The sequence below is a fragment of the Abramis brama genome, assembly GCF_963993115.1.
Source record: "Abramis brama genome assembly, chromosome: 17".
Lineage (NCBI taxonomy): Eukaryota > Metazoa > Chordata > Actinopteri > Cypriniformes > Leuciscidae > Abramis > Abramis brama.
In genome coordinates, this window is record NC_139979.1 from 16,416,847 (window position 1) to 16,692,560 (window position 275,714).

Here is a 275,714-nt window from a genome sequence, read left to right on the forward strand (position 1 = left end):
TAAAAATATCGTTAAATATATCATTTTTAAAAGGTTGTGGTTTAAAAATAAACATTCTGACATTAGAGGGTTGTATCGGTCAAAGAAGCCCCAAGAAGGTTGTGGTTTAAAAATAAACATTCTGACATAAACACTCAGTCAGCTACACTGTTTACTTCTGAATATTATAGTTTGGTTCCTTCTGAATATTATAGTTTTCTTTACCAAGAAACCAACAATTACTAAAAACACACACAAAAACTGATTTTGCACGGGCACTTTGCACTGTTCCATGGATCGACGAATGTGGATGTAATTCATTGTGGATGTAAACTGAATCTATAAGTCAGCTATGCTGTTTACTTCTGTAATTTATAGATAGATTCTGGTGCGCTTAACGTTATCGCTACTGTGTAATAGTAGCCTATGCTATTCACCAACTAAACATATCCTATTCAATGCGATCACAGCCTCTTTCACGGGCATCATTTGTAGTAGCCTATTCACAAGCTGTTTGCTCAAGCATAGCGTTTTCTTATCGTTAAAAGAAGCACTTAGAAGGTTGTGATTTAAAAATAAACATTCTGACATAAACACTCAGTCAGCTACACTGTTTACTTCTGAATATTATATTTTATTCACGGCCATCAATTGTAGTAACCTAGCCTGCTCCCTGAATTCAATGCGTTCACAGTCTCTTTCACGGGCACCAAACCAACAATTACTAAAAACACACACAAAAACTGATTTTGCACGGGCATTTTGCACTAGTCTATTTATAAATTACAGAAACGTCTGTCTGTGTGTGTGTCTGTTAACCACATATCTCTCGAACCGTTAGTCCGATGGATTTCAAATTCGACAGGTGTCTTGCCACGGGCCAAGTTTGACGTTGTTTGGATGAGAAATGCAAAAGATATCGTTAAATATATCATTTTTAAAAGGTTGTGGTTTAAAAATAAACATTCTGACATTAGAGGGTTGTATCGATCAAAGAAGCCCCAAGAAGGTTGTGGTTTAAAAATAAACATTCTGACATAAACACTCAGTCAGCTACACTGTTTACTTCTGAATATTATAGTTTGGTTCCAGAACGTGATAAATCCATTTTGATTAATTTGAGTAAAAATGTGTTTTCTTTACCAAGAAAGTGGCAAGATGAAAACCACTATTTTCTGTTTCAAACTTTCACATAGCATCTTTAGGTTATAATAACATAAAAAATTCAAATCCAGATTTTGATTTTCAAAGATTTCTTATAAAAACAGATTAGTTTTTCCCAAAAATGCAATAAATTCATGACACTTTTTTCAAAATGCAATTAATCCATTGAATCAATATAAAAGTAATTTTTTATCATATTGAAACTGTTGAAATCAGCCATCGCTAAGAAATATCTCCTGAACTTTTTTGACAGCAATCAGCTCACAAAAACTGATTTTGCATGGGCACTTTGCACTGCTCCCTGAATCGACGCGCTTATTCATTTGTGGATGTTAACTGAATCTGTAAGTCAGCTATGCTGTTTACTTCTGAATATTATATTTCATTCTGGTGTGCTTACCGTTATCGCTGCTGTGTAATAGTAGCCTATGCTATTCACCAACTAAACATATCCTGTTCAATGCGATCACAGTCTCTTTCACGGGCATCATTTGTAGTTGCCTATTCACAAACTGTTTCCTCAAGCATAGCGTTTTCTTGGAGTTCACTGTGTGCTTTCTACCATGCACAAATAAAAATGTCACTGAACTTTTGCTGTGTAATTGTAACAATGAGCACTCAAACACACCAAACCAACAATTACTAAAAACACACTCAAAAACTGATTTTGCACGGGCATTTTGCACTAGCACTTAGAAGGTTGTGGTATACATAAACACTCAGTCAGCTACACTGTTTACTTCTGAATATTATAGTTTATTCACAGCCATCATTTGTAGTAACCTAGCCTGCTCCCTGAATTCAATGCGTTCACAGTCTCTTTCACAAGCACCAAACCAACAATTACTAAAAACAAACACAAAAACTGATTTTGCACGGGCATTTTGCACTAGTACAGAAACGTCTGTCTGTCTGTGTGTCTGTCTCTGTGTGTGTGTGTGTGTGTATGTCTGTTATTCGCATATCTCTCGAACCGTTAGTCCGATGGATTTCAAATTCGACAGGTGTCTTGCCACGGGCACGAGTAAGTGCAGTGACAAGTTTGACGTTGTTTGGATGAGAAATGCAAAATATATCGTTAAATATATCATTTTTAGAAGGTTGTGGTTTAAAAATAAACATTCTGACATTAGAGGGTTGTTTCAGTCAAAGAAGCCCCAAGAAGGTTGTGGTTTAAAAATAAACATTCTGACATAAAACACTCAGTCAGCTACACTGTTTACTTCTGAATATTATAGTTTGGTTCCAGAACGTGATAAATCCATCTATCTATAAATTACAGAAACGTCTGTCTGTCTGTGTGTGTGTGTGTGTGTGTCTGTTATTCGCATATCTCTCGAACCGTTAGTCCGATGGATTTCAAACTCGACAGGTGTCTCGCTACGGGCACGAGTAAGTGCAGTGCCAAGTTTGACGTTGTTCGGATGAGAAATGCAAAATATATCGTTAAAAATACCAGTAAAAGAAGCACTTAGAAGGTTGTGGTTTAAAAATAAACTTTCTGACATGAGTGGGTTGTATCGGTCAAAGAAGCCCCAAGAATGTTGTGGTTTAAAAAATAAACATTCTGATATAATCACTCTGTCAGCTACACTTTTGAATATTATATTTTATTCACGGCCATCATTTGTAGTAGCCTATTCACAAACTGTTTGCTCAAGCGTAGCATTTTTTCGGAGTTCACTGTGTAGCCTGCTCCCTGAAATCTGAAAGTCACCTACGCCATTTACTTCTGTATATTATATCTATCTATAAATTACGGGAACGTCTTTCTTTCTGTCTGTCTGTCTGTCTGTGTGTGTGTGTGTGTGTGTGTTATTCGCATATCTCTCGAACCGTTAGTCCGATGGATTTCACTGGATGGATGACATTGTTTGGATTAGAAATGCAAAAAATATCGGTAAATATATACCTATTATCGATAAAAGAAGCACACACTGGCTTTTGCCACTCTAGCCGCTGGCCACTCCCCTTCTCACACTGCACACTGAGTGAGCACAGCCCAGGACCAGAAAAGCAACAAAAAAAAAAGAAAGCAGCATAGCTTAAGTAGCGTTTTCTCAGAGTTCCCTGTGTAGCCTGCTCTCTCAATCGTGTAGTTCAATTTTCCACATTTATTGTATGTCATTATGTCAGTATCAGTATTTGCTTTCTACCATGCACAAATAAAAATGTCACTGAACTTTTGCTGTGTAATTGTAACAATGATCACTCAAACACACCAAACCAACAATTACTAAAAACACACACAAAAAACTGATTTTGCACGGGCACTTTGCACTGCTCCCTGAATCGACACGCTTATTCATTTGTGGATGTTAACTGAATCTGTAAGTCAGCTATGCTGTTTACTTCTGAATATTATATTTCATTCTGGTGCGCTAACGTTATCGCTACTGTGTAATAGTAGCCTATGCTATTTACCAACTAAACATATCCTATTCAATGTGTTCACAGTCTCTTTCACGGGCACCAAACCAACAATTACTAAAAACACACACAAAAACTGATTTTGCATGGGCATTTTGCACTAGTAAATTTAATTTCCAAATAGTCCTAAGAGTCGGCTATAAAAAGCTCTAATCATTAACACTTTCATATGTAAATTTTTAAAGTAATGATTCCAAAGAAGCCACATAGTCAGTGTTTTAATTACACAAAAATGGCAAAATGATAATATAGTGCATTTGGTGAATATGGACAAACTGTCAGCAAATAACTTTTATTTTGTTTTGTTTTTCATAGAGCTGCAAAATATAAAAATTCTGAGCAGTGCTGATCTTTATATGTGCTGCCATATAAAGATAACCAACAAAGATGGTTACATTTTTATCTTTATATTTTTATTGGCCGATAACAGATTTAAAAAATGTATACTCTACTAAACATTTTTTTTAAAAAACGTAATCTATTAACACTCAATATGGTAGCCTACTAATAAATTGTGCATTCTTATTTAAATAGGTTAAAAAAAAGCTAAAATATCTCACTTTGGTATTAGATTACATTAACTGAAGCTGGGCGATTACCATTTGTATTCGTCACATCCTTGAATTGAAGACAGATAATGTGTATATAAAAGAAGAATGCACAGTCTTGCATGGAGGAAGGATTTGTTATATCTGGCACCTCATCAATTGAAATGAGTCACCAGTAGATGGAGTGGGAGAGCTGCTGACTTACCATGTAAACTGCCTGTGGATTCTAAACGTGTCAAATAGTGAAGTAATCATCTCTCATGGTATGGCTTCTGTTAAGTTGCTTGAATTTCTAGCCATGGTAAAATACACTGTATAGGAACAGTTGTGAATTTTTGTACACTATATCACTGTGCAGTTCCCATAGCGTTTCGTTATTTTTGTTGCATAGAAACAACAAATTCTTCTAGAATTCCTCTTAAAGGGATAGTTCACCCAAAAAGGAAAATTCTGTAATCATTTACACACATTCACGTCGTTCCCAACCTCTAGGACTTTCTTTTTTATGTGTAACATACAAATATATTTTTATATTTTGAAAATCAATAATGCAGGTGCAAAATCGATTTAGCTTTGTTGTCATTTATTCACCCTTATGTCATTACAAACCTTTATGACTTTCTTTATTCTGTGGAACAAAGCAGGATATTGTGAAAGAAGAAAGGTTTGGAACAGCATGAGGGTGAGTAATGATGACAGAATTTTTTATTCTGGCAGAACTATTCCTTTAATGGATTAGCATAATAAAATAGCATTTTAGTGAAAGTAAAACTTCCTATGTTTTTGTGAATTAGATATGGACCAGAAAACACCTTTGCATATGTCCTAGCCATGAAATCCATAGGTTAATTACAGCAATGTTGGAAAATAAATAATAGGTAGATAGTCTATTGTTAATTTATATTGTTCAAACCTTGCTTTTGTCATTTCCTTTGAAAAACCTGGCCAGGGCATAGGCTTGCTTTGCCAGTGATCTTGAAAGTTTGATTGTGTTAGGACCTACCTACAAATGGTTTTCTCCAACACAGACCCTCATCGCTCACTCAGATATTTTCCCTTTTCTATCTCGTTGACCCTGATACCTTGTAAACCCCTTTTAATATCACACTGGTACAACTGATGTTGCATTGCAGTTATCAGTGAGTATTGCTCAGCCACGCTCAACCTGACTTTATCTCGCAAGTCAGATTGAATATGCAGTGCCAACTATATAACGTCATTGTGAGTAATGGCTATGTGTGGGGGACACCGGTCAGCCTCATGCTACTATTATAATTATGTTGACTTATATATGAAAAACAAAACAAAAAAAGATTATGTAGAAGGATGTCAAGCTCTAAAGTCATCAGGTGTGTCTCTGATCTGGTCTTCTTTTTCTTCAAAAAGCTGTATTCATGTTAGTGTAAGATTTTGTGTTTTGAGCTGTCTGAAGGATGAGAGAAAGAAAGGACAGTCAGCCTGGAAGGCATGTTGTCAGGGGCTTCCAAACAACAAGCTGATTGGCTGATTGAACAGCATTCTGTCATTAATTGGTGATGTGTTTTACTTTCTGTAGTAATGATGTCATCGGCAGCCAATCAAAGGCCATGGTGACTGTGATTGGTGTGATCTGATTGGCTATTCAGCTGGAAATAAGATAGGGTTGGGTTTCTCATCATCCAAGACTGATGTTCACTCTGAGCTTTTGCAAAACGAGTCTGCTTTTCCAAATCGATGATCAAAACAACAATAGCAATGAACAGCGCTCTCAAAAACCGATAAAACCCTCAGTGGTATTTTGGGCTTCTACACTATTATCCTGTCTTTATTACCTCAAGACTGCAGCATATTGTAGCTCAATGTGGTTGTTTAGTGCTTTCGAGATTTCCTCTTCGCTTGCGGCTAGAACAAGCAGTGTATTTTGCATATTGGTCCTCCAAAAAAAGAAACATAACATATTTTTGCCATACAACAGTGTAAGCATATAAGTTTAATGATTTTCATCAGAATACATTTACGGTATTGTGAAAGATAGGTTACAAGATTATAGGGGACAGGGATAAAGTGCTTGGCTAAACAGCACGATTGAATTAATGCATTCAAATTGTCCATTCCACTGGAAAGTTGTGCTTGTTGTAGGTTTGGAAAAAGTGACCCACAAGATAATTTCCTTGACCTTACAGTCTTACTCATTTATGACCACATGTTTGAATGGACATTTGTTGACATGAGTCATTCTTGAATCTGGTCCACATTCATTCAGCTAGAGTAGTAAACTAAGTCAAGCTGTACAAGAGCTAAAGTGTATGCCCGGCAACAGTATCATTGTTTGCTAAACAATTCAATCCTGACAAATTCACAAAACCAGGAACTTGTATTGGAAATTTATGTTTTTGAAGGGGGTAGGCTACTGTCTGTAATAACTGGGAGGAATAGAGATTTTCCTTTTCTGAAAGAGTGGCCACTTACACTTCACTAGGGATTTTTTTGTTTTCGCATTAAAAAACTTAGACTATTCATTGTATTTTACTAATATGTCAGTATAACTAGTATTAAAGTTAGGGAAAGGTAATATAGCAAGCTAGCTTTGAAACTAAGCATGAGATCCCACCCTCCCTTTAGAGTGCGCTTCAAAGCCACGCCTCCTTCAAACACATGAACGCACACAACAGATTCTGCAAAGCGTCACGAGAGACGGTGTTAAATAACCTCATGTCATGTCTCAAAGCACATAACATTACAACAATAATGAATGTAAACAACTTACAGAATTCTGACTTGTAGGCCTACCACCTGACTGCTGCAGATTCATGTCGGCGCTGATAGTGTTGACATAGAAACGCATAAATCCGAGTCTGAAGACGTGAACAGCTCCGAGTAGAACGTCACGGGTTGCCATCCAGGGGCGCGGAAAGTAGGGGTGCTGTTTTCACCGGATTGTAAATGCAACGCCAAATTTTTGTTCATATACATTTATTCATTTTTAGCATTTAGTAATTTATTTGTAATAAACACTTTAAGTGTGCTAATAAAAAAGTAGCCAATTGCCTATTTATATATTGAATTATGTTTTTTAAAACATACGCGTAGAATGTGACGTCATATTGTGACCGTTGCAGTGTGCATAGGAATAATTCGTCCACTCTGGATATGGTTTCTTATTCAAAACCCCGTCAAAATAAAAAAAAACACAACACCCCCAACCTAAAACATCTTCCCGGGCCCCTGTTGCCATCTCTAATAACGGTTACGACATGTTGTGAAGTGAACGCAGCATTTATGCTTTGTTGTTTTGGTCCAGGAGGAACTGTAGATAACTGCTGTTTGTTTCCGGTGCCCGTCGGTGACTGTCTACAACATGCTGATGAGCAAGGTATGTAGGTATGGAAATACATATGTTGACGGGCAGGTAGGACAACATATCATTGCGTTCAGACTGAATGCAATGATTGGACGAACATTTTTTGGTCCTGAGACACAGAAGGTATACATAGGGATGAGCGATATCACGATTTTTTGATCGTGGACGATTAAAATGTCTCCACAATCAGCTTTTGAAGAAATATCGTAGTATCGTTTTACAGTGTATTCTATCAGTTGCAGTTCTGGCACCTCCATCCCAACATATTGTACAATGCGACATACATTCACATCACATGTTAACGCAGAGGTCGAGTTACACTCATGTGATACTGCAATTCACAAAAGTTCATTATTTGCATGTGCTTTAAAGCCTTGCGGCATACACTGAGCACATACACCCGAAGCGCACATGCACTTAAAAGCCTGTCAAACAGCGCCTGGTTACTGGACTAAGATATCTTTCGAGTCTTATTGGGTTAAAACTGTCAAATAAATGCAAGGTTTACATAAACACAGTTGGTTAGTTGCCGGTGTCCCTGACGGAGACAGGGCCGGTGCTGGTGTCCGTGCTGGAGATGGTGTCCATGCCGGAGACGATGTCCGTGCCGGTGTCCGTGCTCATGCCAGTGTACGTGCCGGAGATGGTGTCCGTGCCGGAGACGGTGACCATGCCAGAGACGGTGTCCCTGCCGGAGACGGTGACCATGCCGGGCACGGTGTCTGTGCCGGAGATGGTGTCCGTGCCAGTGTCCGTGCCGGAGACGGTGCCTATGCCGGTGTCTGTGCCGGAGACGTTGTTCTTATTGGTTGATCGTCTTGATTGTTCACAGTCATTAGTCTTGGTGTATAAATAGCCCTGATGTTTCCATTGTATCTTGTCTAGTTTTGTTTGTGTAACCGCTGTCTGTGAGTCTCATGTAACCAAGTCAAATTCACGTTTTTTCCCCCCAAATTAACAGAAGTAGTTCTGTCTTTAAGGTAAAATGCAAACAAATTCACCAGTGTAGCAAAAAGTGTTAATAAAAAAAACAAATTGCCTACCCTCCACTCTAAAAAAAGAAGGTTCTTTAACGGTTCTTTACATGCAGTAACAGTTCTATTTAGTACCGTATCGTCCTGAAGAACCCTTTATATGCTGAAATGGTTCTTTGTGTTAGAGTTTAGGGTTCTTTACTCCCGCCTTTTTGTTTTTCAAATCTGTAACTGTCAAAGCCTCCTCATTACTGATTTTCTGGAGCTCAGCTACAACTACAGTTACTACACAGACTGTCAACATACTCTCAACAGGTAAATTATTTCTTTCTTAAAATGTCTATAAATTATAACTTTAAAAATTGTAACAATCATTTCCTAACAATCATGTCTTTTTCTCTTTTTAATTTAATAGAACATGTAAGTGTGAGCAGCTCTGTTCAGTTAAAGGATAGCTACTCATCTTCTCTTCTCCACAAAGTAAGTAACAGAGATATGCAATTTATGATCCATATTGTTTGATTTTTTTTATTATGACTTTATGCCTAAACATACCCAGTCACAAAAAAACATTAAAGCTATACCATGAATTTGTCACTTTTTCCTTTTAACATGGTAAAGGGCTCATTCTGTCCATTTTTTTGTTCATGGCCTTCATGAACAAATGTGAGAGACACAATGTAACTCTAAACTCAATTGTGTATTTCAGATGCTGTCACGTATCATAACCTCATCATCTGCAGAGAGAAACTGCCCACTCAAAATACACACATGAAGGACGTAAAGACTGGGGATTGTGAAGATATTTCACTGGAACTTGGTCTTCATTACATCTAAATCGTGCTCAATGCCAATTGTTATTTATTAATGTATTCAGCTAACCTCTGTTGTTAGAGCACTGTCATTTTTGCTACAATCTGCCATGTCGATAAAAAAAGTACCTAATTGACACAACATGCTGTTTTAAAAAAAAAAAGTAAAACCCAAATAGAGGCAACAAGATAAGACCAGGCAGATAGAGGGCTTTTTTTTAATAAAATTAATATTAATCATAGTAATATTAATAATATGAAGATACATACTAATATTGATGAATATAAATATTGTTGAAAAGGTTATTTATAACACCATGAAGGTCCTATAGCACTTTCAAAGCATGGTTCTTTGTGGAACCTTATAAAAAGGGTTCTATTTTGCACCAAAAAGGGTTCTGCTATTGTTACAAGCTGAAGAACCCTAATTTGGTACTGTTTAGAACCATTTTTCTTAAGAGTTTACCTTTAAAGTACAAAGTGGTAGTAAAAAGTTTGAGCACCTTTGGTCTATAGAAATAATGTTGCCACGCAAGGAAAAACAGATTTACAGCGACATGACCAAACCACATGTTGACCTCAGTGTTTCCACCAAGAGAGAAATAAGGCAGAAACAATAAAAAAATAATCTTTGCCAGCCTGTAAGACATAATGGAGCAGGAACAATTTTCATTCATGATAAATGTTTTTTTTCAACATTTATTATGCATTAAAAGTGAAATGCAACTGTATATAAATCTACAAATGTCATATTTGTTAAGCAAAAGCGAGGAAATCCATTTTCACATGGTTTGCTCTATAATTCTACATTTCATGTTTCTGCGTAGAATTAACCATTTTCCAGTACTGTTGCGGCGAAGCAGTGACCGTGATTAGAGATGGATACTCTAGTAATGGCTTTATAATAGCGTGGTTTTATAATTGCTGTTTGTGTGTTTTCTTATGTTTCCTTTCTCTGTTAGGCTGCCAAAACCACTATTGAGGCTGCAGTGCCCCTCCCTTGCCCTTAGTATTAAGACTTTTGAGTGTCTGATAAAGAGAATGTTATTGCATTCCTTACTGGAAGCCTCAAATATCTTGTGGCCAGTATGGGTTTTCACTTTTATTAGGCATTCAGCACTTCTGACCACTGAACGTTGCCTCCTTAACCCCTTGGCAATGGTTAAAGAAAACAAAGATGATGTTCTTCATGTCTGTGCTTGTAAAGTGGTTGAGCTGCTCCTTCAACCATTCTTGTCCTTGCTCCTTGTGTATTTTCAGCAGAAGTGTGTAGGCCAGAGCTATTTTTGGCTTAATGTTTGAAATACTGGCTCTGAAAGACATGGAAAAACATTTTACTTTCAGAAAGGTTTGGCTGTCTGTTGTTGTGGTCGGCTCTGTTTAAGAAGTCAATAGAGTACTTGAAAGCGATAGTTCACTCAAAAATGAAAGTTTTGTCATCATCTGTCACCTGAATGCCATTCCAAACCTGTATGACTTTTGAAGATTTTTGAAAGTCAGGGGTCCAAACAACATTGTATCTGCAAAATAGTACTACAAATAACTGATTATGTGATTTCTTAGCAGTTTAACAGCTCATCTGTTTTACAGTCACTTGGGCCTTGCAAGCACACAAACATGTCATATGTCCTGAACATATTGTCAATTAATCATCCAAATATAAGAGCTATTTATTCCTAAAGTGTCTGCTTGTAAACCTTACATATAGTTTAACCGTCCCTCATGTCAAATGTCCATTGATTTAAGGGTGCAACAATTTTTGCTGGACAAATATAGTGTTAAAAGGTGAATTCTATAAAAGCATTTATGTTCACATGCGTACACACAATTTCACGTAACGCATGACTCAGAGAAAAATTCTTAAGGTGGAAGCCTTGAGAAATTTGTAGACCCTGTCCTTGTTACCTCGGCAACACAGGTCCTTGCATAATCTTCCCACATGCTCAGAGATGGCATAGTACCTCCTAAATCAAGGGACTTTCCAGTTCGAAGTGTGTACAGATCACTCATGGCACCGGACTGGTTGCCTTCCATTAGAAAAGTCCCTTTAGGGGAAGTCAGTTTTCTCAGTGGCCATATTGGCAACATCCTACAAAAATAGCTCCTATCTACAGGAATAAGGAGAGACCGAAACCTCTAAAACTGATTGTCAAGATTGCATTTTAATATGTTTCAAATTAGAAATAAAATGAGATAACAATGGCATCATAAATTTAGTTAGTTCTGAGCAACTCATGACAAAAAATGTATTTTTATGGTTAGTCTTGCTAATCCAAGTGGAATAGCTATATGAATAATTGACGTAACTATCTCATCATTATCTTCGTTAATTCGCTTCGAATTAGAAATATAGCCTACCAAACAGAATCATTTAAAATGTCTTAAATATTATCTGTTAAATGCATTTATTTTTTAAATTCTGCAACCTAAATTTTGTTAACTTAAGTTGATCCTCTACTACATCAAATATTATGTTAGCTTGTGTCCACTGCAAAGTCCTGTCCCCCTCATACATGTCTGGACATGTCAGGACATGACTCAGTATCAGTATGATCAGTATAGACTCAGTAGACATTTCAGGAAGGTTCTGTAGGGTGAACGTTCTTTCAGTGTGAAGACTGAACAGGTGTCAGTACTTAATAGAACAGTAATTATGGAATTATGCAATATTGTTTTGCTCCAGGGGTTTGCAAAAGTGACTGGATGTCCTTAAGAAGAAAATGGACCTGATCATGGACCATTGTGAGTGCATTTCCTCTTTTTAAAGCATCCAATTTTTCTTTCACTGTAGTTATGTCTGTTTAATCTGAGTTTTATGAGACCAGTACGGTGGCCGAGAGAGCTCAACGCGCTGCAACTGAAGAAAACACATGCAAATAGAAAAACACCCGCAAATTAAGAAAACATCTTCATCTGTTTCACAACACGTGTGCTCCAAATACTCACAACACAACCAAATACAGAAACGCGCTGCAAAAGTTCACAACACAACCAAATACAGAAACGCGCTACAAAAGTTCACAACACAACCAAATACAGAAACGCGCTGCAAATAAAACAGAACACAACGGAAATGTTTCCGGGGAACCCAATAAGTGACGCACCCGGCTAGGACGTGCTTACAGCCATAGACATGCTTACAGCTGTCTACTTTTATTATTATTTAATTTTTTTTGCAAAACATACAGAGATGACACGTTTATGACATACAACTTTGTATACAATATACAAAATGTATTTACAATATGTTCAATGTCATAAGAATACTAAAAAGAACAATGAGCTGAAGACTAAAATAAATAAATAAATAAATAAATAAAGATAGAGAAAAAGAACATGAGGGAAAGACATTAATCTATACATCAGTTTCATTGTACACATTTTGTCATGTTATGTTAAAATAAGTTTAATAAGAAATGTTAGAATGCAGCTAGGGTCCAAATATGAGACGGCAAGTTTTAAAGTTGAGACACTCACACACAGATATAACGCATATTTTAAAAACTTTGTTGTATAAAATGTATATTTATTTGCAACAGTTATGTTAACAGCAATAATACTATATTTATAATACTATATTGTAAGAACAGCTATTCAGCTGATGGACACGCGCTGCGTTGTCATGGGAACATCCCAGGTGAAAATAATGAGGAAATTACGTTGTCTTTCGTTGCTCCCTTCATCAACATAATGGCACACAAGTGCCCCGCTCCCTCCAAAGTGCCCAATTCAAGGGCTCTGCCCTTTTAAGAGAGTAGGGCATAGGTAAAGCTCACGAGCAATAAGCACGTCCCAGCCGTCCGTCCGTCACTTATTGGGTTCCCCGGAAACATTTCCGTTGTGTTCTGTCCTATTTGCAGCGCGTTTCTGTATTTGTTTGTGTTGTGAACTTTTGCAGCGCGTTTCTGTATTTGGTTGTGTTGTGAACTTTTGCAGCGCGTTTCTGTATTTGGTTGTGTTGTGAACTTTTGCAGCGCGTTTCTGTATTTGGTTGTGTTGTGAGTATTTGGAGCACACGTGTTGTGAAACTGATGAAGATGTTTTCTTAATTTGCGGGTGTTTTTTCTATTTGCATGTGTTTTCTTCAGTTGCAGCGCGTTGAGCTCTCTCGGCCACCGTAGTCCTGAGAGTGAGGGCAAAACTAAAAATAATTAAAGCTGCAAGCAGCATTTATCGGGTTTCAAGCGGTTTAAGGCCTTTAAGCACATGTGTAAAAAGAAATTATTGGATAAACTTTATGTTATAAATTTATTTTACATTGTACATTGGTTTAAAAGTTAACTGTCTAATGGGACAATGTGTATTTTATAATGGAAGTTATTCAGATGTGAAAGAGTTGCAATGTGGTGTGCCTCAAGGTGCCCCAATGATCTTCCTCTTGTTTTAAAGTGTGCATGGACAGTCATGTATGCAGATGATAAAACATTATATTTACCTGCAACATCAATTAACCAGTTGTCTACTGCTTTGGATGAGGAAATACAATTGGTCATAAAGTAGGTACGGAATAATAAGTTGGTTCTAACCTTGATTAAAAACCAAAAGCATTGTGTTTGCATCAAATTGCATCAAAAGTTGATTGCATCAAAAGTTAAATCTGTAAAGAGTGTGCCTATTGAACAAGTAGAGGAAATGAGACTTCTTGGAGTTATATTAGACAGTAGGCTGAAGTGGTCAAAACAAATAGAAAATATGGTAACAGGTGTGGGAAGAGGTTTGTCAGTTATTAATAGATGTGTAAACTTTTTACAACAACACTGTATTTCTAAAATTGTGCAAACAATGGTTCTTGCTTAGATTATTGCCCAGTGGTGTGGTCGAGTGCATCAAATAAAGACAAAAAAAATAACTAATTTAAAAATTACAATTAAGGATTGAAGGATTGTCTCTCTGCTTTGTTTTAAATATTTCTGTGTCTAGAGTTCCTAATGTCCTGTACTCTCAACTTTTGTATAGTAGTACTAGTCATAATTTTAACACCTGGCATGCATAAAAAGGGATGTTTTTTATTTCCTGTTTCGAAAACAACTGCAAAACAACAGACTGTAATGTACAGAGGAATGAAAATATGGAATGATTTACCATTGATATTACATTTTTAACAAGAAAAATGAGTTATATATATTTAAAGGAACATTGTTGATTTTGATATTTGGAATGAATGTTGGGTTAGTATGTTTCATTGACTTAAAAATGATCCATGGGCGACATTGATTGGATTTTTTTGTCAGTTCCTATCATAATTTTGACATTTGGGCGTTATTGTTTAGGATCATGGTCTATGTTTTCAAATTTCCTGTGGTGGTTTTGTCTCGATCGGTTTCGAAGATAATCGCAAGGTTTTTAAGGATGACACTGTTACACAAACCATAAGTCTAAGGAGGTCACTCCCATGAAAAACGCTGGCTTGAAACTTCTCAGGCTCCTTCAGGGCATTGTGCCGATGATGCATACTAAGTTTTTTGAGATTTGCCAATGTTCTCATAGACTATCATGGCACCCTGGACAAAGACACTGCATGCCAACTTTCATCGGACAAACGGTTGGGTGCGGTTTTAGCCATTTTCATGATTTTTTCCCCCTGTTATAGTCATAATCGTCGTGATTTTTTTTTCATGTGACCTCATATTGCGCTCATAAACATGTGTCCCAAGTTTAGCGAAAATATCTCTTTCCATTCACAAGTTAAAGCTGTTTTAGTAAAAGTGGCCCCGGTCACATCGAACATTTTGGTTCCCCTTAGCGACCGTGAATTGAAATTTTGAAATTTTTTGATAGTCACTCTCCAGAGAATATTTCTGCAGTGGTTTGGTTCCGATCAGGCCAACAACCTAGGAAAATGGTGCCTGAAGGGTGAGTAGGGTGTTTGTCCCCCTTAAGCCAAGGATTCCAACGATATAAGAGACTTGAGCGTACGCCTAACGGTTTAGGAGTTATGAGCCATTTCGTACTTTTGACCCCTGTAGCGCCCCCGTCAGGCCGTTCGGGGCGCGCCTTTGGTGACGTTGTAGGCGGTGTGAGTAGGTTACTACCAGCCCTTAAAGTTTCAAGTCTCTTACGGTTCGGTCTGCCCGATCAGTTTTAGATGGAGAATGCTGCATCATGGGAAAATTAACAATAACAATAGTAATTGTAATTTAATAATAATAAGAAGAAAACAGAAACAGAGAAACTAAGACAGAACACTTCATCGCTCTTTCATCTCATCTCCCTAGTGACTGGTTAAGGCAATACCTCAACAAACAGTAACATAGCAACTCTCCCAAAATCTCCTGCTATTAGAAGGAATGGAGATATATCAAAGACTGTCTCTCTGTAGGGCTTTATAGGGTTTAGACACTGAGCCATCCAGAGTGAAAATAGTACAGAGTCTTCTTAACAGTCTCAGCCGAAGCTGCTGGACGCTTGTTGCCTCTGGCAAGACAAAATGTATAGAAATAATGTATAGAATTGTCTTATAACAGTTGATGCTTAATAATTATGTGAAAACTGTGATACTTTTTCCTTCAGAAATATAAAAGTTCAAAAGAACAGGCTTGTTTAAAACAGAAAATTTTTGTATCATGTATTTACTGTCACTTTTGATCAATTTTGCATCCTTGCTGATTAAACCTTTGAACGGTATATATGTAACTATGGCCATTAAATTTTACATGTGTGTGTTTTACTCATGTAAGCTAATAATATTTATTAGTTTATGTTTAAGATTTTAAAACCTTGATGACACAAAAGAAGATTGGGATTCCTCATCAAGATCAAGAAGACGAAACATTGAGAGATGTCCATTTTTGAAGAAGTCTAGTTTAGTGTGTTGAGTTGTCCAAAAAGGAGTTTCCTTTCATATACTATATGATGGCTTTCTGTCTGTGGTTTGGCAAACACACCCAATGCAGTGCTAAGATCTGCTCAGAGAGAGTAAACCAGGTCAGGCTAATATTAGAGGTTACATATTGCTGATGGCTTTTCTATGTTACCAGCATTTCTCCTGGTTGACAGCACGTGTTTCAAACACAGGGTGTTTTCAGATCTTCTCAAGGTTGTGTGCGAAGATAACATTTTTGTATGTGAGTGTGTGTGTGTGTGATGGAACAAGTGACTATTTGCATGTGGTTCCCCCTAAGGGTGAATTGCAACTACTTTGCATGCTTAATGTGAGAGACATATGGGTTTCTATGTTTGTTTATGTGCTTATTTTGGTGCGTGCATTTGCATTATAATAAAATGTGCTTGTTTTTGGTGTATTCTTCTATACTTAATATTTAGTAATGGACCTTTGAATATTGTGTTGGACAATAGGGGGCTTTTGAGTCGAATATGTGAGTAATTGTGCAATTCTGGGAGTCAAGTGTAGGCCTAGGCTAATGATAATGAAACATTAAACATGAATTTATTCAATTAGAGAACGTTTAGTATACGTGCTACAATGGTTCTCTATACGTTATCACACAAAACCTCCCTGCAATGTTAGTATATGTGCCATCAGTAATTGGTTTCCAAAGAAATAACCAAGCGGGTAGCATACACTAATGTTAGGGAAACCTTCTGGGTTTATTTCAGGGCAGACTTATATAGCTCAATGCAAATGTGCTTATTCTGATCACACATAATGGTGGTGAGGCACTAAATTAGTTTTCCACCGAGAGAAACTAATTAGTTGTAGAAAGAAAGCGAGAAAACGCCTAGAAACCCTCACTAAGACTCTCTCAAGAGAATTTCATGGTCTGTGGTGTGTTTGTGTTTCTCGCGAGTGCAGTGGTCTACGTGAGGGTACGTGCTCCTTCTAGTATGCTCGGTCCCTTGCTCACAATTTTTCTTCCTCCCTCCCTCCCTTTCCCTCCCTCCCTCCCTTTCCCTCTCCCTGTCCTTCCCTCTCTCTCGCTCTCTTTCTCTGTCTCTCCATGTGTGTGTAGTCTGGGCGCCCTGCCAAGTGGAGTGTGTTTTTTGAATGAATACCTGATGAGGCTGCTGAGGCTGACTGGGGGAGGAGGAGCCGTGTTCTCTAGAGCACTGTGTGTGTATGTGTGAAGAGCAAGAGAGAGAGAGAGAGAGAGAGAGAGAGAGAGAGAGCTGGCAGTCAGTGTGCCTTGCATAACATACGCTGTAGCTCTCACACGTAGGGTTAGTGAAACAGCGCAGACAAGGGGACTTCCTTTACCCTCGGCCCACCGAGCAATTGTCAAAGGAAGTGGAAGAGAGTGAAGGCAGGGGGAACATTGGACATGGAAGAAGACATAAATCAGAGGACTGCGTGTGTGACCTGATAGCAGAGCTAAACCTGGACAAAGGACAGCTTGCCAGTGGGTAGAGTGAGTTACACTCGTAGTGCAGAGAGAGAGAGAGAGAGAGAGAGAGTTGTTAAAGGCTCCCCTATAAAGAAAGGTAAGGCATCACCCTTAGATGGAATGTTTGATTGGTTTTCAATCATACATGCTTATTGCACGATTATTCTTCAATTCTAAGAAGAGAAGAATATATAATGTGCATGTATCTGAGAAATTATTGTATTATTATAGTATATTATTAGTATAGTATAATTACCAAGAGGCTTTGCAGAAATAATTGCAATTCTGTGCAAATGTTTCAGCGTTACTCTGCATGTTGTGCTCTTTTGCTTGTAGGGTGAGAGTAGAGAAACAGGCTTTAGCCTTTGTAAAGGCAGCAACAGCTCTGTTTGGATTCATGTCTAGCTTAGGACTCCCTAGACTGCCTCTTAAAGGGACAGGCGCCCATTTAAAAGGTCGTTAAGTGCAGAAAGAAGCTGCTTACGGGCGCTAAATGGACATGAGTGAAAAGCCGTTTTAGTAGATGGGCATGTTTTTTGAGGAAAGACGTTAATATGAGCATTTCATTTTAGAGAAGTTATGTTTGTATTTGTATACATTATCATTGGCACGGGCTCAGTCATCTCTGAGATGACATCATTGAAAAAGGTGTCACAGCACCATGCAAGTAATGTTTTCCTGAAGATTTTGCATGCATAGAAATAACTTTGTGTTACAATACGTAGCAAAATTTGGTTACCTATTTGTTTGTATAGCAGATCATTTGTGAAATGGGAATATTTACATTCTGAAGTCTTTGTTTTGTGTCAATTATTCAGACATCTTACATTAGTATCGGTTTATTTACTATTAGTGTGTTAATGTGTTTGCACGGGTTTATTGGTGTGAATATGTTGCGTTGATGACATTTGATCTGCAGTGGGCCTGCAGAGTATGAGATCTGCTGTTAAAGAACTAGAAGGATACTGCAAGTTGTTAATCTATCTAGCTCTTTGGCCAGCCACTAGATGTCCCTATAAGGGATAGTAAAACCTACAACTGAAATCACTATGATTTCTTTAAGAAATTAAACAATGTCTTAATAAAGCTCTAAAGGTTTCCGAGGGTTAAATGTAGATTTAAGGGATATAAAATATATTTAGTTCAATTTAGTACTCTCATTGAGGTTTTTTCAATAAAAAACCCATATGTTGTTGTCATGGACTACAGCTCTGTGGCACTGAAAGAAGAAAGAAAACAGAAATTAAGCATTACTTTTATGTCTGTGCAGCTGTATTGCCTTGCAGGCTTAGTTTAAGTTAGCTATTTTGAATTGTGGGTGTATTTCAGTAGTGCTCTTTGAAACTCCCTGCAAATAGACAGGCAAATATAACACCCAGTAAGAGAGAAGTAGACATACAGACACACACAAATAATGTGTGAAATGTAAGTATTCTTGAAACTTTCTCACTAATGTTTCCTTTTAAGTTGCTGAAATATGATTTCTCCTTGTATATAAGGAACCAGCAATTTAATGCATGCAAGTATACTGACGGCTGTAGTAGGCTACATCTTAGAAACACAAAGCCCATTCATATATTGCATTCAGAATTCTTATTATATTTCTTAGTCTTATTTTAGTCTTATTTTATTATAATTCTTAGTCGATTGGGCTTGATATCCACAGATTCAATCTCTCATTAAAGCATCTGTACAATCCAATGAATGGCTGTCTGTCTGGTGAGGTTAATGGTAAACAATATTGTCTGCCTGCATTGTGAATTTTTGTGTTTTTCCTCCAGTTTTAGAATGTGTCACTCACAAATGTTTGTTATGGATCCCTGTGATTGCATGGAATGGTACAGGGGAATGCTGCAGTTATATCTAAATGTAATGTTTTTTATGTATTTTTGTTACGTTGTATGTGTTGAACAGTGTGAAACTGTGATCTAGTGATCACTACCATTCTATTGTTCTTTGATTCATGAGCACTCTGCACCAAATCACATATGCATAAGTGCGTATCAGTCCAATGGATATGCTGATGTGTACGTGTGTGTATTGTGAGCTGTGTACAATAGACTGAAGCATTTAATGGCTGTGTGTGGTGTACGCTGTAGCAGGGGAAAGTAGGACAGTGATTGGTGCAGATCTACTGTGGTGAAGGGATCTCTCCCTCCCTCCCTGCCTCTATTCCCCCCTCCCGCACTTTCTCTCTCTCTCTCTCTCTCTCTCTCTCTCTCTCTCTCTCTGTCTTCTCCGCTGTTACACTCTAACTCAATAACCCTGCTCGCTTGCAGGCAGAGCTCAATGTGGGTCAGGAGAGCCAGTGTTCTCTCTCTCTCTCTCTCTCTCTCTCTCTCTGTCTCTCTCTTCCTTCATCTTTTTCCTGTCCACACACTCTCACTGCATGTTAAGTTTGCACCCTGTGCTCTCTTTATCCTTACTGATGTATGTAGATGGACATTATGTATATGCAAACATTATAAGCTTGAGCCCTTGAAGCATGAGGAGGATTTGGATTCAGATTTGATGATGGAGATGTGTTATCTAAAGTCCCTGATAGAACTATAAATTATCACTTGAATTTTACTCAAAATGTATTACCATTCTACTCACTGAATGAATTTCAACATTAATGTTGTCTTTTTCACTAAACTGATAAAGTGTGGTTTACACTGCTAACACATGGAATTGAAAAGGAACTCAGAGTTGTCAGTAGAAATGCTGATGTTATGGCTTGGTTAGCATGGGCCAGTTAGCTATAGAGTGGTGCAGGTGTGACATCACTTTGTAGGCCAAAACGCGGAAGCGAGTTCGCATTTTAGCACTTCCGGTTCCATCATCCCGAAGTCAATGGGTTTTTTGAATGGGGTTTTGGTTAAATGGCTGAAATAAGGAAAATCCTATTGGGTTTTTGTCGAGGGAACCAGTGTGATGCTAACTGCTGGTTGGCCTACAAAGTAATGTCATACCTGCACCACTCACCACTCTCAATTTTCAGTTGCTAATCAAATTCAAGTATGTGCCATTTCAAGCTATTTTTTTTATTTGGCACTCATAACTGAATGGATGTTAAGGTAAAAATAATAACATATTATGCTACTTTTAGGCAGATGACTCAAAGGCAGTGCATAAAGGATGCAGTTTCTCATTTTTGTTTTTTGTCTGTCTGATGAAGGTACGGACTTATAACCATCAGTGAGAGATGATTCCACATGAAGCACATGGATCCTTTCATTACAAGAGTCCTGACAATACGCAAGAGCAAGGTAAAAGCGGAGCAAAGTAATACAGCTATGAAAATCTTGACAATTGAGTTCTACTTTGCACTCTAAAAAATCCCGATCAAGACAAGTGGGTTAAAATACAGGAAAAACTCCAAGACCATGAAGTCTAACCAGGAGCGCTGTAATGAGTGTCTTCCGCCGAAGAAGCGGGAGATTTTAGCTCTGGAAGAGAAGCAGGTGCTGGTGTCAGCTGCTGTTAGTGAGAGCCAGAGTGGAGAGAATTTGGCTTGGCTAGCCAGTGTTGCTACCATGGCTAGCATGGCCCACATCCCCAACAATGCAGGCCCATTACAGAGCAACAGTGCAGATCCTGACAGCCCCCCACCTTCAAATAAGGCTCTCACTGTGGTGACAGAATATCCTCCAGCTACTTCATCTGCTGGCTTTTCATTCTCTTCCAATAGTTCCACATACAGAGGAGTCTTCTCCGGGCCTACCGTGCTAACAGCCAATCCTACGGTTCTCTCCACAAGCCTTCCTCAAACCATAGGCTCCGTTCAATATACACAACTTCCCCCCAATCTCCAGCTCATAGGGCCCTATACAAGTTATATCTCTTCACAGATTGTACCATCCACATCCAGTCCAACACAGCCACGGAGGACACCACAAGAGGTCTTGGCCACAACAGCTGTCATCTCCCAAGCATCCAGCCTTGATTCACAGAGTCATCATGTGATTTCTTCTATATCAAATGTTTCCCACAGTCAATGCATTCAGGTAGAGAGTGCTCCTTTGGGTTTGACGGTTTCCTCCCCTTCTGTCCAATTGCCCCTTCAAATCCATCCACACTCAACTGTCCTTGCCCCTCATGCCCTGGCTCTCACCCCCTCTCAGGTGGTTCTACATTACACTGATGGCTTCATTGCAAAGCAGCTGGACTCCCATCCCAGAGAGGTGCAAAATGGTGCACTAGGAGAGGTTACAGTTGTCAAGCACAGTACTACTATGGCCAAAGGGATCTCTAGCCAACCAGAAGGTGACCAGAGCCACAAGCAAAATCATAACCTGGGCCTCCAGACCCAAGCTCAGGTTTTGCTCCCAGCAGACTATAGCGCTCATGATAGAGCAGGACTGCAGACATCGCTGATGTTGGTATCCAGTAGCCATCTTGCAGCAAACAGTAACTCTGAGTTCCAAAATATCTTGGCCAAGGACCACTCATCTTTGCACCTTGCTGAGAGAGGAGGTATCTGCCTAGGCAAGCCAATGTCCAGAGTGTCCGCTCTTACTTCCTCAGACAGCCAAGTTTCTCCGGCCTCCACCATCTCCCAGCACACACTCCTGCAGGCTCCTCACAACACTCCCCAACAGGAGCTCTCCACCAGTCTTTATCCTGCCACACAGCTCCCAATTATTGGCTACATCACTAGTGCTTCTGGTGGACCCCAGCAAGCAGTAACTGGTTATCAAAGCAACCTGCCACAGCACGTGGTGATCTCAGGCAACCCCTCCTTGCTCATTCCGGTTAGTGCCACTAACATCAATCCATCTACTGCTGAGCCAGAGGTCACCCACTGTTCTGTCATCCCTAGTGTAGCCAATGCATCAACAGCTCTGCCTCAGACCTTTATTAATACATCCCCACCTGCAGCTTCAGTCCTAGCCAATGGTAAAGACATCACAGGGTCTGATGGAAGTCATGCCCCCTGTGCCATGCCAAGTCCAAGCCAAATACAGCTGCCTGTTCTTTCAGCCAGTGTAGTGGGATCTCCAGTCCCTGTAACACCTCCAACCTCTACAAGTCCTCAAAGCTCACCATCATCACCATCAGCGGGTCTACCACCATTCTTCATGAAGGGCTCTATTATCCAGTTGGCAGACGGTGAGCTGAAGCGTGTGGAGGATTTGCGAACAGAGGACTTTGTGCAAAGTGCAGAGGTGAGTGGAGAACTGAAGATTGACTCCAGCACTGTAGAGCGCATAGAGTGCAGCCGAACACCCAATGCTGTCATCATACAGTTCTCGGTGGGAGAGAACAAAGCCCAGGTTAGTCCGTTGCTTTTTAAATCATGTTAGCGGTAATCTTCGGTAGTGCTGAATGAACCTTTGGAACTAAAATATATATATTTTTTCTCTATTTTAGGTGTGTGTAGAAGTCCTGGTGGAATACCCCTTCTTTGTGTTTGGTCAAGGTTGGTCATCCTGCTGCCCTGACCGCACCACCCAGTTGCTAGCTCTATCCTGTGCCAAACTCTCTGTGGGTGATGTTTGTATCTCTCTCACCCTTAAAAGCCTAAAAAATAGCATTCAAAAGAAAAATAATTGTTCAGCGTCTGTGATGAAACACAACAACCCTTTGAAATCAGCCAAAAACAATGGGTCCATTGAGGAAAGACCAACCCAAATGGAGGATCTTAAGAAAGGACACAACATTACATCAAGAGTGGAGAATAGTGTCGAAGGAACAGTGGTTGAGACTTCCAACCAAAGAAATGTGTTGACCCTCTCAGAGAACGGGGGCATAAATCCTCAGACACTGGTCAACCAAAACAACCAGGCAGAAAAAACATACACATCTAGTGCAGAGAGAGCAGTTAGCCGCAAGAGGAGATGGTCTGCCCCAGAGAGAGGAGAAATGTGGAGGTCGCAAGAGGTCCCTCAGATTTTACCCAAATTTTCCTTCCTCCCACATCAGCTGAAGGTCAGCATTGAGGGCCGCTCCAGCACAGGTTGCTGAGGGCCTTCTGAACACCATAGAGCAGTGATAGGGAGTTGATTTCTTTCCAAGAAATACGTCAATTAGCCTTACTTGATTAATTTGAGAAATCACATAAAGTTGATCAACTGAATAAAATTTGTTTTTGCTTGGTGTCCAATGTTTTTGCTTCAATCACAAAGACTCACAAAACTTTCCCCATCACTGCCATGAACTCAAAGAGGGACAAGGAAGAGCAGATATTCTTTTTGGTACTTTGCTTTTTGTTACTTTGTGTTGCTTTCCTATGACATTCATATCCAGGTTACTGTAATGTTATATATTTTTACACAAGAATGTGTGTGATCATTTGAGTCGTCTCATATGTAATATTAATCTTGAGACTTTCCTTTTAAATCAGCTGGACATGACAATTTTGGGTTGTATATTGCAATGCCCATTTTTTTTTTTTTTTTGCTACAATCAGCTTGCTACACATTTAGTGTCTAATTTAGTCTACTGTTGTGTTTACTGAATTTGTTCATAATCAGGGCCTTGACTGGATAAGGACCGTTACAAGGAGTGATGGCAAAAGGTGAACAGTGAGATATGAAATTTGTGTGAGTATTATTACAAGTGATTTCGAGGAGTTGTGCGAGCACGTTTATCTTGACAGAAGCCACCTTCTACTTGTCACTGCCCCCATAATCCTGTGCTTATATAATGTCAGCTGAGAATGACAGTAGAGAATGACTACTTTGAATCATATCTAGTCAAGTATAGCATCAAGATACATTGAATGTTTTATCCTTATATTTTAATTAAATTGCTGATAGTCTTCTAGATATGCAATACTGAGCTTTCACATACCTCATATGTGCATTTAGCAAATAACCCAATCAGATTGCCTCATCGAATCTGTGAGTGAGAAAGCGTTGAAGAAATCTTCACATTGTCAAACTGGCTATAGAAAAGTCTCCGCTCAAGTCAGAATTAGCACTTTAAAGAAAGGTTAAGGGAAGTCGAATTAATGAAAGGTTGGAAACATTCCCACTTCTGTTTTGTTACAACAACAACAGACAGTTTTGAGTTCTGTTAGTCATTTTGTGCATTACCATCCATTTTATGTGCAAAGCACCTCTCATTTAGTATTTTTAAATTACTGATGTCTTCTTTACACTATTTTAAGTATTGTGGGCCTTTCTCAGTCCATCTGCAATAATTAACTCTTTGTTAAAGACACAATATAATCGTCATACATTGAAAACTAAATCGACACCGCATTCTTGATGTTCAAAACAAGCGACGTTTCACAGGTTTATCCTAATAGAAATGGCCTTTTTGTATCAAAACATGTTTATACAAGAAAGTCATCATCTAATGAAGTTAACAAAATTATGTAGATAAAATGTATCCAGATATAATAATTTAATTAGCAAGAATCAGTGAGTCAAAGGAGGATGCTGTGCTTTGTTCAATCTGTTCTGCTATTGAAAATCAAATTTTCCAGAAGGCAAAAATGGGAAAATATGGTTTGTGAAAATTAGACATGATCTAGGATATTTTTAATGGACTGCCTCAATCCCTCACAGACCAATTTTTGTTTGCATCAAATTAATATAGTTCTCAGACTAATGTATGTCAGCCACTGTGGATCTCTTTTAAAATGTTGATTTCATCATAATTAGCAGTATGCCACTAGTGGCCTAAACATGGACAGTCTTTGTATGTTCTCTGCAGAGAAAAAAGAAAGAAAATGATGAATGTTGAGACATTAATTTAGATTTTAGTATCCACCTTATCTATTTTCTCTGTGTCTTTATTTTTGATGTGCTGGACAAGCTAAACAAATTTAAAGAAATTAATTTAGTACACTGCAATGACAAATTACAGAGATAAGGTAATAAGACAAAGTTTTTTTATATGACAAATATAATTAAATATGCTATATTCCATAAATAAAAGCCACATGGGATTGTCTTCAAATTTTATTTTATTTTTTGTGCAAAACAGTCACAAATTAATTCTTATCTAACTCCATTAACTGCTGTTATAAATTCACAAAAAATCTTGGAATACATATAAGAATTTTGCTATTTGCACAAATATACATGTTAAAGAGAAGTATGTATGGAGTGTTATATTTAACACTTCATATTGCCAGCTCTGTAGGTCACCTAAAACTATACATTTTGATATGTGTGGTCATGAGCGTGAGTTTGTTGACTGACTTAAGTAAAGGTATTGTTGTGTCGAGGGTTATATTCAGATGGAATCACAATAGACCTCATATAGACGTAATGCTTGATTGCACATTCAGTCCAATTTGGATTTGGAATTTATGCACTTTTGAAGAGAGAGGACAATGAAAGGGATGGTTGATTAGTAGCTTCACATAGCTACAATTTGTTCAGTACAGTCTATTGTAATGGTGATCTTGGTAAGGCAGTAGAAGACTTAGTGCTATGACAATAGAAACCATTACGAAATTGTCAATGTTTCTGGACTGTTGTTTGTTTCATATGTATCGTTGTTCTCTCTTTTCTCTCTTTTTCCCTGTGTAGCTATGTACATTTAAACCTCAGTGTGTGTGTGTGTGTGTGTGTGTGTGTGTGCACTGTGTGGATAACTTCTTTGAAGTGAGTCAGGTTTTTGGCAATGTTCTTTTATCCAACATGTGCTTTTCTGTTTCAATCTAACAATAGTGATTTATTATCATCTGCATAAAAAAAAAAAAAACCTTTTTATTGTTGTTAAAAAAAGAAGGCTGTCAACCACTTGAAGGCATAAAATATAGCGATTTATAGTGAAACTGAATTCTCAGGTTGAGAAACTGGCCCGAAGACTGTTTCTGTTTCCTGTATTACTTTTTGCAAAAACACTCAGTTACACACAGTAACAACGTTACAACTAAAACTGAGTTCATTTTAGCTCCAGTGCTATGACTCATGGGAAGTCACTGGCTGACTATTGCGCCCTCTACAGCCCATCACTGTACATGCACCCAATGTATAAAGAAGGCTAACTTTAGCTAGCATGATGATGTGTTGTGAGTGTAGCTCACATGCTTGCTATTGAAAATGTGTTCATATGAGAAAATAAAACAGTCTGGTGTAATGTACAAGGTTGGGCATCAACAATATGGCTTTATGGCTGTCCAAAGACAGTCAGAATTTGTTGTATGCATACGCCTCAATGGTCCATAGCCAGGATTAGCTCTAGCAATACCACAAGGCCTCATTAAGGGTTGGAAGACCAAACCTGACATCTAGAGATTGACCTATAAAATACACAGTCACTGATCCCATTGTTTTTTAAAACATTATTTTAAAGGAAGTTCTAGATATTTTACCTCCCGTTAAACCTCAGAGTGACACTTATCTTTAAAAAAGAAGAAAAAAAAGCACATAACTGATTTCTCACTTTCTTATATATTTGATGTAAATGACTATATTTGTGTGATTCGTTGTTCCTGTGATATTTTTCTCATTCTTTGAAAAGCTCCTTTTCTACAAACTGACAAAAAGCAATTAAGACAGAAGTCAACCTCAACTTTTCTAACTGTAGTGTGTTTATGTGAACAGAGCATCCAAGACTGTTCAGTGAAGTCAGTGATCATTTATTTAGTGGTGCTTGCAAGTTTTTGTAGCTGTTTTGATTTTTGTGAAATGGAAAGGATCATCGGACTCGACTTTTGGCGAATATGTCAATAACTTCCTGTATAGTACAAATCTATTGTATCAGTATAATCACTCTAATAAAATACTGTGCCAATTTTACTTGCCTCTTTCCTTTGATGAACTGATATTTTATTTGAGACGATAAACCTGAAATTGAAACTGAAACAGGTAAGTTTTGTAAGTGACAAGTTTTGACGGTCAGGCCACATTCATATAGATGCCTTGAATTGTTCAGTGGCAAGGACAAGGTTGTGCTTGACCCCTTTAGAAAGCCTCCTTAGATATTGGCATTCTGACTACACATACTCTATAAATTCCTCATACACGCACATGGTGTGGGAAAAGATGCTAAAAGATTGACACAGGACTCAGCATTTAACTGAAGAGGATTGACTTTCAATAAAACTATGTTATTTTCAATATAAAACTATGACTTTCAATAAAACTATGAAAGAGTGTCACAGCTCATATGAACTCTCCTAAAAGTTACATAACACATGTGAACACCCGTTCTCAGTAGTGATGTCAAGCTTGAACCAGAAGTATAGCTTGACATGAAAATTGTGCAAGAGTTATGAACTTTGGGCTATAGGTTTGTCTGTAAGCATATATAGTTAATGCATAGCAGTTTTCTTTATGTAGTAGAACATTCTGTACCTTAATTGGTCCAGGCCTGCAGCTGACAGACCCTCCAAATCTGGGGCAGCAGAGACAGGGCATTGAGGAGCTTTTTTATTTCCTGAACATTTACTACTACCAATAGTCTTTCTCAACAAAATAAGATTCATATTTCGCATTTTGCATAGGTTACAATCTACTATAAGAAATATCACACGAGTTCTGTTGTTTAGCACTGTTACAGTGCTAAACAGCAGAACTGTTGTATGAACTATTTACAACATTTCTATAAACAAAATGTAGCCTAAATATTGAGTAATATTGAGACACGATATTGCCAATTAATTTACCACAAAATAATACTTCCAAATGAAGCCATGTCAGAAATAATCGCTCAGTATCTCAGAGCAACAAACAGTCACTGTTTTGATTCTAAATAAAGCAGTGTGTTTAAACTAATCGGTTGATAAAATGACTCACTCATAAAGATTGTGAATGACTAAGGAATTTGCATTTTAGCATTTTATTTGTGCCATCTTCATATGGCAGAAAAAAGTACTATTGTGCAAGTATGCTGTTCACTTTCGTTCCTGAATGAATCATTATTTTTAAACGAATCGGTTAAGTGAATGATTCAATCACTCACTCATAAAGACTTTTCGCCACCTATTGGTGTATTGATGTAATCTACAGAAAGAGTAAAGGGATAGAGTTAAAGGGATAGGATCCCAAAAATGAAAATTCTGTCATTAATAACTCACCCATATATTGTTCCAAACCCATAAGTCTTTCATTCATCGTAAGACTTTTCATTCATCATCAAGGGATAGCTTTCTGTCCCTCCATTGACAGCTACACTACTACCACTTTGACACTTCAAAAAGTTCAAAAAGAGATTGTAAAACTAATCCATATGAATTGAGCGGTTTATTCCAAATTTTCTGAAGAGACTTGATCAATTTGTATGGTGAACAGAATTAATTTAGGCTTTTATTCACATTTAAACATTAATAAGCAAACACAAAGAGAAGCTTTGTGCTTGACGTGTGAGAACAAACCTCACTGGCTCTAGCGGAAGCTTAAATGTGCTGCGTAACACACGAGAATGAACCTCATTGGTTCTTGTACGTCAAGTGAACATGCTTTAACACAACGGATTTTGTTAAATGTTTGTATTTGAATAAAAGCTTACATTCAATCTGTTAATCATATAAAGCAATCGAGAAAATTTGGACTAAACCGCTCAATTCATATGGAACGACAATTCAACGATGTGAGGGTGAGTAATTAATGACAGAATTAAAATTTTTGTGAACTATCCCTTTAAACCACCTCTGATGGACAGACTAAAAGCCTCTATGGCAGGGGTTTTCAAAGTCAAAGACAGTGGGGCCTCCCTTCTAACACAACATTGTATTTAACTGGCCATGCTCTGTAAAGAAGCATAACACTGTCAGGTATTTTCTTTACTGATATTTAGTAGTTGTCTTTACTGTACTCTACTGTACTGCCACTTCAGAATCATGATAACATTATATTAGTTATAACCTTTGCCATCAATTCTGACACGTCAGCCACTGTACATATCAGTTCTGTAACACATACAGTATACGTTATATCGCTACATACAAGTTATACGTGCAAAACGTGAGTCTCATAACTTTACAATGGGACTCCGTACTGTACAGCATGCTGTATGGTTCATAGACATGCATGGTTCATAGACTGGACCATTGTTGGAGAGATTTGTTGATATTGCCTGGTTAGATAATGTTAAGTTTCATCAATGTTTGCTTGTTCAAAATTTGTATATTTACAAAAAAAAATAATACTGCTAAATATGAGTGGATCAAGAGAAAATGTCTGTGTCTGAGTTTGTGTGACTATAGTATTACAGTTTGCATGACCAAGGGTACACATGGAAAGGTGTAATAAATTACTGTATACTGGAGAATTAATCTATACTAGTATTAATTCAACAAAACAAATAATAATAATAATACCAGGCAGGTATTAAAAGGTGTGTAAAAGCTCTTTATTCTATTCGGATATGGATGAAATACATGTCAGTATAAAAGAGGACATAACTCTTTGTTATTTAGACCTTTTTGTAATATAGTGCATTAAAGGCTTATTTTGTGAATACTGCAGTAGCACTAGAAAGAAACCCATTTCATGTAATTAAATGAAATATATTGTTTGAAATATTTGTACAATAAAACTGCATACACAAACACAAAGACAAATATAAAATAAACCTTTAAAAATCCTTTCTGATAAAGAATATAGTTGATGATGTGGAGTGTTAACAACTACATTTGTATTGACTTGTGCATTCTGATACAGTACATAAAAAAATCATAGGAAATGTTGCTTTGTACCGTGCACAACAGTTGCCTCCAGTGTAAACAGTTTATTCATTTTTAGGCCTGTAATGTGCACACTATGAAAAATAACAGTATGATTAGCAGTAGTCAGAATTTTTTTAGATAGCCACCCTCACTCTGTGCAGTTCAGCTTACTTAATAGAACCACTAAATATTTTCTCCTAACATTTCTTCTGTATTTTTAAAATAGTCTGTGGCCAATAGTGTCCATGTGCAGATGTTCTCCATCCTACAGCTGGCAGGTGTTTTCTTTAATGGCACAATCCTCTGAGATGGCAGTCCCGCTGGGCACACTGAAGGTAGTGGTTTTTGCCTCTGTCAGGCCAAGTAGACTGGCACAGGTGGGTAAATAGACATGCTGAACACGGTCCACTTCTGAACGGCAAACTGGGCAACACTGATAAGAGAGGTAAGAAGGTAAAATATCACGATTGTTAACATACAACAAATTCCTCTTATCTACACCTCTATATTTTTTCTTTATTGTTCATGTTAATTATGCAGTTGGGTGATGTGCCAGTTTCACTGAACTGATATAACACTTCTGTGATGTCAGAGGGTGAAATTCAAAAGGTCATAGGACTGCTGCGTAACGAAAATGTCTGATTATCAAGATCTTCAGCCTGAACAGCCGCTAATGGTCGATGACACATGTAAGAGGGTAACCAGAGGTTATGTAAACCTAATAGTGCAAGTTCTCTTAATCATTAACTTAACTGGTCAATTTAGATGACGATTCCTAAGCATGAGAAAATCACACTTTGATTTTATATTGTCATGAATGTTGAATATGCTATATATATATATATATATATATACAGTACCAGTCAAAAGTTTGGAAACATTACTATTTTTTATGTTTTTGAAAGAAGTCTCTTATGCTCATCAAGCCTGCAGTAAAAAAAACAACAAAAAAAAAAAACAGTAATATTATGAAATATTATTACAATTTAAAATAATGGTTCTCTTTTTTAATATACTTTAAAATGTAATTTATTTTTGTGATGCAAAGCTGAATTTTCATCAGCAAGTACTCCAGTCTTTGGTGTCTTATGATCCTTCAGAAATCATTCTAATATGCTGATTTATGATCAATGTTGGAAACAGTTGTGCTGCTTAATATTTTTTTTATAACCTGAGATACTTTTTTCAGGATTATTTGATGAATAAAAAGTTAAAAAGAACTGTATTTATTTAGAATAGAAATCTTTTGTAACAATATACACTACCGTTCAAAAGTTTGGGAACAATAACTATTTTTTTTAAAAGAAATTAGTACTTTAATTCAACAAGGATGCGTTAAATTGATAAAAGGTGATGGTAACGATTTATATTGTTAGAAATGTTTTTATTTTGAATAAATGCTGTTTTTATGAATAAATGCTGTTAACGTTTTACTCATCAGTATTCCAAAAAAATATATTAAACAGCACAACTGTTTCCATCATTGATAATAACTGAGTATCAAATCATATTAGAATGATTTCTGAAGGATCATAAGACACCAAAGACTGGAGTACTTGCTGATGAAAATTCAGCTTTGCATCACAAAAATAAATTACATTTTAAAATATATTAAAAAAGAGAACCATTATTTTAAATTGTAATAATATTTCATAATATTATTGTTTTTTTTTTTGTTTTGTTTTTTTTTAACTGCAGGCTTGATGAGCATAAGAGACTTCTTTCAAAAACATTAAAAATAGTAATGTTTCCAAACTTTTGACTGGTACTGTATATATATATAGTAATGATGCAATAATCACCTGAAGTTGGCTGGCACACTTATAGCAGCAGAACATGTGTCCACAAGGACAGAAAGCAGCATTGATCTCCTGTTCGCAGCACAGAGCGCAGGTCAGGGCATCTTGTAGCATTTGGAGCTTCTCCTTGAGAATGTGAGTTTCTCTGCAGCTGACACACATTCGCTTTTCCCTTTCAATTTTTATCTGTCTCAGCAGCAAGTCTCTTGGGCTCCCACATCCATTCACAGCCATCCCTGCATTGAACAGGGCTCGCCGGGCACGGTCATACACTTCTTTGGATGTGCGCTGAATGTCAAAGATGTACCTTTTACCAAGGTCAATGCTTTCATTGAGGAAGAGGGAGGCCAGGTGACCCTTGAAGTCACGGCTATATTGCGTCTTCACCGTGCTCATTACAGTGTCACACCTGAAGAGTTAAGTTCAAAATGTGTTAAATAAAACATGGGTATTAAATTGTTTTAATGTTGTTTTATTGTTCTAAAAATGTACAATAGTATTGATCATTAATGGAGCCCATAAAGTTTAGGTATTGCTTCTTTACATCAAGTTCAAAATTGAAGCAAATTCAGTAATTAAACACAGTTGAATTATTGTTAGCAATAACTAAAATTAAAATAACATTAAAATATGTTTGTTTATTGAAATAAAATTAAAAAGTAGCTTAACTGGGAAATCAAAAACTAAACTAAAATATTTTCTGTTTTCTATGACTCTAAAACAATAATAAAAAAAAATACATGCTACAACAAAAATGCTAAAACTTAATTTAAAATAAAATAAAACTAGAATAAACTTTCACAGAGTGAAAACCAACAAAAACTAAAGTGAAAATGCTAATTTAAAAACAAAATAGAAAAAAAATTGAAATTCAAAACTAGAACAACCCTGGTTGAACAGAATGAACAGAAACAGTAAACACTTAAAGGCTTATTTCATCCAAAAATGAAAATCCCTTTACTCTAGCAAGTCTAATAGAATTATAACAGTATTCACCTATAGAAGGAGTGAATCTCCGTGATAGCGCGATATAGTCCATTGGCAGCACAAGGACTGATGAACTTAAAAAGGAGAACCATACTGTCCCCACTGTCCTTTGTGATGGTCACATACACATTCCTTCCAGACTGAGTGGCCATTTGAATGACTGGGTATACGATTCTGGGGAAATGAATCAGAAATCATGGTATAGAAACATTTATTTTAAATCTTTAAATGACCTACTTAACTAATATTTCTTATATTTGTCATATATATGTACCTTTCAATAGTGGTGAAATCTGTTTTGCAGACAAACAGGCCCTCTGGTCCGACCCCGATGAGCAGCTCCTGTCCCTCAGAGTCACGCGCAGAATGCCACTCCACGCCATAGTAGTTGAGGGAGGAAACCAGCTGCAGGGCTTGATATTCTGCTGAAGCCTGACTAACACCCTCCAATGCCTTATGCCTCAAACAAATACTATAAAAACATGAAAGACAGCACTGTTATTAAACCAAACAAATGTTATTCTGACTGAGAATATTCACTTCCCAGTGTTCTTACTTGTTGATGGTGTCATGGCTGGGCTCTTGACCATAGATCTGTGAGTAGCAGTATTTGGCTGTGTTTTGGTTGTAATCTCCAAACTCTGCCTGAGCCAGTAGTGCACAGAGCTTGATCGCCTGATCTGCGTCCAATCGCAAGCTTCCCTTGAAAAGCTCCTCCTTCACATGCATCAGAAACAAATGTCTGCAAAGTAACAGAAAAATACATTAAAACATTGAATAAATCTACATTTTGCAACAAAACACTGAAGTCTATTCAATGAGGAACTAGAAGCACATTAATCAAGTCTGTATACTTACACACAAATGTATATTATTTACCTAAATTATTTTCATATAATAAATGATGTATAGAATAGAGACAAAAAGGCAAGAAAAAAGGCAAAAATTGTCCAATTTGGCTGAAACCCTAGAAATGTGGACATAATCATAAAGCAAGCAACAGCTTCTGACTGAAATGTGCTGAATCATCATCAGTACAGTTTTTTTAGTGCCCGAAGGAAAAAAAAAATCCTTCATAACTCCACTTCATAATCCTACTGTATCATATTTTTATACATGAATTTCTAAGGCCTCTGAATTATCAACATGATCAAAACTTTGCTGAAAAACCCATTTTATACAATATTCTGTGCTTTTTTGCACTCTGCTTGATAGTTCATACTTTTTTAGCAAGTAAAAGGCCTCGTTAGGATAACTTTTATAATGTTAATAATATTAAAGATGAACATTTACTTGACTGAAGCAACTTGAAGTTTAGTTTTTAGGCTTTTTTTTTGAAAAATCATGTTAAAATGGATTTATATGCATTTTATGGAAGTAGTCTGTTGTGCTGTAATAAATAATCTCATTGAATTACATTACAAGAAATCTGAATTTCATTTTACTTTTTGGCCATTTAAATAATATCATCTGCTCACATTTTTGCTCAGTTTGGACCTCTGAATAAAACTGATGTTTTCTCCTCCTCGGGTATGAGCGCCATATTCTCACTATGCCATATACTATATGGGCCACAAAAGCCTGCTTTATCAAATATGATACAAAACATAACTTTTTTTGTTTTATATTTTGTCTAAAGTTTCAATAAACTGTTCCATCCACTATTATTTAGGCTTTACATGGTTAACTGAGATACTTGTTTGTGTAAATACCATGAATATTTAACCGTTTTTCAATCGTCACACTATAATATACAGCCTAGTTGTATCTCTCAGAAACTTTCATGCACTGTCAGCCCACTGATATTATCTAAAAAATGAGCTGGCTTGAAGCCAGATTTACTCAGCGGTCTAAACCCGGTGAACTGAGGTAACAGAAGCAGAGTTGGGATTTCTGGCACATATTTTTTACAACTTGATATAAATCACTTGTAGAAATAGTATACATTTTGTAATTTATTCTTGATTTTGTCATTCATTTCTGGCAATAATGCAGATCTAACCTATTGCCAATTGGTGTATTTACTACAATGGGTATTGCATCACAAAAAGACAAATAGAATATTAGCCAATATGTATTTCAATATAAAACAATCAAGCACACAGCCTCCACCATAATAATTAATCTGTTGTCATTATCATGGATTTAAAGACTGAGAAAGACTAACAAAGGCTGATGGAGAGTGCGCTGGATCTTGTCCCACCATTGTATAAGATTATGTAAGAGGCAGAATCACATTACAACATGTTTCAACTCAGAATCAGACAAACTGACACCTCCCCACCCCCACCAACAGCCCTCGTCAGACGTGACCGAACAGCTCCACTAGTCTCTACTTAGGGAACGCACTGTACTGCTAATGTATTCAGTGTTTACTTTTCTTAAACTTTAAGAAACATCTGTAAACATTTGAGCCTCCAAAAACCCTCCGGAGAAATATTATTTACCTCAGCAGGCCTACATGAGGCACTCCCTAACTGAAAGAGTGCCAGTTTCAAGAGCAAACATGAACACTGGCAACTCCCTGCCACAGAGCCAGAAAGATATATAAAAAGATGTATGGAGATATGGGACAAAGGTAATAACACAAAACCGCAGAGGCAAACAGAATTTTGAACTATGCAGCTTTACACTTTAAGCAGCTGCTTCCTGTTTGAGCTCATGAGAAAAACAACTAAAAAAACAGAACTGTTATCCACGTGCCTCAAGTTCTCCAGACTGAGCAAAAATGTGAAACCTCAAAGATTCTGCAGCCACAGAGGAATCCTGTTTTTTCAAAAATGGAAAAATACTGTTTTGCGCAGATTTGCACAAACTCTGAGCACTATGATAAAATATTGCAACTTATATTCACTTAGGAGGAGTTTCACCTGGTTTGCTCTTGCAGGATTAGATGCGGCTCAACAAAGAACTTCACTCGCAGCCTCAGTCTGCAGGGAGACAGGCAGTCCACTTGTTGAGAAATCCTGTTTCTGAGATTCATCCATAAAATCTCTCCCTTTGCACCGGTGAACTGAAGTCCAAAATAATCCACCTCTATGATTCCCATTTTCCGGCATATCTGTAAATTAAAAACAAAACCATGGGCATTTTTTTGTCATGCATAAGTGTGTGCTTTTAACCGAAGAATGCTGGGACTTGGGCTCTTTGCACCCCTCCTCCTTTAGAAAGACAAAAGTATTACATAAGAGGGACTTTTGAAGTGGTAATGTGGTATGAGAGAACACCTGCTTTTATAGTAATTTGCTGAAACATACATAAGAATGACAAAAAGTTGTGTAGTTAGGTTATAAGTAACTACAATTTTTTTGTGTATAGACTTTTCTAAAATACTAAATACTATAGTAATAACAGCCAAAATATTCCAATAAAGAGGCTAAATAGTTCAAATTATTTATAATAGAAAATAACTATTTAAAACAATAAACGTAATTCTTTTTTTAAACAACTGATGAAACATTGATAAAGCAAAAAAAGAAGAAGAGTTTTATACAGTAATTTGCCATGGCAATGATTACTTTTGCTTTCTATACGCTATGCTAATGAGTCTTAGTACAAATGTATTTATGTAATGATTGAATAACTATCGCAAACTAAACTCGTTAATTCTAGACACTCACCTTATTGAGAATGTCCTCTCCGTTTGCTTTTGGGTCCACCTCCACTTCCAGAACCACCGAGTCCGGACGAGTTATGTGGCATAACATAGTGAATGCAGTTATTGTTTCACACACAGTCCAGGATAGCGGAGAGAACGACCTGTAGCTCAGTCACAAGGCTGACTCGTACCCCATTGGAAAAACAGCGAGAGGAGGTTTATGAAGCCCTGCTCTAAGGATCCGCCTCTCCGTTATCTGATGTCCGATTCGCGAATTGTTCTTTTGAACCGGTTCTTTTAAATTATTTATTCGAACTGATTCGCAAAGGCGTCTGTAACTACGAATGAGGCATTTAGCGCTTTCATATGTAGCCTACTACACCACAAAAAAGTCAAGTAAATTTGTCATTCGACCATTTTGGTACTAATTGCGTTTCTCAACAAGTCTTGGTGATAATTTACATAAAACCATTTTAAATATAGCCTAGGCCTTCCATACACACAGGACAGCGAGTGACAAAATAACATTAAAAATATGAGGGGCATATTACAACACCAATACAACAAAATGGACATAAAGACAGTATGACAAGCAGCAACAGTTTTGTTTGAGACTAACTGGTATGTGGGTGACATGGGATCATAAAAAATGGTTCTAAACAGTACCAAATTAGGGTTCTTCGGCTTGTAACAATAGCAGAACCCTTTTTGGTGCTAAATAGAACCCTTTTTATAAGGTTCCATAAAGAACCATGCTTTGAAAGTGCTATATAGTATAATAAACATTTTCAATTATATTTATTTTTTATTAATATTAGTATATTAGTATCTTCATATTATTAATATTACTATGATTCATATATTTTTTTAATATAAATTATGTATTAATATTGTTTTTTAGCCCTCTATTTGCCTGGTCTTATATCTTGTTGCCTCTATTTGGGTTTTACATTTAAAAAAAAAAAAAAACAGCATGTTGTGTCAATTAGGTAGGCTACTGTTATTTTTTATTGACATAGCAAAAATGACAGTGCGCTAACAACAGACCAAGTTCCAGTGAAATATCTTCACAATCCCCTGTCTTTACGTCCTTCATTATGTGTGTATTCTGAGTGGGCAGTTTCTCTCTGCAGATGATGAGATGAATATCCTTTAACTAAACAGAGCTGCTCACACTTACATGTTCTGTTAAATTAAAAAGAGAAAAATACATGATTGTTAGGAAATGATTGTTACAATTTTTAAAGTTATAATTTATAGACATTTTAAGAAAGAAATAATTTACCTGTTGAGAGTATGTTGACAGTCTGTGTAGTAACTGTAGTTGTAGCTGAGCTCCAGAAAATCAGTAATGAGGAGGCTTTGACAGTTACAGATTTGAAAAACAAAAAGGCGGGAATAAAGAACCCTAAACTCTAACACAAAGAACCATTTCAGCATATAAAGGGTTCTTCAGGACGATACAGTACTAAATAGAACTGTTACTGCGTGTAAAGAACCGTTAAAGAACCATCTTTTTTAGAGTGGTGTATATGCGTACATGTGGGATCATAACCCAATTGATACTGATCACTTGTCATCTATAGAGCTGCTGTAAAGCTAAAATTAAAGGAAAGGTATAGGTGATTTGTTCCAGAAACATTTTTCAGAATGCAATGATTGGACGACAATTTTATGGTCTTATGCCTTCCACAGACAATATAGGCTAGACCATTTGACTTAGTGATTGCTATCAGGATGTGAAGAGACTTCAACTACTATAACAAAAAAATGTTTCTGCAACAAATCACCTACCCTGCCTTTAAAGTCGTTTCATAAATGATTAGGCCTACCTTTGTAACATTGACAGTTATTGAACTGAATTGAATCAACATTGAACTGAACTGAGCTGAATGCCACCTCTGTAGAGCCGCATTGCAGCTGAAATTGAAGTAGTTTCATAATTAATGAATTTTGCAACACACTGTTATTTTCCTGTCTATTAGCCTACCGTGAAGCCGCTTTAGGCCCTATCTGTATTGTATAAAGCACTATGTAAATATGTCCATCTAAATTAGTACATTCACCCCCGGTTTCATAATAAAGGCCTTAGTCCCAGACTAAAATGTATGTTTTAGCTAGTTTAAACTTAAAGGGGTGGTTGATTATGATTTCACTTTTCTAACTTTAGTTAGTGTGTAATGTTGACATAAACAACATCTGCAAAGTTACGACGCTCAAAGTTAAAAGCAAAGGGAGATATTTGCTTTTAAAGAAATCGTTTTTTAAGGACTACAACTCTCCATATCCAACAAACAGCTGGTAGGGACTACAGGACATTCCTCCCAGGTTAGTGACATCATGAACCCTACAATTTACATAAACCTTGCATATTCTGTCTTGATTTATTATCAAGACAGAATATGCTAATCAATGACTAAATCAGTGAAAGGACACAAGTTGTTGTAGCTCCGCACTCTGTGCTGGGAGCAGCAGCTCATTTGCATTTAAAGGGACAGACACAAAAACGGTGCGTTTTTGCTCACCCTCAAAAGCCCCTTTCACACAACACGATGATCCCGGCAAATTGCCAGGAAATTGCCAGAACTCCTTCTGTGTGAACGCAAACACGACCCGGAATTGATACAGGTGTTGTGCCGAATTTCTACCCCCTGCCAAATTATTACCCCCCTCGTTGAAGTCAGCACCTGATTGCCTAATCCTAAACCCTCCCCTAATCCTAACCCCTCCCCCACAACTAATCCTAAACCTACCATAGGGGTTGGGGACCTAGTAACATTGTTCAGTCCCGGAACGTGTGCTGTGTGAACAAAAGCCGTAATAATGCCGTGTCGTAGTGATGCCGCTGAAGCCGGGATCGTTCGCCAGCTACTGAAACGGTAACTGTTACGTAATGCCGTTTATGATCAAATCAGAAAAAAAAATGCACAAGCATGGTTTCTCGAGAGAGAAATCGCAGCTCATAAGCAAACTTAAGACGCTGCTGAGACATTACAAGTCACACGTCACATGTCTTTACGGGATTTTTAAGGGTTGTGTGTGAACACACTCTCTGATTCCGGAAAATCACTGGCAGTGTGAATGAACCAAAATCAAACGAACCCGGGTCAAATCCCGGGTCACTTTATCTGTGTATTTTCCAGAATCTCTGTGTGAAAGGGGCTAAAAAGTGACAACTTTAACATGCTATATTAAAATATCTGTGGGGTATTTGAGCTGAAATTTCACATACACACTCTGGGGACATCAGAGATTTATTTTACATCTTGTGAAAAGGGCATTATACCACCCCTTTAAGTAACTTGACCTGATATAGCCTATTATGTTTTCTAAGGCACGTTTATAAAAGCTAATTAAATGCCCACATTGAGTAAGGCCTAACCCTGGCTTAACCTAAGCCCTGTCTGTGAAACCAGGCCATACATTCTTATGGGAACTGGTGATATGTTATCTGAATCGGTTCATTGAAACGAACCGCACGAATGAACCGAATAGCTAATATGAATCAGAGAATTGCTGAACAACAACCTTTCCTTTTGTCACTTTCACTCTCAGTAAGGGGGCGTGTGTTTAACTAGTACAGGAAGGACTTACGTTAGTGGCTACAGCTATCTGACAGACGACGCTGAATCACATTTTCTTACTTTGGGTAAAAATTAAATGTTATGTTAATAATACAGTGATCCAGATCTATTGTTGATTATTGCGATAAACCCTGGCTGGATGAATCCAGCTAACTTACTGTAGTCCTGCATACATTGTCCGACGGAGCAAAGCCCACAACGGGACATTAGGATATTGCCCTATGTCATAGGATGACTGAAGCCCTCGTGAATGACTGTAAGCACACACAGATCTAACCTAAATGTCAAGCCTGTGTAGAGGAATTAAAGCAGCTCAAGGACATGTTTGAGAATTTCAGAGAGAGACTGCAAACGGTGCAGCAGGACTTCACATCAGGGTACGTATGAGCTGCCTCACTGCTTTTTTACTATCCAGAGTCTTAATAAGGTGTTGAGATAGCAAAATTATATGACCTTTAGAACCTGAACTCTAACCTGATATTGCATAATATTGACCTAACTTCTGCTTTGGCTTCTTGACGAGAGTGTCCGCTATTCAGCAGAGCCGAGAAGTGGACGCTAGCTAATTAGCCTGCTAATAATCTCACTTACAGCCAAGAGTGTTGTTTTTTTTGTCTTAATATTCACAAAACAAAAGCTGTTGGGTATTAAAAGAAAGAAAATGTATTTAATAATTTAATATTTGTGGGATGAGGGACACGAGATGTTCAATGCTGTCAAGTTAGCCGGATGCTAACAACTACAATCTGGAATTGCACTAATAACTTCCAGCTGACTGTCATGTGATGGGCGAAACAACATCACTCCCTTTTATTACATTTTCTCAAATAAAACTTGTTTAATAAAATTTAAATATTTCCAAGTGACACTGGTGCATGTTTTATATAACGACAATAATCCAAAACATATAAACGTAACCAAACAATAAAATACTGTAGTTTTATAACTAGGCATATTATTTGGATTTTAGGATTTTTACAGTGTCATATTTCAAAACTTCTCAGAATCAAGACCCTAAGTGACAAATCCAAGGAGGTGAAAGTAAAGAAAAAACAAAGGTAATGTGCTGTCTTGTTTGTTGTTTTGTTTTTATTTCAGACACACACACACACACACACACACACACACACACACAAACCAACGTGTTTTTATATTAAATGTAGACTCTCCATAGGCGCAATTAATGGTTTTATTCTGGCTAATGATATTTTCTATACCCTAACCACAACCCTACCCCTAAACATAACACTCACAGAAAACTTTCTGCACATTTTACTTGCACAATTTTCTTCCAATTTTTTTTTTAAATGTCGCTTATATATATATATATATATATACATAAATATATATATATTTTATGTCATATATTCTCCCAGAAGAGATGAGCACCTCCCTGAATATTCTGCTGGAGTTGAGTTACTCAGTCGGTAAGTTGCTTTCCTTTTTTGTACACACATTATGGCAATGATGTCAAGTTATCAACAAAAATTTCAGTGCAATGGAATCAAAGGAAGTATTTCGATAAATATCTGAAGTTGATGAATGTAGTAATAACTGTTTTTTTTATTTATTTTTTTTATGTTTGGGCTTTTTCTTCACCAGATATGAAGACACTTGGGTGTCCCTTCATAAACGGGGTAAAGAGTGTGCAAAGGCTGGGGAAGTAAGTTCACACATATAACTCTGTACAGTTGACTCATTTGTGGTGCCATAACCATGGTAACTAAACCCTGTGGTCTGTCAGATGGTGGACGGAGAGGTTGTGATGCTGTGTGCACACTGGGAGAAGAGACGAGGAGCAGTGCTGGAGCTGCAGGAACAACTGCAGCAGATCCCTGCTTTCCTCTCGGACCTGGAGACTATCACCTCACGCATCGGTGAGACATCACACATAAGAATCTTAATCAGTGACAAATCAGAGGTATTCGTACAGGGATACTTAGATATTTATGGTATTGGTAGATAAGGAGGTTATTAAAATTACTTTTAACTGTCATTTTAGTTCATTTGGATTAACTGACAATCTTCCTCTCTGATTCTCATTCGTACTTCCATATATTGATACTTCATCCCAAGCTGGCACAATGTGTCTCGACTTACCAAGCTGGAACATGAGCTGCTGTTAAGGGGAGAATTATCAGTGAAATATCACTTAAATTTCCACTTTTTTATCCTTGTAGAAACTAAGCTATCTTAAAATAAAGTACAAGTCATATGGATTGCTTTTATGATAGCTTTGAAATCAGTGCTTATTGTACATCTCATGTGGGCTTAAATGGAGCTTTTTCTGTGATAGTAGAGAAATAAGATCACCTTGACTGCCTTTGCAGAGTGTTTGTCTACACACAATGCTACCCACAATGCTACCCACTCTGTGTGTAACTGTGGTACATGGTGGTAATGAGAGTGATTCCTGTGGAGCTCCATCTGCTGATCTCAGTAGCTGTTGTTTATGCCATAACATTGCACCTATTGGCTTCAATCCTCAGACTTGGCTCCCTTACAAAGTGTATTGTGCAGACTGCCTACACAATAGCCAATTTAAAGTTGCTGGATTCTTTGATGAATAGAAAGAACAGCATTTATTTGAAACAGACAATTTTAGTAACATTATAAATGTCTTTATTGTCACTTTCGTTTATTTGAATACATCCTTGCTTAATAAAATTATTATTATTTCAAAGAAAAAAGTACGTACAGTACTGTATGTTTAACTGAAAGGTTTCAAGAAATGCAAGCAGTGATTTTCCAAGTGTAAATGGAATTTCTATACTAGTTACACTGGTTTGCAGTTTTATTAAGAAGTATGAAGTGGCCAAGTGTAAATACCACCTCCTCCACCATCTTTCTAATGCAAGCAGATATGAGATAAGGCATATCACGTTCCCTCTGAGAATCCAGAGCTCAAATTCAGAGAGAACTGCAAATTCTCATGGATTTTTAGGCACTTTTTAGTGTTGCCACTTGGTGGTGTTATGTAGCTATATGAAGTCAACTCGCACTGACAGCAAATAGTGCCTATATTTCTATTATCATTCACTTGTGCTCATTTTGTAGTCTGTAATGTAATACATGTACAGATGAAATGTACTTTTCTCAATGGAAATGACAATATGTCACCATACCTTGCATTCTACATCAGCACTGCAGAACTCCTTAGCTAGTAGCACATGAATTCAATATGATAGGATGCACACGTTATAGGGGCTTTGGCTTTTTTTCCTTTTTTTCCTGTACATAATATTTGCTTTAACATGTTATAAACTTCTTTCGTCTTCCATGTTTTTGCACAGCTCACATGGAGGCTGATTTTGAAGAGATGGAGAGTCGTCTGTTATATCTCGAGGATTTGTGTGCTCAGTGTGATCATCAGCGCTACAAGCACTTTCAGGTCCTGCAGCTGGAAAACTACAAGAAGAAGAAAAGGTAAAAACAGCGTTTATTTGCTCTTAAATAAAGGCCCTGACAGTTTAATGTGTCCATTATGTCTTTTAGCCAGTACTTTTCCTTTCTGCTGTCTTTTGTCCCCTTGGCTGAATTATAACCAGCCGTATATGTCAGAAAGCCTTTGTGCAAGGGTTCTGTAGGAAAGATAGAATGGGATTTAGGTGGTACTAGTTACCGGTGCATAAATGCATGGTTATCATAGCATCAACCACCCGAATCATCACATTTCCCCTTGAGCACTTGTTCATTCAGAGATGACTCTTCTGAAGGCATGCTATGATCAGGACATGCACTGTGTGCTGCATTTCATGGTCATTTTATCAGCTCACAATAAGTGCAGAACATGAAGGTTCTGTCCATCAAGGATTTGCCCCTTTAACTTAATAAAGGAACAGTACATTATAATTTTGACGATATTTTGCACCCTGGCAATGTTGAGAAGATATTAGGGCATCTGTATTGAATAAGAGTTTGTGAAACAAGCAATGTAACACCTGCTGTTTAGGTTGTTTATCATCACAAGGAAACTTCACACAGTGTGTTTTGCAGATTTCACAGAAGCACTGAATAACCACACGCAGAAATAAGCTTCAATGACAACACGCGAACGTCCTATTGTCCTTTTACTGTATGAAAACACTACCAAGCATGTATGTGTGTTGTGTAATCATGCAGGCATTTTTGATGATGTGTGCTCTCGCTGTTTGAGCCTGTAGCTAAATCATACATCTCTGGCTTTGCCCAGTGAGTTGTAAAGCAGCTGGGCTCAGTTCTCAGTGCCCTTCTCCTTCTGCGTGTGGGTATTCATTAGTACAAACACACAGATGCAAAAGTTGTCAGCGCCAATGAAATGATGCAGCCTCTTTTTCTCGGGAATATGTGCCTGTTTTAAACGGGGCTGACTTAATGTGACATCTGGCGAGATCTTGTGCTCTAGTTGGTCTATATGTATTTGTTGTGTATGTAACTTTTTTATTTATTTGTTTTCTAGGAAAGAGCTTGAGTCTTTCAAAGGTAAGAATGATAATTTTTCTCCATCTCCTAACTCCACAGCTAATACGAATATACATTAATAAATATGTTTACCAATATTTTATAATATGTATGTAATATATATATATATATATATATATATATATATATATATATATATATATATATATATATATATATATATATATATATTAGTTTATAATTATTACATTGTATTTATACTAACGAGACAGTAAAGATTTTTACATTGTTACAAAAATATTTCAAATAATATTTCTGTTTATCAAAGAATGGATAGAAAGAAATGTATTACGTTTTTTTTCTCCAAAAAATATAATATAACAAAATATTAAATAGCACGGCTGTTGTCAACATTAATAATAATCAAATTATTTAAGCACCAAATCAGCATATCAGAATGATTTCTAAAGTATCATGTGACTGAAGACGAGTAATTGCTGCAAAAAAAATCATCATTTGCCATCACAGAAATAAATTAAATTTTAAAATATATTAAAATAGAAAGCAGTTATTTTAAATTGTAATAATATTTGACAATGTTGATAATGTTAGTGTTATGACCTAACTTTTTTATGATCTAATTTTTTATGACCTATGATCTAATAAATCTAGACTTCAAAAACACTGACATTTTTTTACCGAGCCCAAGCTTTTGAATGGTATTGTATTTAATTAGTTACTTATAATTATGTAATCATACTATACTACTATACTATATAATTATAATTATATCATATTGCATATCATCTTATTATTTTATCATAATTTCTTTAACATCTGAAACAGATTCAAGAAGTAGAGAGAGCATATGTACTAAAGAATTGTATGAAAATAAATAGTTCAGTAAAGGGAACGAGTCATTGACCACTGACACTATAAAATAGTTTTTAAATTGTGATTTAAAGATAGAAACAGACTAAATAGTTCCCAGTTTAGTCGTTTTGTATATTATTTTAGCATTTTTATTTACATCATGAAGCTCATTTAGTGCTGAACAATGAGAATAACCGTGTAGTACAGTAATTACCCAGGCGACACAAATCAACCTCAGGGAGTGCAAAACTGCTCTAGTGAGTGGATGCTGCTGTCTTTATTTGGTCTTATGATGCCATTAATTCCACACTGACCTCCAAGGGAGGCTGCCTGCTCCATCTGTTCATACCTACCGTCCGGAGAAAATAACATTCACTTTCATCATCGCAGCTCCTCCATGTATCAGATAGAGATGTCGTACTAAACAGAAATTGCCTTTAGGCGGCTATCATTGTTCACATATCCGTGCCCTTTATCTAGAGAACATTTAGGTCATCTGAGTGTTTTTGAATGTATTTATTTTACATCCTAGTGATTCCACAAATGCCTTTGTCACTGAAAAAGTGGTAAAGACTGTTTATAACACTTCCTTTGGTACGTAGGTGGTGTTGCTTGAGATTGGCTCGTTGTTTGTGTGGGCAGTGTACTTCAAGACTTCACACCTCATACTTGATTATTTATTTATTTAGGTTTTAAAATGATTTTTTATGTTTTTATTAATTCATTTTTCCCGTCTGGACAAGGAAGCTGTGGTTTACTAGTATGTGCAGTGTAAAATGCAACTCACACTATGATTATTCACACTAATGTTGACGTTATTCATGTTCTCTAATTCTCTAATTGTAATATTAATCATAAGTGCAGTTGAGTGTTGTATAAAGTATAAGATCGATTGATTAGTCCCAGATTGCAAAGCGATGAAGGCAAATATTTTACACAAAACTCAGATTTCTACAGACCCTCACCCCTATAACAGGATATGAATGGTACGTTCCCTGCTTTCCTCCTCACTCCAGCTGCATCTGTAGCTCTGTGTCCCTGAGCAGGCAATGTCTCAGCATTCCTGGCCATAGAGGAGCTGCTTCTGGAATAAAAAGGAGAATATAAGATGTTCATTTAGCTGTTCTTCAGCCTCACTTTAACTGCAGTCTCAGGCTTACCAGTCCTGCTTTCAGCTTATCTGCACTCTTCAAGGAGAAATACAAAATGTCCACGTCGGGAACTCTGGACAGCAGCATGAGAGATTCTTGTAGGTTTCCAGACACTCTTTTTTTAATTCAATATTGAGTAGATGGTTGTAAGGTTAATTTGATGTGCTGATGTATTGCAGTTCTGGGTGTATTTCAAGGGATCTGAATTGGTGGTTTGCAGTAATTGTTTGTCATCTTTGGGTTTGGCAGGCTTTAGTTATGGAATTTCAGCGCAGATTAGGATACATACTGTGGCTTTTGTGTCTGTATGCTTTTTCATTACCAGCCATCATAATGCAAGCCTATGCAGTGCTTAGAATTATATTTTTTATAAAAGACTTTGGATACATCAAATTTAGAAATGTTGCTGTAAATCTGTTTGAAAGACATCCTTGCCATGGAGTTGTTGTAGTTATTTACTTGAAATTAGGGTTAGTATTCCTGCTGTTCTATGTGTTGAGAGCATTGCTGTAATATGACAATGTCTTAAAGAGCCAAAGTACTGTTTGCTTAACTTGTGTGCCCTCAGACCATTGTGCCAGTTGGTTGATTTTTGACCTGTACATTGGGTTGTAGAGCTGCAGCCTCTAGGTGGCATGTATTACAATCTCATAAATTTATCTCAGAGATTAAGCATTCACTAGAGAGAATTTATATATTATATTATAATATGTTATATTTTTAACGGGTGAGCTACTGAAGCATAAGAGTGACGGACGACATTATGGATGACATTATGTTATGTTTTGTTTATGCGTGTGCGTGCTTTTCCTTTCGTTTTGTTGTTTGTTTATTTTGATATATTAAAGTGTTTGAACGTTCGCCGGTTCCCGCCTCCTCCTTCCCTTATCAACATACCTCTTTACACTTATCAACACTGCCCGCGGATTTTAGTAATAAAATAGCTCAGCTACTGAATCTCTACATATATTTCTCAGCAACGAGGGGGTTACTTCGCTATTTTGAAGTAATTAAACTCACAGCTTTGTTAATAATAGAGAGAGAAGCTGAACAGACGCAGGTACGAATCTCTCTCTCTCTCTCTCTCTCTCTCTCTCTCTCTCTCTCTCTCTCTCTCTCTCTCTCTCTCTCTCTCTCTCTCTCGATAATTAATAAAAAAAAAAGCTATAATTCAATTAATTCAAATAAATGTAATCTTCCGCACTACTATATCTAAGCAGGCAGAATGCTAGATCTAACGCGCCATAACTGATGAAAATAACCATAAATTTTACCCTTCCGGTCAAATATTGCGCTGCAAACATCAATGACAGCTTTAAGTTGTCAATGGTGGCAAATGACCATGGTATAGACCTTATGTAGCCCCGCCCCTTTACAGCGCTGCGCTCGTTGTCTTTTGACTTCCGGTCTGTATTTTCACAGCGATTTTGCATGTTTATTAATGAACGGCTCGTTTTAAAATCTTCCCGGTCGACTGACATTTGTTAAGTCATGTTTAAACATTACAGTCCTCATGATAACTTTCGTTAACTTTACATTAAGTAAATCCACTTAAAAAGCTAATTACTCCTGGACAGCAATGCCATAGAAATATACAGAGCGACCGCAAAAACGGAAGTTCAAAGACAATATTCTAAAGATGGCTGCGCCCTTGTTTCTCTGGCGCATAAGGTCTATAAGCGGGCTAGCCATGCATTAAACAATTTTAATGCACTTTGCGGAGGCAACCACCCTCCACTTCGCGTCGGGTGGTTCCTTGCCTCCATTTCTTGCATTTAGTATGGGATAATCTAGCTGCTGCTAGCTGTGCATTAAATAATTTTAATGCACAATGTGGAGACAAAGAACATCCCGGAGCAAAGTAGGCCTATTTTCAAAGGTTGTATAGTTTGTGATTTGTGCGAGTTGGATGTTTTCTAACATAAAGTTGCTAGAACATTTAGGTTTGAAAAAACCTAAGCAAAGGGGCTACTCTTTATTTTAAAGGGGTGGTATAATGCCCTTTTTACAAGATGTAAGATGTGTCTTTGATGTCCCAAGAGTGTGTATGTGAATTTTTAGCACAGAATACCCCACAGATATTTTTGCTCTGCGTTGGCAGAGAGGGCGGAGCTTCAACAGCTCCTTCTTTGAAGCTTTGATTACCTCACACAGACATGCATTGAAAATTTCAAAAACTTTTAGCCTTTTATGTTCAAACCGGAGTCAATGATGTCAACGGAGTCAATGATGGAGAGACTCAAGAAGAAGTGACAACATGTAGAATGCAACAGGACATCTCTGAATGGTTAGTTGATGAATTTATGTAGCTGATGTGTAGTTATCTTCTAATCAGTGATTAGCATATTCTGTCTTGATAATCTATAAATCCTGTTCAGGGACGGGGTTTATGTAAATTCTAGGGTTGGTGATGTCACTAACCCGGGAGGAATGTCGTGTAGTCCCTACCAGCCGTTTGTTGTAGTCCTTAAAAAGCAATTTCTTTAAAAGCAAATATCTCCCTTTGCTTTGAACTTCGAGCATTGTAACTTTGCAGATGTTGTTTATGCTCAAACATAACATTACACACTAACTAAAGTTAGAAAAGTGAAATCATAATCAACCACCCCTTTAAGGTGTTCTTGTTACAGTGTAATTATACATTTACGTACTGAGTAATATCAAGTAACAACATGTACTTACTATAGGGTAGGGTTAGAAATAGTGGTTGATTTAGGGTCAGTTGCTTGTAATTATGCATAATTTACTGTTATTACTGCATGTAATGTGTAACAAGGACACTGTAAAATAATGTTACCAGCAAAGGTTCTACTGACACAAACCAGAGACTATATATAATTCATTGTCTATCCTAATTGACTGTGGTTGTTGGGCAGAGTAGTGATCTTGAACCACCCATGTTTTGAAAGAAGACTGTGTTCATACATTCCTCTGTCTCCCTTTTCTGTTGCTGGATTCTGGGGTTCGGTTCTGTGTGCGGAGGCAGGTCAGCTCATTAGAATGAGTCATTAACCTGTCTGGCTCATGGGCTGAACCTGCATCACCATCCGCTGCCAGATGCTCCACTGATTAGCACCGCATTTCTTCTGCTGCATTTTCCTAGAAGATTGATGGTTTTAATGATAATTGTCATCAGTGTAATCTAGCCATATTCACAGTGAGCAGACCATGAAACTGTGTTGTCGAAGTCGTAGCCGTGGTTCTGTCCATTTGCCCTCACAAAGGTTCTTAAAGTGGGTATGAAATGGAAGTTGCGATTTATTATTATTAATTTTTTTCCTTTTGTGACGTACATCCGAGTGAAACGTCTTTTCGAACAAAAAAAATGTAGGGCTGAACTTGATTTTGTCCATGGGGAATGTATTTGATGGTTGTGGTTTGCTATTGGTCAATCTCATGTGAGTGACAGGTTGTCCTGCCCTCACAGCAGTAAACATCATCAGAGAAGAGTTGTCGTTGCAAGAGGGAGGGGAAGTTATTTTGATTTAATTATTACGGGGACACATGAATTAAAAAAAAAAGTGCATGGATAAATCATTCATAATAATATTCCATAAAAATTTTGATTTGTTCATTTTGATTTCATGGTGACTTTAACATGTTTCCCTCATTTCTGAGGAATGTGTGTGGAGGATGTGACAAGTGTGATCAGAGAGCCTCGGGCTCACCCTGTGCCGTCAGCTATCATTAGCTGTCACACGTACGTAACGGAAAATGTGAAGAAAGGCACAGCTTAACTCTGCAGATTTAGTGCTTTCATTCTGTATCCATGATTTAGTTCCCGTGGACATGCAATCTTTCAAGGGAGGAAGCTGTCCGTTAGCATTGCCATTCATCTTAATGGCACTTGCTCAGATTGCGTAGGACAATCCACCCCTTACCCCACCAGTACTATGGCAGCTCATGGGCGCTGCGTTCTGCTCTCAGTTTTTTTTTTGTTTTTTTTTTTGACAATCACCTGAACCTCAGATGTGTTAAGTAGAAAAAAGTCACTATTCATGGGGTATTAAGAACAAACCCAATCCCCTCACTTGCAGCTCTTCTGATCTGTGACGTCAAAGGCTGCAGATAGGGACAAATATAAATCCATTTCATGCCTTTAGAGCCCTTCAAATAAGTTAGGAAAGGTGGCATCTACTGTAGTGTTGTCACGATACCAAAATTATTGTTTCGATACCGATACCAAGTCAAGTATTGCGATTTCGATACTTTTTCGATACTTTTCCTGAAAAGGGAGAAACACTCTCAAATATCATTGCTGTGCTTTATTTTAAAACCGGGACAACATTCTAATCATATAACACACTAATAAATGAACATATGAACAGCAGATATATTAAACATTTGAACAAAATATGAAATATAAAAATATAAAAAATAAATTAGAGCAATGACATTCAAGGTAAAAAAATATATAAATTTAGCAGCATTATCTCATTTATCATAGGAAACATAAGAGCTTTATCTTGATTCTGAACTTTGAATAAAAATATGAACAGCGATTATATTAAACAATGTTTAATATTGGTATGATAAGCCTCATTGGTGATATAGGCTATTTGACGTGGGGAGAGAGTTGTGGAAGGCCTATACATCATGTTAAATATATAGCAGCAAAGACAACGTCGGCAGTGTTGACGGCAAAATAGGCTACAGAATAATTCGTTCTGTATTGAGAGGTGCAATATTTGAAAATCAATAATATTTTTTTAAATTACATTTTATATTGTATTTGTCAAAACTTTCAAACATCAAAATGTCATTGATTAATATGTATTCGTGTCAAAATGACATAGAAACATCTTTTCCTATTCTATTTTGCCTGGAAACGCTTCCAACACCGCGTGCGTGTCGCGTGAAAAATAGGCGTCGGTTCTATTTCTAGCATGCCCGCGTTTTCCGCGCGTCTCGAGCTGCGCCCAGACGCGTGTGTCACGCAGGCAGTTAACATGGGAGCCGAAATAAAAACGGACACGACACGCAGCCAGTGTGTCGCCGGCCATCTGGAACGCGGTCATTCTTAGAAGTATCGATACTAATAAATTAAGGAATAGTGGCGTTTTTAATTTCCGGTTTACTTTTGAAGTTTCGGTGCACCGTGCAACAGAGCAAGGTAGGCAACGTACTTCCATATGTCACTCCTCGCGTCATCTTTTTCTACGAGTCGTGGACCACTTGTGCTCGCACATGCAGCCATCTCGCTGTATTGTTTTGTCTGACAGCGGCAGGTTCTTTGCTGCGTGCGTTAGGAAAAAAACACAGACGTCCATAGGGAGGCGTTTTTTTTTTTTTTTTTAGTATCGATACTGATAAATTTAGGTATCGTGACATTTTTAATTTTCGAGTATCGCGATACTTTTGAAGTATCGGTACATCGTGCAACACTAATCTACTGTAATTAATAAATAAAAATTAGGAATATATATGTTTGTGAGGTTCTTATCAGTCCGAATATGGAGCTGATTTTGAATGGCCGTCAAAGGAGAAAGATGCTTTTTGCAGCCAGATGGCATCTACCAGCAGGAGCTAAGAAGCCAAACCTTGACCTCTTGGAAATTTCATGTTTGTAAGTAAAATGTATTGAACCTGCGCCATTGCATGTTCCTTCTAATTCTTCAAGAATTAGCCTCCCCATTAAAAGCTTGCATATATTTCATTTAAAAAGAGAACAGCCATTAAATAAGGTTGATGTCACAAATTTAGACTTGTCTATGGAAGGCTACATGTTGGATAGTCAGTATATGTATATATTTGCTATATTTTGCATGTCTGTGTTTCCTGATACAGTAATGGTAACTTAAAGCAGTGTCCTGAAGAAATTAATACTTTTATTTACAAAGGATGCATTAAATTGGTCAAAAGTGACAGTAAAGACATTTTTAATGTTACAAAAGACTTCTATGTCAAATAAATGCTGTTCTTTTGAACTGTCTATTCAACAAAGAGTCCTGAAAAAAAATGTATCATGGTTTCCACAAAAATATGAAGCTGCACAACGGTTTTCAACATTTGTATAAATGTTACAATAATTAATGTTTCTTGAGCAGCAAATCAGCATAGTAGAATGATTTCTGAAGAATCATGTGACACTGACGACTGAAGTAATGATGCTGAAACAGAAAAAAAATAAAAAAAAATATTTTAACAGTCATTTTAAGTTGTAGGAATGTTTCACAATAATATTGTTCTTACTGTATTTATGATTGAATAAATGCAGCCCTCGTGACCATAAGAGACTTCTTTCAAAAACAAACGAACAAAAAACAACTTACTGACCCAATCTTTTGAATGGTAGTGTAAATTAAAGGAAATGGTTAGAAATATTCCCTTGCATATAGATTTTAACCTAAAATGTTGATGTTGAACGAGAAACAAAATGTTATTTGCCATTTACCTTCATACCAGTTTTTATATTAACATTTAATTGGCATAGTAGTAAACAGGTAGTTTAATAACTGTAAAGAGATGGGATAATAATGATTCTGCTGTGAAATATTGATTTGACAAGCGTGAGGGGCTGAAGCAGGTTAGTAGCGCAGGCGGCATCAGAGGAGGCTGTCAACCAGATATCATTGCTAAACTAATGTCATGAAAATACATGCATACATATTCAGTTTATTTTAATGTGCTTGCATCATCTTCATTTACATAGCCCACTTTTGCAAGGCTAATGTTGTGCTGAAATGGGCAACAATGGTTTCCTAGTGAACATGCTTAGATTCAGCCTAGCACTTTTATTTAACACTGCTCAACCAGCGTGTCTGTTGAAAAACAATATGTGACAGGACTGTAGTTAACACCACATCCTAATAACAGAGGTGCACTTCACAGCTTTGTCAATGGACTCATTTTCCTGACAATACACAGGATAACGGTAGACAAAGTCTGCTCTATATTTGATGTTGCTGTGTATGCATACTTGCATGCATTAAAGGTTTTTCCAGCACAGAGGGCGATTAGTGACCATGTCTTGAAATACTTAGTGTTTAGGGAGTTTTAAGGGAATTATTTTGCATAATATCAAGTTTTTGGAGGTCAAATAAACGTTTCATTCTTTTCATCATTTTTTTAGACTGTGACACCATAAGCTTTGACAGGATGTTTGTACCGTATCTATGCATACATCACACCTATAAACACCACAGACGGCGACATTCAAATAGCATAGGCAGACTTCCTGCTTTTTAGAGAAGACTATGCACTTCCTGTGAAAGATAAAGTATTTCAGTGCACATCTTGTATCACTCGCAATAAGCGCACCCACTCTCGTGCCGCGTACAAAAAAGAAGCGTTGCCACCCCTACTAGAAGATCATAACACGCTGTGGTAAGCTAGCATGCTGGAAAGACATTTGTGTAGGATTTTCTTCATTGTTGGGCTGTAGAAAACATGTTTGAAAATGTACAGAGTTGAAGATCTCAGAGGTTTGCGTTAGCAAATTTGCAAATATTTTTGGAAAAAGCATGCATTTTCTATTAAATAAATGCAGCCTTGGTGAACATAAGAGGCATCTTTCTTTTGAACAGTAGTTTTTAGAATGTTGATAACATGTTGAGAATTATGAAAAATATATTACAGATCAGATACTTACTGTAGAAGATTGTTATACTTTATCCACAATTGTGGATTAACTTGACACAGCTGTAGCATCAGTAGGCAGTGGCCATTCAGATTAATGCGTTCCTACTAAACTTGTTGAGATGAACACAAACTGAATCTATATGTAGTGAAAATAAGTGTAATTGCTTTATGTGTGCTCAAGTGTTGTGTTACTACAATGATTCTCTGAGGGTGAATCCACTTCCCTTTCCAGTTCATTTTATGCTTCCATCCCCCATCTCTCTTTCTTCTCTCTGGCATTTTGTAACCTACTTGGATTTTTATGTCTCTCTTTAGCGGAGCTCGATACAGAACATGCCCAGAAAGTGCTGGAGATGGAGCATGCGCAGCAGGTCAAGCTAAAGGAGCGACAGAAGTACTTTGAAGAGGCATTTCAGCAAGACATGGAGCAGTACCTCTCCACAGGATACCTCCAGATCACGGATAGGAGAGGTCAGTTACCTATTTTATAAGGATCACTTGTGCACATACTTGTTCAAATGCCTGAAATTGATTTGTTATGCTCTCAACAACACTTTTACTATTCATATTTACTCTCCTCATGAAATGCAATGTGCATTTAGTGGGACAGTGGGTTTAGTGGGTTCTCTTTTTCATAGTAACCTTCAGAAAATAGCAGCAAAATAGTTTGAATCACAGCCGCTCTATATGATGTGCTACTCACGGCTCTGTCCTTCCTTTTATGAATATTTAAACATACTGTTACTGTGTTAAATGGGAGGTTAAAGAGCTTATGCAAGGATGTTGATGGTCTTCTCTTTCCTCTCTCCTGCCTTAAATGCTGCCCTGATGTGTGAGGTATGCTTTCCCATGCATCCCCCGTTCTTCAGGACATCTTCTTTTTCCCAGCCTCTTCCATCCATGTCAATATATTAATTATATTGTGAATTTTGCTTGTATATTCCTGAACTATATCTGCTGTTCTGTAGGTTTTAAAGCGATCAGATGGTTTGGTGTTAGGATTCACAAAGTTAAAGAAGTAATTGTGTTTTTTTTTCTTTCATCTTCTGGGGCAGATCCATTAGGCAGTATGTCCTCAATGGAGGTGAATGTTGATCTTTTGGAACAAATGGATCTCACAGATGTGTCCGACCATGAGGCCCTCGATGTCTTCCTCAGCTCCGTAGGTGAAGAGAACAGCGCTCTCTCTCCTGACACAGGTCGGTTGTGCTGTTAATGTAACCTGATTTCATTTGTTTCTTTAAAAATTTATTTTGGTGCCTATGCACTTTGCACTTTTTCTGTAAGCACCAAAGTACCAAGAACCAAAAACACAAAACAAAGAACTACTGTGACGAATTCAGAATCAGAAACAGAATCAGTTTTATTGGCCAAGTGTGCTCACTCACACAATGAATTTGTAGCAGCATTGGAAATTTCAATACACCGGTGTTGTTTCTTAACACACTTTTGTGTCTAGATAAGGACAACACATTTTGTGTTACTTTTAAGTCAACCAATGTGTTATTCCTCTTTACACGGAAAGTATGTTGAAATCTTTAAATCTGTTATAGTTAGACAATTTGTCAAATGTTATTTTTGATCCATTTGAACAAATCTTGCATGCAATAAAAACATGTAGTTTATAGAATTTATTAACCCTGCATTTACATAAATCAAATTTCAAAAATATGCAAAATTCAAAAAAGTGAACAATTAAATTATAGTAATTTAATCATTAACAATGCTGTTTGATTGAAAGTGTTCTTGAAGAGTTAACGGTTAATTAAGTTTGTACTTTGAATTAAAAATTTTTTTATTTGACAGCATCTTAAACATTAATCATTTTTATTTACATATTTGTTCAAGTGCATAACATACAGTACAAGTGTGAGGGTCGGTGAGATGAAGCCTCTCGTGTATCTGCCTGTCACTGTCAATAACTGCCACAGGTGCTTTAGGGACTTCTACCATTCAAAGCTGCAAGGGTGCAAACAGAGACACATTTGTTATTTATAAACATGACAAATATAGAATAGAAAGCTAATGTTAGCTAGAATGCCAAGAAAAACGTAAGCGTCAGAGATAATGTTAACTTCTTTGCTCATTTTGCACAGTACATGGCACTGTGAGCTCAGTTCATTTGTGACAGAGAGAGATGATGCGGTAAACGGCACCGTGAAATTCCCTCATGTGAATCACGGCATGGCGACAGCGTGTCATTGATTAATTAGAAGCTATTTCACTCACAATAAATCTAACAAAAGAAACCATAAAGCTTGTTCAAATGAGTTCCCTCCACCGAAATTGTGCAGCGTTGGCTGTTATAATGTAGCTTGTGACGTCAGAAACACCACTGCGTTTTTGAGACTGTCTTTGGTTCACCACAGTTTTAAGGAGAAAAATACTCAGCAATGATGATGACTTATGAATTTGCACATGGTTTGTCTTATCTCTCAATATTATTTTTATTAGTTTTATAAGAACAACAAAAGTTAACAAACATAAACAAACATACCCCCCCCCCCACAGAATTTGGGAAAATTAATATGAGACTTTGCTTCAATAAACCCTGTTTTTTCAAGATTTAAGACAGACCATCTCAGCAAGCCATCTCTGAAAACATGGGGGAGCAGTGGCTTTCCAATCCCTTGATATAATTCTCTTGGCCACAACCATTCCCTGCATTAATGCCAGCTGCAAAAAATAACAGTGTCCGAATAGCCAAAGATGGCCAGTTCCAATTCAGGAGGGAAAGTTTGATCATATGCCGCTGAAGACCAAGAAAAAATATCTTGCTAGTGACTCTAGAGTTTCAGGCAGAACCAAAAAGAATGAGATAAAGTTCCCTCTGCACCCTGACATCGGTCACAAATTGTAGACACAGCTGGGTAGATCTTGTGAAGTTTGGATTTAGAATAGTGCAGTCTGTGTACAATTTTAAACTGAATTAATTGGAGTCTTCCATTGATGGAACAGCTATGTATTCTCTTCAAGACTTCAGACCAGAGGTTGACAAATATATTGATACCAGCCTCTTTTTCCCAGGCTACCCTAAGATAATAAGAAGATGTATTCAACTGCGAAGAGAACAGGGAGACAAATTGGGAAACCATATGCCTGGAATCTGGTACTTGTCACACCAGGTCATAGAAACAATGCTCTTCCTGCTGAATCCTATAGTCAGAGAAAGCCTGCTGAGCATAATGCCGAACAGCCGAATCTGCAAATAACGAAAAAAACGAGAGTGAGAAAGATCAAATCTACTAAAAAGGTGATCAAAAGAAGAAAGGTGACCGTTTGTGTACAGCTCGTTAAAAGTAGAAAGACCCTTATTATTCCACATTTGGAAGATTATATCACTCAAAGCGGGTATAAAATTATGATTCTCACTAATGGGAGAATAAAGGGAAGGCTGCATGATACCAGGAAATGTCTTAATGTGTTTCAATATCCTTAAAGAACTATGCACTACAAATGTTTTTAGTAATGCTCTTTAAAGTAACATTCAAATTGGCTAATTGTAAAGCCGGGAGAGAACTCTAGTTTACAGAATGAGATTCCATGTAAATCCAGCTAGGATAATCCACTACACTCTCATAAGAATATGGCAATTCATAATTCCAATACATCAAAGCCCTTACGTTCACGGCCCAATAACAGTGTTGAAAAGATGGCATTACCAACCCGCCCAGCTCTTTAGATTTCTCTAAGTGTGCCTTAGAGATACGATGTGCCTTAAAACCCCAAATAAAAGAGAAAATGATCGAATCTAGATTTTAAAAAAAAGATTTTGTAAGATGGATGGGTAAAATCTGAAACAAATATAAAAACTTTGGAAGGGCCACCATTTTTATAGCATTAATGCGGCCAATTAACGATGGTGGAAAACCCTGAATTTTCCAATGGTAGATTTAAGGCTTTTTATTGCAGCCATAAAGTTAAGCTTAGGAAATAACCAGTCGTAAATAAGTAAAATGATCCCAAATAAAAAATAAAAAAAAATTATTAGGAAAATGACTGCCAAGAGGAACAAAGATGCTTTTATTCCAGTTAATTGAATACCTGGAAAAAGAACCAAAATGGTTTATTAAATCCATTAAAGGGGATAAAGAATTAATGGCGTCTTTTAAAAATAAAAGCAAATCATCCGCATATAAAGAGAGTCTGGTCTCTACAGACCCAATTGTAATGCCACTAATAGAAGAATGGTGCTGAATACTTATAGCCAGTGGCTCCAGAGCCACATTAAATAATAAGGGACTAAGGCAACAGCCCTGTCTTGTCCCACGATAAAGAGTGACATAGTCCCTGGTAAGTATTACTGATTTTGGGTTTGCATAAAGCATCTCAATATATGTACGAAATTTTTTACCAAACCCAAACTTATCTAGCACTGAATATAGATATCGCCACTCGATCTGATCAAAGGCCTTCTCTGCATCAAGTGAAATAATGGCTGCCCTAGACTGCTGAGAGCCTACACTATACATAATTACATGAATTAATGAAGGGGTTTGGCAAAAAAAAGACTTTGGCAACAATCTTCTGGTCACAATTAAGCAAGCTCAATGGTCTATTACTGGAAGGATCTGTGTCATGTCTTTCTTTTTTCAATAATAAACAAATGTTCGCCCCGTAGAGAGAATTAGGGAACAGTTTATTTTTAAAAGAATGATTTATCATTCTAAGCAGTAGTGGGGCAATTATGTCTGCATGAGCTTTATAGAATTCAATACAGAACCCATCAGGCCCTGGGGCCTTACCGTTTGAAAGGGACTTGATAGCCTTCAAAATTTCATCCAAAGTGAACTCTTTATCCAGCTCCTCTCTGGCAGCCTCATTAAACTTTGGAATGTCAATAGTATCAAGAAAGTCAGTAATATCTGAGTCAGGCACATTACATTTTGAAGTGAAAAGATACTTATAGAATTCTTGAAAGCAGACATTAATTTCCTTTGGCTTAGTTAACAGCACACCAGACCTTGATTTAAATTTGTAAAATTGCTCTATTAGCCTGTATGCCTCTTAGTTGCACATGGTTTGTCTTAAAGCATATTAAAAACACTACATAGACATAAAAACATTAAAAACTTGATTTTCACCACAGGGGGACTTTAAGTACATTAACAAAGTAAAAATTATTTGTTACTTTCCACCACTGCCGTGTATATGTGTAAAATCCGCCTTGACCATCTACAAGTGATCACAAAAGACATTTTTGAAAGCCTCTTAATGCCAAATACAGAATTTTTCTTTCCTCCATGCAGATATCCAACTATGATGAAACTTGCTCATGAGAAGAATAACAGCTCACAAAGTTAAACAAAGCAGCAGTGTGATTGGATGATAATTAACACATATTGTGTTGGACACATTTGCATTTTTTTTGTTTGTTGTGTAAACACATTTAACACAAAATGACTCCGAAAATGTGTTAAGAAATAACATTGTTTTTTGAGAGTGTACTTTAATACAGTAAGTAATAATTGTATTTATGTTATTTAAATACAGTTATGTACATGGGTAAAATAGGACAGTGGTTATGCAGAGCTGTGTTGTTTGTGCAGGTATATAATCAGAGAATGTATTAAAATGTTCTATTTATTGCATTCAAAGTCCAGATAAGATCCAAAAATCTTATAAAGATGCCGTAAAACAAATCCATATGAATCTTTAATCAAGTCGTGAATAGATATGATCACTTGATTGTGTCTAGTATCACATATGGCAAACTTGGAAGCTAGTGCGTGCACCTTCAGAACCTTTTTGAATCTTTAAAGTTTTGGTCACTTCCAGTGTAGGGACAGAAACCTCACAGGTTTCATTAAAAATATCTTTTTTTATTTTTATTAACCAAAGTCTTATGAGTTTGGAACGACATGAGGAAGAGTCCATTTTTCTCAGGATGTGATGCATATACAACATGCATGATTAGAAATACACCAAATAAATGAAATATAAAACACTAAAAACTAAAACAACTTTTTAAATGATACAAGTGAATTTAAGCATCACAGCATTATAATGTACAGTACAAAACAGATATTCATTTTGAGATTGGCTAAATATTACATTTAACAGCATTATTGATTATTAATATTTTTAAAGATGATCTTTTAAGTGAGCATTATAGAAGACAGTGAAGAAAATCTAATTATAAATGTGCAATCATATATATCCAATGAGTGTCCCATTTAAAAATGGAAATGAAAAATATAGTAGTTTTCAGCTGTCCTCAAGTTTTACCTTATTTAAAGCCATTGCGCAAAACACTGAAGATATTCCCTCTAGTTCAGAGCAGACAATGCAAAAAGAAAGTGCAGATTTTGTCTGAGTGCTGGAATGACTGTGAACACGTGAGACTTTCATGGCATGGAAGTATTCAGGGTTGTGACTGCACTTTAAGGCTAATTCATATTCTGAAATAGATGTTGTGACATATTTTCACCTTGTTCAGCAGAAGGCCCAGCTCTGGAACCTGGCTCATCCCCATCAGACATCAGCCTGAAGGTGCCCTCACAGACAGAGCTGCGGCAGACCGTGTCCTCCATCTCTTCCTCCTGCACCGACACCATCAGCGGTGTGACCGAGGGTCCGGATGAAGAGGATGGCAGCGAGGAAAGCTGCAGCGGAGACTCCCCACTGGTCCAGTCAGATGAAGAGGAGGTACATGCTGACACAGCCCTCATGGCCCTCCCAGAAACAGAGCCTCTCAAAAGCTCAGACGACAGCGACACGCAGGCCCCCTAGTGGCCATGCAGGGGGAAACGCACTCGCTCAAGTTGGTCTCTGGACATGAAAACCTGTTTTACATCAGTGCCCAGACAGAAGGAGTGCTGATGTCCAGCCAGATGTTTCTTCATGGCTTAATGCGACACTTTGAGATGAAGGTTTTGGAGCCTTGTTGAACGCTGTTTGTGCTCAGCCTTGAGAGCAGCTCTTTTCAGACTGTTAGCACTGTGATTTTTGCTTTATTCTTTCCCAAAACAAATAAATCAACACAATGTATGATACAATTCTTCATATTACCTGCTGCATCAGAATTATATAGAAATTAATAAACATTTTACAGTGTTCCTGCTAATATCACTGATGTATGTTGCATGAATTTGTAATGCAGAGCTCATTTTTGAGCCGATTGAAAGACTCTGTATAAATAAAATATACCTTGAAATAAGATGAGCCTCACGGACATTCTCAGTGAAGGACTGATATTTCAAATCATAGTGATTGAAAAAAAAATCTTCCACCAAAAATTTCGCAGTCTCCGGTATAAAAATAGCTGTAAAAATTTGGACCATCTGTGGTTGCAAAATTTACAGCTCCCTGTACAGCAAGCTGTTGCTCTGAAACCCTGTTACCTCTGTGGAAAAACACTGAATTAGCACGGTACCTGCAGTAAGAATGAGGGTTTAAAAGGAAGGTAAAGTCTGACTGCATGGCTTTTAAAATGTTTCCAAGAACTAGGGATGTTCTGCCGTTCAAAAGTTTGGGGTCTGTATGATTTTTTTGTTGTTGTTGTTGCTTTTAATTATAATTCTTAATTCAATCATTTAAATTCTTATGCTCGCCAAGGCTGCATTTATTTGAAAATACAGTAAAAAAGTAATATTGTAAAATATTATTACAGTTTAAAGTAACTGTTTTCTATAATACCATTTATTCCTATGATGCAAAGCTGAATTTTCAGCATCATTACTCCAGTCTTCAGTGTCACATGATCCTTCAGAAATCATTCTAGTATGTAATTTGCTGCTCAAGTACGATTATCAATGTTGAAAGCAGCTGTGCTTCTTAATATTTTTGTGGAAACATTGTGGTCAGGATTCTTTGTTGAATGGAAAGTTCAAAATAACAGCATTTATTTGAATTTTTTGTAACAATGTATAAGTCTTTACTTTCACTTTTTATTAATTTAATGTATCTTTGGTGAATAATTAGGTGGTGAAGAAGTATTCATCTCTTAAAAAAAAAAATGCTGACCCAAAACTTCTGAACATTAGTTCTAAATACATATTCAGATATACAACACCACATTTTAAAACATTAGTCAACATGAACTACCAATAAAAATACTTTAAAATCATTTATCTTAATGTTCATTTCAGCATATACTAATGCATTATTCAGTTTAAAAGTTATATCAGGTAATATTATTTAATGATCTACACTAACATGCATTTTATATATATATATATATATATATATATATATATATATATATATATATATATATATATAAAATATTTTTGTACATGCTTATTCCTCTTTTTTTACATTTAATTTTTTTACCATCATATGATGTTCAAAGGAAATATTTTAAAACATTAATAATTTAATAGCACTGTTAAATGTAACCTTCAAATGTAAAAATTTTCATATTTTCATATGGAAGTTATTTTCATACTTTTCATACTGGATATCATTTATGAATGTTAATGCCTTAAATGTTTTAATGCCTAAATTAGCATTTAAAATTATTACATTTGTGTTCCGTATATTTTTTGGGGTATTTTGGGTATTTTATCAGTTATTGTCCTTAACATCAAAATAGTCACTGTTTGGTAACTGTAATATCTGTGCATCTCCACAAAGAACATGAGGCCAGTGCATTTTTGGAAGGATTGACAAGTGATTTATTAATTAAAACAAAAAATATACAAACCTGAAAAAAAAAAAAAAAAAAAAAAAATAGTAACCAAAAAGCCAATCTCCACTGGACTGGAGGACTGAGTAACAGTGCATACAAATAAACAGTACAAGGATCAGGAGTATCACTGTATAAAATGGGGTGAACAAAAGAAAAGAAAAGAAAAAAAAAACATTTTAAGGCCATAAAAAGTATACAACCACATTTTGGAAACACTTTTAACCTTAAATACAAGTCTGTCATTTGGAAAGGGGTGACTACCATGTTTGATTACAGGACTTTGATACAGTCAGTGCAATGGGTAGCTAGGCCTATGACATAGTTTACTTTTGGGTAAAAGATTTTTCCTTTCGAATAAAAAAAGTAAAGCTAAAAAACTAGGGATCACCACTATGACATACTTCTCAGTGATTTAAGCAGCACTTATTTTTTGTATGTTTTTTGTAGCAACCCTGTTAACATCTAATTTATATCGACGAAGAAACCAATGTAGAAGTAAGGCTTTTTCTTCATCTCGAGACTCTCTCATCCAAACCCCTAGAGACCCGAACTCAAAGGCTCAATTTACTAGCATATAAACATATTTGGGGCTTTTTCGTTGTTGTTAGATATTAGTATTTCGCAATAATATTCTATGAAAACAAAAGAATATTTAAAGATTTGATTCTTAATCGCAGAACAGGTGGAGAACCAATTACAAATATAAAGTCAGCGGGATAAAAGGGAAAGTGCATTTACAATTCAAATAGTACAAACTGCCTTCGCATGAAACTTGTTATTTGTACTCCAAAGATTTTAGTAAAAGGCCTCAAAATGTGCTTTTAAAAGTGGGGAGTCTCCAGGTGGGAATTCGCGAAGGAAATCTCGGATCGGTGCTGTCAGAAACGATCACGGGCTCCTTCACATGTCAGATCTATGTAAAAGTGTCAAGCCTGTACAGGTTTTTTTTTTTTGTAGCTGTAGAACCGAAAATACCAGTAACTACGATACATGTACCGTCTGACGCATCGGCTGTAATCTTACATGTTCGTTCTTGTTCCTGACAGCATTAAGACGTAATAAACGTGAGCCCAAGAGACAAACAGGCGGTAAGGGTGATGGAGAAAAGTGTCACTACAGCACCAGTTAAACACAAATGATAGGAATAGTATAGGATATATTTATATCTATGTATACGCATATCTATACTCGATTTGATGCTAAAACAACCCGAAAATACTCGTCTAAAAACCAATCTCAATACTAGTGCAAAAGGTTTCGTGCTTGTTGAATGAGACCCATTTGTTTATGTCAGGTGCCCTAAACAGTTGTGTATCGCAAAACACGATGTAACATTTAACCTCCGTACATTCAATATATTGGACTAACCAGCCAGTAACTACATGTATCTGTAATAAAAAAGTGCAATATAACAGCTTGTTGTATTGATATTATACACTAGGTACAAAGAGTATTGAAGAGAGTTTGTACACAAGTATTAGGAACACCTGATATAAAAGGAGACCCGCAGGAATGTCGCTGACGGTCTGGTCTGGTCTGGTTAGGAACGGCCGCTGCTCTTTGAGGCGGAGCTGGAGAGGGGGACCAGCGCTGAGCTCTTGTTCCTTGGGCTTCGTTTTGCTGGTGTCTTGCTGGGACCGACGGCTTTCTGCTTCACTCCCCCCTTCTCCAATGCTCTGCCGCACACTCGATTTACCAGACTGTTGATCTGCTCCTGTGCAAAACAGTGTGGGATGATTGATGTTACACGTTTGCTTTGAGAAGTTAATGCTGAACAGATGTACCGGAACAGCATATTATTCAAAGTCCGCAGTATACACAGAATATTAATTAATAATACAATGCAATGCAATATCATGTTAGAAAATAGATTTTTAACATTGGTATTCGTTATTAGACGGCCAAAACATTTTTCACAAAAATGATTGTATTTTTTTCTTGCCACTGGCTGAATTTAACATGGAATGGAATGAATCAAGTGAATTTATGCATCACAACATTATAATGTTCAGTATTATCTCATTTTGAGATTTGCTAAAGATCACATTGTGTTGATACATTTTTATTTATTTATTTTTCGATGACAGCAAAGCAATTTAAATGTAAAAATCAAGGTAATGAGCATACACTACCACTCAAAAGTACTTTTAAAAAATAAATTAATACATTTATTTAGGTGCATTAAATTGAGCAAAAGTGACAGTAAAGACATTAACATTGTTACAAAAGATTTATATTTCAATAAATGCTGTTTTGTTTGAACTTTCTGAGCAGCAAATCAGCATATTATAATGATTTCTGAAGGATCATGTGACACTGAAGACTGGAGTAATGAGTAACAGGAATGAATTTAGATTTTTAAAAATACTGAATATGTATAAAAATATTATCCAATATGCATCCTTGGTGAGCATATGAGTCTGCTTTTCTTTTTTTTTCAATAAAAAAACATTTAAAAAATGTTTTACTGACCCCCAAACTTTTGAACAGTATAGTATATAATGAAATAATATTTTCACTTATTGATTTTAGTTTTAGTTAATATGGTTTAATTTTAGACACTACTTGCAAAAAGTAGACAGTGTACAGGTAATTCTATTCCAAACGTATCAATGCACTGTAGACAATAAAGTACCTCAGTGTAACGAAACATCATCTTGAGGCCGCGGGGAGACCTGCGCTTCTGGATGTATCGAAGAGCGCATTCCAGACAGAAAACCACATTATCACTCTCGTGAACAACCTGTTGGAGAACACACAGGGAGAGAGAATACAGCATATATGCTAATATGACGACTTATAGCATAGCATGAACAAATTAGCCTGGGGAAATTCCTTCATAATTTAAGACAGACCACTCACTTAGGGTACTTCAACTTGTGGTTACTCCTTTACACCCTGAAATGTAGAATATAAAGTGAGGAGTATTATTGTATATTTACCATAGAGAGGTAACACAGATGCTGGCACACTTGGCAGCGCCTGTCAGACGTGTCTTCTGTAAATCTCAAGCGTTGCTGCTTCTTCTTGTCTGCATGAGACTCGCAGTGCGTGCCGTAGCGCGCAGACAGACGGAGCCCGGCCTCGAACAGATCCCCGCGCTGGCTAATCTCTGCATCCCTGAAAGAACGGAACAGGAATTTTACCCAACATTCTGAGATTCAGCCTCAACTAGCACTTAAAGAGCTTTAAATACACGATTAATTTAATAACACTGTTAAATGTAATCTCCAGCAAACCTCATATGGTACATTAGACCATTGTGATACCTTAATACCTCAGTTGAAACATGTAAAACTGTCAGTTTAACTAAATTATTCTCATAAAATAGTATAGAAGTACAAGTTTATCTATCAGTGTTATTTTAGCATTTGTTATATTATAATAGTTTGTTAATATTTTGAATTAGATTTTATTTTTTTGTCATTTTATGTGGTTTTAATTTAATCATTAGTTTAAGTTATTGTAGTACTTTAACCCTTAAAATGAGAAATGTTGAAATAATATGTTTACATTTTTTATTTCAAGATTTCATGATTATTTCATTATTTTAGTTTTTTTTTTTTTTTTTTTTAACGGTAATAACCATGATCCGTGTCAGAAAAATAAAAATCTGAATTTTAATATCAATGAACCTCTAAAAACTATTTTACTCAGCTCAACCAACCTCAATCAGCATGCAATTACAAAAACAATGGTCATCAAAGAAAGGAATTCGAAGTCAAAACCAGACTGTAGGATGTGTCTCAGACAGACCTGAGATCTTTGATGAGACTGGAGACTGCATTCATGAGCAGCTTGTTGTCCCGCTCGGATGTAGTGATCTGGTAGAGCAGTTTCTCTGTGGAGAAAGGCTCCTCTATACGACGCCGTTTAAGGTCCTGCAAAGCAAACACCACACACGAGCGTGAAAGTCAGAGGAAGCGCCGTACTCCCACAGGAATTAGGCAAAACCTCACTTACAAAAATACAGCTCTATTTGAGTTAAACCAAGTCAAGTTCCAGCTGGCTTTGTCCGTCCATGCGTCGAGTCTCTCACCTTAGCTGCCTCGTAGCCCAGTTTCATCCACTGGGGGTTGGCGAAGTGCACAGTCTCTGAGACACTGTAGCCACAACACACCTTAGACACAAAGGTCCCTGGGAAACATACCATGAACTGACCACTCTGTTGCACTGTCCGGTACACTTTCACCCCCTTTCGACGGAGCACCTCTGGAGAAATCTGTCATTGAACATCACGTCAAGCCACATTCTCATTTTCATTACAGAATGACAGTAAATGTAATGTTCACCAAAAAAAAAAAAAAGAGCTATCTACAGAGCAGAAAAGATGATATTTTGAAAAAAATCATTTTTTGTCTATACAATGAAAGTCAGTGGGGTCCAAAAAATAAACATCGTCATTAATTTTTGAGTTTTCTGCAGAACACAAAAGATGATATTTTGAAAAATGTCTCGATTAAATGAAAGTCAGTGGGATCCAATGTCGTTTTGGGTCCCATTCACCATACTTTCATTATATGGACAAAATCAGTTCTTCAAAATATCTTCTTTTGTGTTCCACAGAAGAAGACATGAGGTTGAGTAAATGATGACAAATGTCTATTTTTGGGTGAACTATCCTTTTAAGAGAAACCTAACCTAATACCAACAATATTATTGATCTGACTGTACTAACGCTGTTGTATGAGAACTGAACTGAGCTGGACGATGACATCATTTTTTGCAGAACTGAAATGAATGAGATGAAATGAAATAAATTGATGACCTTTGCAACAGAACTGAATCAACACTGAACTGACTTCAGCTGAACAACAGCCGACATGCATAATTTTCCTGTTATCACTGTAAAGCTGCTTTGAAACAATCTGTGTTGTATAAAGCGCTGTATAAATAAAAGTGACTTGACTTGACTAAGCAGTCCAGAAGTAGGTTTCTCTTAATTTTAAAGTGTCCGTGTTACAGTGTAATTATACATTTAAGTACTGAGTAATAGTAATTAACTACAGGTACTTACTATAGTGTTAGGATTAGGTTGTGGTTCAGAGTTAGTTGCATGTAATTATGCATAGTTCACAGTTTTCACAGGCACTGTGGAAAAAAATGTTACCCAGAAGTACACAATTTTCAATGTTCAACTCTTACCATAATGTTCCTCTCTAACATCTCCAGCCCTGGAGTGCCGTTAGCTTGTAGCAGTGTGTGTACTACTTTATCAAGTTTTGATTTCTCTTCAGCTGGAATACAGTACCTGAAGAAAAAGAGACACATTTCCTTTGGAATATGCCATATAGTTTCAGTTTATACCAGCTGTAAAGAATGACAAACTTTCAACTCTTACCAAATGCAGTCAGCACCAGTGTGTAGGTAATCGATATACGGAAGGCTGTTCTGGTCCTGACACCAGCACGAGGTAGAAAAGACCATGCCTATGTTCAGCCAGGGGATGGTCACTCCTTCATGCAAACACAAACACAAACAGAATGTACTGAATGAAATATTCAAACCATTCTAAATGATCTAGTATGGGAATATAATTTAACTCTTGATCATCAACGTGTTTTATTGTACGCATGAAAGTTTCGGGGCGTTACCTGGCACAGCACCAAGATGACGTAAGATGGATCCTGAGTTATTGGAAAGGACAGTAAGATTCCATCCATGCCTAACAAGACAAACAAATCAAAGGCATGCAAACAATATTTTATGCACCAAAAGACATTTTCTAGATTTTACTATAAGTTTGTATTTTTCAAGCACTTACTCATTTTGATAATAATATTACTTGTATTATAATTATAATAGAATAGAAATTATAAATGTTAATGGTGTTAATTTACATATATATACACTAACATATTTTTGATAGCACAATATATCAGACAATATTGGACATTAAATCGTGCCTGCTCATTTCGCTTACTTTTATACAAAGATTTTAAATTTAAGGTGTGGTCAAAATTAATAATCATTCTTGAGATACCTGAATTTACTTAAAATGATTTATTATAGCATCTAAAACAACATTTTAAAAGTGTGAACTAAAATGAAAATTAAATATAAATAATATAACAATATAAAATGAAAAACATAGTTGGTAATTGATACCTGTTGCATTAAGTAATTTTAACAAATACAACCTTATTGAAAAATATTGACATTTTCTAAACCCTTACTTTGAAAATGGCTCAGACTTGCCCACAGGAAATCCACTCCCATGAGTCTTAGTGTCAACTCTCCCACAGTGCACAGCAACATGGCATTCCTTTTCCTCAACCAATCTCCAGTACTCCTTCTGTAGCAACAGAGTCAGAAGAGGGCATAACATGACCGGAACAAATCACTGCTTCCTGCTCATCAAAGCCAACTATAGCTTGTCAACATGAAGACATACCTCAACTTCAGCAGTGTCTGGCTCTTTGCTGAAGCACATGTTCATAGTATTCCTGGCTGCCCTGTAGAACGTTGTCAAAGAGAACGATTTCCCCTGAGAACGACAGACAAACACTGAACGTCTACACCAAAGACTGATGCTTAACAGAAATGTTTATCCCAAACTGTATCCCAAAAGTATGCAGATATACCCTGTATATGCACTTGTGTTGTTCACTTATCACCCCTTCTTCCTCCCCTCTCTTCTCTAGTCTTCTCTGCCGGGTGGTTTTCGCCGTGGGGTCCAGCTCTCTGAGGTGCTCGCGCGCTCCGCTCCGGTGCAACGCTCCGTTCACCAGACCGTTTTTGGGCTCGCAGCGTGGAAGCAGAAGAGCGGCATGCTGGGATGTGTCTCCCTGGCCCTCTAGAGGCCCACTTCTTCTCTCCAGGGTCTCCTTCTCTGCCATCACTTCCTTCTCCAACTGGGCCCTCTGGGCTGGTGACAGGGAGTCGTAGGAGAGCAGGTACTGGCAGTACGCCTCCTGAAGTTTGGCCAGCCGGTCTTGAGCCGAGCGCGGGATGCCCAGCAGATCGGCGAGCCGGCCCCACGTCTTCAGGTCTGTCACCTGCTGCATGCCCCCCATCTCATTTAGGATCTGGAAGAATCTGGCCAGGTCCAGCTCGCAGCCGCCTAACAGCAAGCAAAAAGAATACAAATAGGTCACTCAGTATTGCGGTCTCTTTAATTTTGCTTCACTTTTATCTCTAAATGTGTGCGCACATTACCCATTAGTCACAGGCATTCAGACAGCTCACGGTAGTGCCAGACTTGTCGCTGTTTGAGTGGCACATTGAAACTAAAGAAGGATTTGAGGTTGGCAAGAAGGCAGCAGCGCTGATGGTTTTCCCCATTCAGTCAACAAGAGACCAGACTGAGACGTCTATCTAAGTCTTGGCTCTAGATGCACTGTGTAATCTCATCAAAGGAAGCTGCCCTCGCAAACATGAGCTCACTAATCTGTCCAAACGGGACAGGTCAGTGAATGAATGACCAATAGATATGCATTTAGTGAAGTGAAGACAGGTGAGATGCCACGTATCTGAATGTTAATACAGTATAAAACACTACTTACTGTCTGAGCTAACACATGAATCAAATCCATGACTCAAGCCTGGATTTAACAGATAATTTAATGTAATGCAATATAGGTATAAATAAAAAAATATCAGGCCCTGTGTAATATGTTATGCCTTTGAACAGTATCAAGAAAGCTACTTTGAAACTGCAGCAAGTTTCTGAAGGAGGCAAATGTTTTACATTTGGTTTTAAATTGAATTAATGCAGTTTTTAAATTAATTTATTTTTATTTTTATTTAAAGTGATGATATCATTTATAAATAAATCAGATTTTTCTGAAAAATAAAAAAAATAAGTGTTTTGTAATGAATAAACATCTTCGCTGGGGTGACAACAAACATTAAACTTAAACTGATAAATTCACACTAAACACAAATAAATAAAAAAACTAAAATTGAACCTAATTAAAACAGTGATGAACAGGAGAATTTGACATACATTACTATTTTCTGCTATTAAAAAAATATTCAGAAGAAACAGATTCGAATAGAATGAATCATACTTTCTAAGGATACATATGAAAGAGAGGAGCGTTTACGACAAACTGATTTACTGGAATAATTCATAATTTCAAATGTTTCAAACTAAAGCTGGGGTTTCATTAAAGGAATAGTTCACTTAAAAATGAAAATTATGTCATCATTTACTCACCCTCAAGTTGTTTCAATCCTGTATGAACTTCTTTCTTCTGCTGAACACAAAAAGATATTTTGAAGAATGTTGGTAACCAGACAGTTGATGGACCCCATTGACTTCCATAGTAAGAAAAACAATACTATGGAGGTCAATGGGGTCCTACAACTGTTTGGTTGCCAACATTCTTCAAAATATCTTCTTTTTGTGTTCAGCAGAAGAAAGAAATTCATACAGGTTTGAAACAACTTGAGGGTGAGTAAATTATGACAGAATTTTCATTTTTAAGTCAACTATACCTTTAATGGACAATACTTTATATTTCCCTCATTTCTTACGAACTGATTCACCACAAATGAATCAAACTTTCCAATGCTACATGTGTGAGAGAGAAGCATTTAAGGCAAACTGATTTACTATACAGTAAAATTCTACATTTGATAAAGAGGATGAATAGATTCACTACAATAAATCAGACTTTCCCATGTTACATATGAAAAGCTACACACTACTACAATATAGCTACACTGTCTCACGCTAGTTAGTTTTAGTTTGTTACTCCCCAACACTTAGACTGTCTTAGACTGTCAAGTATGCCCACAAAACTTTGCTTTGGATCTCGTGCAGCACTTCATACCTATAAGTGGAGGCTCTTCCATGTTAATGCCTTGTGTCCGCAGGTGTCTCCTGATGCAGGCCAACCGCTGTACATTCGGACCCCAGCGTCTGCCCAGCTTGTGCACATGCTGCACGTACGAGACGAAGCGCATCTCCTCTTTAAGCTTACACTCGGGATGCCAGCCCGTTGGCGGAACAACCCGGTACACCCCGAATGCCTCGGCTTGCCCCCGCACACACTCCATGTAAACTAGCGGGTCGTGGAACTCGCGTGTGCCGGGATAGAAAATGGGAACCTCCGTGACCTCCGCACTGCGCCGGCCTCGCTCTTTAGGCTCAGCTGAGTTGAGGGACTCAGTCGTATTAGAAGGATTGCCTTGTTTTAGAGCATTGCTTGTTTTGGGGGTCTCTGATAGTTCGGGGGAGTTGGCTGGTTTCGAAATGTCTCGTGTTGAGGTAGTGGGGCTGTTCTTGGCCAGAACGGTGGCTTTACAGTGCATTTGTTTGGTGAACATGAGCTTCCCCGCCGTGGCCCGTTTGGGCCGCTGCGATCCTGATCCCGGTGTCTCCTGAGCTGCTTTCCTACTCCGTGTCTCCAAGGGAACCACTTGCAGTTTGAGCCTCTTAACCTCGACCTCTGGTCCAGTCAGACTAACCCCGGCCAGCTCCAACTGCCTCTTTGACTGTCTCAGTCCGTTTCGTCTGGGTGGGAAAGTGTCCGTCCCACACAGCCTCCCAGCGATTGCTGGTGATAGCCCCTGTTTTTGCATCTTGGCGTGGCTGGTTTGGGCTTTTCCTGAGTTGGAGGGCGTGTGGCGTGTGTGTGTCTGTGTGTGTGTGTGCGCGCTCAGGCTGAGCTTGGCCTCTTTGAGCAGTCTGGCTTTGGTGTAAGTCACGTGGCCCTTGGGGTATTTCACAGCTTTGGTCGGGGGAGTACGGAGTTCTCTCGTCTTCCTAGTACTGATAGCGGAGGCTCCCGATGTTCCGTTCATTTTGGAGGGCTGAGGGATGACAAAAATAATTGTTTTGTTATGTCATTTATTTACACTGTACAAAACTGTACAACATACTTCAAGCTGCTGTGTCATTTTTCTATTTTTTAAGTTTAAGTTTTAGTAATATTAATATTAAAAATGAGTGTCATGTCATTGACCCTAATCTTTAAATTTATGCATTTGACACGTTTATCCAATATAAATTACATCTCATTCAATCAGTACATGCATTCCCCGGGAAACAAAACCACGATCCTGTCACTGTTAGAGCTACAGTAAACACTGTGGTTTCCTGTGCTACAACATGAGTTTGACATTTTGATGATTTAAAGGCAAGGGCTGAGAGTGTTGTTGTACAGAAGAAGCATACATCACTTCCTCAAATACAATATATAACGGCAAACTCCAATTATTCATTCTCAGAGTGACCACATTCTTCCACTAGGGGGCTCAGTGGAGCAGTTCTTTCATTCTTTAGGGAGCTCACGCACGTGACCTGGGCCATGTATGTTCCATCTGCATGTGGTGGGGGATGGGGGGAAATTAATTTGTCTCAAAAACCAAAGTTCTTGACAGAAACCACAACAGATCTACAAATGGTCCACCACATAGAGAGACAGTTAATGTTTACAAAAATGGGACACAGTCCAGAGTATGTGGTACTTCCACACTCCACTGGTTTTGATTGTGTGAGGAGAGAGAGAGAGGGGGTTGGGTAGAGGAGAGATGACATCATGTGTTGCTATAGGCCTGCTGCAGGATGGTAGGGAAGGGTAAAGCTAACCGTATGTTGCTCTGAGTCCATAGAACGCTCTTGCAGGAGGGGAGGAAATTTTGATGAACACACACATTGGTCTACATAGTCTGAACTGACTGAATTAGCAGACAGGAATACAGGCAAATGACACTAAGCACTGGAATATAATGTTGTAATAGTGTGTGTGTGTGGGAGATGGCATTAGTATTTCTTGAAAGTGGAACCATTTTTTTTTTTTTTTTTTTCAATTATTCATCATTCACTTACAGTAATGGTCATTCAGAGATCAGTTAAGTATATATTGTGGTGTATAACTGCAACTAATATCAGGATATGAAAATAAAGCTTACCACAATAAGAGATTCTCAATTATAAAATGGCTGGCTATGTAGCTCCTACAAAGGATTTTAAGGTATATATACATGGATTTCTCGGCGACGTCATCACTGCTTGCGCACGCAACCAAGAGGCAAAAGACCCGCGGTCTTCGTACCGGAGTAAAGGGTTTAGGCTAGTAGCAAAGTGGTGGTGTTGTCGCTAAGTCAAAATGCCAAGGAGTTGTTGCGTAATTTATTTACATGCAGGCCTATCTGTTGTGTTTTATCTGCTCTTTTAAATTATACGTGTTGTAAGTAATTCCAAATCTAGGCGAATGGAAGAGTGGGACAGAAGGAGGAAGTTGTATGTTATATTCTTTCTATTCATAATTTGACGAGCTGCACATGACCACATAGCACATAGTTGTATGCATCAAGGGATTTGTACGCTCTAATCATTTCTCTTGTATACACACTTGGTGTCTGAATAAGATAATTATATATATATATCAGGCCATAAAATTGCTGGCCACTTCTTGTCATCCACAATCCAAAGATCGTCATGTATTGCGTAGGGATCCGGCAAGATCTCACCATTGCTGAGATTAAGTTTTTTAATATAATCGCCACGGTCGGAGGTACTAATGCTTCCCACATAATCCATCGTCAAATCTTTGATTTACAGTAAAGTAACGTTATATGTGTCATGAAATGTTGCAGGTCGTAAAGTAACGTAAACAAGGTTAACTTATATAAAAGCAAATTCGGGCTCTATAGATGCTGCACTGCTAACATTGGTTATTACATTACTAACATGATAATTCATACATGCATCACAGTATGTCCGGATTTTGATTCGTAAACAGTTAGACGTTTTACATAATGTTATATTAATATGAGACACAAACAAACAGATCCAACTCTGAAATTGCAGTTTATTATTGAGTCAACAAGAAATTACAAACAAGGCGAAATCTACGTTAATTACAATGTTCTTTTACAGAACTCGGCATAACAGATAGCGGTTTTCTGCCTCCTGGATGCGCGCGCATCCAGTATTGTTTGTATACAAGAAACCCGTGTATAGCAGAATCTGTCATAAAATTAATTATATTCAACAGTTATACATTTAAAGCCCTAACAGCCCATGCTTTTTATTTATTTTTCTATTTTTGCTGTCACCACAAATTCATTTTCCTGTTATCTTGACATAACAAAACTTGTTTTTTTAAAGACTGTGGTGAAAATCGAGTTTTTAATGTTGTTTAGATGTCTATGTGGTGTTTTTAATATAAATTTGCACATGGTTTGTCTTAAAACATAAGTCAACACCATTCCTAAGTATTTTCTCTTTTTAAACTGCAGTGAACTAAAGACGCGGTTTGAAATCGCTGGTGTTTCTGATGTCACAAACTACCTTGTAACCATTTCAAAGCATATCTAAGGATGCTGATTTTAGAAGGCAGACTGAAATGGCGAACGGGAACATGGTTTGTGTAACATTAGCAACACATTATTAGCTGTTTGATAACATAGTCAAGCAAAAGGCTTATCATATTAATTACTGTTATGTGTCCAACGTTGTAAAGAGTTGGCGACACCATTGTGCCGTGTTTACTACAGTAAGTTGACAGAGTGGATCTCTGAGCTGGCACGAGTGAGTGGAAGTGGGGCTAATTTGCATATTCATGGGTCCACGTATACTAAATGAAGCAAGGGTGTAGAGTTACATTCAAGCTATTTTAAGGCATGAAGAATTTTTTTCCATATGTCATTTTGGTGATCAAAGATGAGTTTTAAGGGATACAATTATTGACTACAAGGGGACTTTAAGATCTCTACTTGAATGTAAATTTCTCTTGGAATGTACAACTTTATTGGTAGACACTATAGTGATTTTGAAAAATATTCAGAAAAATATGTGACCTGAACAACAAAACAAAACAAAGTAAAAAAAAAAAATCTACTCCTACCTGTTGTTTTTGTTCTTGTACAGCCCTGTTGGGTCGTAGATTGTGTGTAGTGGACGTCCTAACTGATGCTACAGAGTTCTTCTCCTTCCCATGGACCCGGTCTCTCCCTCTGGCTCTCAAACTGCCTCTGTGTTCCTCAGCAGCTCGCGCCTGCCCGTTAAATACTGGAAGAGAAGAAGCACACAGCACAGATCTAATGTTAAATCTTTTAGCTCACTTTTTTAGTATATGCATACACACTTAATTTCTAAAATTCAAAATAAAACAACAAAAATTGGGCATATTATAAAAGTTGCCACGTGCATTTATTTTGATAAATATATTTATAGGGTGCATTATGGGTGCACAGTGATTCGAAGCACTGATTTAAACAGATGGTTTCCCTCCTAGGTGAACTAAACCAGGTGATTTAGTACTGTAGTGGAAAAAAGACCCAGGTTTTTTTGAGGCTTTCTGCTGAATGGTCCTGCTGTACCTGACTGCTCTGCGTTCCACTTTCTGTGCACTTGACTTGTAAATTGCTCTTATAAAAGAAGACTGCCAAGCAGCTAACAGAGTCTGCATAGAGGCCTTGTCGAACACATGAGAATTTATGGGATTTTAAAGCTCAAATACTGTACCAGCAAAGCTGCTTATAGCTCTCAAAATAACATCAATAAATCACTGAAACCCAGTAACACAAATGACTAAATGCCACTAAAAATGCTCACTTTTTAGAAACAGCTGTGTTAAAAGACTAATGCCCTGTTTTGACTGTAAGAACAACTTAATATTGTGTGGAAATCTACTATAACAGATTTTCATTCTTCCTGAGAGCCACCCACATTGCAGTTGGACAAAAGAAGCAAAGTTTTCAAAGTTGTGAGCCTCCATTAGCTAAACAGATGGTGAACTGAACAGAGAGTTTAATGTTAGCAGCAAAACACTAAACAAGTATTGAAATGCTCTTTGGGTCACTTTACAAAATGAAAGCTTCTAAAGGGACCAGCTTATCATTCAAACAGTTTGGAGCTCGGCCAATGGCGCACATAAAAGTGTCATATTTAGCATGTGTTCTCGTACAATATAAGGAGACGTGGTTCTGGTTTCGTTATAAAGTATGGATGCTCAATACGACTCCCAATTTCATTAGTATGCACAGAGAGTTCTCTTTCAGAAACATATCCCACATACAGGCATGACACACGGCACAAACTTCTGCAAAATCTTAGTGTTCCATAGATCTCAAAATGACGGGATGCATTTGAGAGGAATAATCTAAAATAGACCCTGAAAGCTGTTCCCAGTTTTGGACACAGACACTGTTTATCCTTAAGGTCCAATCTGACCTTGAAGCTCCAGCGAGGTGACGGTTGTGTGGTTGTAGTTTGTCAGGAGCCCCTCGGACATGTGTCGTGTATGTGGAGCAATATTGGGTTACTGAGGTGTCAGATTACACTGCAGATTTTGCTGAGTCGGTAACAGGGTCTGGTTACAAACTCAGAGACTGAAATGGGCCAAGAACTCAAAACATGAGAACAGAGTGGCATTCAGCATTTTATTAAATGGAATCTCAGCTAAATTCAGCTTGGCCTGTTTTAATCTGTTAGCTATAATTAGTATGCAAATCTCAAGAGAAAGAGGAAAATGAGCACAGTGACTAATGGAGTCACAAATAATCAAAATTAATGTGAAAATAATCATCAATACACACAAACATTCAAAATAATATATGGAATATTTGTAGCACAACTTATCTTTTAACACTGAAATGTATACACTTATATTAAATATTTACTGTGATTTTTATTTATTTATTAATTTCTTTTTTTAAAATGTAAAATATATGTTCAACCATTCAAAGTTTTGGGGTCGATAAGATGTTTTAATGTTTTGAAAGAAGTCTCTTATGTTCACCAAGGCTGCATTTAATTGATCAAAAATACAGTAAAACATTACAATTTAAATTTACAATAAATTTTATAAATTTTAAAATAATGTGTAGCTGTGATGGCAAAGCTGAATTTTCACATGATCATTTTCGTATGCTGATTTGCTGCTCAAGAAACATTTCTGATTATAAATCAATGTTGAAAACCAGTTGTGCTGCTTAATGTTTTTGTGGAACTGATATTTTTTCAGTATTCTTTGATAAAAAGAAAGTTCAAAAGAACAGAATTAGTTTGAAATAGAAATCTTCTAACATTATCAATGTCTTTACTGATCAATTTAGTGCATTCTTGCTTGCTTAAAGCATTTATTTATTTTTTTAAATCATACCCCACACTTTTGAATGTTTTATATTATATTATAATCATGTCTTTGTTTTTTTGCATGTGTGCATTCTCAGACGTTGAATACCTTGTGTTATATGGATGGTATACAGCAAATGTAGGCAATCTGACAGTGAGGGCTGTGTATAGTCATGGCTCATTAACTGTATGGTGTGGAAAGAGGCCGGGCCATAACTCACCTCACTGGGGTCCTTAAATGGAACCAAATGTCCAGGCTGTCTGCTACTGGCAGTGCAATAATACACTACACATGCTACACAGTAAAATGGACTGTAAATTGCTATTTTAAGTAAAAAGGATTATAAAACGCAAAGCAAGATAAAGTTTATGAGAATAAGTGTGTGTGTTTGTGGTTATTCACACACTTTAACTATATATGGATGGAGTGTTTCGGGGGTGCAAGTACCATGACCGTTGGCGATGCATTTGTTATGTCCTTTGCTCTTGCGAGGAGTGGACTGGCAGGAAGCAGGGGCATTGCTAGCACTGTCTTCTTCCTCCTCCTCCTCCTCTTCCTCGTCTTCATGATCTTCATCATCCTTAGCACTACCAAAGTATGCCATGTTGCTGGGCAATGCAGCAGAGCCTGAACCAATGAGAAAGGGTAAAGACAAAGTGAGGAAGTGTCATGCAGAGAGAGAGAGAGAGACAGAGAGAGAGAGAAATATAAACAGAACAGAACAGTAGTAATGGCTACCAGCCGAGATTAAAAACGATTAAATCTCCACATATCTTGCTTTGAAAGAAACCTAGTAGTCCTTGAAGGGATATTTCACACAAAAATGAAAATGATGTCTTCATTTACTCGCTCTCACATTGTTTCGAACCTGTATGACTTACGGTCTTCTCTGGCATGCCAAAGAAAATATTTTAAAAAATGTTTGTTCATACACTACCGTTCCAAAGTTTGGGGTCAGTAAAAAAATTTTTTTATTTATTAATTTAAAAATAATAATAATAATAATAATAATCTTTAGCTATTAAAATTACATTTACAAAAAGTGACATTAAAATAGTTTTTTTTATTTCAAATAAATAATATTCTTTTGATCTTTCTATTCATAAAGAAATCTTTTAAAATGTATCGATTTTTATGTTTCCATAAAAATATGAAGCTGCACAACTGCTTTCAACATTGATAATAATAAGAAATGTTTCTTGAGCAGCAAATCAGCATATTAGAATGATTTCTGAAGGATCATGTGACACTGAAGACTGGAGTAATGATGCTGAAAATTTTGCTTTGCCAGCACAGACTAAATTACATTTTATATATTAAAATAGAAAATCGTTAAAATATTATTTCACAATATTACTGCTTTTACTAATCAAATAAATGCAGCCTTGGTGAGCATAAGAGACTTCTTAAAACATTTTTTTATTATATTTTGAATAGCAACGCATAATGATAGTCAATGGGGTCCAAAACAACACAGGACCTCACTGACTTTCAAGATATGAAGGAAACTTTTCAAATTGTTATTTGTTCCGCAGTAGAAAGAAAGAAAGTCATACCGATTTGTAATGACATGATGGTAAGTAAACAATTACCTTTTTTTTTTTTTTTACTTTTGCTTTAATCTATCAAATATAAGAAGTTTATATCAAATATAAGAAGTTTCTGTGTTCCTAAAACTCTAGTGTGTATTTGTGCACTGTGCAAAGCTGCTTATCCTGTTTAACTTCACTGTCCCAGCACTGTAAGAAAGAGGCGTTGATAGTGACGGTAGAGTGGTCCAGTCTAGTGCTCATCGCATGTGCTACTGATCCTCACTGAAGGGTTCAGTGCTCACAATGGAGAGCCTGTTCACAGGCTTTATTCCACATTCCCTCAATAGCCATTTATCTGCACCAGAGTCACTGAGTGCTTGCATGTGCCATAGCATGTGATTGTGTGTGTGTGTGTGTGTGTGTGTGTGTGTGTGTGTGTGTGTGTGTGTGTGTGTGTGTGTGTTTGTGTGAGTGTGTGTGTGTGTGTGTGTGTGTGTGTGTGTGTTTGTGTGAGTGTGTGTGTGTGTGTGTGTGTGTGTGTGTGTGTGTGTGTGTGTGTGTGTGTGAGAGATCCTGGACCACAAAACCAGTCACATGGGTAAAAAAAAAACTAAATTGAGATTTATACATTTATTTATTCCGATTTATTCCGTTGATGTATGGTTTGTTTTGATAGGACAAGATTTGGCCGAGATACAACTATTTGAAAATCTGGAATCTGAGGGTGCAAAAATCGCCATTAAAATTGTCCATTTATGTTTGCAATCTTGCTGCTTTCACTCACAAAAATAAATGTTTTATATATTTACGGTAGGAAATTTACAAAATATTTTCATAATGTCCTAATGATTTTTGGCATAAAAGAAAAATCGATAACTTTGACCCATACAATGTATTGTTGGCTATTACCACAAATATACCCACGCAACTTATGACTGGTTTTGTGATCCAGGGTCACATATGTGCACCTGAGGAGGGGGTGGGAAATGGGGCCAACTGGAGAGAAATAGAGAGGAGAAGTGCTGCTTTTGAATCAATCCACTTCTCAAACCACAATAACCAACAGAGTGTTACATTTATATTGCAACCTTTTCATATATGCCATTATTTGAGATCAATAGAAATGAACTATGTGAAACCTTTTTAGCGACTGGTTGTGGACGGCGAGCTATAATATCCAGGTGAAATGGGAGCTGAGCTGAATTGTGAAAGAAAGGATTTTTGGGCCCCCTAGATTAAGGAGAAAGGCTCTTTAGGCCAGTCCTCCATCATCAAGGGCTTTAATAAGGGCTCCTGCGGGCTTTGACCCATTGCCTATTGTTTACATCTCAAGAGGCAACTGAATGATTCTTCGATTCCTCTCTGATAATGCCCTGAGATTTTGAAGAGCCATTTCAGAGTGAATATTAATGAATGTGATTTTCATCTCACAATACAACTCTACAGTAATACAGCTGATGATTTGAATTGATAAAGTATTCAAATCTTAAGTTCATTATTTAACATGAATCATTTTGGAATCTGCAGGAAAGAGGTCTGTTTAGTCCTAGTACCCTATTATTTTTGGAAAGAGATGAACATCACGACTCATGTCATCCTCTGATATGAATTCTTTCTCGAAGCAATGTGTGACATTGCTTGAGGATTTTTGTGAACCCAAATCTGTTTTTACTTCTGTCCCTTATGGGCTGATGGAGAGTGAGAAAGAGAGAGAACCAGGCTAAAAAAAATAATTAAAAAAAGCATCATCTCATCACTAGCTTGGTTGGAAACAAACCTATATATATATAAAATACCAGCCACAAACTTTGGAATGGTAGTAATAACTTTATATATTTCATAAAAAATAGAATAAAATAAATAATTTTATTATTACCATTAAAATTTTGGGGTTGGTATATTTTAAAAAGAACTGCATGTGTTTGATTAAAAATACATTGTAAGTTGATTAAAAATAAGTTGTAAGATATTTTACAATTTAAATGAACTATTTTCTGTATTAAAATATTTTAAAATGTAATTTATACCTGTGATGCCAAAGCTGAATTTTCAGCAGCCACATGATCCTTCAGAAATCATTCTAATATACTGATTTGATGCTCATGAAATGTCTTATTATTAATGTTGATTTTTTTGTGTGAAACCAATTGTTTGAAATAGAAATCATGGACATAACATGTCCAGTTAAAAGTAAATGTCTCAAAAGTAAATGATATACTGTTACACTGTTTATTAGTTCAAGAAGGAGCTTTTAGAAGCAGACACCACAATAAAATAAAAAAGATTTTAATGATCTTTAAAATTGATAAGTGACATCTGAGCTTCCCCAATCATGAGAAACACCAGCTGCCACTGTGTCTGAGTTATGACTTAAAATCATCCTTGACTTATGTGACACTACAAGCTCTGGTTATATTTACAAAATCCATAAACTGATCCACAATTCCACTCTCACATTTACATTTGTGCTCAGTTCTAACCAAATAATGAAACAAGGTTTGATATGATGACAAGGACGAATGGAGACTGGGAAAAAAAAATTCTCATTTACATTCTTTATGTTTGAAAATCCATTAACCCACTTTGCTCTTAGCCAAAGAGTCCATGGCAAATCCAATCAGTCTGTTTCCTGTCTTTACACAGACGTATGCGAGAGAGAAGAGAGATGGAGAAAGTCAACCATTTCTAAGGAGCCTGAGAAATGTAAGTGAGTGGGAAAGGAGAGAGAATACGAGAAAGTATGACTCGATTTGTGTCTTGTGTTTGTTCTGCCATGAGATGAAAAAGGATGAAGGACTGCAGCAGAATTTATAGCTGTCACAAATCCAGACTGTGGCGATACCATCACTGTTTACATGCACACATTTACACTAGCCAATTATTCTTAATTGCTTGAGTCCTGTCCCACAAGGTCATGTAAACACCTTAAACTATGTTTTTTTTTTAATTGGATAAATCTAAACATTTTTGTGTCATTTTTATTTATATTATATGTCTATTTATTTTATTTTTCAGTTTTAGTTTAGTAATTGTATTACTTCAAAATTACTTTTACTTCAGTTAGTTTTCTGTCTAACTGTAAAAGTATTTCATCTAAAATATATATTTCAAATTTATTTCAGCTTTATTTCAATTAATAAAAACAACTCCTAATTGTTTTAGTTAACAATAACAGCACTGGTCAAAACCAGAAGTAAACTCAATTATTTCAAAATATCACCCAAAATCGTTTTTGTTTATTATGGTAGTTAGGATTTTTATAAATGTTTTATTATTCATATTGTAAACATATTTACTGATGCTCTTTCTCATAACATCTTCAACATCCACATGCAACCCGTCTAAAGCTAAACTGACCAGGAATATTCTGTTTACTTAACAGATATTAAGGATCGGGATAACAAACATGCTCTTTAAAAAAAAAAAAAAAGCAGCCTTCATGTATAAACCAGAATCTAAATTTATTTTCAAATTAATTCTCCCTATGAACTCGAATAGTATAACAGCTCCGCCCACATTGAAATCCCATTGGACCATAGTTCCACTCCACATGAATATTAAACAAGCAAACATGGACAAGAAGACATCCCTCATCTACTTAAACATCTTCTGGAGCTCTTACTTGCCATTGTCACCTTTGACTCGCTTACTGGAAGGGTCAAAATTGAATTGAAAATGCACACTGGGAGATCAGCCAAGACACAAACACTGTAAATAACATCAGCACACACAAGAGAGTCACACAAATGTTTGCCAGTAATAACCGAGTCTTCCCATGTGAGAGGTGAATGTGCGCTGCCCAGAGGCAAAGAATTATGGAGTCTGTAAACATTTTAAGAGTTGAGAGAGTGAGAAAATGTAGACAGCCAAAGATAGAAGGAGAGCAGACCCACCTCTTAGACAGAGGAAGTTGAGGAAGTCTTCAGTTTTGGGTTTGCGTCTAGTGAGATGGTTGTGCGGGGCGGCTGGGCTTGGGGGCATGGCCTCCAGCGCTTTCAGCGGGGTGGCATTGGGAGAACAGGGATGAGACTGAGCAAACTTCCTCTGAGCCTGCAGTCTTGGCCTGGTATGAGAAACAGGGAATATAAAGGATTAGTTCTGTTAGAAATGAAAATTTCCCTCCATCCTTCATTTATTCATCATTCAAGCTTGAAGACTTGCATTGGTCGCTCTTCTCTAAGCAATTACAATGAATGCAGATCAAGCTTTCTTTTTCCTTTGTATGTGACACTAAAGAAAGTCATGTGGGTTTCGAACAATATGAGGATAAATGATTGAAGTTCAGTTCAAGCTCTTTTTTTACAAAGATACTTTCATTTGATGCCTCATGTTTTATTGAGACCAAAAACTAGTTCACAAACCAGATTTTTGGAATCAATAAGAGGAAAAAGGCAATCATAGCGATCTGAATCGCTCCTTTGCTAGGAAAAGAGTTGCTAATCTAATCCCATAGAAAACCTGCGGAGTGAAGCAGTTTGGATTGACATAAAAGATCAACAAAAGGTCTGACTATGCAAGTCATTTTTAATTGGCCAACGTTGTGTTTGGATGCTTGTTTCCCAGCAGGCTTAACCCACAAGACTTCCATGTTTGACCAGGTACACCAGCTAAGTTTAGCTGGTGAACAGTGTGGATCAGCCTAGAATTTAACTTTATACTGTATCTCTTTGGCAATGAAAGTTACATAGGGGTACCATTTCATTCCCTGAGCCATTATTAAATCTGTTATATTCCCACCTAGTTCAATCATCATGATATGTTATCTATGAAACCACATTTTATCCATGTACTAACTTAGAATGGCATAAAACCACAATATACTGTGCAGGAAATATCACAGAGAAAGGCTCAGTAAACTCACCTTTTCCTGACAGGCCCATCTATTGAGTATTCATGGCTGTGGTCTTTGCTTTGAACAGCATGTTGTGTCCTGTCTGACTTACAGCTTCCAGCAAACAGCCCAGCTTTAGTTCCCAAACCATTCAAATGACCATTTGCAAAGGAGCCTGGGAAAAGAGGTGTGGTTTAAGCAATAGACATTTAAGTTTAAGCAACATACATATACACATAAATGCAGAAGAAAACAATTTCCTCCATCCTATTTTTAATATTGCTATGACATTTATCTATTAGCAAATGAAATATATATATAAAGGGCGTAGCATCCACAGCAACTCTTCAGTGCCTCTGAAATGGAGAAGAGGTTTGAAACAGGATTTTTCCAATCATTCAGTCTGCAGCGAACAAACACAAGTGGACACTCAGACTAAGTGCACACTCAGAATAAACTGACAGGAAGTAGGGAAAATTACAGTGGCTACAGTGTCCTGTTACAAATCTCTAAGGTTTCAGTCATGTTAAGCAGAGAGAAATAAACATGTAGACTGTGAATTAAGAATACAACATGTGCATGAGTTACTGTCTTTCCTCTTCCCTTACACAAAATTGAGAATAATAACAGCAGATCTATCGATATGTATGGGGCCATCTCCCATCTTGCAACATCTTGAGGATTGAGGCAGAGTCGGTGCGCCCAAGTACTGAGGTGAAGCCGGAGGGAAGGAGGAGCCCGACAGAACCAAAGGGGTGGAGGAATGAGTCAATGGCGAAGGCAAAAAAAATATGCAGAGGCTGTCGTCGTCGTAATGAACGAAAGGGGCCAGATCTAAAAACCTCTACATATGTAGCTATCCCAAGGGAAAGATCCCCCTGGGAGAGGTGGAGGATCCGAACTGCTGCTAGATCCATGTATTATGGTCCGTTATTCTGTCACACTGTGGTTGCAGCAGGAATGATAAAAAAAAGAGCAGGATATATGTGCAGCAGATTTTAATAATAACTCAATAACAATACTCTGGAATCTAAGCAATCTCAAATAACTGGAACAGAACAACCACAAACATAGACAATAACAGACAGAGGGCAACTGAAACTTGAGTGTTATGTATACAGAGAAACACAGGGGTCTAAATGAGATCACCGGCCACTTTATTAGGTACACATGTTCAACTGCTCATTAACGCAAATATCTAATCAGCCAATCACATGAAAGGAGATTTAAGTCACTTTGAACATGGCATGGTTGTTGGTGCCAGACGGGGTGGTCTGAGTATTTCAGAAACTGCTGATCTACTGGGATTTTCACGCACAATCATCTCTAGTGTTTACAGAGAATGGTCCGAAAAAATATCCAGTGAGTGGCAGTTCTGTGGGCGAAAATGCCTTGTTTATGCCAGTCAGAGGACAGAGGCCAGAGGACAATGGTTCAACTGGTTCAAGCTGATAGAAAGGCAACTTTTTTCAATTTCGAGCACTGGGTGTAGAAGATGTATTCTTGGTTTCTTGGTTTCTTAAACATGACAGTGAGTGAAGTGAAGTGAGTGAACTTCGGCAGCTACTAACTGCACAGGATAACATGTCGCTTTACAATTTTTAGAATTCTGAAGGATGCTTTTTAATTACAGAGTATGTGCAAGACTCTCTGAAATGAAATGTGATGTTTTTGATTACAAACCAATTACAAAGGAATCCTTAAGTGTTTTTGAAAGCATATAAAGCGGTGAGCTCGTGAGGTATTCTGTACATGCCCTTGACATTCTCTGCGAGATGATGCACTGCATCATCCACAGCCAGGCGGGTCACTGAGTTCACCCCATTAGAGTGCAGTGATTTGAGAGCAGTGAGTGAGAGCGCTTTGCAGCCTCGGTACATGAAACCCATACAGAGAGGGCATTATTCAGGACATAATTTACTTTGCTCCCACATTTTCAGTGCAATCATGGCAGAACAATAATATTCCTAACGGACCATTGAGAGGCTGAGGAAATAAAGAAAAGTCCCACAGTGCCATGTGTTCCCCTGAGTGTCACAGCTGGCTGCAGACACATGAGCTCAGCATCTAAGGCAAAATAATTGCACCTTTGAAACACCACATTGAACTGTAGATCTCAGTGTAATTTGAACCTGTAAATTGATCAAAATGAATAAATGTGTAATTCCAGAAGAACAAAGTTATATTTATGTAACAAAATAGGCCTTTTTTTTTTACATATTTAATATCTGGGATTATTTATAATACAAAATACCTCAGCAAACATAAAACTGGCTTTGGCAATGCCAAAACAGCATAGAACATCATCTGCACAGGATATGAGTTTATAAATATGACCAAGTTGAAGGAATGGCTCATGAATATTAACTAACTAATATGCCTGGATGTGTTAGAAAGATTACCTGTCAATGTCAGCATGAAGATAATTAATATTCATGAGCTCAGTCTCTGCCATATCGTGACATCACAACCTAACCATCATCTTAAAACCCATTCTAGTGCCACTGTTAAGGTACGATATTCTCAGCATATTATTCTCTAAAGGGGTTCAGAATGGCAGCTGAAAGCAACAGCGTCAGATGTCACAGAAATGAGTTCTTTACTGCAGCTGTTCTAAAGGTCAGTCTCCATTCTGTAGTGTAGATCGCTGAAAGCACTGCTCTAGAGAAGAGGAATACTCACCATTAACTATTCCAGTGCCATTCTCCACTTTGCTCTTCTGAGCCGTCTTAAACTCTTTAAGGGAGAGGTAGAGCACCCGGCGGACCACTCTCTCTTCCGACCATGGGATCCCATCGTTATCATCCTGCAGAAAGGAAAGAGTTCATTTTAGAGCTCTAAAATGAAACACATGACCTATAGTCACCTCATAAGAAAAAGAAACAGCTCTTTAAATAAACAGTTTGGGAATAATTAGTCAAACAATTGATACAGGCATGATTTCATTATGTCAAACAAATGAAATGACAAACACTGAGCGTGGATGAGAGGGAAAAAAAAACAGAGTAAAGCTATACAGACAGAGAACTGTGCTATAAATAGTGCAGTTGGCTGCAGTTTCTCAATCCCAGCACATGTCAGAAAGCCTTTTATTACTGAATGCTCCAAAAGCAATGACAACAAATGTTAGCATAACATTTGTTACCCATAGATTACCTAATGTGCTGTAGTAAGACATCTCTGTACGAGGTAGCTGAATGACCTCACTGTTCTTCACAATTCTCTCAAAGCCTCAAAACAAGTCTTTCATCCAATAATGTGATCTCTTATAAACTGTTAAATCTCTTTAGCATAACAGCTCATTGCCTTAGCCTGTCCCCTTCACCATAAATGGGGTAACAAGACAAGCTTGTTCTCAATCATGTTCCCTAGTGTTGCACTGGCACTAAATGACCCACCAACAGGCTATTCGCAAGGGTAACAATACAATGGTTCAGGGGTTTTTAAAGTCGTCATGAAACAGAATTTGCAATAGTCTTTTCTTTCCTATTGTGATGTATATATCTGAGAGAAATGGCTTCTTGAAAAAGAAAAAATTAGGACGGGACTTGTTTTTGTCCATCAGGGAATTGATTGGATGGTTGTGGTTTTCTATTGCTGTGATGTCATGTGTGTGACAGGTTGTCCCGCCCTCAGGCCAGTAAACATATAATCAGAGAAGAGATGTTTCTCGCTGCAAAATGGATTTTGATTGAAGATTACAGATTATTCAGAAGATTAAAAAAATCATGTGCACAGATAAATCATTTATAATAAATACTGATATATTCCATTAAAAAAAAGAATTGTCAAGTTTGATTTCATGGTGACTATAATTCCAAAGATTCCCAAATAAATTTTGAATAGGATGAGGATGTGTACATTTTTCTTATTTTGTTCAAAGATATAGTACTGCCCATAGGAAGCTACATAAGATATTTGCATGTTTCTCAGAAAACAAAATAAGTACAATTTACCCTGATCATCCAATAGAAAAAGTTTACATGATATATCGTGTTTTGCCTTAATGAGTATCAGTGAACGTTTTCACTTGTAATAGTTGTGTATAAGCAAAAAAACAACAACCAAAAAACAGTCCCACTGCAATCAGCATAAGAGCACCATGCTTTCATTAAGCCAGATTTTATATTCTACACGTGATGTATTGTTATCATTATAAATGGGACTTATTTTAGCAAACTGATCCTGAGAGCAAGATTCGTAATCATTCGTAACCCTCCCCCCAGTGATAGCAATGTGAAAACGATGATTAGGACGATGTGAAGTGCTTGACCTCAGTTTAGGGCCTCCTCATGGCACACGAAGAAAGTGGCACTCGCTAGGGAACTTCTAGTAGCCATGGAGACAGTCTTCCACAGGTCTATTGTGGCGGCCATGTGAAAGTCCCTGTCAGGGTGAACTCAAAACGATATGACATTTCACGAGTGAAGGCCAAGCTCTATTATTTATGAGATTATGCAAGTAGGGTCCCACCAAAAGACACACTAGAAAGTGGAAGTCAATATCAATAGACTGCCAGACAGAAAAGGAAATGCGTCTCTTATAATTTGAAATCTCATCTGTACTTAACATTGTGGTTTAAAGGGACACTCCACCCATTTGCACTAAGCTTTGCATTGTTAGAAACCCAGTCATACTACTGAATGGTCGTGCAACACTCTCTCATTTTCCCCTGAGACGGGAGAAATCCGTTATTTACCTCTTACACTTCCTCCCACAATGACGTAAAAATCGTCATTTTGCGTCATTGTCGGAGGAAGTGTAAGAGGGGGGGATTTCTGTTGAGACTACAAGGACTAGTTCCTCATCTCTCCAATCTTTCCCAGGGGCGGGACCCGCTCACGCTACAGACCTATTACAGATCAGTGGGTGGGACTTTACTCTCTGAAACTGAAAGCAATATCCTCCATCTTGTTTGAAGCTAAGCTAACAGGCGCTGTGGAGACAGATGTACAGTTATGACAATAGCGGAGGAGAGTACTCAATATGATATAGAAGAAGATGATTTCGGAAGTCTGATGCTTGAATCAGGTGTTTGTGGCTACCTTTACAAGCCGCATTATAGCGAAGAGCAGCCGAGGCAGAAGACCTGCCTGCCGTGGACGAGGAGCCCGGACTGGCTCGAGTTAGGGCGGACTGGTGGCGCCGGTGATCTCACTATGCAACTACGAACACAGAGATAGAGTCCGTCTGCGGCAAAGAATTTCAACGATGACAATTTCTCCTGGACGAAATCTCTGAATCAGACGAGGACACGGACGTTTGTGTTGTGAACTATCCTAGTTTCGCACCGCATATGTTCTGACTGAACATCCCGGTACCATGCAATAATTCACCTTTTCGAAAGAAATACAAACGAGGAGTAATGCACTAATGAGTTCGCCAACTAACTAGACATTTTGTGTGAAATGAATTTCAAGCTCTGGTGGTAGCTAGCCTTGTAGACCACAGGTGTCAAACTCAGTTCCTGGAGGGCCACAGCCCTACACAGTTTTGTTCCAACCCTGCTTCAACACACACACACCTGCAGTTTTCAAATAAGCCTGAAGGACTTGATTAGCTGATCAGGTGTGTTTAATTAAGGTTGAAGCTAAACTCTGCAGGGCTGTGGCCTTCCAGGAACTGAGTTTGACACCCCTGTTGTAGACGGAAGAGTGATTTCTCTTATAGGCAAATATGCGCTGTTCTGGATTAGTGGGAGTGGCTTGCGGAGCTGTGCAATGTGGTGCATTGTGAGAGTTTTGTCTTTCATACAAATGCGTCCTGAAGTTATTTTTTGTCTTTCCTCTGTCACGAAGGCACCAAATTCAAAATTTATTTTACATTTCGACTACATATATGACCCACTTTCAATAAAAAACAATGTTCCTATGGGTGGAATGCCCCTTTAAACATAGAATACTATGAGGGAATAATTATAATTTAAAAAAAATATAAAAAGTCAGCCAAGCAGTTATGGAAGAATAACTGATGATTATATATATATACAGTGAGGAAAATAAGTATTTGAACACCCTGCTATTTTGCAAGTTCTCCCACTTGGAAATCATGGAGGGGTCTGAAATTGTCATCGTAGGTGCATGTCCACTGTGAGAGACATAATCTAAAAAAAAAAATCCAGAAATCACAATATATGATTTTTTAACTATTTATTTGTATGATACAGCTGCAAATAAGTATTTGAACACCTGTCTATCAGCTAGAATTCTGACCCTCAAAGACCTGTTAGTCTGCCTTTAAAATGTCCACCTCCACTCCATTTATTATCCTAAATTAGATGCACCTGTTTGAGGTCGTTAGCTGCATAAAGACACCTGTCCACCCCATACAATCAGTAAGAATCCAACTACTAACATGGCCAAGACCAAAAAGGTGTCCAAAGACACTAGAGACAAAATTGTACACCTCCACAAGGCTGGAAAGGGCTACGGGGAAATTGCCAAGCAGCTTGGTGAAAAAAGGTCCACTGTTGGAGCAATCATTAGAAAATGGAAGAAGCTAAACATGACTGTCAATCTCCCTCGGACTGGGGCTCCATGCAAGATCTCACCTCGTGGGGTCTCAATGATCCTAAGAAAGGTGAGAAATCAGCCCAGAACTACACGGGAGGAGCTGGTCAATGACCTGAAAAGAGCTGGGACCACCGTTTCCAAGGTTACTGTTGGTAATACACTAAGACGTCATGGTTTGAAATCATGCATGGCACGGAAGGTTCCCCTGCTTAAACCAGCACATGTCAAGGCCCGTCTTAAGTTTGCCAATGACCATTTGGATGATCCAGAGGAGTCATGGGAGAAAGTCATGTGGTCAGATGAGACCAAAATAGAACTTTTTGGTCATAATTCCACTAAACGTGTTTGGAGGAAGAAGAATGATGAGTACCATCCCAAGAACACCATCCCTACTGTGAAGCATGAGGGTGGTAGCATCATGCTTTGGGGGTGTTTTTCTGCACATGGGACAGGGCGACTGCACTGTATTAAGGAGAGGATGACCGGGGCCATGTATTGCGAGATTTTGGGGAACAACCTCCTTCCCTCAGTTAGAGCATTGAAGATGGGTCGAGGCTGGGTCTTCCAACATGACAATGACCCGAAGCACACAGCCAGGATAACCAAGGAGTGGCTCTGTAAGAAGCATATCAAGGTTCTGGCGTGGCCTAGCCAGTCTCCAGACCTAAACCCAATAGATAATCTTTGGAGGGAGCTCAAACTCCGTGTTTCTCAGCGACAGCCCAGAAACCTGACTGATCTAGAGAAGATCTGTGTGGAGGAGTGGGCCAAAATCCCTCCTGCAGTGTGTGCAAACCTGGTGAAAAACTACAGGAAACGTTTGACCTCTGTAATTGCAAACAAAGGCTACTGTACCAAATATTAACATTGATTTTCTCAGGTGTTCAAATACTTATTTGCAGCTGTATCATACAAATAAATAGTTAAAAAATCATACATTGTGATTTCTGGATTTTTTTTTTTTGATTATGTCTCTCACAGTGGACATGCACCTACGATGACAATTTCAGACCCCTCCATGATTTCTAAGTGGGAGAACTTGCAAAATAGCAGGGTGTTCAAATACTTATTTCCCTCACTGTATATATATATTACTGTTCAAAAGTTTGGGGTTGATAAGATTTTTCAAAGAATTGTATAAGTATTGTGATCTATTACAATTTTAAATAATTATTTTTTATTTAATATATTTTATAATTTAAATATAATATAAATATATTTTAAAATATTAAATTAAGTGATATTATGATGTTAAATGTAATTTATTCCAGTGATGTTAAAGATACATTTTCAGCATCATTAGGCTACTCCAGTCTTCAGTGTCACATGATCCTTCAGAAATTAATCTGATATATGCTCATTTAATGTTTTTAAGAAACATTTCTTATTATTATCAATGTTGAAAACAGTTGTGCTGCTTAATATTTCTGTGGAAACTGTAATACATTTTCTAGTAACAATATAAAAGTCTTTAGTGTCACTTTTGATCAATTTAATGTATCCTTGCTGAAGAAAATACAAAAAACTTTTAAACAATAATGTATGATAGATAGATAGATAGATAGATAGATAGATAGATAGATAGATAGATAGATAGATAGATAGATAGATAGATAGATAGATAGATAGATAGATAGATAGATAGATAGATAGATAGATAGATAGATGAAAAGTGAGGAATTAAATGCACAAGGGTAAAAAGGAAACTAAATGAGTAACAGGTGAACTTATGTGGTGAATCTGGCACACACAAGGAAACAATATACAAATACAGGGAACAGGAACAGAACAGAACCAACACAATGAAACTAAGCAGAACAAAGCATAATCCTGACAGTGCATTAATGGAGGACAGAAGCACTCGGATTTATGGCCAAATTCACTGTTTTTATGCCAGCACAAGGTCCGTTGCCAAATACAGAATGAGATTTGCTTACTTGATGCTTGTAAACCGACAGTTAAGTGAATGATTCTAGAATATCCGGGTCCATTATTTGATCAAGGAGCCCTGACACACCTCATAAAAGAAATGCAACAATATAATTCCACTATTTTCACTAAACATGCCTGTTGTGTTTATATACACAATCCTCTAATGTACAGTGTATAGAATTTTCCATTTAAGGTAAGAACTAATATCAATACGTTGATCACAGATGGTGCATGAGTCCAATATCTCCAAAATCAATTAAACATAAGATTCATGTTGCTCATTTAACTGTCATAATCAGTTCCTCTGTGAAAACGGCCTCATATGCATCCTCCTTTTAACCACATCAGTTTGCTATTTGTGTCCGTGTTGCTCCGGGCAGCACTTACAATTACACCAGCATCTCTCACCACACACATCTCTAAGTCATGTGGTGGTTTTTATTACGCTACCAGCAACCATGTCAATTATTGATAAAGGTGTATTGTGTCTAAACTCACGTGGATAAGTCTGTCACCGTAAGCACAATGCAGATCTTTCATGATAGCGACATATATGGGTTGAATTAGAAGACTTCACATTTGTTTACATTTGGAGTCTATAATCCAAAGATCAAGTGAGGCATCAGAACAACAACAAAGAGCAAACGGCAAACAACAAAGGACAAAGTCGGAGGAATAATGGCAGAATAATAGGCTGCAGACTGAGGCCTGTTTAATTCTTGTGTGTGGGTTTGATTTGCATACAGATAACTTGTCAAACGCTTTTATTAAACATGATGGCTTTAATGAGTAATTGCTCCCTTATGGATTGCACACACTTGAATCCAAAAGCAACTAGTGTTATAATCAGGAAAATTACTGAAAAAGCTTTAATCTTTACCTAAAGTTTAGCACAGACGTTGATTCAGACAGAGCATCAGTTGGGACTGGGAGCGCTGCTTCACACAGATCAAATTTAAACAGGGCATCAAAAGCAGACGGGCTGAGGGCCAGCCTGCCAACACATCGAATCTGACCTTGTTTACCCATCTGTCTCAGACCGATCATTGGTCACTCATACACACGCACACACACACAGCTAACTACTACTAATGTTAACAAAAGCAAGCTGGCATGAAAGAAAAAAAAGATCTATTATTTACCCAGGACCAATAACCTGACATTAAACCAACATCGACTGGCCTATCAACACGGTACACGCAGGTGTTCGATTATAAATGATGACTGGCTGCCCTCTCAAGAAAATTTCCCTCCGATAAGCTTCTCAAATAAGCCATTCAACAGCACTCAGTCACACCTACTCCATTGACAACACGAAAGCTTTCCATTTCTGAAAAGCTACACGAACTGGAAATAAATTCACAAAGATAATGAGCAAAAACTGTTCCAACCATACATGATGTTATGCCCTATATTGGTTATCAGTTATTACCGGTAGATATTGGATATCTATCATCAAAATAATATTTAATGGATATTTAATTGTTGCTGCATATTTTAAATTGTAAATGACATTTGCCATCATCTAGATTTAGCCCTTTTGAATCCATTTACATTTCAAGAAAAAAAGTCAGAATTGAGAGATATAAACTAATAAAGCTACAATATGTAAGATTTTTGTAATAAAATATCCAAAAATCACTTGCACAGTGTGATAATTATATTTCCTGCAGTTGTGTACTTACAATATCCCAAAAGTTCCCAAAGATTTTTAATTTCAGAGAAATTCCAATTTTAAATAATGGCTCGTCCCTGTCGCCCTGTCCCACTTGTAAAGTAATATCCGCGCTATCCCTGGTTTCCGCTCGTACTGCCATAGTAACCATGGCGACAGACGTGGACAACTGCGTTACGTCTAGCGGCACGCTCACGCTGTTGTTGTTTCGTTCAAACATTATGGACCATGGCAAGAAGGCTTTGAGACAAAAGGAGAACTAAAACGAGGATCAATATCAGCGTGGCGTTTTCAAGATGCCGAGAGCTCCACGTCCGTGACAAACTTTGACTTAACAGAGACGCGCAAATGTAGCGGTGAGCAAATGTACATAAAACTAATCAATGTTATATAGCTCAACATGATGAAATGTTAGAATATGATCAGTATGTTATTCCAATGTTGATCTAGCTTACTGCTAGTCTCATACAGATAAACTATTAGAACTTTCGACACTCAAATGCTGTTTAGTGTGATAGTGTAGACCAAGTGAAACAGCGCTGCGTTACCTCACAAGTTTCATTCGTCTAATAAACTGACCTGTGTGAGTATTATTCAGCACTTGCGGGTAGTTCGGTAGAATGAAATGTCCTCATTCCTTTATATCCGCGGGACTCGCATGTGGCGCTAATCTCTTATTAGCAATCGCGACCTGCTTCATACCACAGTCATGTTAAAAAACATCAATGTATTCACTCATCCATAAACATTATTAGATCCACATTATTAGATCCTTCGGTATGACGGCAAGTTCCATAATTCTGCTTATGCGTCATCAACATACGCCTTCGTTATTGTAAGAGGTTAGCGAAAAAATTACATATTGTACATTTAACTCACAATTCTGACGTTTTTCTTGCAATTGCGAGTTTATATCTCGCAATTCTGACTTTATTTCTCGCAACTGACTTTATGACACGCAATTGGGAGTTTATATCTCGCAATTCTCAGAAAAAAAAGTCAGAATTGGAAACAAGCTTCCATAGAACGGTGCATTTGCATCTGCAAAAATCTCTTTGTTAAAGTCCAGACTGTCCCAATGAAAAACTATGAACAAAGCATTATTCATTCTCCCAAAAGTGCAAGAATAACAGAATACTTAGTCTTCTTCAAAAAAGCTGCTGATCTTTATGCTTGCATTGCAAATAAATATTTTGGTCTTCCCATGGTTCAGCGCTGTGCCACACAATCTTCACTGATTGTACAAACACAAAGGACTCAATGCACAGGGGAGTTCCCACAAGCGTCGCTTCCTAGAGGTTTGCTTATCAAGGACACTGTGTTTCCAGTGACAGCATCCTCTACACATTCACCTAGCTGTGAAGACAGATTGCTGCAGACGGAGCCAAGGAAGCAAAGACCCACCCAATGACAATTCCCTCTCCTTCCATGACAACAGGAGAATGCCAGTGGCAAACCTGGCCGCTTAACCATATGCACTTCCCTCCCTCTCTTTCCATAGACATGAGCAGTGTTAAACAATATGCTTGTACTGGGATGAATTAAAACTAATTTAAAACTCAATAAGCTACTACCATGCATGACAGCGGTATGAAGTCTCAAGAGACAACAGACAGTGGAGTCACCTTGTATACTGATTCTCACTCATGTTTCAAAACACTAAACAGCAATATTTGCTCATCAAAGTTTTGCTGAAGCCTTTAAATAGGCTACATCAAATTGCTATTTATGACAGCTATAGTATTATCTCTCAAGAAAACAAATTAAACAGCCATTAAATCAATAGAGAATAGCCAGACACTTTTCTTGATAAAAACATCTCCTGATAATAACATTGCAGCAATCATTGTACCCAGTTCAGCAAGCCCATTCTGATACAATATGTCTCCTTGGAGTTTGGGATGACTGCATCAATTAGTGCACAGCTGGACATGTCTGAGACGGAGGGATGAAGCAGCCATTACAAGCTTCCTGCAGTTTTTACATCATCCTTTGTTTTATTTGAGAGTTGTAACACAGCCACAAAATTTCATTACACAGATAAAATGCACTGAGGCTGTACAACTGTAGTAGACGACACAAGCGATATTAATCATTTCCTTTGCTCATTTATCAGCTCATCACAGCTGAATATTATCCAGTGGTTTAACATGATTAAAGATGGATGTCTCATAAAATTATTCATTCAATTCAAATTATTATTATTAAATAAATACATTTACATGTCATATTTATTTAATTATATGTAATATGCTATAACAATATTTAACATATGTGATTATTAATTTAGCCATTATTTCAGTTTAAAGATGGATGTGTCTCATAAAATTATTCATTCAATTCAAATTATTATTATTAAATAAATACATTTACATTTACATGTCAATACATTTACATTTACATGTCACATTTATTTAATGATTAAAGATGGATGTGTCTCATAAAATTATTCATTCAATTCAAATTATTATTATTAAATAAATACATTTACATTTACATGTCATATTTATTTAATTATATGTAATATGCTATAACAATATTTAACATATGTGATTATTAATTTAGCCATTATTTCAGTCTTCAGTGTCACAAGATGTCTAATATTCTCTCTCTGTGTGTGTGTGTGTGTGTGTGTGTGTGTGTGTGTGTGTGTGTGTGTGTGTCTAAGTCTTTAAATTCATAAAAACATTCACTTGTAAGTGAACAAATGAGTCAGCACATTTAGTAGTACATAAATCAATAACATCCAACTGCATGTCAATTCTTTTGCTACTATGTTGGATTACCAATACAACCTTATTTAACACTTTATTTTACAGTGCGTTTCATATTATTCATGTTACTATCATTAATATAATAACAATCATATCTACAAAATAATTACACAGAAAGCTCATGTAGTCCATTAGTATTATTCATTAATTATGTAAATACACAGTAAAATGAACAGTATAAGGTGTGACTAAGTGTTTCCTTAGGACCTATTTCAAACCACATTAGCAATCATTAGGAGTGTAACGCTACACAAAGCTGACAGTTCAGTACGTCAGCCGGGGGGCGGGACGCCTTCGGTACGCCATGAGAGTATCGCGATACGTACCGTGGGTGGTGTATCGCGGTTCTGCGGTTCGGGTTGACAATTGCTACACCCATAGCAATCACATATCATATGAACATAGACCAAAACTGCTCTGAGACATAAAAAGCAATCCAGTGACTGAAGTGAAACCAGACTGTGACAAGTTAAAACCACATTTCGTCTATGTCAGTTCCAGGGATGAGGACCAAAAGTTTATAAACGAGAGTGAAATCAGATAATCATCACCCTTATTTGGGATAAAAAATTGTTTTTGAATTGTTAACAGCCTAGCTTCGTTCTTCCCAGTTAAGATGCCCCACTAAACCAGTTATTCAAGATTTGCAATAACAATCAACATTTTCTAGATAAAAAAAAAACATTTTAAGTGAACACTTGAAATGAATGAGTCTATCTAGTGTTTGTAAATGTAGCGCTGCCCTAAACAGGATCAGTGTAGCATGGGCTTTAGTTCTCCATTACTGTGTGAAGCAAACTGATGCCAAGGATGAGTCTGAAGAAGCTATCAAATATCTCTGACTGCTGAGGCCAAAGAAAATGTGTGGGACACAAGAGCTTCCAGTTTAGATGGCCATCTCTGGCATGTGAGGCAGGCCTGTGTTCACTGTAAACACAGAGCGATATATATCTGCCAATTTCTGCTCTGTTGTCACATTAAATAGATTTGTTTTCACATATGGTGCTCGGGAGAAAGCGTGAAACATGATTTCTTACAGCCTTCCTAATTTCTACAGCCTGTTCATTTACACTACACTTCAGTAATGTTCCAATAATCCACAGTAATAGTGTGTGATGTAACCTCACCTAATCCTGAATGACATTGTTTAATATTCTTAAACAGAAAGAACGAGATCTGATCTCATAATGGGAACTGTCACAGAGGAGTAACTGTGTAAATACAGGCATATCAACTCTGCTGCTGATTCATGCAGTCCTGATCAAAAATCTCTTGATCCCTGTGTAGATTTACTAACCAACCATATCCGGTTTGGCAAGAGAGAAGAAGGAATGTACAGCATTCTTAGTTTCAATGTGCACAACAGGCTATTTATATTCATAGCCTTGCTTTTTCAAAAACAGTAGGTTTTTTTTTTAGCATATTCATAGAATTACCTTCATATTGAACCCTGATAGATTTCAGCATGAAGTGTTAAAAGTATGTTTGTGCCTTCACGTGTCTAAACATCTAAGCGACAGCTGTATTTGATCCACAGGATTGCAATGAATTACAGCGAATACCAACTAAAGCAAAGGCAGAGAGCTCCATACAAAGAAGCTATCATCTTTAAAAGGATCATTCCCAGCCTCATACAACCGAACCAAATGTTCAGAGCTTGTACTTCGAACCATGTGGCAATTAAACACCAGAGAATCAAGGTAAACAAAGACATCAGACTGCAACTGAATGAAATAGTAATCCTCAAAGAATAACTGATTTTTGTATATACATTTCTTTCTTTCTTTTTTGCCTGAATGTGCTTTTAACTCTAGAAATGTATGTCAAGATTTTGTCCATGCAGCCATTTTGTGCTGCAGTTTTCATATGGCCAAGATGCATTATAATGTTACCCAGATAAGGTTATATTCAAAGGGTATAGATCAGTGGTTCCCAACCAGGGGTTCGGGGCCCACTAGGGGGCCTCAGCAAGTTTCCAAGGGGGCCTCAAGGTGAATTAAATTATTCAAAACAAGGCAAAAGTAGCATTAAAATAAGCCAAAGCAACTAAAATCAAGATATTTCTTATTTTAATTCAGCTGTTTTTTCTTAGAAGTACCAGGATTCCCAGTGTCTTGGAAAACCAGGATACAAGAGGCAGGCTAATTTTAAAAGTGTAATTGTAGTTGAAAATTCATGTAAATGAATAAAATCTTACAATATCATAAAGATTTTATAAATAATTTAAGTAAGTAATAGGCCTTCAATGGCTAAAATATTTCTCATCTATTCTTAAAAATACAAATCAAACAACAATTAATAATATTAATAGGTTCAAATGAATACAACCTATGAAATGGTGATGCTTCTTTCTTTAACATGTTCATTAAAATGGCATGTGGACCTGAACATTTTACTACTATGAATTACATGAATTATAATTAACATTTAATAGGCTTAAGTAGGCTTGTTTAATAGGCTTTAATAGGCTTGTTATTTTAGTATCATTAAGATACTGTTATCATTGAATATTAACAGTTAATAATATCATTTAATATAAAGAGTTTCCATTAATATTTTTAATTTGTTTTATTTTTGTATTTTCCATTTTAATTTCAGTTTAAGGTTTAGGTATTTTTGTGTTTTTGTTATTTTAATTCGTTTTTGTCTATTTTTTGCCTAGCCTATATAGTTTTTATTAATATTTCATTCAATTATTTTAATACATCAAGTTAAACTAAAGGAAAATAGGAAATGTTGCCTTGGCAACTATCTGAAATAAAATAAGATAGCATTTTGTTTATTTATATAAAATTATAGTAAAAATAAGCATTTTGTTACATAGCCTACACATCTGATAAAGTGACTGCAGAATGGGTAGGAGGGACAGTTTTAACATATATCTTAGCAATAAATAGGTCAGTCTGCTTACACCATCTAACCAGTAGTAGGTCAGAGACAGGCTGTAAACTACCTCAGCCCTTACCACAAAACAAGCATCTGCCCATGATTCGACAAGCTAAGTTCTTGTGACATTGAAAAACCGACCTACACACACAGAACCATGACCGCAAACACACACACACACACACACAAGACCACAAACTGACCACGTTATAGTCGCGAGACGGTCGTCTACATCGACTGAAGCTACTATACGACAAAACTGACAGTGGAAATCAACATAGCGACATGTCACACACGCCGTTAATGCGAAATGTAACAAGGTATACTTCAAAAGCCTTAATGCATTATCTGGGTCAACAGTACGATTCACATCGGCCAGTCTGTCCTCCAATTCAAATAGAAGATGGTTCATGCACTGGTCGTTTATAACATCTGACCTAATTCTGTCAGCAGACCTGACGATAACATAACACAAGGCACAACAGCAATGTGATTAATGCAAATTACGAGGCAGCGGCCACTGAATTCGATGGTCACGCAACGAATTAAATGTCAAATTTGCACTTACAAATTTCTTTTGAATGATATTTCTCTTCGGCCTTTCCCTATTCATTTTGCCCTCCAGGTTGAATTCATTAAAGGTCAGACGGCCACATCAATTCTGATTATTAAAAAAAAAAAAAAAAAAAAATCTTTTCGTTGTTGTAGCACGTGATTATTTAAATCCCTGGTAGCAAAATGTCGAGGTAGGCAGAGAATCTTGCGTCCCGGTCGATCGGCGTAGCCTGTCTTCTTTTCACAGTTCAAGACACGAATGAGGTACAAGAATCCAAATCTAGAGATCCATGGCGATTAAAAAGGGTCAGTGTAAAAAAACAACGACAACATATCCACCGAAATGAGTCGGAGTAGCCAATCTTCCATTTGAAAGCTGAACGGCGTATTGTCAGGGCTCCCCGCACCACATTCTTGCAGTCAAAATAAAAGCCAGCTTCTGGCTTCCATTCTCGTAGGCTGTAATATATCGTTTACTGTTACATTATGCGGGCGCAAAACAGTCAAACAAACCAATTTGAAAAATCTGGAGTTGGGTTTTGGCTGCCGCTGTGCTCCCTCATATTGAGTGCACTCAGTGGCACCGATGTTAATGCGACCTAGTGGCGTCTTTCATAGGAGGCTCTGTCCTATCATTCACACTCAGCACGTTTAGCGGTACATTTGAAACAGTGCACGAATCTTTGCTTTTAACATTTTTCTTAACTTCTTTGAGCTCTCTGAATAAATATCACGAACTAGTTTTTGACTGAGCTGCCAATTACTGAGTAAGAAGGTGCAGAAAAACAAAAATGCATAAAAAAAGCATAAGAAGTTCTATGTGTAGACAAAATAAACAGTTTAAGAGTCCTTTACATGTTATTAGAATTGTCATGAAGCTTAGGTGATTCACATGATCATAAACAACATTAGAGCAATGCCACTAGCTTGTAAACAATGAAAAATAATATACAGAATTGAACAAAAATCACTTTCATGTGTCTTGGTCGAGAGTCAAAATGCAATGAATTGACAGGTTGAGATTTGCTTGTAAGAAATGTTAATTTAGTGTTGCAAATTATTTCTAACCAATAGCATCAAAATGGTGAATAATGAACCTACAGAAATTTAAATTCCTTACAATTCACATGTAAACCCATGGTTTGATAAAAAAATTTAAAATAGCAGTTGCTAGTTCAGGAAACCCACGCCCATGCTTTGTACTATGCTAATGTTGGTGAAATCAAGGAGTCTTTAAGGATTATAGCAAACCCCTCTCTGTGATAATCCAGGGATTATTTCTAAAAATAAACCCTGATCAGCAATCCCAGTATATGGGGATGAAATTGATGGGGTATTTTTCCCTATTGATGTGTTATGAGTGTCTTTCATTTGAATTAAACAACAGAGAGAACTGTTGTGAAAATCAAAAGTAATGCATTGCATTCTGTTACAAGTCTGTTATATTTACATTTACATTAATTCACTGCAAGGACACTTTAAAAAAAAAGCAACTTACAAATAAAAAAAGAGACAACAATGTGCACAGTACTGCTGAGCTACAAAAATAATGTAGAGCAGAAGTAGAAAATTAGAGAAAAAATAACTATATATATATATATATATATATAGTTATTTTTTATATATAGTTTTTATTTTTTATATATAATATAGTTATTTATATATATATATATATATATATATATATATATGTGTGTGTGTGTGTGTGTGTTATATATATGTTATATATATATATATATATATATATATATATATGTTACTTTTGAACATAATGCATTACAATATTGTGTTACTCCCTAAAAAGTAACTAATTTAGTTACTTAGTTACTTTTTATGGAAAGTAATGTTAAGCTACTTTTACGTTCCTTTTTTTCTCACCTGAGCTAGGCTTGCTTGTTTGCTTTTTAATAAAAAAAAATCTATTTTTGGCAAATTTAAAATATGCTGTTGGAAATTTAAAAAAGAATGTGTTACTTTACACATTACTTGAAAAAAGTAATCTGATTATGTAACGCAAATCATAAGTAATGCAAATACTCTTGCTTTACTCTTTGGTTTTAGAAACATTTTTTTAACTAAGTGTCTTTTTCTTCTTCTTTTTTTTTTGCTGGAAAAAGTGCAAGATGGGATATTCCTGTGATTGTGAGGTTGAATATCTGCTGAAGTCTGTTCTTTGTCTTTCTACCAGGATGAACATTATCATTCAGCCTGAGCCTGAGGGCAGACAGACCTCTTTAATTGGAACAGCGTTAAAAATAACCTCAAGAGGTAGCAGGGGCATATCAGAGCACAAGTGCCCATTTCCTTACACCAGAGACTTTTGACCAGAGTTGTAAATGCCAAAGACAGGAAAAGCAAACTGAAAGAAGTTGGTAATGGTTTTGGTTAAATGATTAAACCACAAAGAACCACTAGAGGAAAACATAAATCACTGAATTCATGAGGATACACTGAAATTATTAAGATGATGGCTATTTAAATTTTCTTGTCTATTGAGTTCGAAAAAAAAGGAACATTGTTGTACCCTTGGTTTTTTAAAATCACATGAGCCTGTTAAAGTCTGCAAAACAAGTGGTTGTCTGGTATTTTCTCCCATTTAGTTCTAAAAAAAAATAGGGTTTTAAGTAGACTATGGTTGAAATAATGGGCCACCCTGCTGGCAGTGGAATCAGTTCATCACTTTAAAACATGCCTGTCCCTGGGGCAGAGTCCAACATGTAGGCTAATTGTGAAGCACTAGACTTTGAAGAGAAGTGCTCAGCAGAACAGAGACGATTTTTGGTTGATTGCCAAACAAAGCTAACTCTCAAGGAAGTAGTTTTCATTAGAAAGAAAGGACACAATTCAAGTTGGTAGTGATTGATCTGCTTTAGTAGATCCACATATGCTTGAAGGCTTGGTCAGATGTTAAAAGGTATTAGACCGTCTAGTTTCTTTGGATTATTTGTCCACTGTCACCAATAACTAATATGTTACCCCTATACGCATATATGAGAGGTTACTCAGATATGACATTTATTGTGGCATATAGCAGATGGACAGGGTGTTTGAGCATTAATCCACCAGGCATCATTGTATTAGAGTACATCCAATCCTAAAATACCCAGTAAATAAATTAATTCATTATTATGCTTTTTGTTTAAGACAATACGTAATAGCTCAGACATTTCTGTATAGTGGAAATGAAAACATTTACTTACTTGCTAGAATTTCATTATATTGAGATATTTGGTTGTTTATAATGCTGAACCTCTACACATGGATTTTCCAACAGATGGAGGCCACAGGAAAGCTGGAACTCTGTTGCAGCCATTTATAGCCTACTAACTGTTCTGGAATTAATGCAATGGCCCTCAGTACTGACAAAGCCTTCAACATAATTTATGGCCTTAAAATCTTTTATCAAATTCACCCTTCACGTGCTTGGCTCATCATCAGCACAATATCATTGCTATAGTGTTTTGAAAAACTATACTGGCATTCTAAGAGTTTGTGAATAAGAAGGAGTTTTTGATAATATATATGATAAGACTTGATATTTTTAGTGGGCTTATTAATAAATCTACTATGAAACATACAACAATGAACTATAAACCATAATACCAGTGTTGACAAAGCAAAGCAGGAGTCCTTTATTATAGGCTACTCAGTGTTTGTGACCAAACTAAATTACAATTAATAGAAAATCCAATCTGGAAATAATATATTGTGTACAAGTAAAAACACGAACCACATGTCCATCAAACAACCACATATGAACTTAATCGTGTGACAGAAATGGGCCACAACTGAATAATACGTTTCATTGGCTTCTAACGCCCTCTTCTGGTTATTTGAGTGACTAGCAACTATTAAAACCTCCGATGACACACGAAAGAAGATTTGGAAACATTTTTAAGTAGGTATTTGGCAATCAAAAATTAAAATGTTTAGCCTTAGAAGAGGTGGCCTACTTAATAATGATTTACAGAAAACCACCTTTGGTCTTTATCGGTACTTGATTAACCATGTCTGGAATACAAATACAATGTTGCACGTGACAATGAGAATCTTTCAGGGAACATACAGACTGCGATCGACTGTCATACAAGTGGTGAGAAAGAATATTTCATTTAAAGACGAATGCGTTCGTCTGTTATTATTATTTTTATTTTATTTTTAGTTATATAGCCCATTTATGCTAGTGCTGGTTAATTTTCTCACAGGTTATGGATAAACCGTGCATATTAGCCACCACACTTGGAGCACCCGGAGGCATCTACAAGTGTTTTGAACCTTGTATCGAGAAACACTTTACTATTATCACATTTGAGAGGTTTGTACAGAGGAAAGAAGACTTCGCTGCTAAAATCCAGGCACTGTTTGTGTGGGGTGGAGCTATTAAAGTTGACCAAAACCTGTTACAGTCTTTGCCCAACCTCAAGGCTGTTGTTAATGGTGGGGTAGGAGTAGACCACCTTGATATTCCTCTGATAAATAGCTTTGGAATCAAAGTTTCCAACACTCCTCATGTGGTGGATAATGCCACTGCAGATATTGGCATGAGTTTGATGTTGGCATCTGCAAGAAAGATTGTTGAGGGTGAGAAGTGCAGTATCCGTTCTATGCTTTCTTCAGGGTTTATCATATTGTTCACTGAGTACATTGTGATTTTCTTTTTCTCTTCAGGGCACAATTTTTCCAAGTTCCGGGAATTTGATGATTTTCCAGAGTCCTCTCTGGGCACTGATGTTAGCGGGGCCACCCTGGGCATCATCGGCATGGGAAGAATAGGATACAAAATCGCCAAGAGAGCTCAAGGGTTTGAGATGAAAATCCTTTACCACAATAGGAATCAAAGGTGAATCTGTTGGACTTTGAAATAATTCTCTGTCACTAAACAACTTTTTACCAGCTTCAATAATTTGTAAACTCATTTTTCTGTCTGTTTTCGATCCATTTGAACATAAAGTGGTTAGTCATTGTTTTCAAATATTTAAAAAAAAACACTGATTTAAGTGACATGTGAAGGCCAAGTATGTTAACCCATGCTCGGAATTTGTCCTCTGCATTTAACCCATCCAAGTTAGTGCACAGTCTGCACACACATTAGGAGTAGAGAGCTATGGACACACACACACACCCGGAGCAGTGGGCAGCCAGCGATTGGGGGTTCGGTGCCTTGCTCAAGGGCACCTCAGTCATTTCCTGCCGGTATTGAGAATCGAACCGGTCTGGTAACCGGCAACCGGTCTGACTCTCTAACCATAAGGCCACGTCTGCCACCAACGTATTAATGCCTAGTTATGTTATGAAACTCTAGATGGTGCAGGCTGATGGGTCTTAATGCAAGCTGATGATATTTACAGCGTTAACTACTTGGCACAAGCTTATTGGTTCTTGTCACCTCTGCAGGCAATGCAGCCTGCTGTTCAAAATTTAAAGGGCTGGTTATCGTTCACTATAGCAGTTGCAGCACACTTTCAGAGTTCGTCTAAAACCCTCCACCTTCCCCAGCTCCACTTGTATAGATCTGCTATGGATAATTGATATATGCTATTAGTGCAGCAGCAGTATGTCTTAAATACTTACAGAGTAGCATATTGGCAGTAGCAAGTTCCTGTACTCTGCAACAGCAGCACCAATAATCTACAACAACAGCAATAATCAACAGCGGCAGCAGCGTAGAAGATCTGTTCCAGTGAAGAAGACCAAATTAACATTATCATATCCATCCCCATGCTAAAAATCTTCCGAGAGTTGTCACGAAATAACTCATTTTACAACTATCTTAAATAAGGGGTGCAAAACTAAATTTTTGGAGGGCCACTGTCCTGCAGAGTTTAGTTCCCACCTTGCTCCAAAACACATACCTGTTTTCAAATATGCCTAAAGGACTTGATTAGTTGGATCAGGTGTCTATAATTAGGGTTTAAGCTAAAATCTTTAGGGCTATGGCCCTCCAGAAATCGAGTTTTGCTCCCCTGCCTTATATTTAATTTCACAGTGTTTTATATGTTCAGGCCTGAGAGTGAAGAAAAAGCAGTTGGGGCAATGTATTGTGCAAGCATGAAGGAGCTGCTACAGAGGTCAGACTTTGTCATGGTGGTGGTCAATCTGTCTCCACAAACGCACAAACTGATTGGTGCCAAAGAGTTTGCCATGATGAAACCCAATAGCACCCTTATCAACATTAGCAGAGGTAATGTAATAGGCTGAAACAAAACAATCCAATTAAAGGAAATCCGTATGTTTGAGAACTACTTTTTTTTGTCATAGGTTTGGTAGTAGACCAAGGTGCTTTAGTGGATGCTCTCCAGAAGAAAATGATACGAGCTGCTGCTTTAGATGTCACGTATCCTGAACCATTGCCCAGGTTTGCTTAGTACACTTTCATCTAATTGCAAAAGTCCAAATATTTAGGATTGTAAAATTGCAGCCCTAAATGTTTTTTTCCTGCATTAAACACATCACTGTTGTAGTATGAATGATATGATTCTTTGTTATGTACAGGGATCATCCCCTGCTGTCCTTCCCAAATGTCATCGTCCTCCCTCATTTAGGAACCCACACCATGGAGACGTCGCAGATCATGGTGGAGAGGATGGTGACCAATGCCTTGGCCGCTCTAACTGGAGGCCAGCTCCCTGACGAAGTCAAGGCATAGTGCCAGATCACAGAGCCATCTGTCCCTTTGTTTTTTAACCAGTAAAACAGAAAATACTAATGGAGATGGTAATCATCATATTTTTAAAGACTGGATAGTACAATGTATAGTAGATGTGATTGTTTTGTGATTTTGTGTGTGTGTAAATGTTACATTGATACTTATAGATATGTTATCTAAAGTTTTTTGTTAAATTGAACAGCATATTATAAATTAACAAAATCTGTCACAACTGTGATCGTTTAAAAAAAAATGATTCTGATGTTACGAAAGAATTCAAAATTAAACTTTGCAATAGGCCTACTGTAATGTATGGCGTCTTTTCATACTTTTTTTTTTTTTCAGATGATATTTTCTTGTTCCTTTTATCTGCAGTTTTTTCATATTAGGGTATCATAAAGCTTTCATTTAGTTTAAGCTTTCATTTCATATTTCATATATATATATATATATATATATATATATATATATATATATATATATATATATGTGTATAGGCTATTCAGAAACATATGGACTATAAATCATTTTTTTTTTATTCTTCACAAATTTAGACTACTAGAAAATAGAAGTGGCAGTAATGCCGCGTGTTGTCCCGTCTTTTGCCAAGACATTTCGTCCTGCTTTCCGCGTTTTCAGTGATGATGCGAACACGTAACTATTCTGTCATGCTAAGCAAAACAAAACCCGAGTGGTTTGCGAATAGTGAGGTAGTTACCGCTCATCGGACAACATGAACCGGGCACTTCGAAAGTCTCAGTCTCTGCGCAGCGTTTCGGTCCTCGAGGTGAAAAGTAAAGTAAGTTGACAAATACTTTTATGATGTTAGATCTCTAGCATGTATATTTCAGTTATTATATTGCAATGTATTTTCTCTGTTTTTAGAGGTAGCCTATGTATTTCTTTAATCTTGGAATTACTCGGATTTGAAATCCATTAACAGAATCCTTAACGATTTAATGATTATCTTGTCGCTCTTGTTTTAGTATTATTAGACTGAGGGGAAGTACCTTTGTAAACAAAGGCTTAAACAATTAAAACCTCCACAATATCCAGAAACGGCTCACTTCTAAAATATGTCCATTGTTTCAGCTGATTGAATACAGTCCCAGGTCACTCACAGCCTGAAGCTCACAAAGATTTGTAAGATTACATATCCTAGTATCAAAAATGAACTGTGTTGACCGATTTTGTCCAGGAGAACATAAAAGAGAAACCCTGTAATTAAGATATAGGCCTATATGTTTAGGAGCCTACAGTTTTTTTTCATGCAATTTCATTCATGTGCTTCTCTCTACAGTTTGGTGCAGAATTCAGGAGGTTTTCCCTGGATCGTTGTGAGCCTGGCAGGTATAAAGACTTCCACAGGCTCATTGTGCGTTTACATCAGCTATGGCAAATGGATGTCCTTATTGGCTATGCGGATGTTCAAGGAGAGCTGTTGCCTATCAATAATGATGACAACTTTTGCAAAGCTGTGACCTCCACACAATCTTTACTGCGTATCTTCATTCAGCTACAAGGTACAGGAAGGGTAGAAGAATAATCTCTAATTTCCTTTATTCTCTGCTCCATTCATCTCACCTCACAACAAAAATGTCATAATAATGTAACATAGAGCACTATTTTACAAACACATAACAAGAAATAAATTGTGTTTAGTTCTTATTAAAGATTTATTTTCTGCGCGTAGATAAATAGTAGATTTAATTATACGGAAAACATAATTTTAAGACCTTAAGACCATTTAATTTAGTTTTCTTTTTGATCTTCTTGAAGGAGGAATAGAAAAGGAAGGAACTTATCTAGTTGGGAATCATGTACTTGAGTATAATTGCTTTGTATTCCCATGTGGTGTGTTTGTTTGCCAGATTATCTTTTTTCTTTCCGTCCTAGTTCATGTTCATGAGTTTTTAGTTAGTCAGTATTTGGAAATAACTATGGTAATAAATTAATGTAAGAATAAACATAAACAAAGAGAAAGTAAGAAGAATTCATAAATAAATTACAAAATACAGAAATGAATAAATAATCATATATAGAGAGTTAAAATATATATAAAGTAAGTGCTAAATTTAGTGAAAAATTCATGATATTTTTCTTGTAGGGAGATTATTCAATGATGTTTATCTGGAAATTTGTTTGTTTGTTTACATAATTGTATTTATATTTAAATTGGACTGACTTGGTCCTTCATACACAGTTAAAAATAATCCTGTTAAAAAACGGTAAACTACTGGCAGCTGTGGTTGCCAGTATCATACCGTAAAAATACGGTATGTTACTGTTTTTGAAATTAACAGCTAAATACCGTTTTGTCAGCTGCAGTATAAAACTGTAATTTAACAGCATATAGATGTTTAAACATTAACAGTAACACGCAGTATTTTTATGGTATGATGCTGGCAACCACAGCTGCCAGTAGTTTACCGTTTTTTACAGAATTATTTTTACAGTGTAGTTAAATAGTGTTTTACATGCTAAAATAAAATAAATACTAGCAGTAAAATGATTAAACTCGAGTCAAAATAAACAAATAAAATTTCTGATTACAATAATGAAATATTTTTTTAATTACCATAATAAAAAAAAGCAAAAATAGATTTAAATAATACATATAACATTATAGTACTAGCGAGTAGAGAAAAATGATGTCATGTAATAGAAACTGTTTCCACATATTTATAATATTCATTTTTGACAATTAAAACTGTGATCAGAAAGTTTTGATATAATCAGATTGATTTAATAATTTTAGAACTTTGCTCAACGAACTTCCCGCACTGTTTTACAGAGGAAGCTGATCAGGATAACGCAGGTGCTGATAATGCAACAAAGCGAAAGAAACCTGTCAGCCACAGAAAACTACCATTTCAGATCAGCATGCCACAGAACTTCCGCCCTGTTTCTTCCATCATCGACGTGGACATCATCCCAGAATGCCACCGAAGAGTGCGTCTGTATCACCAGGGCTCGGACAGACCTCTGGGCTTTTACATTCGTGATGGTACTACAGTCAGGGTTACTCCTTACGGTCTGGAAAAGGTTCTAGGCATCTTTATCTCCCGCATAGTGCCCGGTGGCCTGGCGGCTTGCACGGGACTGCTAGCCATTAATGACCAGGTCCTGGAAGTGAATGGTATTAGTGTTATGGGGAAGACTTTGGATCAGGTAACCGACATGATGATTGCCAACAGCCACAACCTCATCGTCACAGTGAAACCTGCAAACCAGCATAACAACATAAGGCGAAAAAGCTGCATTCCCTCAAGCTCGGGACACTATTTTGATAGTATGAACTCTGTAAGCTATCCAGGGCTGCCTATGATAATGAAAGCTTATGGTTTAGGCACTGGCTCCGAGAGCGAAGAGGATGCAGATGTGGTTGTCGAGAGCTCCATCAAACACCTGTCCCGGCAGTTTGGTGCTTCAAACGCCTCTCATTCTTCTCAACCACATGTTAATACTTCCTACCGGCCTCAAGTTTCTGCCAGACGGCCCAACTCGCTCATTTCGGCAGCGTCCTATCACTCTCAGCCTTGCCTCACCTACACAGCTCACACTGACCACAACCTCCCTCTTCACAGGAATCTGAGGGCCAAGCAGCATTATGGCTTTAACCCGGCCATCAGACAGGAAAGCTGCAGTACCCATGACATTCTCAACACGTGGCATGTTGATCTGAGTCGTCATTTAATGCTGCCCCAGGGGGCGATGGAGGAAGATGGAATTGTTGTCATTTTGTAAAAGATAAACCTTCTGAAACGACACCACCCATGTTAAACTCTGCACTACAAGTTATAAATGACTACTTTTGCATGTCACGTGCGTGCTTTACTTGCATGCCTTGCAAGTTTTTACTGATAACTTTAAATATTACTATAGATTCTATATGTTAAAGGATATTTTTTGTTATACATTATCAAAAATGTTTTTTTGTTTTTTTTTATTCACCATAAAAATTTGAATTCTGTCATCTTGGACTCACCTTTATGTCTTTCCAAACCTGTATGATTTTCTTTCTTCCGTAGAACAAGATTTTTTTTTAAACGTTTTGGTGAGCATTGGCCATTGAATTCTCAAAATAAATTATTTTATGTTCCACAGAAGAAAGAAAATCATACAGATTTGGAACAACATTAGGATGAGCAAATGATGACAGAATTTTCATTTTTTGGGTGAACTGTGCTATTAAAGGCAGGTTAGATGATTTGCTCCAGAAGCAGTTTTTATTATGCTGGTTGAAAGTCTCTTCACATCCTGATAGCAATCACTAAGTTAAGTGGTCTAAATATATTTATATGGAGGATTATATATATCGTCTGTGGAAGGTGTAGGACCACAAAATGTTTGTCCAATCATTGCATTCGGTCTGAATACTCAGTTATACTTATATATACGGTTCGCGACTCGAATTCATGCGTTTCAATGGCAACACTATCAACGCTGAAATGACAGTCAGGTGGTACAGGTCAGTGATTTTTAATTTATGTTCATTATTATTGTAATGTTATGTGCTTTGAGACATGAGGTAGTTTAACGCCGTCTCTCGTCTTGTGACGCTTTGCAAACTGCTGTGTGCGTTCACGTGTTTTGAAGGATTGGCTTTGGAGACAATCTGAAGTGAACGTGGGATCTCATGCTTTCAAAGCTAGCTTGCTGTTGCTGCTAGCCTCTCTTTTGCCTACCGTAGCCTACCTTTAATAAAATGCATTGAAAATTAATTTTACATTTAATAAAACTTTAAAGCCTTCTCAGATACTTTGTGTAGTATACACACAATACATTTATTAAACCTCAATAAATTTAAATTGCGTGTTAAACTAACACTACTGAATCTCTTACAGTTAATTGCTATTATCACACAACATGCATACATTGTTATTGTTTTTTGCTGTGTGTCGCACATGGTTTCTTAAAGGTCATTATATTAGCAATTTCTTATTAAGAAACCACACAGCAGATTTCTATTCAGTGGATTGCACACAACAAAATAAAGTTTGTTTAAGAATTGTGTTGCATTAGCTCATTTTAATTAAGGAAATTGAACAAGCAGCAAATATCATTTTTGGAGGTGAAAGTCTGAATGTCTTAGAACATTACAAATCAACATGATCAAATCAGAGAGGCCTGTGTATCCATACTGAATTTTAGTTATGTAATTATTAAGTAAACACACATGTATATAACTCATAAAATGCTATATTAAAACTATATAAAAAAAACAGTGTTTTGCAACATCTCAAGTGTGCCTTTTTACAGTATAGCATTATCATTGTAATGAAGTTCTGGGACCCACACAGACCACAGGATGAGCTCCCCCTGCTGGCCTAACTAACACTTTTTCAGGAGAAACCTTAGCTTTCCAAGGAGGAGGCGAGAGCTACAGGTTGACAGCTGCGGATTTCTACACAGGGTCCACAAAAGCATCCCATACACCCATTTTCCAGTATTAAAAAACTTCCATGAAAAATACAATCAATATAAGCAGTGAAAAAAGTTGAATTTTCCATGCTGACTTAATCATGTTGATTTTGGTTTTCAGTTACCCATATCAACAATGGTGCATAAAGGGACATCCTGCATTGTGTTTATCAGTTTTCTGTTTCTCTCCAGTTTCACAGTGACAGAACGACATTTGTTAAGTAAAGCTGACAAGACTTTTTATTTAATTGAAACAACTCTGTTAAATTAAAGGGATAGTTATGAAAAGTATGTCATTATTTAAAGACTCTGTCTTTCCAAACCTCTACCCCTTTATTTTCTTCTGCTGAACACATACACAAAAAAAGATATTTTGAACAATGTTTCATGTTTTAAAGAAGAGACTTTAAGTCTGTTCACCCATTCACCCACCCTCAAGTTGTTCCAAACCTGTATGAATTTCTTTCTTCTGCTGAATACAAAAGAATATTTTTTGAAGAATGTTGGTAATCAACAACTTGAGGGTGAGTAGCCTAAATGATGACACATTTTTCATTTTTAGGTGAACTATCCCTTTAAGTTCAAGTGATTACATGCATTTATTAAGCAACACTGACAAGAAAGGATTCAGTAAGACTCACAACAGTGAAAGCGTACATGAGTATGACGTTTCTGTGTTTTTAAATGTACTCTCAAACTAAAGGAATGTCCAAGGCCGTGTGACCATGGGGGCCCATTTAGGTCCTTGTATCATGCATTAACTGGGCCCAGTGGAGAGACCCATAAAACATTATAATGACAGCCATATGTTCCTGGTACATATGAAAAGTTTTAAATTATACTTGCTGTGGTGACATCAGCAATGATGCAACAAACCACCTATAGCTACATGCAACAGGTAGTCACTGCATATTACAGAGATATATTCTCATCATTCATCATAATGTCACACTTAAATCCATCAATCCATCTCCCCATAAAAGCATCTCTGAAGGTGATGTACCACAAGGTGTGTCAACATCACTCACAGGTGAAGACCACAGCCATGGTCCTATGGTTAATTCTAATAACTAATGGCCATTACATTGATCAACTTTGTAAGATCAGCCCACCTTTCTCCCATTGGTGGTTCTGCACTATGCAATATGTAAATCAGAAAACGTCACTTCCCGTCTTCCTGTGCGCCATGTTTTTCAGCAGGAGTGGGGTGATGTTTTAGTGAGATATAATCAAAAGTGGGCTAATCCTGCGCTCGGTTCATATTTCACCAGACGATCATCAGTGCAGTAAGGAACGCGGATTGAGCGCAACCTGGATGCTTCATATGATGAAGTAGCCGATTCCATACTGCGCGCCTTCCAGTGACGCCGGAAGAAAACGGACGCACGCACGCAGACATCCATCCACTCAATCGCAGCTCTGTGCCAGAATATTAAAGGTAACGTTAGACACAGGTTTATGACAGACCCTAAAATACAGTTCGGAGTATGAATGACATGTGTGTTATGTGACATATTGCATTATGTGACATGTTCCGTACTAACGTTACTTAAACGGCTGTTTTTAAAATAAAAAAAACAGACCTTGCTTGGTAACGTTACATGGTTACAACTAGGTATTTGTATTATAACTATGTTATAGGCCTCAACAATTTAGGTTAATTTAGATGTCTCTTTAATCTGCATTAGATCGACGCAAAATAAACAGATTGAATTTGGCGTTTTTAAAGATTAGGCTAATGCATGTATTAATTTTACAGGCTATTCAGAAACATTTCGTGTTATTTTTGTTTTCATTTACAGGATCATCAAAATGTATCAAATTCCAGTGAAGAACCTTACAAAACTCAGACGACCAAGGAAACGCGTCAAAAGTATTTTGTGTGACATCGGGAAGCAGCAGTGCCAAGATTTAATGGAGGTAGATTATTGTAGTAATGATGTTCTGTTTATACCAATGATCTGTTGAATGCATGATTTTGATTGGCTCACGGATGTTGATGTTGATTAGTTTTTAACCGCACTATATGAAGTAATTCTAGGCCTTAACTGCATTACAATTTAGTGTCACTCACCTCACAAAATCATTTTAGTTATTTCAAAGAGCCTTACAAATTGCAAAAGAATAAGATAAAACAAAGATATCGACAAAAACTGACCATTTCTAATTTTCCACATTTATTATTAAAGTTGGAATGTAACGGAAGCAGCTCATTTCTTCCGTATTGAAATGGATTATTGAAAAAAGAAAACAAATGTAGGACGGGGCCTTCTGTAGTTCTGTCCATCTGTTGTTGATTGGATAGAGGCAGATCTGAATGTGAGCTTGCAGTCAATTATAAGCGATTAAAGCGACTAATGGAGAAAACTGATTGGAGAAGTCCGGCGTACATTACCAGAGAGTCTGATGTTCTACCCAGAAGATCAAGTTAAAAAATAAATGCATAATATATTGATTATCGGTTGATATTAGTTATTTTGATATCAGTCTCAATCGATATTGAATATTGCATACACATTTCTGATTATTTTTACTTTTAGATTGATTTCTAGATAACAGCAAGTGTAAACTTCATTTTTAAAAATGAATTATCTGTCTTTTATACTTTCAGTTGCCTAAATTCACGTTGCATCCTAAACGATTTTATTTTTAGTATGTTGTCTTTATTTTTATTTTATTTTATTTTTTACACAATATCAGCGTTTCTTGACACGAATATCATTATGCCTGTTAATGAGATTGTCTTTGTTTCCAACAGACATATAAATGTTTTGATGCTGGTGATGCAAGTTTTGACAACACTGAATGGGATGATTTCACTGATGGTCATGTTGGAAAAAAGAAAAAAAAGGTGATTTGCATTAACATCTGTTTTATGCACTGTAAAAATGTTTTAATTGTTTGTGATGTTATAACCACATATTTGTTTCCATCTCTTTAAATAAATTTGGCACCACTTTTATTTGAACAAATAATTTAAGGTAGCAATTTTACTTTTCAGTTTGAATGGGACTAATATTTTTTACACTGCACAAACTATTGATAAACATAATTTCAAGCTATATTAATCATGATATTATTTTTGTCCCTCAGTATCCATACCGGAGCCAAGCTCTGTGCTGCAGTCTGTGTTGGTACTCCAGCCGGTCAGTACCCACGTTCAGAAGTCACATCCATCGCTGTCACTGGAAAGATCTGAACGTGGCCTGTTTGTTAATGTGCCCCTACTGCCCATTTGTCAGCTCTCCGAAAGTCACAGAGCAACATATTCAGTTTTTCCACATGCTGCCATCAAAAGCCCATCGTATATCTCTCCAAAGCAACCCCAGCCAGACTTTGGCTCACGCACCGAAAACCGTGTCAGTTACAGTCTCGGCCGATGCCGCCGATGACAGATACACGTGCGCAACCTGCGGCTATCATGACTCTTTACTATACGTGATGAAGAAACACGTCTTGGTAAACCACTATGCTACTATGCTGGATCGCTTCTTTGGGCTCGGGTCGGACAGTACGCAAAAGTCTGGTGGTGTGCAGATACGTGACGGCGCACCAATGAAATATCATTGCAAAGTGTGCAAACTGCCAGCAGAGACCATTGAACATTTACTTTATCACATTTTAAGTTCAGAGAAGCACAAGGACCTGCACTGGCAAATAATGCCTTGTATAATCGAAAAAGACTGCACGAATCAAATGCCCGGATTGCAGAATCTGCTGAGTCTCGCTCCAAAAGCGATGCAACAGGTCACGTTACTTGCAAGACCGAATTACATGCCCCAGCAGATGCAACATACAAATGGAAACGGTACGGTTCTTCTGGCTGGCCCAAGTAACGCAGCAGCTTTGTTTTGCTCTCCTGGTGCAGGGCAGATGTTTCTGTCCCCACAAACGCAAGCTTTACTGTCGGGCACGACTTTGGCTGCGCTTCAGAATGCCCAGCATCAGCAGTCCCCCGGCGGGGTGCCGCAAGCCCTGCCTGCCTCTCCAGGTAATATGGTGATGCCAAACGTGCCGCAAAGTGCACCCAACACGGTACCCATCACTATGTCCATTCCCAGGCTACCACAGACCCAGCAAGCACAGCAGGTTCTTCTTCCGCCTGGCATCCAGGTCAACCTCCCGGGCGAAATGGGTGTTCATTCACCATTTCTTTATACTCAAGGTCTTCAGCTGAACCAGTCAGTTCCCAGAGCTCCTCTCATAGCCTCGCAGTCTGTGCGTCTCATTCCCACAGGCAACAATGTCAATGGTGTTCCAACGTACACTCTAGCACCCGTTCAAGTCACCGTTCCTGTCCACGGCGGTCCCGCTCAAATGGTATTGACGCAAAACCAGATCAGCCAGCCTTCAAATCCAGCGGTGGTGCCCGCAGGTCTCATGCCTACAATTCAGAGGGCGATAAATCGAAATTCGACACCAAATGAGCTGGCTGTGCTCGCGCCGTTTTTGAAGAAACACGACGACCACACTGTCAAGTGCCTGAGGTGCAAGATTTTACTGACGGAACAGGGGATTTTCCAGCATTTGTTGCATGGCTTGAAGTGTCTGTTCTGCCCTCAGATGTTCTACTCCTTCAAGCAGATCATGGAGCACACCAATAAAGATCACAGTCTGAAAATCAAGGAAAACCGGCATTTCATAAAAGAACAGTTTAATCTCGACTGTGACGACAAGGGCAATCTCATGTTCAACACTTTTAATCTGAACACAGATGTGCCCAAAGATCTTCTTGACAACCGCGAGCTTAACCTCGCACTGATCACCAGCACTCAGGATAAGCTATTCATCAAAATGTATCCAGACAAGGCCGAATACGCAACCGCGTTGAAGGTGCCACCTACCGCCTGCCCATTTTGTCAAGTAAAGCTCCAGAACGCTGAAGACTACGAGCTCCATCTTCAAACAAAACACCACATCGTTCCCACCATTCATGCCATACTAAAAACACCTGCTTACAAATGCATATTTTGTTTTGGGGTGTATGCCGAAAAATCGACAACGAAAACCATCTCCATTCATGTGCAACGGTGTCGTTGTGCTCCCAAAGCGGTCAAGGAAGCAGAGAGGAAGCTGAATCCAGATACAACGGAACACCTTGATGGTGATTTATGTAGTTCTGTTCAGATGGCCAGTTCTTCAGACGCAGATTTTCAAGGGGGTCTTGAATTTGCCAAGCCAAAGAGAGAAGTAATCACTCCGAAGAACAGGAGAAGGAACTCGAAAGTTCCAAAGGTAGAAGTACCTGAAACTCCAGTTGAACTCGTCTTGGAACCAATGGGGATGGAGAGGACATCATTCGAGGACAGAAAAGACTTCCTTTCACAGTACTTCCACAGAAAGCCATACGTGACGAAGACCGAAATCGAACTGCTCGCTTCCCGTTTGTGGATAAACAAGGCTGACGTGAAGGCTCACTTTAACAGCAAGCTCACCAAGTGCTTGAAAGCTATTCAGAAGAAGAGGGTTTGTGTAAATCTCGGGTTCAAAATGATTGAAGTGAACAAGGTGAAGCACAACCTCTTCATTCCGGAGGCAAAGCCTGTTAAAAAAAAAGATGCGGGAGTGAATACTGACAGCCTTGTTCCAGAGGTAACTGTTAAAATAGAGGATGTGAATGAAATTAAACATGACCTCTTCATCCAAGAGGTAACTATTAAAAAAGAGGATGAGGACATGAATGAAGTGGGACATGACCTCTTCATCCAAGAGGTAACTGTTAAAAAAGAGGAAGTGAATGAAATGGAACATGACCCCTTCATTCCAGAGGTACGGCCTCTGTAAAAATAGCTAAACATGTTTGTTTGATAAATTGTGTTTGTATTCAGCATGTTCACACTAGGATGTAAAATTACTTGATTTACACATTTATAGGATTATTTGCCTCTTGGCATTAGTCTATGGAAAAAGGGGAACCCACAGCAATGCTGAAAAGACTCTACACTCTACATTTTTGTATTTTTGTTGTATATAGTTCATATGATGATGCTGTTTAAAAGTTTCTTTTATTACATATCTTTATTGCAAGAAAGAAAAGACCCAGTTTCCCATTTATATTAAAAATCACACTTGTACTATACATTTGGGGATGTCTAGTGAAATAGTTCTGCATTTAACATTTTATATTAGAACTGTAAAGAAAATGAAGGCTTGGCTAATCATTACTACTAACTGGCAAATTAGGCAGCATTTCATAACTGTATCACCAAAAGGGACACTTTATGGTGTGTTTATGTTTTTTCTCTTTCATATAATACACTGTAATCATTTCAGACATGTGAAAAAAGACAAGTGCCTCCGTGTCCTATTTAAAGTTTGCAGTTGTATTTGCCTCTTGGAATAAACGTGATTAAATATTACAGATGTGTGGTTTACTAAATATAAAATTCTTTGCGATTTAATAAGTAGAATTTTAATTAAATTTGTCATTAATTTGCATATTTTATAATATATATATATTGGTATTTTATATATTCAATTGATCAATTATTGCTAAAAAGTCACTATATAAAACATACACCTATCACAAGGATGTAAATGTAGCTAGATGCTTGAAGAATCTGCCATTAAAACCATTATAGTTCATAAACAGATACTATAATTATTAAAAACGTATGCTTCAAAATTCATAATTGAAAAACATAAAATACCTATGAGAAACTATTGTGGGAACCATAACAAATAGAGTTCAACGGGTGAGGTATGTATCATGTAAAAATCCCATTCATTTTCTCCTTGGGGGAATTGTTTTTGAAACTTTTAAGAAAACCTTTAAACCTTTAAGACAGACAATAAACAATAAGATTGTTAATCAATGGTATGCTTTTTATTTTTTAAGCCATCAGTCTGCATTATTTAAACCTTTTTTTTATAATCATATTCATCAACAATGGAATTCATGGTGACGCACTACATTACCCATGATTCTGCAGAGAAATCTCCACCTCCTCACCGATTCAAATATAAATATTTGCTTCAAATAGAAGTTTGTGATGTTTTTTCACCTCGTAGCTTGTGATTTGGTTCATGGCATAGACTATAATTATAGACTGTAAAAAAAATCTTAAAAACCCTTCCAGAACCAAAGCCGCAGTAAAATTAGGCGGGCACTGTTGCTCCTACAAATCGACGTCATAAATGCAATCTGTCAGCGTCGTCGATCGACTCCATCTGGATCAATTACTTCACCCTTACCCTCGCCTTCAGACAAATGTAGTCGATGCTGCGTGAGGACAAGGATAAGCCAAAGTAGTGATCATGCTGGCTGTTAAGAGAGTTCTTTGCTTTAAAGAATGCGCATTCAGTCGATATTCCTCACTAACAAGCATGTTCTGTAAAATGGCAGCACGACATGAGACACAGTGCTTGTCATGGTCTGTAATGCTTAAAGAAAGAAGCATTCATAGTTCAACCCGTCTGTCTGGAAGCAGTAAGTTAATGAAGATGCTGGCCAAAAAGAAGTGAGTCGCTGTTTTGTATAATTGATAAATAAAAAATAAAAAAGTTACGCTTACTATAAAGTCGCATGAGTTACATGATCGTTCTTTACAGGAGAAAGCAGTGGTATGAATCTCCTGTACAGGTAAGAATTCTTCCAAATATATATATATATATATATATATATATATATATATATATATATATATATATATATTCAATTACAGTATTGTATACTTTTAAAAATATATATATTAAAAGGTATCAATAAAGCTGCGTTTACTCTGTAAGCAGAATGACTGTACACATTATCTCTACAATGCCATACTTGTCTTTTGCATATTTTGCTCACCCAGGCCACAGCGCTTCAGCCTGGCTTTCTGAAACCATCAAAGCGAAATAAAGAGGACAGTGTTCGTGTGAGGACTCTGAACAACATCATCTACAAAGCAGTGACAGACTTACTGAGCTCCTATGAGGTCAACTCTGAGATCAGTGCCTACAATGTACAGATTTTCAAAGTAGGATGTGCACTTCCTTCTAACTTCTGTGCCATCATTAAAAGGATAGTTCAGCCAAATATGAAAATCCTGTCATGATTCACTCACCCTCAAGTGGTTCCAACCCTGTATGAGTTTCTTCTGTTGAACACAAAATAAGACATTTTGAAGAATATGGGTAACCAAACAGTATTTGGCACCATTGAGTAAAAATAGTATATATATATATATATATATATATATATATAAAAATAAAAAATTCTCACCATACTATGGAATTCAATGGTGCCCACAACTGTTTGGTTACTGACATTCTTCTAAATATCTAATTTTGTTTTCAACAGAACAAAGAAATTCATACAGGTTTGGAATAACTTGAGGGTGAGTAAATTATGACAGGATTTTCATTTTTGGGTGAACTATCACTTTAATTATACCTCATATGTTCAATAATTAAAGGGATAATTTACACCAAAATCATTTACTCACTCTCATGTCGTTTTAAACCTGTATGACTTTCTTTTGGAATACAAAAGATACTTTGAAGAATGTCAGTAATACAACAGTTAACCTTCATCTCCTTTGTATGGAAAGGAGAAAAAAACAGAAGATTAAAAAAAAAAACAGTTTTGGAATGACAGAATTTTAATTTCTCTTTAATTATTTACACAAATGTTTAATTTCTTCAAAAATGTTGTTTTCAGTTCTGCCCTAAACTATGTCTCCTTGTCCATGTAAGGTTTCACTACCACCCGATTTCTCTGCATGTCGAATATACTGGAAGACAAGTCTGTCGGCAGAGCAAGACAGCCATATTCAGCAGGCTTTAGACAAATGTGCTCCTCGCATACGGTATGTCTTTTTCATAATTTATTTTACTTTGTTTTAACAAGTTGAAGGTAATGGATTAATTTGGTTTTTAATATTATTTTTCAGGCATCTTCTCATCTCTCACCAAATCCTTGGTTGTGTTCCTCCTGTGATTTTCATCAGAGATAAACAATATGCTGCTATCACTGAGGTAACAGATATTAAAATTAATATAAATAATTAATATTCATAAATTAGCATTGCATGAGTTTTGTAGATGGTATAGCTAATATTCGTGTGTGTGTGTGTTATTGTCCGATCCTTAATCAGATTGAAAACCTTCTCAAGAAAGCAGATTTTGGTCCAGATGAAAATAATTTACATTTATCCGTCAGCGATATCGGGTAAGAATAATTTAGTTCTATTAAAACCTTTTTTTTTTCTTTTTTTTAATGAATTTCTAATTAGTTTGATCTTTTAAAGGGCCAAACTGCAGCCCATAGAATCTGGAGACAAGAAAAGACCCGTTTTGTTTGGTGTCGATCACGACGCTCTGCACAAACAGATTGAAGCCTATAAACGAGAGAAGGGGGCGAGAGACTCTCTCACACAGAGTCCTGCTGCAGGAGGACTAACACAAGAGCAGCTGGACACACTAGCAGATATTAGGAAGCAGAAACTCATAGAGAAAAAGAAACAGAAATCTAAATGGATGAAGGACGATGACATCACTCCTAAGGATTTCCTCTTGTCCAGAAGCGTTCAAAAAGAGGATAAAGAGGAGCAGGACAGTGACGAGGACAGCCTGGTGGATAGCCAGCTCTCAGAGCTGATGGAAGAGGAAGACAGGAGACACTGAAATCAGATCTTTTGGTCACTTGCAATGTAGTGTGGTCTGTAAAATAAAATATTCAAGCTTTGGAAAAAAGTAAACGTGTATATTTTGACAGGTGATCAGTTGATTTTTTTCCCCCAGTGGTGTTCCTATGTAATACAGAAGATTGGAATGATCATCTTTAAGGTAAAGCGGTTTAATTACAGTTAAAACCAGTAAATGGTTATATAGCAGACCTTAAACTTTCGAACGGTAGTGTAAGTGATGCTGTATTGGTACACAGCTTTAAAGTGAGTTTTTTTAAATCACAGTTATGAAATGATGCAATGAAGTGTGTCAATAATACACTCAACACCACGCATTAAATAGCACGTTTACTATTGTGATAGCCATACACTGTATGGGAGTCTTATATAAAAAATGTGTAGAAGGTCAGAGTCACACAGTAACTCTTGCAGGATATAGCAGTATGGGAGGGAAATGATTTCTAAAATAGCTTCTGCTTCACATGTGACAAGGTTTATCTACTGTGAATAGGTGTCATGATCTTTACAAAGACTAAAGACCTTTTTACTCCCAGTCAGGAAAGCACACTACTATGACTACAGGTGTCATCACTGTATTCATTGCTACTGTTCATTTCAGATTATTTACAATTGTGCAAGATGGGTCCCTATAAACTACAGGTATGACTGCAATAGTCTGTTCAAGACTGGAGTAACTACAACAAAAGGGAATAAACAGCTAGTAGTTTTAAAACCCTTTATGCATGGTCTTTATATTCTCTATACTGTGGTGGTCTCCTCAGTTTGCACAGCCTCCTGCACTGCTTCCTGAACGTAGACTATGAACTGGGATGCGTCTTCACCCTGAGTGTACACTGTAACAGTTTTAATGCCCTCCATGTCATCTGAGGACACCACTAGATGGTGCTCTTCTGCCAGGCCCACTGTGGCCTGCTGAAGTGCATCCTGGATCATCATGGCATGATTGGTCTGTGGCTCCTCCTCCTCCATCTAGGATGATGGGACAAAACATTGTTATTATTAAATGAGCTGCTTTCATGAAGAGTCCTTTTTTCCTCTCATTGAGACTGAGAATAGCTACTAGAGAGTGAAAACACGCCATAACTTTCTGAAATCAAAGTCCAAAAAGAGCATTTATTGAAAATGAAACCGCAAAAATGCCTGATGTCAATTTAACATGACTGTCCACCTTCACACGTCAATGGTACTGGATGATTAATTAAATGCAATGTTAGAAACGAGCAGCTGAAGTTTATTTTTTACAAGGCCCCTGAACATTTCAGTCTGACTTTAAAGGTTTATGTGGCGCATTTCAGCAAAAAAAATTATTGGAGCAAATATTAGACTGTTTAATTCTAAAGGTCAAAGAGAAAACTAAAAAATGACAGTTTAGGTTGATCTTTAAAAAAAAACAAAAAAGAAAAAAAAGTAAACCTCAGGAAAAAAACAAAAAAACATGCACACTAACATTGAAAAGTTTGAGGCCGGTAAGATTTTTCGAAAGATTTTGAAAGAAGTCTCTTATGCTCACCAAGGCTGCATTTATTTGATAAAAAAAAATGCTGTACATTAGTATTATTAAATATTATTTCTCTATTTTTTCTATTTGAATATATTTTAAAGTGTAATTTATTCCTGTGATGGTAAAGCTGAATTTTCAGCATTATTACTCTCGTCTTCAGTGTCACATGATCCTTCAGAAATCATTCTCATATGCTGATTTGGTCCTCAAGAAACATTTATTATTATCAATATTCACAATATTGTGCTGCTTAATATTTTTCTGGAAACTGATCCATTTTTTCAGGGTTGTTTGATTAATAGAATGTTCAAAAGAACAACATTTATTTGAAATGTAAATCTTTTGTAACAATAAATGACTTCACTGTCATAAAAACTTAACGAGTCCTATAAAGTATTTTAAAAGTGTTAAAAAAACAATTGAAGTGACCCCAAACTTTTGATCAGTTGCCTATTTTTTAAATTCATACAGTATACATATCGCATAACACACGTATATTATATTGTTATAAGGTAGGGGCATTACTGTGTCCATAAAAGTGAATGTGCATATTAAACATACCTGCTCTACAACAGTAACTGTACCGGGTGCCATGGCAACCACCGAAGCCACAGTGCCATCGTGATTCTCTGAGCCCAGTTCAATGATCTGCTGGAGGATGTTGACAGATGCCGAGTCTAGTCTGTCTCCCGCTGCCGCAGACACAACACCTGAACACAAAAGTTTAGAAGTTTAGAAATGAACATTAAAGAAATGAAACCACTGTTCCAGAAATGAAGCAACTGTTTCTGACCATTTTGTGTATTAAAGCGCAGGTCCTGCAGGGCGGATACAGCAGTCTCAGTTCCTTGAGGATCCTCGGTCTCGGCTATATGAAGGTACTGCATGGCCGGCTCCTCTACTGACTCCACCACCTGAATGAACACACCGATAACATCAGAATCAAGTCCAGTGGCATTTCATTCGAATGCTAGGGATATGTCATGAATTAAGGCAATTTAACAACCATTCACCAGTTTATCAGTAAGAAACTGTATTATGAATGTCAGAGTGAAAAGAATTTAAGTGTCTCGGCTCCAATAATTTGCCTTTTTTTTTGCTAAACTTTTAAATATGTTATTAATTATTATTCTGTCATCATTTACTCACCCACATGTAGTTCCACACCCATAATCTTCGAAACACAAATTAATATATATTTTTAATGAAACCTGAGAGATATCTGTCCCTCCATGAATTAAATCCAAGTCTTCTGAAGAGATATTACTTATATGTGTTTTATATGATGAACAGATTTAATTTAGGCTTTTATTCACATATAAAGATGCATCACATAAGGCTAACAAGGAAGATCGTGTGTGCGTTACGCACTAGGACAAATCTCATTGGTTCTTGTGCATCACACACACGTTAGAGCTTCATGTTTACCATATGTGGTGTGCTCTATGTATGTGTGTCGATTATTGTTTAGATTGTAAATAAAGGCCTAACTTAAACCTATGTTATTACTAAATGTTATTACTGTGGGACTTCTATTTTTGTTTATGCATTTTATTAATAAATATGACTTCACTTTACTAAATTGTCATGTAATTGTAATGGAGACTCACCTCCCACTGATTCAGACCCAGACTGTCAGCCTCCACCACTTTGAGGCCATGTTTGCTCTTCAGGTGTCTGTTCATTTCCCATTTAGTGCCATAAACGTAATTACACACAGGACATTTGACTCCACCTGATAACATACACACACACACACTTTTTAATTACTGAAGCAGTTTGAGGCAATATTGTATATCTTAGATAGTTAAGGTAGTTTCTGATGAGGAAGGACTTGCCTTGCTCTGTGACAGTTTCAGAAGTGGACGCCCCCGTTCCAGCATTGATGTACTGTGCGTTGGGATGTTTCTTGTTATAGTGTCTTTTCAGTGAGCCTGAAATGTTGCACGAGTAGTGGCAGTGTGCACAACGGAAAGGCTGTGAAAGGCAAAAAATTGTGGTTTGGTGATGGTTTAGTAGGACACATGACAACATAGAACAGAAATAGAAAGAAGCCTTTTGTGGTGTTACTTTGAAAGAGGCATGTTGCTCCATGTGACGAAGGAGATGCGGTTTCAGTGCAGCAGTGAAGTCACACTCAGTGCATCTGAACTGTTTTCCTACAAAATATTCAAAAATGAACATGCATTATTACAGAAAAAAATAAAACAGCTGACGTTTAATGCAAGTTTCCTGCTCTCATTCTGCACAATTCATTGATGCATGCAAATGTTTACTTAGTATTAATAATGTAACAAAAGATTTCCATTTGAAATGCTATTCTTTTTAACTTTCTATTCTTCAAAAAATCTTTTGTTTCCACAAAAAATATTAAGCTGTATAACAATATAAAATGTTTATTGAGAACTAATTATCATATTAGAATGATTTCTGGAGGATCATTTGAAACTGAAGACAGACTGGCTGCTGAAAAATTCAGCTTTGCCATCACAGGAATAAATTACATTTAAAATATATTCAAATATAAAAGAGTTATTTTAAATTGTAATAATAATTCATAATATTACTGTTTTACTGTATTTTTGGTCAAATGCATGCAGCCTTGGTAAGCATAAGAGACTTCCTTCAAAAATATCTTACTGACCCCAAACTTTTAAACAATAGTGTATATTTGACACAAAATTATAAGCATATTTGGTTTTTGTTTGTCACTGTCACAATACATTTTGTACATTTTTCATGGCCCCTCTAGCATCCCCTTGCAGTCCCCAGACCCAAGTTTAATAACCCTGTCCAAGGTCACTCGGAAATTCATCAGATTATGGAGGTTTTGTTGACTTTAACTAGATACACAAGTCTTAAACAGAAAGTACGAGTCTCACCGTCTGCTGTGTGCATGAGCTTATGACTTTTCAGAGTGCATTTAGACTTGAACTTTTTTCCACAGAGGTCACAAAGATGCGTTTTCTCAGTACTGTGTCTGTTCATGTGAGCTTTGAGGTTGCTTTTACTTCTTGAGGCATAATCACATTGTGAACATTTGTACGGTTTCAATCCTAGAGACACAATCAAAACACAATCAGTACATTAAAGCAGTTCATTTAAGCACAGAAGTTCAACAATACATTAAGAAAAAGACATAAAACCCACCTTCATGAGCCCATATGTGCTGCTGAAGATCTGCCCCATTTCTTGTGAAGAAACAGTCACAGTATGGGCATTTGGAAGCTCGTTTCCCTATCACTCCTTTCACATGCACACGTATTCCCAACGCTTCCGAGATGTAGTTCAACGACACATCTATATAGTCACAGCACATCCGTTACTGTAATTCAGAGATATTGTGTGACATTTCAGAGGGTTTGATTTGTGCTTACCTGGATGGTTGCTTTTGATATGAGCTCTAACTTTGTCCTCAGGAACAGACTCTTGACATACTGGACATATAAAACTTCTTTTGACCTAAAGATGAGATATAAGATTTGATAAAGAAACCATTTCGCCAATATCACAAAAATGAACAGATTACCAGCACTCACTATGTCCGAATGGGTTTTGAGATGAGCCTGAAGCTTGTATTTGTCAGGTGTACAATATTGGCATCCTTCAGAGGGACACTTCAGCAGGATGTCAGAATGTCTCTGGATGACATGTCGCTTCAGGCAGTTTTTAGTGATGGAGGAATAACTGCACTGAGAACAGTAATGGAGGTGCTCTCTTGTGTGCGTTCGCACATGTGTATTGTAGTGCACTTGATACCAGAAAAGCTTACCTGTTGAGGAAACATTACAGAGAGTTATAAAAAGTCTAGGGTTAGAGATGTTATTTAAAAAAAGAGCATGAGATTAGATCTTCATACCGCAGTATTCACATTCAAGGTCTCCGTACACTTTCCGTATCCGTTCAAACACTTCCATGTTAAGCTGTCGTTTTTGCATCTGCTCTATAATCTGCTTGAAAGCAGATATTTCTTCTTGCTCTGAACTGAGCAAGTCCTCATCAGTGTTAGTTTGTTGAACAATCGCCTCTTCCTCGGTTTGAGGAAATGTATCCTTTGATGTTAGCTGCTCGGAGTGCATTTGTGCTTTTTCAGGTGTCAAAGGTGCGGTTTCTTGAGGATTCTGCTCTTCGGTCACACTGCGCTCCATTTTGAGTGGATCATCTTGAAGTCTTTGTGTATTTATAACATCTTCACAGGCCATTTCTTGTGTTTGTTCTACAGCAGATGTGTCCGTCTCATTTATACTATTTGCAATGGGATTTCCGTCTTGTGAGTTTTGTACGAGAAGATCTGACTCGACCACTATATTATCAGAGCATTGAGTTTGAAGGTCCTCTTGAGCCATGCAACTAATTTCTGTGGTTAATAGCTCTTGGGCGTTGAGCTGCGACAGCTCTTCTGTGATCTTAAGCTCATCCTGATTCAACATGTCCTTCTGAATGTCATCACCGGGTTTGAGCAAGCAAAAGCTTGAGTTGATGGAGTCTGCAAAAGCCGAGGGCTCATCCGATTCCGGGTGGAACTCTCGGAGATGTGACCGCAGTCGCACAGAGCTGACAAATTTTTCCTGGCAAATGGCACACACGTATATGAAGGGATGCTTTCGGATGTGGGCTTGCAAGGCTTGGAACTTGGTCGAGCCGTGATCGCATAACTCGCAGCCGAAGGGTCTCTTGGTGCCATGGACCATCATGTGACGGTCACGCTCAAGCTCGTTTTTGAACTTGCGGTCGCATATTTGACAGTTGTACAGAAGCTGTCTCTTGCCCTCCCTGGTCTGGAGGCTGTACTCTTCGTAGGAGTCCTGCACTTTCTTGTCATTCATGTCGTGAGTCTCGCGGATGTGTTTAAGAAGGTTCTTCACATCCGAGTATTTCTTCTTGCAGAAGCGGCAGTGCTGCTTGATCTTCTTGTGCACTCGCTCCACGTGTACTTTCAGGTGGCCTTTACTGAGGCAATTAAACGAGCACAAGTCACAGTTGAATTTCTCCCCGGTGTGTTTCCGCATATGAACGCTAAGATTGGCCTTTATGGCGCTGGCGTAGTCACACTGCGTGCACTTGAATGGTTTCTCATTGGTGTGGATTCTTAAGTGGGCCTGCAGTGAATGTTTGAACTTGAAGACTTTATTGCAGTATTCACAGGTGAAGATTTTCAGCTGCGTCTGTCCTAACCTGTGCCGACAGATGTGATTTGTTAATAATAATGTACCAAATAATTCCACAAGATCAATACAACTGCAGCAACTTTTCTACAGGAAGTTTCCATAACTTCTTCAGTTGGTTATGATTACTGGTTAGGGATTTTAAAAATATCATTTTATAGAGGTAGATCAAATAAATAAATAAATAAATACATAAATAAATACTCATTTCAAGCTATTAAATAAATAGAAAAATCTATATTTACTATAGAAATTTCCATGACTTTTATGGATTTGATTCATTTCCATGACTTCCCTAGGCCTGTAAATCATCATTTTAAAATTCCCTGATATTTCCAAGTTTTCAAATGAAGTCACATGATGGTGAGACTGTTTGGCTGCTTCCAAAGTAACGCAATAACAGTATAATTACTATATTAGTATTCTGTCCTTTGGTGCTTAAACAATTTTGCTAGATTAGTGAATCTAAAGTCAACATTTTAAATTTGAAAAAATAAACCTGTTTGATTTGAGGGGCGCTTCATAAGCAGCTTGCTGAATAGCATATTCCTGGTATCCCCTCCTGGTATCCTGGGAACCTGCAGCTTCATCGGCCTGGGTGGACGGTTCAGCTGGAGCTGCTTCAATAGGAACTATCTTAGAGGCGCCTGCAATAAATCCAAACTTACAGTTAGTTTAAATCTTTCCCTCAACTGTTAGACCACTTGACATCACATGCATATCTCACCAGGCATGGCCTCGTGACTAGTAAGGACCACACTAATAATAGGGTTTTTGTTGCCGCTTTGCGCTTCAGAGTCCTTTGCACTGGACACCTTATCTGTCCGCATCGCTCGAGTTTTCTTTGGTGTCCTCTCTTTGTCTTCCTCTCCATCACTGATTCTGTTTGCATCGGAATTATGACCTAGTCAATAAAGTTGACAGGTGAAACTTGTGGCTTTTCAGAGTATTTCAATACAAAGAGTTCTAAGATGTTTAACATAAATTTGTACCATTATACTCTTCTTCATCAGCAGCCTCTTTCAGTCCTACGAGACAAATGTGTTTGGAAATTTGACGCCTGTTGCTGAACATGCGATTGCATTTCTTGCACTTCAGATCACTTCCATCCTCACTCTGCTCTTCAGCCACTGCCACTGGTGGAACGTCAGTGGGCTCTTTCTCCTGCTGACTGGATGCTTTTTCCTGGACATTTTCTGGTTGGGCTTTCTTAGTGGAGCCTTTTGGTCTACCACGCTTTCTTTTCACAACAACATCTGCGAGATAAAAAAATACATTCTTATTTTCCAATGCTTTAATAATAACAACTTTCTTTTCACATTATTACATAAGACACTACAGTTGTAAACAAATTTCCCCGGTTTCACAGACAAGGTTTAAGCTAGTCCCAGACTAAAGTGCATGTTTGAGCTGTTTTAACTGAAAGCAACTTGCACTGACATTATCTTAAAATATGTCAGTGCCATCGTTTTGTCTCAAGATGCACACCAGTGATGTTTTTTTTCTAAGGCACGTTTATAAAAGCTACTTAAATGTCCTAATTTAACTAAGTTCTAATCCTGGCTTAATCTAAGTCCTGTCTGTGAAACCAGGCCATTATGAAATAAACTTTAATCTTAAATCAGCCTAAATTGCAATTTCAAGCTTGAACCAATTTACAGTTACAATGGCCTTTCTCTAATGGCCTAATTTTCAGTGTTTGGTTCTAATAATGCCCAGCGCAGGTTCCCGGCACCTGTGATTTTTGTATTCAAAGCTGCTTACCTGAACTCTGTGGCTCCTGAGTTGTTAATGGCTTGAGTGCTATAATGAAAGTATCAGGATCACCTCCTTCATTGGAGTGAGTCTCAATAACATGAGACAGAAGCAGTGGTTTACTGGGAGAGAACAAGTTGCATATTTTGCACATGAAGACGGATGAACCATCTGTGAATACAAACACAGCTGGTTGAATTCTTCAGTCTGTTTATTAAAGAATCTTGGATGCATGAAATTATCGTTTTAGTTATATTTTTTTGTAGCTTTGTTGTTGTTGTTGTTAAAACAGTTTCAGAAATACGTCTCTCGCACAAAGAAAATTTGGTTAGCTTTTAATTTCCACAGCACTAAGATTTATAATGTATACTTGCAAAAGTACTAAGCAGTTTATGGAAATTACAGAAGGCTCTAATAATTAATAGGCAATATCTAATAATATTTCCCCTCCCAATTATTTATTGTTTCCACTGTAAACAACCTTTCCTCACGGAATTGACTGGGGTAATAATGCACTAACATCAGGGAGACCTTTCAAAATAAGAGCGCTTAAATAAGTTGATTTTTATACTCTTTCAAATCAGTAATTTATTCATTAACACTGATATTTATAATTGTTGATTGGTATTTGCAGTTTAGTATCAGTTCATTACTGTTGTTCAAATATCTGCAATAGTTATCTTTCACAAGTTGCAATAAATGTCATGTAACGTTAACAATACATTTGATGTAACGTTACCCGTTAATAAACTGCATATGAAGACTTATTTTCAATAGCAAATAAGTGTGTAGAGTTGAATTTTTCCAAAAGGGAACCAATAATAACATTCCCTGGCATCTGATTTTTGTAAACACGAGACCAGTTTCGTGTTTTTCTCTTAGACACTGGTAGTACCAGTTTTCATTTAAAAAAGATGATGTTTAAGTGCAGTGAGCTGAAAATGGTGTTATTTCAACAACGAACGGCAAAACAGCAGACTTAAATCTTAATTTCCGTATAAAGCATCGTTTGGCAAAAGTTTTTGCTGGGTTAAGTCACTAGTTTTACCTAATTTATTTGTTTCCTTATCGAATCATCGAAAGGAGCCGTTTCCTCGGAACGCAGTTAGCCTAATAATGATATTTTTGCTTACCTGCTTGTACTGGGTCCATTCTTTTTAAATCAGTAAAAGGTAAAAATCACGCGAAAATGATTTTGACCTTGGTTTTTATTACCAGAGTGCAATTTAAATGTATTCATTATACTTAAATTACTTCTGCAGAGGTTTCTGTCGAATCTGCGATAACAAATATGGCGGATGGATCTTCGTCTTCAAGCACACAAAAAAAGTATCCATGAAGAAGCGCGCGCCACCTGCTGCCTGGAGTTCATTTGATCACTTCTGTGTTCTTGTAATCAGTAATTCAGACATTTTTGAAGATAAGAGTTAAACCTTGATGATGATAAACAATGACAATGAGGTGCCAACACAGTAAAGACCACTGAATACGATTGTGTATAGCAACCACAGATCAGTGATAGCAACTCGACACCTCAACCTGAGAATTAATTAAATCACTAATAATTAATTAACAGCAACAGCTATAATAATAAACATGAAAGAGAATTGAATGCGTTTATTTGGGTAAAACTATATTCATAATAAAGTACAACAGAGGGATCAAAGATAAGTATGTTTACTTTTATCACAGCCTCTCAGCATTCATGTTTCACAATTCAGTAAATAACACGACCACAGAGTTGCTCCAGTCAGTCACAGCAAACACCCTCCTCCCAGCCTCGTTTACAGAATACAGCTGAGTGTAGGATGTTTACAACGACTATACTGGAATATATTACAACACAAAACATCAATAGATCCAGATGACACATCATTAAAAAAAAACATGGTATGTTAATTTTTTCATTGTTGTACATTTCAGTTGTAACATTTAGGACGCAGTATTGTTTGATGACACACACACATATCACTGATTCCAGAACAAGACGAAAGAACTGGACGATGGCAGCAAACATCCAACTGAAAGCTTGTTTTACGAATACGCACAGCTTCCAGTCGGGGATGTTTACAGGCACGAACAACCAGTTAAAAGCATATAAAATAAAGATGCAAATAAATATAATTAATTCGACTGCAAATTACACCAATCTACGAAATCAATGGAAATGTATTCTGCAATAAAAAAAAACTGCATGTGGTGATTTTGCTGCCCTCTAGAGTCCTCATGAGAAATGAAAATACAGCAAAAGCCGAGGTGAAAGTTAAAGGTCCTCTCTCCTTCACGTCAATGACAAAGGGACCGCGATGAGGATGAAGACCTTGCAGATCTGAACAGTGTCACGGTCTAATCACAGACATTTGATGAAAACAAATCACAAACATCTTCGAGTCGATATAGGTCATTTTTCCACATTTAAAATAAGTTATTATCGGAAAAAACAACAACTGGAAGTACAGTCTCTACATAAGCATCACCATAAATAACAGCCATATACGAGCCGAGTACACAATTAAAAACACTCGTATTTGTAGACTGACATTGGTTCAACCTTGTTTCTCTGTTTGGGAATAAGAAAATCGGTGATTTTTAAGCCAGTCTCGGCTACAATATACCGTGCAAAAAGAGTTACAATAATAAGAAGAACTTGCACCAAGTAAGCCTGTGTTGCTACCAAGTTGAGTGAAGAGGAAGCAAGCAGACAAGCCGTAGCTGCACTGCATTTTACCCTCGCAAAAGCGATCTAAAGAGCCAGCACGGCGTTTTGCTTGTGTCTAATACAGCACTGATAGTTAGCAAAAGTCATTCTGCTTCGAAAAGGAACAACACAGCATGGCTAACTAACGGTAGCTATGCTCTACAGCTTTGCTCCAATTTACAGACAAAACTAGCATGGACTGTCCTTCCCGCCGCAGCAGTACCTCGTAACATATGGGTATCCTGTTCAATTTAGACAAAGCCCCGCCGTTCAAGCGATAACGCGATTAAACCACAGTTTATTACTGTGATTTCCTCCGGCTTTTGCTGCAAAAAACCTTTAGTCTCCGCCATTCCGAGGCTGTTTCCTTCCGTCTCTGGCTTGTCTTTAGTTTGACCTTTAGTTACCCGACACTAATATTGACGTAATTGTCATGGTAACAGGATCCCGCCTTCTACGTGCGGCCGTGTGCGTCCATGGAAGTTGGTGATGATGGAGGGAAAAAAAAACCGTGGATGACAAGGAATCTCCTGTAATTGTGATTAAAGATTAATGGTTTAATGCCACGAAAACATCGTGGAATAATAAGACATTGACATACCAACTTTTTATCACCCGCCCATTTTGGACAAATAACTGCTCAAATAAAGATTAAAACGCAACTTTTATTGTAAGTTCACACTTTACAGTTGCTTTTATGCTCCGGTTTGTATTCAATTTTACACACATACAATGTTAAAGGTCAAAGAAAGTCACATTCATAAGCTTTGCTACAATACATTTTTACATAATGGTCAATACATTCTCCATACATTTCAGTATGACCCTGTACTTTCACATATGTAAAATAAGCTGACGTCATTGTTTTGATACAGTGTGATCACAGGCTCACTCCTATATAGTCACTGCAAGCCATAGATATACATTAGCTCAAGGCCATTCATTTCTTCACCTGTGTGTGTTCTGGAATTAACTATTAGCACTGGAACAGGAGATATTGCTAATTAACACCAATGCTATAAATAGAGTTTTGTAGGCAAAAGAAAAAGACCTGCGATCACAGCAGCGTGGATGTGTGATTCACTCACTTATTTCAAGCATCTGTTTCAGCATATCTTTACTTGTTTTTCACTGAACGTAATTGTGTCTGTCTCATGCAGGCAGCTCCAAAGCACCTTCTTCCTCTCCACCCCCTCGGTTGGCACGAATCTCCATGAGCGTACGGGCAAATTTGCTCCAGTCGTCTGCATGTGACATGGCCAACTGCTAAAATAGAGACACAACCAACTTCTGCATCACATCTTCACGGTAGAACAGAATTAGTGACTTGAAATTTGCACATTGTTTGATCTGTCTCTGTATTTGGGTATGAGTGCAAATATTTATAATTCATCCAAATTTTAGAGAATGACTTGTTCTGTACTCATGATGTAGGTGTTATTACCTCTCCCACATCATAGATCCAAACACGGCCCTCTGAATCACCCACTGCCACCTCTCTGCCCCCCGTTGCCCATCTGACCCGGTTCAGGGCACATCCTCCCTCCACAGTCACACTTGCCGACGGCACCTGGTACACACAGAAAACTTGTTTTGGAATGTAAACGTAATAACATTGTGTGGAAACATGATTCATCTAATTTAGTTCAAAGCAGACTATTATGAAGTAAAGGCAATTTGCATGCAAATACGATGAGGTAGAATGCCCCCACTCCAGCTGAACAGTTTTGATGTTAATTTTTAATACAGTAGTCAACATTTGAAGTGGATCAAGAAAGTTGTCCTAAGACAAGAACGGGTATTGCTAAAAATTCATGTATAACTTTGCCGAAAGGTTTTGATCCACTTTAAATGTTGACTACTGTAGATAGTAGTAATCTGTGAATTTTTTTGTTTTTGTTGATTTGCTAATTTTGCTGATTTGATTTGTAGATACAATAATTCATTTAAATTTGTACAATAACAGATATTGTTTTTCTTTTATTTTGAAGTAAAAATCAACCCATATATAATTTATAGAATTATATAGTGTATAATTAATATTAATAATAATTAATAATTCTGCTATTTGATTTGCCATTTTTCAACTAAATGATCAAATTGCATTTATAATTGCACAAAATCAAATTACATGCGCATCCATCCATATTAAAAGTAATCCACATGGCTCCGGGGGGTTAATAAAGGCCTTCTGAAGCGAAATGATGAGTTTAATATTCATATTTAACACATTACATATTTAATGGCCATACGCAGTCTACTTACGCCTAAAGCACAACTTATGCAACTTGTGACGTCAGAAGTAGTGTAGTGCGTCATGGCGTGGCATAAATATCAGCAGTACGTCACATTACTCGCTTAAGTTGCGCTTTAGACTTAAGTGGAATCCGTATGTTAATTTGGCCAGAAGCTAGTTATTTTACTTTATAAAGTTTTAAATATGGTTATTTTTCTCACACGAACCCATTGCTTCGCTTCAGAAGGCCTTTATTAACCCCCCGAAACCGTGTGGAGCACTTTTATCATGGATGGATGCACTTTTATGGACTTCAAAACAGAAACAGCCATTCACTGCCATTATCAAGCTGGGAAGAGCCAGGACATTTTTTAATAAAAAGAAGAATGTTATAAACACCTAGGATGACTTGAGGGTGAGTAAATCATGGGCTAATTTTCATTTTTGGGTGAACTATCCTTTTAAATTAGAAAATAGTTATTTTAAATTGTAAATAATATAAAAAAAATGTTTGTTTTTTTTTATCAAATACATGCTGCCAAAAATTCTCAAAAACATTTTTAAAAATCTTACCTCAAACTTATGAGCATACAAAGAATATTTCATTTAGTATTTTACATGAATGATACAAAAAATCTGATGACATCTGGGATAAGTTTACCCCAGGTTTACCTTAGGGTTTTTGCCCCAAGTAGGAAGTCTTACACTAATATTAATTAATGTATGTAACGAATGTTCTTAATATAACAGAAGACAGATGACTGAGTAAATAATGTAATGACCTCTGTGTAGGTGTTGAGATTCCAGAGGTCCAGACGACCATTGCCATCAACTGTAGCAAAGAGCGCTGGATGAACTGGAGACCACATGACATCATACACATAGTCTGCATTGTCTTCAAAAGAATAGAGGGGCTTGTTATGCTGTCAGAGAAATGAAATAGTTATATTTATAGAATGTTAAATAATCAAAATACATATAGAGCAGCACAAGTTCCAAAACAACTCTTACTTTGGTTGACCACAGTTTGACAGTCCAGTCAAATGAGGAAGTGGTAAAGAGATGGGAGAAGTCAACTGGACCCACAGCGTTATGGCAGCTGATTCCAGTCACAGGCCCCTGATGCCCATCGAACATTTCACCAATACCAGCCTTACTGCACGGGACAAGTTAAACAAGTTCAAGGTAATAGTTGTTTTTCATAGTGTTTTTAATATTCACAGACATTATTTAAAAAAACAGTTGACCCATATATGAAAAGTCTGCTATTAAATCAGAAGGTAAAGCAAGACAACATTTAGATTAGGCCATCCAAGTGTAAAAAGTGTTTTCAATCATAATGAGTGTGCAGGTGTATAATATGTTCTGTTACAGGAACCACCAACCTTCCATGGCGGGATGCTGTGTAAACGGTGCCCTCCTCACTTCCTACCACATAGTTATTCACGTCGCTTGCAGGAAAGGCCATGCAAGTGACTGCCACGGGCTTTGACTTGTTGTAGATCAGCTCCATACTTTCCTGTGAGCAACAATAGACATGTAATTGTTCTAAATCAATCTAAAATGGCAATCATTTTCCATTTGTCTAAATGTGTTATATCTGGACACCTGAGGCTGTGAGAGCATGTCCAGACTCCAGGAGCACATCTTGCCATCTGTGGATACTGTGATCAGGTTGTTGGCATTTTGTGTTCCGACCACATTCACACAGTATACAGGATGCTGCAATAAATTGGTAAAATAACATGGAATGAGTAATAAAATCCATAATATATGAAACAGGTTTGACATCTATCTTATTTTAAGGAGAGGAAATGATTAGAATATTTTTCTCAAACAAATAAGGGATTGTTTTGCCACATAATGAAAAAAAAAACGTTTTGCAATTTACAATAACAGAAGGTTTCTCAGGAATATCTTGGGGTTGAGTTTCTGGGTCACCTCATTGACCTGGCATTTTCAGCTCACATTATTAACCATTAAACTACCATCAGACTGAATTAGGTTACCTGTTTTTCAGCACACAGAAGGCATTTCATATATACTAGTATTATATTATAGTATTATACTATACGACATTATAATATAATATTTAAATACACAATTTTCTTTTTTTGAAAGAAATGTATACTTTTATTCAGGAAGGATGGATTAAATGAATCAAAAGTGACAGTAAAGACATTTCTAATGTTACAAGATATTTATATTTTAAATAAATGCTGTTCTTTTTCTATTCTGAAAATGTATCACGGTTTCCACAAAAATATATAGCAGCTGTTTTCAACATTGACAATACTAAGAAATGTTTCTTGAGTGCCGAATCAGCATATTAGAATGATTTCTGAAGGATCATGTGACACTGAAGACTGGAGTAATGGATAATAAATAAAATAAAAATAAAGAAAATATTAAAATATATTAAAATAGAAAATAGTTATTTAAAATTGAAATAATATTTCACATTATTACAGTTTTTACTGTATATTTGATCAAATAAATGCAGACCACAGGATCATGAATGGTAGTGTATATATATTTATATTTTTAAACATATCTGTAATTGGTGCTCTTACAGTGTGTGCACTTGCAGACAGGGGTGTCCTTTGCACTGGGGTCCTCCTGTGACTTCGATTGTCCCACAGTGCTATCTGTCCTGAATAAGTGCCTCCGATCACCAGGTTAGGATGAAACTGAGCAAAGCCGACTGACATCACTGAGGACTACGGGGGAAGCCATAAAATGCATTAGTAATTACTTGTGCCGATTTTAAACTTCCTTTGCTACGTTTAATGTTTTGGCATAGAGGACGTCAGCCTGCCCTCCATTAAGGTCGATTGGCACAAAGGGAGCATACAGGGAATAAACTGAACAATGAGAGTTCATTTATCAGTGACATCAGAGCAAACACAGAATGATGTGCGTTAATGACGCGGACAACATCCGAAAGTTGAGCTCTATTGTTTGTGTATATTAGAAATTCAATTTCGATTCAGGTCTTTTCATTAAAAGTTGATAGCTCACACACATGCTCAATATATAATGATTTTTTTAATTAAAGTATATTGAAATGCAGCCGAAAGGAACAACTTTCAGGTATTAAAGGTTTTTAATTGGGAGCAACGGGAATTCAAACCTGACAGTGGAATATGTACTCGGGGGTCATCTTCTTATACTTCATATTCCAGACCAGCACAACTCCATCTGGCTCATGAGGCACATCCTCATTAGTGTTGTATGAGGCCACTAGCAATTCAGGATACTGCAAAAAGTATACCGGGAGCGTTATTTGTGACTAACACATTTGCATTAGGCATTGCTTATATTAATGCAATTTTAGAGTTAACTAATGTTCTTATTAATAAAGTACCTGTGGTGACCAATCCAGGGAAGTGACGACTCGATGTTTAGACCAATGCTCGTCATAGAAATGTCGATTAAAAGACAAGTTTGATCCGGCTTGCATGTCCCTGATAACAAAACAAACCTTTGCATTCTGGTACAATCATCCAAAGCAATTTACAGTACGTTTCACAGGAGTCACTTGAAGTTGAGTGCAACTCTTCAGTTTCTGGGTCACCTCATTAAACCTGATTTCAAACCATTAAACCACCATCATCCTACATTAGGTTAAATAGACCTTTCTGGTACCATCTAATGAATGACTTTTCTGTAATCATATGGGAATCTGTGCATGTTTGACTGTTATATAAGCCTCCGCTCTGACCCTTCTTTGTCCTCCATATCTCGCCCACTGTAGTCAAAGAAAATGTCCGTATCCTCGGCCAGCACTCGCTCCACTACACGGATGCTTCGGTCGAAGAAAAACAGGAAATCCTCTGAATGAACAATCTGCTCTTTCTCCTCGTTGGTGAGTTCTCTAGGATGAACTAAGACACATATTCATACAGGTCTGTATGATGTTACACTTCTTATAAATGTATTACTTTCTTTTTTAAAACTGTGATTGTTCTTGCCTTCTTCATCTTCCTGAAGCTTCTCCTCCTCTAGCTGCTGTGGCACCGGCTCAGATCTGGGCACTGACAGCTCCTCATCCTCCTCCTCTGTGGACAATTGACATTTTTGGAAACACTGTAAGTGATGAGATGAGTGTAATGAGATGGCATTTGTTTTGTGGGCAAAGCCATTATATTTAGTTTAATTTGTATGGATATCCATCTATTTTATAACGTAGGAATAAAAACAGCTCTTTACCCTCAGGCTGATCAGATGCGACGGGGGTCTGTGTCTCTTTAGAGTATGACACCAGTTCTTTTGGTATGAAATCAATCTGAACAATTTTTGATGCTCCAAGCCTTTGCATCTTGCACCTAAGAAATCAAGCCAAAACGAGAACATTTTAATTTAATCTTTGGACTACTTGAAAGCATCCTACTAAAGTCTTAAGGCCCGTTCAGACCAAGGGCGATAACTATAAAGATAACGATAATGATATAGTTCTAAAAATCGTATTAATAGAACAATATTAAAGAATAGCAGAGCTATAAAGATACAGAGAAACGATATTGTTGGAATCACTTTCAGAACGATTTTATCCAGCTGATGAACCATAAAAACATTGACAGCCAATCAGAATCCATCCTGCTGTAACGAGCTCAAGCATTTAAAGTGACAGACTTCGAACAAACAGTACGATATCGTCCGCTGGTGTGAACGCTAATGTAGTTATCTTTATAGTTATCATTCATGGTGTGAATGGGCCTTTAAGGTACGGTCACAGTAATGCAATTTTGTGTGCAAAAAAAGTTTAATTGTCAATAGTGTAGCTATGTATGAAGCACTCCTAATTTCCAAGCAGCATTCTGTTGGTCAGCGCAGCAAATTCGCATGACCAACTTGAACACGAACGAAATCTGTGGGGAACTTTTTCGCCCTTATGCGAAAACTAATTTATTCTACATTTCTCTGTTGAGACTGAATGTTCCTATATCAAATCTGAGGTGGCAGTCTCACCCATGAACAGAATCTGCAAGAAGCTGAAGAGCTAAGGGGTCGGTGTCCCATTGCAACGTCCTAGAGAGATCAGAAGAATACATCATATAATAGTTAGGAGGGATAAGACCAAGAGCATGCATGATTAGGTCCTGCAGCTTCACCAGCAGTGCAAAACCCTCTTCATGCACGATTACATGAAATAACATACTTTCTTTTGAACTGAAATCACATATAGACTTTGGCACCATACTCTTGAACAGCTACAACAGAACTACATCCACTGATGGGTGATGCATCCACAAATGCTAGGACCTAACAATGACAACATCAACACTTCTCCTTCCTTACCGATATCTGATGTCCCCATCAAAGATGTAGGGAAAAGGAAAAACATCAGACTTAGTCTTAAGGGAAATGCAAAATAATAAAATAAAATAAGTAGTCAAAAAATCAATAGCCAAAATATTTAATGTAAGAAATACAATGCAAAACTTCCCTGAAATAAGTCAAATCAAAAGTTTTAATTTTCTTATAAAATATTTAATTTCTCCTAATCAACCATAATATAGTAAATCTGTCTGATGTCTTGATAAGACTGTATTAGCAAAATATAGATATATAAATTAAACTGCAATCAGTCTCACATCCAAGCTCACATCCTTTAAACCAGGAATTTTCAAAGCTTTTGATGCCAAGGACCCCCAAATATGATGATCACATTAAAATATGAAATCAGTTAAATATACAATATTTATATTAAAAAAGCCACTTATACTGTATGAGAAAAAAAAAATTATATGCAAAATGAAATAACTAGCTTTTAGGTTACTATACTGAAAAATTTGTTCAAATATTTTCTGAAAAATATCGGACTAATTGTATTGGTGAACTACCCATTATTAGAATATTGTTAAATGTATCAACCTAAAGAGAAATTCACAATGAATAAATAAATAAATATTTTTCCAGTAAGTTTTGATCATTCTAAAAATATTCTTAAAATAAATTCAAATATTGTTTCCCTCCTTAAAGGGATGGTTCGGAGTAAAATCAACCTAGGGTCCTTTACACCATGACCTCGAGCCAAACTCGGACTAACTCGGACGTCGACGTCACTTCCGTGATTTGGGAAAAGCCCATAAAATTCCTGTCAGAAAGCGATGCAAAAGGATGTAGTGTAACGATGCCCAGTTCCAGGAATACACTAATATTTTGTTGGTAGTAGTAGTTTGCAACAATTATTAGTTAACACTAAGTTGTTAACACTTCGGAAAAAATTATAATTCGTCGTTACACTACATCCTTATGCATCACTTTCTGCCAGGACTTTTACGTGCTTTTCCCAAACCACTGAAGTGAGTCGACGTCCGGGTTAGCGGTAGCATAAGCCGTCAGGAAAGTGTTATTTAAATAAACTCCTGATGTACTTACAAACTTTCCAATGCCTCGTTTTATGAGTACAGAACCTATTTGTACTACTGGAGAAGTTTTATAGTACCATTCTGGGCATTATTAGTGGGGTAATTTACGAGATATAACCTTGGATCCATTAGCACCTGCACTTAGCCATTCGGCTGATATCTCTAAATAAGCGCTAACTTTAATAATGTTTGACCAAGGGAAAAAAGGCTTCTGGGGGGGTGTTTGGCTCGAGGTCATGGTGCAAAGGACCCTAGGTTGATTTTACTCCGAACCATCCCTTTAAGAACCCTCCTGCAGAACCCAGTTTGAAAACCCCTGCATTAAAACACTACTTCCATATACATTCACACATAAGGAAATATATAAACGTATTTCAAAATGGTTTAAAGGTTGAGATACAGTCTGGTGTGCAAACAATCACTCGTGCAGATTTCATACCTTCCCACTGTCCCTCCATCTATGGACTCTTGACTTCCAGTTTCACTGGCCGGGCTCACTGATTGCGAAGAGGGAGACATAGGGGTTGGGACTAAATAATGAAAATAACAGGTATCCCATGTTAAAAGCTGCAGTGGCTGCACTGATGGCCAGCAGTGGCAGACACAGGCAAATCAAAATGAACAGAATGGATTGAAATGGTCAAATCAAAGAGAGAAAAAAAAAAAAATCCAAAAGGAAAAACAACAGGAGAGATTGTCAAGCGAATTTCACTTCTCTCTAAAACGTTAGAATTTTGATATTATTAAATCACCTCATTTTCAGATTTATAATGATTACAATTTTACATGGAATATCACCTTATAAATCTATTTATAGAGTGTGCCACAGTGAAGTCTTGCTCAAATATAGCCACAGTGTAAAAGACAGGAGTTCAATAAACTGATTATTAAGTACTGATGAAACTTCTTAATATTCATCTAATAAAAGTAATTGTTTTGGAGGGGAATTCATGACCTAACTTGTCGATAAATACTGCAAAATATGATTTACATCTAGCAAAAATTCTAATGAGGACACAAGCCATTCCTGCACAGATGATTAAAAAAAAAAAAAATTTTAGACCTCAAATACAGGCCAAAGCAACATGCCCTTTATCAATAAAACAGCAAAAATCAGTCCAAAATGAACCATACCCTTGAGAGAAAGAAGTGTGCTTTATTGTATTGAATGTACACTTGTAGTGTACTTCAAATAAAAGTATAATAATAAAAAAACTGTACTTGCAGATAACATATTAATGAAATAAAAGGTTATTTAAGTGTACTGTACTTAAAGAAAGTACACCTTCATGATTGTTTTTAACACACTTAAGTACACTTATGCTTTAAAGTACACTTATTTTTATGTGTTGACTAACATACTAAAGCATAAGTACTTTATTATAAATTTAACTGTAGTGTGTTATTCGATATTTTGTTTAAAGTTAATATATTTGATATGTACTAAATTAACATTGCAATCATTAACATGCAATTCAGAGTCCAAAACATTTCATTCAGTCTGCACTTAAGTATATTCAATATTTTAATTATTTTTGTATTAACTACTCTTTTAAAAAGTATAGTATGCTAGTATAGTGTACTTCTTTTTCACAAGGGTAGGGCGAAGCCCTATAGGATATAGCTCTAAAGGCTGCTGAGTGAAAAAGAAAAAAACTCTTTTGCATTATAAAGACTCCTGATGATTCCTTTTATCATTTCATTCAAGCAGGTGCCATGCACATTGACAAAGATGTATCTCACACACATTATGTACATGCCCAGACAGCTGTATGTTCTGTATCATATACCTAGAGGTGGTTCTGGTGAAATTCCAATGCTCTGCAGGAGAGCCTCTGTCTCTCTTCTCTTCCTGTCTAGGTCTGAGTCTTCTGACACGTTTTCAGTCCTCTGAAGCATCTCAGACTGCATCACAGAACAAATATTTGCAGGTGATAAAGTGATAAATAGTATATACAACAGAAAAAAAAGCACTTACCTCTTTCTTCTTTCTCTCTTCCTCCTTTCTTTTCTTCTCCTCTCGAATTTGGGCTAAGCGCTGCTTTTTGCGCTCAAGCTCAGCTTTTAGGTCACTTCTTTCAGCCATCGTTGTGTTGTTCAATCTATTTATAGTATGAACAGTTTTAGTTTTAATTGTAGTATTCATGCATTCATGTTGCCGTGCTTCAAAATACATCAACAATGTCACAAACTTTCCACAAAGAGGGGCACATTCGAGGCTATCCAGGGAATGTGCTTTGGTTTTAATTTCAGTAGATGAAGTTATACATCCAGCTTCATTTGGTTGTACACAGAGAAGACCAGCCTGTGTAAAAGCCCATTAGTCTAATGGACACAGACACAGTCCAAGCTTAAATACTGTGACTGCAACTGAATTAATTCCGAATTCATCGAGAAATGCAACAATGAAACTGCAATAAATGATTAAATAAGCAAATAAATACAAACTGATATATAAAATATAATGTATACAATCTCTTAGGTGAACCTCCTGTACGTAGAAATAACAAACAGCGTTGTGGATGAAAAAACAACACCATTATAATACACTGCACACTAACCTAATATTCTGCAAAGAAAAATGAAAACAGAAGACACGTAACAACGAATTAAAGTAAAAACACAATCCTTTTCATTGACAAACGGTTGTCGTTGCATTTAAATGAATGAAAGCATTTATGCAGTCCGCAACAAAGCCTCTTGTAGGCTATATTATATTTAGCCTATATTTCAATGTAATAATTCAACTATACCGCCTTTATGTCGATCCAACCAGGGCAAAGTCTGCTGCGCTCTCTCACGTAAATGCTGAAATAACCGGCTAAATCTACACATGAGCATCAACCGCTAAATTAAAACACAAAGCATCACCAGTTTACCTCAGTCTCATCAGCACCCAAAGCCGGAAGTGCTCATTGCTGATACGTCATAAACGCCTCCTAGCAACAGCGGGCAGCGCTTGAAGATCATGCATCTTAGTGAGCTGCCTACCTAAACAACGTTCAAATGCGTCTATGGTGCCAAAAAATTGTCTAGTTGGGCGGCACGATAGTTTTTGAAACGGAGCCGAAGATTTTCAGTAAAGTAGCGTTGATTTTTTTTTTCTCAGGAAGGATGCGTTAAATTGATCAAAAGACGTTTATAATGTTGCGACAGATTTTAGTCCAAATAAATGATGTTCTTTTGAACTTTATACTTACTAATACTTTTTTCAGGGTTCTTTGATATCATATAGTTTCCACAACTGTACTGTATTTGTGTCAAGTAAATGCAAGCTTGTTAAGTATAAGAGACTTAGCCTACCCGTGGCCAAATTGTGTTTTACCAACTCACTGCTCAGTAAAATATAAATTAAATATTGAAACATAACATTCATTAAATTATCTGGAACAGACAGGGTCTTGTCTACACAAAGATGTATCCATGTTTGCACAGAAAATGATATAAAAGTAAATAAACACTCTTAGAAATGGTTAATTACATTTCATCAAATTTTATTAAAATTCTTAAGACATTTCTCATTTTTAAATACAAAAACATGAAAAAAGATAATACAAATGACATTTACCTTGAAATGTATGGGGGGAAAAAACAAATAAAAATATTACATTTACAAAAAAGCTAGGATTAGTGTCGATAAGCTGTGCAGGGTTCTCAAGTCATCTAAGAACATTTTCTTTCAGCTCTTCTTGAATGTGCGCCTGGTGCCACACACATTGGTCCTGTGATCAGTGAGAGTGTATGGAGCTGGTTGAGGGTGAGATGAAGTCAGTCGCTCTGGCCCTGGCAGCTAATTTCGTCCTCAGTTCTCTGATTTCCTGCATCAGCTCCCTTTCCTTAGAGTCAAGCTCCCCTCGGCCACGATCTAAAGAAACTAAGTTGCAGCGACATGAAAGAGAAAGCTTTTATCGCTTGCCACTTTATATCATCATGTTTGGTTATGACAGTGCAGCTCACAGTTTATACAGGGCTGCCAACCTTTGAGTTTAGCTTGGAGTGAGAATTATGGAAGAAGAGGGGGGATTGGGGGGGTTGTACAAAAAAGACCTTCCATCACAAGTGTATTGTGATGGTCAAAACATTTGGTAACTAAACAGAATTTCATGAAGTTTAGTAACAACGTTACAATGTGTACATGATACAATGACTTGTAGGCTACTGTTTTTATTAGTCCTTGACACAAATTTCACGATTTCAATTAATAAGCTTGCGAATTAGATTTCGATCTTGATTTAACATGATTCATTTGAATAATTTATCAGGTACAGTATAGCTATGTTTCATTTCATTTTTCTCAAGGAAAAAAATCTCTCAACTAATGCTGTAAGGGAGCCCTGTCAGCTGGTATTATTATTAAAGGTTAAAATGAACAATTCAAATTAATCTAATGCAGTTTTTATAATAATAACAACGTCATAATATTCTTAATGAGTAAACATATAATAAATGTTTAATATAGTGCATACATTTAGCAAAATATGCTCTATAGTTAATCTTTCTAGCTAACTAACATGCTATGGTTATTAAATAGCTTTCCTGAGGTAAATGTAACGTTACGTGACATATAGTTTACAAGCTGTATTGATTTCTTTCCACTGTTGAAACACTGATCAAACGATTACATGAGACATGATACATTTCGGTAAGTTGTACTGTATCTTTCAACATGCCTTCTGATGTTCGTGTTTATTTACTATTAACTAGTAGTAAAGAGGAATAGATTATCATTTCACATGAACTGAGCCGCTACAGCGATCTGTCATCACATTACAGAGTGTAGTTACACAGTTCTTCTTTGCTTTTCGTTTTTTTTTTTTCACTGCATGAGAAAATGGATGTGTGGCGTGAGAACAGTGTCATTTGCTTGAGAGTTGGCAGCCCTGGTTTATACTAATAATACTCACAGCAATCATCAGATTGTGAATTCAAGGAAGTGTTAGTGGTCTGATTTTGGGGCTTGTGCAGCAGGCCTCTGGACGAGCAGGGAGATCGGAGTCTCTTTTCCTTCTGTCGATCTACAATCACACACAAAAAATCTCCATAACACACAGTACACCTAGAGGGATGAAAACCAACCACTAGACAACTCAATTACCTCATGTTAACATGTAAAGTTGAACAGACTATCATTTAATGTGCCCCATCATGCTTCTTCGGATATTAGCATTTTTTTTTATTTTATTCCGGATATTACCTATTAGCTGTTTGTAAATGTAGAAGGTCTGCAAAGTTTCAAAGATCAAAGTGCAAGATAAATGGAGTTATTTTCTCCCAAAATAAAGAACTGATACTGAAAAGTCTTACTGTCTGAACTAACCTAGGGTTTGTAACAAATTTACATAATGCCTGTCTATTTTTGACCTGCCCTCAAACACTGTCGTTGTAGCTGATGCCTGAAAGTGTTTGGTTTGTGAAATGTTGAGAAGATGCGATTTTCTGCACTGTGAAAGCAGATTTATGCACTCCAAAAGGATGAGATTGATTGCATCGCAACTGTTCTTATCAGTGTGTATACTAGGTGAAATTCAGATATGGTAATTGGCGTTTAATTTCCGACACATGCAGTAAAAGGTGGACCAATCACAAGAGACTGGGCCATCTGATCAATCAGAGCAGAGTAGGCTCTCGGAAAGGAGGGGTATAGAGACCAAATCCTTCATCAAACCGTTTCAGACACTGTGAGAAAAGAGATGATGCTACATTATGAGAAAATGAAAGTGTTTTTTGACCTTGGATGCATGTTGACCTATTGTACCTCTAAAACAAAATTAGGAAAATTAAGAAATTAAAATAGCATATAGGGGCACTTTAAACTGATTGCATCTTCAAAGGGAAGAAATATTAAAACTGTAACCATATCATGAATCCTTTATTACGTTTTGTGAGAAGTCTTTGTCTTAACTCACTTAGTAAATCCTCTAGACTCTTTTGCAGTTTTCCATGATGTTGCTCAATCTCTTCTGTTTCCTGAGAGATAAGTGACCTCCGTTGGGCGTTAACAGTGGCGGCCGCCCGTCTTTCCTCCTCCAGTTCAGCTTGTTTAGCTACTACATCATCCCACTGAGACCATAACAAAATAATGTCATTGGGCTTTCGTATGTTGTAATGAAAGTGAATTACATTTCTTATGAATCTTATCTGCTTGTTATGTTAAACATAACACTAAAGGTGTGGTCACATTTAACAACGTTCAATGAATTTTCACAGGGAAAATCCAGTCATTTCAATAGGAATCCACACAATCGTAACTTTCATGTGAGGGTTGATCACGCGAATGACCAACAGAAAGCAGTTTAGCTTGAAAGTGACCTGTGCTTCATAAATCACTACACTATTGACAAAATATCTTTTTGCCCACAAAAACTTTCCACAAATCTGACTGCACCTTAACATATAAATTCTCACCTGCTTTCCCTCCACTTCCAGCATTAGCTGGGCTATTTTATCCTCTTTAGCACATGTTTGTTTGCTGAGGTTCACAAGTCGCTCTCTTTGCTTCTCCTGCCTCTCCTCCGCTTTTTCCAATCGCTTATTCACCTCGGCCTGCCAATCAGCATCCACTTCCATCTGTCCCACCTCTGCCAGAGACTCTTCCAGCATCTGAAAGAGTTTGAATTCTCATAATTAGTTTCATTAAAACTTTTTTCAACAATCAACTGCAAAACACAAGACTGTTAAGGAGAAAGAAAGGAAATGCAGAAAGGAAACAGGATCAGGGTGGAGTTAGATGTCTGACAAAGATAATCAAATGCACTTCATGAAAACTGTAGCGAGACATACCTTTTTGTTTTTCTGGCTGATATCTCCATCTGTCTGAATGAGGTTTTGAAATGTAAAATGGTCTATTTCAGCCCTGTGTCTCCTCGTATCCACTTCTGCTCTCACCTCTTGACTCACTCGCTCTTGCTCTTTGGCCAGTTGCTAGTAGGCCAAACATATGATGATCAGCTTTGGCTATGTACATCTCAAGAGCGTCCGAACCAGCTCACAGAGGCCACCTTCCTGTTAGTTAAATTCCAACCCTAATTAAACACACCTAAACCAGCTAATCAAGGTCTTCAGGATTACTAGACACTTCCAGGTAGGTGTGTTGGGGCAGGTTGGAGCTAAACTCTGCACGAAGATGGCCATCCAGAATGAAGATTGGACACTCATAGTGCATCAATTTTGCAGAAAAGAAAGTTTTTTTTAGTGGCCAACCTGTTCAAACAGTTGTCTCTGGGCATCCAGTTCCATCTGTCTCACTTCTATATCTTGAACGGCGGCTGCAGTCTCCTGATCTCGCAGTGCCATCTAAGTACAACAATAAACATGTAAAGAACCTGCCAAGCTTTACACAACCCTGGCCTGTCTTTCTAAATAATACTTAATACTTCTCAAAAAACATTAACTAATCTAACTTTTAGCAAGGATGCGTTAAATTGATCAAAAGTGACAGTAAAGGTGATGATACACGAGGTAACTTTTTGAGCAATATTGTTGGGCAATGTCGCCATCAACAGACAACCAGGTGGGACACAGAGCCCACGACCGATCTAAAGTATTCAGATAGAATTTGTGGCCCATTTTTAATGGGAAAGAGCCCAAGCAACATTGCTTAAAAAAGTTGCCTCGTGTATCATCACCTTTACTGTCACTTTTGATCAATTTAACGCATCCTTGCTGATTAAAAGTAAAAAAAAGAAAGAAAAAGTTTTTGTTAGATTAGTTAATGTTTTTTTTTGTTTTGTTTTTCAAATAAATGCTGTTCTTTCTAATTTCTACTCAAAGAATCCTGATAAATGTATTGTGTTTTCCACAAAAACATTAAGCAGCACAACAGTTTTCAACATTGATAATAAAATGAAATTTTTCTTGAGCACCAAATCAGTATATAAGAATGATTTCTGAAGGATCATGTGACACTGAAGACTTGAGTAATGATGCTGAAAATTCAGCTTTAAATTGTAATAATATTTCACAACATTATTTTTTTACTGTATTTTTGATTAAATAAATGCAGCCTCGGCAAGCATAAAATACTTCTTTCAAAAACATAAAAAGCTTTTGAACTGAAGTATAATATGATTGATTCATTTACATAATCAAAAGTAAAGTGGCAACACATGAGTACAAAGCAACCTTTCTCTGAATCTCGTCATCAAGTCTCTTGAGCTGTACACTGCGCTGATCCTGCTGGTGCTTAAGAAAACGTCTTCTAGCAGAATCAATCAGATTGAGCTCCTTCACCTTCAACTCACGCTTCATAGCAGCCAATCTGAACACAGCAAGTTACGTCAAGTGAGTTTTGTGTGTGAGAAACTGCTAAACTAAATTTAATCAATATTGAGAATTCCTGCATAAGGAGAGAAATCGACCTGGCTCTTTGTTGTGAAAGTTTACTCTCCTCCTCCTGTAGAATCCTTCTCCGTTGCTCCTCTCCTTGCAGTAGCAGCTCCTGCTGTTTGTACCAGGCCTCAAACTCAGCCTGCTGTCTGACCGCCTCAGCATGCAGCTGCTGAACTTCCTGTCTATATAGACAAACATAATCAGAAACCTTTTTGTAAAAGGTGCGCCAAGTATGAAATATTCCAGTCATATCACTACTACAACTGAACAAAATGTTGCACCTCTCCCTTAGATATTCCACTTCTTGTTGCCGGATCCTCTCACGTTCTTGGGACTGGTACTCCACTATGAAGGTGGGGTATTTGTTGAAAATGGGGTACTGTCCGTGTGTCAGAGGTTCAAAGTCACTCAGCGCAGAGCTAGGATGAACATCTGCAGGGGTGCTGTCCATCAACCGATAGGTTTCCTTCAGCATAGCACCGATGTCCAAGCTATTCCGATGATGGAAAAAGTACTACATTGGGAAAGATTTCAACAAAATAAATAATAAATGAAATACATGAAATGTATGCATTTGTAATAAATAATAATAGTAATAATAGATAAAAAAAAACTAGGGGTGTAACGGTACACAGAAGTCACGGTTCGGTATCTACCTCGGTTTTGGAGTTATAGTTTACATTTACATGCTTGTGGAGCGTGTCACAAAAATTTATCAAACCTCAGCATATAAACTACTAGCAAGCTCTTGTGTGCCATCTGAACTCTTGTTTTGGGTTGGTGCATAGAACTGACTCTTCTTCTTCTGCTCTTTTTTCCTGTTACTCCACGTCCCCTTCTGGATTGGACTGTGGATCGCCTGTGACTGACTTTATTCGTCGTCTGACTGTATGCACCGAACCGTGACGGTTCGGGACGAATACATGTACCGTTACACCCCTAATATATATATATATATATATATATATATATACACACATACATATGAAAAAATTAAACCCCTGAATGGGATAAACTTGTCTTGATAAGCCGAATTTATTCTTCATAAAATTAGCTCAAATGGATGTTGAGCATAAAAAAAACATAAAAATGTCTAATGTTATACCTCAAAGTCCTTCTTGTCAGTACAAAGGAGTAGCGGTGCTCTGCAGCAGCTGACATAAGCCACGACAGCCATTAGAAGGAACGAGGGATGATTTGAGAAAACGTTGTCAAACAGTTTTAGCCACTCTTCTGTCATCAGAACCTCAGAGAACAGGGTCTCAAGAAGGGGCCACACATACAACTGGAGAGGAAAAGTAGGGCATTTTCTTCATCATCTTTGGCTTTAAGATAAAAAATTATTTGAAAGTCAAAGTCAATGTCATATAAACACTTGTGTCAACGTCTTTTACCTGTGAGGTAACACCACAGGCAACAAAATGCTGAAGCAGCTCTTTATCATGATGGGCCAGCACATTCTCAGCCAGGCTCAGCACATTAAGTGGAGGGTTGGGAAAGTACTCAAACCAGTGTTGGCACCAGTTCACTGCAAAAAAGCAATCCAAGACACTTAAAGTCTCTCCACTATGGACAGAATCATTGAATCACTGCCAAAGAGACCAGTGTGCGTCACCCAACACCACACTACTATCTTACACTACCTACCAATGACGGTGGCCACAACTTCAAAGCAGATCAGTGGATTGTTCTGGAACAGCTTGACAAATGGGAAGGCCAGCAGGGGGAGATAATCAGTCTCGCCAAAGACAGCAGCCCAGTGAGCAAGAGCAGACAGTACTCTGTCAGGTTAAAAATGAAAAGACAAATATAACTAATTTAAGATTCTGACATAACATTATGGTGGGCAAATCTATATGTATATAATTAAATCATCAATTGATTGATGCTGTGTCCACCTCTGTAGGCCTCTCTGTAGTTTGTGGCTTTTGATGGGGTACCGCTCCTGAAGGCAAATGTATGCTGAGTGCAGGCCTTTGTCAGTCAGACTACTGAAAGCTGCATGGTTCTCAGGTAGATGCAATAGAGAACGCCAAATAAACATCCTGCAGAAAAACAAACAAATATACACACAAATAAAAGAAAGACGCACACTACAGCTAAACATTAAATCAACCAAATATCATTGCTTTAGCATGAAACATTTATTATATTACCTGTATTTGGCTGGGTACTCTCCAAACGCTCTTAGTAACGCTTGTAGTCTTTTCTTGTTAAGGCCATTGGGCAAATCATTCTACACAAAATAGATTAAACAGATAGGATTATAATCAGGTTATAAGTTGTGGTTGGAGAATGTATTGAAAAGGCAATACAGTGGGTGTCACATGACCCCAACCCCTCAAAAAATAAATCAATTTAATAAAATTTAAGCTGAATAAAAACAGAACCTCTTTGTCATCCAGTGTAGAAACAGCAGGCGGTAAAACTTTGGATTGTATTCTGCGTCCTGATGTTTTCACAGGACGCTGACCTGCCTCAGTGTGCACCTTAATTTTCGAACACAATCCTACATTGATGTTGCCTTTAGTGACCTGTTTCAACAAAGGCTGGGGAGGCTATACAAACAAACACTTGTGATTAGAATTTTTAGGAGTAAAAAATATATATTATTCTTAACACAAACATATTATACTAGCGTTCAAAAGTTTGAAGTTGGACAGATTTTTAAAAAAAAAATCTTGTTCACCAAGGCTGCATTTGTTTGATCAAAAATACAGTTAAACCAGTAATATTATGATATATTATGACAATTTAAAATAACTAATTAACAAGACCCTTCAGAATTGTATATATATATAAAATTGTGAATGCTCCACTCATCCTCAGTGAAAAAGCAAAGTCTGCTCAAATAACATGGTGACATGAAATTTCTCTGTAGTAGACTTGTTTCTATTTGCAATAGGCCTACTGTGCAGTAACATGGTGTGGTATAGCCAGGATGGGCAATGATAAAATAAATGTAAAATAAAGCTACCCTCTCTAAACTGCTATGTTCCCCGCTACGCTCTGCTCACATGCTCTGATAATAATACCTTTGTAGGACTATACATTATTTGGATAATTGGTCAAAAAAAAAAAAATCTGTTAAATCTGATTTCGTTGCATAGAACTGAATAAATAATAATGTATTTTTTAAATTCAGTATCATTAAAAATAATTGAATTTAATTCAAGGGCATCTGGTGCATCCAGAGTTTTCAGTGAATCAATCAATCAGTCAGTCTATCTATCTATATAACCTTAAGCCTATTATTTACCATTTACAACAAATAATACATAATTATTAATTAATAACAATATATTTACCTTACTGATTTCTGGGGAAAGACTTCGTACATCATAGATTTTAAGAGCACCGCTGTCCATGACAGCAGCAATATGGTGGCCTTTAGGACAAATGGTTGCCGAGGTGATGGCGTCCTCGTAGGACCCTATTTCAAAGAGCTGCTTGCATGATTGAATGTTGATAAAGCGCATGACACCATCTTGGCTCAAAACGCCCAGAGTCTGAGGACAGATCATGTATCAGTGTGATTATTTCCATAATAAAATTATAAACTGGACCATAGGGGTGAACTTTTTAAGTTAAGTTCAGTAGTTTTTATTCTTCTCATTGCTGAGTGTAAGAAAAAAACAAGACTGTCTCTGGAACAAGAGCACAATATGTTGAAGTCTAACCAAGATGCATACAGTTGATAATAAATACATTTAGTAATAAAGTAAATTATAAGGCATGATGTCAAAGTTTTTTAAGGTGGCAGACAACTGATCAGTACCTGGTTGGATCCGCCATCAAAACTATCCGCCAGGAAATCCAGAGATCTTACTGTCTTGACTTTTGGAGGCATCAGAATTACTCTCAAGAGCTGTCGACTGTCTAGACACCACAAGTGGACTAAGTTGGAGCGTCCAGCCGCAGCAAGTGTTTTCCCATCTCTACAAAGAAACAAAATGATTACATACAATACAACACACCAGTCGATGCTTTACCAATTTTAGGGTCTAAGTGTAACAGCCTTACTGTGTAACAGCAAATGTCTTGTAGTGGATTCTGGGCCCATCCTGTGGAACAGGCAGCTGATACTTGCAAAAAAGAGTGTCGCTCTCCCAAGCAAAAATTGAGTCGTCGCTAAAACAGCTGAGAATGGTGTTGCTGTGTGGGAGAAAGAAAACCTACAACAAACACACAGGAATGAGGGACTGATGCAGAGTTGTTACTATAATATGTTGCTTAAAAGGATGATTCGCCCAAAAATGAAAATTCTATCATTAAATTACGCACTAACATGACGTTCAAAGCCCATAAGACTTTAGTTCCTCTTCAAAACACAAATAAAGATACTTTTAATGAAAACTGAGAGGTCTATGTCTAACCTTTTGTATGCCAACTGATTGACGAACATTAAGCTTCCTTTTTCTCTGGAAGGTGTCAAGGTTCCAGAGCTGAGCGGTATCAGAAGAAGTGCTGATGGCGTAGCTGCCTGAACTGTGGACGGACAGGGAAGAAATGGCCCCCTCGTGACCCCGCATCCAGCTCACTAACTGTCTGGTGTCTGGAAACAGTAGTTTGTGCTTGTCAGAAGAACAGTTCAACATGTGCAGGTCTATGTGAGAAAATATAACATGTCATACCCAGACTGTAAAAAGAGGTCTTACCTTTGTCAAAGCACTTAATGGAGTAATCAGCAAAAGCAACCAGGAACTCTGTGGTTCTTCTCAAGTTGAAAGCTAAAGCAGTGCATGCTTGGCCTGTTTTCTGGACCAGCTTGAATCTGTCGACCGATGACGTTTGAGACATACGAAATTACAGTGCAGGATTTATTATGATACATACAACAGGAAAGAACACTTATGGAAAGTTACAGGGAAAATATATTCTATCTATACCTGTTTCTGCTAATGTCAAACACATAAATATTGCCATGGTGATCACCAGCAAGAAAGGACTCTCCTGTGGTGTCGAAAGCCACTTGTAAGAATCGAACCGTTTTGGTTTGACGAGCACACGCGTTTCGGATCACAGTGGCCAAGACGCTGTGAATACATAAATGCAGTAACTTAATGAATCTCTTCTCATTGTATAAAACAGTTTGCTCCGTGCTGGTTATGTCAAACTTACCCATATTTTGTTGATACTAATTTTCTGTGCCATATTTTCCCATCTTCTCTGGACCCAATATCTGTAACTTGCATGTTTAGCATCGACTGAGACTCTGCAACTGTTACTCCAGCAAACAGCCTCCCGCCTCACACAGGCATCACAGCGGGAAATTCAATGACTGCAACGATTTTCATAAATGTATTCATGACTGCATGTCATACTCGTTATTGAACCTTAATCTCATATCTAGATTAACAGTAAAAGTGACAAAAACAGTTATGCTAGCGTTTGTTAGAGGGTCGAAATAAAGAACCAAGACGCAAGTTTCAGTTAGAGGAAGTGACGCATGTAAACACTTGTTGGCATTATGGGTATTGAAGTCCTAAGGATTTAAGGAAATGTCACGTGAACTTACGTGTTAAACAGAATAAAAGTATATATAAATGATACAAATAAATAAATAAAATTGAAGCACTCATTTAAATTTATAATTATTTAATTAAATCAAAACGTTATAAACCTCAGCAATTATCTCAATTAGCAAAAAAAAAAAAAATCGGATTTAGTAATGCGTATTATAATTTTATATTTTGCAATAGTAATTTGAAATACAGAATATCTATAAAAATATGTTTCTAAGTATGTTTTAAAATAAATAAATGTCCTTTTTACAATATTTATTTAATTCATGGCAGTCTGTGACTCCCAAATATCTTTAAAAGGACATTTATTTAAGAGTGCATTATAAATCACAGAAGGATTTCACTTTCAGACAAGATTACTGCGATTTCTTTACCCTGCTATGAATTAAATAAGTATCTTAAGAAGGCCAGTGGAGACCTTTCATTTTAATTTTAAAAGATATTTTGGTCTTGACATCCAAATCAGTTGGGAGACAGTGGTGATTGCTTTTTTTCAAAAACATTTATTTCAAAATATTGCTCCAAAATGACAAATGTGTCTTTGTCCGCCTTTGTACATTACCTCACAGGTTTTGTAACATAAATAAAATCATAAGCAATTCCCACAAGACAAATCTACCAGAACAAAAGTAATACATTGAGAAATTATTACAGAATAACTACTTAAACATCAGGAGAACATCAATCATAATTTAGTTAACAAATATTACATAAAAGCTTATAGAAAACATATAAAAAGGCTGCATAACAAATGTATTAAAATGCCAGCCAACATATTTATTTTTAAACATTTCTGTTTAAAACAAACAAATAAACACTGATATACCCATTAAAACATGAGAAACAATCAGTAGCAGTCATATTCAGTAGCAAACAAGGCAGCATCAAATATAATGGCCACTTCAAGGCACACCGGTTTAGAAAAATCCATGATAAAGGATAATATTTCAGTGTGTTTGGCAGCACCTGAGCATTGGTCAATTTAACGCACATATTATGCTGCTGTGTACAATCATGGGTCAGGCCTGAGTTGACAAACTGCCAGCATCTGCAGCATGAGGGGGTCTGGCCCAGCCATCTCGGTCACTGTGCCCCCCTCCCCCCAGACCACAACCCAGTAACTGGATCTTCCCTCCTGCCCACTATTTCACATCTTTTAACCGATAACATCAGGCTCAGTCTCTGTATCCTCCTCAACCTCCGAGTTCAAACACTCAGTGACTGTCATTCTGTTGTGATCCCCTATAATGACATACTCTATGTTGGATCTCTCCATGTGAATGCTGTTGCCGCTTATTGTTTCCCGCTCTGGGATCAGTTCATCATTGCTCTGAGTGGCAGCCATTTCATCCACTGTTTGTAAAAAATTAAATAAATAAATAAAATGTTTATATATCCATTATATAAACATATAAAAACAATAAACTGTAATACATAACATATAGTATTAGTCTATAACACTAGAAGAATTTGACCTATATTTCCTGCTGTAGAGCTCTTACCTCTGATTGCATCATTCCGAGCAAGCAAAGAAAGCTGGTCACAGGTAATGCATTGGCTATTGTTGTTCCCAATAATACAGTTGGCCAGGGAAGAGTTTTGTATGTTTATAATACAAGGTGTAAATTGCATTTTTTCTGTTAAAGAGAAGACAAAAAGCAAAAGACATCAATGTGAGCAATCACACGACACATTGCATCAAAGGGATATGGGACAGCAAAACAAAGCGTCTAGTCACTCGCACTTTTGAGAAGTGTGCGGTTTTACATTTCAGTACTTTTGATACCAAGTATGAGGTAATCTTTCAAACGAAAGAGACAACAACAGGAAGTAAGGTGCTATATTACCTACTGAACAGGAACTGCAAAATAATTCACTACCCTGATGCTTCCTTAAACAACAGGGCAAAGAAAAAATACAAAGATACCTATCTTTGTCAAGGTACATTACCAGTGAGGCAAAATATGCAAAAATATTTACCTGAGAAAGGAATTTCCTCTATAGGTTGATGGTCCTCATGGCCAAATTGTGCTGAATGACAACAAGAAAAAGAAAGAGAAAAATAAATAATGAATAAACAATTCAGACATTGGCATAGATCTATTTCTAGAGATTTGATAGATTTTCCAACCTGGATATCCTGTAACATTCTCATACAACGCCGGGTCACAAATTCCGAGGCAACTGAGGAACGAGCTGCATGCACGTTGACCTTTTTTAATGACGATCTGGATCATCTTAGAGGCTTTCTGCATGTCCGTGGGCTGCGATGTGATAACCTGTGATTCATACGCCGTGATTGTGCGGGATCGGTACAAGCAGTTGGACATCCTTTGAACTAAAATCCCAGTCATACACTTACTGAGGAAGCCCAAATATTGCTGTAATTGTTGATCTGTTGAGAAAGAGAACAAGAGAGAATTGTTTAAATCACAGGAAGCTTAAAAAACAACAGAAATAAATGTAATACGCCCCAAAATAAATTGGATGCATACACTCTTAAAAATAAATTATGTTCCAAAATTTGTGGTTTTCACAGCGATGCCATAAAAAACTTTTTTTTTTGGTTCCTCAAAGAACCTTCCAGTGAACCATTTTTTTTTCTCAGTGTGAAAAACATTTTAAAAATCTAAAGAAACTTTTCCCACTATAAATAACCATTTGTGTAATAGAAAGGTTCCATGGATGCTCTTCATGGAACCACATATGATAACCTTTATTGTAAAAAGCTGGACTACAGCTAAAGTTGAACAAATAAATTATTTGCTTTGACCTTAAAATGTTAGATAAAGTGTAACAGTAATTTTCAGAAACTGTTCATGAAAGGAAGTTGCTCTTAATGTTTTTGTAGTATTTAAACTGCATCATAAATATTTGATAAACAATAAATTCGCAAACAACTTAAATTACATAGGCTATGTGAAGCATTTAAAATTAGGAGGATTGTGTCAAGTGTCATTACAAAAAAACTAACAGGTTGAGAGTATTTTTTTTAAATCTGTGCATAACAATAACTATTAAACGTTTGCATCGTTCACACTGTATTTGCGTCATTACTTAATACGACATATACAGCTGAAAGATAACTATAGTGATTTGAAGCGCTATAAGCGCTTCCTTGTAACATTCTTTACTATTTTCATAAAACAAACAAACAAACAAACAAACAAAAACAGGCCTGACAGAACGAGATATGGGTATGAGTTCGAAACTTACCAGATATAACAACCGTGCTGTCCATCTATTAGTACAAATAAATAATGCCAAATACAACAAAGAACCGTGGTTCTGAAGTCATGTGAAAACGAAACTGCAGCTGTCATTGATTTATACGTAGGTGTATATGCGCATGCGCGTTGAAAATGTAATTTCCACACATGAATTCCCCCTCGTGTTTCTGTCATTCTGGTTAACCGCAGATTTTAATGTCATGCGATCAACAACAGCAACATACAAGACAAAAGTTTTAAGTTTAAATTCTTCAATAACATAAATTTAACGTCACTAATACACTGCGTGTATTATTTGTTTAATCAAATTAAAAGATAAAGAGAGCCAAATACGAATCTAGTTTAATTTGCGACTAATATAGCCGAGCGTTTAAATGACCTAACGTTACACGTTATTTATCAACCATAAAGTCACTTTTGCACATTTGTAGCGCAACAGTGATGCACTCTAGCCGTCTATAAGCGTCACAAAGCTTGATGTCTATTGGTAGTTGCTGTTATAACAGGGAGGTTCCGTTGCCCTTCATTATGAGGGGCATCTCAGAGCAGGTTATAATGGGAGCAGAGCGTGAAAATATGAATATATGATCCACAGTCCACCGTCGTTTGGAGGCACTTTCAAATAGTCGTAGAAATGAAGCTTTGGAGCACGGAGCACATATTCAGGTAGATGATTTGCGTTTAGGACGAATCTGCACAGATTCCAGCATCCTTTCTGTCATGATTTGCATCCCGATTCCCTTTAGTGCCGCTGGGATCGGGTAACAGAGCAGCTCTCGTCCTTTGAACATTTCTGTATATGTAGCTTGTAAGGAATTTATTCTTGCACATAACACAAATCTGAGCATTAGTTGCTAATATTCATTAAATTGGGCCTAGCCGGTTGCTTGTCTGTTCAAGTCTATTACAATTATGCGCAGTGTCGTTACTGCACTACTCATCACGCATGTTACTAACAAAACACTTATGTAGTTACATATTATATCGTTTTTTTTCATTTGTAAAAATTAATAAAAAAAATTCCTCTCTAAATTTCAAATATTGATAGGCCTATGTTGTATAATTCCCTGTTGAAAAGAAAAAAACAGCTGGTTTGGTCACAGTCAGGCTGCGTGTTTATTGGATTTAGATTAGAAAAGAAAAAGAAAAACACAGCCTAGAGAACACCTTAAATGAGTGAAGAACATCTTAGACCAGCTAAAATCAACAAACTAACTTGTTTTTTCCCCCACCAGGATTCATCACACCCCCAAAACAGGATTGTGCAAAACCATATTTTCTAGTTTCTCTTTTCTTTTTTTAAACTCAGTCATTAGTTTCACTCCAAAATGATTCATTATGAGGAAATAAATTATCTCAAACAAACCTTTATTTTAAGATCCCAGCCTCTCTTGTTATGGACGTGATGCTCGTTGTTGAAAATAGGATGGACTACACTGGCCAAAATTCATTCTGCTCCTATAAGCAAAATTTCCCTTGAATGTGGTTTGCCTATGAGATCAGAGTCAGTACAGTGACGTTCCTCATAAACCACTGTAAGCCATTGTCATGAGTTTTTGTCTGTATTCACACAGTTATCCATGGGAGACTGTGATCAAAGCAGCTATGAGGAAGTACCCCAATCCAATGAACCCTAGTGTTGTTGGAGTGGACGTTCTTGATAGGAACTTGGACACACATGGACGTCTACACAGTCATCGGCTCCTCAGCACAGAGTGGGGTCTTCCAGGGATTGTCAAAGCGGTAAGATGATATTACATGTCTATTGGGTTATGTGATCATAAAATACTGGGTAAAGATTATGAAAATGTGAAAACTGTTGAAGCTCCTTATATTTTACATTATAATATTTACATATTTTACATCTAAAATAGTTTTTACATCTTGTGTTTTACATTTAAAACACAAATTAAAGGTAACTTTTGGCTCTCTAGCAGTTACAAAACAAAACTGCATGCATTTTGCAGAAGAACATTGTTTTGGTTGTGCTTTGGCTCTCTGTGCCTATGAAAATGAATATGGTTGTCCTCATAGAACATTCACTACTAGGCTTAAGGGATATAACAAGTTTAGATGGAAATCAGCGAGTCCATGAATGGCTTGGGTATTCAGAGCATTTGCAGCTTATATGGACTGTATGCCACTGCTCTACTATAGATAATGCTTGAACTCTGTTAGAGAGCTACATGGCAATTTATCTGTTCAATAAAATACCTACTCACTTATTGAGTAATAAAAACGGCATCTTCGCTTCGCCTTTACATTTCAAACCCCTCAGTTCTTAGCATCTCCAAAAAGCCAAGCCAATGTTGATTCTTGTTTTATTACATGCTCTGTTGCGTTCTCTTGCATTTAAACGGGTGATTCCCAGGAGGTTCATTGTGACAACTAACCTATTCCACTCCCACAACATGCACGTGTCATGTCACGTGCCGGAGCAACTTTTGTGTAGTTACGGATGTGACACAGAACACATGGGAGAGTGACTTATGTTCTCAAATTCCCACAGAAACCATCCCGCCCAGTCTAAAATATAAACACTAATAATAGGCTTACCATAGGGAATCAGGGTATGACAAAAACACGTTTTGGAATAAGTGATGATGTATTGGCTCATTATTTAAATTTAGTTGATTTTGAACAAAAAAAAAGTTACATAGTGTACCTTTAAAATATATTGCAGTATTTATCAGTTTAGCATTATGAAACAGGATTGTCTATAACAGTGGTTCCCAAACTTTTTGACTCCAAGGCCCTTCATTGTCTACAACAGTATTTGAAGGATCCATGACTTTTCCAGTTGTGTTTATGTTATGTTATGTTATGTTATGTTATGTTATGTTATGTTATGTTATGTTATGTTATGTTATGTTATGTTATGTTATGTTATGTTATGTGATGTGATGTGATGTTATGGAAGTTATGTTTACTAAATAAAGAATAAGGATAAAGTTTTTAAGGAACAATATTTTAATGCTTGGCATAACTAGAAAAATGCATATTTATACAAAAAATGCCCATGGAGATTTTATTAATTTACATTATTTTTCCTGAAATTACACTTACAAAAGAAGGGCTGCCTCATATATTCAGGTTTTTCAAGACTATGAGAACCCTGGTTTTTCAAATATATATAAAACATGTTGCTTAGGTGATGAATTAAAATAAGAAATATGTAGATGTTAATAGTTTTGGCTTATTTCAAATCATTTTACGTAATCTTGAGGCTCCCTTGAAAGATAGCTGAGGCTACCTGATTGAGAACCACTGGTTTAGTCATTAGTTCTTCATTTTCCCCCCATAGATTTTAGGGACAAATCGAACCACCACATATGTTCAAGAACATTCCATTGTGGACCCAGAAGAAAAAAAAATGGAGCTTTGCTCAACAAATGTGAGTCTTTGTTTACCATTAAACAACTTTCTTTGTTTCTTTTTTTACAGAAAAATAAATCTAATCAGATTACTTAATCTTATATATAAGGTATTAAATCTTCATGTTAAGCTGTTCTAAAGAAATTTCTTTCCTCCTTCAGATAACCCTAACAAATTTAATATCTGTTGATGAAAGGCTTGTCTACACACCTCATCCAGAAAATCCAGACGTGTAAGTAAATTCTTACTTAATTGTTGTTTTTGACACGTAATTGTAATATCTGCATGTCTATGCACATCAATGTAAACCATACTAATAGAAAGTAATCCAATAATCCGTTAAAAGAAAAGATTTTCTAAAAAAATGCTTTATTTTTGCAGCACTGTATTAACACAAGAGGCGATCATCACGGTGAAGGGGGTCAGTTTGAGCAGCTACCTTGAGGGACTGATGGCTCTCTCCATGTCAGCGAATGCAAGAAAGGTAAATCGTTGTTATGTATAATGTAATGAAAATTCTTTATTTGATCAAATATCCCTGGAATATCCATCTTAACATTTTGCCTCATCATGTGTTACGAATCCTTGATCAAAGTTTGCTATTCTCTGTCTGCATAATGGGAACTTAGTAGTTCCTATTTTCTTGGTGACACAATCGAAGAAGGTCCAAAAATAAGGAACTTAAAAGCACAGATAATGTGGTTTTGTCCCTATCTAACAAACCCTGTTGTTTTTTGAGGATGTTTTTTTTTCTATAAAAAAAAGAAGTAGTTTTATTTATGGTTTCATTAATAGTTTCATGTCTTTTGAAAACAACCAAAAACTGCTGGAGATTATTTTATATAGAATACATGAAGTATTATAAGCATTATGTAAGCCTCTAAATAAAGTATGACTATTAAACTGATAAGCTCTATTTTTTCCATAGGGATGGGATGCCATTGAATGGATCATTCAAAACTCTGAAAGGGAAAATGTTCCTTTGTGTGACCTGTGTTGAACAGGTAATATTTCATGAAGCACCTGTTTTTGGATGGTACAAACCAGACATGACATGTATCGGTTGGCTTTATCATATGCATTGGTACTAAAGGCTATTTAATAACTTGTTTATAAGAAGATGGGGCATACATGTTTGTAATATAAATATACATACATACATACATGTTTATTTATTTACATTATTTATTTATAATTTTCATACTGAGGCATAGATAAGCCATAAATGTTGTAAAAAATCTACATTATTTATTTATTTAATGTCGGTTTCATGATAAGGCATACATTTTATAAAATACATATTATTATTTCTTTATTTTTTTATGTCTGTTTCATGATGAGACGTAGATGAGGCATAATTGTTTATAATATATACTTTATTTATTTATTTTATGTCAGTTTCATTTGTGTTTTTAGAGCCCATGAATGAACTTTCACCAGCTCTAAAAGCACATCTGGCCTGCCTGACTTTGCCCCACCTCTCTTTGTGTTGATGATTGTACACAAAGGTAGTCAAATGTGCTCATTTAGGCACATAAAATTGCACTATTACAGACCAAACTGTATGGAGTTTTGAATGTCGCTACAAAATATGAATGCACTGCACTGACTACCTCTTGTTTTATAGTTCTTTTAATGCCATAACATAATGTCTCTGTATGAAGTGGATGTTGGATGTAATTAAGAACCTTAAAGTTCAGAATATCTATAAAGTGAATGGAATTTTTGAATCATGTGATTAAGGGGAATATCAGTTAATTTAGTTGTTTGCTTCAGAAAGTTTGCATGGGTAGTCTTAAAGTGTAATTAACCTATAAAGTCTAGCTGAAACGTGTAGGATAGGTACTATAACTTATCAAAAAAGTCATTTTGTAATGTTTACTCTAAAAAAGTTATTTACATTTATGCTGCTTTATAATTGACACAATGTGAACATACTGTCAGCCCGTTTGGGAGGATTTAAGTTTATTTATTAGATTGATATGAACAAATGCTCATTTATGGTTTATGTTAAATAACTTATTAAATAACTTATTTTTATTATTTTATCCTTATATTACTACTGTGGTTCAATACGAAGAGCATGTTTGATTTAGTTTGTGAAGAAAATGTTACAATGTATGTTTATTAAATTATTAACTGTATATTTTCTTTAACAGTTCAATGTAACAAATTCAACAGAATTTAAATAGTTTGATATTTAAAAACAATGCTTGTCAAAGTATACCAACAAACAGTTGTTAAGGTCTTATGGAGCCACCTATTGGCAAGACATTTGAAAAAGAAAACTTTTTTTTAATTCTTTTTTTTTTTTATGTTGCTTAAATTGCAGCAGACATCTTGTGTGATTTATTTTTTCTTTCTTGTTTTTGTCCTGCCATTTTTAAAAATGTTTTTAACTTGATTTCAGGACTGCCTTGTTATTGTATAATTTTGACCCCTTTAATTATTTATTTTTGATGAATTCTAATAAAATTATCATCAATGTCACTGTTAATTAAACAATTATTTTCACTAGTCATTGAGTTACAGGCCATAAGAAAAATGAAATAACCTACTTGACATTGTGTAAAGCTCTTCCACTGGAAAAAAAACAAAAACATGTCAGCATTTCTTCCCTAATGATGAAACACTAAGCAGAAGTAAACAAACTCAAAATTGGATTGTAATCAAGTCTAGCAATGCCAGATTTTTGTAATATTTAATGTATTTAATATTTAATGTAATATTTTCAGCTTTGATATGGTTAGAGACAGAAACATCTTTAAAACATATTGCCTGACTGTCAGACTTAAGCCTGTTGTTAATTAAAGGGTTTGTTCACCTAAAAATTCTGTCATTAAATACTCACCCTTTCATTCATATTCGGAAAACAAATGAATATCTTTTTAATGAAATCTTAGAGCTTTCTGTCCCTCCATTGACAGCTTATGGGTTAGGAATGACATGAGGGTGAGTAATTAATGACAGAATTTTCAATTTTGGGTGAACCAACCCTTTAAGGCACAACAGAAAGTCTTCACAGACTTAATGCTGGCTTTATTAATGGTGCATGATACATTTTAAAGCATCTGTTTTTCTTTGGTAAGAGGGCAAATAAGTCATGCATAATATTTACTAATTAAGTATCGTAAATGCCATTTGTTCTTTTAATCCTATCCCAAACCCCGTTTTTTTTTTTTTTTTTTTTCTGTGTGAAAGATGTGGAATTTATCGCTTTACAAGAAATAAAATTAATTTTAGAAAATACAATTTTTGTCTTTTAATGCTATATATATATATATATATATATTTTTTTTTGCGTGTGTGTATTTATTTGAATGTTTATGCCATGGAGAGATACATGGATAGTATTGGTTAATTATGCGGTTTACTGTTGGGAATGTCTTGTTACAGCAAACTGCAAAATTGGTTAATGATATTTATATGACCCATAGAAGAGCACAATATATTTTAATGAGAATTAAATGTCAAAATAATAATGTACTGTATAATTCAACAATAAAGTTAATAAAAAAAATATTGATACATTTTTAGTGAAGAATTATTTGGTGCTTTGTGTGATCACATCTATAGTTTAACAAAACCAGTCACCACCAAACATATTCAACAACAACAAACACGTGTGTATACACTGCCGTTCAAAAGTTTTTGGATTTCGACTTTTACACAACTGCTTTCAACATTAATAATAATAATAATGGAAGTTTTTTCAGCATCAAATCTGCATATAAGAATTATTTCTGAAGGATCATGTGACACTGAAGACTGGGGTAATGATGCTGAAAATTTAGCATTGTAAAATATATTAAAAGAGAAAATTACTACAATATTACTGTTTTTTTTTTGGTTGGTATTTTTAATCAAATAAATGCAGCCTTGGTGAGCATGAGCATGTTCTTTTAAAAACATAAAAAATCGTACCGATCCAAAACTTTTGAACGGCAGTGTATATACATATACACACATATACATACACTTTTACATCAGATATCTAGTCTTCCAACAACCAAAATAAACAGAAATAAGTTGAAAAAAACAAACAAAAAAAAAACATGCAAGAGTTGATGAATTATGGTACATCTGTACAAATATTTTATTTATAGAGATTCCCATATAAATCTGAATAAATATCATTCAGAAGTTTTATTCAGAAAAAAAAAAAAACATTTGCAAATTAATGACAAACATTTTAAATTTGCTTTTGACCACTCAGAATAAGGCACCTTGGATGAGTCAGCTTACAACATACTCATGTATTTATTGTTTAGAAAAACAAGCATGTTTAAATTGCAAACCACTGAAAATATCAAATGTATAAAAGTGAAAAAAAGTACTTAGAAAAAGTATTGCACACCAGTGTTTAGGCCATTTTGGTAAACATTCCCATTTCATGCACTTGCTAAAGCACCAATATGCTATCTGAAATTCAAACAAATGTGTTGCCAAAAATAAAATCTATATTACATTCACAGAAGAAACCAAGGCATCCTGACAGCACAAGGGCAACTTTTTATGCATGTAGGATCATTTTAAATATCCTTTTTCTAATCCTCAATGGAACTTTTCTTAGAGTAAACAGGACCCATGCTAAATAAATATAAATAAATCCTTTATAAATAAATGGAGTGCATTTTCCCCCCCAAGCACAGCTTTTTAGTTTCCCATCTTGCATATTTCTTGAGTACATTCGGTTACCAAACTTATAAACATTATGACACTTGCTTCTAATGCAACCCCATCTTTTCCCTGCCTCAAGTCATCCAGGAATCCTTTGCACTATTGACACTATGTACATGGCAGCAATGCAGCGCCCCCTAGAATTTGAAAAGGTTGATGAAACCCTGTGGAGACACGGGCTTGCAGCAGCTCTCTGGGTTATTGGCAGTGCAAGGATGGTCTGTATCCTAAATGAACAGGAAAAACAAATCTGTTATTGCCATAAAAGGACCATAAATGGAAAAAAAAGAGGTTGATATTTTCAAATAAAATGTTAAAAGCTAGAAATGAGTCTAGTCACCTTCCAAAACAGGATGTGGCAATGTGTACAGAACTGTAACGTGTCACTGTACTGTTCCTTGTGAGGGTAGCACCGGCACAACTTAAAGTACATCTTTTTCCATTCCAAAAGTCCTTTATCTGACACCATTAGGCGCTTGCGGATCTGTGAAGAACATATCAAATTACTTAAACCAAATATAGTGTTTGTACTGTATGCCAGGTAATGGAATTCATGAGCAGATTTAAGATATAAACAGTCACATAAATATGCAAGACTCATCTGGTCCTTTAAGGGTCAGTTCACTCAAATGAAAAATATTGTTTAAACACTTACTCACCCTCATGTCATTCCAAGCCCGTAAGAATTTTGTTCTTCTTCGAAACACAGATGGAGATATTTTCAATGAAATCTGTGAGATTTACATCCCTCCATTGACAGCCCATGCAACTACCACTTTGTCGCTTCAAAAAGTTCATAAAGAGATTGTTTAACTAATAAATATGAATAGAGCGGTTTAGTACAACATTTCTGAAGAGACTCGATCACTTTATATGATAAACATTGAATTCTAGGCTTTTATTCACATATAAACCTTGATCAGCAATCATAAACAGAAGCTCAACAGTTCTTGCTTGAATCTCATCGGTTGTTGCGGAAGCTCAAACGCTTGTAACACAAGAATGAATCTCATTGGTTCTTGCGCAATAAGCAAACATGCTTGAGCTTCCGCTTACCGCATCTAATGTGTGCGTTTATGAATATGTGGAAAAAAAAGCCTAAATTCAATCTGTTCATCAGAAAGCGACAGTCTCTCTTCAGAAAATTTGGACTAAACCGCTCGATTCATGTGGATTAGTTTTACGATCTCTTTATGAACTTTTTGAAGCGTCAAAGTGGTAGTTGCGTAGACGGTCAACGGAGGGACAGAAATCTTTCAGATTTCATTAAAATATCTTCATTTGTGTGTCGAAGATGAACGAAAGTCGACTTGAGGGTGAGTAAATTAAACTATTCCTTTAAGCATGTGACAAACACATACCTGTCTGTCTGCAAAGTGATACTGGCAAAGTCTCTTCCACAACAGCCGATCTTCTGCCAGCACACTTAGGTCAGGGCATACTTGACCCAGGCTAACCAGATCTCGTCCGTCTGCAAGACGGTGCATGATGTTAAGCTGCAAGCTAGCCGGCAGATCAAGGAATGTCATCCCTGTGTTTGTAGGCTGGACAAATAAGAAGAAAGTCTCTGTTTACCTTCATGATCTGAACAATCTCAATGGATACATGTTTGCTAGGTTACACAATATAACACATGTTCTGTATTCTGATACTTTTGTAGCTTAAAGTGATATTTGTTATTGTTAACTGAAATGAAATATCATTTTTGGTATAAAGCTTAAATAAAAATATTAGATGAAAAACTACATTAAGTACTAAAAAGAAATATAGGAATATATAAGAAAAGAAAAAAGCACATAAAAATGACTGTTCTCCATGGAACACAAAATTAGATATTTATAGTAGTTGTCCAAGCTGCTCTTTTCCATACAAGTGACAGTGAATGGTAACCAAAATTTTTATTGGAATTTCAGGCTGTTCCACTAACAAAGTTAATGTTTGGCTTCAGAACACTCAAGTTTTAGTCCACTGGTAATATGGACTATATTTGTGGTGCTTTTATGTTGCCATTTTTCCTTTTTCAAGCTCGACAGCCCCTGGTTCCCATCCACTTTAATTATACAGAAAAGAGAGGCTAAAACATTCTGCTTCATTTCTCCTTAAGTATTCCAATGAAGAATGAAAATCATACAGGTTTGGAACCACATGAGGGTGAACAAATGACATTTTTGGTTGAACTATCCCTTTAACTGCAATAATTTTTTTTTTTAAAAGTCTTTCCTTTGCTATATATCTGGAGCGTTTACACTCACCCGGTTGATCTGAATGTTATCAAGCTGCTGTAGCCACTGTAGTATGTTCTCCATGCGGTGCACCCAGATGTTGATGTTGCCCACAAGGACAGACTTGCCCATGTCCTGAACCAGACTGCACAACGACGCATATAGCGTCTGCAGCAGTTCTTTAATCGGACGAACATTTTGCTGATCATCAAGAACTGAGAAAGAGAGCAAATGTTTAGTTAGTAACTAAAAGTTCAAGGGCGCACAACAACATGGGCCCAACACTGTTGACAAGATCTGGTGTGTGTTACAGGACACTTTAAGTTCATGCAAGATGCTTTCATAACATACAACAGATACGATTAAGACATTACATATGCATTTATATCATAAACTGAGGAGTAAGGAAAGTGACAAGTAAATTAATAAAGTGGTTTGGGTATGACGTAGCCTACAAGTGAGCAATTTAGTTTCCCATAACAACCTGCACCTTTGTTTAGCTGAGATGACTTTTGGTTTACAATACAGCTGAGATCCCTGTTTGCCATCTGAGGCTTGTCGCTTTTCCCAGTGCAGGCAATTTTAAAATTTCCATTCAGCTATGAGCTACTGGCCAAGCCCACCAAACTAATTTTGTTGTAAAAGATTGCAGACAGCAGAATAAACAGCTATTCTGTTAGGACAGATTTTGCCTCATCTTTTTTTCTTATTAACCACAAGAGTGTTTCAGTACAAGCCTCGGAGTAAATAATCAGAGACTTTGCAAGCATGTAACATAAACAGACATTGTTGATGTTTCACATTGGCTAATAGTTTTGCAAATGAGATGGTGAAGACGTGAGATGTTAACAAGAAAGCTTACCTTTCTGCACAACCCTTTCCAGAATGTTCATGTAGTTTTTCTGTGCCACTCCACTCAGCGAAGGCAGTTGGGACTTGGCGATCAGCTCCAGCAGCTGAAATGGTGGACATAAATTTGAGAGGTCAGACTAAGAGGCTGTGTGTTCCAGCATTACTTACAGACTGTTTTATTCCACTCTCTTCAGCCTTGGCAAAAACAAAGGGCTCAGAAATGGGACGATCTCTCCCCATACACATGCACTCTGGCTAATGTCTGTTTCAGCAGTGTTGTTGTTTTGAAGTTCAGACAAAAGCAGGTAACCATTCCTTCAAACGGACTCTAAAACAAAGTGATTGTTTTACAGTAACCGTTTGTGCACCTTATATGTATGCAATCAATTGGACAAGAGTAGGTTTCCAACACCAAGTTCATTTTCAAAAGTTAGGACAGTCAAGAGCAGATAGTGAGTGCAGAGTTGTGTTCTATAAAGGCATGACTGGCATGTAATACCAGCACAATCCACATCATGGAGCAACACTGACCCACACTTGACCCAGCAACATGTGAACATTGTCATTCTCCTCCCTCCCCTACAGCGAGCCCCTGATGAAAGATGCTCCAAGTGCCTTTATGTGGACTGGGGCATGAAAGTTTGGGGATTTTTCTATTTTAATAGATTTTAAAATGTCATTTATTTTCAGCATCATTACTCCAGTCTTCAATGTCACATGATCCTGCAGAAATCATTCTAATATGCTGGTTTGCTACTCTCAAGAAACATTTCTTATTATCATCAATGTCGAAAACCGTTGTGCTGCTTAATATTTTTGTGGAAACCGGGATACATTTTTCAGGATTCTTTGATGAATAAGTTCAAAAGAAAGGCATTTATTTGAAATAGAACTCTTTTGTAACATTATAAATGTCTTTACTGTCACTTTTGATCAATTTAACGCATAAAAGTATAACTGAATAAAAGTTAATTTCTTTATAAAAAAAGCACTTTACGAACTCTAATTATATATATATATATATATATATATATATATATATATATATATATATATATATATATATATATATATATATATATATAAGATTATAGTGGTCTTTGTTTGTCATAAGTAGCCTTATAGATTTGTTTTTCCATCCCTACTAAACCTGATCACTGTAACTGAGCTCTAACACAACACCAGCACAAGGTCAGACAACCAAAAGAGAAACTGCAAGATAAACCTGACACTGACTATGGTGTCTCAACAGTGCCTGGAAATGTCTAGAAAAATAAATGATGCACATATGAAGTGACTTTTAGTGACCTTAGATAAAAGGTCTGAGTAAACAACTTGATCCTGATCCTGTGTTTACCTGTCTTCTGAAGTGATCACAAGGATTCATGACCCAATTTGCCAGCACCTTAAGCTCATCATAGCTGACTCTATACCACAGTGGAGTCAAGTGATCGGATCAGAATTCAGGGTCACAATGCCGACAGACAGAGAGAAGGGCCTGTGAGGGGGGGTTAATGGCCACCTAAGTCACTTGACTTTCCGTTCCAGTTTCATAAGCTTTCTCAACCTCAGCTGTTTGCGTGACAGTGACCTCAACGTCACACCGACCTGCGTTTATCTGCTCTTAGCCGATGACCTTTGCTTTCATCACTGGAACAAGTAAATCAAGAAGAATGTCCAATCATTAGTGACCTTAAACCAAAGGAGTAATAGCTCATTTAAACTTGAATTTAAGGCTGCTTAAGTCACTCTTGTTTTTTCATTACAAGAAACAGTTGCAGCAAACACACACAGATATGTATACAGAAGCACAAACATGGTCCCTGTGCATTTGCCATGAAACTGCCCCAGAGGCCCGCTTGTCTGGTGTGTTATGATAAGAATGAAGAAAGTAGAAGATACCCAGAGCCCAAGACTTATTAACCCTTTCTTCTTCAGAGACTGAGCCTGGCTATTGTCACGGTCTTCCCTGCCACAAATAGACGAGCAGAAACTCACCCTTACGACATAATTGAATCGCCTGGTGTCTTTGATGGCACTGCAGAAATCCAAACGATTAAATGCTTCTCCCAGAGTACAATATCCATGACGCTGCGGGAGATGAAAGAGGAGTTAGTTGACTACTTATTCACACAGAAGCCTCTTCTATCGTTACTGCAGGAGATGATTACCAGGCCTTACCTCTTTGGTGCTTCCTTTGTGAACATAAATCCATTTGTCTTTGTGAAAATCTGCAATGAAGAAATAAATCTAAATGTTTGCAGTAACAGACTCGTTGCATTTCGATTTTCAGAAAGATACGGCGATGAGGCTTACAAGGAATCTTTGTGTTGTTGTTTAGCAAGTCCTTCTTTCGCTTCTTTGCAGCCACGTCATAATTAATGCTGAGGATCAAATTCTCCTTGTCATGTTCTTCCTTGCAGTAGCTGAAAGCAAAGTGAAGTTGTCAACACACATGCTTTGTCAAGGATTTTTTTTTTTTCACAGTTTAGCACCAAGATGGGGAATTATACAACATATGGCCACTATCAATATGCAAGGCCCTAACCCATTTCTTGTCTGTACCTACAGCAACACTTTTAGAAACAGTAAGCATATGACCTGTTGTATTATTAGAAAGGTGATCAACAGATGAGTAAACACAAAGGCATTTTATGTTTACAACAGCTATTTACTGCAGTGCTGAAATTAGTGCCGCATCTCCGTCAATAACTTCACTTAAATTATTTATTTATACGTATTTTTTATTAGCCTAATCTTTTTAAAAATGTATTTACACACATTTCGTATATTTTCAAATAAAATATTAAGTATAAACAATATTAATAAAAATGTCATAAAATAGGCTAGATAAATATAATTACAAAAAAAAAAAAAAAAAAAAAAACTTAATTCTTGATAAATGCCTCTGTATTTCAATTTGACGCAGATTGCGTCTGCAGTAAACTACGCCATTTGTTTTATGATGCTCTTAGTGGTGGACAACGGAAAATATCAGATGAAAGACTTCAAATGTAAATGTTGAATCATTAAACACTGACCTCTTCCGTTCTGAAACATTGTTATTCGTCTCGTTCTCATCTTTCGTCGTTTTTTTCCAGCCGTCCTCCGTTTTTACCCAGCTTTGACCAGGAGACCGCCAGTCTTGTCCAAGAAACGGCATTGTCAAGATACGAAAACCAGTGATAACGAAAGAAAACTTGTTAGTGTTAAACTCGAGAAGTTGTTAAAGTGATTTTCTCGCGTGTGTGCTGCTATATTAAATAATGTTGTGAACGCGCTTCTGATGATAAAAGTGCGCAGCTGTATTTATATTGTCAGGAGGAGAATCCGGAAATGTTCCTGGTCCCGCCCCCTTTGGACAGCGTTCTCCAACACGTGGCTTTGTTTATCATCTTCCTTAATATTGCAAAACCTCACCAGAAACATAATCGCAGATAGAGTTCAGTACGCTGCTGGATCATCTTTCCTCATGCGCTTATTAAAATGTCAGACATACTCAGTCAATGCAATTTAATAGTAGGTGATGAGCCTGAGATTTCTTATTTTCTTGAGTTCATCTTGTGAAACAGACAAGAAAATGACTGAACAAAAACTTCCAGACTTGAGCTAAAAATAGAAAGCTAACTTTTTTCTTGATTTTCCCTGATGAGTAAGATCACAACATTAACTGTACCCTTACATGTGCTTCATAAATGAAAAGAAAGTGAGATTTGGGATCATGAGGAGAAAATAATTAGTTAATGTGTGTGAATGACATTTCCTCCTAATCAGGATGCAGACTATAGTGACTGTAAAGAAGTGGGTCAAACAAAGGCTGGTTATCCATTATGAAAAAGCATGTATATTTTTACCTTATTACTGAACCTGCTAGTAACATGATCAGATTCCAACTGACCTCCTATTAAGATAACACCATTTCGTAAAATGAAACTGGTAGAGAACCGCACTTCACACCATGATAAGGAAATATAATCTTTTTTTAAGTTGATTTCATCAATAGCTATTCACTTTTGTTTGGTAATGAGTTGCATACTGAGCAAGAAATGTGACCCAGCTGCCCTACATTATGATGTAATGAGAGCTGATGGAAATGAGAAACTAGCAGCTTCCTTTTATCATTTAATCTCTTTAAGTCACACACAAGAGTTTCTCTGTGTTGATTGTTTGCTTTTAAACAGTTTAATTCTTATCAGCTGAAAATGGTTGTGTGGAGACCAAAATATTTTTAGAAGGTGTATATTTAGTGTTTTACACTTCCTTGATGCAAAAACTAACACTTTATTGTAATTGCCATTCAGACCTGCGGGTTTCATTTTACACCAAGATGTAATTTACATGAGACATGAATGACACCTAAATAATGTGTCAACACAATAAAATAAAAGCAAACTGGTGTGAAATTAGATTTATTTTTATAGGAAACACACACATTTCAAACGTCTTTTTAAAAGGTTTAGACTACAGTAACATAATTTATGATGGATATCTGCCTAAAGGTTGTGCTTGTTAATGTTTCCTAAACTCTTGCATGGAGATCAGATTAAACCATGACTAGGGGGGAATTCAGGTTGATTAGAACACTTTTTCCCAGTCATCTCAATGGCAAAAAGTGTCCCAATCAACCTGAATTTGACCCTATAACATCACTTATCATTTTTCAGGGATTTTCTTCATATATAATGTGTATATATGATGTGTACACACACACACACACACACACACACACACATATATATGGATTGATAAGGAATTATTTTGCACAGTAAGGAGTATTTCTGTTGTTGACCTCAATGGTGTTATTTCATGGTGACCTCAATGTTTTTCCAGACACAATGTTTAGAACTGAGCTTGTGTGAATTTTCATAAAGGGAGAGCAAACATTTTTTTCTTGTAATCAAAACATTGCATTCCGTGCAATAGTTAAATGGTCATTTGAGATTCAACACACACTCAGGCCTGTGATAAAGGTTACAGGAAACATTTCTCAACCAATTTGTCTCCTCACCAGTGCAGTGCTAATGTAACCTGACTTGGCTGGGTGCAGTAAACTATGCCTACTGTGTTTAAAGTAGAGTAGAAGACTCCAGAACAGGTCTCTCTATTGCCCCTTGCCAGTCTGGTAAGTTGAGAAGGATGCAAAAGGTGCACAGAGCCCTGTAGTGGCATATACAATAAATCATAAATGTATTTTTGTTCATTTATCAACTTGATTAATTCATAATTTGATCAAGAAGAATGATTAGTGATGATATATAGTCATGGTTTAATCTGACCTCCACACTGGAATTTAGGAAACATTAACAAGCACAACATTTAAGCCAAGTCAAGTTAAGTCACCTTTATTGATATAGCGCTTTATACAATACAGATTGTTTCAAAGCAGCTTTACAGTGATAACAGGAAAATGATTCAGTTCATTTCGCCTGTACAGCAGCTCTAAAAGAAAATAGAGTCATTTAGGCAGATATCCAGCAAAAGTATGTTACTGTAGTCTAAACTTTTTAAAAAATATGTTCAAAATGTTTTAGTAACATTGTGGAGCGAGACCAATTCCATTAGGTTTTCATTCCAAAGGTTTAACAGCACATCAGGAAGGCATTTGCTTCCATTGCGAGGCAAATACATTCAACAACGTGACATTTGTTCCTCTCCTAAAATATCTTTTCCCAAGCCATGCTCACTGTTCGGCTCTCAGCTTGGGGACAAGTGCTATGAGGGGATTTCCTAGACATCTACACGGCTAGATGACAATCATATTTCCATTTTATGATTTAAAGTTAAGAAAAGCACAACATTTGTCTGTTGAACAAGAGCAATACAAGTAAATTAAAAGGCATTAAATGTAAAACATTAATGTGATGAAGTAAATGGAACGGTCTAGAACTGTTTTTGTTTTGTGTTCATGTTGGTGGACGCGGCACATGATCACATACACATCACATGTGTTAGCTTGCTCACTAACACACCTGTTGCTGTTGCTCTTACACCAATTTCATCATTCCCTCATGTTTCATTTTACATCCTTGACCAACAAATCTGCAACCTGGGCCAGCCACATGATTCTGGGGGTGTAAAGTTCTCCCTTGTTTGTTTCCCAAAATAACATCAGATCACCTATGGCCCCCAAGGACTGAATCTCATCATCTCCGACCTAAAAGAACAAGCTACAGCACGAAATGTTCTGATATGAACAGGTTTGATGTAATATAATCAATTCAAACCCCAAACAGCACATGCAGTACTAAGGATCTCACAGTGCATTGGGTAATCGTAAAAAACACACTTTGTTGTTCACGTTTTACCATGCTTAATGTCAATGAGTCAACAGACTATTGCATAATGCAATATTATGTGTCTAATAAAAGCACATTCGTCAAACTTGACATCAGTTGGACTTGTATAAACATGTTAAGGTTTGTTGGAGTGTGTTGATAAAGTGAAATGGTATTGGGAATTTATACCACATTTCACAGCATTCATAATACAGTAGCAAGTCTCTTAATGGCTCATCATAGTCTTCTTTGCAATTCACAGTTTCATGCCTGGGCATGCTGACACCTGTTACAGTCTGAGAGTGACAGGAAGACATGTGAGACACAGACAGGGAAATAACACATATACCCAGACACATTTCTCTCACACATCTGCTGCCTTACGTCCTCACACCTTCTGTGTCATGTCATGTGATGAGTTGCATATCTTGTATGTATCTTATATCTATCTACGTAGGATGATCAATATATAGGTCACATCAGAACATGATTTTAAAATGCATTTAATTTCAAATTGAATATATATTACATATAATGTATAAGTAAACTATTGACAGATTTTTTTTTTTTTTTTTACTTAACTATTAAAGGGACAATTCACCAAAAAAATTAATTTAATAATAATTCAATTACTCATGTCATTCCAAACTTTCTGTATGAGTTTCTTTCTAAATATTGTTTAAAGTATTGTTGTTTTAGCTCATACAATGAAATTCTCCATCAGTTTCTTTTATAGTATTCTGTGTTCTGCAGAAGAGAGAAAGTCATACAAGTTTAGAATGACATCAGGCTAAATAAATGATGACAGGATTATTTATTTATTTTTTGGGTGAACTATCCCTTTAAATTCTATACAGCCATATAAGCCAATTTACAAATAACACACAAAAGAAGCATTATTAGTTTTGATGAAGAATTTAATAGTAAAATCATTTTGCATGTATAACTGTTCCACATCCATTTTTAAAAGAATGTAAAATATTTGGGGGGGAAAAACATGAATAAATAATCAATTTACAAAAAGAAGGAATGTTTAAACAAAAGTACACATGTAAACAAACAATGTGCAACTATTCAGTGTCAAGTGCAAAATAATACAGAATTTGAAACTCTTCAAGTTCAAAGGTAATGTGTATTCTTTAGTAAACACTAATATGATTTAATTGTTCATTAAACAGGTGATCTAAAAGACACTTGAAATTAAAAGCTTCCATCTGCTATATGGCCTGAGCTTAATTTGAAATATCTTCCAGCTATTTGGCTATTTCAGATATTTCTATAACTTTAATAGTTATTTTACTAATAACCTCACACACATTCAAAAGGCAACACGTGCAAACACCGACAGAGAGCTTCGAAAAATGTGTCTCATTGCGTTGCTGTCTTAATATGCTCTCCATTTTTACTCTTTTCTCAGTATGAACTGTCAAATTGAGCACTCCAATAATTTTGGTTGGAGACAGACACATTTAAGCTTGTATGATATGACTAAGCTACATTGTCAATATTAATACAGTCATGTAGGCAAAAACTTATCAGAGAGATAGACCAGATTTACTGAGCCATGGTCAAATAGCTTGAATGGCAAAGTTCCCATCGACACCCATGAGTCTGTCTTTGGGTCGTAGAAGTCAAAGCCGTCTGAGTCTTCCACACTCTCGTCACTGTTAATGAAGCGCCCCCCCGTGACATAGATCTTGCCATTCACAACAGCAGCAGAGTGATGCATCTTCCTGGCCTTCATATTTTCACATTTTTCAAACCTGTTGGTTTTAACATCATATGCTAGCATTCTTCTTGTATAGCCTGTTAAATAATAAAAAAAGAGAGTTAAAGTTGCATGAAATGGAAATTGAGAGTCTTTTTTCCCCTATTGTGATGTACACTACTGGTCATAAGTCCCTTATGCTCACCAATGTTGCATTTATTTGATCAGAATTTAAAATAGCTGTTCTCTATTTAAATATTTTAAAATGTAATTTATTCATGTGATGGCAAAGCTGAATTTTCAACTGCTTTACTTTTGGAGCAAAGCAACCAATACTCCAGTCTTAAGATCCATCAAAAATATGTTTTCTTTCAAAAAGTATTTAAATATTTAATGGTAGTGTATTTCTGAGTGAAACGACATCTCGAACAAGAAAAAATTTAAGGCGGGAAAATTTATTGTATTGTTGTAATTTGCTAATTGCTGCAATCTCATATGAGTGACAGGTTACTGGAGGAGAGGGATCTTCAATATTCCGCAAAAATTAATTTCATGGTGAACTCAAAACCAACTTGCAGGAACATTATATTCACAAAACTACCAAAAAAGCCCTCCTTACCGCCTACAATGTAGATTTTATCATCGATCACAGCAGCTGGTGCACAGACGTTCTTCACTGTCCTGGTTTCCATCCTATACCAAAGATTCCTTCCAATGTGGTACACCTATCAAGAACAAACATCTTTTACCACTGCAAAATCATTAAAATTTGTTCTGTGTAGAACTAAACATCCCAAAAAGCCTGAAATATCAAACCTGGATAATTCGAACTGGTTTCTGCATGGCGTCTTCCCCTCCGAACACGTATATTCTCTGGTCATGTGCGGCTACAGCTGGGTGCAGAACTGCGGTGGGCATGGGGGCCATGGCCTCCCATAGGTTGAACATGGTGTCGTATCGCTCTACCGAATTTGACAGCTGTCCGTCAGCTGTCAATCCACCCAGAACAAAAATGAAATGCAGGTAGGTAGAGCTCTGATGGGCGTATCGAGGCGTCAGCATGGGTTCTCCAACTCTCCACTGGTTTGTTTTCAGAGAAAGCGTGTACACAGTGTTGCTAGTTGTGCACTGCCCTCCTGCTGTCATGGTTAAACCCCCGAGCACATAAAGGATGCTGTGCATGCAGACATAAGAGGGCCGGTGAAGGCGCAGCGGAATTTTTGCGAGACACTGCCAGCAGCGAGTCTGTTCGTCGTAGAGTAGCGCCTCACGAGACGTCCGCTCACCATCCTTACGACCTCCCACTATTACAAGCGCCTCCTTGCAGTTTTTCCGTCGTGGCACTGCCCAAAGGAGCTCAAGATCGCCAGGGCAATGAGTGCCGACAGAAAAAAGAAGGCGGCGAACGGATTCGATGATCTCTATGCATAAAGAAGATGACTGGACTAAAGGGTCATTGGCGATAAACTGGAAAAGATAGGAAGGATGGACATGTCTCAGCCTCACGCGACGGAACAAGTCGTGGATAGTGCTACGTCTGGAGAACGGGTCATGGTGGATCCAAGCTAGAAGAGTCTCAAAAACTTGCTCCTCCTCAACGCACAGTTTGTCGTCCTCCAAGTAGCTCACCAACTCGGGGAGCGAGAGTTCGCAGAAGTCCTCGGAGACCACCACATCAGAGAAGCTCTTCACAGCCAGTTCTCTTGCTTTTTCCTGCAAGCTAGGGCAATGCAGGATTTCAGAGAGCCGGATCATGCTCAGGCAGTTGTCTGGACTGAGCTGGGTCTGCAAGAAGGTCGAGCAGGCCTCAAAAAGCCTTCCGTACTGAAGCATAGAGGCGGCTTGCATCAGAGGGAGAACCAGCTCCATGGTGATGCTGACGGACCCTGTGTATACATACTCTACTATACTCGCAAGGATGTCATAAGGAACACCTTGGAGGTCTATCCGGGGCTTCTGGGTCTCCAGGAAGCAGCTGCAGAACATTGCGTAGAAGTAGGGGCTGCTGGACACCAGAACATTGCGGTGACATGGGAGCTCTTTGCCCTCAGAGCAAAGAACAACATCAGTGAAAATGTGGTCCTTCCTCAAGGTGTTCAGCTCCAGGAGGAGGGTTGAGATCAGGTCTTTGTCTTTAAAATGCAGGACATCTGATATTGGATCATCTAAGCTGTGGGGGGAAAAAAGACAAAAGTTTTATAATCATAAGATATTTTCTTCAGTTAGGATATCGGTTACATACACATTTCTCTTATGCACATAAAAACTCTTATGGCAACAGTTCAGATGCATTTCCTATAACCATTTCATTTTTTAAATCTAGTGATTTTGAAAATTAAGTGATATTATATTTGCACATTTACACACACACACACATTTAGTATTTATATGTATAATAGTATTTACAGTATTGCAGTATACATCTGTATGTGTGTGTGTGTGTGTGTGTGTATAATATATATATATATATATAAAATTATATTTATAATTATATAATAAATAAAATAATATGACTGATTCAATGAACATGAGTGTGAAGTTGCATCCGTGAAACAGATTTTTAAAATAAATCTGCAATTGCACATTTTAAGATATCAAAGGAATGGCAGCAAGGAAATGATTCCCTTCATCAATTAACAATTCTGCAAGTTCATCACACAATCACATTAATCTTAATCTTCCAAGACTAGAACAATGCAGTTTGCCTGCAGACTGACATATCATGAAAAACTAACCAAAATGCCATGCAGTTATAGACAAACTACACAGGTGTTATTGTGCCTGTAGTCAAAGCATCTGCTTGGAGACCTGATGTGTCAGTCATATCTTGCCTTACCTTGTCTCAGATGATTTGAAGCACATTCTAGATGGTCCTGTAAATATATAGCCTATGTATCATCAAAACTCAAGCAGAGCTCAAACTCGTCCCTCTGTTTTCAAAAAACAGTTCACTTCTGATTCTGAAAGTTCACTTTCAGAGTTTGGCAGGTGGATGTTTATAGAGACTGGGGCGACCGCGGTATGTTATTTGTTGTTCAGAAATCCTTCGAGAGGCCTCAGTGTACATTCCAGTCTCCCTAAAAATAGAAATCTCTCTTCTCTGTCAGAACTGGAGCAAGTCCCGCTAACACCTCATCATGGTACGCCCTCACCCCCTCTGTTTTTCCATAACACAACATGTTTCTTCACCGTCTGCATCGCGTGTCTGAATTGCTCCATGCTCCACAACGTGTGTATGTTTACCGAGGCTGTAAACAACACCACTTGTGACCAAAAGCTATTCTAAGAGTTTGCTGTGTGCTTGACCCCCGTTTCTAAACTAATCCCCCCAAAAGCCAGCACTGTGTTACTACAGCAGTCGTCACAAACTCTGGGATGATGAAAGTTCAGAATGAGGAGATATAACAGCTGAAAGGTTATATAACGCAGCCAGGTATAAGTTAGACAGCGCTGAGTGACTGGGTTATTGTTTGAACATAGTCTTGGTAATTTAGTGTCCTGCACTGTAGGCGTATGAAGTTGCATAAGCATTAATAAACTATTTTAATGTAAAGTAATGTATGTATAAAAAACTAAACGAATACAATTATTATTTATAATCTTAATCTATAACTTTTCAACAATAAGATTCTTTGCATGAACTACTGAGGGCCTTCAGAAAAAATGCGCTTTAAGATAAACAGCGCCATCTTGTGTTAGTTCCCTGTAGGCTACTGGGGTTTCTTGTGACCTGAGAGGCATTACGCAATAGTTGCACCTGTGCTGTCATCTGTTTCACATGCTGTAATGTAAAATGTTCAACAACTTCAAATAAATATGTTCTCATGTACCTTATGATAATATGTTGTTAATACAAGCAACAACAGTCTCCACATTTGATCAAGCAGAGAAAAAAAAATCAAACAGATACATGTAGATGTAGGCTACATTTAACAATATAATAAAGATATTTTGATTATTTTCAAACATGATGTCCTCAAGCCTTGTAATGGACATTAAGAAACAAAACAAAACTTGCTGCAGTGGCTGAGTGAAATAAAGATGTGAAGAAGAAAAATGGGGAAACTAGAATGTCAGGTTAAGAAATTCATAGTAAACACATTTCAGCTCCACCCTACCCACTGTAAGGCTAGAAATGGCTTGAGTAATCCCTTTGAACTTCTACCTTTGAAAAGATGACAGGCAAAATATTACCAATAAAATCATAAGAATGCCTATGATGTTCGGTAGCAGAGAATGTTGGGACCTTAAATTCTCCAGAGCCACTCTATGAAAATAACAGTCTCTTGGTAGAAATCTTGATACGCAACCTGTCGGGAGAACTCTTAAAGCCTGCAGATACTTTACATATCTTGAAAGGTACACAGCAGTGCTAAGATCCGCTCTGCTCTACAGCATCCACATTACATTACTGTGAGTCTGTTGTGCAGTTGCTAATTATCTCATTCTAAGCACTCAATTCAGTGCCTGTGCCTCAGGGAGAGCATCCTCCCCGATTAACCCTGCTTATCGCTGCATGAGTAAATGAAGGGTAAATAACAGTCACACCAAGAGATGGAGGGTTATGACCTCTAGACATTTTCCAAAAACTTCTGCCATTTGTATTCCTCACTATTATTACTACACACTGTATATAAATATATTATATTATATTAATTATATTGTTACTATAATATTATAAGTATATTAATTAATTAAATTGTTTTATTAAAATGATATAAAATATATATATATATATATATTTTACATTATTTTATAGCTTATTCCTCACTATTATTACACTGTTTATAAATATATTATATTGTTATAGTATAATATGTTTATATATACAAGTATATTAATTAATTAAATTATATTTTATTATAATTATATTAAATATTTAAATATTTGTAAATAATATAATGAATTATTTTATAACTTCGAATATACCTTTATATCTAATTTCTTATTCTTATAATCTACATGTAAAAGTGCAGCATTTTGTTTATGTCACTCCTGCATGTTCAATGAACACAAGCCTTTGTACATTATAATAATTGACACTAACCAAAACAGTGCCTACTTTACAAATGAAATTTCTGTTTGCCAGGCATTATGAGAAGAGCGAAAAGCAGTCATAATGGAAAGAAGCATGGGTTTTAGATATATTAAAGCACAATGTCTGATGCATTTTGAAGAGCACTTTCATCTTTTGGTTCCTTTCATGGACTCCTTTGTGATCCTCCTCAAATGCTACAACAGACATTTTAAAAAACAGACCACCATAAAACAAGAGCCTCTCTCTTCAGCGCAAAATAATTATTTTTGAGGACTATATTTGAATTTTTTTGTAACACACAGATTATTACACAGGGTAGATTCATGCAACAAGTGCTTGTGCATGTTGCTCTACAATATCATCATATTAGGTGGTGCCACTGATAGAGTTGCAATGCAAATTGCAATATGTCCATTGGGAATTGCAGGCTGACCTCTAAAAGATCAGTATGACAGTGATATATTACATAGTTTGCTTCGCTCATGCAGAAATATAAGGGAACATGGCAAATAGTGAGATAGCAAATTGGGTCATGTGTCAGATCTGAATGACCTACTTCTTCCGGCCTTTTTTCTGATAAGAGCCTGGAGAAAATGTTCCACTTTCAGAGTGGTGGCAAAAGTTCTGATTACCATCACCACACAGCAAATACTGAAGCTTCTTCTTTGAAGTTCAGAGCAAACAAACCAGCTGTAATGTAATCAGCAGTCCGGTATGGACATTTTATAGTGTTAACAAATGCAAGAAAAAGAGAATATCTAAGAAAATCCTTGTGAAATGAAACAAACTACTGGAACGTTAGCAACATTATATTGTCTACAGCAAGAGTTTGCAAACTTGTTGATGTTAGGGACCCTTAAATATGATGATCTTTGTGAGAGACGCTGTTGATAAATATTAAGGCAGCTGTATATTTTTGTGTCAAAACAAATTGCAATTAATGAATTGATTTCTGACCCTAATTAAATATTAAATTTAGTGAATGTGAACATAATAAAATATTATGTTAAACATATTTCACTAATTTCTTAAATACACACATTAACAGATCTAAAAAAAAGAAATCTTTATATATATATACAGACCCTTTCCAAAAAATTAGAATATCATGGAAAAGTTTATTTATTTCCATAATTCCATTCAAAACGTTAAACTTCCATAGATTATAGATTCAGGGCCCACAACTTAAACGATTTCAAGTATTTAGTTGTTTATTTGTACATAATTTGGGCTTCCAGCTCATAAAACCCACGAAAACAGGATTTCAAAAAATTAGAATATTACATGAAATCACACAATAATTACACAGTGATAATACCATGGTCATTGAACCAGGTTTTGGTTATTTTGGCAGTGTGGGCAGGTGCAAATCCTGCTGGAAAATGAAGGAAGCATGAAGTGCTCTGAAAATGTCCTGGTAGACGGCTGCGTTGACTCTGGATTTAATAAAGCACAGTGGACCAAAGTCCTCTTTTCTGATGAGAGCAAATTTTGCATCTCATTTGGAAAACAAGGTCCCAGAGTCTGGAGGAAGAATGGAGAGGCACACAATCCAAGATGCTTGAAGTCCAGTGTGAAGTTTCCACAGTCTGTGTTGGTTTGGGGAGCCATGTCATCGGCTGGTGTTGGTCCACTGTGCTGTCCACTCAACGCAGCCGTCTACCAGGACATTTTCAGAGCACTTCATGCTTCCTTCAGCAGACAAGCTTTATGGAGATGCTGACTTCATTTTCCAGCAGGATTTGCACCTGCCCACACTGCCAAAAGAACCAAAACCTGTTCAATGGCCATGGTATCACTGTGATTACTGTGTGATTTCATGTAATATTCTAATTTTTGGAAATCCTGTTTTCGTGGGTTTTATGAGCTGGAAGCCCAAATTATGTACAAATAAACAACTAAATACTTGAAATCGTTTAAGTTGTGGGCCCTGAATCTATAATCTATGGAAGTTTAACGTTTTGAATGGAATTATGGAAATAAATAAACTTTTCCATGATATTCAAATTTTTTGGAAAGGGTCTGTATATCATACTGTATATATTTCTGTGTGTACACACACACACACACACACACACACATATATATATATATATGTATAAATATATGTGTGTGTATACAGTTTTTATATATATATATATATATATACACACATATATATATACACTATTTATTTATATATACATACAGTATATATAGATACAGTCTATATGTATAAATATAAATGTGTGTGTATATACAGTATACACACATTCACACACACAGAAATTTATATTTTATATATATACATATATATATAATATACTGTATATACACATATATTATGTAAACACAGACTTTTATGTTAGATGCGATTAATCGATTTAACAGCCCTACCTGCTGGCGTGTTACTTTGTAGCATGAGAGCTATATTTTTGTTAAAATGTCATGTTCCTCTAGAGGTCAGTGCAGCTCAAATGATACTTATGAACTTACTGTGAAAAAATATGTCCTAATAGACTAGTCATCACACGTGTTGGGTATTATGATTAGACAAATAGCCTAAATGTTTCACTGCACTCAATATTAGTGATCACTAAACTACCTAAAAGTGCTCTCATGATTTTTTTAAGGTAACCCGCAGTGTATTATGGGACAACAACACACAGCTCTATTCATTAAAGAAAAACATCAGCGTAATTGTGGGGAAATTGAACTGCACATATCAGAGTTGCATTCAATAACATTAACATATCTATGTAATTTTCACCTCAACATTTTTGTCACCTGATGATCTTCTCTTCCTTCTTTTCATTTCTCTCTCTGCAGCCAGTCCAGGCTTTTGGTATGGCTTCATCGGCATGACACCAACAGACGCACGCCATGCACCTTCAGCAATAATACACCTTTGATGGAGTGCAGTTGCCTTTGGAATCAGAGAAAGAGGGGTCTTAAGGGGCTTACTATTAGCTGCTTAAAATTCTTCTGATGTAACCAGTGCATAGCCACTGGAAGAAAAAAAACAGACGCATTCCCACTAGTGTGGCACTTTCACCCTATTTTGTTTACTCTTGGAGGTGTTGTGTTCCAGACGTCTTTTTTTAACAGTTGAGGAAACTAAATAATGAGTTCTTTCACAGAGCGAGTCAGTGTGAAGGCAATGCTGTTTATCTTTATATCCTCAGCGGTGGCAGACAGCTTCATACGGTGTCACAGGCATACTGACACAAGGTGCCCTGGCATTCAAAATGGCCAGAGTACAGGCTCTAGAGTGAAGGAAACTTAAAAAAAAAATAAAAAATCTTTGTAGAGATTGAACACTCAGAGGAATTCCTGTGGTAGTGTCAGACCAATCCTGAAATGTCAGGTCGTTGAAATTCCTCTGTTTACTCACCAGGATAGAGATGAAGGGTGTGTGGATCTTTATAACACAAGGCTTCAGTGAAAATGTCACTCTGAAGACTGATTTCTGAATCATAAAGCAGTATCATTTGTGTATGCAATTAACAAAATGTTAAAGTATATTTGTTTTGGCACATACATAATTCATTATATAAGCACAATATGCTAATGAGATTTACTATTAATGCTTTAATATTAGGGGAGCAGGTGTATCTGGCCTGAAGAGACTGTCATGAGCCTGGATGTTTTTTTGATGTGGCACTGGGAGATGGACACCCGGCTTGTGTCTGGTGATATGCCTCACGGCGACAGCCAGATATGAGCAAATACACAGCAGACTGGACAGCTGTTAAGTTAGGTAATTAAGAGCTGAGGCACGCTTTTGGGCAGGAGAAGCCCCTGTACTGGGGGTGATGGACTGACAGCCAGAGGCTAACTGTTTGTCAATCCACAACACAGGACTAAACACTGCAGTGTTTTACAGACCCTCCTGCCCCGGACTGGATACCAGAAGCTGAAGTACCTCCTAGGAGACGCCTCTGAAGATGCTGCCACTGCCACTGGCTCTTTTCAGGGTAGACACCATTAGCCTATAATTTTTCACAAATGCAAACAATGCTGTTAGAAATAGATGTACAGCACAGTTAATTTTAATTTGGTTGTACTGTCTTCATTTCTTAGATCATGCCCAGTTTTTCTTGTCACAGTGATTTTTTTTCTGAGAAAATACATTTGAACACTGTCACTCACAGCCTTGATTTAATTAAATAAAAATTTAAAAATTCAAATTGATATATATAATTTGATATAATGATTTTTTTTTTACAATATATTTGTAATGTCTGAATCCATAATAAAGCAATATATACTGACACTATTTTGTTGATGCACTGTCCACTAAAAACAGCGATCAAAAAACTGTTGGTTACAGTAATACCTCTTCACAAAAAAGTAGGGTAACACAATCGCTGCGTCCGAAACTGAATACTTCCCTATATAGTATGTCCGAATGTGTCCCAATTCGCCTAATACTAAGCCCCAAAAGTATGTACTCTTTTTGCAAAGAAAAATTGTGTAGCAAAAGAGTAGACAAGCTTTGGGACATATTATCATGTCATTAAATTGTGTATTTAACAGGCATAGTTACAAGCAATCTGTCACTGTAAACTGACCTGTCAATCATCTTGTCACTGCAGTTAAAATCCTCCAGATTTCATTTACTTTAATTTCCTACTGTATTGGAGAGAACGTTGATCTGCCAGACATGGGTCTTTCATGCAGAGAACTTTCCTCATGTGTTTGCATAATAATGCATTTAAAAGTTGATTGGCCAAACAGATCTTTATAAAAGTCCACATTGTTGTTGCAGATGATATATAACATGGATTACATTTTTATCAGGTTAAATGTTGATTATTAGTCACTCAAACCCCTTTATCTAAACCTCTCTATTTAACTGTTGGTTATTTATTTTAACACTTTTTATTTGTGTTTGTTGTTCTGAACCAAATCCTCCTGCAAAGAGCAATGGGTTGTGGGCAATATTAGCCGTTATAGTAGGCCTATGCACGGATCCACACTTCGAAAATCTACCAGAAATAGTAGACCATCCGGGGACTTTTGATATACTGTTTTCAACATACTATGCTTTGGGACCATAGACTGTTTGGGACACACTTAGCCTATTGCAATCTCACATATTATTTAGGATGGATATTATGCATATTGGGACGCATGCCATTAAAAAAAAACCAGTAGGCGGAAATTCCCCGGATGACCTACTTCTGCCGAGATTCTGAAGTACGCATTCGATGGACACTTTACTATCCTGTGAGGCTATGGGAGAGGATTTATGAATGGAAGTGAAGCAATGCAACTGATGCTGGTAGGTCACGTGACTAACAATATGGAGGATATAGTATGCTATGTCCAAATTTCATTCATATTCATACAATATAGGGTGTACTTTTTTAACGGCCGTGAAGTAAATAAAAATAAAAATATAGTACCTATTCAGACAATACACAATGCAACGCTTTAACATTGTCGACAGCCTCAAGGTGTTGCGGCGCGACGTGGCACGACAACAGTCGCATCCGGTGTAGAACTGTGGTTATTAAAGGTGGGGATACATTTACCGTTGTACCGCAATTTTTCGCAGGCAAAATCCAGTCATTTCAATTGGAATCCACACTATCTGGAATTTCGTTTGAGGGTGAAAAATAAGGTTCAATTTGGTCACACAAATTTGTTGCACACAAATTGTTTTCTTTGACCTTATATGAAGGCATTCTTAAATGTCCAAATCTAGTACAATTTTTGAAATTTTACTTTAATTCTTTTTAAATGTACATAGCGCTTTGTGTTATATTACCTTGGCAGTTAATTAGGCTTAAAACAAAAACAAATTAACACTGGTGCAAAGGTGCTTCTAATACAACGACTGAGTGACATCAAATTTCACACCATTCTCTCTTCTAACTGCTGTAATCAGTCTCTATATATTTTCCCCTCTTTTGGAAAGTCATGGAAACGCTATCATGGATCTTTTCTTTTTATATTGAAGCAAATGGGAATACAAAAGTTATATTTGCTGTTGTTGTCCTCTTCACCGCTACAGAAGTTTACCCAATTATGACGACTTATCACCATTTTAAAAGGGTTCATTATCAATAATTTGCACTCTTTGTATAGGCTAATAAGTAATTATAGATTTAAGATTTTAAAGAACTGATTTGAAGTAGGCTACTCTGTATTAGGCTATTGCGTCATCATGATGTCTGAAAATCTAAACATGTTTGAGTTTAAAGTTCAGATAAGACGCTATAAGTCAATGAAAACCAGTTAACTGGCATCCACTCTCGTATTTATGTATGTAGATTATAAAGTATAAGCATCTGGTCAGAAAGGTAATCTTTAAACTGTAGACTAGCTCTCAGTGAGTTTAGTTCATTGAAAAAAACTAAATCCGCTTCCAGAATCCAGTCTAAATGTGCGCTGTTTCTTTAACTGACCGTGCCTTGAGTAAACATTACCATGCTCGCTACTATTTTACACAGAGCGCTGTTTCTGCCTTTGCCATAACTTCAAAGGGTCCGGGACATCATCTATTACGTGGAAAGAGAGGAAACAAATCATCAAAAGAACAATTCTTTACAGAGGACGTTAACTGCAGGACTAGCTCCCCGTGGGTTCACCTCTGTATCTGATGGGCTTCCCCTGTCTGCGGCTCACACCAGGAAGTGAGCAGGTGAGACGCACCTGTTCGGAACGCAGACTGAAACTCAACAATATCTAACTGCTTGCAAACAGTTCGGATAACTGTATGATATGCCAAAACTTACATCACGTAGGCTAATTACTCCAAACTATTCGCTGATAAAAAGAAGACATGGACTTAGACCTGAACGGGGCTCCAAAGCCGGATTAGCCTACGTGTTGCGTTTTTGAAATCCCGATACAGGTGGGACGCGAAATTGTTCACACGAGTTTCAGACATTGTTATGGGGAATCAAGTGGAGAAACTTACCCATTTGAATTACAATGAATTACCCACGACTGACCCTAATGGATTCGACCCAGAAGACGACACTCCACGGATTGGCGTGTCTTATATTTTCTCTGCGGATGACGACGAGCTAGAGGACAACATCGAGGAGACAGAAAAGGACGATGTGAAACATTACGACTGCCGCAATGAATTAGAATGCGCGGTCTATTATCGCGACGAGTGTATATACGAACGAAACAGCAGGTTCGGCGAAGTGGGAACGCTGTCGTGCGAGAACTTACCGAATAAGTGCAACCCCGGTGACCTGGTGGAGTTTGTGGCTATCGGCCAGTACCCGCACTGGGCAGTATGTGTTGGCGACCTACAGGTAGTTCATTTTTATAGAAACGAGATTAAATGCGACTTTCTTTTGGACGCAAGTCAAGGTAAAAGGGGCAGAATTGTTAACGACCTGTATAAGTTCCGCGCGCTGAGCCCGGATGTCGTGGTGCAGAATGCTATGGAGCAAGTGGGGATGAAAGAGCGAGATGTTTGCTGGAAGAACTCTGAATGCTTCGCTGCCTGGTGCAGGTTTGGCAAACGCGAATTCAAAATTGGAGGGGAGATTCGAATTGGAAAGCAGCCGTACAAGATGAAACTGCAGCTGTCTGAGAAGAAAAGTCACGTTTTGGACTTTCAAAGTTTAGAGGATTTGATCATGGAAAAGAGGAGAAACGACCAAATGGGAAGGGAAGCCGTCATACAGGAACTGGAGAATCATTTAAATGGCACAGAAGACACTGAGAATGATTACAATTGTAACTGAAGGATCAAATAGGGAGGTTCTCTAGTCTAGTGGACAAACAGCTTCATCATGGAGGATATTTGTAATCACCTCAAGCACAGCGGCAGTGTTGCAATTTCATCTGTTTCTCAAGAGAGTTTTCTGTCAGCAGCACTTTTATAAATTGGACAACTCCAGCTTGTTAGCAATGATAATCCTGGTGTTTTTTTTTATTAAGGACATGATTATTCCCTCACTTTGCTGTATTCACATCCAAGGGAACGTTTTATGAAAGCCTTTCCATTATAATGATCTCATTCATAGTATGTATTCCCTTGACACATATTATTTCAATAAAGTCTGATTATTTTTTACTTAATACGGTTTTGTTCTTCAACATAGGATTGTGATATAATCAATACAGCGTTCTGTTAATCAGCTTCAGTTACCTAAACAAGTAGGCTACATATATATTTTTGCTACAGAACTTGGTATATTAAAGCCTGTTATTCATTCATACACAGACATTTTCATTTTATATGTATTTCAGCGTTCAGTTCAGATTTACTCTTCCATTTGATGGATGGATTTTTTTTCCCAGTCTGTTAATGGCGACTGAGCTTTTTCTGCCCAGAGATGATTCCTGATTCCATCATATTTATTTCATGAGCATCCAAGCATTTAATGATGAAAAACACCCCAAAGGGAAAAAGTAAACATTCATTTATGAATATGATTAAAATTGTTTAAGTAATAACCAAGAGTGTAAAATGTTCAGAGGAAAGGATTTCTGAAGATATAGTTTGTGTTCTCCCTGGGATTTTTATTATATTTTACTTAAATCATTTTGAATTATGCCACGTAATGAATATCAAATGAATAACCACCACTGACTTCCATAGAATAAAAAATAAATAATAAAATACTATGGAAGTTAGTGGGGTCCATTAATTGTTTGGTTACTGACATTCTTCAAAATACCTTCTTTTGTGTTCAACAGAAGAAAGGAATTCATACAGGTTAAGAACGAGTAAATGATAGAATTTTCATTTTTGGGGGAACTATCCCTTTAGGTTTTGGGTAAGCAGAAATTAATCATTCTCTTCTTCTGACTTATGTTCATGCTGCATATATTTGCCTTTTGTGTTGTTTTTGTTTTGCCCATCAGGGATTTAATACAACTGTTCAATAAGGAAAAAAGGGGACATAATAAGAGAGAAATATGTGGGCTCCGAGTTTCTGATGTCTTTTTGTTTCGTCATACCAGACTTTAGATCCCCCCGGTTGGTAGTATCTGTGAGATAATACTGCCCACAGAAAGTTTTGTTTAGCCAAAGAAGAGAGGATTTGTAGAGATCTGCTACAGAAGTTGACTGTGCTCGATAAGATGTACAGATGCTCAGAAAAGATAACCGCTGCTTTTTGAAGTGTCTCAAACTAGAAGTCTTAATTAGATTTAAGTCTCAATTTAAACTAATTTCTCATCTAATTTAAGATACTGACTGATTACACTCAGATTTAAGCATAAAAAAAACGTGTTTTTAACTCCGCTTTCATCAAATAACCATGCTGGTTTAGACAAATAATTAAGCTTTGATCTTATCAGTATATTACTTGTGTTACTCATTATGCCTGTAAATGTGTGTGATGCTCCACAGGTCACACAAAAGAGACTAAACTATAAAATAGCTATTTTAAAAGAGTCTTTGCAGCTACCCAGTGATTGACATTCATCTCCAAATCCTCTGAGAAGAGCCACATAAAGCTGTCCTCTCCTTTACCACGCAGTACATCAAACAAAGCATTGGGCCACACTGCTGTCTTCAGTGCAATGATTTTATGGACTATCACGGAAATACTTAGACAACATATAAACAAACTGCCCTCAACAGGGTGAGGTTTTCTGTATAAGAGAGGACAGGATGTTAAATGATAAGTACACAACTGATTACCCCCTCAGATTGAGCTGTTGTTTTGACATCATACTGTTTATATTATATCATAAGTTACAAATGCATAAACTGGTCAGCCTATATCCTTACTCTATTATAATGTGTTATCTTTCTAATCCCTTTTCTTTGCCAGGGCTTGTTGGGTTAGTCTGACTGTGGCTCTGACTCTCATACCCTCCCTCACTTCCATGGAAACGTTGAGACTGTTTACACTAGAAGGGCTGGTGATAATAAAACATGTCTGAATTCCAGAGAGAGAAAATGAGAGCAATCCATTCACTCACCTGCTGCTCCTCTTCTAAACTGATATAGCAAGAGGCAAACATGACCATCCAATATTTCATTTTTATATTATAATAACATCATTTATGTATAAATTAGTATTGCAAAGGAAATGTAAAAAAAAGATTAATTGTTGTATATATGAAGAGTTCAGATGCAAAAGCCTCTAAGTGCCATCTGAAATTTTCTTCTAGAATGATCATTTTTATCAGGCTCGTATATTTAAGTTCAGTAATTTCACTTAAATGGCAATGAAAATTACCTATGAATTGTCATTTAAGTGAAATTACTGAACTTAAGTATACGAGCTTGATAAAAATTCTCATTCTAGAAGAAAATTTCAGATGGCACTTAGAGGCTTTTGCATCTGAACTCTTCATATATATATATATATATATATATATAGAGAGAGAGAGAGAGAGAGAGAGAGAGAGAGCCTATGTGTGTGTATTTTATGATACCCTACCTCTTTATTCCAGTCCATGTTAATTCTAGTCTATTTGTATATAGCACACATGTACATACAATTTTGTTTTATATATATACAGTATATATATATTTTGTATCTTATTTTACTATCTGTGTACTGTTTTTGTCTCTGTGCACTAGGCGCTTCTTCTCTCACCAAAACAAATTCATTGTGTGCAAATATACTTGCCAATAAATCTCTTTCTGATTCTGGTATATTTTTAATAATATGGATAATTGAACCATAGCCATAAAAATTAGATAACTGGAGATACTTAAGACCACGTAACTCGGGACAATTATTTACAGTTGTTTGATTTGATAGCTATGAATTCTCTTGATACTGATCCAGTTTTAATTTGCTGCTCATTCTCTGAAGTTCAAATGGATCATGTGAATTTAAATCGCTGCATAGAATAAAAAGATCAATTTCAATAGCATTATGCTAATTTGGTAAAAATGCCCCTTTCATGGAAAAAAGGCTAATGAGGAATAATAAGCTGTATTGTCCTGATGATTTTTTTTTTACATCTATAATTCCATTGCTGATGAGGGTTTAAACTCCAGTTTGCAGCTGAGATATGAAAGGAGTCATTCAGGTTCTCCTGACTAAAATAGCTGTAATCCTGCAGAATTTTAGTTTAGAATTAAGACCTTTTATGACCATTTGTATCATGAAATTCAAAGCACGTCTTATCTCTTCAGGGTTTTATGTGTGTGTGTTTTATGGACAGGGAAGAAATTGTGAAGAAGCAGAAATGTGACCAGATTAAGACTAAATAAAGTAAACATTTCAATCCCATCATTCGCTTCACACAAATAGGTATGATGAAAATTTTCTGGTTTAACAACCAATGGAAATGAAGCATTTTTCTTGGAAATAAAAACCTTGGACTGGCTTCTTCTTTTCTTTTTTTCAAAAAAATGAAAAAAATAAAAAAATAAAAATGCAGCATAGCATAACAATAGCCTTGTGGGTAGGATATAATTGTATCATAACCTATGACCGATTCTTTTAGTTCAGTAAAAAGTACAATTTGTATCCAATTTGAATGTGAATCAATCATTTCGATTTAACATGATGTTAGTTGTGTTGGTCCGTAACTTAATACATTTCAGTTTCACATGATGATAATATTTCTCAGGAAGTGTTAAAACATGCATCAGACAGTAAATAGCCTAAGTCTTTCATTTCCAGGGAAGATTATTCCAGTGCAACAAAGCAACATCTCCCAGCTGTGAAATGTGTTATTGCAATTTATTGTGAGACTAATTACATGGGATCATTACACTCCCAACAGCAATCAAAACTGTCTCCCGCAAGTAAAAGACAGATTAAATCTTTATATATCCAATGGCATGTAAAGGAAGAGCAAAATGGAAAGAATTATTTGCACTTTAGCTAGTTGACACTGGCAAGGAATTGTGAGAGACGGTGGAATAAAATGTATTGAAGCACTGGTCTGAGGTGCATTAACTAAACAAACATGAGACAAAGCGGACTTAGCTTTTAGAATAAATTAATTAATAAATAAAATAATAAAACCACAAGGTTTTGGGTTCACATGGTTTACAAAATGGCCATTTTCCTCAGTACAGATAAGGATATTCTGACTTTTATCTGCTTATACAATAAGAGGAACAAGAGGAAGTACAACACCCTTCCTAGGATCCTTGTGAAAATGCTTCAGACAATTGTTGGGAATAGCTGGGAAAGCTCAGGGACACAGGAGAGGCAGCGCTAGGAAGCCTTACCTAAAAAAATAAATAAATAAAAAAGATATTTATAAATATGCAACTGAGCTGTTGTGTTGACTGCTCTTAATATGTTTTCTTCCATAATTTATTCAGATTCTGTATAAGTGAGCATTTAATTTTGGACAGTCTGTGGCCCACAGGAAGAATGGATTGTGAAAAAGAGTCATCGATCAGAGCAACTCCCTAAGAAACATATCACAATAGAAAAAGATATTATCTGGAGACACTGAATCAATTATTTGGTAACGAACAGAACAGTCCTGCTCCTCCTGTATTCCAGTGAGCACAACAATGTGTTCCAGGAAACATCTTATCAGAAGAGCTGTACAGCTTCCAGGATTTCCTTGGCCAAAGAACACTTAAGGCGTTTGTACCGTACCAGTCAAAGCCATTCTCTCGAGAGCACTCTGCCATAATGTCTCTGAGTTTTCAGAAAGTCAAGGCCAGAACAGAAAACATTTCTTCATCATGTGTTCTATGAGTGCTAAACTAACTTTTAATTCTAAAAATACAACACAGGCGGGCCTATGACTTGCTGTTGACGAAAACCATCTGTCTGGGATTGACAAAATGCTGAGTCATGATGAAACCTCAGCCATTCATTCATGACATGATATTCATGGCCTGCTGCACAAGCATCAGATGAAGTTTTAAATCCATCCATTGCTCTTTTTTCCGCTTCCTCTGACACTCATCCTTCCCTTTTGTGTCATATCCTGAATCTTCTCTAATCCCATATTTGCCAGAGCACAGGCAGCGTTCAGCTCCCTATGTTTCTTGTCTGGCTAATTTGTGGCCAGTCACTGGTGAGCCATTGATGTGCCCCCATGATGCAGGGCAACAGAGGCAGTGAATGACGCTCTTTATGACTAGGTTTTAATACTCTCAGTGAAAGAGGGTGTCAGAACCATCCCGTGTGCTGAAGAACTCGGCCTCAGTTCAAGCAGAAAGAAGGATCAGGGGCGATGAATTTGTGCCCTTTTCTTATAAAACTGCATCATAAACAAGTGCAAACACACATTTTATGTACTGATTTTTGAGATTCACAAGTCCTGACATTGCATCAAGCCTACCACGGATGCTTTAAACAACTTCAATAAATGAGAAGCAGGAAAATGAGAGACCACTTTGAATATGCCCCTTAGGCCCTGTCAGTTTGCAAAGCTCCAGTGTTCTGACAAGTTAAGAGGATGACCCTGTTACTGACTTTTTTCAGGCCAAGGATCATCAATGTGACACGTATTCACCCAGCTCACTCTGACTGGCACTTTAGTCACACAACACTCCTTTACCCACTACCAGTGAACAATGTAGTGCTCTCTACAAATACACACCCTATACACACACTTACAGAGGCGGAAAATTACCAGGGCAAGTCAGAATCAAATTATCCAATCTATTTCCCAGCACTGGCTCAGGAAAAATCTAAATTGGGTCAGAAACTTTGATAGAGTGAACTATTTCACTTGACCCCATGTATTGAAACGTGCTATGGAGACTCCTGTTTCTGGCTTCTCTCATCTTTCTTCATATGCAATTTTCATGCAAATGAAAAGGGTAATGACAAATTTACTAATAGAACTTTTCAATTACATTTGAAGAAAGATAATAATAATAATAACAATATTATTATTAAGTATATATACATATATTATTTTATTAGGTTTATTAGATTTGAAGCCACCTATTTTTAAGTGTACTAGGCCCTATTTACTAAAAGGTGATTATGATATATAGCCTACACATTTAATCAAAAATAATGATGACGATTTTTGTCAAATCAAATACTTTCTTGAATGAGAATGCCCCTCCCCCAATAACATCTGCTAGTGGCTTGTAAAATAGCTAATCGTGGTGCATAGCAATGACATAACTAAAGCCTACTGGTTATTTAAATGGGGTGTGTCTAAAACAGGGGGGCCTTCAAAATGTCCTGCCTGAATTAATGAAAAATACTACCGTTTAAAAGTTACATAAGAAGTATCTTATGTTATGCCTATAGTGTTGTAGCACTCAAGACAGATCTTGGTCTCAAGACCATTATTTAAAGCTCTTGGTCTTGTCTAGGTTTCGACCGTATTTGTACCTGGTCTTGTTTCGGTCTCAGACTAAGAGGACTCGGGATTTTATTTCAAGACTGGTCAAGACCACAACTGCGGGGACATCACTAAATTGCAGTCACATTGTCTGATGTATTTGTTAACATTATTAATGTGATTGGATGTAAAACTTCCTGCTTCAAATGCAATCAATAACTTATTTCTAATTTAATTTATTTTGTTACTGGTCTGCCGGATTAGAATTATGTCAAAATTTCCACCAAAATTAAAACAAATGCCCCCCAAAACTTGAACAAAAAAAGTACTTAGATGAGATTATTATTCTGGTCTTGGTCTTGACTTGGTCTCGCCCTGCCTTGCTCTTGGTCTTGTCTTGGTCGCACACTATGGTCTTTGTCTTGGTTTAGGTTGTCTTAGTCTCAGCCTCAGACGTGAAGCCCACAGATTGTTAGCTGAATGTCTGATGCATGTGGCACACAAAATGGGAAACACTTCAGGAGTTTTGAAGTCTTCATTTGATTGGTTGAATTCTACAGGATTTCCGGGAGAAGTGCGTGTCACTTCTTTAATGTTCCAAACAAAGCCATGGTAACGCCAAAGCCCCTCATGGAAGAGAAAAGCTGTCGTGTTTACAACTGTGACAATGAGCACTAACTAGGATCAACTAAATGCTGGATTTTCAAAAGTATGTGAAGTTCACTGCTCCACTGTTGCACTGTTAAACTTTCACAACCTTCTTGAATGAATAATTTATTAGATGCATGCTGGTCTGATATTTTAGGGACATCCACTTTACATTTTCATGCCTCTAAACATGACGTGGAACAAAACAAACTGTGATTGGTTGCTTTACATGTCGGTCAGACGTCCTCTTGGGCAGTCCTTGGCCAAGAAAAGCTGCGATAGTGTCCAGACCTTCTGTTGTCAGTCTGAAGTTCTGGCTACGCGAGACTAAGGTGGTCATGACTACAACACTAGTCTAGCCACAACCAAGGCATTTACTTGTTTAAAAATACAGTAAATTTAATTTTAAATTTAATTTAATTTTATACTGTATATTGTGTAATATTATTATAATTTAAAATAACCGTTTCTTTCTAATTTATCTGTCTAATGAATTTTTAGCTGCCATTACTGCAGTGTCACATCATGATCCTTCACAAATCATTAATTCATGCTGATTTGGAGCTCAAGAAACATTTATTATTGTTATCAATGTTAAAAACATTATGCTACTTAAAATGTTTGTGGAAACTATGACAGTGTTATCAGGATTCTTCAATGAATAGAAAGTTCAAAGGAACAGCATTTATTAGATTTTCTTTGTAATAAAAAAAAGTATTTACTCTGTCTTTACTGTAAATTTTGATCAATTTAAAGCATCCTTGCTGAATAAAACTATTAACTTTGTACCAATTGAGCCCAAACTTAGTGTGAAAAAGTAGTGTGATTTCATGAAAGTGTGAAAAAGTAGTGTGATTTCATGCAAAAACATGAATATATCAATAAATTGAACTCAGGCTACATAACCAGTTTTATCCATCATCGGTAAAGCAGTGAAGATGAATTAGCTCTACTTGCTGGTGTTGGTTTATGCGAATCCTCTCCCATCAGCATGATGTTTTTTTCTATTTTATCAACACCAGCCAGCCGAGTGCTAACAGAGGGAGTTTGTTTGATTTGACAGGGCACCCAATCTCCCTTAGAAGACCAGGCCTCATAATGTAGCAATGGGGAGGGCAGGAAGATAACGAGGTATAAGCTAATTACAGCACCCAAGCTTTTAGAGCACCACATTCACTCACCCTGTTACCCTCAGATTACTGAGTATTATTTGCCATTTTTCTGAACTGTGTGTTTCAAACAGTTGCACAATAAGATTTCTTAAAAATAACATGAGTGCAACCAGATGAAAAAATGGGGAACTAACAGCAGTTCAATATCAACCCTGTTGAGTTATGCAGGGAGGGATTTACAAAGGTATATTTAAGGCTTGTGTGCTCAGTAAAAGGTCATAGAATGATTCCATAATTCCAGCCAGTTGCCAGTTGTGTGTATGCGCGTGTATGCGTGTGTGTGTGTGTGTAAGCTTGCTTGGCTAAACACTTAATGCCATCACAGTTGAATATGTTGAAAACTGACTTGTGTGATCACTTAGCAAGGTGGCCTCACTAACGTAAAGGGCTGAATATCAGCCAAATTGTGGCTTGTTTTAAATCTAATAATGTCTATAGGTTATGTGAGGGCTTGGTTTAGGGGTAGGGTATAGTCAAATTTATTTTTATTTATTAAATGCATTTATTTGATAAGAAAAATACAGTAAAAACATGAGTATTAATACAATAATACACATATTAATACAATTTAGATTATTACAATTTATTATTAAAAATAATTTAATTTAGTAAATGCAATTACAATTAAATACAATTTAGAGTCCCTTCATGGGCGTCGGAAGAAAAAAAAAAGTGGGTGGGTCCTCCCCCAGAAAAATGTTACTGGAGTAAATACCATTTCATGTAGGCTATTCTGGTGCCTTTTAATTAAAACAAGTAAACTAAACTCCACTTCACGTCGGGCGGTTCTTTGCCTCCACGTCGTGCATTAAATGCACAGCTATCCGTGGATTATCCCGCTAATACCATGGTCATTTGCCAGCAATGATAATTTAAAGCTGTTATTGATGTTTGCAATGCAATATTTGACTGAAGGGTACAACGGGGGGTTACTTTCGTCAGTTGCAGCTCGTTGAGAAATATAATGTGAAATGGACTTGAATTTATTAGGGAATTCCCTAATAATTGGATTTGACTGATGGCGGCTCTGAAAAGCGAACAGACAAATGCGCTGAATTAGAGACGGTAAAAGTAAGTGGGTCCAATATCATTGGTCTTAAAAAGTGGGTGGGTCTTGTCCCACCCATATACAATGGTTCCGACGCCCATGAATCCCTTATTGACACTTCTGGGTGGACAACCGCATTCGAGAGCGCATACAGGAACGCCGTGGGGAGGTCAGGCTGCCTGAACCCCAAGTTTCTAGCAGTGCCATTGATTCACCTCCACCTTCCATGAATTTCAAGGAACCCATGCAGTTGGGAAGGTCCAGACTATCACAAGCCGAGAGGGAATGACGCAGGAGGGGGAAATGCTGCTTGATCTGTGGAAAGCTAGACCACTTCAGGTCCAACTGTCCCGAGTTGACGGGAAAAGTCAAATCTCATCCAAGAAGACGGGGCTGGAACATAAGTAATCACCTTCCCTTGACCTGCGGCTTCTGGGTTCACTCGATGTTTCACTGGATTGGGGAAACCAATCTTCTACCAACCAAGCTTCTGGCCTTCGTTGATTCGGGGGCTGCTGGATATTTGATAGACTTTACATCGGACAGACACCTGAGAGTTCAGCCCATCTCTCTTCAAGAACCCCTGACCATAACCGCATTGGATGGTCAGGTAAGCCATTGCACTACACCCCTCCATCTTCAAACTGGTTGTCATAAGGAGAAGAGACAGTTTTTCTTGATTCATTCACCAGAGTTCCGTTTAATTATTGGCTTCCCATAGTTATCCCTTCACAATCCACATGTAGATTGGACCGCTAGGGTAGTGACTGGTTGGTGCACTAATTGTGGTATTTCAGGTCTCTCTCTCTGATATTTTTCCGAGTTGCTGACGATACTTCCTGCCCTCATCGAGGGAGACTTTTTTCCCTCTCTGCCCCAGAGAAGAGCTGCCATGGAGGAATATGTCAATGATGCTCTTAACAGCAGATTCATCCATCCATCTACATCACCGGCAGAGGTTGGCTTCTTCTTCGTGGGCAAGAAGGATGGCAAACTTTGGCCTTGCATTGATTACCGGGTCCTTAATCACATCACGGTAAAGAACCGCTACCCATTGCCACTAATGACCACTGCCTTCGAACTCCTACAAGGGGACCATTTTCACAAAATTAGACCTTTGGAATGCCTACCACCTTGTTAGGATACGAGAAGGAGATGAGAGGAAGACGGCTTTTAACACTCCAAATGGCCACTATGATATCAGGTAATGCCCTGGGCTAGTCAATGCTCCAGACGTGTTTCATGCACTTATTAATGATGTGCTACAAGATATGCTAAACAAGCTTGTATTTATTTATCTTGATGATATTCTCATCTTCTCTCGTTGCTATCAAGAGCATGTCGACTCATCCTGTTTCAACTGCTGAGGAATGCTGACTCTTTGTCAAACCGGAAACCGCAAATTTCATGTCCCCACTCTCTTTTTTTTGGATTCATTGTCTCTAGGGGCATGTCCTCAATTGTGAAATTGATATATCAATAAAGTATCAATTTTAAAAAAACATTTAATTCTAAAAATACAAAAATGTTTTTTTTTAAGGGTTTGGTATGGCTTTGAGTCAGTGCATAGTATTTATAATTAATATAAACTGTATATAAAAACAATAAAAACAAACAAACTTGATGACATGTGCCCATTTAGATTTACAAGTGTGTTTGTATGAGAGAAGAACGACAAAGTTTTGCTTTATATAATATGTATAATTCTTCCATTCCTGGAACATTTCAAGCCATGGATTAAGATTCCAACATCCACATGAATGTATACCTCATATACATTCACCAGAACAAGCATTCAGAGTAAGTCTACTTTACTTTAAGACATAAACTCTATTTGTTGTGCTTGTGGGTTCAGTTAAGGAATGTGTTTTCATAGTCTGATAAATTATCAAGATACATAAGCCTGAAGCTGGTAACTGGCTGCCAAGGTCAGGATAGATGCCACACTCTCCTCCTCTATTTGTCCTGTTGGCACATGCCAACAGCGTAAACTATGGTTAGATGAAGTCAAACAGTTTATCATTCCATATATTTCAAATAGATAAGAAGGATGAAGAAAAGCAGGGATACTGCACACTCAAATGTAAATCAAAAGTTGAAAACAGTTTGTAAACACTCAAATATGTATGGTAGATTTCCTCTCACACTGAGAAAAAAAAATTAAGCAAACAAACCAAACCAAATTCAGAAAATAATTGGGTTTCTTTCTCTGAATATGTTCCTGCTGTTTCTTTCTGAGTAGTTCGAGCATGCCAGGCTTTGGGTAAATAGTGCACAGGAAGCAAAAGAAAGTGTTTGAAATCCTATTAGAAAAAAAGAAAAGAAAAAAAAAGAACCCTGACGTAAGATTATTAAAAGATTAGCTTAACCTAGTTTCATCTGAACACTCTCTTTGTTTGTCCATATGTCCTGCAAACAAATAGCTTTTAGGCTACTCAGAATCATGAAATATGCACTCATACACGCCACTGAATTCAAATTGTAATTATAAAAAATAACCCCAAATTCATAAAGTAGTTTGTATTTGACTTTTCCTTGATACATGGAACAGAACTGAGGGAGAATAACTATGTGGAAGACAAAATCTGCTGAATGATAGCTATAGTAAACACTTGCCATTAGGCCCGAATCAACTAGGCTATCTGAACGAAGACGCGTCTAGTAGCCTAGCTATGCAAGATCGATTCATGTGTTACATTCTAAAGTTGCAAAAAAAAAAAATTTTTTTCCGAAATGTGACATTGCAGAAAAGCACGCTATAACGGGATTGCGGGAATTCGTTTAAAGGCCCGTTCACACCAAGAACTATAACTAAAGAGAACTATAACGAATAGCGACCATGCCAACGCACCATAACGTTCTGTTTATCGTAAGCGTGCGCTGTTATGTCGCCTGCCGCATTAAATGTTCGAGACCTTGAAAGCATAAAGGATTCTGATTGTCTGTCAATGTTTTTACTGTTTATCAGCTGGAGAAAAGCGTTCTGAAAGTGATTCCAACGATATCGTTCCTCTGTCTCGTTATACAGTATTCAACATTTGAAATGGATAAAAAACGTCCATTGTTTGCAAAGACAAACATTATTTTATATAAATATAAATATTGAATCTGTTGTAGATCAAGAAGACATATTAAGGTAAAGTGCACAGAGAGGAGCTTCAAAATAGGACATAATAGGAACACAATAGGAAGACAGACAGAGTATAGGCCTACGCTGGATGTGACATAGCACACTGAGATAATAGTGCACTCTTGTGGACGTTTGAAGTGGTCACACTTAATCTTGGAGCACATTTAAATTGCTCTCTATGCCAAGCCAAGTCAAGCACCCTTCAGTTTCATTACCTTGATTTTCTTTGTTTTAATATAATCACACTTGACTTACATAGACATAAAGCAACATATCAGCAATAGTGGAAATGCTCATAAGTAGCCTACATATAGCTACGTTTCAGGATTTAAAGTTCAGGATTCAGGAAATTCAGGATTTAAAATTCAGGACTTAAGACATTCATCATCACCAAAAAAAAAAAAAAAAGTCCCTTTTGTCTAACTGACTCACTGCGGTCATGAGATTTCTAAACAGATCCGCTATATACACAGTGTCCACTTCCTTAGCTACACACACACACACACAAAAAACCCCCCAAAAAACAGTGCATGATCCATGTGGCTTCATGCATCTTTCTACCCCACATGTTGTCTATAAAAAGCAGACAAAAAATGATCAAAGGCCACACAATCAAAATAAAACATATTTATTTATACATGAAGAACAAGGGAATTATATTCTGATATACTTTCATTACAAAGATATATTATGAATAAATAAAAATGACAATAACTGTGACAGCTAAATTAAAAAAAGTTGAATACAAATTCTTGGTTTTTATATGTATGCCACAACCAATCAAAAGAATTACAATTTTTTTTAAATTGTTTGCATAAATCAATTACTATAGCTTATTTAGGGTAAATACACATTTGTATGATGCAGTTTGACAACTTAATGAACCTATGCAATCTCCAAATATTCTTGGGTGTGTACGTGACCCATTATTAACATTACATGTCACACGGTCATCTCATTTCCGATACTGCTGAAGATCACTGTATATATCTGATTGGACTCCGTAAAGTTCCTGTCAAACCATTTTGAAAATTAGTACATGCATAAACACATTTATGTTGAGATTTAATTAAAATTGGTTTTAAAACTCACAAATACTTTGCATTTATAATAAATACTAATTTATAAACCTGATATTGCTCAGTTTACCTGATAAGGTGATTCTACTTCAATTGTCTTTGACCTCACTGATGGCTGGTGATTTTTTGCTTTGCCTTAACATCAGAAAAATGTGTCACTTTGACTGGAACTCATTGTCGTGATTATTTTTTTGATTTCTCTAACAAACAGACATACCTGACCCATAGCAACTGGTCTGCGCATGTAAACTGCCTCTCCTCTTCTGATGGGAAACAAAACAGTAGACTGAGAGAGCGATGAGGAGCGTGAGGATGATGTCACATGTGATGATCCCAATAACCACTCCAATGTCCAACTGGTAACATGAACTGCAGTCTGAGAATCAGAAAACACATTGGCACACTAATGCTCTATGCAAAAAAAAAAAAAAAAAAAAAAAAAGATTCAGCTGAATTTTAGAGATCTTTGGAGGAATTATTACCTTGATTCCCTTCAACAAAGCCTGTTGATGAAAGAAAAATTGTATTATAGCATGCTCTCAAATCAATCGACAGGATTAAAAATGCCATTTCATCTTGATTACTTGCAAACTTGTAAAGAAAAAAAATGATTTTTTACATTTTTATAACTGATATAATATAAAAATTTTGAAAATTGCTTAACTTATTTTTTATGAGTTAAAGCAATGTAAAAACATGTTGTCATAACTTATTGATCATAAAAATTTTCACAATGTGCAAGTACACATAAAACCACAATCAAAAAACATAGTTCTGCAATTCAGTTTTTTGCAGCCCCATTAAACTGATACTGCCTATTTATATTTGATAGAACACTTCAAAGGAGAAAGATGCTATGCCATATCGACCAGTTAATGATTATTAATAAGATATTACATACAATATATACTTATTTAATATATATGTATTCAAGTTAAAATATTTACATGAATTTCATGTACATGAAAAAAAGAAAGTCTTTTTATGCTTTCTCTATATTGTTATTTATTGAATTACCATCTATTATCTTGAGCTTTGTAGTGAAAAGTATGCCAAAAGTCTCTTTAACCATTGAAATTTCTTAATTGTGGTTCAAAGACAGGAAATATTCGCCAAAGTATAACTGACCCCAGAGCAAACTGATCATTTTAATGCTGATGATTTAAACTAGTGAAGAACAATATAAAAAATCAGTTTATCCAAGTTCATTTATACTTAAAACATATGAAAGTTTGTAAAATGTACTCACCAAAAAGTCCATTCATAGGGACCATTAGGTATAGAATCCGTCTCATTATGAGCGCAGAATTACTCAGGGTCGGTGCAGCCCTGAATTGAGGTTTCTTTAAAACAGCGCAATATGCCTTTCTGGCTGTGAGCTAGAACACCTTGAATATCAGAGTGATTATATGGAAATTGCCTGTGTGTGAAAAATCACTGAGTATGTGTTGATGACTTATCACCATCCATCAAAATAGAACCAAAGGATACTGGGGAGGAGCAAAACGTGCTTGTACTATCTGAGGTCAAATTAGTCTCTCTTCTCCCTTGCTCTCTCACCTACATCCCCCCACACACACTTAAGCTATAGTTCAGTATTTCATTTGTTTACATTTTATCCTGTCAATGTTAGAATATATAGGCTAAAATACATTGGAAACTAAATCTGAGCATACAGTTCATTTACATGACATTGAAAAGATGTATCTTTCGAATGCCCTTCTTATGTAGTTGCACTTCACAGTAAGTTAGGTTTGTGAGCAAGCGGCTAGTGAGAGTGACCTGGTTGTTAATGCGGTTAAAAGTCTCAGTGCACAGGATGTGACTACTAAAGCCAATATCTGATCCCCTGAAACAGGTAGAAAAAAACCCTATATCCTGTTCCACTTACCATTTTATTTAAAAGTTTTTCTTAGCAACGTGTGCTTCAGTGATAAAGGTGTGTGTACTTCATTCTCACCTTAAGACCTGCCCTGTTAAGAAGACAAACTAACTGATGAGGTACAGTCACAATCTGACAGATAAATGACCTTTGCCTTAAAACACTTGAGCTTTTTAAAGATTATTATGCTTAGTTACATGCATAATATTAAAAACAAACATTTTGATGTTTGGTGATAATATGAAGATTTTAAATGCATTTCAATGGACATTGCGGGTATGATACATATGCTATTATATTGTCGCTGTGTAAATATTGAATCCACATTTTTGTAAGCAAACATTTAAATTAAGACTTTAAACAATTTATATTATTCCAAAATCCTTATCAAATAAGAGTGATCATCTACATTGGTGACAGAATTATTACATTTTATTGATAATTGCAAATAAATCTAGAAATTTAAGTGATGAAAACAGTAAAGATTCATTTCTTTCTACTTCCACTTTTTTTCTGGTGGAGGAGTCACAGTCTTGTGCTTGTTTTAGACACAGGAATTTCTGGAAGATTCCAGAGCACAGTCATTTGATACTTTTCATATTTATAACAACAAGAACATGCTTATGTAAAAGCACATATGTACAGCCAGGACACGTTTTTCTTCTTTGCTGATATTTTGTGGGTTAACAGTCCGCAGAAATGAAGGCCTTTTCTTGTGTTCAGTTATCAGCTCAGAACAAATGTGATTGGAGAAAGTCAAGATAGATAACAGAGAGCACAAAGCAAATTTTAATCTCCATTTAAAAATCTGCAATACACACTTGCAAAATACATTTTGCATTGTGCAGAAGATCAAATAAATTCATAAATCCACTTTATAAAAAAATCTAAGATTTATTAATTGTTTAATTATATGCATAGAAATTATACAGAATACCAAACAGTGAAGTGGAATATAAGAACTAATAAGCACTTTTTTGCATATTAAGCTATGATGCCATAGACTCAAATTATAACCATACTAATCACCTAAAGCTGTTGCAAAGAAACTGAGATGGCATCATGTCTGTCTTATACAGCCCTGTCTCTTACATTGACGCATGTAGAAACATAATTGCAAACTTTTATGAACAAAATGAGGGAATTTTTTTTTTTTTTTAATAATCCAGTACAAGTTTCAGAAAGCTTGATTATATTACATTTTAAAAGTCACTTAATCCTAGAGCAAGACAATAGTAGTGAGACAGAACTATCCACTAGCTGGCAGTGTTTTTCCTCACTGCAGTTATTGCTGTTGATAATCTACTAGATCGAGTTAATAATCTTCCAAAAACTTCTAAAAGTTTACAGTGGGATTTTGAATGACAGATAAGGTAATTTTGTCTTATGTACAAGATAACTATCACAAGAACACTTAAGTGTGCAGAGCCATGTATTATAACTGTGCTAGAATGTAAATATAAATCTGCTATTATCATATTATGTCATATGATATTAAATGTCAGTGAGTCTTCCGTAGTTCATGTCAGTCTTCAAAAGATCCTCATGTTTTGCAGTTTGCTCTGACATTCATGTAGACTTCGTCAGCTAAAAAAATACATCAACACAAGCATGTTAAATATCTTCTGTGCACTTACATGACAATTACAGGATTGAATAGAGAAATTAGAAGCGTGTGCCTAATTTCTGACCGTTTTCTTTCTTTTGTCTGCGCTTGCTGGCATACCAGTAGGTGGTAGAAACAATGAAGATCGTCACTGCAACATCAGCGAATATAATACCTGCCATAGTGCCAGAGCCGATGCCATAGCATGAGCCTTTGTCTATGGGAAAGAATAACGGTGTATGTTAAATACCGTACACATCCTGTGAAAAACATTCATATAAAGAAATGTAAACAGGTACAGTATATTGTGCAGGAGTCAGTCGAATATCTAGGATTTATATGCTTATTTAAATGTAACCTAACTGACTGAACATGCTAACCAAAACACAAAGCTCACAATATAAATTCTTACCTTCAACAGCACTGACCATAGCTTTATAAAGGTTAGGGAGAAAAAGAAACACATGTAATGTAGATAGGTCTACTTTTTATAGTGATGTAAAAATAAATGGTAATCAAGTTTTAGAAAAAATGCAGTAAGATAAATGATGGCCACAATTATCAATGTGACTTAAACACCATGAGTGAAAATTCACACCCACTCACACAAGAGTATAAAGAAAACTAAATAAAAATAAAAATAAAATAAAAAACCCCAAAAAAACCACTGTTCATCTGAATCTGCAGAGTGCCCACATCTAACAGGATATTGCTGCAAATATGCAACGCACGGTGGTCTCAAACAATAGGAGAGGAAGAGGTGGAAAAAAAGTCTCACCTACCCAACATAGAGAGGAAAAAAAATGTAAGACCGTTTTTTGTCATTTCCTGTGTTTGAAACTTGGATGATCTTGTTCTTTCACCAAACCTAACATGAGAAAATGTCCAAATTAGAAAAATATGCAAAAGCGCAGAGAACAGCGTCTATAATCGAACTAATATTTAAACATTAGGCTAATATTTACTTTCGTACGTAGGCTATAAGTTAAGTCATAATTATATAATTTATTATGTATCGCCTACAAGTTGTCCAATTTACGATAAAGGCAAGCTATACATTTACCTGCAAAGAAATCTGGTAAGTCAAGTGACAACATTGAACTATCGTAAATGCAACCGACTGCAACGTAGCCTAACATTACCACAAGTGTTAGCGTAGGCTATATGGTCTCACAGAATTTATTAAAACATTCTTGCCTATTTTAAAAGTCAAGCTAAATAAGACGCCCACAATGAAATGTAAACATTAAATGAAATGAAAACACAGGCTATATAGGATACTTTAAACCAACGAGGAGAGTCTCGCTTACCAGTGAAGTGATGTACAGCAATTCGTTTGATCGTTCATGACATTTTGCTCTTCGATTAACCTTCCGCCCACTCGGTTTATTTTTCCTTTATGAGTCATTGGAGATGGTTTAGCCTGTTAACACCTCCCAAATAAATTAGACCTTTGCTGGCGAATCAAAAATCTGAATACACCCATAAAGAATGGTCTACTTTCCAACAATTGCACTTTACTCTCAGTAACATCGAGCCGTCTTCTCTGTGATAAATGTTACTTTAATGTTATTTTTATTTAATAAAACTAGATTTCACTTTGACCTCAGTTGCATACAGCATTAATTCCAGAGAACCACCGAAACAGTGTCAAATGACATCACGATTCTAGATTTTTAAAAGTGACGGCAGCCGAACTAAATTATTTATTGTACACCATGTAGTTTAAAAAATAAATAAATTATGAGTCATTAAGTAGGTTACAGAACACACATTTTTGTCATTAAAAGAAGTTAGTTAGCTTGCAGCTCCTCTTTACAGATGGCTTGTATTTCTTTTCAAATGCCTCATTACAAAAATGGAGAAATAACTTAGAAAGAGGAACAAAAGAAAACAACCCAACACAACTCATGACAACTTACTTATGCTTTTAGGCTTACATTAAGTAAACAGACATGGGCCCTTATATCCAACATCCTAAATATCAATTCAGTTAGCATTGTTTTCCCCCTATATATTATTGGTTTTACTGATTTTCAAATATCTTATAATTTATTGAATTTGCAGTGAAAATGACGTTTTGTGGTATTTGCATATTATTTATTTTTTATTTTTGCTGACAGAAAAAAGTTTTGCCCCGATTTTTGAACATCAGAAACTCAACAACAGGAATTAGTGAAGAACAGAAGATATGGTACATAATGTCACAATCAGAAGCTGAAACTTTAAACCAGCAGAACCGAAAAGATGCGCAGTCTCACACAAAAGACCAGCATTAAGCTGCTGATCTAACACTACCTCAATTTCCCAAATTACTCTGAAATAAATATAGAGTAAAAAATTATAATAATAATAATAAAAAAAATCATTTATTCCAATGTCCCAATCTACATTTAATGTATCTTACATGACAATCTGGAAATGTAATAAGAGACTGTGAAAGAAGTGTAACATTCAAAACACACTTGGTTTTAACATACACCAATCTTTCCCAAATTTCCATTGTATCAATTTAAATAATAAAAAATAAAGGTAGTAAATACTCTTGAACAAAATGTCACAACTTTGTACCAGATCGTAGTCTTTTTCTTGATGGGCTACACGGAGGGGACTGTTCTGTAGTGCGAGAGGAACAGTTAGTAGGAGAGCACTCAGGACTGTCTGTGACGGCCGCATGCTTCATGTAGTGCTGGATCATATCTTTTTCAGGAAGGACTTGTCCACAAGTCACACATTCATGAAGCTCACCATCCAACATATCCACTCCGCTGTCTTCATCACCAATCTCCACTTCCATGCTGCTCAAATCCACATCTTCATTCATTTCCACCTCTGCATCGAAACCAGATTCGTTTTGCCCCTGCGGACCACGTTCTGATGTGTCCCCGGTCACGGTAAATTCCATTTGTGACTCATCACACATCCTGTCAAATGACTTGACTTCTCTGAAAAATCTCTGATCTGTACTGTCCTGCTTATCTGATATTGTCATGAAAGGCACACTAACTTCTACTTCTGCCATTACAGGCGAGGAGTTGAGGTCAGTCAAATTTGAATACTTTTTCTTGATGTTGTCATCATCATCCTTCTCCTCATTTGGCGTTTTTAGACATAATGGTTTCACAGGGCACGTGGAATTGAAAGATGCGGCATCTGATGAACACCCTGGATCCGATTTTTCATCCCTCAATGCATTAGGCTCCACATTTGATTGATTTTTCTGCTCATTCTCCACCTCTACATGCGTAGTAACCTTCATTCCCTGATTCGCTTGCGCTGCACCTGCAGCCTGTTCACCTGCCTTTACATTTTCTGTATCAATAACTTGAACAGAACCCTGATCTTCTAAAATGGTCCACCTCTTCTTAGAGTTACTGTTATGACTTTCCACAGGAATGAGTGTATTTGAAGGAATGTTGGTTCTGCAGGCCTCTACAGTGTCTTTCTCTGCCTCTTTGCTAATAACAGTTCCAGGCGGGACCACCGGCATGGAAATTACATGTGGAGCAGATGAGTGTGATTCTAAGACTAGAGGGGATGGTAAAAAGTTTTGGGATCTCTTGGTAGGATCTGAGGTAGATGAGTACTGTGCAGTGGAAACTGGCACAAGCATGACTAAAGGCATACCTGGAGGAGGCTCATTATTTAAGGTAAGTTTCCACCTACCATCAGCAGGCTTATTCTGGTCACCTAATGGAACCATGCAGACCTCCTTCAAGCTGTTGGAGAATGTGACAGGATTTGAGGCCTGAGCAATAGTTTGGAAGACAATGTTAGGAGCAATTGGTTTCATTATTTGCGTAGAGGGGGTTGGCTTCGGTTTCGGTTTCTTCACAGAAGCCTGGAAACAGAATAAGATTACAGCATGGGGAAATTTTCTCAACACTGATATATTCTCAACATTTTGATATTAAGCATGAAATTAAGAGAAAATTGCTGGATTAATTTTATATCATCATTGTATTTGTAAATGAAAAACGCTTATCTGGAAAATTGACCAGAAAATATTTTACTTTTTAAGTTGACTATATTTTTTGTCTTCAATAAAGTACTTTTAAATGTGTAAACCAGAACAAAAATTTTAAGTTCAAATTATTTATCGTGGTGTAACCAATGCAACGTGTAAAAATCGAGATATAGATATTTTCTTCACTGCATAACAGCAAATTCGTTGCCTTTCTGTTCTGACTTTGAAATAGGCTTTTAACATGATTCATACAAAGCTCAGAGGGAGTTTTTAATTTGTGTGTGTGTGTGGGGGGGGGGTGTTTTTATTTCAGTACCTCTGAAGGGAACCATTAGTTTTCAGAAAGGTTTCGATGGCATTTCCTTTCATGTTAACTCCATAAAATGCCTAATAAAGTAGTGTTTATTAGTGCTACTTTAGTGTAATGTGGCAAACATGGAAACCTGTTCTGCTATTCCATAAGCTCCACCTACTATCAGAGAGTGAAGTTGCATTTTCAATCAGCCTGTCTGCCTGTTTTGTTTTGTATTTTTGCAGAGCAATGCGTGTTGTTTTGGATACAGGATTTGCACATTTCAGTTAAATGTTCATGTAATATATTTGGTTGCATTTGTAAGTTAATAAAAAAAAAAAAATCAGAACTGGTTATGTAAAATAGGCAAATAATATATCAATATATCAATCAGTATACCTCTTAATTTAATCGTATCACAGCATGTTTTGAGTTTTTTGTAAATACCATATCTGGCTTAGAGAATCAGTGTTGGATCGTATCGTGAAAAAAAGGGATTTACACCCATATTTATTTTTATACCACTTTTCACAATAAAATCACACTAAAGCACTTTTTCAGAGGTTAAACTTGAAATTTTGTATGTGGCAAGGCAATTTTAAAAAGAACTTTTGACCAGTCTTTAGAATGCTGAATTAAACCATGTTAATTTTGTATTATTTATATACTTTTGCATATACTATAATACTAATTAATACTTTCAGTGAGCTTTTATTTAAATATTTTCATTTTTTATTTTAAATTTAGTTTAACTTTTAGTAATTTTGTCATGTGCTTTTGCAATTTTCAGTAGTTTTGGTTTTAGCATTAATTTATTTTTAGTAATTGTAGTACTTCGACAAAGTTACATAGTTGCCAAAGCAACATTCTAAGTTTTCAAGTTTTTCATCCAATATTGATGGTTTTATTTTAGCTTTATTTCAATTTCCGAAAAAGATTTTTAATAGTTTTAGTTAACAACAATACTAGAATGAAACACTTATGCCAAAATCAATGAATGTGAACTTTTAATTAACATTTTAGCATTAACATTCTTTACAATTCTCCTTAGCCCCCATGAAAACCCCTGCTTTAAAGTACAGGACACTTTGTATTTAAAAAAAACAAAAAAAACAAAAAAAAACAACAACACTAAAACCTTACCACTGGTGGAGTTACCATTCCACATGTTTTCAGGTGGCTGTCATAACCCTGTTGATGTGGAAAGCCCAGGCCACAGTCCTGGCAGAGACACGGTCGCTGTGCCGCATGCCCTCCCATGTGTGACATAAGCATGAGTGACGAGCGAAAACCCATCCCACATTCAGCACATTTTAGGACCCTCTGGTGAGTGCTCCCATGCTTCTTTAATTCCTCAATGCTTGCAAAGACTTGGCCACACTCCATGCAGCGGATCTCGTCTTTCTTGGTAGGCAAAGCCCCTTGATGACCCCAACAACCTGTGTCCTTCTTATGCTTGTCAAAGTCCTCTTGACTCTGAAAGAAAACCAAACACGCCATGCACTGGATGCTCTCCGGCTTACACTCGTGGCTGTGGTAGAGCGATGGCAAGCGGAAATGACGCTTGCACTTTAGACACGTATATGGCAAGACGCCCAAGTGAGAGAAACTGTGGCGTAACAGAGAAGCCTTGCTGGAGAAGGTCCGCTCACAGTCCGAGCAGGAGAAGATGCCTCTGCTGTGCCATTCCAAGTGACGGAGCAGCGAATTGCGATGGCGGAAACTGTAGCCGCATTTGAGGCACAAATGTCGTTTCGCCTGTTGCCTGTGTGCTTCTACATGACCCTTGCACACATCTAGGTCAGTGAAAATCTGCTTGCAAAAATCACACTGGTAGAACTCTTTCTCAAAATGGTTGGTGTCCAAGTGTTGCTGGAGCTGTTCCTCTGTCTCAAAGATGGTTGAGCAAACACGACAGTGGATCGAGGCCTTGTGCGAGTGGGAACGAAGGTGCGTGCGGTAATTGACTAACTGGCAGAACTGCTTGCCACATTCATCGCAGCGGTAGGGACGAACACCCGTATGCATATTTAAATGTTCTCGGAGTAGGAAGAGAGAGGAGAAGGTAAGGTCACACACATGGCATCGATTCTCTTCATTCTCTCCACATCCATTCGTCTCTGAAATTGAAAAAAATCAACAGATGCTGAAAAACTACTGGAATCATTAGTTAAAATGTAGAGCAGCGGAATATAGTCATTTTTATGCATCGCGATGCTGATGTGACTGATTCTGCATAAAAAGAAAATAATCGATTTTCAAAAAATGTAATAGACCTATCACACAAGTACTAAAGTAGTTTAGCATGTCCTTCAGAAGCAAAGCACTTGTGTCTAATGTTTCGGTTTGTTTTTTGCATCTTTCTTATTTTTAATAACAAAAATAACTATTAATAATATTAATAAAAGATTTGAAGGAAGAGATGCATTGTGATGCACCAAAAATAGTTTAATAATCGAATCGTGATCAAATCGTGAGGCAAGTGAAGATTCACACCTCTATTAGAATGGGATGGAAATTACTAACCAATCATATGCCATCATTATCCAGAAAAAGTGTTTATGAATTTATAGCTGTAATAATTATATATTTTTTTAAAAACAAGTACTTGTTAACAAAATATTTAATTAAACATAATTGCTGAAGATAAAATAATTAGTAATGTACCAATATTCTTTACTTTCCATTTTCACCATTTTGTATAAATGAATAAAAAATAAAATCAGTTATTTAAAGTATTTCTCAATATACATTAAGTACAGTATACTTTTTTTGATTTTTTTTTTTTAGCACTAAAGATTTTAATTTCTATTTTCTATTTGTTTATATAAAGATTCATTTTAGATGATGGCACAAGTTAATTAAGGGAAATGAGCCAGCACACACACATACACCCCAATTTTGTAAAAATGTTCTGTTCCAGCAGTGCAAAATTCTTAGTTTTAAGCTCAGCAAAATCTACAAAATACTGCGCAATCACAATCCATTATTTGGAAAACTATACAATACCTGGCCAGGAAACATCATCATCTTCGTCCACGTCCTCCTCAACATCATCATCATCTTCTTCCTCCTCCTCATCATAATCAACAACATCATCATCATCAGTCAAAACAAATTCCATATCCTCATATGGCCTTTCTTCATTAGATATAGCGTCATCTGTCGTAAGACTGTAGGCTTTCGGGCTCCCCTCTGACTTCTGTTCCTTTTCATAATTTTTCTTTACCTCTTGTCCACTTTGCTCTTCGTCATCGTTTTTCTGTTCTGTCCCCGCTCTTCTTTCTCTTTTCCATGAATTGCAAACGACTTTATCCTCCTCAGAGGAAATGATTTTTGAATTACCTTGAGCGGTTTCCTCTATAGATGAAGACTCCTGTTTGAAGGGAGAGGAATACTGATGGTCCAGCAGAAAGCTTTTGTCCGCCGATGCACTAGGGACAATGCAGGCATCTTCATGGCAGTCTACAGGTATTTCAGTCTCAGGTGCTGGCTTTTCAATGCTGTTCGGGGTTGGCAAAAATGTCTCCTTAACGTTCTGTGGCTCACAGAGAGGGAAATTCCAGCTTGGAAAACCTAACTCTGTCAGCTGGATATCGAGGGTAAACTCTGACATGGTGTCTTGGGGGGGAAAAAAGAGAAATACTGTATAAATTTTGCTATCAAGGCAAAGCGATCTGGGTTTTATTTAACATTTTTAAATGTATTATTGTTATTATTAAAGGGTCACATTTTTCACCTAGGCACTTCTAACCTTAATGAGATGAGAACTCATCCATTTATACCAATGCCATGAAATAGTTAGTAACCTTTATTAATAAAATCAGATTATTAAATAAATTATAAATCAAAATAAATATAAATTATATTCGGAACCTGGTTGTAACATAATTCAAGTTGTATTAGAGAAAGAGATGTCTTGGATTTCAGACATAAACAGTGTCTACAACATCTATCATGAACTGCATGACACAGTGACATTTAAAGCATTTCTTTTCTGTCAATTTAACCACTACAGTGAAAGCAGTAGTAAGCTTACTTAATTCAGATTACCTAGGAGTCTTCGACGAACATTTCCAAGCACCTTCGCTCCAGGATCTACTGTTCAGTAATGAAACAATGAATCTCTGACAATGGCGGGTTTAACTGCTCAACAACCATCTGTTAGAAAAATGAGACACAACTGTATAATGCGAGATTGTAACTACCGCCAATGTGAAAACTGTTTTATCTCGACTGTGATAAAATAAAAACTCAAATTAGGTTGCATGAGCATGCAGAAGCAATAAGGTGAAATAAGCCACTGTCCATGCGATACTTCCGGTATAAAATTGCTAATTGGAATGTTGATGCTGCCGTCTATAGGAGGGGAGAGTTAGTGCGGTCTCCATAAAAAAAAAAAACAATCAAAGCGGACATTTTGCCGTAATAATTTTATCCTTATGTTTTAAAATAATTTTAGGTTTCTCAGGTTGTGAAAGGGCAGACATTATTATTATATACTTGCACATTTTCTCATTCTACTATAACTGCAACGGTTGCGTTTAGCAACGCGTTGTGTGTGGGTCGTGGCTTCGTTTCGGATCTGACGAACCATCTTTGCGTTTATAATTAACACCAAAGAAGACACATAACCTGGCTGGCAGAACTTTTATGTTATTATGTCGTCTCAGTCCATTGCTTTTCTCTGCTATTCAAATAGATAGTCTGAATTGTTGATGTCATAATATTTTATTCTACATGATATTTAACTTATTGATTTGCGCTATCCTTCGTACTTTATGAATGTCGACCTCTAAAAATTAAATGCTTCATTTACAATACTTGTGGGGTTTCTGAATCAACCTGTCTTTGTGGTGCTAGCAGCCTCATGTTGTTGTTGTTTTTCTACTAGAATGCGAAAGAAATTCATTGTGGATTTTTCCCCACCTGGTTGCTCGTGCAAAAATCCACTTAACTTTTAGGCATTCTAATTCTTTATGAAAATGATCTTAGTCTAGTTTCCATTTTAAATTAATTAACTTTGGTAACCAAAATATTTCGCTCACAGGAAGATGACACGCCTTTCCGGTGTCACGAAAATCATATCCACTTTGCTCAATGCCGGATAATAAACGTAACGTGTTGTGTAGATATCATGTTCTAGCTCATCAACCAACCTTAAACACTTAGTGGAAGTATGCTGAGCTTGCTAATCAAAGATTGACTGTCTGGAACCGCAACGAAAGGGGAAGGTTTGGTCTGACAATTGCAGTTTTAGATATATCCACTGTTCTCCATGAATGATCAGTAGTGCAGATATAGATATTGTTCAACTTGAAAAAAATCAGCTTGACCATTGGCTTCACAAGAGCAAATGCTGTAGTGTGCAAATAATTAATAGCAACACAGAAAAAAATCAGATGACATTTAAAATATTTTCAATTAATTATTCAGACATTTACTTCACTCAGAGAACTGTCTTAGTTGTGGGTAACATTTAAGTTCAGGTCAAATGTCAAATCATCCCAGTAGAAAATGAAAACGTTTGAAATAAAATTTGGCCAGATTTCATCAGAAAACATTCATTTAGTAAATATTTCCACTCACCATTGTACACACTTCTAAAAATAATGTAAAAACAATAACACATCATATTCATAGAAAAAACTTTAAAATTAAAAATAAAAAAAGAGAAAAGAAATAAAACAACAATGTGAAGCCTTAGACAATATAATAAGGCTTTTCTGTGTGTTTCTCTTGATGGTATTAGTTACAACATGGTTATCCCTACAAATGAGAATTCAGTCGTGGTATGAATCCTTTTTTTACTGCCATGCCAAAGCTATGTACAGACGTCAAGATACAATGAGGCACCCAAACATGGATACCATTAGTTAACTGTGAACACACTACCCTTTGGGTTTCCAGTTTTCAAATAACATGTTCACATTGTGTTGATCTCGAGTGTCACACAGTTGAAGGATCCCCACAATGTTACAACTTCAAATCTAAAGTGAACCCTGTCCCCACCTACATTTCTATACACAAAATTTTTAAAAAATCGAATTCGTCTTCTGATAACATAGACCCTCAAAATTCTCCCGAACTGAATTATCTCTTTCCGACTGGCTTCTCTTCTTTTCCATGGCTCTGTTGATGAGCCTTCAGGTTACTTTCTCTGCCAAAGCTTTTCCCACACGTGGGGCAGGTGTACCGACCAGCACTATGTGCCCTTGCCATGTGGGCCTCCAGCTGCGCAGGTCGGTTAAAACTCTCCTCACACTCTTCACAAGGGTGAGGCTTCCGCTGCGTGTGCTTCTCTTTCTTATGTGCTCGAAGTTGTGCCAGGGAAGCAAAAGTGAGATCACATTCGGTGCAAGGGATCTGCCGGGCCGGCTGAGGAACAGCTTTCTTGTCATCATTTTCTGCTTCATCATCTTCTGCCTTGGGCCCCTGGGTAGATTTGGCTGGGCGTCCTCGTCTTCCTCCTGTCTTCGATTCAGCTGTGGCTGGTGTTGCAGAAGCGTCTTCTGAATTGTTGGTTTCCTCAGGCTCCTCTGCCTCTTCCTCCTTCTTTCGCTTCAGTTTCTTTTCACTGGCAGCTGTGGCCTCAGTTTTCGGCGGTCTCCCTCGACGTTTGACGGCAGCACTACCATTGCAGTGCCGGTCACCTGCGTGGTTCTCCTGATGTTGCAGGAGCTCTGCCTCCTCTTCAAACCCCCTACCACATTTACCACACCGGTAGGTCTTTGTGGGATCCTCTGCCTCTTCTTCATCCAGGGGCACGGGGTGCTGGGCCAAACGATGGTTGCGCAAAAGTCCAGGGCTTCGAAACGTCTCGTTGCATTCTTTGCACACAAACTGACGTTCAGGGCATACCTGCCGTCGATGCGTTGTTAACTTGTGGAAAGAAAGTAATGCATGTTGAATTGTTATTAAACATAGGCTTACATTTACAATTATACAAAATCCAAATATAAGCATGGCATGTGTAAATCAACAGTACATAGTTGCCCAAACATGTTCGCTTGACGTGCTAGAACCAATGAGGTTCATTCTCATGTGTTACGCAGCATGTTTGAGCTTCTACAAGAACCAATGAGGTTTGTTCTCACACGTAAAGCATGTACGGTTGACCTTCTGTTTATGTTCGCTGATCAGTGTTTATATGTGAATAAAAGCCTAAATTAAATCTGTTCATCATATTAAGAGTTTCTCTTCAGAAAGTTTTGGACTAAACCGCTTAAATCATATGGATTAGTTTTTATCTCTTTATGAACTTTTTGAAGCGTCAAAGTGGTAGTTGTGTAGCTGTCGAATGAGGGCCAGAAAGCTCTAAGATTTCTTCATTTGTGTACCGAAGATGAATGAAAGTCTTATGGTTTTGGAACGACATGACGTGACAGGATTTACATTTTTTTGAGAGAACTAACCCTTTAAGATACTTTTATACTTTATACTACAAAACAAATGGACAACATTTAATAAAAAATATGTGAAATATGTAAAAGAGTCGTTCAAGCATTTTCAGTTCCAATTAATGTAAACCTCCTCTCACCTCTGAGAATGTGCGGAAGCTTTCTTGACAGTGTGCACATTTGAAGGGCTTGTCCTCCTTGTTGTGGGTCGACTGATGTTGTGTCAGCTCCTCGGAAGAGGGGAAGGTTCGATCACACACGTAGCATGTGAACAGAGTATCACACTGTTGATGCAAAGGCAACAGGTATGTGAACATGCATCCTTTTCAAATCAAAATAGTTTCATATATTTGAATGAACATTAAAAAATAGATTCAGATTTTTGCAGAAGTATCTGCTAAGTTTATGTTATTTTTATTAGTCTGTTGAATAAGTTCAAATAGATATATGGCGGCATAATTCTTTTGCAAATCATACATCACTATTAGCATGGACTCAAACAACAGTTATATTGCATCCATCCACTATGTTAAAAATAAAAGAGAAGCACAGGGCAAATAACTAATCCTTCCTCTGAAAAAGCATCTACAGTGAGGAAAATAAGTATTTGAACACCCTGCTATTTTGCAAGTTCTCCCACTTGGAAATCATGGAGGGGTCTGAAATTGTCATCGTAGGTGCATGTCCACTGTGAGAGACATAATCTAAAAAAAAAAATCCAGAAATCACAATGTATGATTTTTTAACTATTTATTTGTATGATACAGCTGCAAATAAGTATTTGAACACCTGTCTATCAGCTAGAATTATGACCCTCAAAGACCTGTTAGTCTGCCTTTAAAATGTCCACCTCCACTCCATTTATTATCCTAAATTAGATGCACCTGTTTGAGGTCGTTAGCTGCATAAAGACACCTGTCCACCCCATACAATCAGTAAGAATCCAACTACTAACATGGCCAAGACCAAAGAGCTGTCCAAAGACACTAGAGACAAAATTGTACACCTCCACAAGGCTGGAAAGGGCTACGGGAAAATTGCCAAGCAGCTTGGTGAAAAAAGGTCCACTTTTGGAGCAATCATTAGAAAATGGAAGAAGCTAAACATGACTGTCAATCTCCCTCGGACTGGGGCTCCATGCAAGATCTCACCTCGTGGGGTCTCAATGATCCTAAGAAAGGTGAGAAATCAGCCCAGAACTACACGGGAGGAGCTGGTCAATGACCTGAAAAGAGCTGGGACCACCGTTTCCAAGGTTACTGTTGGTAATACACTAAGACGTCATGGTTTGAAATCATGCATGGCACGGAAGGTTCCCCTGCTTAAACCAGCACATGTCAAGGACCGTCTTAAGTTTGCCAATGACCATTTGGATGATCCAGAGGAGTCATGGGAGAAAGTCATGTGGTCAGATGAGACCAAAATAGAACTTTATGGTCATAATTCCACTAAACGTGTTTGGAGGAAGAATGATGAGTACCATCCCAAGAACACCATCCCTACTGTGAAGCATGGGGGTGGTAGCATCATGCTTTGTTTTTCTGCACATGGGACAGGGCGACTGTACTGTATTAAGGAGAGGATGACCGGGGCCATGTATTGCGAGATTTTGGGGAACAACCTCCTTCCCTCAGTTAGAGCATTGAAGATGGGTCGAGGCTGGGTCTTCCAACATGACAATGACCCGAAGCACACAGCCAGGATAACCAAGGAGTGGCTCTGTAAGAAGCATATCAAGGTTCTGGCGTGGCCTAGCCAGTCTCCAGACCTAAACCCAATAGAGAATCTTTGGAGGGAGCTCAAACTCCGTGTTTGAGCGACAGCCCAGAAACCTGACTGATCAAGAGAAGATCTGTGTGGAGGAGTGGGCCAAAATCCCTCCTGCAGTGTGTGCAAACCTGGTGAAAAACTACAGGAAACGTTTGACCTGTAATTGCAAACAAAGGCTACTGTACCAAATATTAACATTGATTTTCTCAGGTATTCAAATACTTATTTGCAGCTGTATCATACAAATAAATAGTTAAAAAATCATACATTGTGATTTCTGGATTTTTTTTTTAGATTATGTCTCTCACAGTGGACATGCACCTACGATGACAATTTCAGACCTCTCCATGATTTCTAAGTGGGAGAACTTGCAAAATAGCAGGGTGTTCAAATACTTATTTTCCTCACTGTATTTCACCTGGTGGCAATCTCACAGCATTCAGTTTGCTGTCTGTCAAATAAAGCTGACATCATAATATCTGAAACAAAACCACTTGGTAATAGTAAAGTAGGTTAAACCAAATACATTTATGTAATTTAATAACATTAACTGATCATTTAAAGTACTTTCAGTCATTTTGAAAGAAAAAATCTGGTATCTGGTCTACTGGTGAAGAAAAACTCAGAAACAGTTCCCCCAAAATCAAACTGTGAATGTTGTAAATGACTGAATCCTAAATAATAATGGTAATGGTTCACTACTAACCTGCTGAAGTTGCTGTTTGTATTCTTCCCGATGACTCTTCTTCATGTGCCTTTCCTTGGCTTTTGAGTTGCAGAAAGTAATAAAACACTGGAAACACTGCAGGCTTTCATGCTGGTCTAAATACACAGAGAGAATGACAAATTTAAACATCGCTATAGAAGGCAATGCAAATTACAAGTTTATGATAAAGGTATATACCTAGTGTAAGATTAAGACATAAAAAAAATCTAAAAGTAGTATAACTTAAAAAAAAGAAAAGAAAGGATTTAGGAGCGTGATAAGCATAACAGGATAATATTAATCCAGTAATATCTGGATCCTGGAATATTTTAGTAATCATGTACTTTCTTTCTTTTCTTTTCTTTTTTAGTAATCTTACTTCCCAAGACTTGAACGTAAATTATTCTATCCCTGATTTGAAATAAAAATGCACCATTCACCATTACACTATTTGAAAACTGGCATAACACTGCAACAGGTGCAAATTAGAAACATGCATTTAAAAGATGGAGGGACATCTTTCCATAACTGATTCCAGTACAAAATCAATGATTTCCCATCACACTTACATGACTGAATGATAGGAGGTGGTGCACGGTTCTGAATGGAGGTGGTGTAGGCAACCTCTGTCTTCACAGGGGGCAGTTCAGCAGGGGCAGCAGTCTCTCCACCGCCCATTACTATCTCCTCTATGTTCAGTATGTCAGAGTCCATAATGAGGGCTTAAGGATTCAATATACACCTGCTGTGAATTTCACTGTAACGAAGAAACGATAGTCTAAATATATAGGGTATAAACATACTAATGTGCATACATCACAAAATGCCATCACCCATTTAAAAAGTGCCACTCAAATGAATAAACAACGTAAGAACGTAATTTAACTGTTTCTACGTACTTTAGCTTTCAGAATGAAGTTGTACAAGTCAACTGAGCCATTAAAACACAGAACATAGCTGGCAAGCTTAAAATAAGATACATTTGCCTACACGCACTAAGAACTTAACAATCACAGCAGTCCAAGAATATTTGTCCATAATATAAAAAAAATTGTTTCATTTTAGAAAACTGTTAGGATACCGAACGTCTCCAATCGTGCGTTTTAGAGCCGCCTACCGTTTGTTCGCATTAACTAAGCTATGCTAAGCTACATGCTACCGGCTAACGAGGCCTACATTGGCCTTTATCATCTGCAAATTGAACCAATGCTATGTAGCTAACAAGCTCATTACTTAATGTATTGAAATTAGTCCCGCTACCAATGCGCCGATATCAGTCAAAACGAAACTTTACCGGTTTAAACGGCGCAAAGCTTTTCTTATTTATTAAGCGGCTAGCAGCTATTACATTAGCAGGCTGTTGAGTTCGAGGTTAAACTTGTTGTAGAGTAAAAACCAAGTTCGCTAGCCAAAGCCGTATCAAACAAAGCCCAAAAGAGGGAAATATTTATATTTTAAGTTATTTATACCTGGGTCTTTAAAAAATAATTCAGCAGAATTCTTACCCGAAAGAGAATAACCTTTTTGTCTGGAGGGAAAAGGCATAAGCCAGACATACATATGAAAATAAAGGGGGCGCAAACGTGTAGTCAGTGACCCGCTGCTAGACTGGAAGAAAAAAAAAACCCTGCATCACGTGTCAAGGCGTCCGCTGTACTTTCCATTGTGTTTATGAAAAAGCAGAACAGGTATCGAAATGCCTTGTTTGCCATGCAAAATAAGTCAATCGCTTCTAAAATTAGATAATTTTGTTAATTTTGTAGCCCGCATGTAAAATAATTGCATATGCAATGCTAATAAATATACTATAATCTATATATTATTTAAATGCATTAAAGTGTTTAGGCTATCATAAGAAGATTGAGCCCATACTATAAAATTTAAAAGCTTTTATTTCACACAAATAAATTGAAGATGATTTCACAATGCACAATGAGCAGGAACCATAGTAATGAATTATGAAATGAAAACATCACATTCTAAACATGAACTTTTCCTTTTTAGGAAATAAAAAGCAAATAATTCATAGGACATGATCTACTGTTTGCTAGGTGTAAAATACAATAAAATATTATTCATAAAAAGATGATACTTAAATCTTAAAAGTATCTACATAAAAAGAAGATATAACAATCACAATAAAACATTCATTATACATCCAAATGGGTTTAATTGTGTAACAACTACACAACCTGGACAAGAATAGATATAAGTGGCTCATGGTTTGTCATGAGTCATGGTAAGCAATAACTTAACAATTAACCATCATATTTATGTAAATGAGTAAATGTTCACAGCCTGTAATCCTCATGAAGACCCCTGACTGTGAAACTTCAGGAAACAGTTGTGGTTCCGAGAAATGCACAGGAACACACAGCATTTGAGACAACGCACACGTGATGTTCTCTCACAGCCTCCAAATCTACACCTCCTGGCCTCCTCGCCCTCTGCTAGCTGCTCTGGCCAGTGGCCAAAGCCATCGTACCGTGTGTGTACATCCGGCAAAGGGCTCTCAAGAACCTGAGAAGGTCTTGAGTTTGTATCTGGGCCATGTAGTTTGGGAGCAGGAGGGCAGGGGGGTGATGAGTCTTGAGCATCAAAGCCACTGGAGAGAATCAGTGCTTTGGCCACCTCCAAACGAAATGCCATAAGTGATAACAGATCTGTAATATGACTGTAATCTTGCTTATACTGTATCCATGCATTTACCAACACCAGATCGATCAAGTCCCAGAGAACAGAATGTGGCCAACCACTGATTGCTGAGTTTGTGCATGGAGTGCGATAAAGACTTCTCAAGTCACGGTTAAGATTCGCAGCTTTAATCGCTCGCTCAAAGCCACTGACAAGAGATGTTGAGCGCGGCTTCTCCTTTACCACTGCAGAAAGGATAAAGCCATGATGACATCTGAAAAGTTTGAGTTTTCCATCTGAGCTCACAAACTCGTCACCTATTTGCCCTCTTGCCCCACCAACCTTGCCAGCGCTTTGCACACCCGCCTCTAAAAGATGCTCTAGCATAGAAGGTGTGGAAAGCTCTGGTTTGCAAAGAAACACCATCCCTTCATTTCTGTCTTTACCCCTAGAGACCATTTTCTCCACTACATTTTCTCTATTGGAGTCATCTGCACTCAAGTTGAAGTCCACAACCAACCCTCCACCACTTACAACAACTGTGTGAAGTAATGAATGGGTTGGGTGTCTTTGAAAAGGAAGGGGGTACTGGTCGACCCCATAGCTTCCATTTCGCTTCAGTGCCCGACAACCGACTTGAACTCTTCTAATCAATGGCATTACCTTCCACAAATTATCTGCCTTTGAGTTTGCACAATTATGTGCCTCCTCATTACTGTGCACTTCATTACTCTGTCCAGGCTGGTCTCGATTACTTTCTTCAGACTGCTGATCGTTACTCATCTCCATGGAATCTCCACCAGAACTGGCCAGCTTCACTTTACGAGTGAGCTCACAGAATCTTGAAGCCGTCATGGCATCGGAGATCAGAGGTACTCGTGTGCAGTCTTCCCAGTAGAGCTTTGTGCTGGGGAACTTTGTGGTAGGAAAACAGAGAGAGTCTCAGTTTAGTTTATGAAAAAGTAACCATAAGATACAATAAGATAACAATAAGATGGTGACAGCACTGATATGACAAAAATATTTTTTTATTATTATTATATATATTATCCATATATTAATATATATTTACATATGGAATATTTTATAATTACATTTAAATGAACCATATGAAAAACAATTATGTATATATTTTTTAACATCATTTTAAAATCTGAACTTGGAAATATATTTTCCACAACTTTTTTTTTTTTTTTTTTTTTTTTACATGGGTCATGACAAATAAATACAATCAAGACACAAGCATTGTTTATATATATGCACACTTTTTAAACCTTGCACTGATGCTTAACCCAGGAAAATAAAATGAGCAATAAATAACTGTAAATCATTTACCATGTAGGGGCAATGTTTTTGTTCAAGGTATTTGACAAATTCACATAGCAGTAAAAATGTGCAAAACAATATAAAGTCAAATCCATTCACATTACAGTTTCTTGACCATTTGAAATCTTTTTTCCATGACTAAAATGTCAAGGAAAATGTTATCCATTTTTCAGATGTTGTCATGCACTTGTGTTAGGACTAACCTTCAGAGTTCCCATTGCAATGTGGATTCCCACATACTGTGCAACCTCTTTTTCTGTGACAGGGTTTGCCAGTTTTGATGTTTGCCTTGTACAGACAGAAATTTCATTCCACGTGTCCAAACTAAAATACTGATTAAAATAGTTAATGGGCTTCCAGTTGAGCTGTCTTTCTGGTTCTGTGTGCCTTGTTGGAGAGGCACCCAAGGTTCTAAAGAAGAGATAAAAACACAGCTTTTAAAGATTGATGGCAGCATTTTGGCATACCTGGTATCTTATGTTATGCCAACAACACTCACGTTCTGCCACATCTCTCTGTGCCCTTTTGATGTACTGTATCATTACACTGTATTCCATGGTAACAGGACATCACAATGGTTTCAGCTTCTGGTTCAGAATGGACATTATCGGCATCTTCTGTGTCTGAATTATCAGAGAGAAATTCTAGAAAGCTCTGGGTTCTCTGCTGTTCAGCACTAACACCACCTACAAAGACAATATAGCACATTCTCAAACTGAGCTCACAGAATAAACCACACATCAAATCATTAACCTGACTATTCTTTTATTTACCCTCTTCAGAGTTTGTGTGCAGATGTTGCATGTCCATTTGTACCAAATCCACACTGATTTCCTCACATTCTTCAATTCCAGATGAAGCCCCTATGTATTACGACTGATTAGTGATAACATGCAAAACAAATGTATTTGATACTGCAAATAATTCCAAATTAAATGATTTAAATACATCTTATAAAATCCAGAATTTTGTCCCCCACCTGCAAGCTCCCCCGAATCTAAGCATGCATGTTCTGCATGAGGAGGCTCCACTAAATGTTCTCGCTCTTCCTCCTTAACAGGATAAAATATACATTGCTTGCTGTAGGTCTGCAAGGGCACTACATGAGAGTCAGAAGAGGTGCCATCTCTGTTCTTATCTGCAAGAGGAATAAAAAATAGTTTTTTTATATACAAAATGTTGCAGAAAGGGTTCATGAGAATACATTTAGTAAAAAACGATAAGGCTGTATTATCAAAAATAAATAAAGTAAAAAAGAAAGAAAACAAACAATAATAATGTTGTATGTAACATCAAAGTAATATGAATAAATAAAAAGTGGTGAAGGGTTTAAGTAAGTCGAGTTTCCACCGCAGGAACTTTCCCCAGGAACTAGGAACTTTGGGGTGGTACTCTGTGTGTTTACACCACAGGAACCAGGGTCTAAATGAAGTTCCGGGTAAATATTTCACCCTCCAAAAGTCTCTGCTTGCGAGGTAGTACTTTTTCGAAGTTCAGGAACTTTCAGGGGTGGGACTTGGGCGCTGAACATGCTGATTGGTTGAATTCATGGCGCATTTTGATTGGTTGACACCACACAGCATTTTATTCAACCACCATCTGTTGGTGCGTGCGTGCAGTAACAGTCATCTGCTATTCTAATCAACAATGGAGTTTAAAAAATACGACCAATGGACCGACGACGAGGTTCAGGCTTTATTAACCTTAAATTCAGAGGATGAAATCCAGTGGGAACTGTAAAGTCGCGTGCAGTCCTACGTCACCGGACTATTTGCCTAATCTTCACGGTACTTTAGACCGCGGTGGAAACGTGGCTAGCAACAGGTCTGGGGGAAAAAAGTTCCTAGTAAAAAAGTTTCTGGGACAAATTGTTCTACATTTACATTTACATTTATTCATTTAGCTGACACTTTTATCCAAAGCGACTTACAATTGCTATACATGTCAGAGGTCGCACGCCTCTGGAGCAACTAGGGGTTAAGTGTCTTGCTCAGGGACACATTGGTGTCTCACAGTGGATTCGAACCCGGGTCTCTCACACCAAAGGCATGTGTCTTATCCACTGCGCCATCACCACCCAGGTTCTGGGTAATTTCGGTGGAAACGCAGCTATAGACAAACATTTGCAAACAAGCTGCACCAGATAACATCTGGTTAAAGGAGCCGTATGTAAGATTGTGGCCAAAACTGGTACTGCAATCACTTTCAAATTACTGTAGAGCGGTGTATCCCCTCCCCCTCCCCCCTGACTCGAGGTTGCCAGATAGGCTGCAGGATCCAGCAGGAACGTAGGCTGCTACGTAGCTGTGGTAACTAGAGCAGAGCTGGCAACCCGGATGCCGAAACACTACTGACTTCGTGATTGGTAGATAGGTGGAGGGTGGGGCATCAGGCCAAAACACAAGATGACAACATCAACATCAGTTGAGGGCTGCAACTTCACCTTTTAAATGACAATATCCTGGCCGTACTACTGTTGTCAGTGATATAAGTATTTGAAATGAACATGATTTATTAATGTCTAGTGACATATCAGGGCCATTTTATGATTAATTGAAATACATTTCTTACATACAGCTCCTTTAAATGTATTTTCTTGATACTGCTGTATTAGAACAGAGACTAACAAATAATTAAGGTCGAATCATTTAGGTAAAACTGACCTTGACATGCAACACGATGAGGATCTGTAGGCTGGAGTGCCTGAAACATCTCATTCGTAGTCAAATGGTCTTCTGCTTTCACAATAAACATCTGCACTCCACGCATCGAACAACTCTGAGACAAATTTGAAGAACGTTCTTCTATTTTCATGTCAGAAGATGTGCAAGCTGAAGTCACTTTATTGGCATCCAACTTGGAGTTTGCCTTTAATGAGAATACACAATACACACATACAATACTTTACATGACACAATATATAAGGGGTTTAAAAGTTATTATTCAAATGTTGAAGGAAAACATCTAAAAAGTCTGAAAAACATGCAGAAAACCTCACCCGTCTAATCTGACTCTGGGTGTTTGGATTTTCCATATTTCTCTCACGTGCTGTCAAGTATTTTTCCAATATGATTCCAGGAGAGCTGCCATCTCTAACCAGCTCTCTAGATGTCTCGAATGATCCATCTTCAGAGTTCACAATGTCCATTACACTTGTGGTAACAGAGTCCAACTCAAAAACTACCTGTTCCTCAGGAGCCTCCTCAGAAGACGATGGTTGACAAGTTTCAGAGGCATTAACTTCATTTCTGTCCGTTTCTTTGTTCTTTCTCTCTGGAGTATCAAGTACACACATATGATAGAGCACTTGGCATTCTTGTGGATCCTTATTTCCTTCAATGTCCTTTTTACTTTTGTTTTCTGTGCTAGTTCTTCTTCCAACCGGTCTCTTGCCCTGGCTTCTTCCAACTCCTTTCTTACCCCTTTTCACAGAATGTCCTCCCATCACTCTTTTCTGATCATCAACTCTCCGTACAAGTACCTCCTCTTCTTCTTGCTTTATCTCTGGTTCAGTAAGAACTTTTTGAGGTAATACTTCATCAGCATCTCTTGCAGACTCTTGAGTCTGAGGACCTGGATTGCTTTCTTCATTTTCATGCTCTTGAGAGACACCTGAAATGTTATTTATCTGAGTGTTATGGTTCTCGTCCTCATTTTGGTCTCCAATCATGACTAAATTGACACCTATGGGCAGTTCTTCTTTAATTTCTTCCTCCAATGCATCTTTGAGTTCAGTGCAAGAAGTTTCTGTGATGGTCCCAACCTCATTGCTCTGTTCTTTTTCTGACACACTCTCATTAGCATTTTCAGGTAGCTCCTGGGGCACGATACTTTTGACTAAGGCTGGGGTAGACATCTGTGAAGGGTTCTCGCAAACTTCTAAAGGATTTTTCTCAGGAGGTTGCTCAGGTTCAGGAACAATTCCCTCAATATATTTGTCTCCTTCTTGTTGCTTTCCTTCAACACCACCAGAAGCAAGTGTCAAAGAAGGAGACGGACTTAATGCTGGGAATGATAGTCTTTCTCCCACAATCTCCCCCACCTCAGACTCCATATCCCAATCTGTTGCAACCTGAATTTCAAAGACATTAGGTGAAATATGCTTTTCATTAGGACCAGGTCTCATGACTCGTTTTTTAACAACAACAATTGTCTCATCCGGGAAAGCCTCCTTTCCAGCGGAGTGCCAGGCTGCCATATGTTCCTGTAAAGCAGACACTTCTGAGAATGTCTTCCCACAGTCCTGGCACCCAAGAGTAAGCTGAGAATATGGAGGGCTCAATGCAATTTCCTGGTCTATTTTTGTAGGCGCTTTGCGTTTCCGTACAATTTTGGGCTTCGTAGACACAGAACCATGGCTGTTCTCAACAGAGGACATTTCAAAAGACAAGGGCTCTCCGTGATACTCCACCAATTTATTTTGAACTGATTTTACTTTCTTTTGGTGTGCTACATTCAAGGGTTTCCTAGGTGCTTTTTTTGTTTTTTGCAGTACCTTTTTATTGCATTTACTTGGGGGTGATTTCTCGAGTTCAGTAGCATCCAACTTGTGTACCTTCAGCTGAGGCTGCTTGTGGCCTTTTAATAAGAGCAGAGCTTGTTTCTCTATGTGAGGCACGTCTAAAACATCAGGTCTGGATTTTGCCTTTGTGACCTTATGCTTTGGTAATTTTTGGCAATTCTTCTTAAAATTATTATTTTGGGTCTTTCTAACCTTGGGTTTCTTGGGACAATCGTCTTCAGGTGTTTTACCCTGCTTCTTTTTCTTTCGCACAGGTACCAGTGTTTCATCTCGTTGGACCTCCTGGACCGACTGTGCCTTCTTGAGCAAATTGTCCTGATTCTTAATTTTTCTCTTCTGAAGTTTCCCTTGTTGTGCTGCTTCTGGTGCCACCAAAACAGTGTCTGTTGTTGCATTATTCATTTGACCCACTGACTTCACTGCTACTCCTGAAGGACTTTCAACCCCCTTTACTTTATCTTTTTGCACTTTTTGGTTAAAATCCAATTTATTGTCATGCTGAGACAAAATAGGCACTTGGTTTTGATCACTAATTTGCTGGTTCTGTTTTTGTTTGGTTTTAGATGTTTTTATTACCTTCGGTTTAGAGGATTTTTTCTTCTCGCTTGGTCCAAATTTGACAACAAGCTTTTTGTTTTTTGTCTTTTCTTTTTTCTTAGTAATCACTTTTGATGAAGTATTGATTTTCTTGGTAGGTGCTACCTGGCCATCACATACTTTACTTGCTTCCTTAGTCTCTAGTTTGTCAGCCAATTGTTTCTTAGATCTTTTTTTCTTTGTTGGAATTTTCTTCTGAACAAAAGGGCAATCCTGTAAATTGGCTCTAGTCTGGTCTGGTGTTGGCACAGAGCTTTGTTGAAGGTCAATTAAGGTGTTTTTCTGCACAGTGTTGAGGGAATCCGACTGAGATTGTGGTTCCATCATGGATGGTTCTTTCTCTGACTCAACTTGGTCCTTTTGAGCTTGGAATTGCTTAAGTTCTTGAGGCTTAATTAATTTGCTTATATCACCCTGTTCACTCACTACCTGTGAGTTTGATTCCACTGACAAGTCTATTGAATCTTGAATTTTAGTAGGACATGCTGTCTCTGCATTGGTAACGGTCTCATCAGGCTTTACTGTGTCGACCGGAACATTGTCCTTTTCCATTGTCCTCTGATGAGAATTTGCTGTTTCAGGTTGAGGAATTAAATGTGGTTCACTGTTTGTTTCTGGAATATGTTCCTCTGCTGCATGTGAAAGTTCATGCACCGAGTCATTCTGTGACGTTTCATACTGTAAAGGTGTTTGATCCAGCAAAACCGAAGTTTCAGTCTGTATTGGTATAAGTTCAAGGTGAATTTCATCCATTTGCATTTGGGCCTCTGTTTGTGTCAGTTTAACAGGTGCTACTTGGTTCTCTGAGTTTTCTGATGAAATAATGGTTTCCTCTTGTGACAGAACGGTTTCCTTTTGTTGCAAATCATCCATCTCTGCTGACACTTGGAGGTTAATTTGCTCTGCTTTTGATGGGCCTGTGTCAGATGGTTCACATAGTGTTGGCTGAATGGTTGATTGAGTAAAATTCACATGTAATGGTTGCATTGATGGTTGTGGATGGGGTAACCCAAAGCTTTGTGGCTGCAAAGGCAATATAACCAACTGATTTACTTTCTGTACATTTCCAAGTTTCTCAATTAGTCTTTTAATTTGCTCAGCATCCAGCTTGTCCATTTGCGGTGGTGCTGGTCCGAGGGTCTCAATGAGCAGAGTCTGTGGTTGTCCATTTGCTGTCTGTGTCATAGTAAGTCCAGGTGGTTTTGGTTGTGGCACCAACACAGTGCTACTTTGTGACTCTTGAGAGTGATTATTTTTGATGTGAAGAAGATGTGCTTTAGAAGTCTTGAAGACTGCATCGCACTGTGAGCATGGGAATTTTCTCTCATTTGTTCCTGCAGAAAAACAAAATTAAAAGTATAAATAAATCACATGGTCAGCACAGCAACATTCTCATTTAACAATCCTTCTAATCATGTTTTATTTCTAAGTGATGAAAGAAAATCATTATTAGCAGCCCTATCTAGGCTCTGCCCCGGTACGGTTCGTTAGTCTGGTTGTTTGATTTCTCATCAAGGTGAATTGTAGTTGCAATAACCGCGTTAAGAATCCGTACAGCTATTCTGCTGCGCAGAACTGAGGAACAATTGATGATGGCACGGTTTGATTTTCGGCTGACCAATCAGAGGACAGGGAGTTTTATTACTGCCCATGTGCCGAGATCAAATATTCGAACAGTTTATTCATTTTTCTACCCCTAAATGAAAAATCAAACTGAATTCTTGTTTTTCATAAAAAAATTAAATAAAAATAAAAACGAAAAAGGTTTTTCACATTTTTATACTTTCAATATTAAATTAAAATACGACTGAATGAATGATACACGGAATGTTTTGGTCATTTACCTTTAGTTCTCTTTTTCTTTGTGGTGGTTGAAGCATTTGTCTGGTCACCTTTGGTATCTTCTTTGTGATGTTTTTCTAAGTGGTTCTGAAGAGACTTGGATGCAGAAAACTTTTTACCACAGTGTTTGTGTGAGCAAACATACGGCTTTTCCGCTGTGTGTACCCGTTGGTGGTATCTGAGCAAAGTAAAGGTTTTGAAAGGCTTGTCACACTCTGAGCAGGTGTATCCATGTTTGCTGTAGTGAATTTTTTTTTTGTGACTTGTTAGCTCACAGGATTGGTAGAAGGCCTCACTACAGAACGGGCACTTGAACCGCTCGTTACCAGTGTGTGTGCGTTGATGGGCCATGAGCTCTGTGGAGGAGGTGAAATGCTGATCACAAACATAGCATGTAAAGAGAACATCTCCCAGCATGCTCTGCTGATATTCTGCAGGGTGGCTCATTTTAAGGTGCCGATCTTTGCTTTTGGAGTCACTGAAGATGATGTGACATTCTAGGCATTGAAGTGAGAGCTGGGATGCTAGAAGTCAGTGTGATAAAACAAAACAATGCATGTTAGAAAAGAACAAATAGCTAGAGCAAACAAAATTGTACTTGACTTCAAACAGACATGAAACTTTTGTTATAGACTTTACTACCGCAATTGTGACGTTTTCTAAGTAAAATGGCTACTGAATAAAAAATAAAAAGTGTAGGGTGTGACTTGATTTTATACAATGGTTGTTGATCGTATTGTGAAAAGCGAGCATTGCATATTGGAAGGGAAAGATCTGAAAATGATTGGCCTAACTGCAGCAGAGAGAAGTGAATCACAGAACGAGTTAGTTATGACATTTAGATTATTATTTTTCTTACAATTTAATCCTTCAAAATAAGACCAGTAGCATGCATTAAGGAACAATATAAATTTTGATTTCATACATTTATAAATATATGAGGACCATAACAATGGCTTTTCTAGGAAAACACACGTTCTGACATGAAGTGTTGAAAAACTTACAGGTGAGAGGTATTACTTTGGCCATGTCAAGTTTTAGAGGGTTAAATTTGTCCTTCTTTGGAGGGATGTTCTTTCTGTCGGCATTGTGTGCTGTACTTCCAGTTGATGATTTAGTGTTGGCACACATTTTTGGTGTTTCATTAGAGCTCATGGGCTCTTCAGGCACACAACTTGCAGCATTCGAGTCTGATGAGCCAGATTCGTTGAATGCACGCTCACATTCCACTTCTGTCACAGTATCTGAACTCGACTCAGCCAGACTTGACTGATTTTCACAATGCAATCCTTCAACATCAGCAGTTTCATCTGTTTCCTCTATAACGGCTTCAGGTTGTGTGCTGTCATCTTGTGTTGCCACAGGAAAAGCACAGTGCTCCACTGTTTCCTCTACGGGGGTTATAGGTTCTATTATTGGTGGTGCTGGGACATAGAGGTCCAGTTTCAACTCAAGACCACTGGTTTGATCTGTACTCTCTGTAGCCTCTATTCCATGTACAGTACTATCTAATGGTGCTTCCAAAGGAGACGGGTGGTCTGAAAGTGAAAGGTGCTCATTGTGCAGATTTGCTTCAGGAGCAGATGGTTCACTGAGTGGGTCATTAGCATGTTCCATGATGCTTAACTTCTGGTGTGAAACTCAATGTACAATTGAACTCAGATCTCTAAAGTTCTCCTAAAATAGAAAGAAATTATGCAGGTTAACTAATGAAGGTAAGAGTACAGGTACATAGATTGTACAATGTAAATATCTTTAATCATTATCATGGTAGAGGAAGTGTGTCAATTAAGCTCAGTCATCATAACTAAGTTTCTTAAAGATATTTAAACACACTTCTAATAAAGTGGGACTGTAATATTAATCCTTCATCAAAACATCATAAAGTGACTAAATTAAATTGCTTTGTAATTTCAACCTTGACAAGATAATTTAAGCCCACCTGTTTTCTAAATAAGCCCACAATGTATTTAAGTGTAAATGCTTCACATTTGATTAAATAAACAATTATTTTTTGGTGAATAATCAGCCTAACTAATTGCACAAATGTATTACAGTTATACATGACATGCATCAGCATCCATTTAACATTAACCAAACATAAGTGGTCAGTCAAAACTTTTTCTTTAACCTTGCCATGGCCTCTGTCTGCTTTCTCTCTGCTACTGTATTTTCTATGGCTATGCATCCAACTGGTCGTTCACTCTCAGAAACAGGGCCTTCTCCTATGAACTATCTTTTAATATATATTCTTATATATTTTCAGGCCCCATTCTCCATGGTTCCCATAACGAGAAAATGCAATTAAGTAAAGTTCACGAATTAAAAGTATACATTTTAGGGATACTCCGATCAGGATTTTTGCAGCTTATACGGACAACTAATTTTCTCATCATCACGATCGACCAATACCAATCCAGATCATTGACTACGTTTACAAGCTGTCAATATTCGGGTTATGGTCGGGTTAAGGTCACTATTTGGGTTTCTGAAACATTCGAAACCACCCGTTTACATGCGTGAGCAGAGAGAGTTACTCCTGTATACATGGAATTTGTAATCAATTGGCAATATCCCGATGTAAACGGCGACGCACGGTTAGCGTCTGGACGTACGGACAACCTTAAGACGCAATATGCGTCATTTCCGATTCTTCTTCCTGTATCCAAAGACAACAACAACAGCAGCAACACGCGGATAATGAATAGTTCGGGGCAGATAGCGATCGCCTTTGTTTGCGCTTTCCTCCTCGCTCCAAAAGTGTGGTGCTGTGCTGCGTCTTGCCATGTTTACCTCTACTTCTTGTTTACTTCCGGTATACTGCACGCGGGTTTTTGTATGCGCCGTCTCTACTTAAGAGACCAAGATTCCTTGCGAATAGAACATGTGCAGAACACAAATCAATGTTCCTTTTGATGGGGATATGCCGATACGCATTTACATGACCAAGTATTCGGGTTAGAAAAGGGGTACCCCAGGGATCATATTCGGGTTTTTAAAAACCGGGATATGAGCATATTCGGGTTTTTGCCGGTGTTTACATGGCCGTGCGCGACCGGGTTATTGCTAATATTCCGGTTTTGAACGGGTTATTGGCTGCATGTAAACGTAGTCATTGAAGCTTTATATACAGTGAGGAAAATAAGTATTTGAACACCCTGCTATTTTGCAAGTTCTCCCACTTGGAAATCATGGAGGGGTCTGAAATTGTCATCGTAGGTGCATGTCCACTGTGAGAGACATAATCTAAGAAAAAAAATCCAGAAATCACAATGTATGATTTTTTAACTATTTATTTGTATGATACAGCTGCAAATAAGTATTTGAACACCTGAGAAAATCAATGTTAATATTTGGAACAGTAGCCTTTGTTTGCAATTACAGAGGTCAAACGTTTCCTGTAGTTTTTCACCAGGTTTGCACACACTGCAGGAGGGATTTTGGCCCACTCCTCCACACAGATCTTCTCTAGATCAGTCAGGTTTCTGGGCTGTCGCTGAGAAACACGGAGTTTGAGCTCCCTCCAAAGATTCTCTATTGGGTTTAGGTCTGGAGACTGGCTAGGCCACGCCAGAACCTTGATATGCTTCTTACAGAGCCACTCCTTGGTTATCCTGGCTGTGTGCTTCGGGTCATTGTCATGTTGGAAGACCCAGCCTCGACCCATCTTCAATGCTCTAACTGAGGGAAGGAGGTTGTTCCCCAAAATCTCGCAATACATGGCCCCGGTCATCCTCTCCTTAATACAGTGCAGTCGCCCTGTCCCATGTGCAGAAAAACACCCCCAAAGCATGATGCTACCACCCCCATGCTTCACAGTAGGGATGGTGTTCTTGGGATGGTACTCATCATTCTTCTTCCTCAAAACACGTTTAGTGGAATTATGACCAAAAAATTCTATTTTGGTCTCATCTGACCACATGACTTTCTCCCATGACTCCTCTGGATCATCCAAATGGTCATTGGCAAACTTAAGACGGACCTTGACGTGCTGGTTTAAGCAAGGGAACTTTCCGTGCCATGCATGATTTCAAACCATGACGTCTTAGTGTATTACCAACAGTAACCTTGGAAACGGTGGTCCCAGCTCTTTTCAGGTCATTGACCAGCTCCTCCCGTGTAGTTCTGGGCTGATTTCTCACCTTTCTTAGGATCATTGAGACCCCACGAGGTGAGATCTTGCATGGAGCCCCAGTCCGAGGGAGATTGACAGTCATGTTTAGCTTCTTCCATTTTCTAATGATTGCTCCAACAGTGGACCTTTTTTCACCAAGCTGCTTGGCAATTTCCCCGTAGCCCTTTCCAGCCTTGTGGAGGTGTACAATTTTGTCTCTAGTGTCTTTGGACAGCTCTTTGGTCTTGGCCATGTTAGTAGTTGGATTCTTACTGATTGTATGGGGTGGACAGGTGTCTTTATGCAGCTAACGACCTCAAACAGGTGCATCTAATTTAGGATAATAAATGGAGTGGAGGTGGACATTTTAAAGGCAGACTAACAGGTCTTTGAGGGTTAGAATTCTAACTGATAGACAGGTGTTAAAATACTTATTTGCAGCTGTATCATACAAATAAATAGTTAAAAAATCATATATTGTGATTTCTGGATTTTTTTTTTTTAGATTATGTCTCTCACAGTGGACATGCACCTACGATGACAATTTCAGACCCCTCCATGATTTCCAAGTGGGAGAACTCGCAAAATAGCAGGGTGTTCAAATACTTATTTTCCTCACTGTAAGTGATATAAGCTCTCTGTTGACTGTCACTGTTAACTTTCTTTTTTTTAGATAAAGTAATACCACAGGTGTTGCCTTGGTTAAATTGTTTACAGTAATGTTGTAATTGCTGTTATAACCGGCACCGACACTGGCAATACAGACACACCGGCACGGACACTGCCACGGAAACCAGCACAGACACTGGCACGGACACTGGGACAGACACCGGCACGGACACTCGGACAGACACCGGCACGGACACTGGGATGGACACACCGGCATGGACACTGGGATGGACACACCTGCACGGACACCGGCACCGTCACTGACACACCAGCACAGACACACCGGCACGGTCACCACCTCTGGCGTGGACACGGACACCGGCATGGTCACCGTCTCCGGCACGGACACGGACAACGGCATGGTCACGGACACCGGCATGGTCACCAACACGGACACTAACACGGACACTCCGGCACGGAGACTGGCATGGGCACCGGCACGGAAACCAGCACTGGCACAGACACACCAACAAGGACACGCCAGCACCGTCTCCTGCAAGGACACCGGCATGGACACTGGGACGGAAACCGACACGGACACATCAACAAAGACACACCAAAAAGGACACAACTGCACGGTCATGGTCACCGTCTCTGGCACGAACACCGGCACAGACACACTAACACCGGCACGGACACAGACACCTGCACGGACACACCAACACGGACACACCGGCACGGAAACAGTAACCAGGCGCTGTTTGACAGGCTTTTAGATGTGCGCTTTGGCTGTATGTTCTCAGAAAAGTGCCTGTTAGAACAGCGCATCAGTAAGCGAAATAAATGTTTAACCAGCAAGGCTTTAAAGCACATGCAAATAATGAACTTTTGTGAATTGCAGTATCGCGTGAGTGTAACTCAACCTCTGTGTTAACACGTGATGTGAATGTAGGTCGCATTGTACAGTATGTTGGGACAGAGGCGCCAAAACCACAACTGATATAGCACACTGTAGCACGATACTACGATATTTCTTTAAAAGCAGATCGTGGAGACATTTTAATCTTAATCAAAAAAATAAATAAATCACAAATATACTGTATGGGTTAACCTGAAGAAGACCAATGCAGGTAATCACATGTACTCAGTTTCCCTGTCACTGTCTGCTGTGTGTGGGTGTACCCTTTAATGATATACAACAAGCTTTGCCTTTGGTGATAACCAAGCAAATATTTAATAGCTACAATATTAATTTCTTTCTAGAAATGACATCACTAGTAGAAAATGTTGGTCAAAAATGTACAATTACACAAACTTGACAACAACTGTGACTTTCAGATGCCATCTTTAATTTTGGCTCAACTGTAACAGAATGGAAAGCACAGGATTGTGGGATATCAAAGGCAGCGAAGGATACCAAAGGCAGCGAAGGATACATCAATGCTGCCTTCAAAAATCGATCAGATGAAGGTATCTCAGGAGACAGGAAGTGAAGCTAACATTGGATACGGACGTGCCTTGATGCCTTCCTACCTTGGAATGCATACTCCGAAGGCAGCATTTTGTAGTTTAGCTGTAGTTCAGCTAAAAAATAAAGATGGTGTTTGAACATTGAGGTTGGCTGCGTCTACGATCAACTCCTAAATTAATCAGTGTTTTTAATCGAATCGGTTGAATTAATTAATGTTTCAATGATTAAAAAAAGATGTTCTCTTGTATTGATGTAACCTACAGAAAGAGTCAATGAACGATCCCCACCACTACCCGACTGACAGCCTTTCTGGAACACATTCGAGCACAGTAGGCTAATTCAAACAACGGAAAGTGATTTTGGACTATACATCAATCAAACTGTAACAAGTTAATGTAGAAGTCTTCTAGGTATGGTGTACGAAACAAAGAATCCAGTGCAAGTGGATACTGATGTCACAAATCTGCCGTCTATGAAGGTACATCACCACTAGGTTTTGAGACACGGTCACACAGCCCACTGTGCAGGGTTAAAATAAGCTGAACAACGAATGAAAGGGAAGTCGAAATAAAGACGACTACAAGAAAATAGCTGTTTACTCTCACTCGTGCAGTGGTTATATCCTTCAATGTTTCGCTAATATGCGGCTTTGCTGTTCTAACCCATTGTGTGCAAAACTGCCTCTTATATGGCGCGTGTCTGTGCGTGGTTGTGTGCAGAGCCAGAAAGGTATGACTGCATAGCTCTGTATTAACTAATAGAAGCCCCAAACTCACCGATTTAATTTTTTTCTTTCTCCCAGCATCTTTCCAATGCAGTATTTTCTTGATAACCCATTGGTTGCGCCTTTATCTAACGGGCTTTATGCGAGGTCGCCATATCACAACACTGGGATGCAGGTTGTGTGACGTCACGCAGAGACTCTATATGTGGGAGTTGTAGTTCACAAAAATAGAATGTTGTAGTCTTTAAAATAAATAGCCTATTAGTTCCTCAGAAAACAAAACAAAACAAAAAAACACTGATGAGGCACAATGTAGAGGTAGGTTAAAGATATTTGTATATGTTGTGGATATCGGTTGATTTTATTGGACATTGCGGTCACACAAGCATTTTATGTATTTTGCACAATCAAAATGTATTGTGCACTGTCAACTGAGCAATGTTACTACAACTGTATCATATCTTCCAGCAATATGGGTAATGCTTGGTAATAAGTTCACATATATTTAAATAGCATATCTGGGCTATTTATCACTAGGCGTCATAATGTCTACATTTTACAAAAAAATAGTTTTTCAGTGTTTTCACAGTTATGGAATATTGCACTATTTAATATAAATGATTTATCCGTGCTCATTATTGTTTTTTATATTCATGTGGCCTCATAATCTTTAATCAAAATAACAACATCTCTTTTCTTCTCTGATGATGTGTTTCCATGGTGTGAGGGCGGGGCAACCTGTCACTCACATGAGATTGATCAATTAGTAAACCACGGCGATCCAATCAATTCCCTATGGTCAAAAATCAAGTTCCTCCCTACTTTTTTTGTTTTGTTTGAGACTTCCGTTTCATGTTGACTGTCCATTTAAAAATATAACACAAATACACTCATGCATGTTTCAAGCTGAATTTAATTTGAGATATTTCAAGATAAAACAAGGAAAATTATCCTGTAAACCAGGCTAAACAAACAGTTAGTTGTTAGCAATGGTGGACTTGACCCAGTCAGTGTAGCGGCACACCTCTACATAAACCCCAGGATAGCAACGTTGAGCACAGCCATAACCCCAGGAAACAACTCCTCGCAGTTCCCCATTGCACACCACAGGACCGCCAGAATCACCCTGAGAAAAAAATGGGGAAATTAAAAGAAAGTCTTTATGAAAATATATAACAGACATATAGATAAAAACTACGTCAATGACATACCTGACATGAGTCTTTGCCTCCCTCCATGAATCCAGCACAGAACATGTTTTCAGTTATGAGCGATCCATATGCACCCTCACACTGCGCCGTTGACAGTACAGGCAAATCCAAACACTGCAGCGTAGAAGCATAGTCAGCTGAAAAAAAAAAAAAATAGCTAGACCTATGTATATACATATATGTGTACAAAAAACAAACAAATATATATATATATATATATATATAATATATATATATGTGTGTGTGTGTGTGTGTGTGTGTAACTTTTACATATCTAAACTTTTGAATGCAATGCTTTAAGAACGGACCTTATCAAATGTTAATAAAGAAAAGTTTTATTACTTAGCCATCTCACCTCCAGTGGTGATCTGATTGCCCCATCCAGAAACCAAGCACTGCTCCCCTTCACAAGAGCAACTGGTTGCCAGAGGGATTGGCTGCACATACTGGTTGAAGATGGCAGGCTCTTTCAGCTTGATCAGCATAAAATCATTGTCAAACGTTAAATCATTATAGTCCGGGTGAGGAATCACTTTCTCTGCCCTGATCCGCTGCTCTGTGCATTCTTCAATGGAGACATTGTGCTCTCCCAGGTGGGCAGTAAGACGAGAAGCTCTATTTGACAAAAAAACTCATATATTACTGGGCTCTAATATAACTTTTACCAGCAATATTGCCATCCTACAAAATACTGCTATGGATAGTCTCAAATGGGTTTTATACTTAAATCTCAGAGACATTATTGTTATGTCAAGACAATAATAAATACTCTCGCACTAGTGTGCTAAATGGTAAAGAAAAATGTCGTGGTTACTCCTTGAACACTCTCAGAAAAAAAAGTACAAAAGCTGTCACTGTGGCGGTACCTTTTCAAAAGGTACACCTTTGTACCTAAAGAGTGCATATTAGTCCCTCAAGGGTACATATTGGTACAAAAAGTGTACATATTAGTACCTAAATGGTACATATTAGAACCCTTTTGAAGGGTACCGTCCCAGTGACAGCTTTTGTACCTTTTTTTCTGAGAGTGAATCCAGAAAAGAGGCAATTTAAACAAAAAACGGTACACTATACTTTTCAAATAATAGGCTTTACAAAACTAGGGCTATAAGCTGACATTGGATGCCAGTGGTGGGTTGGTTAATGAACCCCCATCTTTTAAATAAATAAGTAAATAAAGTGAGGATATAGTTATACTCACAGAATCTCGCAGTGAGCAGCAGAAACAATCCATCTTTCATTAATCACAGATGCTCCACACCAGCGTTCCCCATCGTTAGTAAGGTAGACTTGCCAGGGCTGGGAGTGGGGTAGACATTCATAACCTCCAATGATTAGCTCACCTGTGCAACAAACTGGAAAAAAAAGAGATTTGTTTAAAAAAGACGTGTAATTTTTCATACGGTGCATGCTTTTGATATTTGTGTCTGTCATTTTTACCATTTAATAATGATCAGTAAACATGTATGTATCAGTAAAATGTTGTATCATATTAAGGTTAAAGATAGGCAGTAGGCTATAGGACAGTGTAAAACATTGAAAACAATAAGTATGAAGAGAGATCTACATACCCACAGCCACTACCAGCAAAGCAAACATAATAGTCTTCATTGTAGTAGAGGAAAGAAGTGCTCACATTCAGACAAAAGAAAGATCCTGCAAATTTCAGAAACAGCATTAATGTTTTAAAGTGATAATGCAGGAAACACAAGGGGTTCAACGGAAAACATCATTTAAATACAAAATGATAATAATAATATTTTAAAGACATCTAATTGTCTTGAGTGTCATCAAGTCTGACTTTGGTCACTGAAACATTTAGTTATTATCATACAAATAAATCATACAAAAGGAAAACTGCCAAGCCTTCACAATATATCACTGAGCTGTGCACAATATGTACACAACCCAACCAATACTACACAATGAGAAAGCAAATACTTACAGTATTGATCTCAGATGTTAACAAGTACCTTGCAATATCTTTCAGTCAGCTGAATCTTCAATGACCTTGTCCAAAAGGATATACAATCTTCCCCACTTGCATGGCTTATATAATGCACATGAAGCCCAGACTCCCACTTTCAAAAACCTCCCAGTCTCCCCTCAATTTCCTGTTCTTTCTAATTCTTTATCTGTGCCTCATCTAAATGCTCTTGTTCCTCATCTGATGACTTGGAGTCACTAGTCAGATGATTCCCTATCAGGTAAATAGTTGTCATCCTCATCACCAATTATCTCTTATTCTTTTTCCATTCTCTCTTCTTGATCAAAATCATTAATTGCCCCTCAATTATTATTTTTTATAACTTATACTTGATTCTTTCCCTTAAAAGTGTCCTTTCTCCCAATGAGGAGTTCACCTTCTCCATGTTTCCCCCATAGCAATACATTTTTTAAAGAATTTCACAAAAGTTGTGAGAAGCAAAAAACATATTTCTGACTGCATATACCAACAATTTTTGGTTCCCAGAATAGACAACCTAGCATTCCCTGGTGATTAGCCAGAAAATGGCTAATCAATGTTTGTTGATTTATTTTTATTTTTGTATTTATATTGTGATTATTTTAATTCCTTTCTGTGTAAAGCACTTTGAATGGCCGTAGTGTATGAAATGTGCTATATAAATAAACTTGCCTTGCCTTGCCTATAGGTTTGAGGAACAACATCTATTTTGATATCCTGTAACCTGCTGCATGTCAATAGTTAGTCTAACCCATGCTTTGTTTTGTTCCATTGTTGAATTAATAACTAAAATAATCCAATCACACAAGCATCCGTATGTGGAGGATTACATTAATATATTAAATGAATGTAAACAATTAATTTTAGTGACACTTTATTTTAAGGATGATGTAGTAACATTGTTCTTACTGAGTCATATTAATTAAATATGTACTTATTATAGAATTATGGTTAGGGAGAGTGTTTGGTTTAGATACTTATAATTATTTATAATTTACTGTTATTGCAATAGTAAGTGCACGTAGTAACGTGTAACTACGTCATCTTAAAATAAAGTGTTAAATTAATTTTTGCCATTGATATTTAAATATTAAATGTATGTTTGATTAAGAGCTATTTTACTTTTTGAGTGAAGCACAACTTCAGACAGTGAAAAGTTTGATTAGGTATTTTTGATTAACTATTCAGTCCGTACAAGAAAAATTCTCTAATAATTTATAGTTAGCTATAGTTTAAAGCAGCCATAAAAGTCAATGTGTCATCAAAACACATTACATAATTACACGAAAGGAAAGCATGAAGAAAGTCATCACGATACATCACTAGATATTGCAATGCATAATGTGTTGCATGTTAGGCACATGATGTCTAAAAATGAGCATTTATCAAACTTCCCCTCTTGCATGCTTCATTCATCGATGAAGATTCCCCATTGAAATGACACTCCCAATCAGAGTCAAAGCCACTAGTGTCAGGTGAATCACTCTCAGATGAGTTGTTCCAATTGCATCAGTTGCATCAGAGATCTAATGACATTTAAAAGGAATAATATACATTTACAACTTTTAGTGTAATTAGAAATCACTGTTTTGTTTAGAGGATATTTGTAATATTGCTCACCATGTTTTCTTTCCCTCTACAATTTCAGCAAAAAAGTGGAATTTAAAAGGTCATTTTCCTTTAAAACACTTTGTTACACTTACACTCATAGGTAAAGAGAAAATTAGTTTAATGACATACTGAAACCAGTATGTTCTCATGTGTGTGTAGCAAAAAAGAAAGAAAAAAGAAAACAAAAGAAAAAAATATTTAAATGTTCAACATGCAGCAGATGCTTTCCTCACTGAATAAATATACAAACCCCAAAGTTCACATTTCTTTCTTTCTTTCTTTCTTTCTTTCTTTCTTTCTTTCTTTCTTTCTTTCTTTCTTTCTTTCTTTCTAATGAAAAATAAATAAATACTGTAAATATATGAAGACCTCCGATGCAAAAGCCTCTAAAAGCCACCTCTGTCAAAAATGAGATATTAATATTGAGTAAATGCTCTCCATACATACTCACTATCCCAGCCTCAGCCCATTCAGAAATGCCGGTACTTGGTTAGAAACCTATACATTGGAGCCTGATAAAAATTAAACAAAAACTTTAGACAGACTTAGAGGCTTTTGCATCTGAAGTCTTCATATTTTTAATAGACTTTGGGTCTGGTCATTCATTCATTGTCCGTATGCATCTGCTGGAGACTTTTCTTAAATCCACACTATGTGTTTTTAAGGTTTACCTTTTATGAACATCTCAACCGATTGGTTGAGGTCAGTATCTTAGACTTCAACTAGATGTACCGCATGGCGGTACAAAATATGACCGCCGCTCAGGCCTGCACTGGCTTTCCACAAAAATAAATGACGTGGAGCAATTTGGCTGTATTGCGTGTTTATGTATATAAGTTGTATATTTTAAAAGACTGTCTGGAGTATTCCTGTGGATCATGGATAATTTAGAGTTTTGTAATTATTTGCCATTACTATTTAAGTTTTATATCAAAAGTCATTAGTTTAGACACTTAACATCCATAATGTGAAAACGTCACATCCATAACAGTGGTTAACAGTAAAAAGCGACTGAAGTGCCCTTGAGCAAGGCACCTAACCCCTCACTGCTCCCCGAGCGCCGCTGTTGTTGCAGGCAGCTCACTGCGCCGAGATTAGTGTGTGCTTCACCTCACTGTGTGTTCACTGTGTGCTGAGTGTGTTTCACTAATTCACGGATTGGGATAAATGCAGAGACCAAATTTCCCTCACGGGATCAAAATAGTATATATACTTATACTTATACACACTAAGTATGAAAAATCTGTGTTTTTTTTTTTCAAAGGACCCTCCCATTCAATTTATACAAACCTCTACCAAACGGTTGAGGTGCCTGTTGATGGTAAAAGTCTGTTATCTGACTTTGGCATGGGTTTGTTGTGTTTTACTGAAATAAAAAACATTTTTTCCCCAAAAAAGTGGTTTTATCTTGTAGCCCTGGTCCCAGAGTTTTAAAAAAAACAATGTTAACAAAATTAAACTCATTCCCACTGTACCTAGTAGAACACTTAAGTAAATGTCCCATTGAAATTAATGGGATTTTATGGATTTAGGTGAAGAAAGTTTACACATAATACATTTTGGTCTGTACCATGAAGAGAAAACTGATTCAACTATATAAACTATATATTTTCTGAAAGCGTAGACTCTCAGGATGTGATCTAACATGGCATGAAACATGTCCCACCCACGTCATTAGTATACTGCCCAAGCATAACACATTGGGTATTGGTAAATCGGGTATATGGCTGATACCTAAAAAAAGTAGTAGTATGTGCATGTCTGTCTGTGTGTGTGTGTGTGTGTGTGTTTGTGTATGTGTGTGTCTGTGTGTGTCTGTGCGTGTATGTGTGCGTGCGTACATGTGTGTGCGCGTGTGTGTTTGTGTGTGTGTGTCTGTGCATGTGGATGTCAGTGTGTGTGCATGCTTGCGTTTGTTTGTATTCCTGCATGTGTGTGTGTGACAGTATCATCCTAAACCAGCAACCCTTCGCTCAACAGCACCATCTACAGCCGATGAGTGTACAGTCACTAAATGTGCACATAAATGAATTTATTTTATACCCCCCCATGGATGAAATTCTACGAAACTTAGCATACCCCCAGAGAATGTCAAGTTAATCATACACATGAAATATGGTGCAGTTCTGAACATCTCCACTGAAGATAGGGGCGATTAAAGCAGAATAATATTGCATTTAAATTTTTTATGGGAGGGGCGCAAATCACAAATGAGTGATTATGGGCTAGGTTGATGTGGGCCCTTAAGACCAACATACCATAAAAATTTCTTCATCCTCGGTTCCACAGTTCAAGTAGTTATTTAGGAAAAACTGCATTTTTTGGGTTTGGGGGGGGCCCAGCGTGGGGGGGGAGTGGCCCCCGGGGACCAAACGAAATTTTTCCGTAAAAGTCTAGTGGGGCTACATGCCCACCAAATTTCATGTTCCCCGGTGTTTCGGTGTCCCTGGTATCGTTGACGAAAAATTCACGGGGGGCCCAGCGCGGGGGGGGAGTGGCCCCCGGGGACCAAACGAAATTTTTCTGTAAAAGTCTAGTAGACCAACATACCATAAAAATTTCTTCATCCTCGGTGCCACGGTTCAGGTAGTTATTTAGGAAAAACTGCATTTTTTGGGTTTGGGGGGGCCCAGCGTGGGGGGGGAGTGGCCCCCGGGGACCAAACGAAATTTTTCCGTAAAAGTCTAGTGGGGCTACATGCCCACCAAATTTCATGTTCCCCGGTGTTTCAGTGTCCCTGGTATCGTTGACGAAAAATTCACGGGGGGCCCAGCGCGGGGGGGGAGTGGCCCCCGGGGACCAAACGAAATTTTTCCGTAAAATCTATAGTGGGGCTACATGCCCACCAAATTTCATGTTCCCCGGTGTTTCGGTGTCCCTGGTATCGTTGACGAAAAATTCACCCAGCGCAGGGGGGGAGTGGCCCCCGGGGACCAAACGAAATTTTTCCGTAAAAGTCTAGTAGACCAACATACCATAAAATTTCTTCATCCTCGGTGCCACGGTTCAGGTAGTTATTTAGGAAAAACGGCATTTTTTGGGTTTGGGGGGGCCCAGCGCGGGGGGGGAGTGGCCCCCGGGGACCAAACGAAATTTTCCGTAAAAGTCTAGTGGGGCTACATACCCACCAAATTTCATGTTCCCCGGTGTTTCGGTGTCCCTGGTATCGTTGACGAAAAATTCACGGGGGCCCCAGCGCGGGGGGGGGAGTGGCCCCCGGAGACCAAACGAAATTTTTCCGTAAAAGTCTAGTAGACCAACATACCATAAAAAATTCTTCATCCTCGGTGCCACGGTTCAGGTAGTTATTTAGGAAAAACTGCATTTTTTGGGTTTGGGGGGGCCCAGCGCGGGGGGGGAGTGGCCCCCGGGGACCAAACGAAATTTTTCCGTAAAAGTCTAGTGGGGCTACATGCCCACCAAATTTCATGTTCCCCGGTGTTTCGGTGTCCCTGGTATCGTTGACGAAAAATTCACGGGGGCCCCAGCGCGGGGGGGTAAGTGGCCCCCGGGGACCAAACAAAATTTTTCCGTAAAAGTCTAGTAGACCAACATACCATAAAAAATTCTTCATCCTCGGTGCCACGGTTCAGGTAGTTATTTAGGAAAAACTGCATTTTTTGGGTTTGGGGGGGCCCAGCGCGGGGGGGGAGTGGCCCCCGGGGACCAAACGAAATTTTTCCGTAAAAGTCTAGTGGGGCTACATGCCCACCAAATTTCATGTTCCCCGGTGTTTCGGTGTCCCTGGTATCGTTGACGAAAAAATTCAGTAGATGACGAAAAAAACCCCAAAAAAAACCTTTGACAATCCCTATATGACCGCTTTCGCTAGCTATGCTAGCGGCGGTCATAATAATCTGTTATTTCACCCATTACACTCACCGGCCACTTTATGTAGACCTGGCTAGTACCGGGTTGGACCCCCTTTTGCCTTCAGAAGTCAGTAGCACCTCACTGCAGTACACGAGATCCAGGGGGCGGAGTTGGATCCAGATAAGGGGTGGAAATTGGTAGGTTTAGGGGTGGGTTTAGGGATCAGGGGGTGGAGATGGGAAGGTTTATTGGTGGGTTTAGGGATCAGGGGGTGGAGATGGGAAGGTTTAGGGGTGGGTTTAGGGATCAGGGGGTGGAGATGGGTAGGTTTAGGTATATGTAAGGTGGGAGGAGTTGAATCTGGATCCAACTCCTCCCCCTGGATTTCATGTTCTGCAGTGAGGGCCATCTCTCAGAAGTACCTTAATTCTTCATGGCATAGATTCAACAAGGTGCTGGAAACATTCCTCAGAGATTTTGGTCCATATTGACATGATAGCATCACACAGTTGCTGCAGATTTGTCGGCTGCATATCCATGTTGTGAATCTCACGTTCCAGCACACCCCAAAGGCCATTTGAGTATAGTGAACTCACTGTCTTGTTCAAGAAACCAGTTTGAGATGATTTGAGATTTGTTACATGGAGCAAGATTTCTAATATCACAAGTTTGTGATTGTGAACACAAAGAATAGCGATATGACTCCCCCTTTTTGGAATTACATTTTGGGCTAAGAGCAACCTTGGCTAAGAAAATCTTAAAATACTATATCTATATAAAATGAATGGACAGAAACACTTTTATTTGTTCAAAAATGAATTTAACCACAGATATTTCAGAAAAAATTACATTTGAATTAAAAGGTCCAATTTAGCTGAACAAACAGTTAGTTGTTAGCAATGGTGGACTTGACCCAGTCAGTGTAGCGGCACACCTCAGCATAAACCCCAGGATAGCCACGTTCAGCACAGCCATAACCCCAGGAAACAACTCCTCGCAGTTCCCCATTGCACACCACAGGACCGCCAGAATCACCCTGAGAATAGTTTGGAAAAAGAAAAGAAGAAATGTGTGATTTTATATGAAAATATATAACAGACATAAAAAAGAAGACTACGTCAATGACATACCTGACATGCGTCTTTGCCTCCCTCCATGAATCCAGCACAGAACATGTTTTCAGTTATTTGCCATCCATACGCACCCTCACACTGCGCCGTTGACAGTACAGGCAAATTCAGACACTGCAGCTTAGAAGCATAGTCAACTGGATTTTTCCAGTTGACTATGCTTCTAAGCTGCAGTGTCTGAATTTGCCTGTACTGTCAACGGCGCAGTGTGAGGGTGCAAGAACAACGTTAAAGATTTGGATCTTGTACATACCTAACTTTTGTGTGTGTATATATATATATATATATATATATATATATATATATATATATATATATAGTATATACCCATGCATGAGGGCTTTATTCAACAGTTCATTTAACAAGAATACTGACAAACTTACAGATTAGAAGGATTTCCAGTTACTTTATTGTATTTTACCCGCCAACAAAAATGTTTCAAACAAGACACCACATAATTTTGTGTTGCATGTCTCAGAGCAACAAACAATAGTGGTGTTTCGTTCTTGAATTCTTCAGAATTCGTTCTTCAGCATTTTTTAACTAATTGGTTTAGTGAATGAATCAAATGACTCACTCATAAAGACAGTAAAGGCTGGAATAGATTATAACTGCATTATATATTTGCCAACTTTGTAAATGGTTACAGAGAAAAACTGGGCATCATACATTAAACGACTGAGGATTACAAACTACCAGACTTTCAAGTCAATCCGAACACTCAGAAATGTGCCTTGCTAGGAGACGCATGATAAATGAAAACAATGTGTTCAAAAACGGCTCAAAATATCAAAGATGCTTGATGTACTCAGACTGGATGCAGTCATAGGCTGTATTAAAATTGCCCCCATCCATCTTATTGCGCAACGCGGAAGTAAGCTACTCTGAATGTTCCAAATTATAGCCGCTGTATGTAAATAACTAGAAGAATAACAAAGTGCAGTAAATGGTAAACCTATCTACACTACAAAACAGTATTTATATTTACAACAATACATTAAATACCAGTTTGCCACGCCAGAACCTTATGCTTCTTACAGAGCCACTCCTTGGTTATCCTGGCTGTGTGCTTCGGGTCATTGTCATGTTGGAAGACCCAGCCTCGACCCATCTTCAATGCTCTAACTGAGGGAAGGAGGTTGTTCCCCAAAATCTCGCAATACATGGCCCCAGTCATCCTCTCCTTAATACAGTGCAGTCGCCCTGTCCCATGTGCAGAAAAACACCCCCAAAGCATGATGCTACCACCCCCATGCTTCACAGTAGGGATGGTGTTCTTGGGATGGTACTCATCATTCTTCTTCCTCCAAACACGTTTAGTGGAATTATGACCAAAAAGTTCTATTTTGGTCTCATCTGACCACATGACTTTCTCCCATGACTCCTCTGGATCATCCAAATGGTCATTGGCAAACTTAAGACGGGCCTTGACATGTGCTGGTTTAAGCAGGGGAACCTTCCGTGCCATGCATGATTTCAAACCATGACGTCTTAGTGTATTACCAACAGTAACCTTGGAAACGGTGGTCCCAGCTCTTTTCAGGTCATTGACCAGCTCCTCCCGTGTAGTTCTGGGCTGATTTCTCACCTTTCTTAGGATCATTGAGACCCCACGAGGTGAGATCTTGCATGGAGCCCCAGTCCGAGGGAGATTGACAGTCATGTTTAGCTTCTTCCATTTTCTAATGATTGCTCCAACAGTGGACCTTTTTTCACCAAGCTGCTTGGCAATTTTCCCATAGCCCTTTCCAGCCTTGTGGAGGTGTACAATTTTGTCTCTAGTGTCTTTGGACAGCTCTTTGGTCTTGGCCATGTTAGTAGTTGGATTCTTACTGATTGTATGGGGTGGACAGGTGTCTTTATGCAGCTAACGACCTCAAACAGGTGCGTCTAATTTAGGATAATAAATGGAGTGGAGGTGGACATTTTAAAGGCAGACTAACAGGTCTTTGAGGGTCAGAATTCTAGCTGATAGACAGGTGTTCAAATACTTATTTGCAGCTGTATCATACAAATAAATAGTTAAAAAATCATATATTGTGATTTCTGGATTTTTTTTTTAGATTATGTCTCTCACAGTGGACATGCACCTACGATGACAATTTCAGACCCCTCCATGATTTCCAAGTGGGAGAACTCGCAAAATAGCAGGGTGTTCAAATACTTATTTTCCTCACTGTAAGTGATATAAGCTCTCTGTTGACTGTCACTGTTAACTTTCTTTTTTTTAGATAAAGTAATACCACAGATGTTGCCTTGGTTAAATTGTTTACAGTAATGTTGTAATTGCTGTTATAAATAAGTACAACAGAAATACATTTTACAATACATTTTTTAAAAGGACTTTTAAAACAGAGCTTACACAAAACACTATCCATTATAGGATACTTTGGTTATTAAGGAGCCTTTATTTAAACCCAAATAAATTGATTTCTTCTGTTGTGCACCGGCACTGGCAATACAGACACACCGGCACGGACACTGCCACGGAAACCAGCACAGACACTGGCACGGACACTGGGACAGACACCGGCACGGACACTCGGACAGACACCGGCACGGACACTGGGATGGACACACCGGCACGGACACTGGGATGGACACACCTGCACAGACACCGGCACCGTCACTGACACAGCAGCACAGACACACCGGCACGGTCACCACCTCCGGCGTGGACACGGACACCGGCATGGTCACCGTCTCCGGCACGGACACGGACAACGGCATGGTCACGGACACCGGCATGGTCACCAACACGGACACTAACACGGACACTCCGGCACGGAGACTGGCATGGGCACCGGCACGGAAACCAGCACTGGCACAGACACACCAACAAGGACACACCGGCACGGTCTCCTGCACGGACACCGGCATGGGTGCCAACACGGACACGCCAGCACCGTCTCCTGCAAGGACACCGGCACGGACACATCAACAAAGACACACCAAAAAGGACACAACTGCACGGTCATGGTCACCGTCTCTGGCACGGACACCGGCACAGACACACTAACACAGACACCGGCACGGACACAGACAACTGCACGGACACACCAACACGGACACACCGGCACGGAAACAGTAACCAGGCGCTGTTTGACAGGCTTTTAGATGTGCGCTTTGGGTGTATGTTCTCAGAAAAGTGCATGTTAGAACAGCGCATCAGTAAGCGAAATAAATGTTTAACCAGCAAGGCTTTAAAGCACATGCAAATAATGAACTTTTGTGAATTGCAGTATCGCGTGAGTGTAACTCAACCTCTGTGTTAACACGTGATGTGAATGTAGGTCGCATTGTACAGTATGTTGGGACAGAGGCGCCAAAACCACAACTGATATAGCACACTGTAGCACAATACTACGATATTTCTTCAAAAGCAGATCGTGGAGACATTTTAATCTTAATCAAAAAAATAATAATCACAAATATACTGTATGGGTTAACCTGAAGAAGACCAATGCAGGTAATCACATGTACTCAGTTTCCCTGTCACTGTCTGCTGTGTGTGGGTGTACCCTTTAATGATATACAACAAGCTTTGCCTTTGGTGATAACCAAGCAAATATTTAATAACTACAATATTAATTTCTTTCTAGAAATGACATCACTAGTAGAAAATGTTGGTCAAAAATGTACAATTACACAAACTTGACAACAACTGTGACTTTCAGATGCCATCTTTAATTTTGACTCAACTGTAACAGAATGGAAAGCACAGGATTGTGGGATATCAAAGGCAGCGAAGGATACATCAATGCTGCCTTCAAAAATCGATCAGATGAAGGTATCTCAGGAGACAGGAAGTGAAGCTAACATTGGATACGGACGTGCCTTGATGCCTTCCTACCTTGGAATGCATACTCCGAAGGCAGCATTTTGTAGTTTAGCTGTAGTTCAGCTAAAAAATAAAGATGGTGTTTGAACATTGAGGTTGGCTGCGTCTTCGATCAACTCCTAAATGAATCAGTGTTTTTAATCGAATCGGTTGAATTAATTAATGTTTCAATGATTAAAAAAAGATGTTCTCTTGTATTGATGTAACCTACAGAAAGAGTCAATGAACGATCCCCACCACTACCCGACTGACAGCCTTTCTGGAACACATTCGAGCACAGTAGGCTAATTCAAACAACGGAAAGTGATTTTGGACTATACATCAATCAAACTGTAACAAGTTAATGTAGAAGTCTTCTAGGTATGGTGTACGAAACAAAGAATCCAGTGCAAGTGGATACTGATGTCACAAATCTGCCGTCTATGAAGGTACATCACCACTAGGTTTTGAGACACGGTCACACAGCCCACTGTGCAGGGTTAAAATAAGCTGAACAACGAATGAAAGGGAAGTCGAAATAAAGACGACTACAAGAAAATAGCTGTTTACTCTCACTCGTGCAGTGGTTATATCCTTCAATGTTTCGCTAATATGCGGCTTTGCTGTTCTAACCCATTGTGTGCAAAACTGCCTCTTATATGGCGCGTGTCTGTGCGTGGTTGTGTGCAGAGCCAGAAAGGTATGACTGCATAGCTCTGTATTAACTAATAGAAGCCCCAAACTCACCGATTTAATTTTTTTCTTTCTCCCAGCATCTTTCCAATGCAGTATTTTCTTGATAACCCATTGGTTGCGCCTTTATCTAACGGGCTTTATGCGAGGTCGCCATATCACAACACTGGGATGCAGGCTGTGTGACGTCACGCAGAGACTCTATATGTGGGAGTTGTAGTTCACAAAAATAGAATGTTGTAGTCTTTAAAATAAATAGCCTATTAGTTCCTCAGAAAACAAAACAAAACAAAAAAACACTGATGAGGCACAATGTAGAGGTAGGTTAAAGATATTTGTATATGTTGTGGATATCGGTTGATTTTATTGGACATTGCGGTCACACAAGCATTTTATGTATTTTGCACAATCAAAATGTATTGTGCACTGTCAACTGAGCAATGTTACTACAACTGTATCATATCTTCCAGCAATATGGGTAATGCTTGGTAATAAGTTCACATATATTTAAATAGCATATCTGGGCTATTTATCACTAGGCGTCATAATGTCTACATTTTACAAAAAATAGTTTTTCAGTGTTTTCACAGTTATGGAATATTGCACTATTTAATATAAATGATTTATCCGTGCTCATTATTGTTTTTTATATTCATGTGGCCTCATAATCTTTAATCAAAATAACAACATCTCTTTTCTTCTCTGATGATGTGTTTCCATGGTGTGAGGGCGGGGCAACCTGTCACTCACATGAGATTGATCAATTAGTAAACCACGGCGATCCAATCAATTCCCTATGGTCAAAAATCAAGTTCCTCCCTACTTTTTTTGTTTTGTTTGAGACTTCCGTTTCATGTTGACTGTCCATTTAAAAATATAACACAAATACACTCATGCATGTTTCAAGCTGAATTTAATTTGAGATATTTCAAGATAAAACAAGGAAAATTATCCTGTAAACCAGGCTAAACAAACAGTTAGTTGTTAGCAATGGTGGACTTGACCCAGTCAGTGTAGCGGCACACCTCTACATAAACCCCAGGATAGCAACGTTGAGCACAGCCATAACCCCAGGAAACAACTCCTCGCAGTTCCCCATTGCACACCACAGGACCGCCAGAATCACCCTGAGAAAAAAATGGGGAAATTAAAAGAAAGTCTTTATGAAAATATATAACAGACATATAGATAAAAACTACGTCAATGACATACCTGACATGAGTCTTTGCCTCCCTCCATGAATCCAGCACAGAACATGTTTTCAGTTATGAGCGATCCATACGCACCCTCACACTGCGCCGTTGACAGTACAGGCAAATCCAAACACTGCAGCGTAGAAGCATAGTCAGCTGAAAAAAAAAATAAATAGCTAGACCTATGTATATACATATATGTGTACAAAAAACAAACAAATATATATATATATATATATATAATATATATATATGTGTGTGTGTGTGTGTGTGTGTGTGTAACTTTTACATATCTAAACTTTTGAATGCAATGCTTTAAGAACGGACCTTATCAAATGTTAATAAAGAAAAGTTTTATTACTTAGCCATCTCACCTCCAATGGGGATCTGATTGCCCCATCCAGAAACCAAGCACTGCTCCCCTTCACAAGAGCAACTGGTTGCCAGAGGGATTGGCTGCACATACTGGTTGAAGATGGCAGGCTCTTTCAGCTTGATCAGCATAAAATCATTGTCAAACGTTAAATCATTATAGTCCGGGTGAGGAATCACTTTCTCTGCCCTGATCCGCTGCTCTGTGCATTCTTCAATGTAGACATTGTGCTCTCCCAGGTGGGCAGTAAGACGAGAAGCTCTATTTGACAAAAAAACTCATATATTACTGGGCTCTAATATAACTTTTACCAGCAAAATTGCCATCCTACAAAATACTGCTATGGATAGTCTCAAATGGGTTTTATACTTAAATCTCAGAGACATTATTGTTATGTCAAGACAATAATAAATACTCTCGCACTAGTGTGCTAAATGGTAAAGAAAAATGTCGTGGTTACTCCTTGAACACTCTCAGAAAAAAAAGTACAAAAGCTGTCACTGTGGCGGTACCTTTTCAAAAGGTACACCTTTGTACCTAAAGAGTGCATATTAGTCCCTCAAGGGTACATATTGGTACAAAAAGTGTACATATTAGTACCTAAATGGTACATATTAGAACCCTTTTGAAGGGTACCGTCCCAGTGACAGCTTTTGTACCTTTTTTTCTGAGAGTGAATCCAGAAAAGAGGCAATTTAAACAAAAAACGGTACACTATACTTTTCAAATAATAGGCTTTACAAAACTAGGGCTATAAGCTGACATTGGATGCCAGTGGTGGGTTGGTTAATGAACCCCCATCTTTTAAATAAATAAGTAAATAAAGTGAGGATATAGTTATACTCACAGAATCTCGCAGTGAGCAGCAGAAACAATCCATCTTTCATTAATCACAGATGCTCCACACCAGCGTTCCCCATCGTTAGTAAGGTAGACTTGCCAGGGCTGGGAGTGGGGTAGACATTCATAACCTCCAATGATTAGCTCACCTGTGCAACAAACTGGAAAAAAAAAAAATTTGTTTAAAAAAGACGTGTAATTTTTCATACGGTGCATGCTTTTGATATTTGTGTCTGTCATTTTTACCATTTAATAATGATCAGTAAACATGTATGTATCAGTAAAATGTTGTATCATATTAAGGTTAAAGATAGGCAGTAGGCTATAGGACAGTGTAAAACATTGAAAACAATAAGTATGAAGAGAGATCTACATACCCACAGCCACTACCAGCAAAGCAAACATAATAGTCTTCATTGTAGTAGAGGAAAGAAGTGCTCACATTCAGACAAAAGAAAGATCCTGCAAATTTCAGAAACAGCATTAATGTTTTAAAGTGATAATGCAGGAAACACAAGGGGTTCAACGGAAAACATCATTTAAATACAAAATGATAATAATAATATTTTAAAGACATCTAATTGTCTTGAGTGTCATCAAGTCTGACTTTGGTCACTGAAACATTTAGTTATTATCATACAAATAAATCATACAAAAGGAAAACTGCCAAGCCTTCACAATATATCACTGAGCTGTGCACAATATGTACACAACCCAACCAATACTACACAATGAGAAAGCAAATACTTACAGTATTGATCTCAGGTGTTAACAAGTACCTTGCAATATCTTTCAGTCAGCTGAATCTTCAATGACCTTGTCCAAAAGGATATACAATCTTCCCCACTTGCATGGCTTATATAATGCACATGAAGCCCAGACTCCCACTTTCAAAAACCTCCCAGTCCCCCCTCAATTTCCTGTTCTTTCTAATTCTTTATCTGTGCCTCATCTAAATGCTCTTGTTCCTCATCTGATGACTTGGAGTCACTAGAGTCAGATGATTCCCTATCAGGTAAATAGTTGTCATCCTCATCACCAATTATCTCTTATTCTTTTTCCATTCTCTCTTCTTGATCAAAATCATTAATTGCCCCTCAATTATTATTTTTTATAACTTATACTTGATTATTTCCCTTAAATGTGTCCTTTCTCCCAATGAGGAGTTCACCTTCTCCATGTTTCCCCCATAGCAATACATTTTTTAAAGAATTTCACAAAAGTTGTGAGAAGCAAAAAACATATTTCTGACTGCATATACCAACAATTTTTGGTTCCCAGAATAGACAACCTAGCATTCCCTGGTGATTAGCCAGAAAATGGCTAATCAATGTTTGTTGATTTATTTTTATTTTTGTATTTATTTTGTGATTATTTTAATTCCTTTCTGTGTAAAGCACTTTGAATGGCCGTAGTGTATGAAATGTGCTATATAAATAAACTTGCCTTGCCTTGCCTATAGGTTTGAGGAACAACATCTATTTTGATATCCTGTAACCTGCTGCATGTCAATAGTTAGTCTAACCCATGCTTTGTTTTGTTCCATTGTTGAATTAATAACTAAAATAATCCAATCACACAAGCATCCGTATGTGGAGGATTACATTAATATATTAAATGAATGTAAACAATTAATTTTAGTGACACTTTATTTTAAGGATGATGTAGTAACATTGTTCTTACTGAGTCATATTAATTAAATATGTACTTATTATAGAATTATGGTTAGGGAGAGTGTTTGGTTTAGATACTTATAATTATTTATAATTTACTGTTATTGCAATAGTAAGTGCACGTAGTAACGTGTAACTACGTCATCTTAAAATAAAGTGTTAAATTAATTTTTGCCATTGATATTTAAATATTAAATGTATGTTTGATTAAGAGCTATTTTACTTTTTGAGTGAAGCACAACTTCAGACAGTGAAAAGTTTGATTAGGTATTTTTGATTAACTATTCAGTCCGTACAAGAAAAATTCTCTAATAATTTATAGTTAGCTATAGTTTAAAGCAGCCATAAAAGTCAATGTGTCATCAAAACACATTACATAATTACACGAAAGGAAAGCATGAAGAAAGTCATCACGATACATCACTAGATATTGCAATGCATAATGTGTTGCATGTTAGGCACATGATGTCTAAAAATGAGCATTTATCAAACTTCCCCTCTTGCATGCTTCATTCATCGATGAAGATTCCCCATTGAAATGACACTCCCAATCAGAGTCAGAGCCACAAGTGTCAGGTGAATCACTCTCAGATGAGTTGTTCCAATTGCATCAGTTGCATCAGAGATCTAATGACATTTAAAAGGAATAATATACATTTACAACTTTTAGTGTAATTAGAAATCACTGTTTTGTTTAGAGGATATTTGTAATATTGCTCACCATGTTTTCTTTCCCTCTACAATTTCAGCAAAAAAGTGGAATTTAAAAGGTCATTTTCCTTTAAAACACTTTGTTACACTTACACTCATAGGTAAAGAGAAAATTAGTTTAATGACATACTGAAACCAGTATGTTCTCATGTGTGTGTAGCAAAAAAGAAAGAAAAAAGAAAACAAAAGAAACAAATATTTAAATGTTCAACATGCAGCAGATGCTTTCCTCACTGAATAAATATACAAACCCCAAAGTTCACATTTATTTCTTTCTTTCTTTCTTTCTTTCTTTCTAATGAAAAATAAATAAATACTGTAAATATATGAAGACCTCCGATGCAAAAGCCTCTAAAAGCCACCTCTGTCAAAAATGAGATATTAATATTGAGTAAATGCTCTCCATACATACTCACTATCCCAGCCTCAGCCCATTCAGAAATGCCGGTACTTGGTTAGAAACCTATACATTGGAGCCTGATAAAAATTAAACAAAAACTTTAGACAGACTTAGAGGCTTTTGCATCTGAAGTCTTCATATTTTTAATAGACTTTGGGTCTGGTCATTAATTCATTGTCCGTATGCATCTGCTGGAGACTTTTCTTAAATCCACACTATGTGTTTTTAAGGTTTACCTTTTATGAACATCTCAACCGATTGGTTGAGGTCAGTATCTTAGACTTCAATCTGTTATTTCACCCATTACACTCACCGGCCACTTTATGTAGACCTGGCTAGTACCGGGTTGGACCCCCTTTTGCCTTCAGAAGTCAGTAGCACCTCACTGCAGTACACGAGATCCAGGGGGCGGAGCTGGATCCAGATAAGGGGTGGAAATTGGTAGGTTTAGGGGTGGGTTTAGGGATCAGGGGGTGGAGATGGGAAGGTTTAGGGGTTGGTTTAGGGATCAGGGGGTGGAGATGGGTAGGTTTAGGTATATGTAAGGTGGGAGGAGTTGGATCTGGATCCAACTCCTCCCCCTGGATTTCATGTTCTGCAGTGAGGGCCATCTCTCAGAAGTACCTTAATTCTTCATGGCATAGATTCAACAAGGTGCTGGAAACATTCCTCAGAGATTTTGGTCCATATTGACATGATAGCATCACACAGTTGCTGCAGATTTGTCGGCTGCATATCCATGTTGTGAATCTCACGTTCCAGCACACCCCAAAGGCCATTTGAGTATAGTGAACTCACTGTCTTGTTCAAGAAACCAGTTTGAGATGATTTGAGATTTGTTACATGGAGCAAGATTTCTGATATCACAAGTTTGTGATTGTGAACACAAAGAATAGCGATATGACTCCCCCTTTTTGGAATTACATTTTGGGCTAAGAGCAACCTTGGCTAAGAAAATCTTAAAATACTATATCTATATAAAATGAATGGACAGAAACACTTTTATTTGTTCAAAAATGAATTTAACCACAGATATTTCAGAAAAAATTACATTTGAATTAAAAGGTCCAATTTAGCTGAACAAACAGTTAGTTGTTAGCAATGGTGGACTTGACCCAGTCAGTGTAGCGGCACACCTCAGCATAAACCCCAGGATAGCCACGTTCAGCACAGCCATAACCCCAGGAAACAACTCCTCGCAGTTCTCCATTGCACACCACAGGACCGCCAGAATCACCCTGAGAATAGTTTGGAAAAAGAAAAGAAGAAATGTGTGATTTTATATGAAAATATATAACAGACATAAAAAAGAAGACTACGTCAATGACATACCTGACATGCGTCTTTGCCTCCCTCCATGAATCCAGCACAGAACATGTTTTCAGTTATTTGCCATCCATACGCACCCTCACACTGCGCCGTTGACAGTACAGGCAAATTCAGACACTGCAGCTTAGAAGCATAGTCAACTGGAAAAAGAGTACAAGAACAACGTTAAAGATTTGGATCTTGTACATACCTAACTTTTGTGTGTGTATATATATATATATATATATATATATATATATATATATATATATATATATATATACAGTATATACCCATGCATGAGGGCTTTATTCAACAGTTCATTTAACAAGAATACTGACAAACTTACAGATTAGAAGGATTTCCAGTTACTTTATTGTATTTTACCCGCCAACAAAAATGTTTCAAACAAGACACCACATAATTTTGTGTTGCATGTCTCAGAGCAACAAACAATAGTGGTGTTTCGTTCTTGAATTCTTCAGAATTCGTTCTTCAGCATTTTTTAACTAATTGGTTTAGTGAATGAATCAAATGACTCACTCATAAAGACAGTAAAGGCTGGAATAGATTATAACTGCATTATATATTTGCCAACTTTGTAAATGGTTACCGAGAAAAACTGGGCATCATACATTAAACGACTGAGGATTACAAACTACCAGACTTTCAAGTCAATCCGAACACTCAGAAACGTGCCTTGCTAGGAGACGCATGATAAATGAAAACAATGTGTTCGAAAACGGCTCAAAATATCAAAGATGCTTGATGTACTCAGACTGGATGCAGTCTTTATATTTACAACAATACATTAAATACCAGTTTGTATTATCAAGCAGCATAACAAGCTGTTTGTACAGTTAAAAATAACGGAAGCACACTCAAATTACAAATGGCCACGTCTGTGCTTGTGTTAAAAATAAGGTGGATACCCTCATTCACTATACCCAACATTACTCCACTAATATAGTCCACTTGGACAGCATCTTCTCTAGCGGCTACCTGTTGAGTGTATCTCGGTTGTACACTTGTTACTGCGGTGCATTATGGGATTGAATGAGTGCACTCAATGTCCACTAAAGTTTAAGACAACACCACAAATGGCTGTCACTTCAAAAAGTACTCTATGACCCTGTCCCAAATGGCACACTTTATGTGCACTTGTGGTCTTACAATGGCTGGCTTGTGCCTGTTAAGTCCACAAGACCGTAGGGTATCCCATTTGTCATTTTAGGTTTCAGAAGGGTGCTCATATCCGCGCCCTTTGCGGCCGATATGCGCCCTTGATGCACGCTTTTGCCGAGCCGCAAGCCCATGAGCCCCGCAGCAGACTTCTTCCAACAGTCAAAGCGGCATTACGTCACACAAGTGTGGACTCGGGAGGAAGAACACGAGGGCTTAGGGTTCCATTTGAGACAGAGCCTATATAAGGGTACAGGTAGCAATTTTGACCACAGCCATAGTCTGAAGCTACAAAATCAGAATCTCTAGCCATCATATGCGATTCACTGATAAAATCTGTCAACTTTGATTTTCCAAAATCTGCAGACTGAGTATGACTTCCCGAAATTAGCATTAACTCATCCAGACTGTAAATTGGGGCAAAAGTCATGTAGTGTATTCTTTACTTTTCTTTACTATTCATGTAGTAGCCTTTACTTGCCTACTGGCACATTGATGTAACCTGCAGTCACTGAAAAATCTCCACCACTAATACACAGACCAACAGTCGTCTGGAACACACAAAGTGATAAAATAGTTATAGCACTGATGCTCGGCATATTGGCCTTGGATCAAATATCATATACTGCTAATCAATCAAGATCGGAACTGTTTTATAACACAAAATATTTTCATTACTCAGCCATCTCACCTCCAGTGGTGATCTGATTGCCCCATCCAGAAACCAAGCACTGCTCCCCTGCAGAAGAGCAACTGGTTGCCAGAGGGATTGGCTGCACATACTGGTTGAAGATGGCAGGCTCTTTCAGCTTGATCAGCATGAAATCATTGTCAACCGTAAACTCATTATATCCCGGGTGAGGAATCACTTTCTCTGCCCTGATCCGCTGCTCTGTGCCTTCTTCAATGTAGACATTGTGCTCTCCCAGGTGGACAGTAAGACGAGAAGCTCTATTTGACAAAAAACCTCATATATTACTGGGCTCTAATATATATTTTACCAGCACCTACATATTATGTCTATGGATAGTTTCAAATGTTTGATTAATGTACTCATTTTTATTTTAGAATTGAATGTGTAACTTTTTTCACAGCCTTTGGTTTAAAAATCCTGTATCTGTTACATTTTACAATCATCATTTTCAGTGTATTCACAATACACATGTTAACATGCAACTGCTATTAGTCCTTTTTTAAAAAGTTGCTCTATAGGGAAAAAGGAGATTAATGAGGTTTAACATAAATGTATGATATACTCACGAAACGTAGCAGTGAGCAGCAGAAACAACCCATCTTTCATTAATCACAGATGCTCCACACCAGCGTTCCCCATTATCGTAAGTAAGGTAGACTTGCCAGGGCTGGGAGTTGGGCGAACATTCATAACCTCCAATGATTTTATCATCTGCACTGCAAGCTTCATAAAAAGAATGTTTAATTGTTCACAAAGTGCCCAAAATGAAGTAAATAAAATCACTTTTTAAAGCTTGTTGTGTCTTTTGTAACTGATTACTTGAACTGATGTTTGTTTTTCATATTTTGCTGTTTTATCTGATCAATCAACATTTTAAGTCTCAAATTAATCGTAAAGACTAAGGAATTTTACAGGTCAATGTGTAGGCAGACACTGTCAATTGGCATTATAATAAATACGAGAAATCTACATACCTACAGCCACAGCCAGCAAAGCAAACACAATAGTCTTCATTGCAGAGGAATGAAGTACAACTTTAGAGAGAAAACTTCTGCTAAGTTCAAGAATTGCATCAACTGTTTAAGTGATTTAAGGGGTTTGCCATACAGAAACAACCAATAAGATCATGGCAAATGATTCATAAGTGAAAATTAGCACCTGGAACAACAATTCTTATCACACCGTTTTCCATGAACATGATAAAACCAAGGTAGTGTACATACAAAGTTTTATTAAAAACAAAAATACTTTTACATTTTTAGTAAAGCACAACTTTAGCTATTATTTATTTAACTGTTTAATCAACTCAAGATAAATTCTATGATTAACATCACATGGTGTATTGATAATGCATTGATCCAACACATGAAATCCAGTAACAAGTAACAATTATTAACAGCAAAAAAATAAAAAATAATTCCGTAACAAAAAATAGTCTACTCTCAACCAACAAAGATTCTAGATTCAAGACACTAGAAAGAAACAGACATGAACATGAACAGGTCAAAACTGCAAAAAGCAGTGATAAATGTTAGAGTCAAAATCTATTGCTTATTAAAATTAAGGCCTCACAAATAACAGTGTTAAGCAATGAAGTACAACAATCTTGATTAAACCAATATCATCCAAGACCCCCAAAACTATATTATTTTAAAGGCATCTAACAGACTTGGGTGTCATCAAGACAAATTAAGTCATTAAGTAAAGAGAGAGTCACATAAAATGCCACATTAATAACAAGCATACTGTGTATCAAACTTCCTCACTTGCATGCTTCATATAATGCATATAATGAAGCTCAGACTCCCCAATGAAATGTGAACCACATTCAGTACACTCCCAGTCCCCCTCAACTTCCTGCACTTGCAAATTGTCTTCCTGTGCCTCATTTAAATGTTTTTGTCCTTCATCTGATGAGGAGTCAGATGAATCGCTTAGTGTTGTTGGCGTCAATTTTCACTTCTTTTTTTTGTTGTCATGGCCATGCAAGTGTCTTTTCAATCCCTCTGAACTTCTGAAAACTTTAGTACATACATCACACCAGAAGGGCCTCTGCTTGTGCATTTCCTGATGGTTCACGAATGCCACAGCAGAGGCAAAATATTTATCACACAGCTCACAATGAAGGATGGAAGGCTCTTTAGGAACACACTGCTTGCTTAATTTTATGAAATGTGAGAGAGAAATAACGGTTGAAAGCTTTCTTACATGTTTTACAGCAGATTTCAGGCTGTTGGTCTTTTGAAGTTATATGCCATTTCTGGTGATTTCTGAAAGACTCGAGGTAGGAATAGACCTTCCCGCAGACAGCGCAGGCGTAGACCTTGTTTGCCTGTCGCATACACTGGCTTTTCTTCCTCTGACAACATAGCAACACCAGGACAGGTGGTGAAGATCTCAGGTGGTTTTATCTGACAGGAACCATCAAAAGATTCTTTCACTTTTTTCTCTTTTGTAACATATCCCAGGCCGTTGTCATTTCCATTAGAAACAGATTCCACCTGTCTTTTCTTGTTTTGTCTCTTTTCTTTCGCAAAGAGTGAACTGCTGCCCACAGACATCTCATGCTGTGCATCTTCAATAGAGAAGAGATAAAGTTGCATGTCAGTAAGACGATGTTGATATCAATAAAAGAGCAAAGCAAAATTTCGATGTCTGTTGCAACATTTTCTCAACTTAGTGTTTTAATATTTTATTATATTTTAATATGTAATCTATTACAATGGTCATACTTTTTACTGCATGCATACTGCCTAGTACACATTAAAAAACAAACAAGAATTGCAAAGTTTCAGGGACATTATCACAAGTTAAAAAGTGTATTTCAGCATGTGGCTTCTAGTTATCCCACAAATACATTCACATATTTGGATTTATTTGCTGTAAAAATGGCAGTCAGACCAAGTTAAGAATTTGTTACTCTGGAAATGGAAGGTCAGTTTAAGTACAATGTAGAATACACTATTACATGCAGTGTTCTTTTTGTAAAGAGCATAATTTTGGCAACTTTAATGGGTCATCCAGGTGTCTCAAAAATGGTAGTGTGGTAGGATGTGTTTAGAATCACACACTACATAATACAGACATTGCGGTTTTATTAGCCAGCTACAACAAATATTTGCATGTAAGATAACATTCAAAATAAATCTGCTGGTAAAATATACTAATCATGTTAATATTTATCAGTTTACTTTTCCAGTGACATCATTCAAAGAGTACCTCCACCACTGTAAAGTTCATCAGTCATGTATAACAGCCAACATATCAGCTACATATTAATAAGAGTGGGAGAGGAGAGATTAAACAGGCTATGGCTACGTGAACATCTACAAGGTAAAATAATAGACAGTTTTTGCTGAAATTATGACCAATGAATCAACTTTATAAGGAAATTAAAAGATGGTCCTTTATTAACAAACAAACCAACCCATAAACCTTCACACTCACCACCCAGACAAGACAACAAAATGGAATGTTAATATAACTGTTCAATTTAATATCACAAGGTGATTCGGTTGTTCAAATAATTTGCCATTTTCTTTATGATTCATAATGCCATACCTACACAAAAAACCCTGCCTCTGCTTTGCCATTTGCATCTCATTCATACATTCTTAATGTCATTAACATGACCTTAGGGCAATTTCACAAAGAACGTATAACATTATATCTAGAAAGGAAATAATTGTCTAAATTTTCAAGTGAAACATTAAACCCCAAATGTTTTCAAAAAGTAGAAAGATGAAAAGTTTTGAAATGCAAACCGAAACCTAAATGCAACAGAATTGTGGTTTTCACTGTAGAAATGGTGATGTCAATAGCAATAAAGGAGCAATGGCACTGGCATTAACAGATGCTGTACAAATCCCAAATCAAAGTTTAGCATGACCACACATGAGACTTAAGCTGTAGGCTAATGCTTACAAAAAAAGATCTTCAAGCAATTTTTTAAATAACATGTACACAAAATATCCAGCAAACACCATGGTAGTTTAAATTAAGGACCCTTTACAAGTACAAGCCAGGTGATAAAAATCAACAGAGACACTAAATTGAGCAGTCAAAAAAAGAGGGAAAATAAATCTTTTAAAAACCTCTAAACAGATTGAAAAGCATCAAAGTGATACTCTTGAAACACTTGCAGAGATCTAACAAGATTTTAAAGGGAATCAAAGAAATGTACAGCTTTTATGCAAGAAATTACAACAAATTATTTGGTTCAGAGGACATCTGTAACAATGCTCTGAAATCAGCAGAGACCTTTCTCTTTACAACAATTTCAGCAAAAATTTAGAATTTAAAAGCTGATCGTGGCATTTTCCTTACTCCTTAAGCATACGGTTATTCTACTGTATACTAACTCACAGCAGGTAACAAAACTCTTGAATCAAGTCCTCAATTAAATCAGTGTAGGTGCAGTAAACAATGTATCAAATACCAATATCCCTCTCCATGCATTTTTTTCCACAAGTTTTAGAACCCACGTGCATGTTCAATATAATGCTGATGCAGTTCTGTTTCCTGTTTGAAGGAAATACCACACTCAATGCAAGTCAGGTTAGCAGCGCCTCTCACTTCAGAAGCTGAGCTACTGTCCTTTAGCTCTTTATCACCCAAGCACTCCTGATGGTGGTCGATAAGATTTCTGATATCACTAAATGTCTGTGAACACAACGAACAATGGTACGGCTCCTCGTTTTTGTGAAGAGTCTGGTGCTGCTGCAGCGCACGAGGTGACAAAAAGGTTTTTCCACATTGCTGACATTTATGGCTATTCGCTTGTGGACTCACAAGGGCTACAGGCAGCTTGGCTATAGACTCAGATCTGTGTGATAAAGCCTGCTGGTTGTCTGAAGGCCCAGGTGACAGGGAAGCACTCAGTCTGTATCGCAGCTCAGTTGGGAGACGCCGGCGCACTTCGTTGTGCCATGCGAGATGATGCTGCAGCTGGTTTTCAGTCCAGTAACCACGGCAGCAAAGAGCGCAGCAGTGTGGACGAGTCTTCGCCACCTCCTTATGAGCGTTTAACTGCTCCTCACTGGGAAACGCTTTAGCACATTTATCGCATTTGAAAAAACATTTAGCAAATTCAAAATTTCGACTGTGCTGTACGGGATCCTCCTCCGTAGATGCTTTCAGCTCTTTCTTATTGGACGTTTTACGAAGGGACCCTTCAGAAGCAAAGGGTTTAACATATGCAGAGCGCTCTTCTATAGAGGCAGTGGGTCGTTCACTAACCTTGTGGTGTTTCTGCCATTTGTGCGCACGAAGGCCACGTATGTTCAAGAAGCTCTTAGCACAGTGTGAGCACTGAAAGTGTTGTACCTTAGTCTTCTCTTGTTTGGTGACATCCATTTTGGATGTGTATAATAGTTTGACGGGTGGACCCGACTCATCTGTAGAGAGGATTTCAGACTGTAGTTTCTCAGTCTCAGTAGGCTTGCTGTGATGGTCTGTAAAGTGAGTTGTTAGAAGAGACCCACTTGAGAAAGACATTTGACAATCTGGACAGGTAAAAAAAACATTTGATTCAGCAACTTCGTGCTCTTTTTGGGGTTGAGCCTCCATGCGAGGGTGATGTAGTTGATGGCGGCGAAGAACACAAAGGTAGAAGAATCCTTTCCCGCACACATTGCATAAATAAGGTCCACCATCCACACTTTTCTTTGAGCGTATCTTATTGGTCTTTGAGAGAAATCTGGCAAATTTTTTGTCCTTGTGCCACCGCTTATGAGTGCCAAGAGCTGAATTGGTGCTAAAATATCTTCCACATTCAGCACAAACAAAAGACAATTTTGCCAAACACTTCTCTGGCTTTACTTTACCAAGCTTCAATGGCTTTGCCGAACTGGATTTCAACTTTTTAGATTGGTGACCTTTACGATGAATTCGCTTGTGAAAATTTAGAGCACCAATTACCGAAAAGCTTCTGCTACATTCTTGACATTTGTATTTCAAATCTGAAGCTAAAGGCGTGTTTTGTTCTTTTTTAGAATCAGTTGAATGAGAAGTGTCAACAGCATCTTTAGCTTTTTGGGAGGATGCATCTTGCTCCTCTATCTCAACACATTCTTGTGGAAATTCCACATTGTCCTCGGGTTTTAAACAGTGCTTCTGATGATTTTGTAGTATCGACTCAGATGCAAAATAAGAGTTGCATGTCGGGCATTGAGGTCGCTCAGAGGAGTCAGAGTCCATCAAAGGAAGGCCAGTCTCATAACCATGACTTTTCATGTGAAACTGGAGGGCCATGGCACGGGAGAAAACCTTTGCACAGTCGGGACATTGGTAGGAGTTCTTTTTCAACTGTTGGACTTGATAGTCAAAAGATTTGACAGCAGGTTGGCCTTGGGTGTCATGGACAAGTTTGTGTTTAAGAAAACAAGCTAGCATGTGGTATGATTTGCCGCACACCTCGCATACATGTTCCTCTCTTGAATTCAGAGGGTGCACTCTTTTATAACCACCCCTACGACCCCTTTTCTTCCGTCGTATGTGGCAGTTCTCAGTGTCAGGCGTACCTGGGGGCCTTGTCTCGAAATGTGCACACTCTGAGTGGTTTTGTTTGTGATGACAGAAAGCTCCCAAAGACCAAAAACCTTTACCACACTTTTTACAGTGATAAACCTTTGGGCCCAAAAGTGACTTAGTTGGGTTGAAATTCTTTGTCTTTTCATCTGTGGCACCGCCAGAGCAAACCTTCTGATGGTTGTACAGACCACTTGCGGTCACATAGCTCCTGTCACACTGCACGCAAGCAAAGGTCTTTTTTTTTCTATTGTGATGCTGTTGGTGAGAATGCAATGCAGATAGTCGGGAAAAACACATGCCACACTCTTCACATTTAATGTTGTTCTTCTGCAGATTTTCGAGTTGGTATGAAATAGACTTGTACGCCACTTTATCCTCATGCTTTACTGTGTTAAAGCAATCAGCACTCTTGGAGGGACTTTCATGGCCAAAAACATCACATGCTAAAATTTCCTTCTTTATTGGCGTCACTACGTCAAACTTCTGCCTCCTATCTGATTTTTTTCCCATGCATCCCTTGTGCCAAAGTATGTGACAGCGCAAGGACGAACCCTTGACAAATTTACGATCACAGTGTGGACAATTATACTTTGCCTCTTGAGGACGGCTTTTGCTCACGAGTTCCGCATTTGTTAATGGTTCATCATTTAAATGCTCATAATCAATCTGTACAATCTTGACATCAATCTCTGGATTCAACTGCAGGGAGGAGGTGGATTCAGCCGTCTGACTCAAATTGAAGCCCAAGTCATCTTTTTCCTCTTGGTCTGATTCACACACTAACTCAAGATCAGGATTTTGATCCTGAGAGAAACTGCTGTTGTTCTCATAATCATCTGAAGCTGTGATATGGACAACTTCATAATCAACATCTATGGCCCCATACTCTTCTACTGTATCGGTGCAGTTAAAATCTTTCTTTTGAACTTGAGCATGTGAGGTCTCCTTAGAATGAATAACCACACTGTCAGCATTGTCATTCTGGTTTATTTTTAATGTGTGAGTGGCTGTGCTCATCTCAGGCTTCTTCTCCATGATGTCGCCGAAGACATCAGTATGACAGAGCTGATGCGACTGCAGGGCAGATGCTCGCGAGAACCGACGACCACACTCCTGACACTCAAAAGCCTTCTTCTTGAGCTGAATAACTTGATGAAGGAATGATTTCGCTGGCAGCTCTTCACTGTGCGCCAATCGCTGATGCTTATTGTAAAACGTGAGGGAAGTGAAGACCTTGCCGCACTCTGTACATTTATATGGCTGGCCACTGCAGACAAGTTGTGCCCGTCTTTTATGCCAACGCTGATGGCACAACAGAGCCACAGAGCTAACGAAGGTCTTGCCACATTCAGAGCAAACAAACGAATGCTTAATTTCCTCCTTCACCTTCCCTTCCGAACAGCTGGTTGAGAATCTCTGGTGAGTACCGAGACCACACATGGTGCGAAAAGATTTGCCACAGAAGCACTGAAAAACTTTTTGCTCATGCTCCTCATGCTGTTCAGAGCTTGTGCCATTGTCTTCAGTTTGACCTGGAGATTCATTAAGTGGCAGAGGTTTCTCAGTTTCACAGGTTTTGGATTTCACCAGCTTTACCTCATGACAACGACGATGTGCGTCAAGAGCCGAAGCCCGAGAGTAACAGCGTCCACAGGTGGGGCACTGAAATGACTTTTTCTTTAGATGAGCAAGCTGATGAAAAACAGACTTTGAGGCCTGCTTATGTGAACGCTGATGGTTGAGACACTGACCAACAGTGGAAAAAGCTTTACCACAATCCTTGCATTCAAAAAGCTTCTGTCTTACTGCACCCTCACCAAAGCCGTCACCTATCCCCTGCTTAATGTCTTGATTGCGATGCTTCAATTGATGGGTGAAAAAGCCTTTCGAGCTTGAAAACTTTTGTCCACACAGAGCACAGAACAACGTTCTTCGGCCTCCGTCGGTCGAGATGAGCAGGTCATCCCACTGCGAATCTGTGTCCAGGCAGACTATGGGACCATCATGGATATGCTCGCTGCGATGCTCTAAGTAATCCTCCTTGTTCCCAAACGCCTCACTGCAATCCTCACAGCGAAATGGCCAATCCCCTAAAAATACAAGAGGGGAAAATGGGAGGTCAAGGTGAGTCCTGTGGCCAGAGGAGAGAAAAAAATAAACAGTGTACAGAGCCAACAAATTAAAATGAGAAGACTGAAAAAAGCCCCCTTTACTCCAAATGTTCAAAGAAAATAATGATGAAAAAAACTATAAGCTTATAATCTTAAAGTGGAAATATTTAATTCATGTCAATTTTAACAGAGGAAAGGAATAGGATAACAAATCAGACAAAAAATAAAATAATCAAATGTTGCATTGTGTATTGCAACCATCAGAAATAATTTATGCATTACAAATGATCAGGAAAAAAAAAGAAAAGAAACACAATCTACTGTTTTTTTATGCAACTTCTGTTCTTAATAAGAAATCAAATAAGAAGAAGAAGAAAAAAACATCAATAAAACTACACATAAAGGTTAGAATGATTTCATTGTTTAAATTTTACACAACTGTAAGACGATCTAGCACGCAGCTTTGTTAAAGAAAACTGTTGCCAGGTAACAATTCGGCTTCTGGTTCGAATTATTTGTTCCACCTCTGATATCGACCATGATATGATCCAATTATCCACATTATTATGATAATTAATAAAATACATTTCACAAACATATTATATAGAGAATTCAAACACAGGAAAATCGTGGCTTAAAACAAAATTTTAATTCGCCTTTCTATTATTCTTTTACGCACATGCGCAATTCAAAAGTTGAGTAAAGACTGCCATCTACTGCAAAACGGCAATACTGCGATATAAATTAAGGTGGAGCAGATTAAATAAACCAGTAGCTAACATCTCGTTGCCTACTATAATGTCTGCACAGCTGGTTTGAAAATGACAAAGACTTTCTATTAGTATAAGACGAAAATCTCAGCGTTGTGAAATGCCAGCCAAATCAGTCAACCATATACTAATATATAATGACAGGCAGCAGAGCTTGTTTAAAAATAAATAAATAAAAAATCCTTATGGACATGCAGTACTGCTGCTGTTTTGTCATTCCTCATGACGACGCGTATCCGCTGGTGCAAATTAACCCAGCTGTTTTAACGCAAAAATATAAACCATAATAAGTAAGATGCACGTCTTAATTATATACAATTATATGAAAACAAAATATGATGCAAAGGTTGTGTGTAGCTACTCCTAAAATTTGGAAGATGGTGTTCATTTAATTTTAGGTGACTTTATATACCTTCTTGTTTTGTTTTCAAGGTAAAAGATAACTAGTAGCTAGGGACTAACTGAAAGGTCGGTGTTGTCAACAACAACAAAAAAAGTTGCTTACCTTCGGTACTTCCATCTCTCTCAGACGAGTCTCCTGTACTGGTAAACATATCAGCCAAATCTCCTTCTTCCACCTCGTCCATATGTACAACCACACATTCATCTTCCTCCACTTGCTCTGCTTTAATCTTCATGGGTGGAACTGCAGCATTGGCTGCAACAACTTCGGCGTGGTCCTGGGCTTTTAATGTAGGGCCACGGGGACATAATTCCATTTCTCCGTCCGTGTTTCTAGCATTACAGGCTTTGCTATTGCTCACTGGATCGATGTTTACCTCTTGGGCTGAACCTTTCTCATATTCAGAGGACAAACTTTCATTATTTGATTGCAAACTGCACTCCTTTTCAGAATAAACCGCAGCCATAATGGCTCTAGCCAGCTCAGGCTTTCCTCGATGGGAAAGGCAAAGGCACCGCACTTTTCGCGGTAAAGGACAGTGTGTTGTTGTTGGGGGGAAGGCACATTTACGAAACCTACTATGGCGAAAGGTTAGCTCATGAATATTGATTAAGCTACGTGCCTTCTGGCTCCATGATGGTTAGCACGCAACGTCTGCCTGAACAAATTCATATATATATTAGCCTTAGGCTCAGTATGATCATATAAGATATAGAATAGTAAGATATAATAAGATGTGATAATACGATATTCATTTATAACAACTATTATATCTACATTAAATAGTAAGGAATTAAATAATACGTTTTTATCATGGTAGAGATGTAAAATGGGCGGGGTTTAGCCGGGCCGGACGTTGTTTGTAATTTCCATAGGTAATTTCGCGGTCATGTCATGTATCTAAATTATAATCTCCTTTTTTCTTTTACTTTTCACATGCATTTTGCATTATTTATATTCAGTTAAATGGTTATATCTGTGTCGATTGTGAAAAACGTTGTCCATTATTTTTGTAAATGGTGATATCTGTGTCGATTGTGAAAAACGTTGCCCTTTTATTTTTGTAGGCTTCATGTGGATGTGTTATTTGAATCATTGGAAATAACTTAGCGATTATTGAGTTTCGTATATAAAATTTTCCAAGAAGACAAAAACATTCTGATTTGAATGTGGATGGGATGTGGGCAGGATGAATTTCATGTGTACATGTACATTCTACAATAACAAAAGAATCCAGTTCAATGGCCATGGTAGCAATCTACGCTATAATAGGCCTACGCCTATAGGGTAATGGTACAACTGGGCTACAGGCGCAGCGGGGGAAAAGGCGCATTTGACTTCATTCTCTCAACGAACTATGGCACAAAAATTCAGCTCAGTACTTTTCATAACAACCGCGTTTGACTACGCACGTGGAAATGTGGCTGATCCTTACCGCGATCTCGGACAGCAATGCAAAGTTGATTAATTTGATCTATTTAATGTTTTTAAAATGTTGTAGATGTAGCAAATAAGAATCGATAAAAATACTATATTTCGAGACAAGGTCTTGTTAATGTTTTTCAGTGTTGTTCAAGGCAAAACCAACTGTTTTTCAATAATTGTAAAATGGCATTTGGGGAAAACAGCGCCCCTGCTGTTTGGGATAAAGGAACAATAACATGATAATAAATAGCTAATAGCATTCACTTATTTTCACACAAAAGCTATTGCTCCATCAATGTTCAATAAAAACTTTTCTTTTTTTTTCTACAATCATACTCTATTGGAGTAGTGAAAAGCACATTTTTATTTTCTTTAGGTGTGCCTTTCGCCCCGTTGTAGCCTACCCTAATCTATTCGGTGTTTATAATTCCTGTACATTGTTTAAAATATAAACAAACTGTTTATGTAATCTTTCAGGTTTCAGGTCTCTATCCCATAAATTATGAGGATGGCTGTCCCAGTAATTCAAATAGCTAAATAAACATACTAAACAATTTAAAAAAAATTTAAATGAAAAATGTAAAAACGCAGAAAGTTTTCTGAGAGGTTTATATTTAGGGGTGGGGTTAGGGTAAGGAGATAGAAAATTTCATTATAATGATAGATCTTAGTATAAAAACCATTACGCCTATGTAAAGTCCTCAAAATGATACCAACGTGTGTGTGTTGTTACTAAAACATTTTTGAGATGACAATGAGGGCACTCAGCATACACAACTGTACTATTCAGACACATACTTGATTCGATCACTGGATAGAGGTAGTAAAAATCAGGCATTTCAATGACTTGAAACTTCAACATGCATAATTTTAACAATAACCATACTGATCTGGTATAGTGTATGGTATACAGGTCAAATTATGAAATACGTGCACTTTATTAAATGTTTAGATAAATTTAAACAACTATTGACTACATTATAAAATAGTTTTTTAAAAAGCAGTTCATCAACATCCTCAGGCTTTAAATGAAAATTAAAAACCTTGTTAAATTACTATTATTTAAAATGATTTTTTATTTATTTGTCTTATTTTATATTAATCCTAAAAGTATAACAACAGTAAAAACAATCTAAACTTGGGAAAAAAGAGAAAAAATGTATAACAACTTTTTAGAAGGTTATGGCATATCATTGTATGATAATTACTTCTATTTTAAATTTAGTCCAAAATACATGAACTCATTCACTCGTTATTAACGTTTATTGGAATAATGCTTACTAATTTAGAAATAATCGACACTCCTTGTGAATCTGAAAACCTACTTGAACTCCATCATGCTGACCATGAGATAACAATTTCTGTATTGAGCAAAAAAGTTTAAGGCAAAAAAAGTGGTTGACTATGATTTTGAATTCAATGTGTTGAAGTTACACAAACACTGCAGTTCTTTAAAGTCCCCCTGTACACAATAATTGGATCCCTTAAAACTCATCTTTGATCACCAAAATGACATATTTAAACGTTTTTTTTTTTCCTGTGAATTTTTTTATTCATGCCTTAAAATAGCTTTAATATAACTCTACACTCTTCATTTAATATGCACGAATCTATGAATATGCAAATTAGCCGATGTATCAGAATGGGAATGCGTTTTATGCATGGCTCTCTACAATGTTGGACACATAACGACAATTTATACGATTAGCCTTTTGCTTGACTACGTTATCAAACAGCTAATAATGTGTTATGTTACACAAACCATGTTCCCGTTCGCCATCTTAAGAGTCAGTCAGCTGCCTTCTAAAAATCAGCATCCTTAGATACGCTTTGAACAACTTAGAACCTCAGTGGAGAGAGACATAGGCTTTAGTTCAACATAACATCGTAATATACATCATATACATAATTCACCCACTATATTGCTAAATGTATCAGATTTTTCATTTCAGCAGAAAAATATACTGGGATAAGCTGGCTTCTCTTGAGACTCCCCTGCTTTGCAACAGTTAATAATATGCTAAAGCCCGCACACACGTTGATGTGATTGGTTACAAGGTAGTTTGTGACATCAGAAACGTC

At 37.3% G+C, this 275,714-nt stretch overlaps 24 protein-coding genes across 46 annotated transcripts; 8 read left to right on the forward strand and 16 right to left on the reverse strand.

Annotated features, from left to right (window-relative positions):
* Positions 1-17,285: 17,285 nt before the first annotated feature.
* On the forward strand, positions 17,286-27,215 carry atxn1b (ataxin 1b). 3 transcript variants are annotated; one of them, XM_084088291.1, is made up of 3 exons: positions 17,286-17,626; positions 20,690-22,787; positions 22,885-27,215. In XM_084088291.1, exons 2-3 carry the CDS (start codon positions 20,898-20,900, stop codon positions 23,476-23,478), a joined length of 2,484 nt encoding a protein of 827 aa, XP_083944417.1. In that variant the 5' UTR covers positions 17,286-17,626; positions 20,690-20,897; the 3' UTR covers positions 23,479-27,215. The 3 variants fall into 3 exon arrangements, with proteins under 3 accessions (XP_083944417.1, XP_083944419.1, XP_083944418.1); XM_084088293.1 differs by having other exon boundaries at positions 17,304-17,544; XM_084088292.1 differs by lacking the exon at positions 17,286-17,626 and adding an exon at positions 18,771-18,954.
* Positions 27,216-29,747: 2,532 nt separating this feature from the next.
* On the reverse strand, positions 29,748-36,727 carry mylipb (myosin regulatory light chain interacting protein b). Its single transcript, XM_084088426.1, has 7 exons — positions 36,492-36,727; positions 35,742-35,932; positions 33,428-33,613; positions 33,146-33,343; positions 32,881-33,045; positions 31,888-32,293; positions 29,748-30,518 (listed from the first exon to the last, which is right to left on the reverse strand). Exons 1-7 carry the CDS (start codon positions 36,576-36,578, stop codon positions 30,351-30,353), a joined length of 1,401 nt encoding a protein of 466 aa, XP_083944552.1. The 5' UTR covers positions 36,579-36,727; the 3' UTR covers positions 29,748-30,350.
* Positions 36,728-40,010: 3,283 nt separating this feature from the next.
* Positions 40,011-61,218, forward strand: dtnbp1a (dystrobrevin binding protein 1a). 7 transcript variants are annotated; one of them, XM_084088692.1, is made up of 10 exons: positions 40,011-40,430; positions 41,058-41,111; positions 41,430-41,480; positions 41,656-41,716; positions 41,798-41,930; positions 43,347-43,479; positions 44,492-44,514; positions 54,375-54,530; positions 55,124-55,258; positions 60,502-61,218. In XM_084088692.1, the coding sequence occupies exons 1-10, from the start codon at positions 40,375-40,377 to the stop codon at positions 60,789-60,791; spliced, it is 1,092 nt and encodes a 363-aa protein (XP_083944818.1). In that variant the 5' UTR covers positions 40,011-40,374; the 3' UTR covers positions 60,792-61,218. The 7 variants fall into 7 exon arrangements, with proteins under 7 accessions (XP_083944818.1, XP_083944814.1, XP_083944813.1 ...); XM_084088688.1 differs by having other exon boundaries at positions 40,023-40,430; positions 55,115-55,258; XM_084088687.1 differs by having other exon boundaries at positions 40,026-40,430; positions 55,115-55,258; positions 60,499-61,218.
* Positions 61,219-63,609: 2,391 nt separating this feature from the next.
* Positions 63,610-101,030, reverse strand: jarid2a (jumonji and AT-rich interaction domain containing 2a). 4 transcript variants are annotated; one of them, XR_014603185.1, is made up of 18 exons: positions 100,437-101,030; positions 86,772-86,895; positions 84,120-84,264; positions 83,152-83,321; positions 78,174-78,353; positions 75,495-75,658; positions 71,472-72,453; positions 69,276-69,754; positions 69,086-69,178; positions 68,868-68,986; positions 68,286-68,356; positions 68,033-68,147; positions 67,837-67,942; positions 66,655-66,913; positions 66,448-66,572; positions 65,634-65,811; positions 65,327-65,434; positions 63,610-64,405 (listed from the first exon to the last, which is right to left on the reverse strand). XR_014603185.1 is itself a non-coding variant. In XM_084088802.1 (18 exons), the coding sequence occupies exons 1-18, from the start codon at positions 100,479-100,481 to the stop codon at positions 64,232-64,234; spliced, it is 3,450 nt and encodes a 1,149-aa protein (XP_083944928.1). In that variant the 5' UTR covers positions 100,482-101,030; the 3' UTR covers positions 63,610-64,231. The 4 variants fall into 4 exon arrangements, 3 of the variants coding, with proteins under 3 accessions (XP_083944928.1, XP_083944927.1, XP_083944929.1); XM_084088802.1 differs by having other exon boundaries at positions 66,842-66,913; XM_084088801.1 differs by having other exon boundaries at positions 66,731-66,913.
* A 3,232-nt stretch (positions 101,031-104,262) lies between these two features.
* Positions 104,263-107,376, forward strand: LOC311067980 (glyoxylate/hydroxypyruvate reductase B). Its single transcript, XM_084090125.1, has 6 exons — positions 104,263-104,516; positions 104,629-105,004; positions 105,092-105,263; positions 106,426-106,604; positions 106,682-106,778; positions 106,916-107,376. Exons 1-6 carry the CDS (start codon positions 104,349-104,351, stop codon positions 107,067-107,069), a joined length of 1,146 nt encoding a protein of 381 aa, XP_083946251.1. The 5' UTR covers positions 104,263-104,348; the 3' UTR covers positions 107,070-107,376.
* Positions 107,377-107,718: 342 nt separating this feature from the next.
* Positions 107,719-112,286, forward strand: pard6ga (par-6 family cell polarity regulator gamma a). Its single transcript, XM_084087922.1, has 3 exons — positions 107,719-107,868; positions 108,370-108,592; positions 109,864-112,286. Exons 1-3 carry the CDS (start codon positions 107,803-107,805, stop codon positions 110,814-110,816), a joined length of 1,242 nt encoding a protein of 413 aa, XP_083944048.1. The 5' UTR covers positions 107,719-107,802; the 3' UTR covers positions 110,817-112,286.
* Positions 112,287-113,664: 1,378 nt separating this feature from the next.
* Positions 113,665-118,852, forward strand: adnp2a (ADNP homeobox 2a). The gene is made up of 4 exons (XM_084089748.1): positions 113,665-113,931; positions 114,296-114,413; positions 115,252-115,344; positions 115,587-118,852. The coding sequence occupies exons 2-4, from the start codon at positions 114,306-114,308 to the stop codon at positions 118,275-118,277; spliced, it is 2,892 nt and encodes a 963-aa protein (XP_083945874.1). The 5' UTR covers positions 113,665-113,931; positions 114,296-114,305; the 3' UTR covers positions 118,278-118,852.
* A 745-nt stretch (positions 118,853-119,597) lies between these two features.
* On the forward strand, positions 119,598-122,192 carry rbfa (ribosome binding factor A). Its single transcript, XM_084088886.1, has 7 exons — positions 119,598-119,953; positions 120,045-120,075; positions 120,287-120,451; positions 121,170-121,282; positions 121,367-121,451; positions 121,571-121,644; positions 121,724-122,192. The coding sequence occupies exons 1-7, from the start codon at positions 119,751-119,753 to the stop codon at positions 122,097-122,099; spliced, it is 1,047 nt and encodes a 348-aa protein (XP_083945012.1). The 5' UTR covers positions 119,598-119,750; the 3' UTR covers positions 122,100-122,192.
* Positions 122,193-122,431: 239 nt separating this feature from the next.
* On the reverse strand, positions 122,432-133,640 carry zfat (zinc finger and AT hook domain containing). Of its 3 annotated transcripts, none has more exons than XM_084088884.1 (16): positions 133,465-133,640; positions 130,553-130,714; positions 129,781-130,044; positions 129,516-129,692; positions 129,288-129,435; positions 127,483-128,798; positions 127,163-127,395; positions 127,001-127,085; positions 126,774-126,923; positions 126,506-126,679; positions 125,694-125,782; positions 125,462-125,600; positions 125,234-125,358; positions 124,417-124,537; positions 124,185-124,333; positions 122,432-123,091 (listed from the first exon to the last, which is right to left on the reverse strand). In XM_084088884.1, the coding sequence occupies exons 1-16, from the start codon at positions 133,472-133,474 to the stop codon at positions 122,861-122,863; spliced, it is 3,573 nt and encodes a 1,190-aa protein (XP_083945010.1). In that variant the 5' UTR covers positions 133,475-133,640; the 3' UTR covers positions 122,432-122,860. The 3 variants fall into 3 exon arrangements, with proteins under 3 accessions (XP_083945010.1, XP_083945009.1, XP_083945011.1); XM_084088883.1 differs by lacking the exon at positions 133,465-133,640 and adding an exon at positions 131,677-131,857; XM_084088885.1 differs by lacking the exon at positions 133,465-133,640 and adding an exon at positions 131,283-131,398.
* A 247-nt stretch (positions 133,641-133,887) lies between these two features.
* Positions 133,888-144,812, reverse strand: dync1i1b (dynein cytoplasmic 1 intermediate chain 1b). 5 transcript variants are annotated; one of them, XM_084089470.1, is made up of 17 exons: positions 144,731-144,812; positions 143,830-143,953; positions 143,642-143,756; positions 142,291-142,348; positions 140,449-140,508; positions 139,690-139,805; positions 139,452-139,538; positions 139,202-139,364; positions 138,845-138,944; positions 138,611-138,736; positions 138,051-138,197; positions 137,086-137,199; positions 136,863-136,996; positions 136,489-136,633; positions 136,260-136,400; positions 134,686-134,811; positions 133,888-134,507 (listed from the first exon to the last, which is right to left on the reverse strand). In XM_084089470.1, the coding sequence occupies exons 1-17, from the start codon at positions 144,739-144,741 to the stop codon at positions 134,394-134,396; spliced, it is 1,881 nt and encodes a 626-aa protein (XP_083945596.1). In that variant the 5' UTR covers positions 144,742-144,812; the 3' UTR covers positions 133,888-134,393. The 5 variants fall into 5 exon arrangements, with proteins under 5 accessions (XP_083945596.1, XP_083945595.1, XP_083945593.1 ...); XM_084089469.1 differs by having other exon boundaries at positions 142,291-142,381; XM_084089467.1 differs by having other exon boundaries at positions 142,291-142,432.
* Positions 144,813-145,328: 516 nt separating this feature from the next.
* On the reverse strand, positions 145,329-155,636 carry tbc1d31 (TBC1 domain family, member 31). 2 transcript variants are annotated; one of them, XM_084089473.1, is made up of 22 exons: positions 155,301-155,636; positions 155,069-155,215; positions 154,838-154,953; positions 154,556-154,734; positions 154,203-154,354; positions 153,958-154,117; positions 153,488-153,688; positions 152,570-152,737; positions 152,336-152,415; positions 152,078-152,224; positions 151,827-151,960; positions 151,574-151,707; positions 151,285-151,464; positions 150,461-150,693; positions 150,209-150,361; positions 149,973-150,108; positions 149,052-149,144; positions 148,632-148,772; positions 148,257-148,451; positions 147,758-147,911; positions 146,756-146,866; positions 145,329-145,716 (listed from the first exon to the last, which is right to left on the reverse strand). In XM_084089473.1, exons 1-22 carry the CDS (start codon positions 155,381-155,383, stop codon positions 145,580-145,582), a joined length of 3,234 nt encoding a protein of 1,077 aa, XP_083945599.1. In that variant the 5' UTR covers positions 155,384-155,636; the 3' UTR covers positions 145,329-145,579. The 2 variants fall into 2 exon arrangements, with proteins under 2 accessions (XP_083945599.1, XP_083945598.1); XM_084089472.1 differs by having other exon boundaries at positions 145,329-145,725; positions 155,301-155,632.
* Positions 155,637-156,187: 551 nt separating this feature from the next.
* On the reverse strand, positions 156,188-159,049 carry LOC311067818 (uncharacterized protein). Its single transcript, XM_084089950.1, has 5 exons — positions 158,921-159,049; positions 157,836-158,099; positions 157,685-157,735; positions 157,207-157,341; positions 156,188-157,057 (listed from the first exon to the last, which is right to left on the reverse strand). Exons 1-5 carry the CDS (start codon positions 158,943-158,945, stop codon positions 156,861-156,863), a joined length of 672 nt encoding a protein of 223 aa, XP_083946076.1. The 5' UTR covers positions 158,946-159,049; the 3' UTR covers positions 156,188-156,860.
* Positions 159,050-159,433: 384 nt separating this feature from the next.
* prelid3a (PRELI domain containing 3A) lies at positions 159,434-164,803 on the forward strand. Its single transcript, XM_084089953.1, has 6 exons — positions 159,434-159,600; positions 160,509-160,677; positions 162,239-162,328; positions 162,471-162,541; positions 162,691-162,793; positions 163,238-164,803. Exons 1-6 carry the CDS (start codon positions 159,569-159,571, stop codon positions 163,307-163,309), a joined length of 537 nt encoding a protein of 178 aa, XP_083946079.1. The 5' UTR covers positions 159,434-159,568; the 3' UTR covers positions 163,310-164,803.
* Positions 164,804-165,745: 942 nt separating this feature from the next.
* Positions 165,746-173,413, reverse strand: fbxo32 (F-box protein 32). The gene is made up of 9 exons (XM_084089952.1): positions 173,105-173,413; positions 172,380-172,489; positions 172,245-172,294; positions 172,062-172,154; positions 170,074-170,167; positions 169,242-169,426; positions 168,351-168,533; positions 167,330-167,473; positions 165,746-167,216 (listed from the first exon to the last, which is right to left on the reverse strand). The coding sequence occupies exons 1-9, from the start codon at positions 173,224-173,226 to the stop codon at positions 167,127-167,129; spliced, it is 1,071 nt and encodes a 356-aa protein (XP_083946078.1). The 5' UTR covers positions 173,227-173,413; the 3' UTR covers positions 165,746-167,126.
* Positions 173,414-176,918: 3,505 nt separating this feature from the next.
* klhl38b (kelch-like family member 38b) lies at positions 176,919-187,050 on the reverse strand. 3 transcript variants are annotated; one of them, XM_084088073.1, is made up of 5 exons: positions 186,989-187,050; positions 185,834-185,989; positions 178,863-180,216; positions 178,666-178,771; positions 176,919-178,144 (listed from the first exon to the last, which is right to left on the reverse strand). In XM_084088073.1, the coding sequence occupies exons 2-5, from the start codon at positions 185,839-185,841 to the stop codon at positions 177,855-177,857; spliced, it is 1,758 nt and encodes a 585-aa protein (XP_083944199.1). In that variant the 5' UTR covers positions 185,842-185,989; positions 186,989-187,050; the 3' UTR covers positions 176,919-177,854. The 3 variants fall into 3 exon arrangements, with proteins under 3 accessions (XP_083944199.1, XP_083944198.1, XP_083944197.1); XM_084088072.1 differs by having other exon boundaries at positions 185,834-187,050; XM_084088071.1 differs by lacking the exons at positions 185,834-185,989; positions 186,989-187,050 and adding an exon at positions 180,883-181,362.
* A 1,764-nt stretch (positions 187,051-188,814) lies between these two features.
* lratd2b (LRAT domain containing 2b) lies at positions 188,815-191,118 on the forward strand. Its single transcript, XM_084088075.1, has one exon. The coding sequence runs from the start codon at positions 189,969-189,971 to the stop codon at positions 190,779-190,781; it is 813 nt and encodes a 270-aa protein (XP_083944201.1). The 5' UTR covers positions 188,815-189,968; the 3' UTR covers positions 190,782-191,118.
* Positions 191,119-203,845: 12,727 nt separating this feature from the next.
* On the reverse strand, positions 203,846-206,031 carry tyrobp (transmembrane immune signaling adaptor TYROBP). Its single transcript, XM_084087923.1, has 5 exons — positions 205,562-206,031; positions 204,795-204,815; positions 204,530-204,688; positions 204,383-204,447; positions 203,846-204,245 (listed from the first exon to the last, which is right to left on the reverse strand). Exons 1-5 carry the CDS (start codon positions 205,605-205,607, stop codon positions 204,189-204,191), a joined length of 348 nt encoding a protein of 115 aa, XP_083944049.1. The 5' UTR covers positions 205,608-206,031; the 3' UTR covers positions 203,846-204,188.
* Positions 206,032-207,068: 1,037 nt separating this feature from the next.
* On the reverse strand, positions 207,069-209,350 carry hcst (hematopoietic cell signal transducer). Its single transcript, XM_084089477.1, has 5 exons — positions 209,111-209,350; positions 208,583-208,668; positions 208,213-208,233; positions 207,886-208,017; positions 207,069-207,781 (listed from the first exon to the last, which is right to left on the reverse strand). The coding sequence occupies exons 1-5, from the start codon at positions 209,206-209,208 to the stop codon at positions 207,738-207,740; spliced, it is 381 nt and encodes a 126-aa protein (XP_083945603.1). The 5' UTR covers positions 209,209-209,350; the 3' UTR covers positions 207,069-207,737.
* Positions 209,351-209,886: 536 nt separating this feature from the next.
* LOC311067544 (uncharacterized protein) lies at positions 209,887-216,404 on the reverse strand. Of its 2 annotated transcripts, none has more exons than XM_084089474.1 (4): positions 216,113-216,404; positions 215,069-215,680; positions 213,203-214,179; positions 209,887-211,641 (listed from the first exon to the last, which is right to left on the reverse strand). In XM_084089474.1, the coding sequence occupies exons 2-4, from the start codon at positions 215,673-215,675 to the stop codon at positions 210,358-210,360; spliced, it is 2,868 nt and encodes a 955-aa protein (XP_083945600.1). In that variant the 5' UTR covers positions 215,676-215,680; positions 216,113-216,404; the 3' UTR covers positions 209,887-210,357. The 2 variants fall into 2 exon arrangements, with proteins under 2 accessions (XP_083945600.1, XP_083945601.1); XM_084089475.1 differs by having other exon boundaries at positions 216,099-216,234.
* A 1,070-nt stretch (positions 216,405-217,474) lies between these two features.
* znf576.2 (zinc finger protein 576, tandem duplicate 2) lies at positions 217,475-223,566 on the reverse strand. Its single transcript, XM_084089476.1, has 5 exons — positions 223,441-223,566; positions 222,505-222,692; positions 221,936-222,051; positions 219,600-219,743; positions 217,475-218,941 (listed from the first exon to the last, which is right to left on the reverse strand). Exons 2-5 carry the CDS (start codon positions 222,647-222,649, stop codon positions 218,153-218,155), a joined length of 1,194 nt encoding a protein of 397 aa, XP_083945602.1. The 5' UTR covers positions 222,650-222,692; positions 223,441-223,566; the 3' UTR covers positions 217,475-218,152.
* A 243-nt stretch (positions 223,567-223,809) lies between these two features.
* Positions 223,810-239,984, reverse strand: znf576.1 (zinc finger protein 576, tandem duplicate 1). The gene is made up of 10 exons (XM_084087968.1): positions 239,827-239,984; positions 233,861-234,533; positions 232,859-233,380; positions 228,894-232,348; positions 228,559-228,763; positions 226,875-227,033; positions 226,669-226,758; positions 226,395-226,581; positions 226,099-226,306; positions 223,810-225,484 (listed from the first exon to the last, which is right to left on the reverse strand). Exons 2-10 carry the CDS (start codon positions 234,471-234,473, stop codon positions 224,243-224,245), a joined length of 6,681 nt encoding a protein of 2,226 aa, XP_083944094.1. The 5' UTR covers positions 234,474-234,533; positions 239,827-239,984; the 3' UTR covers positions 223,810-224,242.
* A 691-nt stretch (positions 239,985-240,675) lies between these two features.
* LOC311067506 (trypsin-3-like) lies at positions 240,676-242,999 on the reverse strand. Of its 2 annotated transcripts, none has more exons than XM_084089414.1 (6): positions 242,931-242,999; positions 242,557-242,641; positions 242,187-242,340; positions 241,341-241,600; positions 240,986-241,122; positions 240,676-240,900 (listed from the first exon to the last, which is right to left on the reverse strand). In XM_084089414.1, the coding sequence occupies exons 2-6, from the start codon at positions 242,594-242,596 to the stop codon at positions 240,751-240,753; spliced, it is 741 nt and encodes a 246-aa protein (XP_083945540.1). In that variant the 5' UTR covers positions 242,597-242,641; positions 242,931-242,999; the 3' UTR covers positions 240,676-240,750. The 2 variants fall into 2 exon arrangements, with proteins under 2 accessions (XP_083945540.1, XP_083945541.1); XM_084089415.1 differs by having other exon boundaries at positions 242,959-242,990.
* An 11,969-nt stretch (positions 243,000-254,968) lies between these two features.
* Positions 254,969-263,465, reverse strand: LOC311067877 (trypsin-like). The gene is made up of 9 exons (XM_084090024.1): positions 263,367-263,465; positions 262,959-263,115; positions 262,390-262,649; positions 260,541-260,677; positions 260,299-260,446; positions 256,432-256,585; positions 255,586-255,845; positions 255,231-255,367; positions 254,969-255,145 (listed from the first exon to the last, which is right to left on the reverse strand). The coding sequence occupies exons 1-9, from the start codon at positions 263,404-263,406 to the stop codon at positions 254,996-254,998; spliced, it is 1,443 nt and encodes a 480-aa protein (XP_083946150.1). The 5' UTR covers positions 263,407-263,465; the 3' UTR covers positions 254,969-254,995.
* A 2,315-nt stretch (positions 263,466-265,780) lies between these two features.
* Positions 265,781-272,730, reverse strand: LOC311067092 (uncharacterized protein). The gene is made up of 2 exons (XM_084088694.1): positions 272,310-272,730; positions 265,781-271,013 (listed from the first exon to the last, which is right to left on the reverse strand). Exons 1-2 carry the CDS (start codon positions 272,671-272,673, stop codon positions 266,866-266,868), a joined length of 4,512 nt encoding a protein of 1,503 aa, XP_083944820.1. The 5' UTR covers positions 272,674-272,730; the 3' UTR covers positions 265,781-266,865.
* Positions 272,731-275,714: the final 2,984 nt, after the last annotated feature.

Bases quoted from the DNA above. Each gene is read 5' to 3' on its own strand.
- atxn1b (XM_084088291.1), top strand. From the start codon at position 20,898: ATGAAGTCTAACCAGGAGCGCTGTAATGAGTGTCTTCCGCCGAAGAAG. The intron at 22,788-22,884 runs GTTAGTCCGTTG...TCTCTATTTTAG, and splicing joins TGGGAGAGAACAAAGCCCAG to GTGTGTGTAGAAGTCCTGGT.
- mylipb (XM_084088426.1), bottom strand. From the start codon at position 36,578: ATGTTATGCCACATAACTCGTCCGGACTCGGTGGTTCTGGAAGTGGAG. The intron at 35,933-36,491 runs GTGAGTGTCTAG...TTTAATTTACAG, and splicing joins GAGAGGACATTCTCAATAAG to ATATGCCGGAAAATGGGAAT. The intron at 33,614-35,741 runs GTGAAACTCCTC...GTTACTTTGCAG, and splicing joins ATCCTGCAAGAGCAAACCAG to ACATTTGTTTCTGATGCATG.
- dtnbp1a (XM_084088687.1), top strand. From the start codon at position 40,375: ATGTTTGAGAATTTCAGAGAGAGACTGCAAACGGTGCAGCAGGACTTC. The intron at 41,112-41,429 runs GTAATGTGCTGT...ATATTCTCCCAG, and splicing joins AAAGTAAAGAAAAAACAAAG to AAGAGATGAGCACCTCCCTG. The intron at 43,480-44,491 runs GTAAAAACAGCG...TTTGTTTTCTAG, and splicing joins AACTACAAGAAGAAGAAAAG to GAAAGAGCTTGAGTCTTTCA.
- jarid2a (XM_084088801.1), bottom strand. From the start codon at position 100,481: ATGAATAGGGAAAGGCCGAAGAGAAATATCATTCAAAAGAAATTT. The intron at 84,265-86,771 runs GTGAGTATTCCT...CTCTTTTCCCAG, and splicing joins TGGCACTGGAATAGTTAATG to GCTCCTTTGCAAATGGTCAT. The intron at 83,322-84,119 runs GTGAGTTTACTG...TTCTCATACCAG, and splicing joins GATGGGCCTGTCAGGAAAAG to GCCAAGACTGCAGGCTCAGA.
- LOC311067980 (XM_084090125.1), top strand. From the start codon at position 104,349: ATGTTTAGCCTTAGAAGAGGTGGCCTACTTAATAATGATTTACAGAAA. The intron at 104,517-104,628 runs GTGAGAAAGAAT...ATTTTCTCACAG, and splicing joins GATCGACTGTCATACAAGTG to GTTATGGATAAACCGTGCAT. The intron at 105,264-106,425 runs GTGAATCTGTTG...TTATATGTTCAG, and splicing joins TACCACAATAGGAATCAAAG to GCCTGAGAGTGAAGAAAAAG.
- pard6ga (XM_084087922.1), top strand. From the start codon at position 107,803: ATGAACCGGGCACTTCGAAAGTCTCAGTCTCTGCGCAGCGTTTCGGTC. The intron at 107,869-108,369 runs GTAAGTTGACAA...TTCTCTCTACAG, and splicing joins TCCTCGAGGTGAAAAGTAAA to TTTGGTGCAGAATTCAGGAG. The intron at 108,593-109,863 runs GTACAGGAAGGG...ACTGTTTTACAG, and splicing joins TATCTTCATTCAGCTACAAG to AGGAAGCTGATCAGGATAAC.
- adnp2a (XM_084089748.1), top strand. From the start codon at position 114,306: ATGTATCAAATTCCAGTGAAGAACCTTACAAAACTCAGACGACCAAGG. The intron at 114,414-115,251 runs GTAGATTATTGT...TGTTTCCAACAG, and splicing joins AGTGCCAAGATTTAATGGAG to ACATATAAATGTTTTGATGC. The intron at 115,345-115,586 runs GTGATTTGCATT...TTTGTCCCTCAG, and splicing joins TTGGAAAAAAGAAAAAAAAG to TATCCATACCGGAGCCAAGC.
- rbfa (XM_084088886.1), top strand. From the start codon at position 119,751: ATGCTGGCTGTTAAGAGAGTTCTTTGCTTTAAAGAATGCGCATTCAGT. The intron at 120,076-120,286 runs GTAAGAATTCTT...TTGCTCACCCAG, and splicing joins GGTATGAATCTCCTGTACAG to GCCACAGCGCTTCAGCCTGG. The intron at 121,452-121,570 runs GTAACAGATATT...ATCCTTAATCAG, and splicing joins AATATGCTGCTATCACTGAG to ATTGAAAACCTTCTCAAGAA.
- zfat (XM_084088883.1), bottom strand. The intron at 128,799-129,287 runs GTTTATTTTTTC...CTGTCGGCACAG, and splicing joins GCGCCCCTCAAATCAAACAG to GTTAGGACAGACGCAGCTGA. The intron at 126,924-127,000 runs GTAAGCACAAAT...GTGACTATATAG, and splicing joins TATCAAAAGCAACCATCCAG to ATGTGTCGTTGAACTACATC.
- dync1i1b (XM_084089467.1), bottom strand. The intron at 143,757-143,829 runs GTAAGTGCTTTT...TCTGTGATGCAG, and splicing joins AAGAGAGAAAGAAGAAAGAG to TCTGAGATGCTTCAGAGGAC. The intron at 140,509-142,290 runs GTATGAAATCTG...TGATCTCTCTAG, and splicing joins GATGGAGGGACAGTGGGAAG to GACGTTGCAATGGGACACCG.
- tbc1d31 (XM_084089472.1), bottom strand. From the start codon at position 155,383: ATGCTAAACATGCAAGTTACAGATATTGGGTCCAGAGAAGATGGGAAA. The intron at 150,109-150,208 runs GTCGATTTCTCT...TGCTGTGTTCAG, and splicing joins CTTTCACAACAAAGAGCCAG to ATTGGCTGCTATGAAGCGTG. The intron at 145,726-146,755 runs GTGAGTATTATT...GCTGCAACTTAG, and splicing joins TTCACAATCTGATGATTGCT to TTTCTTTAGATCGTGGCCGA.
- LOC311067818 (XM_084089950.1), bottom strand. From the start codon at position 158,945: ATGGACAGCACGGTTGTTATATCTG. The intron at 158,100-158,920 runs GTAAGTTTCGAA...CTTTCTCAACAG, and splicing joins CAGCACGGTTGTTATATCTG to ATCAACAATTACAGCAATAT. The intron at 157,058-157,206 runs GTAAGAGCTCTA...TTTTACAAACAG, and splicing joins TCGGAATGATGCAATCAGAG to TGGATGAAATGGCTGCCACT.
- prelid3a (XM_084089953.1), top strand. From the start codon at position 159,569: ATGAAGCTTTGGAGCACGGAGCACATATTCAG. The intron at 159,601-160,508 runs GTAGATGATTTG...GTATTCACACAG, and splicing joins AGCACGGAGCACATATTCAG to TTATCCATGGGAGACTGTGA. The intron at 162,329-162,470 runs GTGAGTCTTTGT...TTCCTCCTTCAG, and splicing joins TGGAGCTTTGCTCAACAAAT to ATAACCCTAACAAATTTAAT.
- fbxo32 (XM_084089952.1), bottom strand. From the start codon at position 173,226: ATGCCGTTTCTTGGACAAGACTGGCGGTCTCCTGGTCAAAGCTGGGTA. The intron at 170,168-172,061 runs GTGAGTTTCTGC...CCACCATTTCAG, and splicing joins GATTCAATTATGTCGTAAGG to CTGCTGGAGCTGATCGCCAA. The intron at 168,534-169,241 runs GTGAGTGTAAAC...TTATTTGTCCAG, and splicing joins ATAACATTCAGATCAACCGG to CCTACAAACACAGGGATGAC.
- klhl38b (XM_084088071.1), bottom strand. From the start codon at position 180,908: ATGTGCTTCAAATCATCTGAGACAAG. The intron at 180,217-180,882 runs GTAAGGCAAGAT...TTCCCCCCACAG, and splicing joins TTCAAATCATCTGAGACAAG to CTTAGATGATCCAATATCAG. The intron at 178,145-178,665 runs GTAAGGAGGGCT...ATTATTTAACAG, and splicing joins TAAAATCTACATTGTAGGCG to GCTATACAAGAAGAATGCTA.
- lratd2b (XM_084088075.1), top strand. From the start codon at position 189,969: ATGGGGAATCAAGTGGAGAAACTTACCCATTTGAATTACAATGAATTA.
- tyrobp (XM_084087923.1), bottom strand. From the start codon at position 205,607: ATGAGACGGATTCTATACCTAATGGTCCCTATGAATGGACTTTTTG. The intron at 204,689-204,794 runs GTAATAATTCCT...TCTGATTCTCAG, and splicing joins CTTTGTTGAAGGGAATCAAG to ACTGCAGTTCATGTTACCAG. The intron at 204,246-204,382 runs GTAAACTGAGCA...ATGGTTTGACAG, and splicing joins AAGTAGAATCACCTTATCAG to GAACTTTACGGAGTCCAATC.
- hcst (XM_084089477.1), bottom strand. From the start codon at position 209,208: ATGACTCATAAAGGAAAAATAAACCGAGTGGGCGGAAGGTTAATCGAA. The intron at 208,234-208,582 runs GTAGGTGAGACT...ACCTTTATAAAG, and splicing joins TTTTTTCCTCTCTATGTTGG to CTATGGTCAGTGCTGTTGAA. The intron at 208,018-208,212 runs GTAAGAATTTAT...TCTTTCCCATAG, and splicing joins TATGGTCAGTGCTGTTGAAG to ACAAAGGCTCATGCTATGGC.
- LOC311067544 (XM_084089474.1), bottom strand. From the start codon at position 215,675: ATGTCAGAGTTTACCCTCGATATCCAGCTGACAGAGTTAGGTTTTCCA. The intron at 214,180-215,068 runs GTATTGTATAGT...TTTCAATTTCAG, and splicing joins TGATGATGTTTCCTGGCCAG to AGACGAATGGATGTGGAGAG. The intron at 211,642-213,202 runs GTAAGGTTTTAG...TTCTGTTTCCAG, and splicing joins GAATGGTAACTCCACCAGTG to GCTTCTGTGAAGAAACCGAA.
- znf576.2 (XM_084089476.1), bottom strand. From the start codon at position 222,649: ATGGACTCTGACATACTGAACATAGAGGAGATAGTAATGGGCGGTGGA. The intron at 222,052-222,504 runs GTAAGTGTGATG...CTGTGTATTTAG, and splicing joins ACCTCCTATCATTCAGTCAT to ACCAGCATGAAAGCCTGCAG. The intron at 218,942-219,599 runs GTGAGAGGAGGT...TCTTTCCACAAG, and splicing joins GCTTCCGCACATTCTCAGAG to TTAACAACGCATCGACGGCA.
- znf576.1 (XM_084087968.1), bottom strand. From the start codon at position 234,473: ATGGAACATGCTAATGACCCACTCAGTGAACCATCTGCTCCTGAAGCA. The intron at 233,381-233,860 runs GTAAGTTTTTCA...ACTGACTTCTAG, and splicing joins CAAAGTAATACCTCTCACCT to CATCCCAGCTCTCACTTCAA. The intron at 228,764-228,893 runs GTGAGGTTTTCT...TTCTCATTAAAG, and splicing joins CCCAGAGTCAGATTAGACGG to GCAAACTCCAAGTTGGATGC.
- LOC311067506 (XM_084089414.1), bottom strand. From the start codon at position 242,596: ATGAAGACTATTATGTTTGCTTTGCTGGTAGTGGCTGTGG. The intron at 241,601-242,186 runs GTGAGTATAACT...TTTGTCAAATAG, and splicing joins GCTGCTCACTGCGAGATTCT to AGCTTCTCGTCTTACTGCCC. The intron at 240,901-240,985 runs GTATGTCATTGA...TTTTTTTCTCAG, and splicing joins GAGGCAAAGACTCATGTCAG to GGTGATTCTGGCGGTCCTGT.
- LOC311067877 (XM_084090024.1), bottom strand. From the start codon at position 263,406: ATGAAGACTATTGTGTTTGCTTTGCTGGCTGTGGCTGTAG. The intron at 262,650-262,958 runs GTGAGTATATCA...TTTGTCAAATAG, and splicing joins GCTGCTCACTGCTACGTTTC to AGCTTCTCGTCTTACTGTCC. The intron at 260,678-262,389 runs GTGAGATGGCTG...CTCTTTTTCCAG, and splicing joins CAATCAGATCACCACTGGAG to TTGACTATGCTTCTAAGCTG.
- LOC311067092 (XM_084088694.1), bottom strand. From the start codon at position 272,673: ATGGCTGCGGTTTATTCTGAAAAGGAGTGCAGTTTGCAATCAAATAAT. The intron at 271,014-272,309 runs GTAAGCAACTTT...TTGTATTTTTAG, and splicing joins GAGAGATGGAAGTACCGAAG to GGGATTGGCCATTTCGCTGT.